The 279,439-nt window shown below is 31.8% G+C and overlaps 2 protein-coding genes and 2 long non-coding RNA genes across 7 annotated transcripts; 2 read left to right on the top strand and 2 right to left on the bottom strand.

Annotated features, from left to right (window-relative positions):
• Nucleotides 1–4,484: 4,484 nt before the first annotated feature.
• Nucleotides 4,485–7,008, bottom strand: LOC126740256 (uncharacterized). The gene is made up of 4 exons (XR_007661852.1): nucleotides 6,470–7,008; nucleotides 6,084–6,415; nucleotides 5,217–6,017; nucleotides 4,485–4,888 (listed from the first exon to the last, which is right to left on the bottom strand). It is a non-coding gene; the product is annotated as an uncharacterized LOC126740256 (long non-coding RNA).
• Nucleotides 7,009–7,266: 258 nt separating this feature from the next.
• LOC126740254 (uncharacterized) lies at nucleotides 7,267–30,119 on the top strand. Of its 4 annotated transcripts, none has more exons than XM_050446196.1 (4): nucleotides 7,268–7,629; nucleotides 7,687–7,806; nucleotides 29,539–29,785; nucleotides 29,847–30,119. In XM_050446196.1, exons 1-4 carry the CDS (start codon nucleotides 7,405–7,407, stop codon nucleotides 29,981–29,983), a joined length of 729 nt encoding a protein of 242 aa, XP_050302153.1. In that variant the 5' UTR covers nucleotides 7,268–7,404; the 3' UTR covers nucleotides 29,984–30,119. The 4 variants fall into 4 exon arrangements, with proteins under 4 accessions (XP_050302152.1, XP_050302153.1, XP_050302151.1 ...); XM_050446197.1 differs by having other exon boundaries at nucleotides 7,481–7,629; nucleotides 7,707–7,806; XM_050446195.1 differs by having other exon boundaries at nucleotides 7,267–7,806; nucleotides 29,859–30,119.
• A 44,723-nt stretch (nucleotides 30,120–74,842) lies between these two features.
• Nucleotides 74,843–254,944, top strand: LOC126740184 (uncharacterized). Its single transcript, XM_050446115.1, has 9 exons — nucleotides 74,843–75,007; nucleotides 127,256–127,405; nucleotides 136,325–136,501; nucleotides 201,649–201,741; nucleotides 239,663–239,829; nucleotides 239,887–240,076; nucleotides 245,799–245,948; nucleotides 246,006–246,236; nucleotides 254,710–254,944. Exons 1-9 carry the CDS (start codon nucleotides 74,993–74,995, stop codon nucleotides 254,818–254,820), a joined length of 1,284 nt encoding a protein of 427 aa, XP_050302072.1. The 5' UTR covers nucleotides 74,843–74,992; the 3' UTR covers nucleotides 254,821–254,944.
• On the bottom strand, nucleotides 147,004–147,502 carry LOC126740186 (uncharacterized). The gene is made up of 2 exons (XR_007661809.1): nucleotides 147,284–147,502; nucleotides 147,004–147,219 (listed from the first exon to the last, which is right to left on the bottom strand). It is a non-coding gene; the product is annotated as an uncharacterized LOC126740186 (long non-coding RNA).
• Nucleotides 254,945–279,439: the final 24,495 nt, after the last annotated feature.

Raw genomic sequence — 279,439 nt, 5'->3', positions numbered from 1 at the left:
GAGTTTTTTGTCGAGTATATTTTTTCCGAGCTTTGTCTCTTAATTTAATTAGATGTTTAATATTACTCGTTATCCACGGCGTAAATGGTCTATCCTTATATAGTCTTGTTTTAAACGGAGCGTATTTATTTATTAAATAGGAAATATTATTGCTAAGTAATGACACTTTTTGATTAATGTCAGAAATATAATAAATATTATGCCACTGTAGCTGCTGAGCCTCCTCCCCAAATGAAGTCATGTTAATACTATTGTAGTCCCTGGACCTAACAACTTTTTTACATAATTTAGATTTTGGTAAGTTTAAAATCGCTTGAACTAGATTATGATCAGATATGGACTCCGATATACAGGTAGATTGAGAGCTAAGACACTCGATGTTACTGCTAGCTACAATGACGTCAATAAGGGTATTAGACCGATTGTTGATTCTAGTAGGAATACTTCCAAAAGATACTTAAAGTTTTGAGTTGCTGCAGTTGGTCTAAGTAAATCTATATTTAAGTCCCCCATAAAAATTATACTGTCATAGCAAGGAACAGATATAGTAAAAATTTCTTCAACAAGTTCAAGAAATGTAGGCATGCTAGAAGAGGGTGGCCTATATATATTTACTAATAAAATATTTCTTTTATTTGCAATAAACCTTATACTTAAATACTCAAACTCATCAGTTATATGGGGAAATGTTACTAAAGAGAACTTAATGACTTTCTTTGCATAAATACCAACCCCGCCACCCCGCCCATTCCGATCTTTCCTTATAAAATTATAATTAGGTATGTTAAAAATCAAGCTATCATCATCTGGTGTAAGCCAAGTCTCTGTAACTCCCAAAATATCAAAGTCATATTCACTGGCATAATTTAGAAATTCATCGAAACCGGTTTTTATGGAGCGAAGATTTAAATGAGCAACACTGAAATTGGCCTCAGATTGCCGATCCTGCAGGATTTCAAAACTATCCCCCATTGTATACGTCAACCCTTCGCCACCCCAACTCGTGCCAAACCGCCCCACCGCCCCATCCCTCCAAATTCCATGTCATTCCACAAAAAAATGCACAAAAAAAACAGTCGACTATATGGAAATATGCAAACATAATAAGAAAAAAATGTGGCCTGATGGTCTCTAAGTTTTATCCACTTCCTACCGCGCAAAAAACCAGATGTAAACAAAATAATAATATTCCAAAAGTATTCCATATTATATTATATGCCCCCAAAAGATATTATTTATTTTTTTAATTTGTTATAAACATATTGCTCAAGAACTTTCGTTATAAAACTTGTTAAAATTTATCCTTATCCTAATTACCATAATTAAACCCTCTCAATTCAATAATAATAATAATAATAATAATAATAATAATAATAATAATAATGATAATAATAATAATAATAATAATAATAATAATAATAATAATAATAATAATAATAATAATAATAATAATAATAATAATAATAACAATAATAATAATAATAAAACTTGACTTAAAATTGAAATCGCTACTAATAAACAATCAAATTTTTTTTAAATTTATCATGAGGTATTGAAATAAACCTGACATATACAAGAACAGGATAATTTATAATGCAAATTAAATTTATATTAACATATAATTGTCATACAATGAAGAACCCCTAACAGCATAATAAGACCCCTGACCTGCATAAAGCATAATAAATATATTATTAGAAGGACATACCCCAAAAATCCTGAATCCAAGTAAAAAGAGGGAAAACACTTCACTTTTAGTCACTAACGGAAATCATGTTAGCACTAATGAGCCCCTGAAAGTCTTCCTCTGAACTCACTTGATGTTTCACGGGATGTCCAACAGGAATTCTGAAAATGGCTTCTTACAACCTTAAACAATTTTCGTACCGCAGGATTAAGGACTTCGGTAATTAAAAGTTTATGTCCCTTAAGATGTTTTTTATTGTAAAAAACATCGTCGCGGAGCCACCGTTGGCAAAACGATACTATAACTGGCCTGGGTTTGGTATCAACGCCGGTGTTTGGGTTTATCGTTTTTTTTTCGCCTAGACGATTTAAAAAATTTATGTCGCTTTTTGTAATTTTGATGCCAATATTAGTATTAACTATTTTAATAACTGTATACAAATCTTGTTGTTCATGTATGCCATGTATAAGTAAATTGTTTTGATTTGTTGATATGGCCGCCTTGTCTGCTTCCATCTTTAGTTGAGCTACCTCTGATCTTAGGTCCTGTAGACTACTAATGGTAGATTTTTCAAACTCCAAAAATTTTTTCTTTAGGGTTGCACTTATATCTGTATTGTCAGATGGGTCTGTAGATGTCGATTTAGCCTTATTTTTCGAACCAAGATCCTTTTTAAAAATTTTAAGTTGACTGTCAAACTTTACCGCCATTTCTTCTAACCTTTCGTTCAGCTTCTGAATATCCATTGAGTTTTTGTAGGAAGTTTCTTCGTTTTTTGGTTTAACCATAATTTGTTGTTCTAATTGACACTTGCACAATAGGTTACTATAACTTTTGGGAACTATTTACTAATTTAAACACCAAAATTTTGGAAAAAACTAAGAGACCAAACGATCTTGCTATTCACTCAGTAGCGCCATCTGTCCCATCTCATTATCAAGTTTATTTGTTCCTGAGCTAAACAATCTTTAGTCAATTTTGTGGCTTTTGTTCTGTTGCATTTAAGTTTTTTAGCCACATCTGAATCAGGAAAAATTGAAATTAATTAATAGTATTAAGTGATCCTTTATAAGGAATGGTAGATTATGCTCACTAATAAATGATACAAGTTTAAGCTCAGCCCGCCTAACAGACTTCTCCACTTGATCATTTTTTTTACAAAATTTATTATTTTTGGGGTATTTTTCGCTTTTTCCAAATTCATTTTGTGTAAAGAAGTTTCTTGGTGCCTTTTAAAATGAGGTACACCACCTTTTAGGGTGCTATTACACACTTTGCAATAAAAGTCCTCATTTTCATGTACATCAAGCCATTTAAATGTTACAGTCCATTGCTTTTTAAAATTTTGTTTGTATATTTTTTCTTTCTTCTGCTTTGCAGGGATTACCTCACTGGTACGTGCTCTGGCTTCTTCGGCACGACTGCAACCAGCAACAGGTTCTATCACTTCTGTGACACTTTTAGAACTTGAGCTTTCTTGTTCTGCTGTCTCTTGTGGATTAACAGACTGTTTGGGTTTTTTTTATTAGGAACCTAAAATATTTATATTTTTTAGTTTCATATACAATTGCATTAAAATATACCGGGAGTCTAAGGAAATTGGTTTGCCATTATATTTTTTTTAATTTTAAAGTTAAAATAATAAAATTCGGTGTAGGTAACATTTAAAGTTAAAAAAAAAACTCTTCTACCTACCTGTCCATTGCAAAATAACTATAATGGGGTGTCTTAGGAATTTATTGTATGTCCTTTCCTTGTTAAAATCTTATCACACACACAACTCCTCTAATAGAAACGACTAAAGCTTACTAAGAAAAACGACCAACAAAATTTAACGAAAATTTATATCTGCTAAATTATCGTAAACATTACCTCTATAGTATAAAATAATCTTATCTTTGTCTTTCTCGCATGGTCTAAGGCAACGACCGTAAAGAGAAGGAACAAGGATAGAAAACAAAGCGTAGCGCGTAGCCTTAGCGCGAAGATTTACGGTTCCGTTGCGTTTCGGCTTGCGGCGTCGCTGCCTAGCATACGTTAAAATACAAATATGCCTAGCCAATGAGAGCGCTTCGGCATCCGCGAGGGCGTGGTATGCGAACCGCCAAATTCAAAATAGGAAATTTTCAATGTATGTAGAGTTTTTCTATTCATATTTATATTTAATTAGGTTTTTATGATGCGTATATATTTTAGATGAAGAAAAGTGCAATATGCATTAAAAACATTTAATAAGAAGATATTTTAGCTATTATTAGTAAATGGATTATTGATTTTTTTTAATATTTACAGCGTGTGATCAATTATTATTTTAAAAATATTTTATAAATACTTGCCAAATTTGGTTTTTATAGCAAATTATCTCTTTTAATGACGAAATTTGTTAATCATTTGGTATAGCGGTACGTGTAAGCGCAATGTATGAATTATTTAATTATTATTGTTACTTAAATATTAAAAATGGGGTGATACGAAATTGAATTGGTGTGTAGAGCTGATAAATTAATTGGTTAATAGGTGGATGAGTGAATAAATAAAAAAGTAAGAAAATAAAAATAAATGGCATTTAAATTTTTTAACAATATATGGTGAACATTTTAAAGTTCGCATTTTTACATACCTCTGTGTCATAATTCTAATATGCACCTTAGTAATATAATAATTGTCAATAGTTATTTGAAAGTATAATATTATTTTAAATTGTCCACTACCACTATACATTATACTTTAGTGGTTGATAATTGATATAAAGTATATATATATATATGGTTGGAAAAGCTGGATAAAGTGTAAATATGACTAAAAAGTCAAAGTATAAGAACAGAAAACAAAAAAAAACGTAGAAATTATATTTTAACTTTGTTTATTTCAAATAATAAAAAATCTATAAATTTATTTGTTATTTAAATATAATAATTTATGGTATTTTTAATATCAACAACCTCAAAATTAAATGCAAAGAGGCTAAATGTATTAATCTGGTATATAGTATGTAGTATGTAGACTCGCACTTCTTTAGCTTATTTGTCATCTCGGCTCGTCATGTATATACAGCCCAAACCATTCAAACTTCCATACAATAGTAACATGGAAAAAAATTACTGCTCTGTATACATTTTAATTCATAAATATATACTCATAGAGGACCTTCCCCCTCGTTCGATGCCAATTTCAAGTTAATCCAATTAGCTTTTCTGCACCCTAAAAAATATTAAAAACATAGCAAACAAAATGTAATAGAAAATGATTAGTTGAATATTAACATACAAAATAAGCTAACATTTTAGTCTTAAAATAAAAGATATAAAAATAGTTATAAAGAAACCAACACCTATGACATCTTATAATTTGTTTTTACAATTTGAAACCTGCACCAAAACCTTACAAAAAATATACTTAGTTATATTATATTGATTATAACACAAAATACCATATAAAATACCACATCCTATTTTTGTTAACTTCACAGCTATAATAAAAAACATAAAAAATAACAAACATAAAAAAATAACTACAATTCAAATATTACCTAGCCATTAAATACACAAAGAAATCTAGCTTATTTTTTATTTGGATAGTACATTTGTTTTTCAATTTTTCTTTTCTTTTCAATGCCCTGAGAATTTTCTTCCTCCACTTCTTTATTTTTAAATTTGTTGATTACAGCCATAAATCTGGCAAATGCATTTTTATCTAAACTTCTACCATAGCTACAAATCTCTTGCAATGCAATCTTAAAATAAGTATAAACGATGTAATAAAAATGTAACTTATATTTTACTCAAACTACTTCTCGATTTTCTTCAAAGTCCATTGCAGAACTATTGACTTTCATTTTTGAACTCTCCTGAATAAAATGGTTTACATCCTCCTGATAATTGATTTGGCTAGTTGTGGGTTGATCAACAAACAAAACATTATCCTCTTCCTCTTCACTCACAGTTGGGGAACCTACAACAAACTCGCTCCTCTGCTCAAAAATGGCTACAGCATGTATATGTTTACAAAGTACTGTTTAGACAGAATTTTCTGGACACTCACATCTGTATTTATGAAAACATATTTTACAGATGTTACAGTATCCAGTGCGACATTGCTCATCACATAGTTTATTACAAGACACAACATAGAACTTACCACTTACCAAAACACTTTGTACTTTAAATTTTCCAAATTCCAAAAATTCTACCTTACCATTCATTTTTTCGGCTTTGTTATGGGCTTCTATTACAATTTTATGCTGATAGCTATTTGAGTTTGGTCTTGTTGACATGTTCCTTAAATGCGAATGCTTCCCCCAGACTTCTCACTTTGCACGCGCTATTAAATCCTAAAAGTAAACACAACAAAACATATTTATGTATGTTTGATAATGATAACTAAGACTTTGTACAACCTGATATCACTCCTGTTGCAATTGTAAAATATGTGTTCTTCCCCATTCTTAAACTTGTTTCGGGTCTGACAAGCATAATCTACTTCCCTATTATCTCGTGCCTAAAATTTAAAATTGATTCTTTGACAGTTATATGGTGAATATCAAGCAAATGTTTGTTTAAACAGTTAAAATATGAAAATGTCTGGATATCATTAGTACACATTGGACATATAATGTGTTTTATTTGTTCCTTCACAACAAATTCAGGGTAAAACTTTTTCCAATGCCTGTTTCTGGTAGATGTGCTTGAAAATTCCTTATTACAAACTTCACAGATTGCATTTTGTTGACTGCAAAATAAATAATTATTCAAATTAGAACTAAAAAAATTATATGTATCTTACCTTAGTGATGCCATATTTGTCTAACAGACAGCAACAAATAAGTGCAAATATTGGTTTAAGTGGAAGGAAATTATGCACTAAGAAACACTGGCAAGTTTATTGAAAGGTAATGAAACTCAAACACTAAATTGTTTGTTTTTGAGCCCAAAACCAGCACAGATATGGATTGTATAGATAATGGAGTAAACACTCAACACTATATACTATGAATTTTCACTCAAATAGTCGCAAAGTTGATATAATTGTTGATAATTAAATCAATTATTAGGAAGCAAGCAAAGCAAATAAAATCTGCAATATAGGTTAAGTTAAACCATAGAGTAATTAAAAGTATAATTAAAATTTAATATTTATTTCTCTATGAGTTAAACAAAACCAATGCCTTGATTTTCAATTTCCGTAGCTAATCGGCAACGAAATTCGACGTACGAACTTTCACGAAAGGATCATCAGTGCTGCTCCACTCTCAATTTCTCTGATTGGCTGGGCATATTTGTATTTTAACGTATGCTGTTGCCCTGTAGGCTGAGGGATTCCATATAAGTTTTTATACTTTACAGACTTTACACTTTCAAAAATGGGTATTCGATTTTTTTATCAAACTTTTTAAATGTTTAGGCGAAAAATTAAAGAATTTTATGTGCTTAGCTTTAAAAATAGTAAAATGTAATAGATTTAGAGGGTAATGTAACAATGTAACTAATTAAGCTGAAATGTAACAGATTTATTACAAATGTAACAAACTGGCAACACCGGTCGCTGGCAACCGACATATGCTGCGTTCTCGACTCCACATAAACAATGTCACTCTGTTCACTGTTGTAGGAGCATAAGCACAATGTTTACAAAATTGTTTGTTTATTTTCAATAGTTAACACAAACAAACCCGGTGTTATGTTCTTCTAACTATAAAGGTCAAAACAATCTTACCACAAATGGGTAGTGAGGAATATTTCAACACCATCCTACAAAACATAAACAGGAAATATGAATTTATAGATAATAAATGGAGGAACAATAAACAATATGAGATTAAATTCAGGACCCAGTTGCTCATAAAAAATGAAGATTATGAAAAACAGTGTGATCAGTGGGTGGAAGAATTTTCACATAAAACCAAAACTGTTTGGGTTCACAAATTATCAAATTTTGGCTCCAAGGTAAGGTACAGAAAACAGTACCAGTGCTGGACCTATGACACTAATGAAATCAATCAGGAAATGCTTTTTGACCATAGGAAATGTAAGGCGACTCTTGATATTAAGGTGTTTGCCCCAGCAGCTTTGCCTGTTAAGACCTCCAAATTTTTAAGACTTGGCTTAAATGCTTTAGTAAAGGTAAAACCCTATTGTGATTAATGGTAAATACTTTAGATTTTATTTATTAAAGTGAGTTGTTATTATATGCAGATATGTGGAGCCCTATATTATGATATATTGAATGGCATATTTGCCGCACACATTCCTCTTAAGCAGCAATGTAAAAGAAGATTTCCAAATTATTATTCTCGAGAATTGATTAAGAACATTTATTTATTTATTTTTATTTATTTATTTATTAACGGAATCCATTTACAAAAGTATTACATACCATACAAACATATATTTTCAGATACAAAACTATCTATAAATCAGTGAAAGGTGTAGATGAGTTAATTATTTAAAGCCCCTATGAAATAATATTCTTTAACTGCCCCTTAAAAGATGTTATCCTAGAGTCAAAAAAGTTTATCTGTCCTGACAGACCATTAGCACTTCGAGCCATTCGTGTAATTGGCTCATTAATGCCATAATTGGTATGGTGGAATGGGACTGAAAATATTTCTGATTGTCTATTCAATCTGGAAGGCACCCTAAGTTTAAAAAGAGACAATAACTCGGGACAATCTAAAGTAGCATTTAAAACCTTATGCATAAAACATAAGTCGAGTAATGTTCTTTGTGACTCTAATGTTGGTAAGTTCAGGTTATCCCTGACCCACTGATAGTAATACTCCTGTCTCCTGTAACCACATCTAAAAGCCGCCACCCTTAAAAGGAAAGAAAAGTTTCCTTAATAGGAAAGAAAAGGCTTTTAAGGACTTTAAAATGTACAATTCTCCATTCTTTCAAAATAAATTCCATTCTCTTAGATGCCTTATCAAACTACAAATACACAATGAATATAAGTTGTATATCAAACACCGAAAGGAATATTTCTTTGGGCCCATTTAGCTTTTGGAATTTTATTGGTTCTAAGAAGGCTGGCACCAGGATTCCTGGTATGATGAGGCTACTCGATTACGTGGTAATTAAAGACCCACAAGAAATAGTTAATGCTTTTGCACTGTTCTTTGGTGCAGCATTTATACAATAAAATTTCATTAACCATTGGTCGACATCTGATAATGTGCCCCACTTTGACATTTCCAACTTTGATGGTTCTCAGATTATTTTGGCTAGTAAAAAACTCAAAAATAAGTTAACATCTGGTGTAGATGCTGTGCGTAGCTTCTTGGTTAAAGATTGCATTGATGTCCTGGCTGATCCGCTGACCTACATTTTCAACTTAATACTGTCAACAGAAGAGATTCCTGAAATTTGGAAGACTGCTAAAATAATTCCTATTTTAAAAGCTGGGGACTCTGATCAAATCGTGAACTACAGGTCAATCTCATTACTCTGCAACTTCTCAAAAAGTTTCGAAATTATCCTGAATTGGTCACTATTTAGTCACGCAAAAGAACTCATCTCTGTAGACCAGCATGGATTTTTTAGCGGACGATCTTGTGTTACTAACTTATCCTGTCTGTCTAGCCACATCTGTGAATCACTTGATGTTAATACCCAAGTCGATGTTATTTATACTTATACCGACTTCCAAAAAGCCTTTGATCGGATAGATCACTATATTTTGCTGCATAAATTAACTCAGTATGGTTTTTCAGGGAGATTATTTATTTTATTTCATTTCTACTTGACTGGTAGATCTCAATATGTTGAATATGAGGGCTTTAAATTGAAGCTTTTTAACGTAAGGGCTTTTAACCACAGGGCTCGAACCTGGGTCCACTCCTGTTTAGTTTCTTTATAAATGACTTGATTGAGTCACTAACTTGTCATAGGCTGGCTTTTGCCGATGATTTGAACCTATATTTAAATGTATATGGTATGGAGGATTGTGTTTTTCTTTAGAACTGTCTAAATACATTGGAGGTATGGTGCGCTGTTAACAAGTTAGGCTTGAATGCGGCTAAATGTAGTGTGGTCAGTTACTCTAGATCAAAAACACCCTTAAATTTTGATTACTTTATTAATGATACTATTTTGAATAGATTAGAGCAAATTACTGATCTTTGTATCACCTTTGACTCTGAATTTACATTCGTTCCACACTTCAACAACATAGCCAAGTCAGCCTTGAGAAGGCTTGGGTTCATAATTAGAGGTTCTCAGAGTTTTACTTTAGAATCTACACTAAGACTGCTTTTCTGTTGCTTTGTAAGATCAAAACTGGAGTTTGGCTGCATTATATGGAACCCGCTCTATCAGAATCATGTTGGTCTCCATGAATCTGTTCACCATAGATTTGCTAAGTTTTTGGCCTTCAGGCAGGATGGCATATATCCAGTTAGAGGGTTTGATCATTGGCAACTATTGGAACGCTTCAATCTACATCCATTACATCTCAGAAGAATGATTCTCTGTAAAATTCTTGCATGGTTTACTGAATGGATTAATTGATAGTCCTGTACTTCTTTCTGGTGTACGTTTCATAGTGTCTAGGCTTAATGATAGACATCCCCTAACATTTTTTCTGCCAAGGCCTCATACTAACATCCTGTTGAAATCCACTATATACAATACTGCCACTATATACAATATGCGATATAAATTTCTCTCCGGTTCATGTGATTTTTGATATCTTGGTGGATCATTACTCTTGGGATTAAGACCCATGTGTTTAAGTTATAGTAGTAGGTATATTGCAGTTAATTTAATTTAATTTTGTTGAATATGTGATTATCTTGTTAAACTTTTATAACTGGGTTTTTATATCATATTAATAGTTATTTGTTCTAATTTTTTGGATTACTTTTGAGATTGTGACTTTACTTTTTTTCTTTTCATTCTTTTAGGTTTGTTTTGTGTTTTTTTTTAACTATATTTTTCATTGTTTTGCAACTGTTTCCTGTTATTGGGCAAGTTGCCTGTTGGAAATAAATGCTTATTATTATTATATACATATAGTGGTGGAAGAATGTATGGAAACTTTTTATTTTGACAAGTATATTTCTTTCTAATATTTATTGCAGCATATAAGTATACATAGTAGAATAATATTTCTAATAATATTTATTAAAGTTTTCATATAAAATAATGATTATTCATATTAATAATTTTAAATTATAGCTAATTTTCATATAACAGTTGGAAATAAGAATGGAAACGTCTACTATTTTATAAAAAAACAATAATATAAACATTATGATTAAGACTTTTTAGTATTTTCTAGAATACCCGTCAGTATCTAGGCAAAGAGTTGATCAATTTTTGAAAAGTTCCTGTAGGAATTTTTCACCCCTCAAGTCAAACAAATCAATAAAAAAATGCTTTATTGTATACAGAGCTAAAACTCTCATTTTTCCAAGTTTAGGAAAAAAGTATATACCGGTTGACGCAGAAAACAGGGAATACTTAGGTAATAACTTTTTTACTTTTTAAGATAAATAAATGAAATTTGGTATATCAATAGAATTATTATAAGAGCATCTTTTGACATATTCAGTTGTTTTTTGTCACTTCCAGTTTAACAGTCAACTAACAGAAGTCACACTAACTTTCTTATTTTAAATGGGACACTTATTAAGGGTATATTATTACGTATTTCAATAAAAAATCATATTCTGAAAACAATGTTACTGCATTTGCTACTTTTTGTTTTATACTCGTAGAAAAAATATTTCTTCTAAATTTTAAAATAGGATGCCATGAATGCGTTAAAAGTTTCAATTTTTAATCAAGTAATCACGGAAAAATAGTTTTTGTTACATTTTATGATTTAAAACTTTCACACGTCTATTTAAAATGTCCAAACCATTAATTTTGGCATTTACGTTATTTTTTAAATAGCACATTATTGGGATCAAATACTTTTGAAATAAGGTTTTTTTTCCCAATAATTTGGTATGACTATTTTTTAAATCGGTGGACAAATAAGCCCATAAGAAGACAAAAATTTAGTCATATAAATAAACGCGTTTAATAGTCTAAATTAAAAAATTTTTGGAGACATTGCTGATATTTTAATACGGGTGTAACTTTGATTCTGGTGTGGTTCTCTGAATCATTTTTGTTCAAATTTTTATTTTTAATAAAATTGTACTATGTCCTTTTATTATTTATTGTGGTGGTTATTAAAACACGCCTAGCGGTACTTTCTATGTAGGTATATAGAATAGATGTAATTTATTTGTTGCATACAATAAAGATTACTTTATTTTTATTTTTAATTAATAAAAATAAAGTAGAAGGCTTTGGTTTCTTGGCAAGGAGGCTGCATTTTGACGTGTTCTTGAGTAATTTTTCAATTCACGTAATACATAACATCTTGTCAAGTTGAATTATTACTTGTTATTGAAATAAATTTGCCGTAGTTTTTGAAAAAATTTCAATGTTTACTAATATTTGAAATGTTTGCTAACTGTATTTATTTAAGTAATAAAAGACAATGTAAATTATTGTTTTTCCGTGATTACTTGCGATTAAAAATTAAAATTTTTAATGCATTTATGAAACCTTATTCTAAAATTTAAAAAAATAATTTTTTCTATGAGCATAAAACAAAAAGTGGCAAATGCGGTATCATTATTCTCAGAATATTATTTTTTATCAAAATACATAATGATGACTACCAATTGTCCCATTTAAAATAAAAAAGTTAATGTCACTTCCTGTTAAACCGGAAATAACAAAAAATAACAGAATACCTATGTCAAAAGATACTCTTATGACTAATCTATGGATATACCAAATTTCATTTGTTTATCTTGAAAAGTAAAAAAGTTATTAAGTGTTTCCTTTTTCCTGTGTCACCCGGTATACAAGGTGTCCCGGTTCATGTGGGAAATCTCTCGGATTCAGGTAGAACATCGAAAAATAATACCGAACGTTCCTATAAAAAAAAAATGCTACAGGCCTTCTTTACGAAGATACAGCCTCCTAAAGGACGCGGCTGGAAATTGGTTTTTCATAAATTACTTTTAAACTACCCGGTAGAATTTAATAAAAATTTTAGGTGAACACTATTAGGGACCTCTTAAAATGACATCCTTAAAATACATTTACCTTGTTTACTTTACCAGGGGCGGACCAGGTTGTACACTTTAATGCGTATATTTTTAATTTCGATGTAAGTCATTTAATTTAAAATAATACATGTTCCTAAAAATACAGTGGTGACCTAAAAAAAAAACCTATGATGAAATGTAATTCTTTGGAGCAGTTCTTTCCGAGTATCGACTGGGGTGGAATACACCAAGGTTTTGAGGTGACCTTATAGATAAAAATCTAATGGCGTTAGATCGGGAGACCGAGGAGGCCAAGCAACAGGTCCTCCTCTACCTATCCAACGGTTTTCAAAAGTATTATTTAAGTAGTGTCTTACAGCAAGGCTAATATGGGGTGGGACTCCATCATGCATAAAATACATATCTCGGCGGGTTGCAAGGGGCAAATCTTCTAATAAATCTGGAAGATTGTTCTGGAGGAACTCCAAAAAGTTTAAACGTGGTGGCAGTTCAAATGGCCCAATCAAAAAATTGCCAATAATTCCTGCCCAGATATTTATTGATTGGAATTGATCTTGATGAGAAATAATAGTATCACGGGGATTTTCATCAGCCCATACATGTAAGTTATGTAAGTTTTCAATTCAATTTTTGGTAAACTCTGCTTCATCCCTAAAAAGAATCGTGCTGATAAAGTTAGGGTTATTTCGCTGCTGATCTAACAGCCAGTTTGCGAAGTGTATTCTAGGAGCAAAATCTCTGGGCAGTAGTTCATGCACTTTTTGTAAGTGATATGGGTACAACAGTTGTTCTTGAAGTACCATATGTACAATTTTTTTGGACGAATGAAGCTGAGCGGCTAATTCTCGAGTACTCGTTGTAGGAGTGTCTTTTTTTTTCTTCCAATTGCACTGTATGTGCTGTTCTCCTCCGACCACCATTATTCTTTTTTTTTTCAAAACATCCTAAAATTGCATTAAGGAAATTTAATAATATTAGCTCATTAAGTGGAAAACAGAAACCTACCAGTTTCCTTAGACGTTGATCAATACGTTGAAATGTTTTCTGATCCGGGATAATGCGATTGGGAAATCTTTCTTCATACAATCTTTTTGCTTCCAATGTATTGCAAGACGCCAGACCATACATAAGATGCATATCTGCATACTAAATAAAAGTAAACTCCATATTTTGACGTAATTTAAATTAAAAGTTACCAAAAAATATAAAAATTAAAAAAATATTATCAAATAAAGGATGAATATGTTGACAAAGATTAGGTTTAAATGATAGGTATTTGCTAAATTAGGAGTATAGCAACGTTTGTAACAATAATGCGTTCAAAAATGCAAAAATTCCGATAAATAAGTCAGGTACAATACAAAAAACAAATACATTGTTACAAACAGGTAGGTTACAAACTTCTAAAATGTAAATTATTTTTAATAACTTGCAACATTGTGGATATTAAAATACTCATCACAGATACATATACATTACACAACACTAAAAGTGCTCAAAAACTAAATAAAGCCAGATAAAAAGGCAATAACTCTAAACTTAACAGAAATTAAAAATATTAAGTACATTAGTGCAAGTCTTAACTATAAAACATAATTATCGGTATAAAATTCATCTAAATAATAGTATGCTTTGGATCAATAAAAAAATGTTGACACTACATATAAATTGCCTATTGTTCTCTATACTTTTGGAATTAAGAGGCAAGCAATTATCTACATATTTTTTTGCTCTCATATATTATAGAGTATTTTGTAAGAGATGATGTTGGAATGCACAGACCCAAATTCTGACTATTAAACCTGGTCCTATAAGCATTATGACTATGATCATAAGGTCCCTTGTATTTCCTGTGAACCAACTTGATTGTCATCAACATAAATATGCAAGTCAACATGAGAATCCTCTCCCCTATAGAGGGCGACAGTGATCCCTAAAATCCTTTTATCTCTCCGGTAGAAAAGGGCATTGTAGGAGCTGAAGGCTTGTATAACCCCAAAATTGAATTTCATAGTGTAGTTTAAAACTTCACCAGGGCAAAATAAATATTTTTTGTCGTCCTTTTGTCAAGTTCACACAGTTCACAGTGAATCAATGTAATAGCATAGCAGGCGGAGTCTAATCTTGTCAACATGCAAATATGTGTTTACAATTTCAGTTTTGAATCAATAAAAATGTCCAAAAACTTAGAGCACTCTGTTTTACTTATGGATTCTCCATATCTAGTATCTCTCTTGAATGTTATGAGATTGATTTTGCTTATATTAAAAGTAAGGTTCTTGGAAACACACAATTTTTTTGCTGTTTGAATATCTTTACTTATTGTCTGCTCCAGATCTGGGTTGCCTGTTCCCTGCCAAAGTATTGTGATGTCATCAGCAAATATTGTGAAAGATCCGTTAATGCTGATGGAAGCAAGATTATTAATGTATATAAGAAAGAGTAGTGGGCCAAGCACCGATCCTTCGGAAACTCCACACTGAATGATTTGAGCTGATGTCACTAATCCATACTAACCACCTGCCTCCTATTTGCCAGGTAGGACTCAAGCCAAGTCAAATAACAACTTCTGAATCTATAGCAAGACAGCTTTTGCAGCAGTGTTCAGTATATATTTCGGTAATTGATCAAATTACAAAATAAATATAGTATATAAAATATTCAATAAAATAAGATTTTATATTGCAATAAAGCACTTGAAGTATTAGTACTATCATTGAAGATTTAGCATAAATAACAGATAACAGGTAACATCAATAAAATTAAATAAAATATAAGGACAACAATGGTTTAAAACAGAGTAACTACAATAGAAAAGAATATGACACACTTTAAGCAAAGTCAATATATAAAATTATATTGCACTTAAGCAGATTTTAAAATTCGTTGATGTGAACTCGGAGAACAATGAAACAAATCTATACTGACACTATTTGAGTTAATCATCATTCTACCTATTGCACAGTTTTCACTGACACAACAACTTAGGAGACTGTATTACATTGTTAAGAATCTTGTATGTATGTGATAATATCGCAGTTTTTACGTCAAGTCTCCAACTTTTCAATGTTCAGCAATCTATATATTTCATTGTAATTAATATTAATACAAGGAATATTAAGCTTGTAAGCAATGTATCTTATGAATTTACGTTGAACTTTTTCTAGACACATTATATATTTATCATAATAAGGTGACCATATACAAGAATTCGACTCAAGTTGACTGCGAACCAATGAAAAATACAGAAGTTTAATGGAATCAATACTGCTGAAAATCATGAGTATGCCTCTTAATAAAACCCAACATTTTGTAAGCCTTATTACACAGGTTTTCAATATTTTTTGAAAAAGTTAGTCTGCAATCAAAAAGCACCTCAAGATCACATATCTCTGATACCTTCTCAATAAGTGAACTCATTAGATGGTACTGATGAAATGGTGGGCTAAAATTCCTGGTAAATTGAATATATTTGCATTTTTTAGCATTTAGGACCATTCTATTGCTCTTGCACCATAATTCAAATTTGTGAAGATCAGAACAAAGTTCATGATGTGCCAAGTTACTGTCTATAATTCTAAAAATCTTAACATCATCAGCAAAAAATAACACATTACAATAATCAGAACAATGAACAACTCCATTAATAAAAAGAATAAATAAAAAAATTTAAAATTAAAATATAAAAAAAGTATTCTGCAATCAACACAATCAAATGCCTTGGAAAAGTCACAGAACACTGCTACAGCCATCTCACCTCTATTCAGTTCTAAATAAAGCTCCTCTAGTAACTTGAATACAGCATCTGTAGCATTCTTCTGGCTCTGAAAACCAAACTGGTTTTTGTTCAATAGTTTATATTTTTTGAGGAAAGATGACATCCAACATTATTTTTGAGAGTGTTGGGAGTAAGGAAATTGGTTTGAAGCAAGACGGATCATTAGAATTCCCACCTAGAGGTCTCACTACAGCTGTACTCAAGCTGTTGGGAAAAATTCCCTTGTCAAAGGAGGTATTTATGAGGCCAGCAAGCTCTTTAAGTATAGAGTTGGAAAGATTAATACAATTTTTTGTTGAAATGCCATCAATACCTGCTGATTTCTTATTTTTAATGGTTTGCAATATACTTTTAATTTCATTTACATCAGTATGGTGCAGGCAAAATGAGTTAGGCACAGCTACATGAGCTAGATAGAGTCAATATTTGAACATATATTTTTTCCCAGTTTTTCTGCTATTGTACAATAGAAAGTAATAAAGCTGTAAGAATCCACAGAAGTCTGGCAATCATTAGCCTTGTGATGTTCCTCTCAAATCATTTACTGTACTATTCCAAACCTCTTTCGATTTATATGTTGCATTATTAATTTTGGTGGAGTAAAAATTTTGTTTTGTATTTTTTATAACCTCACAGTAGATTTATTTATACTTATTGAAGAAATCTATTACAAATTGGGACGGAAATAACTTTCTCAGAGTATGTAAAAATCTCAGATTTTTTAAAGAAATTTTGACCCCATTCGTTACCCATTTTTTTTCCTTCCCCTTATCGTCCGTAGTGGAAAATGTGTATTGAACAGATCAATCAATGTAAGATTAAATTCGTTTAGTGGATCTGGATAAGTCTTAATCTGGTCCCAATCTATCTTTAGACAATTATTTCTAAATCTAATAAAATTGTTTTTGCTATATATTATGCCTTTCCTTTTATTTCTCATAGTCCTTGTTTTTAAGTTAATTTCAGAAATTATGGCTTCATGATCCGATAAAGCAGACGGCACTACTCTTATCATGCAGAAATGATGGTCAGTAAAATTCGTGCAAAAGTAATCAATTAAGCCCGTGTAACTAATGCTTGAAACATTAACTAGCATGTTTAAATTAAAAAGACAAAAATATTGTAGAAAGAGTTTGATGTACAGAGTCCCTATCAAGGTAGTTTGTATTAAAATAACCAGCCATAATAATTTTTGATTTTAAAGGCAATAACTAAAGTAAAATATTCAACCTTTTAAAAAATTCTTCAACTCTGCCACAAGAGGGTCTGTAGATACATAAAAGGTAAATATTAATTTTTGCATTGTACAAAAGTGAGAACTTAAACTGACTTTCCTCCAACATATTGTCAAAGTCATGAACTATGAGATAATTCATCTATTCCAGATCCTCTCGAATAAGAATCATCGTACCTCCTCCACTGTAACAATTCTACAAAAAGAAGTCAGCATTATATAGCCTGAAATAAACAGAGGTTCATCGACTCTTAGCCAGTGTTCAGTTTTGAACAAAATCAATGGATTTTTATGGTACTCTAAAAAAACTGTTCACTCATCAACCGGGGTAATAATATGAAAAAGCTGTTGCCGGTTTTTTATATTGGAATGCATCCGAATATGGCAATCTAAGATGTCCCAAAGATATTTAATGGGCTTCAAGTCTGGGGATTGAGATGGCCATTCAAGAACAGTTATTTTTTTTCTCACGAAACCAATCCTTTACAAATTTGGGCGAATGTTTCGGATCATTGTCCTGTTGAAATATCCATCGCAATGGCATATCTTCTTCTGCAAATGGTAACATTGTATTTTCCAATATCTCTGTGTATTGTAATCGGCCCATTTTACCCTTCACTTGACTAACTGGTTCTGTTCCATATTAGAAAAAACATCCTCAGACCATTATGTTCCCGCCTCTATGCTTCACTGTTGGAATTTGGTACTTTGCTTTGAATCTTGCCCACCGGTTTCCTTACATATTTCTTGCCATCAGATCCAAATAGAGAAAATTTGCTTTCATAACTTTGTAAAACGGTATTCCATTTTTCTCAAGACGAAGAGAGATGAGCTCTGGCAAACTCCTTTCGGGCCTTTCTATTTTTCTTTAATAGAAGTGGCTTTTTAATAGCAACTCTCCCAAAAAGACCTCCATCAAGTAGACGGTTTCTTACTGTTCTACTTGTCATGTTAACACCATATTGCTCCGAGATTTCATTTCTAATTTGTGTGGAGATTTTTCTAGGATCAAGTTTTGAGATCCTTAAAATAGTTTTATCCATTCGAGGAGTAGTTGTACGACGTCTTCCCGACTTCGGCGCATAGTTTCCATATTTTTTTCCAACCAGAAATTCCTCATCGCAGAGAAAACATAAAAAAGATACCTTGTTGAATTATTAAGCACAACAATTTGTATGTCAGTGGCGTTTCTGTAATTTACCGAAATTAAAAAGGCTCCAGAAAAATTCAGTATTAAATAATACAAGTATTATTAAGAGTTGCCATACCATTTACCACTTACCACTAATGTATATATTTAAATCCCGTCATCAAAAATATTAAGCAGGTTCTTTAAAATTTCTAATTTATGTATCTAAGTAATAATAGCTTTGATAAAAACTGTTTTAATAAATCTAACATACAGGGAGGCATAAACTTAAAGGTCGCACCTCTATTTGTGACTCTTTTGGTATATTTTCAGAAAAATGTTCGGACAGTTCAAAGTGAAAGGGTGGGTAATTTTTTTATACTAGTTATACACTTTGAAGTATTACTACAATTTAGGCTATTAATCATACAAATCATCAAAAGTACAAAAATATTTAAGATCACATCCAATAATACATATATATTAAGTAGATTTTGCTACATCCTTTGCAGCTTAGTTTAAATTTTTCCTGGATTGGTAATGAGACTACTAACCTTTAACTATAATGTAGACTTGCTGCTAATCCACAACTTAGTCCAGGTGATTAACAAACCAACTTGACTATGTAAATTTTCTGAAAGTCTGATTGATGTTATCTGTGTGGATCGTTAAATCAGAAACAGTGGAAATGTATGATGTAACAGACCATAGGCTTGTTTATTCTTTCTTGAATTTAAGTCTTGATGTAGATAAACCTAAACTTATAACTTTTTGAAATTTAATTAAATCTGTTTAATGTTTTTATGAGTAATACTGATTTTGGCCAAATATTGACCCAAGGCTTTTTTGACAACTCCACTGAAATGCTAAACAAGCAATTAGTTGAAATATTTGATTACTGTGTGCCTTTAAAAACTATAAAGCTTAGAACACGACCTAAACCATATACAGGGTGTTTCAGAACTATGGAATCAAACTTCTGGGGGTTGTTCAGTGCCACAGAAGAATCCATTTGAGTATGGGAACCCATGTCCGGAAATGCGTCACTACGCCACTACGGCCCTAAGACGCGTTAAAATTTATAAAAAACATTAATTACCTAAATAGGATCTGCTGCATTTATTTTTACCTTTTGTACATGATACCATAACAACAATTGTTTAAAATCAACGCTTATCAATGTCAATTCTTAATGTCATCTTTAAAAATTTTATAGCTTACAATTTTTAAACATTTATTGCTAATGGAAAACTTCACCAATCAAGAATTGGCGGATATGCATTTGGCATACATAGCAACAAACTGCAATGCACGAACAGCATCGCGGTTGTATCATGAACGTTATCCCGAACGACAGCATCCTGGATACAAAAAGTTTATTGCGGTTCATCGGCGGCTCGCTGAGACAGGCATGTTTAAGACCAAGATGCATGATACTGGTGTTGCTCGAAACGTAAGAACGGTTGAATTTGAAGAAGAGGTGCTTCAACCAGTTGCCGATGAACCATCAAATAGCACACGTGACGTCGCTAAGAATATGAATACGAGTAACGCTTCTGTCTGGCGGGTACTACACGACAGTACTACACGACACGGGTACTACCGGTACAACAACTCCATCCTAACCACTTCCAGAAAGTTCAAGGTATGACTGCAGTCGATTATCATCCTAGAGTTCAATTTTGTCGATGGCTTCTGGATCACATCATTGCACAACCAAATTTTTTACGATATGTTTTGTGGACCGATGAAGCCTCTTTCACAAGAGACAGTATTTTTAATAATAGGAATAGCCATGTTTGGGACGAAGAAAATCCTTATGTAATTTTTCCAAGAAAACATCAGAATCGTTGGTCTGTCAACGTATGGGCAGGCATTGTTGATGATTATTGAATTGGGCCATACCTTCTACCGAACGGTTAACAGGACCTATTTATCTGCGTTTCTTGGAGGAAGTTCTCCCAGAACTCCTTGAAAATGTTCCACTAATCGTTAGACAGCAAATGTGGTTTCAGTATGATGGAGCGCCGGCTCACTTTGCTGTACAAGTACGCGAGTATTTGGCTCAGCGGTTTGGGCACCGTTGGATTGCCAGAGGTGGAGCAGTTTCTTTGTCTCCTACGTCACCCGATTTAACGTCGCTCGATTCTTTCTTGTGGAGACATGTAAAGTCTTTAGTCTACGAAACTCCAGTAGAATTAGAGCTAGACTTAATTGGACGAATAACAGCAGCATTTGAAATCATTTAAAACGAGGATCAAATTTTTAGTGTAGTCCGCCGAAATCATGTGCGGCGTTTAAATCGGTGTATTGAGGTTGGAGGAAGACATTTTGAACAATTGTTGTGATGGTATCATATACAAAAGGTAAAAATAAATGCATCAGATCCTATTTAGGTAATTAATATTTTTTCTAAATTTAAACGCGTCTTAGGGCCGTAGTGACGTAGTGACACATTTCTGGACATGGGTTCCTATACTCAAATGGATTCTACTGTTGCACTTAACAACCCCTAGAAGTTTGATCCCATAGTTCTGAAACACCCTGTATAACTGAAACAATCAAAGAAATCATAAAACTAAAGAAAAAAGCATATAATAGATACAAACGCTCACTTGATTCGTCTGATAAAAATTTCTACCTGGATCTTAAGCATTCCTTATCAACTGCAATAAAAAATTAAAAAAAGGCTTATCTGATTTCTCAATTGAATAAGGTTAAAAATAATTCTAAAAAGATTTGGTCAAAGCTTAATAGTTGGAATTTTCATTCTAGGGCTTCATTTGAAATCCCTGAAAACCTGAAGCATGTCACAAGAATAAGCAATTACTTTGCCAGCATAAATGATAGGGCTGTTCCAGTGCACCCAGAACTGGTAACATATTATTTGTCCAACACTATATTGCCTTCATTAAATAACACCTTGAAATTACCAATCGTTACAGCATATGATGTTTATAAATCATTTTTCAAATTAAATCAAAATATATGGATATTGATGAGATTAGTTACGATATGCTTCTGTTTAGCATTGATTTTTCGCTCCTGTGATAATGACTATTTTTAATAAATGCTTACAGAATGGTAAATATTTTCTCATATGGAAAACGGCTTTAGTAAAGCCACTGCCCAAGACTCCACATATCGGTAGTCTGGATGAATTAAGACCCATTAGCCTCTTGACAATCCATGAACAAGTTTGTTCACTGTCAAGACATGCCGCCAGATATTCCGTCTGGATTTAGAGCTTGTCATAGCACAGCAACAGCACCTAGTTGGGTGACTAGTTGTATACCTAGAAACATGGATGAATGAAAGGTCTCTGTTTGGTCCTCTTAGATTATAGTAAGGCATTTGATCTTATTAACCATGATATGCTGATCGCTAAGCTGCACTTTTTTGGGTTTTCTGATCAAGCTTGTGGCTGGTTCTCCTCATATCTAAACAATAGAAAGCAGATTGTGGACCTTGATGGGACTATGTCTGACATTCGTCTTTGTTTTAAGCGAATTTTTAAACTATTTGAGTTTTATCAATATAGGGTGTTCAAAATTTGCTGAATCAACTTTAGCACCAGAATTTTAAATGGCACACCCCGAGTTCCTTGGGAGAAATAAAGGTAATTGTCATAAGAACTACCTATCCGAATTTCATGTAGTTTAGACAGAAATTAAGGTTTTTGTATTTTTTTGTAGCAAATTTATGTCCTCGGCACACAGTCTTTTGTAATGATGGTAATTAAGACATTTTAATAAAATTCCCACTACGACTTCCTATGGATCAACGGTGACTAGGTATTTTAAATTTATACAGTATCTCAGTTAATGAGATATATCTTTAAATTTTCAATTCACAATATTTCAGTTTTTTTAATGGAATACCCTATATTTTATATAATATTTTTAAAATACGTACAATAATATAGAAATATCAAAAGTTAATAACCGCCGTTGTCGTATCCATAGGTACAGAATGATATTTAAACCACTTCTGTGACATAAATTTATTAGCATTGTAAAAAATAACAGCAACATAATGCTAACTAAAGTCTAAAGTAAGTTTTTAATATACCTTCTATTGTAAATAATACATATAGTATAAACAACTTCTAAAGGTTCTATAGCAGTGGATACAAAATCTGTTTGATTTAAGTAGGCTACAGCCTCTCTAATAGTTCTTTGCACTTCATTTACCGTAGTAAGCCTTTGCTTGTAAATAGTGTACTTTAATAATCCTCACAGGAAGAAATCTAACGGAGTAAGATCTGGACTTCGGGCTGACCAAGGGATTGTTTCAATTTGCTCTATTTACCGGTTGTACTGTTGGTTTAGGAAGTTTTTTATAAATAGGAAAAATACGTACTTTTCCTATTAGTGTAATTAAAGTTCATGTTGATGTGTGAAAGTTTGTATCCTTGTCCAAATTAATTTCAGATTGATCCTTGCAGCACAAAACTCGGCCTTTTTGTATGAAAATCACTTTTCTAGTCCAATCTCGAAGTTCACAGGAGCCGTGAAATATGTTTCTACACTACACACACACTACTATTGATTTATAAATTTCTTTATGTATACCTTTATTTTTACAACACGAGGACGTTGACAACACGACCGTTTTTTCCAGTGCTTCTTTTGTTTATGTACTAGGCGCCATTTTTTTTGTAATCCGTTATCATGTACCAGTTTTTCGCAAATAGAAAATATCAGAATTTGCCAAATTAACAAGTTTTAAGAAGCCAACATAAAAAATAAAAACCATACCAAACTTGGCTTCATTTTGTTAGAATTTGTATATGGCGCCATTCTTTAAAAACGGTCCAGAACGTACACTGTAAAATAATAAAAGTATGAAAAGGTATAAAATAAAAAAAAACTCACATATTTCCATCAAAGCAAAGCTTCAGAGCAAATACATTTCTCATCATATTTGCCTGAAATGTAGCACAAAATTCTCAAATAGATACCCCTCACACCTCGTATATATTTATTATTATATATTTATATTATATATTTATATTTATTTACATTGTATTTTATATATATCTAAGAACTGAGTTGACACTATTACAGCCATAGTCTGCTCAGGCTATTCTTAAAAACGGACAGTGAACTACTACATAAATCAATGTTATGAGCGTTTAAGACACTCAGAGATCTATCGATACGAGAATGACGGCCATATTCAGTTCTGTGCATAGGAACATGATAAAGGTCAAAATTGCGTAGAGTTCTATTTGGAACATTGAGACCCACTTTAGAAAGAAGGTCAGGAGCATGCCATTAACCAGCTTAAAGACAAAACAAAGATCAGCGTTCACACGCCTTTTGGCCAATGTATCCAGGTTAAGTCTTACTCTCATGTCCTCACGATGGTACTCGTCAAAACTATTGCCCATTCTAAATGCAGCAAACCGTAAAAATTTTAGCCATTTTAAGATGGAGTCATGAAAGCAGCACTTTCCAACTTGGCCAGCAAGAGACGTTCACCCTGTCGAAAGCCTTGGAGAAGTCGGTATAGACCGCATCAGTCTGAACCCCCCTCTCCAAAGCCCTCAACAGATCACACTCGTATTGAACCAAACTGCTGGTTGTGGATTTTCCAGAAGAGAATCCTGACTGTTTTTCACTAATGATTCCTTTGCATTGCCATGTTAGCTGACCGCAAACCAAACTATCAAACAATTTGGCCAATGAGTTCACAATAATTGGCAATATCCCCCCTATTGCCAGCCTTAAATATCGGCATGATGAAACTGTGGTAAATAACTGAGGTAATTTCTGGATCTTAGAAAATACCTCCGAGAGAGTAAAGCATCGAATAATAATATTCTGGGAAACCAAATTCAAGAGAATCAGGAATGGTATACGTAGAGTTGTCGTAAACTGTGACAAAAAACTTTGCAAATAAATCAGTAATTGCTTCTCTAGACTCTGCCATTTCCTGGCTTAAAAACATCGAATTTGGAAATGCATAAGAGCAATCTTTTGTCATTGACAAACCTCCAAAAGTAACGACTATCATCCAGCACTGACCTCTTCACTTTACCAATATATTCACTAAAGCAACGATCGTGTTCTGCTTTACGTCGAGATCTAAGGGTCCAAAAACGAGCATAAGAGTCAGGTGAGGGAGTAGACGTATATTTACTGAGTGCAGCCTTCTTTTTACAAATAAAGTCTTTAAGTAAAGGACTAAACCATTTAGGAAAAGATGAAGACCTTAGTCTCTTTTTAGGAACATACAAATCAAGGCAATCCTGTAAAAGATCGTTTAACTTACCCGCAGCACCATCAATATTCAACACATCAAAATTCATACTCCAATCAATAGCCCCCAAATGAAGGTTAATAGCCCCAAAGTCGGCATTCCGAAAATCGAAATAAAATTCATCAAGCATTAGTGAAGATGAGTCAGTTTAAATATTAATATAATAAGAAACGTGGTGCAAACTATTACTAAAAATACAGTCAACAGCAGCTGAAATATTAACATTATGCAAATCAGAAACTACTAAATCTAAAAATGTATTTCTGTTATTTAGTTCGTTATAGCATTGAAACATATTATTATAAGAAAACATTTCAGCTAATACTCGGGCTGGATAGTGTTCATTGCAAGCTACACAAACCCCATCAACATCATCTGACCAAACCGCCTCAGGTAGGTTGTAATCACCGAACACCAGCACCGATGATTGTTGGTAGCTTTCACAGATTTCATGAACTGACATACCATGTAACTCGTACTTATCGCGTGTAGCATTTGGTGGAATGTACACTCCACCAAAAACAAATGACTTCTTGCAAATATTTACTTCTACATATACTTGCTCCACTGAGATGTAAGGAGTAGCAATTTTTCTAGAACTAAATTTATTACTTACTGCTATAAGCACCCCACCACCTCTAAACTGTTATGTTTAAATGTAATATACCTACTGAAAAGTAGTTACCGGTTAACTATGTGAAGGTGCTGATAAAGATGGAAGGTAATACTAAGAAACTACATAAATTAGGTCGGATGGCCAAAGAAAATAGGAAATGTGAGCGGAATCCTGATAGGAGTTTTTTTTATAAAATTCGAAAAATAAACAATCATAAGAGTAGAAGAAACGTCATAAAAACTGGCAACTAGGCACGATTACGGCCCTTAAAATATTTTATATAATTTCGTGAAATTTTAATAAAAACTACTTATTGGCGGTTATTTTTCTTCCTATTATTTTTTATTATGTTAATCTTCATTTAATTTGTTTGCCATAGTAGAATTTACGTTTTCTGAATTTACTGGTTCTGATATACGTCTAATGTATGGACTGTACGACTGTATCATGTAATGCCTTAGCAGCCAAAAAGGCTCTGTGAGGAACGATTTCCGAATGGCAGAATTCCTTATAAGAAAACAGTCAAGTTTGATTGACCAAAATCTACGTTTGATCAAATACTTAACGAACTTGAAGAAAGTATCAGATTTAGCGTTAAAAAATAAGTAACATTCATCTAACGCTTTTTTACATGCGACCTCTCCTTTTCAAGATATTAATTCTTGATTCTTTTACGAATTTTTTCCTTGACAATGACATTAGAAACAGGAATAGCTTTGGTTTAGCAATTTTTCAATATTGTTGTGATAAGGCATTGTTAATCAATGATCAATGTAAGTTGTTATGATGCGAAAATTTTCTATAGTGAACAGATCTCACGTATTTATCCCAGGTATTTCAGGCGATTGTAAACAAATACTGATGAAGAAAGTAAATGAGAGATTATTTTGGTTCACAGTATTCGTTCAGTTATCAAGTATTTGACTATTTTGTTGAGTGACTATGGAATGCCTAACAATAAATGAAAAAGTTGAAATGGTCCTTCAATCTATGGTGAAATCTATGGTGAATCTGAACGGAATATTAATAGAGCCATTGAACTGTATACCATGCGACATCCTCAACGGCGACTTCCATCGCGAGCATCATGTTATCGTGTAGTGTATCACTTTATAGAAGAAGGAAGTGTGAGAACTATAAATTGATCACGAAAGAGAAGCATTACCAGTCAAAATAATGAAATTGTCGTCTTAGCTGCAGTTGCCCATAATCCTGGAGTCAGCTCACGATCAATTTCTTCTGCTTCTGGAACCTCCAAAACAAGTGTCCTAAGAATTTTGAAACGCTACAAGTTTCATCCGTATCACTTGTCGTTACATCAAGAGCTTCACGGGAATGATTTTCAAAATCGAGTGATGTTTTGTGAATGGGCCCAAAACCAGTTGCATAAAAATAACAATTTCTTTCTGCGCGTCTTATTCACCGATGAAGCTTCATTTACAAACTATGGTGTAGTTAATCGTCATAACATGCATTATTGGGCAGTTGAAAATCGCAGGTGGTTTCGAGCGATTGAACATCAGCGGCCATGGTCTGTGAATGTCTGGTGTGGCATCATCAATGATAAAGTGTAAGGACCTTATTTTATTGATGAAGTCCTTACAGGCCAAAAATACCCTAATTTTTTGCCGGAGATTCTACCAGTATTTTTGTTTTGAAGTGAGAATAAATATGTGGTACCAGCATGATGGTTGTCCTGCACATTATTCACGCGTTGCGCTCCAAGTGTTGGATCGTGACTTCAATGGACGTTGGATAGGTCGCGGTGGAGCAGTCCACTGGCCGCCACGGTCGCCCGATTTGACGCCCTTAGATTTTTTTCTATGGGGTTGTTTGAAGGAGATCGTATATCGCGATCCACCAACGACTCCCGAAAATATGAAGCTGCGAATCACGGAGGTTTGCGGGCAGATAACTCCAAAGATGCTGCACTCTGTTCATCGATCGTTTAGAAAGCTTTTTTTTAGAAAATGTATAGAAGTGGAAGGTCAACACTTTGAACATTTATTGAAATAATTTTCTGACTTTTTTTTGTTTTAATTTATTTTATTTGAACTTTATACGTTTTATTTTCAAGTTTTCGATTCTGTTGATAATAAAATTCTATCATAAGATACTTTCACTCTTTTTGATAGATCATCAGATACTACCTATAAGGGCAAATGTCATTGTCAAAGAAAAAATTCGTAAAAGAATCAAGAATTAATATCTTGAAAAGGAGAGGTCGCATGTAAAAAAAGTGTCAGATGAAAGTTACTTATTTTTTAACGCTTAATCAGAAACTATTAAAAAAAATAGGGGTTTCAATGCAAAGAAGTGAAGTTGACCTTCATTTGACGTTGAAGACGTCCACTCAAGGTCAAACCAATGATGTCAATTTATGGCCCCCTGGAAACCATTCAAACTTCACATGAAACATTTTCTGGATACGTTTAGTTTTCGAGATATTGCGATGTCTCAAGTTAAATGGGCCACCCTGAATAATGGATATTGTGAAAATCGTTTGGTAGGAAGGAAAAGACCCGTGCTTTGGCCCTCTCGATCACCTGACTTAAACTGCTTAAATTTTTATTATAGGAATACCTGAAATTCTTAGGGTATGCTAATCCAGTTCACACTAGAGAAAAAGGATTAGAAAGGATTACATTTCACTGTGAAGTTAACTTACCTGCCTGTCTGACATTTATGTATCATAGGAGTGGAAAAACATTTTTCGAGAAATTTAGTTCTATAATAATAATAAGGTTATTTATCTTCAAAAATGGTTACAAACCCATATTCAAACAGGAATAAAAAAAACAATACATTAACAAATAACTACAAAAGGTAAATCACCTTGTTAGTGGTAAAAAAAAACAAACAACTAAATATTTAAGAACATACAATATTTCGGTACAAAAGAAATCGGTTCAGAGTCGGAATCATCGGGAATGGAAGTCGAAAGCCGGGACAAAAGTTTGTGTGATCATTGGCATATAAAAAGTTTTTAGTTTCTGTTTTTAATGGTGGTTTATAACCAAGATTTAGGTTTTGTTTAACCTTAGGCTGTTTATTTCCGAAAGTTTGCAGTTCAGCGGATAATTTGGGACTTACATATGTACAAAAAAACATCGTTAAGCCAGTGTGGTTTTTACTTTATGAAAACGACCAGATTGCTGGTTTTTATATATAAGGTATTTCTATTTGAACTGTTGCAGGATATCACTTTGGGCATTATTAATTAATTAATATTAACAATTATCTTATATTATTATATATTAATGAAGCTGATTAAACAGTGCGTCTGATGAATCGGTTCTGTCTTTTATTAAAAGGACTTTTAGAATCTATTTTTGCATTATACAAAGTGGGTGTAAGTAAGCCTCTAAAATTCCCCCTAAACCAAAATACCATAGGTAAGATGTGGTTGTATAAGTCCTGACCAGAGAATTTTTAGATATCTGATGTCAAAGTACTTTTGGTTACCTATATAAAAAAACTCCAAACAAAGCATGAAAATATTAAAAAAATATAATATAAAGCTATATATGTAGAAGAAAATACTGAAAATATTTATTTATAAAAAATGCTATTAATAATGGGATCCTAAATTCAGGATAAAAGTATCCTATATGCTACATTTTTATGTGTTTATATAATATAAAAAAATAACATTTGTTGAAAATCTTCAAATGCAAATTCAAAACAAGCTCCGAACTACTTCAGAAATAAGTTTCTTTAATGTAAGTTTTCAATATATATTTATGTTTCCGATAGATACATTTTCTTCACCTACATCCAGTGGATACAACAAAGAACCAATCATTTTTTGTCCATCGGTGTCCTCCTTTGCTAGAAGTCCCAAAGCCCCACCCTCCATCAAATGAAAGAGTCACACAGCTTGTAGCCAAAGTGGTTGAAAGTGCCCCTATCATCTCTCAAATGGCAGCAGAGCGAGCTAGAGAAATTATGGAAAAACAGTTTAATGACTCTTCTCCGCAAGAGCGAATACTGAATGATCCAGGTAAAATATTTTAAATAGTTATTGATATAATATTTTTAAAAATTTGTATGTGCTCCTTTAGGAAGTGTTATAGGTCCTAACTTACCACACATCAACCCAGAGACCCAAACAGATGGAAGAGTTATGTATATACATCTTTTTGACTCAGTTACTCACACTTTAAAGGAGGAAGTTAAACAACTATATGTGCCAATATAAAGAAAAGTACTTCCAACCGGTACTAATGGACAAATACTAGTCCTTCAAGTTTATAGCCCACAGGCAAAAAATTTCACTTGTAAGAAATAATTTTTAACAAATTTGAATTTCAGATGTTGTGGAAAAGAGCTGGTCAGCATTGAGACAGATTTTTTTATAAGTTTTGTAAAAAAACATTAATTGAAAAGGGCTCAAATGAAACTAAGCCATAATGCTGATATTTATATTAAGTAATAAAACTAATTACTTTATAGTATTTTACATTGTGATTATTATTTTTTAGTATTTGACATTACAAGTGTTTGTTTTATTTGACGTTAACTATTGTTTATTTATTTATTGGTGTTCAAAGTAATCCCGATCATGAGGTTTTTCCATAAAGAAATTATTTTGTTTTAAGGTATTGAATTTTTTCAACATTGCGCGCTTATGCACGGTGAGCAAAATTACCCAAAATTTAAATATGATATTATTGAAAATTTTTAATTACTAAATGTTGTTCGAACTAACCCCTATGGGTGGGGTAATTTCGAACATGGTTTTAAAACGCATAAAATTTTGATGTTAGACCATGGTATGGGTAAATTCGATACGATTTTAATGTTTTTTAAGCTTTAGAACTGAAAGTAGACAGCTATTTTGCAGAAAAAATACAACCTTATAACAAAATAAATGTTTATTAACATAATTTTATATTTCCTCCGTCAAGCTAGGTATGTTTTTCTAAAAATATATTTTAAAAAACTGATTCTGAAAATGAACAAACGAATAGTGATTAGGTAATACCTGACATGCAAAACTTACCTACGTAAAAAAGAAATACAAACAAACCAATACTTATTCGATCGAATATCCTGCCGGTAAATCCTTGCACATAAATCGATTTCTTCTTAAGTCTGTTGGTGGGATAAGGCTCTTTATAATGTCAGTTCGATTCATTAAAGACTCGTCTTTGACATCTGAGTAATTAAAACAATTTTGTAGTGTCTCAGATCGTTTTCGCCTCAAAAAATTTATCAATATAAGCACAGACTATCAGGAAAAACTTCAGTAACTTTGCCAATAAAAAATCGCTCAGTGTTTTTGCGACATTTAAACCTGACTTAAACATAATCGGTCACAATGGAATTTTGATCCTTAAAACATGACTCTGATTCAATATTTGTGTGCGAAATCAAGTCATTGTTGATTTATGGCATCAGAGTCATCAGAGACAATAACATCGTCAGAGCTACTAGACTCTCTTGAAGTTGAAGGCAAACATCCGCTGGCTGGACTGGTTGAATTTGGATATTGGTAAATTAAAATAATTTGCAATTCTGAGCAAACTACTGAAATTTGATAGGTTAGATGGCTTGTGTGCCCGTCAACAAAGAGAATGATCGGAAATGTGGTGCCATTCTTTTGTAAATACGGATGCAGAATATTTTTATTATAGTCGATAAAAATTTCAGTCCATCCATCCATTGTCCGATAAACCTATCCCCAATCACATGGAACACTGGAGGCTATTGTTTTGGGCAACCTTTTTTTGGGAAATATAACCATTGGACGCGTGATTTCGCCTTCTGCTGAAAAAGTGAACATGACCGTAAGATTTTGGTTTGCATCGCCCATGCTTACTTCATAAGCATTTGTAGTTCCTGTTGGCGCTAATACTTTACTTACAAGCTGCGGGATAAGCAAAAAACAGGTCTCAGCGCCATTAAAAATTCGTTTTGGATCTTCAAGAATGTTGGCATAAGGGGTATGCCAACATTCCAATAAATATGCCTCTATTTGTGCAAACCACTTCTTAATATCTTCTTCGGAAACATTTGCAGAGGCAGATGTATCTCCTTCGGGTGTAGGTAGAGCAATCTCAAAGTGACGTTGCAGAAATAATTGGTGCCAATGTTGCCCGGGCATGCTATTTTTAAACGGATTTTTTCTTCCATCCGCATCCAAAAATGCGTTAACGGACAACTGAAGCTCGATCGGTCCAATGGGAAATCCTTTTCTATGGTTTTCTGTGATCCACGTGACAACCAAAAGTTCTTCTTACTTGGTAAGGACTGTATTTGGTCCAAGTTCTGTTTTTGAAAAAGACGAGTTTAGGCGGAATTGTACCAGCCTTAAGTGCTGTTAAAGCCTTGTGAAGGTCATCTTCTGCGTACTTTTTGGCATATTTTTTGTTTTTCTTTACTTTTGTCATCTGATGAATAAACGAAACTCGTACTTAACTAATTAATATAATACAAAATTATACTGTACATATAAATTAAAAACTACTATGCGGTAGCTTGCTTTAATTTAGAATATTTATTTGATGATCTTCCTCTATTTTAGATTTTTTTAAAAATAATTTATTTCATTTCAGTCAAACGTACGCAGAGAAAATAGAGTAGTTTTAGGGTATTATTTTTTTTTTGCGTCCCATAACCAGATTTATATTATAACAATAATAGGAACAAACTTCAAATGTAATACCAATTATTGGCATTATAAGAAAAATTACTAAATAATAAAAACTATTGGGTTGTTTGATATGAGTGTGTAATATAATGATCTATCAATTAAAAAAGAAATATTACTGATCATAAAAAGCTTTTAAAAATAAAAGAAAACCACACTTAAATATTGTTGATAAATAAATAAAACTGACCAATTACACGAAACTAAACTGCCTATTAACTTATCTTGATTGTATTAAATAATCATTAATAGTATTTTTAAAAATAAATATAAGTATATCGATAAGACATATAAAGCATAAAAATTAATAAAACGTAAAAAACGACAATTAAAAAGAAAAAAAAGGCCAAAAAGGGCCAATCATTGGGACTGCATTTTCGCGCCATTTCCTTTCATTGGCACCACGTGCCAATAAAATAGGAACAGGCGCTAAATTTGGTTCCTAATATTGGCATCGTTAAAATGATTACTAAATGTAATTTTAAAGGTTACTAAGAGTGTTTTTAATATAAATTGAACCCATTTTAGTGCTATTGTCATATTTCAAAACTATTATTAACACAAGTATTTCTATAATCCAGACTGCCAAATTAACGATGACTAATAGAATGCACTAGAAACCTACCGCTTTTTTGTCTGCCAACACGCACTGTTCAAAATCTAACTTGCAACTCAATATCTTTAAAAAAAAGAATTTGGATGATGATGGAACAATGTTGTTAGATTAAACAAAAAAAAAACTTAATTTCCCTAAAAATTAACAACATTCTTTTAAAAAGGCAAATAATATAATTTAGTGAATTCAATCATTGGGTTGGTGCCAACCATTGGAGGTTTTACCCTATAAGTTATTTTATAGATAAACAAAAACTAAATGATTGATTTTAAAATAAAAATTACTGTTTTTAGATCTATTAAATATTTAGCACATAGAGGGAACTCTTTAGTTAAGAGTTTGTGACCAGTCCTCAAATGCGAATGGATCGTACCATCTACTCTTGGTTCATACCGCATTTTTGGTTGGCCTACTTTCATCCATGTTGTCCATAAATTTTCATATTTATATGCTACATATGCATATATCTCTTGTCCCTTTGCCCTTCCACAATACCTTATTGATATCGCGCTCTTTAAAAAGCCACTGTTTCTGAATATTTTACTCCGCCTTTAAATAGATATTTTTAGCCTCCGGATTGTCTAATAAGTTTGTCTCGACGCCTTGCATTATTTTTCTTAAATTTATCTAGAAATTATCCACCATTATTGCGGAAACAACTGATGAGGGCTTTTGCCTTCTCTTGTGAGGCCCAGAGGATAGCCACTCTCTTTGTTGCCTCGTTACTCTAAAACGCCTGTTTCAGTAACTGGTTAAAACAAAATATCCCTCAAAATAACAGTTCCTTCGGTATCTGTCAGATTAGTTTCACCTAGAAAATGGATTTAAACTCATAGATTACCTTAGGACTTTTTAAGTCTACCACAAGTATATTAGGCTTTATACCAATAACCAAAAGTAGCTTTAATACCTAAGTCTTAACTAACATTTCCAGGCCTCAAAACAAAAAAAGGAAATTATAAAAGCACGCATATTAATGTCGCTTTGAATTACAAATAATCTAAAAAACACATTCCAGTAAATAAATTGCTAGTAACATAACTCAAAAGAATAATTTTTAAATATATAAAATCTCTTTAAATTAGTTTATTGTCAACACTATTTAATTTTTGAAAATATTTCCCTCCCAGAGAATAAAGACAACTTTTAATTTGAGTTATGACGCTTTTTAATGATTTTTTTAATTCGAAGCTAAATGGTTTTTCTGTTTCATGCCTCATTATTTCCACCTGGCTTAGCTGAAAAACATTCACAACGATGTTCTTGAGATTGTTCCCATATTGCTACTTAAATTCTTCAAATTAAACAAACTTGAATGTGAACTCTTTTATTTTTTTTTATGGTAAACACAAGCACAAGAGGTAAGTCCTATGTCACTCTTGGAGTGGTGCTTGCGCGAAGATATTTGTGGGCATTTATCTTGAACCGCTGTAGGTTGTATGCGTCGGGAAATATGTGAGGTGGAAGCCCGTTCCACAAAGAAGATGTTCTCCAGATGAATGAGTCCCGATACAGCGACGTCCTTGGGGTAGGCAGGTGGACTCGATGTTGATGAGCCGCAACTGCTAGACGCGTCCTTCTTGCCGGAACAGCCCTGGGTGGAATCAGGCCTGCCAGCAGAGAAAAACAAACCACCGAGAAGGGACAAAGCCGGGACCGATTTTTCTTGCGCATGTGCGAGCTTATTTGGTATACCTGTCTTATTGCCGGTCCCCTCCCAGCCGTCGGTTAGTCCGGTAATATTCGACGCCTACTTTAGTCTAGTCAAGTGTTGCCTGAATTTTTCTCTGTGTTTATTTTTTGTGTGTGTTGTCATTGTGCTCTTTATTTTATTAAAAACTTTTATAATATGCCTTATACCTGTGCTTTCCGTGAATGTCATTCAAAGACAGGGTGTGGTGTTTCTTTCTTTGCTTTTCCGCAGAAGATCGGTAAGTTCAACTTTTCTTTTAATTGTTTCCACTCAAAATAAGTTGTTTCTTTTTTTGTTTTTCGTAATTACAGGAATTCATTATTTATTTTTTATTAAATTCATAATTACAGTAATTAGAGGTATTTATCTATGCAGTAATTAAAAAAAAAACATAAATTTAGGTTTTGAATTAAACGTGTAATTTTATGACTTTCAGTGCCAAGTTATGGCTGGCAGCTTGCTATAGGTTTTCGATACCTAGAGAACAACTAACCAGGAACTATAAGCTCTGTGAGTACCATTTTGATGAGAAGTTTTATAGTGCAGGGCCCTCAAGAAAGCGTTTGTTACCTAACGCGTTACCAACATTATTTCCTAATCCCACAAAAAGGACTTGTGAAGGTAATCAGCTTGAGGATGGACCGCCAAAAAAAGTCTCAAAGGAAAAGGACATCAAAATTCTATCAGGTTAGCTTTTGATGGGTTAACTTAACTATAATTTTTACCTACTAACTAATATAAATTTTATGCTTGAAACCCTATTTTGCACATAAAAATATATTCTGTATACATATATTTCTTCTTTTTAGATATTTTAATACAGCCTGCAATTATGAAACCAGCAACGTTGGCCCAGCAAAGTATTGCCGAAAAAAATTCTCCTTATGACAGAACTAAGACACCTGAAAAACACCTATTATTGGATATTTTTTCTGGTAAGACTCTCTTCTTTCAGTTTAGTAGGTTGGAATAAGATTTCAGTAAGAATAGATTATTCTTCAGAAAACCCTAATTAGTTTTATACCATTTTATAACAAGGCCCAGACAAGGTCTTGTTATAAAATGGTTATACAAAACTTGTCTGGGACAGGTACCAGGATTAGGATTAGGTACCAAAATGTATGGATCCCATATAAAATGGGTAAAATAATACCCTTTGTCTTTGTTTCCATTTCTATGAAAACCAACCTCACAATCACTTATTTATAATTTATTTAAAGTTTGAAAACCAAATACATAGGTAGTTTTACCTGAGTAGAATTTCCAAATTTATTTTAGTTTACCATATAGTCTATCAGTTTTACTTTCTGATTTTATTCATATTAAAGATGTAAAGTTTTAAAATGTTAAAGCATTTTTTTATTATTTGCAGGCCCAAGCACTTCACAATATTCAGTGTGCGAGCCCCTCGGCAACCTCCTATCTATCGAAATAGATAAACCGTCCGAGAATTCTCCACCAGGCCTTCTTTCTCCGTCAGTAACACCCCTTATCCGTAGTAACACTCCCTTAAATACAGATTGTATCGAAAATTTTTTTGGTGCTGTAAGGCAGCAAAGTGGAAATAATGTTATTCCAACACCACTGCAATTCCAAAGAGCGTTTAAAAAGTTGTTCTGTCAGAATTACTTACATTCGGAAAGAATGAATTGTAAAAATGATTTGGATAGTATATTGATGAACGTCAAATCCATCAATATACCCGAAATTTTCAATGAAAAAAAATTTGAAGTTGCAAAAGGTATTGCACTTCAAAACTATGGTTATAGGACCAACCATATTCCCACAGAAAATGCCTTTAGGTATGTTTGTGGCTATATTATGAAAAGAGCACTTGAAGTTCATATTAACTGTGATACCTGCACCAATTTCGGCAAAATGTGTGATGAAATGGATATAAATAGATTATTTCTTCATTTTAAGGCTTATAATTCCAGTATATGTAACTTTGGTGGCTTACAATCTCCTCCAGAAGAGTTTATTTCATATATATTTAAATTAGAGGAAATATTCAATTGTAATTTTGAGAAAATGTGCATAAACCAGGGAATATCTAACAATTTATTTAACATAATGAAAACTATTAATTATGAACACCCTTGTGCACATTTTCCAAAAACCTTTATCTTAAAATTATTTATAAGGTTGAAAATATTTTACACCACTAAATATAATAATAGGGTCTTAAAAAAACAAATAAAGATAAAAATGTTCGAAAACTAAAAATTCTGCGGAATGTATAAATGTACCTTTAATTTAATTATTGCCAATGTATTTTTGTGTTTCATTATACAATGAGCCAATATTATTTCCTCAAAAAATAAAAGTTTGTTTAGAAGATTTTTTGTTTTACATTATTTATCCTAAATGGTAATTTTTATAGTTGGCACTATACCGGGTGACACAGGAAAAAGGGAACACGCAATAACTTTTTTTATTTTTCAAGATAAACAAATGAAATTTGGTATGTCAATAGAATGGTTATAAAGGCATATTTTGACGTATTCAATTGTTTTATCTTGAAAAATAAAAAAGTTGTTGCGTGTTCCCTTTTTCCTGTATCACCCGGTATAGTTTAGGTATACCTATAACTTAACTATACCAACAGTAAAATAATGTAATAGTTTTGATTTCAAATTCCCAATAAAATGTTTAATCTATTAATTGTCGTATTTCTCTCCGTGTACGGAACTATTAAATTGCCAAAACGATTTTTCTCCGTTACTTAATATGTAGCGCCAGTCATTTAAGCCCGCTCAAGGGCACCAAAATTGGACCCCAGAAAATCAACGGTAAATGCGGGTTTTGTCGCTTCTCGGTGGTTTGTTTTTCTCTGCTGCCAGCTCAGAGGAGCACTTACCGTGATAATAACGGTAGAATAAACAGAGATCAGCCACTTGACAGACTCTTTGTCAGTTCTGGTTTGTCGATAAGACGAATAGCTCTCTTCTGTATAGAATCCAGCAGGTTTAAACTATGCTTGGGTGCAGAGCTCTAGACATGCGAGCAATACTCGAGGGAAGGGCGTATTTGAGCCTTATAAAAAGTCAGCAGCTGTTCTGGTGTATGCAGTTTTTTCGTTTTGAAAAGCATTCCGACTTTTTTGGAAGCCGCCGTGGCGACCTTGGCAACGTGGTCATGCCAAGACACCAAGACACACTGTTGGTGACCTCGACTCCTAGAAGATGTAAAGTATATTTTATTGGCAATGTTTTCCCTGCCATAACCAGCTCCGGGCCACCAAGGTTAGTCTTCATCGTAAATACTGCAGCCTGCGTTTTTTTAGCGTTAAAATTGACCAAATTGTTATCGCCCCACTCCAAGATTGCTCTAATATCGTTGTTGGTTGAAGCTACTTGTTGCTGCCTAAGATTCTGAGACTTGCGGTTGTCGTTGGTTTGGCGGACTTAAATGTGGAAATAAGTGTGCTATCGTCCGCAAAGCTGTAGATTGGATTGACAGTGGTTCCTAGCAAATCGTTGATATATACCAAGAAAAGGGTGGGGGATAGAATGCATCCTTTGATATTATTCCATTGATATTATTCCAATTTTGAGTTTTACTAACTGACAATACCCTAAACGGAACTGAAACTCGTTTTGAACATTTTTAATTACTTCGTCGGAAATTAGCCTACACTCCTGTCTTATTCGATCTTTCAAATACCCAATATTTTTCAGTTTGGTCTTAATAAAATTTGCTTTTTAACTAACCCGATAAGAAAAAGTCCAAAAATGTTAAATCCGAAGACCTGGCTGGCCATTTAAAGTATTCTCTTCTGCCAATCCATCTACCTGGAAATACATCATCCAGGTACTCATAGACCGGTCTTGCAATATAAGGAGGTGTTGAAACCAGATGTTTCTATTCGGACTGGTGTTTAACATTTTGTAAGTTAGCGGTACGTAAACGAACGTAAAAATCCTAGTTTGTTTATTAGTTCTAGTGGTTTTATTTGTATGTCAGAAATTATATATCTTTAAATGGTTAACAGGTATATTTATTTCGGATGATTTATTTATCGTTGGAATTGTAGGCAGTACTGTTATTCCCTTATTTTCTCTCAACGATGGTAAGTAAAACTAAATAATTTAAACTAAAGAGGTGGGGAGAGAGGGTATTGTCATGTACTTTAGTCTGTAAGTAAATAAAACACTAGTAATTAACTAAGACACCTTAATAACTGAAAACTTCTAATTGTAACATAATTCGTAATAATCATAACACATGTCAGTTCAACCTCCTATAATATTTAACACTTGTTTACGTATAAACCGATTTTAGGCGAATAACCAAAGCGTTTTGGTTTTTACCAATTTCCGATTAATATTTACCAAAACGATTAGGTGCTGTTGGTTTTAAAAAAGTGACGTCATCAATCTACTGTGAAAGTTGTTACCAACATTAGCGGTAAATACCCAACTGCCTAGTAGTTTTTAATTTTTTGTTAAATGGTTATTTGAAATGCCAAAACATCCTCAGAAAAATAATCAAAATAAAGTCTGAATTTATATACGTTGTACTCCATTAGCCGAAGTTCTGTTGAAGGCATTTTATTAAAAGGGATATATTTCTCCTTCAAAGCAAGAATTATTTCTTGCTTTGAAGGAGTCTAAGTCCAACACGAAATTTTCATTAAAAAGAAAAATCGACAGCCAGTAAGTACATAAGTGTTATTCTTGGATCAGCCATATCAGCATTACAAATAGAGTTGGTCATCATGGATAATCAAATTAATGTAACAAAAAATACGCCCAAAAGAACAAAACATAGATCCTAAATAATGTTCAAATAAACGAAATTAGAAATTATAGCTAATAACTGATAGCTAATAACTACAAACACAAGAAATAAATACAAGAGATTAGGAAATATGATTATTTATAAAGGATTATTATGTAAGAAATGAGAATGCAGTACACAAAATAAAGTTGTTTTTGTTTATTATCTACTATTTATAATCAATAAACACTGGTTAAACCAAAACGTTTACACGAAAACAAGTTGTGACGTCAATGTAGTTGTTTGGCGTGTAAAAACCGAGGATAACCACGGTAATGACCAATAAATTGTGGTTATCCGCCTAAAATCGGTTATTATCGAGTACCGGGCGCCGATACTAAAGGTGAATTCAGAAGACTTGGTAACGGAATAAGTAACTCATGACATCTCACTTCTCAACAAAAAAGAAAAACTTATCACTAAGAGCAAACATAATCACTCAAAAAAACTAGTCTTTAAAGTACGACCAAATCTTGAAACAGGATTGGCTATAAGATTTTGATTTTTAGGTGACTTTTTATTAATACTTTGTCTATTAGATAAATTAGAGCAATTTAATAAATTTTCAATTTCCAAATTACTGTTATCCTCATAGGACCGATCGTTTATATTCAGAGGTTGATTATTATGAACTTGGAAATTTTGTATCTGTAGATGCTTTATATAAATTGAACCTATTTCTTTTAACAACACTACCTGTAGGAAGCTTAAGAATTTGAACAAAACCCACTTGTGGTTTTATAGTTCTTAAAAAATATTGGGCATAATACATTTTTGTATATTTTGGCAAATATATATAATGTTATAGTAGTTTTTGTTTATTTATACAATCCGTTTTTGAATTTTTTTATTTGTCAGCTGTCAACCGCTATAACTTTCCTCCTAAGCAGGTTACTGACGGTTAAACCGTTGACATCATTTGACATCTCTCGGTAAATACCAAATGTCGCTTGTATGAAGTGGTATTTACTTTTGGTTTTAACGACCCTCGCTTGGACAGGCCAATAATTCGATGCTTGACAGTTCGTGCACCCTCGGTAAAGCGGTAGTTTAAGTAGTGTTGCATTCTTAGCGCCCTCTGAATTTCGAGGAGTAGAAGCTTTTTAGTATTCCGTAAATCGCCCAAGCTTTCAAGGCCCTGGACTGAAACTTCGAAGCTTCTAGAGCGAGCGTGCGCGGTTCGTGGCTACGCGCTGTTGCTAGATTGTAAAAATATTATTCTTAGATTTCAACTGCTTTGTTGGTATATTCACAGCCGACTTTACTCAAGCTGCGAAGTAACAGTTGGCAACGTCGTACCATGTCAAAGATTCAGACAGATACGTTTTGGCAAAGTTTACTGAATAAAATACATATTTTATTCAGTAAACTTTGGTTTTGGTGGATCCGTTTACGCTTTGAAAGCGCGGCTCTGCCGATAAGGACGCTTAATTTTAATTTTGTTTCATTTCCAAATGAGAATATTTTATTTATATGATTGGTTTATGGTTTCAAATATGTATCAGCGCTGTTAATAATTATAGAAATGCATTATTAGACTTTTTCCCCTATAGTCTAGTCTTTTAGTTATATAAATTTCATCAGTTAATAAATTAACACCTTTCTCAGTCGGTGCTAAAGAAGTGCATACAATGCTCAAATAATTAATGGTGTTATCATTATCGTTAGTTTTATAGTCAGAATTTGGTGACACATCAAAGCTAGAAGAAAGATACTGTAGGTACCTCTTGATGGGTAGATTAAAATAATCTCCAAGCAATTCATATGCGCAAGGGGATATAATAATATATAACATAAAAGACATTACTATAGTTGATGGGCAATAACGTTTTTGCTTTAAAATAAGTAAAGTTATTTGGTCTATTAAAAGTATTACTCGATTACAAATGTCACTATCTTTTTCATCCTCTAAGTTGTGTGAATCAGAACTTTCCAATAAATTTAACGCCTGTTTTAAGAAATATAAACTTTGGTTAATAAAGTCATGAAACTTCTCTAGATATGAAGAGTATGGTTTATTAAGCTCACAACAATCAGAAGACTTATACCTAGTTAATAGATTTTCGAGTTGAGACCACCTACTTAATTTCAATTCAAAAGGTAAAATCCATTTTAGATCATTTTGGGACAACTCATTGTTTTTTAGAAAGACTTTAACATGTAGGTCGCTATCTATTGATATTTGATTATAACAATTTTTACATTCCACAGGTCAGCTATTAGAATTTTTTGGGAATAATTACTCATAAGATCTTGAAAATTTGTTATGAAATGAAGTTGATCAAAGGCTTCATTTGCAAGTTCATTACGTTTTTGTTGTTCACTATTTCTCTCGTCTGAACTTTTGCTATGAAGAGGTACTGTTTTTGTTAAATATGCAGGTAAATTTGGAAAAATTAAAGGCACTGCTGAGCAAACTAATCTTGCTTTAACTCTAATCTTAGTGAGTGTGCCATCAGGTAAAAGATAATCATCCTCACGGATAATATCAGTTGGGTCAAAATGCTTGGCACAAACCACAGAATATTGATTAGGAGCCCAATTATCTCTAGGTGGTATTGCTTTTAGCCATTTAATTTTAAGTTGTTCATCTTTGGAGAAGCCAAAAACAGAAATACTTGCCTCACCTGCTCTTAAACTACTTTTGTACTAATTAGATTTATATCCGGGAACACAGCAGGAACTTGGCATGTTTCAAAAGGCAAAAAAATCTTCAATGTATTCCTATGTACAAATAAAGCTAATAGATTTACCTATGCTTACTAATACTATGAGTATTTCTTACCAGATTTCCTCAATAAAACAAAACCTTAGGCATACGTTTCTAGTTTTAGTGGAACACAAGATATTCACAAAAAAAACCCAAATCACACAGATAAGAGCACAACATAAGAATCTTAATAGTGATATGTAAAATAATGACCCACTTAAGAAGCCGGCTCCACCTGTTCTGTTAAAGACAAACAAGGTGTTTGTCTTTATAACAGTTTATCACTGTTTTTATAGTATTTAACACACCGACACTGACTGGGAGATATTACTAAGACTTAGTAAGTTTTTAATAATTACTACATTCACTTTCCTTTCCGAAATTTAAATTAAAAACTCAAATTTAAAAGAGGAATTCAAACGATCCCCATTAAATCCCGTGAGAACTGAAATGAAAACGGCTCTGAAAGCCATGTTGCCGATGTTATCATTTCGCGGCTTGAGTAAAGTCGGCTGTGGTATATTTAAAGCGAAAAATTCGTATTATTTTCTGGAGACCACATTAATCGGATGTTAGGGGCTAATGAGTTAAAAGATCATATAATTTGCCCAAATTATTTATTACTTTAATTAATAACTACACTTCTATATCTATTCCGGTTTTTAAAAAATACATTAAAAAATCACTCTTTGATTTACAATAAGTGGTATTGTCATAACGTATTCAGCTCAACTCAATGACGGCAATTCTATAGGGGCCCATTATTCAATCAAGAAAATATGATGCTAAATTATGTAAATATTGTAATTAATTTGTTTGGTGAAACAATAAATAAATAAATAGTTGAAGCTGTTAATTACAAATTATCAGATGTTCACCATTCAATCCATAGTGGTTTAATTTCTATAAGCATTCCTAGCAGAGCCAGAAAAATTATATTACTATGAATGAACTAAAATAGGCTTATGTAATATGTATATTAGTTTGTTAACAGTTATCGAAAAAAAGACGACCAAACATTATTATTGAAGTTCACCTTACGAGTTACCTTATCTCTGAGAATTTTTATACAGAGCAAAATTCCATTCATTCGTGTTTTTTTATTGTTGGCTGGTGACCGTGTATTTTCATAGAAACTGTATGACAGTTGTACGCCAAACAGATATTGTCAAGTGTGAAGTGTACGAGCAAAGTTGCGGTTTTCACAATGGTAAAGTTAACGGAACGAGAAAAAATAGAAATTCTGTGTATGGTTGGGTTTGGTGATAGAACACGTACTTAAAGAGAAGCTGCTTAATTATTCGATGAAATCCATCCTGATCGTCCTCCGATATGTCAAAAGGTGGTGAGTAGAATAAAAGCTAAATTTAGAGAATTCGGTCATGTTAGAGATCTGCCGAAATCTGGTCGTCCTGCTCGAGATGAAAATGAACAACTTGACGTTTTGCTTTCTTTGGAAGAAAATCCACGCACTTCTCTGTCGCAGATTGGGGCAAATTTACACATGGCGAAATCTATAGTTCACCGAATAGTTAGAAAGCACCAATATCACCCCTACAAAGTTATTCCTGTGCAAGAGTTATTTGATGACGATTTTGATAGGCGAAATGAGTTTTGTGAACGCTTACAAAACATGTGTAATCTAAATAATAATTTAGTAACAAATATTATTTTTTCCGATGAAGCCACGTTCTGTTTGAATGGTAGTGTGAACAGACAAAATTGTTGATATTGGGCAACAGAAAATCCGCATTGGATGATGGAGGTAAACACCCAGTACCCTCAAAAGCTAAATGTATGGTGTGGAATAGTGCGTGGAAGAGTAATAGGTCCCTTTTTCTTTGAACAGACTTTAACGGGACAAGTGTATCTCGATTTTCTCCAACTTGAATTAGTTTGAGCATTACTAGCTTTATTTCCTAATGCATTGGACCCAGACTATTCTGACGAAGAACAAATTTTCCAGCAAGATGGCGCTCCTCCGCACTATGCTGCCACATGTTATGTGCGTACATGTTTGGATGAAACCTTTCCCAATCGGAGAGGACCCATCGAATGGCCTGCTAGGTCGCCTGATCTAACACCAATGGACTTTTTTTTGTGGGGATACCTCAAGTGGAAGGTATTGGTTAATAGGCCAAATAATCTAGACGACTTGAAACAGAGACTTCGCAGAGAAGTGCGCTTCATAACTCCGTAAATCATTGAAAATGTGCAACGAGACTTTATTGATCGCCTTGGATATTGTCAAGCCGTTAATGGCAACCATTTTGAACATTTAACTTAATTTTTGTTCTTTTTTTTATTTGTTACATGAATCGTCTTTTTTTCGATAACTGTTGACTTTACGTATAGGACATGATGCATGAAACATACGTAGAGTTCCACGCGAAATTCAAAGATGAAATAAAAAAAGGTGCTTTTATTTGAAAAAATGAAGTTGATGGTCGTAATTTATTTTTGAGTAACCCTGTATATACAAACTTTACGTACAAAAATGCGCAACTTGAAATAAAAATCGGCGGGTCCGAGCGTTTTTTTTCGAAAACGCCCCTGAATTTTAAATGAATTTAGACATGAATGAATAAGTTAGAGACTAATAATAGTTAAGACTTATGAATAAGTTTTGGGATGCACTGTATGTATGTCTCACTGCGGACCACTCTTTCTATTCGCTTAAGAGATTGTTAGGTATGTAATTTAAAAATAAAAAACTGCTAAGCAAAGTAAATTAAGTAATTTAGAGATAAGTTTTTATTTAGAAGAAATCATCATTATATGATGCTCCTAAGTCTGAAGTAAGATTCTTTAATTTTAAGCTTTATATCTATAAGACATGTCTTAATAAATTTTTAAAAAAAGAAAAACTGTTATTTTTCAATTTAGATCATGAGATTGTACCTTGTTACTACACCATTAGTATTGCATGTAAAGCTAATTACAATATGTATACCAACACACGGCCACCAACGTAATGGTTAGATAAATATACCGCAGAACCCTTCAAGTATATTAAATTTTGTGCTCAATGACCCGCGATCGAAGAAAATCTGAGAAATTGTTTGCAGACATAACTCAATTTCACACACAACTGATTCTTGCGTCACCATAAGAATGGGCATTCAACTATTCTTTAATACTTATGTATGTATATATGTATGTAGGTATTATACTGCATAGACAGAAATGTGTGTTAACCATAGTCTTATTGTTTATAAATATGGCAACTAATACTCCTACAATAGGTCGCTTGAATTTCTAATTTATTGTTAATAAGATTTATGTATATATTTTTTTATTTGAGATATGTGGTAATTAAAAGACATAAATAGCTTTTTACATAGAAGCGATCAGCAATTTCCTTAAGGGTTGAGACTGAAAAATGTTTGAAAAGCTGGACTGAAACGTTAAGATTTGATATATTTATTGTCAACATATTTTTTCAGACTCGAGCTCTCAATGTTAAAACTTTTAAACATTACATCTTTGGAAATCAGACAAAAAAGCTTAGACAGTACTTTGGAGAAGACACGTGGTATACATATAGGGTTTGTATATAAGCAAAAGTATTTTCTATAGAATAATTTTCTTCAATAAAAAATATTTTACAAACGGAACAATATACAGGGTATTTTCAAAGTTAAGTCATCTTAACACGTTGGAGAACTCATCAAAAAAAGGTAATATGCCAAAAATTACCTATATAAAAGTTGCATAATACGGCAGTTACATCACACTACTGAAAATTATTTTTAAAAAATCTTTATTAACTCATTAGTAGCAAAGTCATTTTTGGTTAAGCTTGACCATTTCTTGTTTGATTTTATAACAGATGTAAAGCCATATTACATTTTAGGCAGATAAAGTTACTTTTTTTTCACATAATGCATAACGGCAATCAGTTTCATATATACAATAAATGTCCACTATTATCGTATCTTACATCTATAAGAGGACGTTCTGAAATTCTTCTTTGGTGTGGCTTTATACCGAAGGATTTTAAAAACGTCATAGCAATATATATTCTAAAAACTAATAGGTTGTCCGCGTTTCTATAATCGGGTCGAAGCTTTTTTATAAGCAGCCAGCCATTCACCACTGAAACATCCAAAAATTGGGCAACTAATGGCCAATACGTATTCTAGTTCTATCAGCTGCTACTAGATTATCAAGCTTATCAACTCCTCTCATGCCCTGATTATATGTTGATACCATTTTAGGATGTAGTATAGTTTTTTTAGTTTGAGAGACAGAATCCCACCTAGAAGCAGTTACAATTTTATTTGTTTCAAAATTAGAAGGGATTGTCACAAGCTGGTTTTCCTTTCATTAGACCAAAAGGATTTGCTCGTTTCTATAATAGCTATATATGCCCCTCTTTCCAAATTGATCGATGGTTTTTTTTCTAAAATTGGACATTTCTCTAATCGGTTTTTACGGATGGTTTCTATAGCACAATCTTTGTTCGATAAATGGGACAAAAGGGATAAACCAGTAAAAAATTGTCAAAGTTAAATCCTCGATTTGATGGTATGCCCATCTGTTCTAGTAGAAACATAACAACGTCATCACACAAACCAAAGTTTGTTGTTTATTCGGGCCTATTTATTTATTTATTTTTTCCGGTATATATGAGTACATCAAACCCGTACACGTTGCCATTACTGGAATATAGTGCCTAATTTTTATAGTCAAATCTTATGGGTTTTGACTTTATGAATTGTTTTGAATAAGGCTTGCGGTAATAAGGCACCATGCTTTCATCAATTGAAAGGTGTTCATCTAGTCCTCCGTGTGACCTGAAACTTTTACGAAACATTTCGAGGAGCGGTCGAGGATGGTAATTTGGAATTATCATTGAAATGAATAAATTTTAATATTGTCTCAAAACGTTTCAACCGTATACTAATCAGAATTATTTTTGCAACAACTTCTTTTGACCAGTAGATTCGTCTGTTGGGGTATTTTCCATATCCAGATAGTAACATTATACCCAAAAATACATGAAGTTCTGTATATTGAATCAGATGTATTAAATCTAATAAATAGGTGGATATTGTTAAATTTAGTTCAGTAAAGGCGAAAAAAATCACACGGCGAAATAGAATTTTTGGCTTTATCGGAGGGTGGTAGTGGAATGCAATTCGTGTTCATATTATTTTTAGGAAATTCTTGAGGATTTTCTATCCATTTCGTACGTTTATATTTACCAGAAGTGTCAACCTCCTTGGATTTGTTCTTCTCCAGGATATGTTTTCTTTGAAGCTCAGATACCGGGAAAAGATTATCCGAATCATATTCATCGTCTCCTACTGGAATTACAAAAATTGTTTAAATTCGTCTCCATTTCTTCGATTAACACACAATCTTGCTCGACGAGTTTTACGACTCTTTCCAAGCTTCGAAAATAAAATCTCTGTCCAATAAAAGTCCACGACTTCAATCACAAGGATTTTAAAAATTGTTCTGGAGTCCATCATAATACACCACCTCTTTAAAATACCTCCACAAAAAACGTAAGGTGCTAAATCTGGGGAGCGAGTAGGCCAAGAAATAGGTCTATTGCGCCCTATCCATTTATTCAGAAAATTAATATTTAGATGTTTATGAACTTCTCGTTTAAAATGTGGTGGGGCTCTATGTAGGAATTACATATTCTGTATCCTATTTAGATTTATATCTACATTTAGATATTTTCTTATGGCAGATTTTGTCCAAGAAAATCAAAATAAATTTCACCGATCAGTCATGATGGAAAAAAGTAAGGTCCAATAAACATGCCAGCCCAAACATTTAATGAAAATCTAGGTCCATAATTAAATCTTTTTACAACATTTCGATTTTCTAATGCCCAAAAATGATTGTTGTGCAAATTTTGCACTCCATCTCGTGTAGTAGTAGTAGTAGTAAGGGTGGGGGAGCTGGAGCTCGGCAAGTAGGCCTAAGGAGTCCCTTTTCGCCAACCATAGAATCACCCACCCCTACGCCTTTACTCTCAATACGCGGTCTTCAGTGAGTCGGCCCGTCCTTTTAATAAAAGCTTGCACGTTATCCCAGTCCAGATCTTTAAGATCTTCCTATTGGAGTTGTGTGTTGTTGAGTGGTCGTTGCTCCGAACAGAACCTTGTCTTGCCAGTTCGTCGGCCCGCTCATTGTCCTCGATACCCCGATGTCCTTGGACCCACCTCAGTCTCACTTCCCTGTGTGCTGCAAGTCTTTCCAAATGCGTCTCTCTATTCTTGGACTAGCGCTGAGCTGGTCCTGGGTTTCTGGATCGCTTTAAGGGCAGCTTGACTATCAGAGTAGATCCAGATCCCCCCGTTACTTTTCAATGCTTCTCGTTTGTTTGTTACTTCAAGTATAGCAAACACTTCCGCTTGGAAAACTGTTGTGTGTTTCCCTAGCGGAAAGGATTCCCTTGTGTTCGTTTCCATCCTGTACACTCCGGCCGAATTAGTGCTTTTCACCTATGATCCATCTGTGTACCAGACCTGGAAACCATTTGGCTCTTTGATTTGATTTACCGACCATTCTTCCCTTGTCGGGATTTCGACTTAAAACCCCTTTTTTAACCTTAGTTTGTCACCCGCTGTAGTGCATCTGGATGTCAGAATTGGTATGCTCCTACACATTCTAGGAGCAATCGTCATATGGCCTTGTCCTAAGTGAACATTGCACCATTCTCCGTTATCATTCATCCTTTTATGCGCCACCAAGGAGAATATTTAGTGGTGCCGCAGGTGTTGTTCTCATGGCTCCAGTAACTCTCAAACAGACCAGTCTTTGCAGTCTGGTCAGCTTTTGGGCGTTGCTAACCTTCAATACGGCTGGCCACCATACCACGGATCCGTATGAGATCCTCGGTCGTATGACTGCAGTATAAAGCCACAGAAGAACATGGGAATTTAGACCCCATATTGTACCTCGTTCGTCGTAATTGCCATATTAGTGCTGTTGCTTTATTTACTGCCTGCTCTACGTGAGTCCATCTCGTGTAACTGTGTCCTCGTCTGTACGCAAAATTAATTTGCCGAACTGTTCTAAAAGACACTATTCTCTGACAACTCCTCTAAGATGATCATTAGATTGTAACGCTTGCACATTTTACTATGAGAAATTTCAACTTGAGCTGCTATGGCTGTAGTACTCATTCTTGAGTCGTCTTTGACCATCTCTAAAACATCTCCCTTAATTTGGAATATTTCAGGCTAAGCAGCTCTGCCAGCATGGCCTCCTCATTGTTCTTTTCAATACCCTGTGTCACAAAGTTTAGTAACTTGTGGTTTTCCCTAATAATGAGCTGACATCCTCTGTTTTAAAAAATCGTAAATCCCTTGATAATTGTCAAATTAAAATAAAAGCTGATTTAAGACCTATTCAACGTAAGCAAATAAAAAATGCTTTTGAAGAACTTACTTTGCGGTCATATACAGAACAGAACTTATATAGCTGATCTGCGAAATGCTCTCAACAGTTGCATATATAGTTGCATATGTGTACTTTGAGTAAATCTTTGTCCATTTCCTGATTATTGAAAGGCAGGCTTTTTAACACCAATTCATAAAAGTGGCGATAGAACTGATATTTGTAACTATAGAGGTGTGTGTATTCAGCTGTAGTTCCTTAGCTGTTTCACGGGTTATTTTCTGTACGATTTTCATGGCATTGTAGGCGATTGCTTAGTCATCATCAGCATGGTTTTTCTTAGGGTAGATCTACCATGACTAACCTATTGACTTATCAGTATGAATAAATTGGTGCTTTTGAGAGGTCTGTACAGGTCGATAGTGGGTATACAGACTTCTCAAAGGCCTTTGATAGGGTTGGTCATGATCATCTGGTCAGGAAGTTTGGGCTATTGGCCTGGGTAAAACTTTGGTCGAAATTTACACACTTAGTGAGGATAAATAATTATATTTCTAATGGTATTGAAGTATCTTCAGGCGTGCATCAAGGTTCTCATATTGAACCGGTCTTATTTAACTTGTTTATACTTGATTTGAGTGATGTAATTGTGCATTCAAAGCATCTTGCTTTTGCTAATGATTTTAAACTGTATAAAGCCATTGAGTCATATCTTGATGCTGAGCTACTTCAATTAGATTTAAATAGTGTTGTTGAGTAGTGTAATAGCAATAGTCTAAAACTGAATGTAAAGAACTGTGTATGTATTTCGTTTGGTCATTCTAATAAAATTATTAATTATCAATACCCAATCAACAATAACGAACTCAGGTCAGTTGATACAGTTAAAGATTTAGTGTTTAGATTAGTGTTCTTTTAGATACCAAGCTAACTTTTTTGCCGCATATTTTGGATATTATTAGCAGGAGTATGCGTAGTCTTGGTTTTATCACTAGAAATAGTGTACATCTTTCACCTTACTGTTTCAAATTACTTTATTACTCTTTGCTACGTTTCTTGCTTGAGTATGCGTCTGTAATTTGGTCCCCTTATTATGATTCTCATATTGAACGCCTTGAGACTGTACCGAGAAGATTCTTAAGATCCCTTGCTTTTAGAGCTAAAGTTAATATTTTTTTAAATTATTACATCGACTATAATACTATCAGGGTTCAATTTATGAAATTAATAAATTGTAAAAAATTATATTTTATTCCGAGGATACCTCATTTACACATGTGGTCTACAATTTCAGCAACAATAATTCTTGGGCAATAAAAAATTCGTCTACTAGAAAAGGGACCCAATTAGATTTATAGAATCAACATAGATCTTTGTTACATGTTTGGGCTGGGGTAGTACATGACATATTTATTGGATACTTCTTTTTCCTACCTCGACTGACTGGTGTTGATTTATTTTTATTGAATATAAGGTTTGTCAGGATACTGTCTGGATACTTCCACGTACCGACACGTGTTTCTACTTATTGGCTTCTTTAGCGCAGGGCAACCACCATATATCGAATACACACTAGATAAAGAGAAGAAAACATAAAGTATCAGGAACAGAAGAGAACAATTAATTTTTTTAATCATCTCTAGTTAACCTGAGTCAATATAATTTTAGAGAAAAAAGTTAGCACAGAAAGTTAAATGACAAAAGAAGGATTTGTCAGGATACTCATAGGATGAGAAACAGAAGAAATAAATGTGGTACGTGCTTTTTAGGACAGGGCTACCAGAAAACCAATGTTTTTTATTTTTTTTTGTAAAACTTAACATCCCAAAACAATTAAACTTTTTACTAGCCATTAAGGCACTAACAACGCATTCTCTAACCGTTTCTTTTTAAAACTGACAATTTTAGGAATGCCTGAATACCTAAAATGACAAATCTAATTTTTTAGCCTACAACACCTACTATGCACGTCGAAAATAACACAACTTGATGGATCCAATATGGCTGGCTGTCCATAATTTAAAACATTTTGAATAAATCAAGATTAGCCCCCAACCGTTCCGCTCTGATAAAAGTAGTAAACAAAACGCTTTATAAAGTGATCAATGTGTCGCAACTTGACATTTCCAAAAGCACAAATATATTAAATATGTAGGTATACACTGACGCCTTCGGGGAAAATAAATTATGTATAAACAAAGCAATTATAGCTTTATTAAAATAATAGAGTAGAACAGTGGCCTGCAACCTCTGCTTGACCTCATGGGGCTTGCCCTTTCATTGAACTGCTACAAACATTACACTTTGGTTACGAAACTAGTACGCTTACTAAGAATATAATTGTTGGTGCAATTATTATGCCTTGGTGGAATTTCAAGTAAGAAATATAAGACGAGAAATGTTTGTAAAGTGGACAAATAGCGAGATATTTTATTGCTACTTTTTAAGTTTTGATAAACGGTTTATAAAGTTTACTGTTTGTGTAGTGGTGTATCCGCACCTGTTTAAATTAAAATTGATTTTTATAAAAAATCGATTTTCTTTTCTATAAGTGTCTTGATGCTTTGGAGGTGATTATTCATTCCAAATCTACGACTAAAGTCTGCCTGTTCAACAGGTTGATAGAAATCTAATTTATTTTCCAGTCGGGTGGTTATAAATTGAGTAAACAGTTTATAAAGGTCACATATAAGGCTTATTGGTCGGTAGTTCTCTAGTTACGCTATATTTCCGTTTTGTGCAGGATTACAATGGAATTATCCCATTTTTTGAACTTCCTATTGAATAGACAAAGATTTAAAATCTATTTTATTTTTAGTAGTAGATGTTGGCCTTCTATTTTTTTTGCGTCTGTATTTATGTTGTCTATTTTTTTCTTTTGTGTTTTTTAATGGTAGAGAAAAGTGTTAGTTATACTACCTCTTTGTATACGTAATTTGGGTTTTTAAACATAAGTTTAACTTACTATTTTGTTGAAAAATACATTTTAGCTAGCCCTTAAAAGATGACCCAAGGTACAAACGAGTAGTGTACCTTGGACCAGTATATGTTGTATCTTAGGTCAGTTATAAAAAAAAGGAATGGAAACGAATTTTTAAAGATTTTTATTAAATATCTTAACGACATACAAAACGTTATTAATCGAATGAATATATTTGCAAACAAATACTTATTTAATATTAAATCCACTAAATTCAACATCAAACTGGAGGTGAACATCATGACGTGCAGTTCCGTTTATTTTGTGCGGCTGCGGAAGCTTACGTATAATTTCACTACGCAAAAAATCAAAGGTCTTGGTTGAGTCATTTATAAATTTATTGGTGCTTAAAATTCTGCGTAAATATTGGAGTTCGTTATGAGCCCCACTATTTAGTATTTCGGCAACATAATAAGTGAACGATTTATTTCCAGCAACTTTCACTGAAACGAAGTCTCCTTGTTGAATATTAAAATCCTCAGATAAGTCCTATGAATTTTGATCATTTATTAATTCTTTCTCTCTAGCTACTAAGTCCTCAAATGTTTCTTCATCACTAATTGAAGTTAAAGAAGATCTATCATCATATTTAGCAACGCTTTTTGATAAATTTTTTAAAACACGTTCCTCAACTATTCTCTTAGTAACTGCTTAAACTTTTCCAGATGTATTTGCTAAAGTCTTTCTCTTATTAAGACCCTCTATTTCATCTTTCTCTGGAGTGTCAGTAAGGATACGTCACTTTCCTCTAGCTCTACCTGACTTCATTTTGCGAGCCGGTGCTTTCGGATAGGGCCGTAACATTGCAGGTGTAATAACATTTCCTAACGTTCCTCCTTGAAGAAAATTTTATGTCGAGGGATTATAGCCATCAATTTTCTGAGCCGTGACTTCAGCTTGTTCCCCATTCGGTTTAACGTTGACCTGTGTACAACCGTCAGTAGTGACGTATAGAGACAAAAACTCGCTCTCTTCAAAAATATTTTCATTGACTGGATAAAGACCACTTACTTGAAACCCCTTCTGAATGTTGGATGTAGTAAATGGTTTTGGAAATGCCTTGCCTGCAAGCTCAGTTACATCATAAATCGTAATGGTTTGTCCAGGATGCATAATCATCCACTCGCTACATGTGGCATTATAATAAGTTTTCATGGGCTCAAAAACTGTTCTGTCGAGCTGTTGCATTTTATGACTAGTATGGGGGTGGAACGTAATCGGAATAATGCCATTTTCTTTGCAAAAATTAATAGCTGGGACATTCACATGGTTATCGTGATTGTCTACATCTGGATCTTTAATTATTGGTTTCACATGATTCTTGAAGTACTTTAAATACTGCAAAAACAATGTTTTGTTTGACCAACCAGACGGATTTGCACTTCCTATGGTTCCAACTGGACAACTATTCAGTATATGGTCCTTAAAATTTATTCTTGGAAATATCATCATTGGCGGGATGTGATGGCATCATTAAGGCTATAAGTGTAACGGTGTATCCTCGTTCTGCACTGGTCATTTGACCCAACTGTTTTATTCCCTTATGTCCGATTATTTTTAGTGGCACATGGACAGTTGTTAGTCCTGTCTCGTCGCAGTTCCAAATTTTTTCTGGTGTGAAATTGCCGCGAGATAGGCCTTCTTTGTAATTCCTAAAGAAGGTAGTTATGTTTGTTTTATTAAAGGACGTTAATCGGGCCAAACTCGTAGGCTCGTGTTTCTGAAAAGACAAATCTGCATGTCTTTTAAGGAACTGCCTTAGCCATTCCTTTCCAGCTAGCTTATTTTGGTCCCAAGAAGGCGGATGTAACTAATTATTTGCAATTGCATACTGGTATGCTAAGGTACGAACATCCATTTTAGTCAACCCATAATACAGGCGTGCAGCAGTAAGAAGATTTTTAACTTAACCTCTTCTTTTCTATTAAAAACCTGTTTCACATTATTGGCAGCAACATATGAAAATTCTGCAGCTTCCGATTTTCTGAAGGATTGTACGTCTCTAATAAGCGTAGTTTTGGACATGTTATAGCATCTTGCCGCTTTCCTAATTGATAACTCCCCACTGATACATTTATTAGCTGCTGCAATTATATCCTGGGAGTTTATATGCGCTCTTCTGCACCTACTTTACTTCGAGGCATTTTAATATCTAAAACAAGAGAAAGTCTTTTAACGTATAACTATATATATAACTATATATATAATATAATATATTTAAAATAAAAGTAAAAATAATATTATTTTTAATAAGATTGTGCTTCGTAAGTCATGTACGTTGTACCGGTACATGACTTATTTTCAGTGACCCAAGGTACACAACGGTATTATTTCAGCAATTCTTTGCTTTCTACTTTTAGGTTATGCCTTTAAGTAACAAATACATTCATTAATATCAAGCAAACACCTGTTTTCAATTGTAATAATAAAAATATTTATAATGGTAACAATTTAAACGGATGTTGATGGATAACAAATTGTTCAATAAATTACTAACCACGATGCAAAACACAAAACATTCTATAGAAACCCGCATGACTGATTTTTGATGTATGTGGGGACTTGTATCGCCCTGTCACTCACTCCGAGAGTGGAGGGGAGGCTGTCAATTGTCAGGATGTATTCGATCCATTATGGAGGATTAGGTTGCACCTGAGTCGTGACAGAGACTGGTTGTAAAAGTCGTAAAATTTTGGTGTTAAGGAGTATAGGATCTCTCGTCTGGTGACTACAAAACCTACATGTATATGTAGCTGCCCTCTATTGACTGTATCTTTAAACTTTAAACAACTTAATTTAGACAGATCGAAGATGTATTAACAATGAGTAGAAAATAAAATAGACTGACCCGAGGTACAGACCTGTCCAAGGTACAACATTCTCCCCACATGGATGAAACTTGTATGGTGAAAATCGGAATCGTATATCGGCCATCTTGCTTGGCAAAATTGACAGGGAGCTGACAGACAGTTGTTGACATTGACTGATAGAACATCATTTGTCATGGTCATACCATTTGAATTTGTTTTTTCATTTCAATGAATGCCAGCGTGGGTTCAGTTTGCTATTTGTTTTAAGGATGTTATTTTAAATTTATGACTTTTTTTCTAAAAAGTTCTCTTTCAATATTGGGAGTAGTGTTTTAATTAATTTGCGGCAAGCAATTCCAGGTTTCTGGTAAGTAAATCTGATTTTATTTATTACTATTATGTTTTTGTATTGTCAATCTTTAGTCTTTAATAAAATCAAATTCAGTTTATTTCAATGAAGAAGTATTGACTTTTCAACTATTTAATTTTTAACTTGATTATTATGAATACATATTGCAAAATGTCTGGCCTCTCATTTTCTATTCAACAATTTAAAATTGATTGAAATTTTCCTGACCTTGATGTAAGAGTATGTATATTTGAAATGTTTCTGAGAAACAGTAATAAAAGATTTTTTTAATTTCCTTCAGTTCATATTACAAGAAAAACATGGAGAGGGATATGCAATGTAAATATTATTCAGACTGAGCTATAGAATTTTTTCTGATTTCACAAATTTTAATAATGTTGATACCGCTGGCTTTACACTACAATACATATTTATTTAAACATTTATTTTTTCTTTTTTTTTACATGAATCATTTAGTAAATTGATTCATAAGGTTTGCACTGTCTATTTTTTATTTTATTTCCTGCTCGTGTCATACCACTTCCTGTGTTCACTGAGACAAGACATAAGGTATAGCGGCTAAGAGACCTGAGCACCCGGAATGGATCAGAATTAATGTTTTTCTTACAACTTCTTTTTTTAAGAGTTTCTTTTTATTTTATGTAAACATCTATCCTTGAATTAAGTTTTTAGTAATATTATAGTTCCAAGATATGTTGTTAGTATTATAAGAGACCAACAAATATATTCTATGTAAGTGATATATGTTTATACTAAAGAGTTGTTTTCATTTTGAAAGAGTTAATTTTGTTTTGTCGATGGATATATTGTTTCTTTCGATCACATTTCGAGAATTTTTGATTAATTTTAAAAATTAATATTTAGATTATAATTTAAATAATTTTAAAATCTGTTTAATTTTTCTTTAGGAAACAGATACAAGTACATATTAAATAAGAATAATTCATCCTCTATTGACTCTATGTGTTAATAAAATGAGGATATTATTAACCTAATGGGAATGCCTTTAGATGTATTATGAGAAAATAGCACAAAAATGTTGACAACCTTTTCTAATCTGTATAAAATTAGGGTAGTTCAGTGCTAACAAAATAATTTTCAACATTTTTAGATTAATTTTAATTTATATAATGTCTGTTATAATGAATTATTGAATATTATGTATATCATTTTAAGTAATTTTTTTTCCAGGAAAATTAAATAATAAATGTACTAAAGCAAAAAAAACATTGTTTTATTTCCATTTGTCCAATTGGTGATATGTCATACACTATTGTTAGTACAATTTCGTAGATTATTGCAGTAAATTAACCTATTTAGATATGTAAAATAAAGCTGAAACGTTTTATTTTTGTTCAGATCAATATCTGATGCTAACACCTAATCAAAAAGGCTTTTTTCTCTATGAGTAACCTTTTTGATTAGGCGTTTGCTTTAGATATTACGATTAAATGATAAGATTGTCAGATTAAATAAAATGTGATTTCCCGCCTTAATTTGGCCACGCCTTTCTACCATTTCGATTGGTCCAATTAGACACGTCAAACTGTCAAGTTAGTTACAACAGTTTCCGCTGCCAAGCGAGAGGCCGCTAGCTGATTTGTCAGAAGAATTTCTTTCAGTTTGTATGCAACCACCACTTCTCTATATATTTGTGTTCTGTGATTCTCCCCTACTTCAGTTTCTTATATGGTAATATTAGGAAGCTCTTCTAATCCTTGGTTGACAATGCCCTTCCTCGATGACAGGATTTGCGGTTCAGGATTTTCTCCGCCACTATCATCATATTGACTTTTGTAAACGAGTTTATGAAATTCAACCATTATATTTAGTTCTCCATTTTTATTTCTCATTTTGCATATTTCTTTCGATCCATTCTTAAGTTTTCTTTGGAATACCCTGATGCTTTTGTTATGCTCTATGGTTCTTTCAGTTTCTCTCACTTTGTACCTCGTTGCACCTCTTATTGCTTTGGAGATTTATCTATTTAGTTCCCATATAGCTCTTTTACTGTAGTTTTTTATTAATTTCTTGTGTATCTTCTTTCTTCCATTAGTTTGTTAATTTCTTAGCTTCTCCTTTCATTGAATACAATAGAGCTAAACACATTGTATATTGCCCTTTAGAAATGTACAGTCAACTACCGATATACCAAATTGATCCACAGTACCTATAAAACTGCAAAATTGATAGTAAAACTACATGAAAATACCAACCTCATTGAACGTGGTGTTCGGCAAGGCGACGAGACAAAACTGTTTATTACTGAGTCATGGAGAGTGCATTCAAACAATTGGACTGTAGTTAGAAAGATATAGACATAGATGGCAAGAAACTAAACAGCTTACGTCTTGTGGATGATATAGTGCTATTCTTGGACAATCTAGAAGAAATGTGATTGATGTTGCAGACCTGCAAGAAGTATGTAAAAAAGTCGTTATTAATATCAGTATTTCAAAAACAAAATTCACGACAAACCTTATTCCCAGATGCAGCTTGAAGGGCTGAAATTGAAATAGTAGGTAGATATGTGTACCCAATGATACCCATTCTCGTACAGGCGGACTGCACTCAATGGACTGTCAAATTTGACCTGCAGTCGTGGGCTGCGATAGACCATTACGTTCAGTTATATAATACAAACCATGCAGCCTGCAGGCCATCACCTGACAGTCCCAGAACTGCAGGCCGCCTCATTATTTGCCATACATCCACAGTCCGTCGCAAAAGTTTTACAGTTCTTGCTTGTAGTGGGTTTGGCAAAAGAACAATAAACCAGTGGTAAAATGTTAAGAAAAAAGAAACTTATTGTTCTCGACTTTGCTATTAACTAATGAACACGGAAAAAATCGCAAACGTTTTTGGGATTCAAAGAATGGTTAAAAGATCGTGAAAATTTATCACATATGAAACTTCTGAAGCGATTAAAAGATTCCAGCAGCGAAGATTTTAAAAATTATCTTAAGATGGACGAGGCTTCTTTCAGAAAATTATTAACTTTAGTTAAACCCCACATAAAACGCCAGAATACAGTAATGAGAAAAGCCATTAGTGCCGAAGAAAGGTAAATAGTGACCTTGCGTTATCTGGCAGCTGGACGTACATTTAAGGACTTGAAAGATTTATTTTCAATTGTCATTATTTCTCCCCAAGCACTACCAGGAAAAATTATACCAGAAACCTGCGAATGGACTTACAAGGCGTTGAAAAATGAATATATGAAGGTTAAGTTCATAAAATTTTGGAATACAGTGCATAATATAAGTGCGTAATTTTTTCATGTTTTAGTAACATTTCAAAATAATATTTCAATTACGTATTTTATTGAAAAATTAAGTCATTGAAGTTTCGCAAATTTATCGATTAAAAACCAACAATTCAGTTAAAGATCCTCTAAATTCAGACGTGTTGCCGCTTTCCTCCATTGTTTCAAAGGTAGTTTTATCTACATATCTTATATGTACAGTTTATATTTGTCTCAAGGTTTTTATCTTCTGCATTTGTGAACTGTGTTTCAGGAATAGTTGCTGAGGGTCGTCAGACAGTGAAATTTTGTTGCTGATTGTAAGTTGATATGTGTTGGAAAGGAGAAAAGGTTGTGGCTCTTGATTATATTCAAGTTGCATTGGCAACATAGTATTATAATGAGATGCAATATTATGTGTCGATTTTCTTTTGAACACCAATGAAGAGAAGACGTTAAAGTAATAATTCAGCAACACTTTCTATTCGCTATCCATCCCGCTTATGGGCCACATTTTTCAATACTGTCAACACTGTCACATTCATCATTTTCTCTGTCCAAATTAGCGCAAATCCTTTGGTTAGTTTCTTTCTGTCCATTATTCTTCTTTGTCGCACTATTCGAAGATCTGGAAGTTGATGTACGTGAATACGTTGATGACTGATGCGGTGTTTGTGGTGGTGATAGCTAGTATATTTCAGACAGTGCTTGCAACGAATCTTCATTAAGCGGTGAAAATTGAGTATCATGTTGGGTGACATCTTCCTGAAAGAACAAAATACAAAATTTATTTTATTATTTTTTTTTGCAGTTTCCAAAAACATCAGAGGAGTGGCAAGAAATAGCTTGTAATCTTGAAACCAGATGGAGGATCTATTAATGGTAAACATCTGGAAATTGTGAAACCAGCCAACAGCGGGTCATATTTTTTAATATTGTCTAATTACAAAGACTATCACAATGTAGTTCTCATGGCCCTTGTTAATGCTGATTATGAATTTATATATGTTAATGTATAGGCTGTAATGGGCGAGTTTCTGTTGGAGGTGTTTTAGAATATACAAAATTTTACGATAAACTTATAGAAAAAAAGCTAAATTTGCCTTCTAATGACGTAACAAAGCATAATTTAAATTTCGTTTTTGTGGCAGATGATGAAGCATGAAAATATTGTAAAACATTTTCCATGAAACAATTTAACAAAAGAAGATCTATTTGTTGTACCATAATTTATCAATAATGTTAAAATTGAAATACGTTTTAACATCTTTTTAATGAAACACCTTGTATATTTTTAATGAATTAGGTACAGAAATATTATTCTTTAAAAATTTCTTTTAACATTAGCCTTTCTTAGCAAAATATGTAAAAATATACAGAGTGGTCCACCGGGAACAGCATTGATCGATTATGGGAAAACTATCAATAGGAAAATTTTAAAAATTTGGCAACGTGGTAAGGTCGATGGGGGACATATGGCTAAAATATTTTCAATTTCAAGGACATTTTAAGGTTAGGCCGGTTATTAATAATTTTAAACAAACTTACCTCAACATCACTTTGCTCTTCCTGATCCGCCGTAAACATCAATAAGTCGAAATACCACAACGTAGGTACATAAACATTAACAGAGCTTTCACCTGATCGTTTGGATTTTCTTACTTTTTTCATTTCTTTCCGGAAAGCACTCCGCAAGTTATTAATTTTCTTTTTAACAGAATCAACTGTTGCGTTTGGATTAATCTTTCTGTAAAGCAACAATAGTTTTTCATATGCTTTATTTTTTTCTTGCCGATTTGAATATGCCTTACTTTTTATTTTCCAAAGACATGGCCATTGCCTATATAGATCAATAAATTCGCTCCAAAATGCCTATTGCTTGACTCAGACATCTTTGCTACAGACCAAAACTTCCAACTGTTACTAGTTTAAAGATCGAAACGTACAATTTGAACTGACGATTTTTCTCCACACACTTCAGTCCGTGGTGCGATTTAAGTTAACTGTGGGCTTAGACCTGTCGGCGGCCTGTATGTGTATGTACAAATTTGAACTGTCGATTTGCAAATCGGCAGTTCTGGACTGAAGAAAAACTTTATGTAAATGGGTACCTTTAGTCATATGGTCAGCATCTCAAGGAATAATCAGACATGCGAACTAAAGAGAAGGCTCACTTGCTTATGCACATATGTTGGAAGACTTAAAGACATTTTCAAAGGTGACATTCCCGTCAATATAAAAAAGGAGTTTTTGACCAGTGCGTGCTTCCAGTACGTTATCTAAACATCCTGTACTCTCTCAACATCTTATTAACGTCACACTGGCAATTGAATGGCAAGAAAGAGACTTAATAATAGAGACAAAGCAAAGCGTTCTTCTTTCTACCCATATGGCCGACAGTTCTGTAATGATTTATCTATGAGAGAAGAAGAAAACGGGAAAAAATCGATATTAGATTTATTTTTTGAAAACATTAAAGCTCTAAAAATATCCGAAGTTGCTGTTAAACACAGATTAAAGAAAAAAAACATTTCAAATGTTATGGAACACCGAAGCCCAAAAAAATATTGACCAAGAATAAAATCGATTTTCAAAAATATATACAATACATTTTTTCCAATGCCTTATACTAATCCGCAGCATCAGGCGCCCCTACCTATTCAGTTATATACATCATAATCATCATCGGCTTCATCCCGTTTATCTTACGTGGTTACATTCTAGATACCGAAATTGAAGTGACTGTAACGGCTTTGTCACCAAAATCATATTTCTCATAATCCAGTCCTGCCCAATTTTCAACGACTGCCTCATATGTTCTTTCACACATTTTTCACATTTCACACATTTCAAATACTTCAGACCAATGTAGCCAATTTAAGTAAACTTCCCTTAGTACAAAATTGCTTAGGCACTAAGCGGCATTGAATTGAGAACTTTAAAACTGATTTCCTTCATTAATTCCAAAGGTGCTAGTACCATTTTGTCAAAATTTGGTGCACTGGCATAGCTTTATAGAGCACAAACACCCATGTCACAATTATTATGATTAATATCAGTCCAGGGGCGTAAAACCTGGTTAAACTTGCTTTTATTTAATAATTGTTTGTTTCAGATTCTTATGCCAATGAAATCAGTGATATGTAGCTCAGGAACCCTAATAATAGTAACAGCAATAGCTAAGAAACTTAAAATTACATAGAGGGAGATGCAGAGTAGAGATCGGCTGTTATTTCAAAAGCTGCTAATTTGTTGCTGCTATTCGATAGAAGCTGTTTCACCCTGTTTTTCAATTCTGGAAAAAGATGCTACTAAAAAGCAGTATACTGTAAACAATGCTATATAAATGTGAAAAGCGGTCGACTAATATAGTGTGAACTCGTCGCGGATTGCGGTTGGGTTAGGTTGGGTTCACAGTTCATAATTTTCAAATCGAGTTGTTACTTCTATAAATGATATTATAACTTTTATGATATGTTTAAAAATTTGATTATGTATTTGTAAAAATTTCCATGGTTTATTGTATTATATTTTATTGTATCAAATTTTTTAAAAGTATTTTTAATTGATGTAAGTTTATAGAATAATAACAATTACAAATTTTTGAGGGAATACTTAAAGTGATTTAAAGTATACTGTAACATGTATCTGGGTAAGACTTTTATACATTTTCTGATCTTGTATGTAAAAGATCTCCGAAAGATCGCAGTTTTATGTACGAAATTTTAGTGATGCCGGATTAGTGATATTTATTTAATTATAATATCATTAAAATTACCGGCTCGAGTGATATGTCATGACCTAATGAATCCCATGTAGGAATATTTGCCTACATTGGATGTTATTTTAGGACTAAACTTCTGATCAAGGTCTGCATTTATGCTAATGCCTTTCTTATATATTCTACTTTCTTATTTTTAAGATACTGACCAAAGAAAAGATCTTATAGCGTTAAAATACAAAATCGCGTCCGTCGACTGATCTAAGAAAAAATCATATTCAGCAAACCGTAACAGCGGTGTCCGCACGATTCTCGAAAAAAAATGAACCAATTACGCCTGCGGACCCAAAAGCACACAAAACAATCACCTTTTGAGAATGTTGAATCAAGTAAGATTTTCCAATCCCTAAATACGGAAATTGTGCGTATTTACGAACCCTTCAACTTGATACCAATATACCTATACCCTTGTTCTCTTGTTTATTCGACAAACACACTGTCCCTAGGCTTTAATTCCTATATTTTAGGATATAACGGTAAATTTTTATGTAAAATCTCATATATAATCAAAGGCCTAATTTTTAAGATTTATAATACCATTCGGCAGAACGTTTGTTGCTTAGAAGGTCAATTATATGTGCAATAATATGTAAAGTACGAAATGCATTTTCCCTTGATTGACCTTCATCATAATAGAATTAAATAATCTTGAGATATTTGCTCGTTTATTGCTCCATAACTGTTTTTAATTATGTTCTAAGATTAAAAATTAAAAAATGTTATTGTAATGTGGAAGCCTATCTTATCATGCCTCTAAAGATTTTCAATAATATGCATTAGAGATTCAGATTAATAAAATTCATATTTTAACTTAAGGCTCAGATCAAAAAGATTTTATTGTGCGCTTTATAGTATTGGCAAATTTTCCATGTCTAATTTTAATATATTAACTTTTATTTTTATAAAAAACCTATAGACAAAATGGTAAACAAAAAAATGAATTCAATTTAAATTACCCTTACTTTATTATCATATAAATGAAATATATCTTAAGATCTGATGATGACTTAAACAGCAGAAAACCGGTAATAATTAGTGCTAATTTTCAGTTATCACAGCAGGCCAAAAATGTTATTACCATCGCGAAATATATGTTGACCTGTAAACAGAGGTAAACACAAGATTCTTGTCTGCTTTTTTTATTTCTAAATTATTTCTTTTACTAATCATATGTTCTTTTGGGGTTGTGATGTCTCGTATATAGTTCAGGTATTTTAATAATGATACTAAAACTATAATTGATATTTAGATAGTCAGAAGCAGAGAAGTTAGGAATGATATTGGTGACTCGTTACAAAATCTTAGTGTTCTTACACGTTACGTGAACAAAACTCTAAGATTTCGCCATTTTTCCACCTGCTATTAAAAAATATTTCGATTATGTATTACTTAAGTTTACGTTCAAAAATAATTTGACGCAATTTTAACGGATTTTGATTCTAATGTAGAGTAGAAAAAAATGTAAAGTCGTGAAAAACTTTGACCATGCCTTGATGTATAACTAAAATTATTGCGACAAAGAAATAGCGTGTAATTTATGGTACCTAACGAATATACTTTTTCTAAAATATTCGTGACCAGAGGTTAATACACGTTTGATACTTATAATTTTGTTTGTGTAAAAGAAAAACCTCTATATAATATCAAAAGGTAATATATACCTTAACCACAGTTATTGCGCTCGAATAAAATAACTGAATAAGTTCAAAAACTAATAAAAACTATTAAGTAAACCTCATAAAGACTTTAAATATTTTCTTTCATGATCTCCGATCTTTCCTTGATGTATGTAGAAGTTAATTAATAAATTCTTTTCTAAAGTTTTTTTATCGGCAAAAATAGATGAGATGGTTTTGTTTTTATATAAATTAAAAATAACAAAATGATAGTTTTTCCTGGTAAAGGTACTGGAGAACTTTATAATACCGTGTATAACCTCTCGGGTTTATAATGATAATAATGATAATAATAATAATAATAATAATAATAATAATAATAATAATAATAATAATAATAATAATAATAATAATAATAATAATGATAATAATAATAATAATATAAAGAACATAAATTAGTTCCCACTTACCAATGTTTGGTGAGGTGTCAAAGTGGTTCAGAATATTGGGGTTTTAAGTTTTTTAATAAAAAACCTTTAGAGATGCAGGAACTGCACCATTCTAAGTTAAAAAATAAAATTCTAGTTCAAGAATCCTTTTACTCATTACATATTTAATGAATTTTTGCATTAAAATTGTTTACTCATTTTTAAATAGTATAGACAGATATTGTACTTTATACTTTTTGCATTGTGACTTGTGTAAGTACTACTTTACATTAATAAAGAATTTAAATTGGAATTGAATCAGTGACCTCAGTAAGAGCTGACTCACAATTATGCTCCTGTCTAAAACCGGACTTGTTAATGCGTAAAATATTGTTAGAATTTACAAAAGTGCCTATTTGAGTCTCCGTTACTTTTTCTAAAATCTTGGATGAGCAAGGAACGATTGAGACTAATCGAAGGTCGTTAAATTCCTTAAGGTTGTTACATTTGCACAATGGATTGACTTCGGCTTACTTCCATGATTCTCGAAATGTATCTGATTTCAAGCAAAAGTTTACAAGATGTCTAATATGAGGAATTAAAAATGGATAACAGTATAAAATTAGATTTAAATTTGTCCTATTGCATTTGATTTTAGGTTATAAACTACTTTTAATATATCACTATCTGCCACAGAAGCAAAAGAAAATGAATTTGTAATATTGAGCTTGCTATTTAGATAGGATAATAATGTTTCGTAATGCATGTTTTGATTATTTGTGTTCATCGAAGAAAAATAATTATTTAATTCATGTACGTTGGACACATTTTTTGGAAAGTGGTTGGATCTATTTTTTACTATGTTTATTTTTTTAGGTTCTTGCCATTTCTGCTTAGTGGTACCTTGCTTAAAGACGAAATTCAGATAAGCTTGTTTTTTTAGCTCTTATGGCTGATGTTGTAATATTACAAAGTTCTTTATACTAAACCCAGTGATTGGTGTCTTTACTGGCTCGGAATCTATTAGGAGTTTTATTGCAAAGTTTTAACATCATACGAATATTATCTGTAATCCATGGTATGCAAGTATGGTTTGGCTTTGCGATTGACACTGACGACAGGGGCATCATTTTTGCCAAACAATTTTAATGAGCTTGAAAATTTACTTTTTCATTGGCGTTATTTAATTCATAAAAAATGTCCCAGGAAATGTTTTCAATGCCGCGTTGAAAAAGTTTTTTATTAATTACGTTAAGATGTCTAAATTTAAAACTATATAATGGTTTTACATTTTCGTTTTTTGATTGAAAATTACAAAAGATTAGGTTATGGTCAGATATCTGTATATCCTCGGTGCCAACACCTATGACTTTATCCTGATTACAGAATATTAAATCAATGGTAGATGAGTTATAATTATTTATTGTTGTAGGCTCTGAAATAAGTTGTTTTAAACCAAATACGTCAGTTATATTCTGTATAGATATACTCAATTTGTTGCCCATATTTCCCATGTCAGTATTAATATCCTCAAAACAAAATAGTGCATTATTGCTTGAAAATATTTCTGTCAATATTTCCTGATAATAATTTAAAAAAATTGGTAATATTGGATGAAGGTGGTCTATATATATTTTCTGATACAAAGATTTCATCGCCCAAGAAAAACTTAACCCAGATGTGCTCAACAAATTCGGTACATTCTTGTAGTATAATAGTATTTGAAATTTTGATTAATGTATAAGCCTACGCCACCACCCCTAGAATTTCTGTCCTGCCATGATCATCTGCCTGATGATCACTTATATCACTATGTAGCCATGTTTCAGAGACCCCAATGACATTATAGTTGTGTGCCAGTATGTAATCTCTGAATATTTCAAATTTATTAGGTAAGGAACGTGCATTTATATGTCCAAGGAAATCATAGTAAGAAGAGAATAAATAGAGATTAGTAAAAGAGAAGAGAATAAAAAGGAGCTTTGAAAATAGATACTAGAGAAGAGTTCTCTGAAAACAAAAAAAGTTCACACCAAAAATTCTTATAGACACAACCCGTGCGTGCATACTGTTATTTAATTTGCGGCTTTTTCTTGAAAACAAGTTACATTACTTATATTGTAGATTACATTATTTAAAACTTAAATTATTACTGTTAAATATATGGCTCAAAAATAAATAAATAAATAATAATTACAATTAGTCTAGGAGAAAAGTCTTATCAGTCAACACCAAGAAATTGAAATTTGTCAAACAGTGGGCTGCCAGAGGCAGTTGTGTATATAGGTCTCCTGATGGACCCATCATGCCCCACCGGGGGTTACCAGAGCCCAATAGCCTTAGAAAAACCGATAAGGCTCTCTGATCTGAAGGACTTAAGTCGCTCGGTGTACTGAAGGTGTTACCTAAGTATTTAAACCGACCACGTGGGCTACGGTTTCATCCTCCTCCCAGCACCACCGGTATTTCCGAATGTCCGCAATGCTGATTGTATGAAGATGGCTTCTTAAGTGCAATCCAGTATCACCGGAGCCTTGCAGTGTTACTGGTCATCAGAAGGAGAGGGCATTCCTGTACGGCCAGTGACCAGATTTTTGCATAACCAATTTTGCCAGCACGTAGTTCGCCGTGGACATATAGCCTATGCGCAGTCCTTATTGCCTCGAATTGCACGACGAGGTTCAGAGGCGGAAGGCTCAGCAGAGTCTCAAGCGCTCTAGTTGGCGCCATTCGTATGGAACCCATTATGCTGAGACATGCATGCATGTTCGACGTTTGGTCCGCCTACAGGCCCATAGCGCGCAGGTGGCCTTCTTGATGTTGCTATCTGCGTGATCATACCAGGAGAGTATGGAATCTTGATTTCCAGTAATCAAACTGTCCTGGAGTATTGCAGCTGCACAGAGATATAATGGGGGGCGTGCTAAAGTTACGTCTCCTCGTGAATAGTAGGAGCTCTGCTTTTTTGGGTCTAATCCTGAGACCCCTCGAGAGGCACCATCTGTAAACCATACGCAGGGCTCTCATCATAGCGCCCCGCATTGAGGCATTTTCCCTGGGAAAAGGATTACCAGATCATCAGGGTAGGTCTGTGTGTATAGGCCAGCATTGTTTAAAAGATTTATCAGGCTGTCAACTATAAGGTACCACAAGGTTGTGGACAATACTACTCCCTGCGGGCAGCCTCTAGCCGCCAACGTTTTGATAACCTCGCTGTTAAGCTTGGCAGATACATGACGTTGCGAAAGCACACCAAACAGGGTTCTGAGGCCGCGGATCTCGAGTGCTTGGCAGATTATTGCAAAAAGGGTGTTAGTAAACGCCCCTTTAAGGTCTAAAAATGCCCCCAGGCAAATCTACCCAGAGCACCCTCCACCTTCCTCACGAGGTGGTGTAATAGGCATATACATAGGTCTGATAGGCATATTGGTGCACATGCAGTGGTTTTTTAACCAGGATGCTTAAGGTACCGGTCAATCAGCCTCTCCATCGCCTTCAACATTAAGTTGGTAAGGCTGATTAGTCGGTACGATTTGGGTCTGTAAAATCAATCTTTTTTCTGGGTTTCGGAATGAAGACGACTTTCACTTTACGCCATAGCTTTAGGACGTAGCCCTGAGCTTGAGTCAACACCACACTAAACCGTTAAATAAATCTTTTCATGAAATCGTTGAGTATTGTAATTTTTTATTATTATTTTAGAAGCTTTAGCTTGAAAATAAGAACAATCAGATTAGGTAGAATTAACCGATGGCTCCAAGTATAGACTATTCCTAATGAAAAAAAATCATACTGAACAAAGATTAATTATACTGTCCCATACTCAATAAATAATAAACGGTGCAATATTCACGTATTGTTAAGAGCGAAACGAAAAAAAATACAGGCTTAAAATTAAAGAAAAAGTGTACCTGTTAAACTGCGATTTGATTGAGGTGATGATCAAGGTTGTCCACTCTATGAATTTCACCCCGATTGTTTTTTACATAAACACTGCCATTAAGAGACCACGCACTGATTGAACTAAACTTATTCACAGTGGAACGAAGCAGTCGCACTTTTGCGAGATCTTCCTTGATTGTAATATTCGGTGTCGATTTTAAAATTCTATTAATTCTTAAGCATCGTTCGTTTACGTCTAAAAACTAAACCAAAATAACAGGCGGTTTCGATGGATCGGGTACTTGACTGCACATAATCGCAGCGGCTCATATCGGAAATTTCAAAATTTTTGGTTTTGAGATTAGTTCTTAGCATGTTAAAGAATTCTAATTAAATATCGTTTTCGTGCTCATCCTTAAAACCAAAAATGCGAATATTACGCCTGCGGCAATGCAATATTATTCCTGAGAGTCTAGCATAGTAGATAGGCCCGACTTTTCATCTTTTAGATCCTTGAACTCTTTTGCGAGAGTTGTTGACTGTTCCTCTATTTCGCTAAATATTTTGGCGATTTTTGATTGCAGTTTCTTGGTTATGTTTTCGGCAATGATAGCCGATTGCGCTGTTATGGTTTCGCGCACCACGTCATGAACTATGCGCTAATATCTTCCAGATCTGTTCTCGTTAGCACCATTTTAAATCAAACTTACTAGTTTTATAGAACGCTTTTCTCATAGATAAATAATACTGATCACAGCAGAAATAATCGGTCATAAGCTAATGTACAATGTAGCTGTTAATTATAACTTTAGCACACAAAAGCTCTTAGAATAGTTCTACACGGTTGTTGTCGTATATTTACTTGAGAAGCGCCATCTTGTCTCTTTATGTATGCTTGGAGGCGCCCGCTCATATTGTCTATAAGACCGAAGATATGCTGTTGAGGAATATTGTGCTATTCTTCCCAAGTAGTATGAACAAGCTCTTGTATAGTTCTAGGTGAGTTTCTGCGTCATTGCCCTGGTAAGCATTTCCTAAGCATGATCTGTGGAATTCATATTTGGCAAATAGTGCGGGCTAGTCGAAACGACTGATGCCTTCCGATTTAAGATAATCAATTATAGCTCTGGTACGGTGAGGTCAGGTCCTGGCTACAGTCTGACGTAAGGCTCTATAACTTCTCTCATGTATCACTAGTCATTGTGCCTTGAATATAAATTAATTCTGTGCGACCATTAGACATGATACCAGCCCAAAACATTTTCCAGCCCAAAACAGCACTTTCTCCTGCAAAGAGTGGTACGGGGTGTAAATGAGCAAGGTAATCAGCTCTTGTTGACTCTCTTCATACCCGTATCCGATAACTATCCTACACCAAACAAATTTTAGTTTTGTCAGCAAAAAAACACCGAGTTTCAAAATTCTGCAGGTAAAACGATATGCTTTTGTGCCAACTGTAGCTGACGAACTTTGTGCTCAGGGTGTGGTTCAGGGTACTCTTAATGGTCAGCGATATCTTAAACCTTTTGTTAGCATCCGCTTCCGTAATAGAGAGACCGATAGTTGAACTTCCAAAACATTACGCATTGGAGTGCTGGTAATGTTACAGTTGGGTTTCTTCGGATGGTTAAGTAAATATAACGGTTCTATTCTTGATTAGTTAAACGCCTTCTATCACTTTTCGGTTTATCATGAAGGAAATTATTCTAAATTCATCGATTCTAAGTGCAACACATATTACTTTGCCAAACATCAACTCTATTAGCCATGAATCTTTGAGAGTGGCTTTCTTTAAGTAAAACCGCTCTTCTTGCATGTTTAATCTCACTAATAACAAAATTTAACTACGTATTCTTTGAGCAAATTTGAGTTGGAAATGTCTTATGAATATGGGTTCGCAAATACTTTCATTCTAAGATATGATTTTTTTGAAATTTAATAGTGTTGGTGTGCCGAAAACAACAATGATAATGTTTGATCATCATGTTTTTGAAATAAAAGTATTTTAGGTCGTTGTAACTAGTTTTTACCTTTGAAATTATTAAATTTAATAAGTAGGGAAATCAAGATAAGTTGACACATCATGCTTTATCACTGCCCATCATTAACAGCCGATCCAACGTTGCCACGAACAAATAAATCGAATACTAACTAAAACGTATAAACAAATCCAAATTCTAACTAGATAAAAAGTATGATAAATTAACTACCAGAATAGCTATATTAATCATTTTCTCTAGTATAACGTTCTATCAATAATAAGTAAGCTGAGTTCCATCGGCACTTCTTTCGTTTTTATTTTGTTACAGTAGTAGCGTCAGTTTGACAGAAATTTGTACAAATCAATGTTTGTTTTTACAACTGAAAAATACGCAGACATGCTGCTAGTGTACGGATATTGTAACGGAAGTACTAGAGCAGCAGTGATTAAATGGACGATTATTGGCATTTTTAATAAACTGAGGTATACAGGATTATTTCCAAATGCTTCTCTCATACGTCCATCAGCAGGTGCCCAAGATGGATATTGTTGAACGGTCACCATCAATTAGTGTTCGCAGAATATCATATCGCGCTGGTTTTGCCCAAATGACTGTATGGTTTCAATGCATACCATTGATTTGTACCTATTTTATGTGCAACCAGTCTTTTATGTATCTATCTGGTTTATTAAATTCTCTGTTGTAATTAAAATGTTATGTGCGTATTATTAAGATATATCTATAGAATGGATTACAGCAACACAAATTTGACTGCCGGGTGATAAATATGAACAAAAAAAAATGAACAGCATTTGCACAGATTTTCAGCATCATTTCTCTACGTGGCATAACTTTAATTTAAAAGAAACTACTTGAAAATTAATATTAGTTATATAATTTATATTTAATTGTACAGAATTGTATAGTAAAGCATAGAACTGACAGACAAGATTTAAATACTCAATATATCCATTTATGTTTTTTTGTTAAGCAAAAATAGATGCACTGGGTATATAGGCAAATCAATAATAAATAACTTTTTAGATATTTAAGCGCTGGTTTGTACTCTGAAACTAATAAAGGGTGTTTTTTTGAGAGGTATACAAATTTGAAGTGAAATAAAACTATAAGAAAAAAATTCATTGACATGGTATTGGTTTTATTTAAAAGATATTGTTATGCCATTAGTGCCTAAAAATGATTTCGGGTATATCAGCGCCACGGCTGGTTCGAATGTAGCGTAATCGGGAAGTCCAATTTTCGACCACTTTTTCAAGCATCTGGGGCCGTATCTCGGCAATAACGCGGCGAATGTTTGCTTCCAAGTGATTCAACGTCTGTGGTCTATCTTTGAAGACATGTGACTTCACATATCCCCAAAGAAAGTAATCCAGGGGTGTGAGATCACACGATCGTGGAGGCCAGTTCACAGGTCCATTGCGTGAAATTATGCGATCATGGAATGTTTCCCGCAATAAATTGATAGTGTCACGCGCTGTGTGGCATGTTGCACCATCTTGTTGAAACCAAAGCTCTGCCACATCAAGTCGGTTCAACTGAGGAACAAAAAAGTCGGCAATCATGGCTCTATAACGTTCTCCATTGACTGTAACATTCTGGTCGTTATCATCTTTAAAAAAATATGGGCCAATGATTCCTCCTGACCATAAAGTGCACCAAACTGTGACTTTTAATGGATGTAAGGGCGTCTCAACAAAAGCTTCTGTATTTTCTCCACTCCAAATTCGGCAATTTTGCTTGTTGACGAAGCCGTTCAATCAAAAATGAGCCTCATCGCTGAACAAAATTTTGGATTGAAAAAATTGGTCAAGCTGAATACTGTTTTCCGCCCATTCACCGAACGTACGGCGCGCATAATGGTCACGCGGTTTCAGTTCTTGCTTAAGTTGAATCTTGTAAGCTCGCAAGCCAAGATCTTCCACAAAGTGGATGGGCACAGCCCCAATTGTTGTGCACGATGGCGAATCGACTCATTCGGGTCCTCTTCAACACTATGCTCGTACTTGCGCTAACGTATTTGCAATACGTCGAAGTCAGCCGTTTCTATTATGTACGCTGCTTCAGCTGAGGGAAAATTGTTCCCACCATACGTGGTTTATAAAGCTAAAAATTTGTATACATCTTGGACAGTTGGAGGACCAAAGGACGTCAGATTTAATAGAAGTCCATCAGGTTGATTTGATGCGATTTCCTTCTCAGATTGGGTAGAGAGAACTGTCATACCTGCAGTAAAAGATCTACCGGGAAAGAAGTACTTAATTGGCAACAATCTGAGTTCACATTTTTCTGCAAGTACGGTATCTCTTTGCGAAGAAAATAATATTTCATTTATCTTCCTCCCGGCTAACTCTACTCATCTGACCCAGCCTCTGGACGTGGCATTTTTCCGGCCTCTTAAAACAGCTTGGCGACAAATCCTTGAAAAATGGAAAATGGGGGCTGGTTCAAAGCATTGCATGGTTCCAAAGGACAGATTCCCTTTTTTGCTAAATGACTTGTCAAATGCTATTGAGCCTAATGCTGGAAAAAACATACAATCTGGGCTTAGAAAGTGTGGAATTTTTCTTTTCTTTTCCACTAGATAGGGATCAAGTCTTGGGACGCCTTCCGCAGCAAAATCTTGATGAGACAAATGATGAGAATCAGAACATTGAAGAAGGACTTAAGGAGTCGACGTCGTAAAATTCAAGTTCCTGCTGGCAAAAGCGTTACAAGTGCAGATTTTGAAAGCTCGTTGGATAAAGACGAACAAGAGGATAATGATTTGGAAAGACGTATGGAAACCTTAGATGAAGATTCAGACCTGGAAATGAATTTGCCCCTTAGTAATTTTATGCCAATAATGGCAAAAGCTCAAAATCATTCTTCAGATGCAGACTCAGAAATGGACACTTCACTACCAAGTTTCACCGATAAGTCCGAGAATAAGTTGGATACAAATAATTCTTCAGTATCAGTCTGCTTTGAGGGTAAATTGTTCCGATGTGTTTCTCCCATTTCGCTTGATTTAATAGATAAAGGAACTTGGCCTCTGGTGTGTTTTCCAACAAAATATCGAAATAGACAAAGAAATAAATATTTTATCGGACAAGTAATTAATAATACAGAAAATTACTTTGAAGCCACTTTCTTAAGAAGTCGCCCCACCAAACACTCGTCAGGATATATTTATGAATTTCCAGAAGTTCCGGATGTTTCCACCTTTCATCTTAGCCAGGTTGTTGAGGGTTTTCCCAGTTCATGACGAGATAGAAGCATCTACGTCAAGAAGAGACATTTTAACATTTAATTTGCATCAAAGTTGTTTAATTTAAATAATATGTTTAAACTTGTTACATTTCTATAGAAATTTTTTTCAGGTATTCCTATTCGCCTTCGTGTGGGTAGAATAGCAAATTTGACCAATTTAAATGGGTGTTTCTATTCACCCCACATTGAGGGTGAATAGAAAAAGAACATTTTTATTTTTTTTTGTGGAAAAACCTCTATTTAAAAAAAATCTATTATGCGCTTTTTGATCTACAAGTCGAGACCCGTAGATTCCTTATTTTTTGTTGTCAAAAAGGTGACTACCATGTTAGCAACAGAGTAGGAAAGCTCCGAAACTGTTTCTATTCACCCCATTTTACGGTATATGCTTCATCTCGCTTGAAAGAATAAAGGTAAATGCCTTTTCCTTGTCGCTTAACTATTTAATCTACCCTAATGATACTAATCTGCAAATATATCTACCTGAAAACAGTAATTTACGAGCCTGCGATTTTTCTTAAAATTTTCACATACTTGGTTCTAAACCATTAATCTGCTGCAGCGTTTTTATAGATCATCCTATACACAAATCCTAGAGACATTTCTTCTAATTGCAACTTGTTCCTCTTGTATATATATTGTTACCTTCAGTCAATGAAAAAAACTTAAAAAAATACAATTAAAATTTCGTCAATTTAAAATTTCTCATATTCATCGAAATAACGAAACAATCTGTACCAAACACATAGTATTAAAAAATAATTTTGCTCAAAAAACGGCGTTATATATACTTTTATCGATGGATATATCGCAAGAAGTATAAACGCAACGGTAGTGGGAACTTTTACTAGAGCATGGATATAAGTCGACTGATGCGTAATGTTGTTAGTATTATGCGGGTGTATTATACCTATGTCGAATGAAAGTGAATGAAGGCATTTTTCTAAGACTTGTAATTTTTTTTCGAGTAGTTTTGAGGTGATTTTTGACGAGTTTTGGATTATAATTTGTTTGCTGATTTTCAAAATGAAATACTTAAAGGTACTTACTTGGTATTGCTATAGTAATTTGTTTTAAGTTTTATATATTTTTTCCGCCTTACTTATTAGCATTAAGACTTTAGTTAAGATTTATTAAATTTTTATGGTTACGTATGGTCATATAGATTACACTCGCCCTAGATGCTTTACGCTAATTGCAAAATAGTAATTCGCCTTAATAAAAAAAACTATAATACATATAGGGTGAAAAGTAGAGAAGTATTAAGTGAATACTTTAGGTCTGTAAGTAAACTGTTTTTCATTACATTTGCATCAAAAATTCTATTTGATTAAAAACCAGCATAGATTATTTTCTATATGAATACAGTTTTAGTAAGGAAATAAAAGAATTATTTAGACTATATACTTATGACTTATTAGTATTAAATCATTGAGTGTTTAAAAGTTTATTGGTACCCTGTATTATAAAAATTAATAGGGAAATAATGGAAAAGAAAACAATAAACTAACATAAACCAAATAACTTATTTAATGATTATGTTATGAAAAAGAAGTACTTGAAAAGTTGAAAAAGCTGAAATATTTTTTTATGAGAAAACGCTGTACCGAAAAAAGTCAAGACCTAAATTCTTAACTATCTTTCGTATAAGTGAAAGCTCAAAGAAATATGGGCTTATGTTTGCTGGAAAGGAAATTTTTTTTTATTAAGATATCCGCTGGTCCACTAGCATATTTTCTCACGGGTCTCGCGTTCTGATAATTTAAAGATTACTAAATTTTAACGATAAAATATTAAATTTTCAAGTATGAATACTCATAATTACTAAACTAAATGAAATTAACAAAGAATATTATAGAAAGGGGTCAAGAACTAGAGGATTACTGGAGGTCTTCCATAAAATATAATAGAAGTATATTTAACTTACTTAAAATATGACAAATTTAGAAAAAATATCAAAGATTTTATTTAAAGAAAGAATTTAATATCTTAAGACATATACATATATATACCGGGTGGCGCATCGAAAACGAAACAGAGCCCATTACAGGTAGTCCATTAAATTTTAAAAAAAACGCTCGGACCCGTCGATTTTATTTTCGAAGGGGGCACTTAATAATCACAAAATCACTTTTCCACCTACAACCCCCTAAGCGGGGGTGGCACTACCCCTAAAATCTTAAATGGGAAGGGGGGTCGAGTGATACCTCATTGGAAAGGTCTTTTAATTCTCTTTACAAAGTTACTTGGTTTGACGCAATTTAAGTAAGTACTTTTTAAAATTTTCGCATTTAAACCTTAAAAGGTAATTTTCAATATTTTTACTTTATCATAGACTACTAAAGGTACTTTTAAGAAAAACAATGCCAGGCAGTATGACAAAACCATCAAGTAATATGAAATTATGAGACAAAAAATGAGATAGCTCTATCATATTACAGAATATTTTGACTTTAAGTCTAGTCATTCAAAAAATTATCGCAAAAATAGATTTAAAAAGAATTTGCTTAAGTGTTAGCTTATAATAAATGTTCAAAATGGCCACCTCCATTCTCCACACAATAAAAAAGATTTTGCTCAAAGCGTTGTCGCACGTCCTGCAGTACTTTAGGCGTGATTTGAAGACACTCATTTACAATTCTGCCTTGTAGATCTTCTAACGAAGTGGGTTCGGTCTCATAAACTTTACTTTTTAAGTGACCCCAAAAAAAAAAAGTCTAGAGGTGATAAATCCGGCGATCGTGGAGGCCATTCAATAGCACCTCTTCTTCCAATCCATCGTCCTAGAAACGTCCGATCCAAATATTCTCGCACGAATAACGTATAATGTGGTGGGGCACCATCCTGCTGAAATATCAATCTATCTTTATCGTATCTGTCATTTTGAGTTTTAATTATAGCTGTCAATGCTGGATCAATGGCCTGTTGTAATAGCTCTAAGTACATTTCACCTGTCAGATTTCCAGGTAAAAAAAATGGACCAACTAAATTATCACCAAAGATACCAGTCCAGACATTTAACTTTTGTGGGTATTGGGTGTGTACCTCACGATACACTCTAGGATTATTGTCGGACCAATATCGGCAGTTATGACGATTGACCAAGCCATTCAGGAAAAAAGAGCTTTCATTAGAGAAACAGGTATTAAATAAAAAATTTGGGTCATTAATAATTCGTTCACTCATAACTTCACTAAATTGTGATCGCCGATCGAAATCATCTTCATTCAGCTCTTGCACAAGATGTATTTTGTACGGATGAAACTTATGAGATTTTAGAGTTCTTTGGATACTACGTCGACTAATACCTGTGACAGTTTCCAATTGACGGGTACTTAATGTAGGCTCTAGATTAATATGCCCTAGTACAGCCACTTTCATACCTTCATTCCTTACGGGATTTTCAATATTGCGTTTGCGATTCGCCACTGATCCAGTTTCTCGAAATTTGGAAACAAGTTCCAATACATACTTTCGCTGCACCTTGCTGTTTTCATGTCGCTCATTAAATAATTCCGCCGTTCTATTAGCACATTGATTATTTCCAAAAAATAATTCAATTATTTCAACTCTTTCTGCCGTTGTATGCACCATTTTTATTTTTAAAAATAGGTATTCCCAAAAAAAAACAAAGTCCCGCACTATAAATCACCTTTTTAACAGCGTACTACATTTAGAATAAATTGAGAATAATTCAATTTTTAGTTTTGGTCAACAAGAAAATTTTACAAATATTTGTAAAATTTTTTGGCTGACCCGTTTTCTAGTTCATTCGTTTGATTCTAATGATGTTTATTACCTGTCGTAAATAAATTAATATTAATACCAACGTGGCCTGTGATTGAGATAGTGAACTAAAGCAAATTCTTTTTAAATGTATTTTTGCGATAATTTTTTAAATGTCTAGACTTAAGGTCAAAATATTCTGTAAAACTTACCCTCCGTTTCGAATAGAATCTCCGATTTCTGCACATGAACTGATTTTACAACAAATAGCGAACGTCTAGACAAATGCACGAGGTTATGAAAACATTAGAAGTGCGTATGTGCTTGAAACCAGTGGTGTCCCTTTTAAGGGACTCTACGCACTAATGGGTTAATTAAAAATATAATTATTTGAGTAACGATTTTGATCTCATCGTATAAAAAAAATACATTTTGAAATTTCGATAGATAAAATAAAATTCGCCAAAAGTACAAAGATTTTTAAAATAGATATAAAACGTCGGCCGTAAGTATTAAAATTTAAGTGATACATTGATGCTGATCGTGAAAATTTCTTTAAATTATGAATAATTAAGTTATAGAATTAGAAGGGAAAGTCAAATAATACTCCAATTGCGGGAAAAAAATACAGATGTTTCCATTTAAAAAAAATTTAAATAATGTACCATGTTTTTTTGGGACACCTTGTATCAACTAAACTAGTTTTCAAAAGTAGCCCCTCTAACTCAACCCCTAATAAAGGTTTTTTCCGTTTTAAGATTAAGCCGTAATCAAGCACCGCGATATTAAATGGACACCTTGTATATATTTCATATTTGTACCAGTATATATATGTTTGCAATATGTACGCATGATAAGTATGTTAATTATCATGTCTGTAGCTTGTACAGTTTGGCTTATATTTCAAGTAGGTTTAACATAGTATCTTGTTTAAGTCAACAATAGATAAAAATAGATGCTTCTATATTATTATTCAAATAAATATCGTATCGCTCCGTTTATAGAAGAACGCCATAACTCAAAAAACTGCATTTTGTAGATAAATTATAAAAACAATTCATACTCTAACCTATTATTTATGTAAAAGACCGTCACAACTTGCACTTCATAATAGATGGCACCGGAGTAATACTCCGGTTCTGTAATGATTTTTTCCAAATGAGCAACATCTGTAAATTTAATAGCCTTTGAAAATATACCTTTTGCTTATAACCCGATAAAAAAAAATTGAGTGGCAAATCTAGAAAGCGAGGTGGACGAAAAATTACCGAAAACCGATATACAGGGTGTTCGGCACATAAACCGACAAAAATTTTTGGCATATTCTTGGGGTCATTTGAAAGCATTTTACCCTAATACCTTCGGTCCCAAAAGTTACTGTTAGAAAGATATGAATTTTTTAATGTTTTTTCTCAAATTACTGTATGTCCCTTTAGCACAATCAGTCGAAACAAAAGCTGTTGGTAGGGAATATTATTTTCCAAATATCGTAATCTTATTGTCTCTAATAAAAAAGTTATATGGTTTTAAGAGCGACATTTTAAGTAATTTGAGAAAAAACATAAAAAAATTCTTATCTTTATAACAGTAACTTTTAGGACAAAGGTCTTAGGGTAAAAAGCTTTAAAATGACCCCAAGAATATGCCAAAAAATTTTGTCGGTTTATGTGCCGAACACCCATAACTCTTCCATTAAAAAAAATCTGAAGGTATTACCTCGCATCTGATCTACTATGGCACGGAATACCATCCTGTTGGAACCATATTTGTTAATGTTGAAGCAGGGAAACGTTGTCGAGAAAATCTTTTAATTAATTCTCTAAAATACGTAAATAACGCTTCCATTCAAAGATTAATGAAAAAAAAGGGTTCAATCATTTTGTTTCGATAAACTCCACACCACAAATTTGCTTTAAATGCATACAGGTCGCGAGTTTTGATGTTAAAATTTGGATTAGTATTACTTACGGCACTTTTGGGAAGAGATTATTCCATTTAATGAAACTGTTGCTTCCCATAATTTTCTTTATTCTAACATTTCTTGGATATCACAGCAGAATTTCCTGGTCTAAGCGTATAAATAAATTGGGGCTTGTATAGGTGAAACCTATTCTTTTTAAAAAGTTTTGAAACCGTATCTCTGTTATTAGGATATGACATGGAAACTGCCCTTCTTTGAAATTATTTTTTAGGATGTTCGATTGCTGGGAGCAATATTTAAAATTCTGTATCATCATGGTCACCACTCCTTGTTGGCGTTTCTTGCTAAATTTATTACTTATATCTTCAAAACTCTTGAATTTGGTTAGTATTTTCCTTACTGTGCCATAGTGAAGAATTTTCTCTGGGTATCAGTTATTACAAATTTCTGCAACTTCTCGATACGCTTTATAATTGTCACCCGCAATTAACGCAATTCTAATTTTATCTTTAGGACTTAATATTGCTGGAATTTCTACTCGAGTTTATTAATACTTTCTGTCAAATACGCAATACAACTGATGTTAAAAACCTCACTGTCCAACATTTCTTGCTATAAACAAAGCATTTGGTTATCGGTGCATCCTAGATTGCAGGTAATTACACTTATATTTCCATTGGTATTGTAAATAGGGAAAAATTGTAAGTAGCTGCTAATCGCATATTTATATATAGTTTATAGTTCTAAAGAACTTGTTTTTATAACCATTTTTGTTATTGTCAAAAATAAAGGTACTTTTACTTTTGCACAAAATGCACTTTTTTTTGACAATCCTCATATACGAATAATAAAATTTGATTATTGCATTTTAGGTTTTGGACCATGCAAAACTTTTTATAAAGAATAACTTTTTCTCCTAAAACTGATAATAAAAAAGTTTCTCATATGTTGTCAACTTAAGTAGACGTACTGCATAAGCGAAAAAATATTGAACATTTTAAAGTAAAGCATAAACTCTAGTATTACCTAAGTAAAGAGATATAAATAATCTATTCAACTGTACTAATACAAATTAAATTGATTGACGTATAAACGAGTAGTAAGCAAACATGTGTGGTAATAATCGATATTTTATCGACCTCAAACTTTGGTATGTCTAATGGCTACCCTATAGTGTAGTATAATTAAATTATTTTACTTTATCTTAAAGGCCATACAATCTACTACCCAACTGCATAAAATAATTTAAGTTAATTGACTTACGGATATAAAGAAGTAAACATTTTGTTTAATTGAAAGAATTCATTTTATGAAATACTCCAAACTTGCACGCACACGCAACCATTTATTGGCTAGACAATAGTAAAGTTTATTTTGAGAATTTTTCAGGAACATTGGCAACAGTTTGTTTTCTAATACCTCTACATTTTTAAGCAAATCGATTTTTTGTATCACCAAAGATACCAAATCAAAAAGTCTAGAGAAGTTAAGTTTGGGGACCGTGCGGACCATTCAATTGCACCAGATCTAATGCTAATCGATGTGCATGGAAATACAAATTATCTTTATTTATTAATTTATCAATATTTTCATCTACTTAATTTTCTAAAGATTATACGATAGAATATAAGTTTAAATAAATTCGTCCACTTAACTTATCTTCCAAGAAATATCTCAATTATTCAATATCATAGATTTCTGCCCACATATTAGCTTTTTCGTAATATTGACTATACCCTAAAGCGTAGTTTACACGAGATAGTAAATTGCGATAATACTTGTGAGAGTAACTTGTGGAAGTGTTTACACTGAAGCAAATTTTTGCAGCTATTTCTATCGGCAAGTGCTCTAGCTAGACAATACTTGCGGCAAGTGATTTTGGGTGTATATATGAGATAGAGTGATTGGTTTTTGCTATTGCTAGACGGAAAAATGTCTAGCCGCGGAAAGAGAGCTGCAGCTGCCGTTGTTGTCCTTAGTACAATTTTCCAAAAGCAACGAAAAAAGACTAGGTTAAGAATTTGGGTGAAAGAATGGATAGCAAGGAGGCCTACTCTTGGCGCTTATGCGATGTTGTTAGATGAGTTATGAAGTGAATATCCAAACAAACTTTAAAATTTCGTACGTATGTCAGAAACCGATTTTAACTTTTTACTGCATTTAATTGCCGACAAAATATCAAAATTGGATACAAATATGTGTGAATCCATCAAACCAAAAGAACAGTTAGCGCTAACGTTGAGGTTTTTGGCCACAGGTAAGTTTTAAAAAGTTTCAAATACAAATAACTAAAATATTTTATTTTTTTATACAAAACCAGAACAAAACTTACACATTTTTTGATTTCAGGTGATTCATACCATTTCCTTATATATCTGTTTCGTATCCCTATATGTACGATCTCAGCTATAATTCCGGAATGCTGTCAGGCTCTGAACGAGGCACTAAAAAATTAATACTTTAAGGTAAAAATAATAAAACGATTTATTTATCTTGTTTTCCCTAATTCATGATACTAAACAGTGGAAGATGTTTGTTAATGTGACTGAGTCAATTGGGTTAAATGTGGTGGTGATGAAACAGAATAAAAATGATTTTCAAAATTATTGGAACTGACTGATGTATGTGAGTGTGTTGAGGTAGCTGATAAACTTCTTTCATTATCGTCTATTTCGGACATGTCTAAAATAGCTTTCTACATCACTCGTTTTAATTTCCTTTTATTCTGGTCAAATTTTAAATTTCTTATTTCAGAAGCAACGAATTGCGTTTCAGCTGCCTTTTCTGATACATCCTACAAAATGTAACAAACAACAGCTAAACTTTTAGGTACCTACTACAGAAAAAGAATGGAAAAAGATTGCAAAAGAGTTTAAAGAAAAATGGAACTTCCCTCACAAGCACCTCCTGGCAGTGGAAGTTATTACTATAATTATAAAGGGACAAATAGTATTGTTCTCATGGCACTTGCCGATGCTAATTATAGAATTACATATGCCGATATTGGAGCGAATGACAGAGTATCTGATGGAGGAGTTTTTTATAATAGCGGATTAGCAATAGCCTTGCAAGAAAATACAATAAATTTGCCTCCCCCAGAGCCATTATAAACCATATGTAATGAAACCATATCCATTTAGAAATCAACCTGGTATTAAGCGTATTTATAATTATCGTCTCTCGAGAGCCAGATGAATCGTGGAGAATGTATTTGGCATAATTTTAAGAAAACCCATTCCGCTAGCACCGGAAAAAGTAATAACAATTACAAAAACAATATGACGTATCCTCCATAATTTTCTTATGTCACGTAACACCTCTATAAATGAATATGCGCCGACTGGTACTTTTGATGGTGACAATTATGAAATGGGAAATTGGCGCACTTCAAAACGACAATGTTCACAATTACTCAGTAATAGCTAAAGAAATCCGTGAAGAATTTTGTGATTACTTTATTTCGGCCGAAGGTGAAGTTTCTTGGCAATATAAACATATTTAAAATAATGGTAAAACTTCAATAAATATACATAATTTAAAACTGTAGTACTTTTTTACTTACTAATAAATTATCCTCGGTCCCTGATGTTATGTTTTGATCAAATATAAACTTAATTAAAGTATTCCCAGGAACTCTTACAGTTCTCATCAATACCCTGACCACTTTTCCTTTTTTTCAATTTGTTCCACTCCTGGTTTGCTTGAGTGCGGAGATTATGGAGTTTTCGTTGAATTTCAGCATCAGTTGTATTAAATTTTTCTGCTATAAACTTTACTGCCTGTTGTTTTTTATTTCTATCTCTATATATTCTTTATTTTATTTGCCACAGCTCCGGAAACCCTTCAAAAATACTTATTAATTCGCACGTATCTTCTTTGGACCATACACGTTTGCCCTCCATTTTGCTTTTCTTGCACTATTTAACTTGCACCCAATTTTCAACAAAACGGAAAAGAAATTATAACTTGCTAAAGAACTGTCCTGATTTGTTTAGACCTGCAATAATTTATGACGCAACTACTTGAGCGTATGCTTTGCTACTTGCTGGGAGAGAACTCTCGGACACTGTTTACATTATGCAAATTATTTGGAAGTGTTCTCAGATATAAACTTGCGATAGTTTTACTTGCTCGTATAAATAAGGCTTAACAATTAGTTATTTTCTCGCAAATGTTAAAGCATATTTTTAATAAAAAATTATTTAAACTCAGTTAACTGCTTATTACTACATATTTTTACTTGTAAACCGCTTTTACTATTTATAGCAAGGCAAGATGGATGACACACAACTTAAAATGGTGTGTGTGATACTATAGCATAGCCATTTGACATAGCAGTCAAATACTGATAAAATATCAATTTTTTGCTTACTTTTAGCTTTAAAATGTTGTTTGTCTTTAAAATGTTTGTCAATTTCACCGAGTTATTTGGATTAGAACGTTTTTAAGTTTCAATTAAGTCGTCCATTGTTCTTATCCTTTCGCCTTCACAACTTTTTCATTGTTTGCCGTACTAATTTAACGATTATATTATCAAAATTATTTTACAAAGGTATGCGTTTCTTAATTAAATATGTATAATAATTTTTCGCTAGAAAAATAAAAAACTATTATAATAGGAAATAAAAATTAATAGCTTCATTTTATTAGCTAAATTGCTTTGTTAAAAATTTAGACAATATAATACATAGATATACACTACATAATATACGAAATTGTGAGAAATATACAATAAAATAATTTTAGTTAGAAGCTCATGACTTCTTTCGATTAATGCATTTTGTCTGGAAAATTTTTAAATGCCTTATATGAAAATATGATTTAAAAAAATAGATCATTTTAAAAATGATTCAAATTTAGCAATTCTTTTTTTAAACCCAAATTATATTATAATTAACCTGCAACGATTATTAAATAATGCCGGTGAAATACGAGTTAACAGCGTACTATTGACCATTTAATTTATACAGACGATACACTACTCACTGAAAGCTTGCAAGATTTTGCAATGCTATCGTCTATGTTGAATAATCTCCTCATATTTAGTCGAGAATGATCTGAAACTCAATGTTAAGAAAATCAAATACATCAAATTGTCACCAAACCAAAATCTAAATTTCTTATGAAATTTGTATGTAGAGCGCAGCAAAGGGCTGGGAAAAGTCGCTATGACCTAGGCACAAGTGTCAAGTCAGCAATAAAGATTTGTCAATTTCCAAGTCATCTTATATGAAGATCTAAAAGCTGCTCTGTAGTCGAGATTTAAAATATATTCTCCGTTTTTTTGTATAGCGTATGATATGTAGAAACTTGGAAAAACTAGAAGCCTTCAAGATTTAGATTTACCTTAAAATTTTGGAAATTTTATAGACAGAACATGTGACCAACCACGAGGTTCTAAGAATAAAGAAGTACGTAAAGGTCCTAAATGAAGTGATACCTGCTGTTTAAGCCATATCATGCCAGATTCAAGGTATAATATTCGAAGCAAGGAAACTTCAAGGTTCAAAAAAAGCTTCAAATGGGGAAGGCATTAAGAAAACTTAAACTGGAATAATATATTAAAATAGATAATGTACATATTCAAGGTGAAATAATCTTGAGAATGTGGTAGTAAAGAATATGTATAAGAAAATACAATATTTAAAATATAAAATACAATTATTGAAGATAGACCTGTTATGCATCGAAAAAGAAAATTAAAATGCAATAAAAGCTATTTTTAGGACCTTTTATTACACTATCGGTATTTAAAAATATAAAATTTTATGTTTCATTTCTTCAATTAAAATGAGACTGCAGCGCTTTTTACAAGTCAAATTTATTTACCTTATGAGAGTTATATTATCAAGCAGAGATGAATTGAGTTTTATATATTCTTAAAGTAGTATATTTAGTAAATCCAAGCTTTATGAGAAAATTAAATAAAAAATCCAGGGCTAAATTAAAAAGAATACACTTGATAAGTGTTTCTGCATGGAAAATATCGTATTTAAAAGTTAAAAATACTCACCTTTACAGAATAAAAAAAAAATTTACAAAATTAGTTTATTTTGTCATATTTGTACCAAATAAAAATTTATAAAATTCGATCGTTATCCTTAATTCCGACGATAATTGGAATAAATATTTTAAATTCCGTAACGTCATTTTATTAACAATTAGATTTTGCAATCAATTTTGCCAACGCTGTATAAATAGACTAACTGTTAAGAAAATTCGCTACTTTAAATATTATTTAAGTTTAATACATTTTTGACCGTACGAAAACTCCTTCTTCTTGCGAAAAGAGCCAGACGGTTTTCCGAGTATCTTCTTCCCGGCTTGAAAAATAATATTTTGTACGTATTTGGTAATTTAGTTAAGTTTTGGTTGTCGATTAGTATTCGTTGCGATGACATAAGTTTAAGTCCGTGGCCGTCGTGGATTGTAATGATATTTTATATCAGCAGAATTTACCATTTTATGTGTTTAATACCGTGATAAATGTTAATTGAACCAGTGATGTACAGTCTGTGTTTTTAACGAAATAAAAATCCGATTAAGATAAATTTGAGTCGCTTTTATTTCAAACACTAACCTAAGAATAGAATTGTCTAATAGTTAAACTGATAATTATAAACAATTTAATTTTTATATAATTAATAATTATTATATCTTAAAATGTTTGCCAATTAGTACGCTCGCGTTATTTAGGTTAGAACGTTTTTGTGAGTTGATTAAGTCGTCTATTGTTTTTATTCTTCCGCCTTTAAAACTTTTTCATTGTTTAAAGTACGTATTCAATTTAAGACATTATATCCAATATTTTATAATTATGAAAGAAGCAAGTAATGCAATATCGATTATGTATTACAAATTCAATATAATTAAAATTTGTGAAATAAACATGAAAGATCCAAGTGAGTTACACTTTTATTATTTAATTTAGTTCTTTTTAACAATAATAGAAATTCATTTTAATTTTTTACGTATGACTTCTAGATTTTTTTTCGTTCTTCTTGGCAGTTCTATGTTTGTAATGTGAGAGGTTTATGGTATTTTGAGCATTCTCTTATACAGCCACATCTCGAATGATACTAGGTCTTTATTGGTGGCTTCTGTGAGTATCCAGGATTCTAGGCCATACAATAAAACATTAAAAAAATGGCATCTTAAGTGCTTTACCATCGTTTTAAGAAATATGTTGTGACTTTTGAAGATGACACTCATTTTGTGAAATATCGTACTTGCTTTTCCTGCACGACATTTTATTTTTTGTTCACATTTTTTTATTCAGTTTATTTATTTACAGTATTCATCACTGTTCAGCTATTTTATACCAGTCCCATTGTTCATTTATAGTGGCTCCAAGGTAGCAATATTGTTGAACATGTTCAATTTGAGTTCCGTTCACATATCGGTAATCTTCATTTATATCTCTTTTGCTGATTATTATTAATTTGTTTCGGTTTCTTTATATTGATATTAAGACCATATTATTGGCTGTACGGCGCAGCATCTTTGCTATATATATATTTGTTATAAAAGGTATATAAAATATATATAATTAGTATATAAAAGGTGAAAGGACACATCCCTGTGCGACCCCACGTTGTATTTTCACCTATTTCTTTTAGTCACCATTAATAAGCATGCTGTTAGATTCCAGTAGAGGTTTGAAATTATTCTAGTATTTTTATCGTCCAAGCCGGCCTCTTCCAGGATATTGATCATTTTATACTTTTTTATAATCGATTGAACATGCGTTAACGTCACTGTACCTCTGGATTAGGTTCTGAATCAACCAATCAACAATCTGAATACAACATTTTTACATTGCTGTCCTTTTATTATTCCATTCTTGACCCATATTCAACTGCTGTTTGAGTAAATCATTATTTCCGAGTGCTTGGAAGCTTGCAAATGTGTTTCCTTTACCCAAGGTAGCTAATCCGACTGAATTTAGCTATTTTCGATCTATTTCAATTTTGCCTGTACTCTCAAAAGTATTAGAAAAAATATTGACATTTTAAATCAATTTATTTTTAAACAGAAATAGCATTCTTCCGGAGAAACAATCTGGTTTTAGATCGCGATTAAGCTGCAATACTATTCTTCGTGACATAATAAATGATATAGTCAGTGCTCATGATCAAAACCAAGCATGGGCGGGCCGAAAAATGGATATATATATTTTTTTTGATATTGCAAGTGAGTAATGTTTAAAATGTCTAACAGGCGAACATTAATGATTATACAAAAGATGAAGCAGATTAAAAAAAATTAACCAGGCCCCAAAAGCCCTTAATATTCAAAAAAAAAAGAAAAAAAAAAGAAAATTGATCTGGGTAGCGAAAAAATTTTCAGAAACAATGTTATTAAGATGTATATAAAAAATCAAGACAATAATTTTATTTTCCACCAGGCCCCAAGCTTTAATAAAACTAAAAAGTTTTGTGCAGCTCTTCGCCTGACTTGGTGTTTATGAAGAAAATGCTGTCGGGTGGGCGATTAGCGAATATTAAGTTGTATGATTTTTGTATTACAATATAAATTAACAACAATTAATTATAAACACTAAACCAGCCCAGAACTCGCCACGTGGAGGTGGCTGCACATCGAGTTCCAACCAACCAATCTCCCCATTCTGAACAAAGATTAATCTTTTGCTGCAGCAAAGTATTGAGCTTTGTTTTCAAAAGTAGGTAAATCTAACCTTGCATCAATTTTTGCGCGAATATATCCATCTCTTGCTACACTTCCGCATACTTTTAAAGACGCCTCTGTTATAAGCTTAACACACCTTTCGACTGCCTGAGTGTGACAAGGATAATCGCCAACATTCATCTTCTGTTGATTAATCTGCTCTGCTAATTCTTCAATTGAAAATAATTTGGTAATTGGAGGTTCGGTTAAATTTATGCTCTGCCAATCAATAATATCTATGTAGTCATCCACCATGAAATTTAGTTTTGGAGTTTTAAAAACTCTAGGTTCCGTTATTATTTGTGTTCTGGCTTTCCTTATTCGACTAACTGCTAGTTTTCTTATATACTCTCGAGGGTCTGTTAACATTGAAACCAGTAAATTTTCAGGATGCGCAAAATACAAATTCCCTTCTATCACTTTATCGATAATATTTCTGATAGCTTCTGGAAACTGCCTAGATATTTTAATCATCTCCCACAAGTGTCTAGCACCATCTTGTAAGAGCGGTTTGGTCTTTATTCTAAACCACATTGGTGCGTAAAGTTTCATTATAAAGTTTACTATAACTTTAAGTTCTCTGATGGATCCTTTGTGCCAACATATAAACGAAGAATTCTGTTTGCTGTTGTTACCCATCTGGAATGGGCTAACTTACCAGGATTCCGTTCAGATAATTGTTTGGAGCAATTTCCATTTTTAATGGCTTGGCACATTAAATACAAATATTGCTGATCAGTACTGAGCTCTTTGGCATTAATTTCTGGTAAGTCAGTATTAACTACAATAAACTCTCTAAAGTTTTTCGCAGTTGTCTAGAAGGCTCCCGATAGGTCCTGAATAATTATATGGTCCCTTCGTGTGGCCGTCCATTTTTTGTAATAAAAGCCTTAATGGCAACTCGTTTGCATGAAGTAAGCAATAAGCATCATGCGCATTAGTATGTTAGCAGCGGCGTGTATTAAAGAAGAATATATTGTATTACGAGAACTTTACAGATAAAAATGACTTCTTATTACAAGAAAATATATTATCTTGGCTGTTTTTAATTAAGGATATACATTTAGTTCAAACTCACGTTATCTTGTCAAAAGAGAATCCACGTTCTTCACATTATTTTCTAATTATCTTAGCGAATTAAATCCTTGCTATTAGACAACTGTCTTTAAGAATAAAATTGTGAATTTATCGATACTTGTTTAAAGAGTACGTTCTTGCTTTAACGTCACAGGTGCTTTGCGTTGGGTCGCGTAGGTATAACCCCGGTGTTTTCCCTTTGTCGGAACTTTGTTCTTTGGTCATTCCGGTCATTAGCAAGTTAGACGCGGCATTGTCAACGCGACACGACGTATAATCGCATTTTTGTGTGTGAATTTGGTTTTTTCAATATGGACAACATGAATTTTGAAGTTGAAGTAAGTGAAGTTTTCTCTTTTTTAAAGCGGAATGCTTTGGAACACTTGTGGCCTGTGTTTGAAAGTATATTTATATTATAAATATATGTGGTTTTTATTTCCTTTTTTAAATTATACCGGTACCTATATGTGCGTGTGTAGGTTTAAAATACTCAGTAGGGCTATAATGCATTTTTTACTTTCTTATAGGTATACCTAGATTAGTTTATAAATAACTAAATAAGCATGCATTGATTTTTAAAAGCTTTTGTGTAAATTATTATTGTATCTTAAACAAAATGGTGGACGTTTGCGTTAAAATATTCTTTAGAAGCTAATATAGCTATTTTCACAGGGCAGTCCTGAACTAGTCCGGGATTGTTTTCCTAAGTTTCGATTGGCCGATGATAAAATGCGGACATATTAAAACCAATAAAAACACAGGAAAAGACTCGAGAAAAGAATCCCGGACAAGTTCAGGACTGCTCCGCGAAAACCGCTCTAAATTTACCTAAAAGAAGAAAATATAATCTTAGCAGAAGATAATTTTCTTACTTTAAAATTAAATTCTTGAAGGAAAGGTTATGTACTTTAAATAAGATAATTATTTCGAGCTAAGAATCGTACCATTTTAGGACAAAATAAATATCCTTGGCGCAAACATTTATGTAACTGTGAAAAGTAATCCTTTTTTATAAAAATATACGTTTCATTTTTTTTCTCTTATATCGAAAAATATTTGAATATTGTACAGTGTGATCGTAATAGTAAGGAATAAATTCAATGTTTCATTGTCATTCATCATGTTAATTTTTTGAGGATATTCTATTAAGTTATGCATAGGTGGTTAGTCTGGTTAGCAGATATTAGCTACAAGTATTAGAGTTTTGGAAATGTAAATAACTTACAAACCATAAGCCTAGACAATAGTTATTATCTTCTGGTTTCATAAAATAAGACTAGTGCAATAAGTGTTACAGATTTTTTTAATTTTTTTTTGATGCTCATAGCATAATAGAGAGTTTAATTTTGCGTTGACGTTAAATATTAACGATATAATATTAGTATGTATTTTATAAAACTTATGACTTCCATAATATAAAATAAAAGTGTGTTATTAATATTTTATGTTCTTTTCTTTTTTATATCCTCGAAAAAACCTCGTAAAAAGCGCTATAAATTTTGCGTCGATATTTAATATTCAATGCGAAAACTTATTTAAGTAAATAAAATATAAAAAGTAAAATCAAAAACAGTTTATGAAAAATGAAAACATAAGATACATTTTAATAAAAAAATACATAATTATGAAGGGGCTTTAAATACAATAAAGATATTATATACTCGTATACGTATTTGGTTGTGAACAGTCGTAATCCACAAAAAAATGTAAAATTGTGTGAAACTGTCTAAGTACCTTTATAATTAATATTATAGTGTTTTCTGACAGGCTTAACTTAATTTTATATTTTTTTGTGAGTTATATTACGAAATTTCGAAAAGTTATCTTCCGAAACCGAAATAATAATTTTTGGGTCAAGTAAATAATTTCTTAATACAAGATATTTAATATTTGACGTAAGAACTTAATGATCTTGTATCCATTAAATTTTTAGATTTTAAGCCATTCATTTATTTTCGTCAAAGAAATGTCTTTCAGACAAGTACATTTATGTACATATGAGAAGATCACACGTTTTGAAGTTAATATTAATACTCTTGTACCAAAAACATAATGACCTTGGGGAGAGAAAATTATTTTTTTTTCTTCTCTTAGACCAAATAACTAAATAATTTGCTGTTCTTACAATTAGGACATATTTACTTAACAATTCAAAATAGTAGTAGACTAAAGCTAAGGATGTGTTAAGTTTTTCCTAAGGTAATATTCATTTGGCTATATCCAAAGACATGGCAGCCTTGGTTTAAACTCGTTAACATCTTTTGGGGAACTTTATTTTTGGCCAGTAGGCAACTTTTGGTAGCTACTTGGTTTTGATTTTCAAAAAAAAAATCAGCCCACCCTACAAGGAACTGCTTTGGTTCTATTAAATTATACTAAAGCGTTTGATATGATTAATCACAAATTGCTACTCGCGATATTAAAATATGCTGGCTTTGAGGAAACCGCTTATAATCTTATTTCTTCATACTTAACTGATAGATTTCAAAGGGTAGTTGTAGATTTTCTGATTTAGAGTGGGTAACGGTTCCTAAGGGTTTAATATTGGGATCCTCAGGGTTTCATATAACTATTGCTTTATAGTATGTCTAGCTCAATTATTGTAACATTACTGCAATACTGTCAGTATCATCTATACGCTGATGACATCCAAATATACACGTCTTTTCCTTAGTCATTTTCATTAGTAACTCTATAAATGTAAATGCTGATATCAATTAAGATTTAAACAAATTATTAACTATGTCAAATGATCATTTACTGAAAATAAATCCCAGCAAAAGCGTGGCTATATTATTTTGTCCTGCAAATTATCGCACGAGTTTCATGATGATTATATATCTTTTAAGGATTCTGCGTGGAATTTAAGGCTTTTTAAGGCTCTTAAATCTTAGATGACCGACTTAAATTTAAGGAACATGTGAGTTTCTGCTTAAAAAAAGCATTTTCAAAGCTAAAATTAATTTATGCACATCGTCATTCACTGACATCTAAGATTAAAACCTTATTGTGTGAATCTCTAATACTATCAAATTTTCATTTTGCGGATTTGGTCTATGGCCTTTACGTCTTATCATAAAAAATAACTTTTTAAGAAGTCCTGTTTATATTTGATCGAACCAACCATAAACAAATTCAAAATAAATGATTTTACTGGATTTGCATGGCGTTTTAAAAACTATATGAAATAAAACTTTCTCTCTGGCCCCTGAGAAGTACTTTAGATTTATAATTATTATTTTCTTTGTAATTCTTTTTGGTCCTTACTATATGTTAATTTACATTTTTTGTTTTTGAAAATACCTTTATTATTTCCAATAATGTTTACATGTTTATATTACAATTAAAACTCCCTAGTCAATGCATGCAAGCATTGGTCACGAGAGTAACTATTTTACTTCTATACAGTAAGCCTATTTCTAAAAAAAAAACAAACAAAAAACCAAAAAAAGAAAAAACTAACCTATAAACCCCATACTACCCCTATACGTTTCAAAGAATATTTTAATTTTTTGATATAACTACTAAATGGTTGAACGCATCTTATATTTTCTGGCAATTCATTAAATACCTTAAAAGCTTTTGCAATAGGATTTCCTAAGCCTATGTTAGTTCTTGTATAATTCTGATAAATGTTATTTACATTTCTTGTTGGATAATTATGTATCTATCATATTCCTAAAAGTAATGTTTATATTATATTTGTGCTTCTTGTAGATAATTGTATACACTAATTTACATTGTTCTATTATCTGTATGAGAAAGCCTATCGTAATTGAAAATTTATTTTGAAGAGTTTCAACAGTAGTAAAATTAGCTTGAGCACACACTCCCCAAACAGGGAGTAAATACATAAGGTGAGACATCAAAAAAGCATTATAGATATTATTAGTAGTTTTTGCAGTTAAATAATCATGACATCTGTAAAAAACTGCAATCATTGGCAATACTCTTTCAAATTAATGCTTCATCAATTATTAAGCCCAGATACCGATACCAGAATTTTTTCAACTTTTTGAATGTGATCCTAATATTGAAGTCAGCAACTTGTGCATTTTTTTGCTTAAATAACATGTATTTTGTTTAATTATAATTAATTTTTAATTTATTAAAATGCAACCAGTCCATATATATTTTGAGATCGGCATTGATGTTATTCTCTACAGCAACCTTGCTACTACCTGTATAAACTAAGACAGTATCGTCGGCAAAAGTGAAATAACGCGCAGTGAGATTAGCAAGCTTCAAGTTTAATACATACAAGGAATAGAACAATGGTCTGAGTGCGGAACCTTGTGGGACGCCATAAGAATTAACTAGTACTGAACTACGCGTTTCATTTAATTTTACATATTGTTTTCAATTTTCAAAATATGTTTTAAGTAAATTAAAAAGGTCTCCCCTGAATCTCATTTGCTTGAGCTTATTTAAAAGTATATCGGTACTCACAATGCTCGCGATATGTAATCTACAAAATCAACTGTTGCGCTAAGAGTATTACTGTTCTCAACAAACCCATATTAGTAATCATCAAGTGGTAAATATTGATTAATAAAAGGTGTCATCCTTTTTTTAATTATTTTCTCAATAATTTTAGAAAAAACTCCTATTACCGAAATTGGTCTGTAGTTATTCATCAAAGACTTATTACATGATTTAAAGATTGGAGAAATTCTAGTTCTTCTGGAAAGGTTCCAGTAGTTAAATTATTTTTTGTTAACCTAACATTAATAGTATCTATTGTTTGAAATTTTATAGTGCTTCTTTCTGTAAAATATTATTAAGTATTCTATAGCCTTTTTTTCTCACATCATTTGATCAGCAATGCCAATGTATACCGTTAGTAGAATCTTTTAAATTTAAGACTTCAACAACCCTTTCTTTGTATAGAGAATGGAAGCTGAAATTACCTTTTATTCCATGGATTTTTTTTTGTATACACTGTATTATAATTATTGTAGGGTTTTCTATGTTGTCTAGGGTTTGTTGATGGTAATGAAAAGTCCGGCGTGGGATTTTTAAAGTATTTAATACAAGAAATTAAGAAAACTATCGCACAAAAGAGTTTGGAGTAGACTTTAACTGTTAACTGATATGGTAAATCGCGTTCACATCCCTACGTCGAGCGGCTTTAAAACACTTATAACTCGTCTCACGTCTTATAATAGAAAAGGAAAAGGATGCAGCCACGTCTTACTGATCCTGGCCTTAACCCGTCTTTACGTCTTTTATACGTCTTTCCGTCTTAATGTTAGGGACAGGCCCTACGTCTTTTAAGATTTTCCCCGAAAACGCGTCTTTTTCCCGTATCTCATTTCGGAACCTTCATGAAGACTGTCCACTGATGTCCCTTTTCGTCATCGCCGATGTCACCGTTAAAAGTAAAAACTGCCACCTAATCATAACACATCGATAAGGAGCGTTCACGGAGCCTGAACGAGATCATTGTTTATTGAAATGGATTTCGAAAGAAAAATAATATTATACGTATAAATTAAATAACTACGAACCTAAAACTAATTTATCCTACACTCGGCCAGCCTGACTATGAGTCCGACTCGGACTCATCTTCATACGAAACTCATGGTTTTATAAACTCTGCACATGTTGAAGTTTGGATGGGTCCATCATGAATTCCTACTTTTACGACATCGTACCTCTCATTATCTTTCACCTTTATAACTTCATACGGCCCAAGAAACTTCTTATGCACTTTTAATCCAGATCCGAACTGCGTTCTTTTGATAGCTATCAGATCACCTTCTTTATAAAGCTTAGCTTTTTTCCTTCTTAGGTTATACCCTTTTCTATTTTCTTCTTGTACTCTAACTATTTGTTCCTTACACTGTTGGCGTAGTTCTTCCCTGCCTTCTGCAAATTGCTGCTTCGTTTCTTGTTCTATTAGATCTTCAATCATGATATCTTCTTGTTTCCTCATTTTTATTCCTATGAGAATTTCAAAAGGTGTTGAGTCAACACTTCGTTGATACGTTGAATTAAGAGCTCGTTGAACTCTGTCGACATATTCATACCACTTTGTTGGATCATTTAGACTAATCTTAGTTATAACTGGTAATTCTGTGAATTCTTTCCACTTGTCCATTACCCCTAGCGACGCCGGTTGTAATGGTCACGTGTTCTATACCTTCCTCTTTGCAGTATTCATTAAATTCATGTGCTGTAAAAGCGGTACCTGTAATGACTCTTTTTGGATTGCCAAACGTCTTTTGCAATCTCATTAAACAATTTACTGTCTCCTTAGCTGTAGTCGACTTCGTGGGGTACAGCCATGTAAATTTGGTAAAGTCGTCAATTATAGCAAGAATGTGTTGATAATTCTTGTTTGTAGAAGCAATTGGCCCTAGATGATCGCGATGATAGGTATGTAAAGGACCTTCTTGCTTAGGTATAGGATGAAATAGTCCTTCTTTCTTCCCTTCTTTTCTATTACCTAATATACAAGGAATGCAATTAGAAAATTTGTATCCCGGACAGGCCCCCAAAAATGTAGGGTTTTCTATGTTGTCTAGGGTTTGTTGATGGCAATGAAAAGTCCGGTGCGGCATTTTCAAAGTATTTAATAAAATAAATTAAGAAAACTATTGCACAAGAGAGTTTGGAGTACTTTACTTGGACTTTAACTGTTAACTGATATGATAAATCGCGTTCACATCCCTACGTCGAGCGGCTTTAAAACACTTATAACTCGTCTCACGTCTTATAATAGAAAAGGAAAAGGATGCAGCCACGTCTTACTGATCCTGGCCTTAACCCGTCTTTACGTCTTTTATACGTCTTTCCGTCTTAATGTTAGGGACAGGCCCTACGTCTTTTAAGATTTTCCCCGAAAACGCGTCTTTTTCCCGTATCTCATTTCGGAACCTTCATGAAGACTGTCCACTGATGTCCCTTTTCGTCATCGCCGATGTCACCGTTAAAAGTAAAAACTGCCATCTAATCATAACACATCGATAAGGAGCGTTCACGGAGCCTGAACGAGATCATTGTTTATTGAAATGGATTTCGAAAGAAAAATAATATTATACGTATAAATTAAATAACTACGAACCTAAAACTAATTTATCCTACACTCGGCCAGCCTGACTATGAGTCCGACTCGGAGTCATCTTCATACGAAACCCACGGTTTCATAAACTCTGCACATGTTGAAGTTCGGTTGTGTTCATCATGAATTCCTACTTTTACGACATCGTACCTCTCATTATCTTTCACCTTTATAACTTCATATGGCCCAACAAACTTCTTATGCACTTTTAATCCAGATCCGAACTGCGTTCTTTTGATAGCTATCAGATCACCTTCTTTATAAAGCTTAGCTTTTTTCCTTCTTAGGTTATACCCTTTTCAATTTTCTTCTTGTACTCTTACTATTTGTTCCTTACACTTTCTTTGTTGTCTAGGGTTTGTTGATGGTAATGAAAAGTCCGGTGCGGGATTTTCAAAGTATTTAATAAAAGAAATTAAGAAAACTATTGCACAAAAGAGTTTGGAGTAGACTTTAACTGTTAACTGATATGGTAAATCGCGTTCACATCCCTACGTCGAGCGGCTTTAAAACACTTATAACTCGTCTCACGTCTTATAATAGAAAAGGAAAAGGATGCAGCCACGTCTTACTGATCCTGGCCTTAACCTGTCTTTACGTCTTTTATACGTCTTTCCGTCTTAATGTTAGGGACAGGCCCTACGTCTTTTAAGATTTTCCCCGAAAACGCGTCTTTTTCCCGTATCTCATTTCGGAACCTTCATGAAGACTGTCCACTGATGTCCCTTTTCGTCATCGCCGATGTCACCGTTAAAAGTAAAAACTGCCACCTAATCATAACACATCGATAAGGAGCGTTCACGGAGCCTGAACGAGATCATTGTTTATTGAAATGGATTTCGAAAGAAAAATAATATTATACGTATAAATTAAATAACTACGAACCTAAAACTAATTTATCCTACACTCGGCCAGCCTGACTATGAGTCCGACTCGGACTCATCTTCATACGAAACCCACGGTTTCATAAACTCTGCACATGTTGAAGTTCGGATGTGTCCATCATGAATTTCTACTTTTACGACATCGTACCTCTCATTATCTTTCACCTTTATAACTTCATATGGCCCAACAAACTTCTTATGCACTTTTAATCCAGATCCGAACTGCGTTCTTTTGATAGCTATCAGATCACCTTCTTTATAAAGCTTAGCTTTTTTCCTTCTTAGATTATACCCTTTTCTATTTTCTTCTTGTACTCTAACTATTTGTTCCTTACACTGTTGGCGTAGTTCTTCCCTGCCTTCTGCAAATTGCTGCTTCGCTTCTTGTTCTATTAGATCTCTAATCATGATATCTTCTTTTTCCCTCATTTTTATTCCTATGAGAATTTCAAAAGGTGTTGAGTCAACACTTCGTTGATACGTTAAATTAAGAGCTCGTTGAACTCTGTCGACATATTTATACCACTTTGTTGGATCATTTAGACTAAGCTTAGTTATAACTGGTAACACGGTCCTATGAATTCTTTCCACTTGTCCATTACCCCTAGCGACGCCGGTTGTAATGGTCACGTGTTCTATACCTTCCTCTTTGTAGTATTCATTAAATTCATGTGCTGTAAAAGCGGTACCTGTAATGACTCTTTTTGGATTGCCAAACGTCTTTTGCAATCTCATTAAACAATTTACTGTCTCCTTAGCTGTAGTCGACTTCGTGGGGTACAGCCATGTAAATTTGGTAAAGTCGTCAATCAAGCAAGAATGTGACAAGTACAGGGTGTTACGTTTAAAATTTTTGAGAAATCGGCCTTTGAAAATCATCAATTTTTTTCCTCCTATTTCAGGTAAATTTTGAAACTTAGCAACACTGTCAAAAAAAACTTTAAAAATATTGATGAAGTTCTGTGAAAACCGCACATTTTTGTCATTTTTCGTTCTCGACTTATAAGCAGTTAAAATGTGTCAGTTTATAAATGGACACCCTTATACCACCGTCAATAGATTACAACAAGATTAGTTATAATCTATAGACGGTGCTTATACATATAAATTAAATAACTACGAACCTAAAACTAATTTATCCTACATTATTATAATTTTTTTTTGTATATTGCATTATTTTTATAGAATAATTAAAGTATTATTATTATTATGTGTTGACCGATGTTGTGTTCCTTTGAGGTAAATTTTTTTAAATTTATTCATTTACCTCATAATATTTTAATTTAATCTTTCCCTAATTTTCCGCCCGAAGCCGTTGACAACCGGAAGCTGGATCGCTTATGGATTTAGGATGTAATTAATACTTACTGTTTTGCATTTAAATTACCAAAAACTAAATATTATAAAACTTGTAAATATTTAATGAGAATTTACCTATATAAATAAATAAATAGTGAACTAAATTAAGAGTTTTCTATTTTCACGATGCAATGCTATAATAATAGCTTGTTTTCATTATTTAAACTACCCATTGCACCTGGGTATTACATTATAAAAATACTTTCAAATCGTGCTTTCTGCATAACAAGAAATAGTAATAAGATGTTCGTGAGATATGGTACAGAAAAATCTATTAACTTAAACAATACTATTTGTTATTAATAGTTTTGACGGTCATCTATTCTAATTATCTAATCAATCTCTATTTAAATTATCTGACCTACATGTTTGTACACACAAATGATCTATATATTTGTGTTAAAAATAAGATTGGTGTAATGAAGCATAAAATTTAAATAAAATAATTATTAAACGATTTTTTTAGAACCATTTGATATCATTTTTAAAAAGATGCAAAACAATTTTTAGTGGCTTAAAAAGTTAAATAGTTAACAAATAGCTTCATGAACTAAAAAATTTATTAAATATTAATATGAATTATTTGATCCAGTATAGTTAATTATTATGTTCCAATATAATTTAAATTAAATGCAAAATAAAATTTAGCCTTAACGGCCTCACAATAAAATGTTTAATATTCAAATAATAATAATAATAATAAAGGGTAAAAGTAGGTATTAATAAAGGGTAAATACTACGGAATAATTTTATGCCATTTAAAATAGGTTTACCTTTGTCTAATTGATCATAAAACAGAATGTGCGAGGACCTGAAAATATTTTTTGTTTAAAAATAAAAACAAAAGGCCTGACAGAGGTAGAAAAAATATTTTTATCAGATAGAGCCGAATTTACCTATAATTGCAGTTTTGTCTATATACAGGGTGTTTCCTAACCACGGTACGAAACTATACAGGGTGAATCATTAGGTCGTTTTATGAAAAAAAGTTTCTATGAACGTATGTCGGGAGTTGCTTTGTTTCTGAGATACAGGGCGATGAAGGTTCAAAAAAATAACGGTATTTTAAAAATACTATAACTATCCTTAAACGGATTTGGTTGAAATTTGGTGCAGTTATTTGAAGTTATAAACGCTTATATAGCTGTAACTAGATTAAAATTATTAGGTCCAGTGGCGTGTCAGTGGGCACCACATGCTTATTGTTGAGAAAAAAACAAGGCCAATAATTAATTGTTTTGCAGCTTTTTATTTATTTTTGTATTTAAGCAACTAAAAATACAACTTTTTCGTATCTTATCTTATTATTTTCATATCTGGCTTTGTTTTCAAGAAAAAAAATTTAAAGTATCTTTATCTCATTCTAAAAATTATCCATGGACGACAACATGAAATAAAAACCAATTAATTCGATAAACAATTTCGACCTTAAAGTACATGAGCAAAATGTCCACCCTCCAATGCACGACTTTTTGGTCTCTTGTGTCTTGTTTACTATGATAATAAACATTCAACTTCTACGATTTTTATTATCAGATTTTTGAAATACAACAAAATAACAAATATACTCTTCTTATGACAAATAATTGGCAAGTCCATTCAAGTACCTCCTTTGTACCTACCTGCTTTGGAGACCAGCTGACAGTGATAGAATATTTAAGCAACTAAAAATACAACTTTTTCGTATCTTATCTTATTATTTTCATATCTGGCTTTGTTTTCAAGAAAAAAAATTTAAAGTATCTTTATCTCATTCTAAAAATTATCCATGGACGACAACATGAAATAAAAACCAATTAATTCGATAAACAATTTCGACCTTAAAGTACATGAGCAAAATGTCCACCCTCCAATGCACGACTTTTTGGTCTCTTGTGTCTTGTTTACTATGATAATAAACATTCAACTTCTACGATTTTTATTATCAGATTTTTGAAATACAACAAAATAACAAATATACTCTTCTTATGACAAATAATTAGCAAGTCCATTCAAGTACCTCCTTTGTACCTACCTGCTTTGGAGACCAGCTGACAGTGATAGAATTGCTATAAGTAAAATTCAGCTGTCAATTAGCAGTGATTCATTACTCCATCATGAATAATTTTACTAACCATGAAATGACCGACATGTACTTTATTTATGGATTAGCAAATGGAAATGCGGAAGAAGCACGAAGAATTTACCAGGACAGATATCCTAACAGAGTAATTCCATGTGCAAAAACATTTTGAAAATTACATGCAAGATTATGTGAAACTGGGAGTTTTAATAAAAATATGGGTGGTGGAAAACCAGAAACTATAACAACGCCTGAACTGGAAGAAGCTATACTTGATGCGATAGAAGAAGATCCTTCCAATAGTATCAGGAAGATTGCACTGCAGCTTGAAGTCAGTTCAAAAACCGTTTGGAAAGTTCTAAAAAGAAACCTCCTGCATCCATATCCCATACAGTGTGTACAAGTTCTACTGCCTCGGGATTTTCATCCAAGATTAATGTTTTGCAGGTGGTTGATTCATACGATGGCACACAATAATAATTTCCTACCAAATATTTTATTTACGGACGAGGAAAATTTTTCAAGAGATGCTATTATGAACTTCCACAATGATCATTTTTGGGCCGACGAAAATCCCCACGTTATTAGAGAAACTCATTTTCAGCAACAATTTTCGCTGAATGTTTGGATAGGAATTATTGGTGACTACCTAATTGGCCGATTTTTTTTACCGGCAAGATTAACAGGTGAATCCTACACAGATTTCTTGCAACACCATTTACCCACTTTATTAGAAGAAGTACCCCTACAAGTAAGAGTCAACATGTGGTTTATGCACGACGGGGCTCCAGCTCATTTCAGTGTTCTTGCTCGTCAGCATCTCGACGTCATCTACCCTAATTGCTGGATTGGACGTGCAGGACCTCAAAATTGGCCGGCTCGCAGTCCTGATATGAATCCCCTGGATTACTATTTATGGGGCCATCTGAAGGCTCTTGTTTATAAAACTCCTGTTTTAGATGTGAATGACTTGAGGAATCGGATTATTGTCAATTGCAATATCATAAGGGATACTCCAGGTATTTTTGAGCGTGTCAGACACTCAATGTATTTTTAGTTGCTTAAATACAAAAATAAATAAAAAGCTGCAAAACAATTATTGGCCTTGTTTTTTTCTCAACAATAAGCATGTGGTGCCCACTGACACGCCACTGGATCTCATAATTTCAATCTAGTTACAGCTAAATAAGCGTCTTATAACTTCAAATAACTGCACCAAATTTCAACCAAATCGGTTTAAGGATAGTTATAGTATTTTTAAAATACCGTTATTTTTTTGAACCTTCATCGCCCTGTATCTCAGAAACAAAGCAACTCCCGACATACGTTCATAGGAACTTTTTTTCATAAAACGACCTAACGATTCACCCTGTATAGTTTCGTACCGTAGTTAGGAAACACCCTGTATATACTATTGTAAATTTATTTATTGTAAGTATGTGATATATAGGTGGAAATAGTCAAGAAAGATGAACGACCTTGAAAATTAACATTTACAAATATATCCTGGGTCCCATAGACTTTTTTTTTCAGGGAAACATCTTTACACATAAATTTTATAATTTTCAAGTGGGCGAAAGTTTTCAAATGGTAAGGAGCTTCATTAATTAAATTTTAGGGTTGCCAATATTTTAATTTTATTGATTAGTACTTACATTTTATTTTATTAATTGTTACAAATATCTGCCGTTTATCTCTGCATGGATACTGTTGAAAGTATTCTTGGATATTGTAAATATCGGGTGTAATTGAATGACATTGGTTTGATGCCATTTAATCTTCTAAAATATCGGGATGTGTGGTATTCATTTTCGGTCTCAGATATCCAAAAAAAATCAAGGATCAAGAAATTAAGTGATCTCGTGTGCCTTTCAATAGTACTCTGAAAGTGTACTATTAAAATAAAATAAAACATTGAAAGTGTAGTAAAACGCTCTTCAGACAGCAAACCGTGGTTCGGTAAGATTTGTACCAAGGCACTCAATAACAAAAATGCTGCTTATCACAAATGGCGCCTAAACTTAAGCTCGCGTGTCAACTGTGTTGCCTTGAGAAATGCGTGCATGCAGACGGTCGATACCTAAAACAATATACTAAAAGAGTAAAAAATAAATTTTTAAAGAAAAAAAAAAGAAAAGCTTCTTTGATGCCAGAGATAGTCTTTCGTCACAAAAATCTTGAAAAAGATCTTAAAGGCTTCAATAATAATAAGGCCACTGGCTCTGATGGAATACTGTCAATAGACTTAAAAAAGTGTGCAGTTGTGCTGACACCACCGCCGTTATGCAAACTATTTTCTCTTTATTACAGAAAAAGTCTCTTTCCTGGATCCTGAAAACTTGCGTGGATTCAATCGAAACTTGTCAAGCAGTAAATTTTGAAATACCTGAAGTGCACCAACATAATTAGTGACCGTCGGTATGTTTTCGAAAACAGAGGTCTCTGGCGATCTGTTGGTGAATACCGTGCAATAACTGTGGATATTTCAAAGGCATTTAATAGAGTCTGGCATACCAACCTCTCAAACAAACCTTATTTTTATGGTTTGCCACCAACTCTCGTTGCTGGGCTTAGAAGCTTCCTCGAAAATCGATCCGTCCAGGTTGTCGTTAACCTTCGTCTTCCCACGTTAGAAAACTTACGTAAAGTCCCAAGTGGGGTACATTTGTACCCCATCATGAAAATGAAACTACTGATACATTTACATATTTTTAATTATACATACAAATACATAAAATAAACTTGTAACTAATCAAATTATAAAAAAACATAGTTAATTTTCTTTGCACTTAACACACTTCACTTCTTTTACATGGTGTTCCGCGCATACGAAATTTTTACACTCCTTGCAAAGTTGTCTAGATTTGCGATCTCTATTTCGATCATAGAGATAACAACGTCCACTTTTAAGTCTTTCATTTTGGTTTTCAACTGGAGGAGACGCCAAGTCTGGAACAACATCGCGCATATACTGCCTTAGCGTCTTGCTCAAGCGTCCTGAGTTATTATATCTTCGTACAATATATTCTTTTACCAAAGATTCTCCTAACTGAAGCAAAAAATATCGTCGGTCGTCCTTAGATTTTTTGATTTTTGGATACTTAATGTCCCATAAAATAAAAGAGTTTAGTGCCGCAATATCTAATAATTGGCCAAAAATTACCATTGGCCATCCATTGCAAATTCTGCGAGCAAAGTATTGCTTTACCATTTTATCTGTGGTGTCTACAGCACCCTTTGTATCATTTTAATGAAGTATAATATGAGGTTTATTCTTATATTTTTCATCTACAACAGTATCATCATGATGTTCCGTAGACAATAAAATAACTCCTTTGCCTTTGCTAGGTGTATAAGACACAATAGTATGTTCTTTTCTGAATGCAAACATACTAGAAAGTTCAGGCCTAAATAATTTGGGTTGCAACTCGTTTGGAATGTATGACTTATTTTTTCTGAGGGTTCCACACAAGGTAAGTTTTTTTTCAGCAAGCTTATCTGCCAGTGGTAGACTTGTAAAAAAATTATCAATGTTTTTTTTTATGGTAAACACAAGCACAAGAGGAAAGTCCTATGTCACTCTTGGAGTGATGCTTGCGCGAAGATATTTGTGGGCGTTTATCTTGAATCGCTGTAGGTTGTATGCGTCGGGAAATATGTGAGGTGGAAGCCCGTTTCACAAAGAAGATGTTCTCTAGATGAATGAGTGCCGATACAGCGACGTCCTTGGGGTAGGCAGGTTGACTCGATGTTGATGAGCCGCAACTGCTGTGGTTACTCATATCCAGTGCCAATGGGTTCAACAAGATCCAGAACCACTCTCTCACCCTGATTTTTTTCTGGTTTGTAATTTATTTTACCAAGATAAACCTGTAAATTTATACTGTACGACTTTTTAATATCCGCCATTGCCAAAATTTTAAGGCCATATTTATCGGGCTTACTTTTCATGTAAACCCGAAAAGGACATCTCCCTCTGAAGAAAACAAGTTGCTCATCTATAGTAACATGTGACCCAGGTGAATAGGCCATGATACAAATCAAAAACTTCTCTAATTCGCGCCAATTTATCGTTTATCTTACGCTGAGGTCTAGTAGAATAGTCGTCAAATCGAATAAATGCTGTCAGCAACTGAAATCGATTACGTGACATACTTGCCGGAATAATAGGCCTGACATATTTCTTATCTGTACACTATAACATTTTTTGGGGCTCCTTGGTTGCTTAAAGCGCTCCTTGGATCAGCAGGATTCCTAGGTACGCCTTGATTTCCGTAGAATCGGTAAGCTGCCAAGTTCGTTGCAATTTATGTGGATATTTTTCATTCCATTATCTTATTACCTATAACAAAATAATTCTTAATAAGTAACAGTAAAATAAAGAAAACTAATAATTAACTAATTAAAATTTTAAATAAGGTCAATGAAGAAGGAAACTTACCTCTTCAGCTTTTCTATTCGTTTGAACTACTAATATATTCAATATATTGTCTGACATGAATAGTAAAAAAGCTTCAATTTCAGTGGTAAAATTTGAACTATACGGAGTAAGACCTTGTTTATTCTTTATTATATCTTCAGCTCCTCTACGTGTCTGAGGATAGGGAACTTTTGACCACTGGATACCATCTTTAGATTTATAAAATAGATTTCCATATTCCATATATATATATTCCATATATTCCGTCCATAGACTCTTGCTGTTCTTGCTCCACATATGTGCCTTGACTGTCACTATCGCATTCAATAAGATCCGACTCCTCGTCATTTATTTCCGGTTCTCCGTCACCTTCCTCATCGTCAGACAAAATTACGTCAAATTCCCCTATTTCATCATCGGAGTCTGCATATAATAGCCGTTCTAATTCGGCATCACTAAGGCCTTTCGACATTTTTGATTAAATTTTAAAAAAGCGAAGTACCACAAAACTCGCAAAACTAACTGCTAAAACAAAACACTTCAATGGCTTTGAAATAAATAAAACAGTAAATAAGTCTGCGCACACTGCAACGATCACTCTAATCAACTAATGGTCTATTTTTAGAAGCAGCGCGCGCCGGATCGAAGTACAAAGCACCGCCAAGCCAGTAGGCGTGCATTCCCACGTGGGTATAAATATACCCCAGGCTATTCGAACAACTATATTTTTAAAAAACTGAGAAAAAAATGTGGTTTAAAAGGCAGTAAATATTTACAAAGCTTTTTTTAACAGAAAATAAAATTGTTCACAAAAAATAAGCTTTTTTTGGGCACCCGGGAAGACGAAGGTTAATGGACCCACGTTTCAAATTAACGCTGGTGTCCCTCAGGGAAACACCTTGTCGATAAGATTTCTAATCTAATTTACAGCATTAAAAGTTAGAGTAAATTGGTGTCTTTCTTTAAGTTGCCCAACCAGATAACTTCAGCCCACACCCAGTATCATACGCGTTGCCAGGTAATAACTATTAATACCGACTATTAATTACCAAACTATTAAACCCCATTTTGGAGTGGGGAGAGTGTAATCTAATAGAGGCTGCTGTATTTATTTTATTTTTTTATGTGTGTACAACGTTAAATTTCAAATTAAAATATCGTCCAGCTTAATTTCTTTGCAAATGAGTTGCACTTTTGCAAATGAGCTCTTGACAATCAATTTGGATGTCAATTTCTAATAGGCTATACTAGATTTTTGACTTGCTATAGAATAGACTAACGTACATCAAAAATTTTTTTAGTTTTATTGACAAATGTGAAATAATTTACTTTTAATTATGCCAAAAATTACTCTTTCCTTTATAGGCTTATTTATTAACCGATTTAAAAAAATTATATTAAATTATTGGGAAAAAAGAAAACGCATTTTAAAAGTGGTTGTTCCCAATTATTTGCTCTTTAAAAAAATTAAGTAAATGCCAAATTTAATGGTTTGAACATTTTAAGTAGGCGTATAAAAGATTTAAGTCATAAAACGCAATGAAAACTATTTTTTTGTGATCACTTGATTAAAAATTAAAACTTTCAACACATTCATGGCATCCTATTTTAAAATTAAAAAAAAAAGATTTTTTCGATGATTATAAAACAATAGCTAGCAAATTGAGTATCATTATTTTCAGAATATTATTTTTTATCGAAATACGTAATAATATACCAAGTGTCCCATTTAAAATAAGAAAGTTAGTGTCACTTTCTGTTAAACTGGGAGTGGTGGAAAACAATAGAATATGTTAAAATATTAAAAGTTATTAAGTGTTCCCTTTTTTTCTGTGTCATCCGGTATATTTAATAATACTTTAAAAGAAAAAATCCTAATGTATGATAATTTTATTTATAATTCCTTTATATCAGTGTATTAGAAATTAAGTTTTTAGCTTTAAAATAATAATTGATAGTTCTGGTTAATCAACAGTTGTGAGTAAATTGATTGAATTTCCTGAACTAATATTTTATATACAGTTTTTTTGACGTGTTATTCGTAATTAACATTAATTTCTTGTCTTTTCTTCTGGCTTTCTCTTCACTTCGTTGCGTGCTATTTAATTTTTTTATCGATTTAATAAATTATCATATCTTATAATTACTCTGATTAAAGAGTCAACATGGTTGAAACTATTGCGATTTTATTTTTCATTATCTGTATTAAGATTAATATGTCTGTTAATTTGTTTGTAATACTATGTTCAATTCGGTTTTCATAAGCAAGTAAAAATAACAAAGTGTTTTTATATTCTCTCATATAAGTAAAATCAGTCTTAATTACATTCATATTCATATAATGTTTCAAAGCATTACATTCTAGTATGACAGGAGTTAAATCCTGATTTTGAATTTAGGCCCAATAATTGGTAAATATTTTTATTGTACCTAATTTGCAGAATTTGTACGGTAATATTCAAGGAAAATTCCAATTAAGTTGATTTACATGATTCCGATCCACCTGCAATAATATTCTAACTTCATTTATATGAAATCTTTCTTTTTTATTATTTTAAATTTTAATTTTATAATTTTTCTGTGTAAATCTGTATAAATAATTAATGGACCTTTCCATTTTGGTTTTAAAATTTTCTTTCTTTTTTATATACATAACCTCCTAATTGTGGATTTTTAGACTTTCAAATTTTATATTATATTTTTATATAACTTCTTTCTTTTAAATTGATTTTATCATTGTTAATTTGGAGGTATTAGTTCGATGAAAAGTATTCTGTAGAAATATTTTATTAATTTTATAGGATGTTATGTATGTGTATACCCTGAAATTAAATCAAATAGTGTAAACTTTGTCCAGGAAGGTATATAAGCAATACTTCTAATAACTTCCCTCTATTAAGTTTCAAAAAACTATATTGTAAGTTTTTTAATAAATACAAACTTTCTTACCACATTGTACCTACATCAGGAGGAAAGGGAACGTAATAATAAAAATTTTAGATGTTTAATTTACATTGGAGGTATTTCCCAGGGGATGGCGAAATTCTTTAAACCTTTTAACATCTCAATCGCTTTTAAGACTTCTAATTCCGTAAAACGAAATCTGGTTAAACCATTGGATAAGCCAGATTCGCTTTCGAAATCCGGAGTTTATAGTTTGCATTCTGCCGATTGCCCTACGATTTATGTGAGACAGTCTGCGAGGAAAATTTCAACAAGGGTACAAGAACATCTATGTCTGTTGAACAAGTTTAAAGCTTCCAATACTGTCAAGACTAAGTCAGCGTTTGCCAATCATTTATTGTCAAGGGGTCATAATTTTTCTTACCCGAATAATGTGGCAGTGGTTCATGACTGCCAGAAGGGCAAAAAGCTGGATCTTCTAGAGAAGCTATAGATTACAAGAGCGAAGGAGAGTCCAGTTTTAACTTGCATTAACGACGTGTTCAATTTTGAGCCGGGACTCATTTTTAATAACATCTTGTAGTCCCCTGTCCTTTCTTTTCAAGCTGTCGCATGAACGGTGTGGCCTAGCGGTCAACGCAGCAAACGGTAACAGTCTTGCTGCAAGGTTGTAGGTTCAAATATCGATAGTTACTTTTTACTTTTTTATTATTTTCTTGTATTCAAGTTCTATCTTATTGTTTTTTATATACTTATGACGTCAGTTTTTTAGACTTATATTTTTCCGTTCAGTGTGTGTGTATATTTGACCCAGTCGGGCGTGTTTTTAACCTTCTTGAGGTATACTTTTTTGTTTTACTTTAAGGTCTTTTTGTAATTTTATTTGGTTTTGTTTACATTATTTTTTAGGTGTGATGATGCTCTTAGGAGCGAAACACGTGTCACCACTCTAACAGATTAAAGAATTTTTTGAGACCGAGACTTTGTGTTGTTCTCCTGTGATTTATGTTCAAGAAGATTGAGGTCGTATTTAGTATTTTAAGAGGGCTGCTTAATTTATGATGTTTTAGGTTGTAAAATGTTTAGGTTGTAAAATGTATTTGAGTATTAGGTGGCTCTAATATCTATTTCACGGTTCGATTTTTTAATGGTTGTTTTAGAAATACCGCAAAATTAAAAATAATGTAGTGATTTTTTTTAGGAAAAACATTATTCATTAATTTGCTAAATTCAAATAATTTTAATTCATTAAAATACTTGAATCTTATTCGAAAAGTGGACGTAGATCTTGCGATAAGAAATGTATCATTATGGTATCATAAAACTTCTTTATCATCATCACATATAGTCTTTAGGGAAAATTAAAAATAGCTTGGTCACGAGCAGTTAGATTGTTACATAAACGATTTTTTTATCATTAAAAGTTTCAAATTCACATTTTACGTATGCATCTTATTGTGATTTTTTAATAATGAATTGATTAATTAATTTATTAACATTGGCATTGTTAATAGTATTAGAAGTATAATCATTATCAGGGAGTCGTAATTCAATATTTTAAAATATTTTTGTTTAAAATTTTGTTTTTAAAGATTCTTTTACATTTTGTAAAAAATCTTTTATATCTTTCAAATTTTCTCCAGGTTCATTATAAAGAGATAAGTTGATATATGAGTTTAATATGAGTTTATAAAGCATTCATTTGAATTAGAGATAATGTTTCAGCATTAGTAGTTTACTTAGCATTTTTATAGATATTTTCGTATTTATACTTCATTTTTAATATCATAAGTTTGGAAAATAACTATAATGAAGCTCTATAGTAATTTTTTTTTAAAGAAAAGTTCTAAAATATTTACAGGCTCATATATTGGCTAATAATAATAATAATTATAATATATAATGGGAGCTTGATACTAACATAATAAAATAATAATATTTAAGTTGCAAAGCAAACTAAATGCATATATAATTAATTTAAAATTTAAGACCATAGGCTCTTGAAATTTAAAAAATATTGTTTAAGTCATGGTTTATGATTTGAGAAGCATGACCAATATTATATAAGTGAAACGAATAGTACATCTGAATGTCATAAGTGTACTGATGCCACTCAAAATTTTTGATATAAGTAGGGAAATCAGAAGAATAACAAACGGCCTAAGATACTAACGACCTAGATCTACTACTTGCTGACCTATTGATCTTTAAAATTTAAAATTATGTAACGATGTACATTTATGCAAAAATACGTAAGTACTTACCTAGTATGTAATTTAATTTTGCTGTTTTTTTAGCAGTTTAGGTGAATAATTGTGTTGGTTAATTTTTTAAGTATGTAATAATAATAATAATAATAATAATAATAATAATAATAATAATAATAATAATAAAAATAATTGTAGAAAAAGTAATAATTTTTTCTAAGCAATCTTGATCAAAAATTAAAGAATACCCGTTTTATGCATAGTATTTTACAGAAAAGTTACAATATCTCAAAAACTACTTGGTTTAGCTATAGGTCATATTAAATAAAAAATGAAGATATTTGAGGGACAAACTTAATTAGATAAAAATATACAGGGTGTTCCATTTGAAAAATTTGAGATATTGCGTATTTAATTTCAGCAAGTTTGAAAGTTCTTTAAAAACACCCTGTATTAAAAAATTACAAATTATTATAGTCAGTCTAGAGGAGGTACCCTAGACTAACTGTGGCACAAGTTTCATAGGCGCAGAATAAATTTTAAGTTAATTATGATTTTTTAAACGAACCCTCTAAAAGGCAAAAGATAACATAAAAAGATTAATTACGTTGCAATGCCGCACGGAAATTTAAAAACGTTATACCAAAGTAAAGTACTCTTTTTGCCTCACATTTTAGTACCATATTATACAGGGCGTACCGTTTAAAAAAAATCATATTTTATAGTAACTTTTTTGTGACACACCCAGTATACATACAAATATTTTTAGTTCGTAGGTTTTTGTCAATCTTACAACTTTGCTGCGGAACTTTTTGCTCTACCTATTATAGTTAAGGCGCTATCTTAGCCGTACATCTTGTTGGCACACCCTGTATTAGTGAATATTTATGAAAATATACTAAGGTAAATAAATGCATACTTAACAGAATGGGGTTACATAACTACTTTCATAATTACAAGATACTTAAAAAAATTACCTCATTTACACATCAGGAGGAGTTTTTGTTTTTTTTTTTAAATACATTTTTCCATCGTATTTAATTAAGTTTTATTCATACTGCGTTTTAACATATTAAGTCACCTAAGAGTTCTTGTAAATTTAAAATATTTTGTTTTAATTAAACAATAAGTAACTATTTTAAAATCATATTCAGATGTTTAATTACCTGGAAGCTAAAGTCGAAGTAATATTATGCAGATGTACGAATAAATAGCATTATATAATTTGACCAGAATGTCTGAAACTTTCTTGCTTTTTTATCCTAATGAGCACATATTGCACATTTAAAATAATCCACCAAATGCTTCCTGATGTTTTTTCACGTCCTATTAAATATCTAAAATGTGGCATTCAATGTTAACCACTTGTTAGCGGGTAATTAAATTATTACATTACCGGAGCTGGTGGTTTCGAAAAAAGAAGCCATTAAATCTATTTTCTTATGATTTGCTTCGATAGTTTTTCGGTTCGGTGGCTATGAGTATAGTGTAGGAAGTTATATGGACACGCGAATGTTAAAGTAGATTGTCGATTGTCGATAATATTTTTTTTTATTTAGACAGTTTTCATGCTTAAAACCATTAGCCATGGACAATAAAAATCAATGTTTTTAGGCCACTTTGCATTTAATTAGAAATATATTTTATTTAAACTTAGTAGTACTGTAACGGATATAAAAATAATCACCATAAAATAATATCTTCGTAATAGTAACATATTGACCTTCCCAACATAGACCTTTTCTCGTTAATAGTTAAAATGCATTTGATATTAACCATGCATTAAAATGTGCTAATAGGTATAATAATTTTAGTAATTATTTAATAAATTTTGCAACGCTAAATAGTTTTATGCTCTTTAGGTCATTGTGGCATGTAAACAATTATGTAGATATATTATGCTTGGTTGGGTTAGCTTGATCCTTTTTTATAGATTATTCTTGTTCTTAGGAGAGACCAATTTGTAATACAAGGCTAAGAAGTAAGGATTATAATTAATTAAAATTATAATATGTTGAGATCTGCTAATACGTACTGTTAGGAAATAGATTTTTATCATGTATCAAACAATGTCGTAAAAAACACTTAAAGCTAAATCATTGGATTTAGAATTAGAATAGGCATCGGAGTTTTGGATACGAGATATTTTTGCAAATTATTTGGGTTTCAGTTTTTTAAATGTAATTTAATAACTTTAATTCCTACTAATGTAATATGTGGACACCTATTTTGGGCGATTGCCTGTTTATGTTGCAAAATAGAAATATATAAATATTGAAATCAGCGTTAACTTTTCTATACAGGGTGAGTTGGGAAGAATGCCCCCATCTCCAGGTGAGTATTGTACACGTAAGAATAATTTAAAAAAACCCATACGAACAAATAAAGTTTCTTACATTAACAGGATTGTCATTATAGCGTTGTTTTAACAAAAGTTCAAAAATACAGCCATTAACCTATAAACATTCTACTTCATCTGCGAAGGACCATTGTTGCTTTTCTGTTGTCTCTTCATTTTTAATGCGTCGAATTAGAGCCTCCCGAGTATCATCTTTACTTTCTACACCTCATTTTTAAAGGAGCCTGACAAGCAATAGCCCAGTGGTGTGAGGTCTGGAGATCTTGGTGGTTAACTAATAGGACCACCGCGATGAATTCATACTCCTGGAAACTCTTCACCCAAATATTGCTTGACCTGACGAGGGAAATGTGCGGGAGCTCCATTGTACTGATAATACATTTACATGCTGATGTTTAAAAAATAACTTTCTTTAATAATGTTTTTAACTTATTTTATAAAAAAAAAACAATTAGTTATCTTCTGATGCCGATTTTCTAAAATGTGTGGACCAATTAAATAACTATCGACCATACCACACGTTTACCGAAAACTTGTGCTAAAAACTAGTTTCGCCTATTGCGTGTGGATTTTCATCTGACCATAGCTGAGAGTTGTGAGTATTATTGATGCCATCATGGGTGAATGTTGCTCCAAAGTACGCGCGTTCTGGTTTTAGGTGCTGTACACGCTATACATGGTATAGTGCTATATTATAGGCCCTGCTCATGAAGTGTTATGTTATGTATTCTTGAACAGCAAAAATGGCAGAAGACGACGTTTTAAATGTGAAAGTTGTGGACGAAAATAGTAATTGCAGGGTGTAACGCAATTTACTATGTACGAGTAAAAGGAATACAAATTGTGGGTTTTAAACCGTATAGTTTTAGAAATTCAAGATAAAAACCACTTCTTGGTTGAAAATAAGCACCTTCTTGTGGAAAAAGTTGTTTTACTTGAAGAAAAACTACAGCGTTTGGAAAAACCTAATTCATGGCGGAAAGTGAGCTCTGAAAACATAAATAAACAAAGATCAGCTGCTCCTGATAAGTCATTATCAAATGTCATTCCCTTTTCTTCTTTTTCTTCCGGAACAATTATTAGCAACTCCGTAGCCATTAATCATACAAATGTGGAGCAAAGGTGGATCCTAACATTTCGAATTTGAATGTCAATGCGGCAGTTAAAACGCCACACGAAGCTCCTACAAAGACAACAAGGAAAAAAAACATTTCGTTAGAGACATTGAAACATTTTCTAATAACTTTGGAGCAGAGTTAAAAAAGAATCCCACTCAGCAAAAAGGATTTAGTTATGGACCCTACCATTTGGCTAACAGAAGTGATCATGAAGAAATTTTATGTCAAACATGATGCTTTGCCAGCAAGGTGAAGTCTAATAGTCACCAGAAAATGTTAAAAAGCTAGGAGTATCGAGCTGAAAGAAAAAGGCATAAAACAAGTATTTGTCCTGATAGACCATGGCATACAATCCTGGATTTTTGGGTGTCTGTACATTCCACCGGCATCAAGAGATGAAATCTATTAGAGGCATTGCGACAGTGTAGAAGATCTAAAAGATTTACATCCGAAAGCTAAGCTGATCATCATTGGTAATCACAATCTACCCAAGGCCAAGTGAAGTTTGGATGAGGTCGGTCTTATTGTGGACTGTCCGGAGACATCGGCAGCCAAAATTGTGCCAAATAGTTCTGCCTTTATGGCTCTTTCGCAATGTAATACAATTTTTAATAGTAGAGGAGTAATGTTTCATTTAGTTTTTAGTGATTTTGACAGAATAATCTTAGCAGAAGCTATTGATAATATCTTTGAAAATAGTCTTCATCATAATGCTATTGTACATGATATATGTTTGTCTCAACCATTTAAAAATATTATTTGTGACAAGTATGTTTACCATTTTAAGAATAGCAATTTTATGTTAGTTAATGACGGCTTAGCATGTATGGATTGACATGAATTATTTAGAGGTGCAAGTGTTAACAATGCTTGTGCTGCATTTTATGATATTTTAAATACCTTGGTTTGTTTGAATGTCCCTCAAAAGAGAATCAAACATTCTTCTTTTCCAAGGTGGTTTAATGTACACATGAAACACCTTATCTTCAAGAAAAAGATGGCTTATAATAGATACAAAAGTCACAAGTCAGATATGTTATATAAGTAGTAACAGTATAACTCTCATTCAGGACCAATTTTATTCATATTATTTTTACTGGACCTTTTACTGTGTATTGCCAGCAGCAAAGTATTATTGTTTGCTGATGACATAAAGTTCTTTTGCTTAATAGAATCAGATGGCGATTGTCTACTTTAGCAAGCAAATGTAGATAGATTCCAGCAGTAGTGCATCTTAACCAGGAATGAATGTCTCCAAATATAGTGTTTTTTCTTTTTTTATAGGGGAACATTTACTGCAAATAACTACAGGTTAAATAGCATTTTTTTTTTAGGACCAGACAAAGTTAAGGATCTCGGTATAACTCTTGATTCCAAACTTTCTTTTACACCACATTTCCACAATATGGTCGTCAAAGCTATAGCAGGGTTAGACTTTATTCAGCGCCTTACAGTGGGTCTTTCTGTAAATACTTTATAGATTTTGTATTGCTCTTTGGTTTCCACCTATAGTGGAATACTGTTCTGTAGTGTGGTCACCATCCTATCAAGTACACGTTCAATGTATTGAAAGGGTACAGTGGAAGTTCACTAGAATGGCGGCCTCTAGAATGGGTTTAGTTAGAGAAAATTTTACTTATGAGGAATTTTTGTTCATACTCAAGCTAAACACATTGGAACATAGGCGGGATATGCTGGATATGTGTTTTCTACATAAGATGCTTAATTCTCGTATAGATTATCCAGTGATTCTGGGCAACATATACTTTAATGTTGCGACCAGGCAAAATCGTCACACTTCCATTCAACTAATTATGGGCAAAATGAGTCCCTTTCAAGGATTTTGCATAAGGCAAATAACTTAACTTTAGAGAATAAGTGTTGCCTTTTTGACTCATCCCTTTGCCGTCTTAATTGAAGTGTATATTGAAAAATATCCTGTGATGTTTTGCATACTGTGTGATATTTAACCGCCTCTTTTAATCTAGGTATATTAATATTTTATTTAAAGTTTAAAAATGTATGTGATATTTACGGATTTTAAAAGAACTTGTATATATATGGAAATATGTATTTATGATTTTAATCTAGATATAAGCTGGCTACTTTTGATAACACTCATCAGTTCTGCGTATATGTATAGAGGCAGCATATGAACTTTAAAAAACTATGCGAATGCATCAGCCACATTTTGGAAATTAAACAGATTTATTCGATAGGTATCAGATATATTTTGTGTTAAACTATTAAGTTAGTATTTATCAGTAGTTTATTATTTTGTGATTCCTAATAAAAGTAGAGTACTAAGTTTTTTAGAAAATAGATTACAAATCGAGATTTTTTATCAGTCCATGAGTCTTAAATACAGCAGTTAATTATTTGCAATATATAATTTTCGATTAGCAAGCTGCAAAGTTCATGTATAGAAGAAAAATTTCATTCATGGCAGTTGTATTACTTTTAATTTCATTAAGATAATTACTAAATTAATTAAAACCATTAGCTAAATGAAACAAAGAGTGCATTGTATTATTCAAAATGTTACAATTAAAAAAAAATTAATCTTTCATTTAATTTTGTAAACATTTTCCAAGGTATGAAATGATATTTTTAAAGAAAGAAAGTAAACATGGATAGTTAAATGAAGAAAGGATAGGTTTTGTTGGGATACTCCAAAAAACAGGACTCAACTGTATCACACAAATAGGTAATGCTTTAATATTAATTATTCGCTCCTGCTTGTGACCTCTTATCTTTCTTTGCACTATTTTTCCTTTGATATTCTGGTTGCTCTGCCTTGAAGATGCTAAAAAGCAGTAACACGTTTGGCCGGGTACTACCTTTGTTTCTCTTGTTTTTGATTTTACAGAGTTTCTTAAATTGTTATTATTGGGATAAGTTTAAGTTTAGTGAATGATAAATACTTATTAGATATTAAACTGCTTGATACCAGATGAACTTTTAAACATATCCTTATTGCCCTACTTAAGAATTGAAAGTATTAAATTTCTTAATTGCTTGCTCACTATCATCACTATGATAATTAATCACTATCCCGTAAAAAACCTTGAATTCTCTGACAACCACTGAGTCTTAATTACTAAGCCATTCATAATTTAGGAACCTATAAATTTAAAAATTATACTGCCAAATTATTCGCAACACAACCTGTATGGAAAAACTTTAGTGCAGTTTTTTTATCTCAATACATATCCACTAATTGCGTTTAATGTTGAAAATCGAAACCCCTATTCAAAATCCATTAAGAAATATATGTTCTCTGATATCATCAAGAAATTTATTCATTGTTTGCAAGAAATTCGCATGCATATAGTAATTTAACGCATATTGCGCCATAAATGTCGTAACGCTTGTTAAAAATAAAAGCCGAAGTTAAATGGTGAGAAAATAACTTAATTAGGTCGTAATTTCCTAATTGGATCATCTCTGTCGGTAACTTACTTATTAATTATTTTAATAATCATTACATATTAATAAGTTATTTGAAATTATATAAATTCCGTATATGTTGCAATGAGAAAAGAGTAATGTTTATTCATACTGCTTAAAAGATCATTTTTAAGTAAATTGTCTTATTAAAACATGTAGCAAATATTTATAGTAAATAAAGTTATTATTAAGTATAATACAATCAAACAAAAAAAAAAACCCTTAATATTTTATTATAAAACTGGTTATGTATTTTAACTAAGCCCATATGTATGGTTTATTGGTACATTTTAGGTAAAATAGCGACTTTGTGCTTACACCATATACTTTTAGATATTCAATGCAAAGAAGCTATTAGACATAACTAAATCTTCGAATTTGCAATGCCTTTATTCTTAAATTTAACACGATGTCTCGGTTGCATCTTCAACCGTTATCAAGTGTAAACTAACAACAACTACTATTCTACCGGCTTATACACTAATGATATGCGTAGCCATGTGGAGCTTTTGGTCATGCATGAAATGCGTTATATCGTGCAGAGTCTTGACAATAGAGGTCTATATCAAATATCATTCACATGGTATTTGATATATACAATTCTTGGTGTCTACTAGGCTTTCTGGTTTGTTCTTCGACACTAAACCTCGCATGGTCGTATTCGACGTAAAACCAGTTTTTACATTGAACTTCCTAGCGATGCTCCTGATTTTCTCTAAAATTCGACTGATGTACGGGATCGTTAAAAACTTTCCTCTGGCTCTTGTGGCTCCCACCTTTGTTGGCACCGGATGATTTAAGTTTTAGTGCAAGTACTGGCTAATATGCGTGGATTTGCGGTAAACTGAAATCTTAAGGCGCCCGTTATCGTTTCTCACAAGAACGTCTAAAAAGGGTAGAGCTTACTCAGTTTTCAGCTCTATCATAAACTTCCGATAATAAAAGTCGGTTAGCTATGCGTCGCTTTTGTCCCAGATGATGAATGTGTCATCTACGTATCGAAACCACCTCTTGGGTTAAGATTGTGCTGTTCTTATAGCTTGTTCCTTAAACGACTCCATGTAAATGTTGGCTACGACTGGAGATAGTGGGGATCTCATTTAGAGTCCTTGGTCCTGGACGTAAAACCTATCTTTGACTTGAAAGTAGAAATTACGAAGATAAATTTCCAAAGACCCCATCACTTCCTCAAGTGGTAGTCTAGTGCGTTCAGCAAAAGTCGTGTCCTTCCTAAGCGTTTCCTGAGTGATGTCCAAGGATTTCTCGATGAGCACATCCGCATATATGCTCTCAACATCAAAGCTTCCTAGGCTGTCACCGGGTCCAATGTTGGTAGCCTGAAGTAGTTCGACGAAGTGGGTTAAGTTTTGACAAATGATTCTGTGTTCCTTTGCAGTGGTTTAATGCTGTTTAACAATAACCTTGAAAGTTCTGATATTGGCGAACCCCTGGAGCTGGTAATAGGTCGTAACGGCATCTGTTCCTTATGTATTTTGGGAAATCTTTAGAATTTTCCACACCACTGTCGCTTGCTGTGATGTGGAGTGAGTTTGGTGTGCAGTAATAATAATAATCTTTATTTAAATATATGTATATCCATATACAATGAAAAGGTAAGATTGCAGTTAATCATAATTTGTTCAGCTGATTTATACACTTATCCTTAAGGAGAAATAAGCATACAGTCCTTCAATAAAATAAAAAAGATTTTATTTTTTATAACCTATCATAAAACTAGATAATGTGTGGGTACAAGATTTAATTATTGGCGAAATTAGCTATTAAATCAAGAAGATTGGGGCAAAGATTAGACATAGTTTTTAGTATGGTTAGAGAAAGCTGAGCTTTAGAGAAAGATAGAGCAGACTTGTAGCGTAGAGGGAAACTGAAACTGACCAACTGGGAATTAATAAAAGAATGTGTTTTAAATACCTCATCTGATCAAAGATTAATTGATTGCGTTGTCCAATATATTATTTCTTTAATATCCCAAAAAGAGAAATCACCTGAAATCAAAAGTTTTATATAATCGAACTTCCAGTGGTTGATAAAGATATATTTCTATATCACAATCTAATTGCCCTGCCAGTTCAAAATAATCGATCCTTCATCCTTAATATGCCTTATAAGAAATGTCTTAACCTAAGCGACACAAAGTAGTTTTAGTAACACGACAATTTGTCTGGAAATTCAGTAAAACCAGTTCTGGTACCAAAAGACTTAAAGCAGAATAATAGAAAAACACCCACCATAGAACTTACCCTTAAGTCAACAACCATTACTTGTCGCCTTTTTCTCTTAATCTATAATCAATAAATGCCATCAGCTACAATTGCTAAAGTAAAATATGGCAACTCCGAATCTAACCAGCTGCTCAGTGGACCCTAACATATGGAAATTCCACCAAAATGCATGGTCTGAAGCAAATCAATGGTATTGGAATCCACAGACTTAGTCTATGAAGAAGTTCAGCTTCCAACTCTCAATTGGACCCCCGTCTTCAATCCACCCTCTATTGACCTAAAGCTTGTCAATCTAAAAACAACAGATGACATCCAACATGACCTAAAGAAGCAACCCAGGGATTTAGAAGAAATGACATTGTCTGTATATCGGACCAGAACCAGTGATTTGACAATCTTTATTTACTTAGTGTTACTAATAGGGAATCTATACTTTCTTTGCATGAAACTATATTCAAAGAGGTTAAAGTTAAACCAAGAGACAATCTAAAATGCCAAAGTTTTCTAAACTGTATACTTTACTTACGTATATTATTTTACTTGCACAATTTCAATATTTTATTTTATTCTAGTAACATATGAATTCGACATTATATTCCTAATTTCAATAACCAATAATAATGAAATCATAACCTTTCAGGATATGCTTTTAACTCGCACGGGAGGAGTTACAGTGTTGCATACAATGCTATTGTTCCCTAAAAGCTCACTGTGTTGTATAAGTTACAATGTTGCTATTATTCTATATTCATACAATGCTATTATTCTCTAAAAAGCTTATTGTGCTGTACACACGCTTATTTTATTTCTGCTTATCCCATATATAAGAAACCGATAAATATCAACTAAAAACCTGTTTTTAGTAGCTTATTATTTGTTGGCCGTAAATGCTGTTTGTAAGATTAAAAATTAAAAAATAATAAATTTTTAAAACTCCAGTAATGTTATCCATCCCCAATAATATTATCATCTCTATCTCCAATAATATTATTACTAATGTAAGACAAATGTACTACTCTTTTTATTAAAATAAAAGCTAAATTATTTAACTTAATAATATTTCCTTCAATTTATAAGGGTCTTCTAGCATAAACTCCTTATAGAACTTACTGTTAGCATTTCTGAATTTAATTTTTATTTTATATTTTAATTTTTGAATCGACAAAAGAAAGTATTTTTAATCTCTAAAAATTTATGTTTCCTTAGCGTTTCCGTTGCTGAATTCAATTTTCATGCAGAGGGTCACAAGTTTAAAACCGGCTTAATGTGTTACATATATTTTAATTTTTTTAAACTTAGTTCAGCCAAAAAGAGCAGTTAACGTCAATAGATCACGAGGATCAGTCACGTCAAACGCGAGTAAATACATATTACGATAATACAGAAATAGGGCCGTATATAACAAACTACAGACCGATAAGTATTATAAATAGCGAACATATTTGAGAAGTGTCTCAATGACAGAGTTCTTGACTTTTTACTTGCAAATAAAATCTTATCGCCGAATTAATTCGGATTTATAGAGAAATGAAGTATATCCGATGTAGCTATGTATCATCTGGTTAAACAGGTAATAAATAGTTAGGATAGAAACAAAAAATCTGAGCAGTTTTTGTTGACCTGGAAAGGCATTCGACATGGATTCACATGAGCTGCTGGTTGATGTGCTTAAACAGTATGGCTGTCTTTAGCAACTACCTTAATGGGAGAACCCAGTATCTTCGTTTTCTAAGTTAGTAATACTTTAAGTGACCCACCCAGGAAGTTGTAAGAGGAGTCCCACAGGGCACAGTATTGGGTCTTTTTTCAATATCTACATAAATACTCTTTGTAACCTTAGTATGAATGATAAAATATTAGCCTATGCAGATGATGTTGTGGTAATCTTTGTAGGTAATATTGGAATAAAGCTAAGTGTGAATTAAGAACTAGTATGAATAAGGTAACTTACATCAACTGAAAATAAATCTCCCTATATAGCATTTCTAATAAAATTAATAAATAGACCCAATTTCAAAGAAATAAAAATAAATTCTCTTAATGTACCTATGAGAGAAGTCAGTCAGATAAAGTATCTTAGTATAATTATTGATCAAAACCTTTAATGGGACAGTAATTATATATGTGAAAAAAATAAATTTTTGATTCACAAATTCTATTAATTTCTTGAATTTCTAAGCTATAGACCGCTTCTTGCTTTCTATAAAATCCTGGTAGAACAATTTCTCTACTATGGAGTAAAAGTCTGAGACAGAGCCTACAATACTCATGTTAACTCATTAAAAATAATTCAAAATTACATACCCAAACTGCATCATCGTATTTTTTATCTCATCAATGTCCATACGTCCATTGTTATACAAATAACGTATTTAGTATGTACCAAAAGTAACCAAAAGTACATACTAAATACGTATGAACCAACTTCCTAACTTTTTTTAAATTTAATATAGTAGGCCATGACAAAATGATATTAGCCGGTTAAACTTAATAAAATGAAATGATATATTTTCATTGAATTGGTTTTAAAAAAAAAAAACTATATCAAGTACAGATTATTTTAAAGCTTCAATTTATATAAAATCAATTTATTTAGAAATCCCATTGATATATATTTCTCTCTTGCACTCATGGAGTTCTTATAGGAAGTACCAGAAGAAGTATTCGGACATGCAAGTGCGATACCTCATTTTAAAGACAATTAAAAATACTTGTTAAACATTAGAAAATCCAATATAGTGTCTACAAGGAAAAATAATGTTGATGAGGATCGAAAAAAAAACGAAACGTCGGTTTAATTTTTTTTTGCCATGTTGTAGGACATAAAGAGTGGCAATGAAAAACTGTTTTTAGTTTTCCGATATCTCTTTCAATAAAGTCGGTAGAAGGGAAACACGATTTTGACAAATTTAGGTTTTTTTCGGATAACTCCGAAAGTATCTAAAATTTTAAAATTTTTTAAACGTCATTTTATTAAGCTCCAAATTGCGCAACTTTGCCTCCAAATAACCGACCCAGTAACTCTTACGGTTTCCGAGATTCCAATGGTCACCCTTGAATTTGGGATACCCTGTATATATAAATAATGTTTTAACTCCTATGGATTATACAAGAATAAAAAGAAATATATAAATTGTCGGTAATACACAGTTGGAAACGAACCTATGAAAATTGTTATAAGACCGTCTTTTGGGGGAGTTTTCGCATGACCTCCGGACTCGGCGGATAAAAGTGCCTATAACTTTGATTCTGTTAGGGATAGAAAAGTGATGTTTACTTTTTTATAATCTCGATATAGGGGGCTACAACTAGATTATTTACAAATTTTCATTGTTTTTTTTTTGTTTAGGACTAATATACCTTATAAATTTTGCAAATTGGCATGTTGATCTGGTCGCAAAGTGGTTAGGTATAGAATTTTTAAAACATCTAAAAGCTATATATATGTTTATTAGTTATGTATGTTTTTGTTGACCCCACTGACTGTCAAATTAGTAATTGGCAACATGGGGTAGTTGACATATTATACATTATGTCGTGGAGTACGTACAAAATGCGTCTTTAGTAGGTATCTGTGCTGTTTGGGTAGTGAAAGCAATTCTACAAAAACCCATATTATACTCGGCTCATAAACTGTATAATACTGAAAAAACTAATGTTAGAACTATGTGCATTTACAACATTTATAACTATCCTTAAAAAATCCTTAAACAAACAAGAATTTGTTAATAATAGATGCAGCTCAAGAAGTATCACAAATAACTTTTTAAGTATATCATTGAGCAACGAAAATATTAACTAAAGATTTGTGGATTATTTTGCTCCAAAAATTGATAACTTGTTTCCAAGAAAGATTAAAAAAACAAGCAATATAAAGAATTTATTATGGACAATGTAAAGAAATTTGCTTTTATGTATACGAATAAACTAAAACACATTTTCCTTTAATAATTAGCCCAGCTGACCATTAACTAGATTTATTAATTTTTAAGTTTGATGATAAAACAAAAAACCACTTGATTGAAAAAACTGATAAAAATTTAATTGATCTGAAAAAAAGTGTGCATGGTTTCTAAAATTATTATAATAGTAAAAATAGGAATACCTAAAGTATATACAATACGGCAGGAATAGCTAATCACGTTAAATCAGGGTGGGTAGTTTCGATTCGCGTAAAAGAAGGAGGCAGAAGGAATAATATCTTATTAATAAATTGCTATGATGAGTAATTAATCTACAAACAAGGCAGTGAGGAACTTTTTATTGTAACTTGTAATGACTATTTAAAAATCTGCAAAACAGATGTTCGTTTAGGGTTTTAAACAATAAATTGATATGTCAATATTTCAAGCTCCTGATTGTCAACAGCATCTATGTAGGAGTGCAGTATCGCTATATAATTAAGTCGTTCCCGCACCATTGTTAACCGCAAGTAGTTCTTCACTCGACGTAACACAGAAAAGCTTCTCTCATTGGAGCAATATCTGTGCAAGACTTGAGCAATACCTAAGCAAGATCCTGGTATTGTGATAAGTAAACGAACAAAGCGCTTATATTCAGATACAAGTCCCTTGAACCATTCGTTTTTACCAATGAATTGAACAACATCTCTCAGCCTCTCATGATGTTGATAGACGAATCTCTATCTCTTGTCAATCTGAATTGGTCAAAATCTCCTCTATCGAATTTAATAATTTTTTTCATATCTTGTGACTCACCAAGGTTAGTTACTACTTTTAGGTAAGCCCACAACTTGATCAAAAATTTCATAATAAATAATTTATCTGTAATAATCTTTCGATGTTTCGTAAAAAGGATTGCCAACATTACCATAGTCAATCTGTTTGGGAGTTTTTCGTTGTCGCGGCTAAATAGGTTTATCAATTTCGAGTTTTTGAGACAACTTGTTACTTTCGAACCAAATTGATTGAAACTTGGAATCGCGAGAAGCTTCTGAATCGAAAGCCACAGCCTCTATTTTTCTATAAGAATCAACTACGCAAAGATCATACTTTTGGATATCTTTCTTAAGAATCTCGATCTATTGTCGGTGCAATATAAAAAAAAATGAAAATGAAAATGATTCCATGCGTTCCAGGAAATCTGAAGCTTTGACTGTAATAATGGAGTCAATCATTCTTTTCTGAACAGATCTCCGTTACATGTATGGTAAAAAAAATTGTATGTGTCCATATTTTTGGGTGGGTAATTACCTCCCCTATTATTTCGAGCGTGGGTAGTCCTACCCACCATACCCAGGCCTTCTGCCGGCCCTGCACATAGGCGCCTGAGCATCTAGGTGCATCATAATTTTATACTTTTACTTTAGAATCGTCTAACTCAGTAGGAAGAGGCTGTTAGAAATATTTCTTTTAAATAAATAAAATAAATTATGTTGTCATTCTACCAAAATGTACATAGCCGAAGTCTAGCCTAGGGCTTATCAATTTAACCTATAATTACAAGAATAAAAAGTGTAGCAAGTTCATTAAAATCATTAGTCGATACAAAAACCATGGGATTCATAAAATTTGTTTTTAGTTGGAAAACAAGCAATGAAAAATGATAACAAACAATACACATAATTTCTTCTTTAAATTAAACGAAGACTTTCTGTAACGTGAGAAAGTGCGATTGTAATTTTATCTTAAAAGGCAACAATCGACAGGTACTCAAGCGAATTTGAAAGTTTATTATAAACTGACGTAGCTTAAAAAAGAAAACATATGTGAAATAAGGTTTAACGATAACGATGAGTCGATAATTTATTTATACGCCGCAGATCAACCTTGTGCACATCTCTTCGAAAACTGAATTTTGCACGGAGGTAAGTAGGAGAGGAGGTGCCAAGCAATCGATGTATAAAAACAGCCAACTGATAAAAAAAAGATTTTATGCTTGCAATCATCTAAGAGTACAATTTTTTCTGAGACTGTCATATTTTCTTAGGTTTAAATAAATCTACAGCACTGAATTTGAATCTTCTGCAAACAACACAGAGCTTTTTAATCTAAATATGGAATATAGACCATGTTGCAGTAGTTCATAATGGGAAGTACTAAATAACATAACGCACAAGCATGATAGTGCTCCAGCATTGCCATACTCGTGCCTGCTGGGAAGTTCACATTTTTATATTTGAAATTTGAGTATTTTGTGCAATGGTATTTGACGGTTTGACGGTATGCTCATCTCCACATCTGGCGCCTCTTAGGAGCCGGCAGGTGAGGAGGTTTGCGCACTGCGTATTCGTTTTCTAGAGTTTAGCTCATCTTCTTTCTGATTGTGACCTCTCAACACTGGCAGTTTAATTGCCAGCTTTGAGTTATTAGTCACCAAATTTCTATTAAAATTTAATGTTTTCTCCAGTTTGAGACTCAGAGAAGAAACTTGCTCTCTAAATGTCTTGTTGACTTGTTCTAAATCATCAATTTTTGATTGCATCGATTCTGCCTGTGACTTTAAAAAAGACTTGACCTTTTCAAAAAGTTTAATCTCCTCATTTTCCTTTGGTTTAAGGAGTGCTTGTTGTCTTCTGATTACAGTCTCCCTTTCCTGAATCTCAAACTGTAGCTGATCGTTGTCAATAGATGAAACGAAACTCTTGAAATCATCGGCAGGAGTGGGCGATATAGGATTTTGAGTGAATTTGATAGGATTTTTAGTTATTGTAGGGTCTTTTGCTAGAGGTTTCTGGACAGGCTTTTTAACTGCCCAGATTTAGGATCCTCAGACTTATCCTGCTCTGACGTTTTTGTGTCTCGTTCTGCTCTTTCTGCTAATTTCCTTTGTTTTTCTTTCTTTCTCTCCGTATTATCTTATTACACTGCTGCTTGTGGTGTTACCATCGACTTTATAATTGTATTTTCTTTCGAAGCTATCTTTTGTTTCCATTTTTCCTTGTTCTGATCTTCCTAAATAACCGACCTGAACCATGAGGGGCGATTGTATCTTATAATCCGTTTTGTTGTTGTCGCTTGCCTTTTTTAAATGTCTCGTATTTAAATACGTAACTAAATACATATTTACAATATTTTAAAGAATTTCAAATTTTCGACTTTGTTTATCTGCGGTCAATTGTCCGGTACGTCGGCTGAATCCAGACCATTAGTTATATAAAGATTATAACCAAAAAAATCTATAATAAATCTTGGCCTTCTCCTGGTTAATAATGATCTATAATAGTCTAATCATCTATTATAGACTAATCGATTGTTTAACCATCTTTTAAGTAAGAAATGAAAAAAAAGCTTAGTGACCTACCGTGAAAGGTAACAGGGTGTTGTAATAAACTGACTTGTACCAGAAGGCTTCGTTTAATTTTTTTCTTACCTTAATTCTCTTTCTGATATGCTAATGGAAATAAGTTTTCATTTTTATAATTTTAATAGATATTGATTTTTGAACCCTTATGAATCATTCATTTTAGCTCTTAGTTTGGCAACAAACTTACAAACTTGACGAAAAACAAATAAAAACACAAAGTCACGGTGTCACAACATGTAATTTAACGGGCTACACGTGTTTCGCTCTAGTTATAGCATCATCAGGCCTAAAATAAAAATACTACTTAAACAAAACTAAAAACTTACATAAAACAATAAAAACCTTTAGAAGCCATCCACACACTAGTTATAGATAAGCCATTATATATGAAAATGATGTATTATTATGATCACAATAGTTTCTATTAGTAGCCTCTTGGCTGTCGATGCTGTGTATGTAATAAAATTAATAGCAGACTAATTGAATATCTTATTAATGTTGTCTTGTCCTTTTGTTTATGTCTTTTTCTTTTTTTACAGCCAAAAATTTATAGCTTTTGGACTGCGCTACTCTTATGGATTGCGAAGCAGCCCTTTTGCTATTGCACGGAAGAATATCAAAGAGAAATATTTCTTACACCTCGTAACTTTAATCCACACCCATTTGAACATCAGTTAGCAAAAACTCAGGTAGGAATAATATAGTCAGAAATTAACTAGGTATACAGGGTAAGTCGGGAGGAATGCATCAAAGTATTCTATATCTGAAAATAATTTAAAAGAACCCATATGTTCTTATGCTTAGAGGAACTTCCTTTAATAATGTTAATCTTCTTCATAAATCTTAAAATGCAAATGTATTATCAGTAGGATTGAGATCTCGCACATTTTGCTCATCAGGTTAAGGAATATTTGGACGAAGAGTTTCCAGGATTATGGATTGGTCGCGTTGGTTGGCTTCACAGAAAATCCCCCTTTTGAACTGAAAATAAATGGAACGAATGTATCGAGTTGTCCGCTCGATCGAAAGATGGCGCAAGACGTCATCGATTTGCCGTACATTACAGAAGCTGTTTTGCTTCACCTATTCTTCGACAGATAGAGGCACTGTATTTTTTTTATTATGGGTTTTCCCGATTTGCTTTCGATTCTGGCTGCATTTTTATTAATCCAATTAAAAAAAATATGAGGATTTTATTTATTGGATTAATAAAACTTCCTAAGGTATCGTTGGTGTGGTAATTCAAAAGCCTTTTAATTTAATGATTTTTAGACATAAAATTAAATTTCGCGACAGTTTGCTGCTTTTTTGTGAAGCTTAATATGCCGTTGTCAAAACTTTGACAGCTGTCATAGTTTTTAATCTACAGGGACTTTTTAAAAATTTTAGATTTTCGAGCACTCCTCGTATCTTTGTTACTGTATAACATATTGAAAAAGTAAAAAGTGGTTTTGACAGTATCTTTTCCGTAGAATTTGATTCCGGCATCTATTTTATTATTAGGTTTTTTATTTTTGAGAAAAAAATTAATTATAGTTTTCTTAAATGGAACACCCTGTATATTTACAGACCCTTAAATTGGTCGTATTTTACCCTTTTCAAAAATATCTAACAATATGCACTTTTTTCAAAAATAAGCAAATAAATAACGATTTTAAAATTTAAATACAAATTTTGATATACGAGTAGTAGGCCATGAATTAATAATAAAATTTATAAAAAATAGGTGCTTATAATCGTATATTTGTATATTTGTATCGTATGTATCGTAATATTTCAACACTTTTAAATATTTTTTTAGTTAGCGAAGGGTAAAACAAAATACTAGTTTTTAATAATAGGTAACGATGGAGATGATTGACACTTCAATCAATAATTTAAACTTTCTGCCGCAAGACTCAAAATTATTAATAAATTATAAATTTGTGTTTATCAATTTTTAAGCAATAAAATAATGGCTATGCAAAATAGATTTAAAAATTGTCATAAGTATAATATGATTTCTTGCTATATGCAATGTAATGACGCGGATATCCAATGTAAAAACGCAGCTGAACTTTACTTCCAGAGGTAAGATTTTATTTTTTAATTTAGAATTTCGTAAAGTAATTCTAATTCTATTATTTTTTTATAATATAGATATTCATAAAGGCCTCAGCCTAATACAAGATTATTTAACCAAATTAAAAACAATTTAATACAATATGGTTCATCTAAAAAACCAAGACTAAAAAATTATAACCTACAAATTAAAAAAGACACTATTAACGTGCTAGCAAGTGTTGCTGTAGATCCAGAAAACTCTTATAGAAAAATACAGCGTGATGTAGCAATTTCGATCGTGCAAATCGAGAGTGCAAAGAATACTCAAAACAAATAAATTTAAGCCATATAAGTTCAAGCTCGTTCACAATTTACACCCTGGCGATGCCCAAAGACGCCTTCAATTTTGTCATTGGTTCGTAGACCGGTGCCGTACCAGAAATCTTGAGAGACAAGTTATATGGTCGGACGAGGCATTTTTCTCAAGTAGTGGAATTTTAAATAGACATAATTCACGAAACTAGTCGCAAGAAAATCCGCATAATACTTTTTCTAAGAGAACGTCAGGGCATTTGGGTTGAATGTTTCATGTTTTATTTTTGGAATAAAAATTGCATATGTTATGTATGAAGGTAGGTTAACAGCTAATCGCTACTTGGAAATTCTTCACGCCAACTTATTCGAAATCTTGGATGATGTTTGTCTAGCTTAACTTATATATATTTCTAGGAAGATGGAGCTCCAGTGCACAATGCGCGAGCTGTGACAAACTGGCTGGATGAACATTTCACCAATCATTGGATCGGGACAAATGGACCTGTTCGGTGGCCACCTAAACTACTCTGATCTGTCGATTTTGGGACTTATTTCTTTCAAAATAAGGACTACAAGAGGCGATATGATTCAATTCAAAATATGCGTGGCGCTACAGAAGATGCCTTTAAAGAATTGAGAAGTCGCCCTATGATTATTCTGAGAGCCTTGGAAAGAATCCAAAAGCTATGCCAGCTGTGTATTAGAGAAAATGGGTTACAATTTGAGCAATGTTTGTAATTTTATATACAGGGGTCATTTGAAAACTTCCCACCACAGATTTATCGAAAACCACTGTTTAAAGTCTAGCCATTGACGAACGGAAAGAACATAGTGAGGAGGAGCGCCGCCTTGCTGGAAATATATTTCAGATGACGAGTTTCCAGATAAATGGATAGGGCGAAGGAGGCCTATAGAATGGCCTGCTAGATCTCCTGATATAAAAATAACTCAAAACCTAACCAACAAACATATTACATAGCGGTTTTGAGTTGCGAAATGTCAGCGTCATGTGTTAAAAAGATGTTAGCACATATAAGTCCGAAACCGTTTGTCACGCGGTTTCAGTCTAGTCGTGCGCAACTACGATATACATCAAACTAGTTTCAAACCATCCCAAATTTCCTGCTAGAACAAACCTGATCGGCCCTAGCTGAAAAATACAGAGTGCCTTTATCTATTGGAGAATAAATGAAACAAAATAGGTTCTGCAACAAATCGTACAATTACATTTCGCGCCATCTTTCTATGGAGCGGACAACCTCAAAACATCTCGACTCGCTCCTTCTATTTAACTATCTTTTCTAAAGGGGGATTTTCTATGGTTGGCCTCCAAGATCGCCAGACCTCACACCACTATTGTTTAGACTATTGTTTGTGGAGTTGGTTGGAAAATAAAGTGTACAAAGTGAAAGTTGACTCTCGGGAGGCTCTAATTCGACGCATTAGAAATGCAGCAGTGTTTGTCAAAGAAACACATCACTTAGAAAAGGAACAAGGACCCTTCGTAGACGAAGTAGAAGTACTCACCTGGAGTTTGACGCGTTCCTCCCCACTCACCCTGTTGAGGTTCATCTATTTAGGGCAGTAGTATATTTAATTTTTGTTTTTAAAGAAGCATTATGAATTATGCGGCAAAAATTATTCCTTAGTAATATTGCTTGGACTGTTCTAAGTATATTTTGACCTTTTATGATTTTTGATAGGACGCTTTGGTTCGAAGATGCAGGGTGCAAAAGAATTTCAACCATCCAATTTTGGTAATTTTAAAATTATTAGCATAGCCGAAAAAAAATTATAGCGCACTACACTAGACCTACCAAGTAATAAAAACTCTAACAATTTCGTTGGTATATTTTAAAAACATTCCAAATAACGTAGCTGAAAAAACTTGAATTTATCAGTGTCAAAATTTTTAGACATGTATTTTTTGTGTTTAATACTTAAAGTCTTGTTGGTGATGTCATCTATCATAAATAGCTATACGAACGCCGAGATGGCTGACATGCATTACATTTATGGACTTGCCGATGAAAATTCATTAGAAGCTAGTCGGTTGTGAATGAACGTGAACGATTTCCTAATCGTGTGCCTAATAGAAAAACCTCCCAAAATATATATCAACGATTTCGTAAAACAGGAACATTAAAACGAAGTGGAGGACGATGAAGGCCAATGGCAGTAAGAACGGTAGAACTAGAAGAGAATGTGCTGGCCATGGTAGATAAAGATTGAGGTACCTTTACTTGAAAAATTGCGAATACTTTAAATTTAAGCAACGGGACAATTTGGAAGAATCGTAGGAAATATTTGTACCCATACCACATACAAGGCGTTCAGGCACTTCTTTCTGCACATTTTCTTCCACGTTTTGCATTCTGTCAAAGGATTTTGCATACATTTGTTCCTCAACCACTGACTCTTATTGTTTTTGGCTATCGTAAAAAATTTGGTTGTGCAATGATGTGATCCAGAAGCCATCGACAAATATGAACTCTAGGATGATAATCGGCTGCGGTCATACCTTGAACTTTTTGGAAGTGGTAAGGATGGAGTTGCTCGTGTAGTACCCGTCAGACAGAAGCGTTACTCGTATTCATATTCTTAGCGACGTCACGTGTGCTATTTAATGGTTCATCGGCAACTCGCTGAAGCACCTCTTCTTCAAATTCGACTGTTCTTACGGTTCGAGCAACACCAGTATCATACATCTTGGTCTTAAACATGCCTGTCTCAGCGAGCCGCCGATGAACCGTAATAAACTTTTTGTATCCAGGATGCTGTCGTTCGGGATAACGTTCATAATACAACCGCGAGGCTGCTCGGGCATTGCGGTTTGTTGCTCCGTATGCCAAATGCATATCCGCCAATTCTTGATTAGTAAAGTTTTCCATTAGCAATAAATGTTTAAAAATTGTAAGCTATAAAATTTTTAAACATGACATCTTTCAAGTCATTTCTCAACATTGATAAGCGTTGATTTTTAACAATTGTTGTTATGGTATCATGTAAAAAAGGTAAAAATAAATGCAGCAGATCCTATTTAGGTAATTAATATTTTTTATAAATTTTAACGCATCTTAAAGTCGTAGTGGCGTAGTGACGCATTTCCGGACATGGGTTCGTATACTCAAATGGATTCTTATGTTGCACTGAACAACCCCCAGAAGTTTGATCCCATAGTTCTGAAAAACCCTATATAAAATGGCAAAAATGCTGTCAAAACTTACATCTGCTTCACACAAAGTTACGGTATACCTCGCCGGTTTTTCTGCCAGAAATCCCGGTCCGATTAGAAAGTCACCTATAATTCCCACCCAAACGTTTTACGAAAACTGATGTTGAGAGCGATCTTTAGACGCCTCATTTGGATTTTCTTTTGCCCAAACATGGTTAATGTGAAAATTCCTTATTGCATTTTTTGAGAAACTGGATTTGACTAATCTCTACTGAACGACTATCTCTACTGATTCTGATCTTATGTCCTAGATATTTATAGGATCTCACTTGGAAGATCTCTTTTCACTGTACCAGAAGGTTTTGACTAGGCACAAGGTTTGTCATGAATTCCGTTTTTGTTGCGTTGATTTTGGAACCAACTTTGTGTGAAGCAGATCTCAGTTTTGACAGCATTTTTGCCATTTTATACAGGGTGTTTCAGAACTATGGGATCAAACTTCTGGGGGTTGTTCAGTGCAACAAAAGAATCCATTTGAGTATAGGAACCCATGTCCGGAAATGTGTCACTACGCCACTACGGGCCTAAGACGCGTTAAAATTAATAAAACACATTAATTGCCTAAATAGGATCTGCTGCATTTATTTTTACCTTTTTTACATGATACCATAACAACAATTGTTAAAAATCAACGCTTATCAATGTTGAGAAATGTCAGAAATGACTTGAGAGATGTCATGTTTAAAAATTTATAGCTTACAATTTTTAAACATTTATTACTAATGGAAAACTTTACCAATCAAGAATTGGCGGATATGCATTTGGCATACGGAGCAACAAACTGCAATGCACGATTAGCATCGCGGTTGTATTATGAACGTTATCCCGAACGACAGCATCCTGGATACAAAAAGTTTATTGCGGTTCATCGGCGGCTCGCTGAGACAGGCATGTTTAAGACCAAGATGCATGATACTGGTGTTGCTCGAACCATAAGAACGGTCGAATTTGAAGAAGACGTGCTTCAGCGAGTTGCCGATGAACCATTAAATAGCACACGTGACGTCACTAAGAATATGAATATGAGTAACGCTTCTGTCTGGCGGGTACTACACGAGCAACTCAATCCTTACCACTTCCAGAAAGTTCAAGGTATGACTGCAGCCGATTATCATCCTAGAGTTCAATTTTGTCGATGGCTTCTGGATCATATCATTGCACAGCCAAATTTTTTACGATATGTTTTGTGGACCAATAAAGCCTCTTTCACAAAAGACAGTATTTTTAATAGTAGGAATAGCCATGTTTGAGACGAAGAAAATCCTTATGCAATTTTTCCAAGAAAACATCAGAATCGTTAGTCTGTCAACGTATGGGCAGACATTGTTGATGATTATTTAATTGTGCCATACCTTCTACCGGAACAGTTAACAGGACCTATTTATCTGCGTTTCTTAGAGGAAGTTTTCCCAGAACTCCTTGAAAATGTTCCACTAAACGTTAGACAGCAAATGTGGTTTCAGCATGATGGAGCGCTGGCTCACTTTGCTGTACAAGTACGCGAGTATTTGGCTCAGCGGTTTGGCCACCGTTGGATTGCCAGAGGTGGAGCAGTTTCTTGGCCTCCTAGGTCACCCGATTTACCGTCGCTCGATTTTTTCTTGTGGGGACATGTAAAGTCTTTAGTCTACAAAACTCCAGTAGAATCAGAGCTAGACTTAATTGGACGAATAACAGCAGCATTTGAAATCATTCAAAACGAAAATCAAATTTTTAGTGTAGTCTGCCGAAATCCTGTGCGTCGTTTAAATCGGTGTATTGAGGTTGGAGAAAGACATTTTAAACAATTGTTGTGATGGTATCATATACAAAAGGTAAAAATAAATGCATCAGATCCTATTTAGGTAATTAATATTTTTTTTTTTATTTCAACGCGTCTTAGGGCCGTAGTGCCGTAGTGGCAAATGGATTCTACTATTGCACTGAACAACCCCTAGAAGTTTGATCCCATAGTTCTGAAACACCCTGTATAAGCAATTTGGTATCAATACAATGTCGTCGGCGAATTGGATGAAAAATCTTTTTCATCGCTTTTTATACCTAGACTCTCAGGCTTAATATTTTTGAACGTATATTACAGGAGCATGGTAAACAGCTTAGGCAAGATTGTGTCTCTGTGTCGAACTTCACGTTGTATCTTAAATTTATCGGTCTTCTCATATACTCTTTTACTTGCTATTGCGTGGTTGTAGATATGTTGTAGCATGACAGAGAATCTACTGTCAACTCGGCAGTCAGCTACTGCATTGAATATCTTGTTATGTTATCTTGTTATGATAGAGTAAAAGGCTTTTCCATAGTCTACAAACATTAGCATGAGCAGTTTTTATATTTGACGGACTTTTCTATTAAGATTTTAATAACCTGCAGATGGTCATTAGTTTCGTACTCAGCCCGAAAATCTGCCTGTTCTGAAGTCTGATAGGAGTCAATTTTAGATTTAATTTTGATAAATAATTTGTAGAGGGTTGACAGTAAGTTAATTGATCTATAGTTGTTTAGGTTGAAAATATTTTCCTATTTGTGCAAAAAAACTATAATGGCATTTTTTCAGTCTGTAGGGGCTATTGCTTCTCTAATACTTTTATTAAAAAGAACTGTTATTGCCTTCAGTAATATCTCTTCCCCTTCCTTAACTGCCTTGATCACAATACAGGAGCTTCTTTATCAGGAGCTTCACCATTCTTTTTCTCTGATAGTGATTTCTTAACTTCCCATGTAGTTTTTTTCGGCCGTTCTTCCGATCCCTGATTAAGGATATGAGGGATTATCTAGTGGTTCTTTTCTTCTGATCTTACGCTGCACAGATTTGAATTAAGAAGTATTTTGAAGTATTTTATTTTTTCCAGGATTTTTTTTAATCAGTGGTGTATTTCCCACCTTTACTCTACAGTACAATCTCTATTTTTCCTTTTAAAAGTTTTTTCTTAAGTACTTTCATTGTTTTATTCTCTTTAATGGTCTCTCGCATCTTTTCGAATTGTCTTTTTTGTATTTCTATTTAACTATCTCAATTGGTTTTCATTTTTTCAGGTTTTTCTGTAACATTCATCATCTCTGTTTCATAAGATGTTTTGTACCTATGGTACTGGTTTGGTCTTTCGTCTTTCTTATTTACCTTTGACAGTATTTTAACAGTCTTCTTGCCAGGCGACTTCTCTCGAATCTCTTATGAAGGAATGCAGTATTTTTTATATCCATTTCATTTGTATTTTCTTGCTGGTTGATAGATCCTTGGTATTCACTACTATTTTCGACTATAGTCCATTTATTGACTTTTGTCATAGTAAGTGTTGCAAGTAAGCCTCTTTCTCTCCTTACGTTCATTCTTGTTGTGGCTCTGACCATTCTATGTTCTCTATCTACCGCCAGCCGATTTAGCACTTTAACATCTTGTACAAGTCCCTTTTTTTCGGTGATGAAATAATCGATCTCGTTTTTTTATATGTCCGTCAGGGCTGTTTCATGTTCGTTTTCGATGTTTGGCCTTTATAGCGTACTTGAACATGGTGGTCAAGAAGTAACTGTAGTAGAAAATATCTTACAACAGAAAATATGTGTCTTCATTTTTCTCGCCTACTTTCATGTTGTCTAGAGGAGAACTCGCTTTCGCTCTGCTTATTACTAATTTTCGTAATAAATAAATAAAACCAACTGGGCGTATTTCGGTGTAAAAATCAAAATATATTAGCTAAGCGCTTTTCGTTTTACAAATAAACCATGGTCAAAGTAGCCTTATCAAAGGATATAGGGAACAAAGCGAAAACGGATGGGACATTTGTAATATTGACTTATAAATAGATAAAATAACAATGTTCTCAGTCTAACAACTATATCTTAAACGGAAACAAAATTTCATTCTTATTATTACCGATTTAGATATTAACTTTTTAAGAGATAATTATCTTTCAAAAAAAAACCATTTTTTTTAATTTCTTTTCTATTTTCAAATTGTATTTTTTAAATCTTAATTTACGATTTTATTATTAATAATGTATTGGTTTGTTTGTTTTAGGATCCAGGGCCAGTTTTGTTTCCCACTAATCCAGAGGATGAACAACCTTCTGCAGTTAACAATAATAAATATAATATTGTCACCCTCAATGACCCTAGCCCAAACCTTGTTGATAACACTTATCAAAGAGTCACTCAGAAGATCAAATATCTTTTAAATAAAAAGTATGGAAGTAGGGTAAGTACTTGCCAGTGGATATATCATAGAAAATAAGGTAGCAAATTGCTTAAAATCATCATCATATCATATGTTACGTAAAGTATTTTAGTGTTATATTAGCATATTTCCTTTCTAAAGATAATTCGCGGATGCATGTGAAAAAGGTGTTATGTCATTTTTTTGTCAAAACTGGTTTATGTCAGAAGCCGAATTTAAAAACCCTCCTTTACGTATGGGAATAACGAACTAAGTCATTATATACGCGTAAGCCAATTTTTTTTAATGTGTCTAACGAGATAAGTTACACTTTTATCGTGTAAAATGCTCTATGTCAGACATACTACAAATGCATTTTAGTTTTTTTGCAATCACGCGTGAAAAGGGATTTAAGTCAAACATATGGCTTATTTCACAGCAAAATATTTAACACCTGTTCCAGTTCCTATATCTAGTGAAAAGAAAAGTAATCTTATAGATCTGCTGCCATACATTAGCGACACTTTTGCGGATTTTTATAAAAATTTGACCACCATCAAAGACAAAAATGCTGATACATATCCTGATGCAAGTTCAGATGAATCAAGTGATGAGTAATATTTTGTTCCTCTTAAAATAATTTGAATATGTTCTTTGTTTTAAAATTAAATGCTTTTAAGTTGAAGAAACAGTTCATTGCTTGAATTGGAGTTTAAAGTTAAGGTAAGTAAAACTCTTTAAGTCGTCTTCCAATATTTAATAAATTTAGAAAAATGTATATATATTCTCTACATGTTTCGAGAGTGTAAACTCTCATCTTCACGAGAATAACTACAAAAGTAATGGTCTTAAACTAATATAAGTACAAACGCAAAATGATGGAAACTTACCCTTGCACTGACATTTTCGCAATAATGCCACACCTTCTTATGATAAACCATATAGATTACCTTTTTCACAAAAAGATAAAATACATAAAAAAGTAACTAAAATGTGCCAAGATGGTATAGTTGAAAGGGCACAAAGTAAATGGAATTCTCCAGTTTTATTGGTTCCAAAAATAGAAACTGAAGACGAGAGTTTACACTCTCGAAACATATGTAGAGAATATATATAAATTTTTCTAAATTTATTAAATATTGGAGGACGACTTAAATAGTTTTACTTACCTTAAATGCTTTTGTTGGTACATTAGTTAATTAAAATAATATTTCCAATCCTTTGTTTTTTTTTATTGTGTAAAAAGAGTTATGTCAAAATTTTAAGAGATCTAAATATTGTAAGTCAAAAAAAATGTAAATACTATTTTATACCAAACACTAGAAAAGTTTATTTACTTTACAATAAAAATGCTCCTTTTATACTACTTGATTCTAAGCAAAAAAAAATATATGTTTAAAGTTTTATTCACAGACCAAAATAACACTTCAAGTGCGAATTACTGAAATTCGCTATTTTTGACATACAACTTTTTTCCCATGCACCCGCGAATTATTTTGCCATCATATTCACAACAAATTTTCTGATTTTAGAGGTTGAAGTAAACCTCTAAAATCAAGAATTAAAGAGACAAAAAAACGTCAAAATGTCGGCGAGATGTCAATAAATAGTAAAGTGTGTTAATAAATATTTTATTAAAAATTTATAGATTTGTCACTGAACATCTGCTTTTTATTATAAAGGTTATATATCTGTAAATCAACAAATTAATGTTGCGTGCTGGCTCTTATGGCCGATATGTGAATCATATTATTAGGCAGGTGATTCTTTTGCTTAATTTTATGACTAATTAATTATATAAAATGTATTAAACATTTGTCCTAAATTGTCATATTTCAACATACAAGTTTTAAAGGTATTTATATTCTAGTTTTACAAAATTTCTTTATGAAGGTATTTGACATGATTAATTCGTCTTACCTAAAGTGTAATTTTTATGCCGAAAAGATATATTTGGTAGATTTAATAAGTCACTTCGAACAATCCTTTTTGAGATAATCAGATTGAAAAAAAAGGAGTAAGTATTGGACAAAGGTTTTTTTTTCTAGGCGTGGAATATTTCTACAAATTCAAAAACGGCTAATTTTTATCAAATAGAGGGTGTCCAGTTTAAAATGTTTCACACGGGGATATGGAAAATCGAGTAAAATTCAGGTTCATTTTCAAATTATGAAAAATACGATATATTGAGTGTTTTATTCTCTATCGTCAAAATAAAGTGAAAGCTGACGAAATATATGTCAATAAATATTTAGAAAGATGATTCCCTGATAGAGCTGTGTTAAGGTGTCTAAAAAACAAATGTGTAACTTACGGGAGTAATGAGAGGAAAATGAAAAACAAACTTCTACGCGAAAATAAAGAAAATTTAGTAATGTAAAGTGTGGTTGAGATACTTCGTACGTCTTTAAATCAAATTAAAGCTACAAGAGTACTTTAAACCGTTATAAATATCATCCCTATCATAAACGGCCCTGCTAAGAACTCCAGAATGACGACGCGGTTAGAAAAATCCCATCTTGTTAGTGGTTTATTCAAAAAAAAAAAACGAGATACTAAACTTTTAATTAAGAGTCCTGCGATAGTCAATCTACTGTGGACTATTTTATCGTAAAAATACCGTTTATTGTTAAGATGTTCTAAGAGAGAACTTAAAAATGCAGAAATTGAACTCAAATTGAACTTATTTCTTATCCCTGAAAATTTCGTTATTGTATATTTCATAATAAACAAGATATAAAGGATTTCATAAACCGCACTTTTTTCTTTTTTACCCTCTATAATTGTGGCTATACCGAATTCAAAGAACTAGATGACAGATTATTTATAGGCATTTAATTCCGCAACTTTTTCCCTAGTTAGTCTGCTCTGTTACTTATACACTTATACAGTTTTCAATATTTCCATGTACCTTATTCCAATTCCATTATCCTGTAGTCTATTGCATATAATATTTTGTTTATTAACGTTTTTTTGAAAAAATATATTTTTTCAAAGTGTCCCATTGGCTCTTCTTATAATTAACATTTTACGAAATTATATATTTCACTTGGTAGATCCCATATCTCGGCCCGGCCAACAAAGGTCTTGGATGCAAAAATTACTATACGTATTATCAATCAATACACTAGCATAAACAAGTTTTAAGTCACGAGTTAAAAAGAGAAAAATAGCATTTCACTTAGTCCTATAATAACTACAGTTCCACCAAAATTAACTGTAAAGGTTACTGCGACTTGAGTTTTATTGCATTTTCCCATTCAGCGACAAGCGTACGTAGAAATGATTCCTGATTACGTTATTTTTTAGTTTATAGTGAATACAAATTAAACCACGAATAAATTATAACTTATCCTTTATCGCGTATACATTTTAATAAGCAATAAAAATGGACTGTATTTTACAATTACATAAAACGCGGATCAGTCAACAAAAGCCTATGCATCAGGGAAACCACAGAACACAAATATATAGAGAAGTGGTGGTTGCATACAAACTGATAGAAATTCCTCTGACAAATCAGGTAGTGTCCTATTGCTTGGCAAAACTGTTGTAACTAACTTGACAGATTGTCGTGCCTAGTTGGACCATTGAAAATGGTAGAAAGACGTGGCCAAATTAAGGCGGGAAATCAAATTTCAATATTTTTAATCTGATAATCTTATTATTTAAGTAATATCTAAAGCAAACGCCTAATTAAAAAGGTTACTTATAGAGAAAGGGGCCTTTTTGGTGTTGATCAGAATAAAAATAAAATTCTTCAGCCTTATTTTACATATCTAAATGATTTAATTTACTGCAGTAATCAAATAACAATAGTCTACTACATAACACCAATTACAAAATGGAAATAAAACAATATTTTGCTTTAATACATTTTTATTATTTAATTTTCCTGAAAAAATACTTAAAATAATATAAGTAATTTACTATAATTTATTATAACAGACTTTATATCTTAGAATATTGAAAGGCCTTTCAATGAATTTCATTGAAGGCCTTTCAATGTTCTAAGCTTTATATAAATTAGAATTAATAATGTTTAAAAGTATTTTGTTAACACTGTTCACCATTCTGGGTGCTCAGTTTTCTTTTTCTCTATACATATGTCTTGTCTGAGTGAACACAAGAAGTTGTATGACGAGCATAAAAGAAAAAAAATAGGCAGTGCAAACCTTATAAATAAATTCACTTAATGATTTATTAAATTTATGATAATGATTTATTTAAAAAAAATTAATAAATATTTAAATAAATATCGTAGTGTAAAGCCAGCAGTATCAGTAGTATCAGCGTTATTAAAATTTGTTGGAGAGAACTGACAGGAACAAATTCTGTAGCTCAAAGTCTTAATAAAATTTACATTGCATATCTCTCTCCATATTTTTCTCGTAATGGGGAATGAAGGAATTTTAAAAAATCTCTTCTTACTATGTTTATGCGAATCACTTAAAATATAAATACTCTTACATGAAGGTAAAAGTTTACAGGAAAATTTTAATCAACTCTTTAATTGTGGAAAAGAAAATGACATTTTGTAATATGTATTTATAATAATCAAGTTAAAAATTAAATACTTGAAAAGTGAACCTTTTTCATTGAAAGCAACTGAATTTGATTTTATTAAAGACTAAAGATTGACAATAGCAAAATATAATAGTAATAAATAAAATCGGATTTTCTTACCAGAAACGTGGAATTGCTTGCTGCAAATCAATTAAAACATTACCCCCAATATTGAAAAAGAACTTTTTTAAAAAAAGTCATGAATTTTAAATAACATTTTTAAAACAAATAGCAAACTCAACCCACGCTTCCAGCAATCATTGAAATGAAACACAAACTCAAATGGTATGACAATGACAAATAATGTTGTATCAGTCAATGTCAACAACTGTCTGTCAGCTCCCTGTCAATTTTGCCAAGCAAGATGGCCGACATACGATTCCGATTGTCAACATACAAGCTTCATACATGTGAAGGAAACACGGAACGCGATGACACTCGACGTCGCCGCTGACAGTTCAATTACTGCTAATAGGGATCGGTTATAAGAATGGGGACGGATAGCGATAAAATATTTTTCCCAACAGAGTACATTGTCAATACACACTTGGGCTGTTGAGACTCGTCATGCAACAATCTAGTCCCAGGCCGTATAGGATGTCCTCTTCTTCTGATGGGCAGTAACTATATGACACCTGAGACAATGGATTAAAAGGAATTTGTGACCCATATCGCAGGCAGATACGAGTGGCAGGACTCCAATGGGCCTATATTGCTAAACAGGGATCCATCTGATATAAAAATTAATTCAGAATAAACAACAAAGCTGGTGTAGGGTTCTGTGAAGAAGCCTCAAAAACCAGAACATACTCGCTGGGGAAGCATGCTACAGTCTTCAAGGCTAAAGTTTTCACTGTGTTAAAATGCGGATAAAAAATCCTAATTTGTGGACACCGTAATTCCGGCGTATCAGGTTATTAAGGCAATTACGACCAAAAATGTGAGCTCCAAGCCCGTACTAGTGTGATAAAAAATATGGAAGTAAATTGGGCTGCAGTGTTCAGCTTGTGTGAGGGCCTGGCCACTCAGGCTATGCTGACATGCTGCTATATTGGGACCCTTGCTAGACAGGGATCTGTAAAACGACTGGGAGGCCCCAAACTTAAAATCGGTATAGCCAAATGTGTATATATTTCGGAGTTCCTGGCAGTCATGTGCGCAAGGTCAAATATCTGGGTAATATCTACAGTTTATCCAGTGACTTTAAGTCTTCCAAACCAAAGTATCTCACTGGTTTTTCAAAGGCTATTGACCCTGATAACCCCTTGGTGCGAATGACAGGTCCATTAGGAGATGCTATGTGTATCAGCCTCTTTGACTGCCCACTGACTTATAATTCCATTTCAGCATTGTAATCCTCTTTTTAAACTAACGCTTCATCTATGCATTTCTTTTATGGTTTGCTTTTTGCTGTATATTGTCTAATTTATTTATATATGCAAACTAGCCAACCATAACCTCGTTTAATTCTTATGTAAGAAAAGAAAGGAATTAGTCCTGAAATAAAGCAGTTCTTACTACCTCAATTCTAATTTCCAAAACGGATGTGAGGTTATATGCTTGAAGCTATTTAGCAAGATCCTATGGTCAACACAATGCTTTACCAATTACAAAAAGGAACTCTAAAATCCTGATCTTATGCTCTTAATAAGCTTATAAATAATGTTAAGTATACTCAAGGCTGGACCTTTATTTTAACAAAAAGTAAATTTTTCTTAGGAAAATAGACTACTACTTTTGTCATTTAGCTATATGGAATTAAGATTCTCTTTAGTATGTTTTCGCTCATCTGATTCTATTTGCCCCAATGCTCAGTTACCAAAAAAAAACTGCACAACAATAGTATTCCTTTCTTTGAGATTCTTTATAATATTCGAAAGGTAAACGCAAACGCTAAGACATTATAGACACAGAAAACCTACGCATTGCTATTCAGCGTAAAAAATATCAGTCAACTGAAGTTAAAATCGGTTATTGACGGATCGGTTGAAGCTTCTAACAGCCATAGCTCTTTAAAATATTTACGCCTACAAGAATAAAATTCTCTATAAAAAATCACATATATCCCAAAATCTCTTTCCGGCCCAACAATTGCCAAAGAGACACTACTACCTTACATAACCAATCTGACTGACGTCCCTCAAAATTACTTTTAATATTTTCTACAGCATATTAATTATTATTAAAAATAGGCGTGGCTGTATTATGCGCACGATGTATATATATACTCATGTTGTTTACATATACATTGTGCAGATAAACAAAAGATGAAAATATTCAGTATATTAAGTACATGAAAAAGTAACACTGCGTTGTTGCAAAGATCAAATAGTCTATCCCTAATAATACTATCGAAATTAGACACTTTGTACAAGAATGAAGTTACGAAAGTGGCCACAGGACTTGTGTGAATCAATATTTATAGCCCTATATAAAAAAGGACCACACACGAACTGCAATAACTAGAGGACGATTGCACTGATGCCACACATCTGCAAGGTATGAAATAATTAATGAGAAATTTCTTAGCTTTTTTTTAAACTCCAAAATATAAAACATTCAAATTCTTTTTGACATTTGTTTTATTCAAATATTTTATAATTTATCATATAAAAATTCGCATTATCACTTAGAAACAACTACTCTATATGGCATTCCCTCTTAGTTGCCGGTCAAGCAGTAATGATCCTCCAAAATATCAAAAAACCTAAGGAATGAAAATATCAATATCATCGTACGTGAAGAGTCTTTGTAATTACAAATCTTGTGAATCTTTGATTTCCAAATATAAAAAAATCAAGTATTCCTTGTTTTTCTTCTTCACTCAAATGACTTAAATATTTTTTGAAGCAACTAAGAGAAAAACAATAATAGTTTTAAATAGTAATCTAGTTTTAATAATATCGACTTCAAAATGTAGCTACAACATACCATTAATGACCAGCAACTACTTTTGAAGGAATAACTTTGTTATAATAATTTACATGCTGCAGTCCTTGCACTTCTGCCTTTTTTATAACATTTATTTTATATTCATCAATATGAACGACACCTTTTTTTCTGAATTTCTACTTCAGTTTCTGAACTGGAACTCATTTTTTATCTTGATACAAATGAGTTCCATGAGTTGGGGCCAGCAGACGTATAAATAATCTCAGATACGAGAATAATATCTCCATCATACCATCAAACGAGGAAGAACTAGAAACGATCATGAATAAACTAGTAGACGCCAGTAGATCCTACGGCCTAAAAATTAACGAATTTAAGACAAAAGTAATGGATATAGATGACATGTATACCTAATACATGAATGTATATCATGTATTAGGTATATCATGTATAGGTCATCTGAGAACCGCAAAACCGAAGGAGATTGCCAATGTCATGAACTGCAACCATATAGCTGACAAATTTTGGAAAGAAACAACTATAACTGAGAACAACAAATAAAGATTAATACAAGTGCTAACCTTTTCCATAGCAGCGTACCAAGCCAAGACTTGGACAATAAAAAAAACGGAAAAAAACAAAATCAATGTTTCTTATGTGGAAGCGTACCGACGCATGATATGCATACTATGGACTACATACCGCAAAAACCAATCAATTAATAGAAGAATTCGGCGTAAAGAAAAGGCTGATCACGACCATATCTCAGTCGTACCTAAGACTCTTTGGACATTTGGCGAGGCATGATAATGCCATGAAATCCTTGGGAATTCGAGGGAAAATGGATGAGTCTCAAGAAATAATACTTCCAACTGAAAAGAAAATATTAAGATATGAGCTAGGCAATCCTAAAGATGCTTTTTAACCCTAGATATGTAAACTAATTTTTAATCAAGAAAATAAAATATGACTTATAAAAATCAAGTTATTATTACATCTAATATTATTACTGTAGTGAAAGTTTGTTGTATTAAGTGAAGAAAAAAGTTTAAAAGAAAACAGTACGATTGTTAGCTTGACCAAATGACGATAATACCAGGACAAACATTACACCTACCATCAACACTTCAACTTGACTTATGATGCCACCATATTACTGCGAGGGGTAAACGGACTTAAGAAAGACCTAGATGAAAGAGGTCTCTGCCTTATATACCAAAAAATACCCATTTTTGATACAAAGAAATTATCTATAAGTCTATATGTATATTAAAATTTACTTTTGGCCAAAACTAAACTTTTATAACTTTTAAAAACACATTTTTTAACTTTACATTATTATTAAAACTTTTTACTATTCGGTTAATACGATTCAGGGCTGCAGTACTAAAAGTCCCATATAACAAAATTCATTTACACCTGTAAAATGCGAACACATCGGGGGGGCAGTGCCTCTAAATTGACCGGACGCATTTTAACAGCAAATTGGCCTGTCCTGGTAAAGGTTTTTAGTGTCGCCTGCGTCTGTTTAATACATTTTTATTTTTCGGAAAACCCGTGGAATTTTGGGGACCGTAATTAGCGTAACTTCCGCGAATAATTTAAAAATACAACACCGAGTGGGTCGACGTTGTCCTATGTTTTTTTTTCGAGTCGCAACAGAGAGAAATGAGCTTTGGGATATTTTTTAATTTCGATTTAAATGGGATTTTTGCAAATGCAAAATTTAAAAAGTTTGTTTGGCGTATTGGATTTTTTTTAAACAATGTACCACTTTTAGGCTCTAGCTACCATTCAATTAAATAAAACTTTTAATTTAACAGTAAAATGCATTTAAAGTTCCATATTTTTTCAATATTAACAGTTTTCAGAGATAAATGGCTTATTAGATAGATTATATTAGGTATAGTTGCAAAGAAATAGATTTTCAGAACGGTTACAGAAGCTTAATTTCAATTAATTATGAATCTCTTATACAAAAGGGAAATTACGGATGGCCATGATTTTTCTTATTAGAGGTAATGTAAAGTTCTAATCTAATTATATAAAACTTTAAAAGAAAAATTTGCCTGTTAGTATACTACCTCACAACCGAAAAAAAAATTCTGGTAATAATTATTATATTAGGAGTATCAATTTTCAACCTTATATGTAACGGATAAAATAGTTGTAGACGAGAGAGTTAAATTGCGAATAGCACTGGATATAATAACTTATTACTGATTTTTATTAAGTATGGTGTTTCTTCGCTGGATAATTGCTTTATACGACCCAAATGACAAAAATATATAAAGCTTCATACCCCGAAATAAAATTATATTACTTTAGTCCATAGCTCCAATAACCGAGAATTATAATAAATTATCGAAAATGTCACCTTAATTGCAGGTGTTTTAATATCTTGAATATCATTTTGTATAGTAGTTTTAGAGGGTAATTAAAATATCGTTAACCCTTAACTATCTATATAAAACGTATTAATTTTTTACCATAAAATGGAGACAAAAAATAAATTTGCTTAGAAGGTTTACAATTGCCTAAACTGCGAAACAAAAAAATGTACCTAATTATGTAAAGTCTAAAAAGCTCTTATTAATGACAATTCTGCTGTTAAATTCATACTCTCAATTATATAAAAATAAAACGCATCGCTCTCCTGGTTTTATTACCAGTGTTTTCAATGAGTGTTCTGCTGACATTGATAGCTCAGGCAATAGGTGGGGTCAATGTTATCTATTACATACGATATACCGTGAAACGGGGCTAAGTGAATCAAAATAAACTGTGATTTATTTTAGCCATCGCTCTGAGGTAAAATGTATCAACAAAAAATAATAAAAAAGAAAATAAAATACAATCTTCGAAAAAAAACTTCAAAAGTAAAACAAAGATGGTCTATATTCTATATAGACCATCGACACAAATCTAATAAGAATCTACGTATATAGGAGGTTCACTTTCCGCAGAATTCTACTTAGGACATATAGGACTAATAGACATTTTACGTCATGTATTTTCCCTAATAATATGACGTATCTAGGATGTTTACATGGCTTCTTTTCTTGTGTAGTAAAATGTTTTCGGGAGAAAAAATAACTTTTTATTTATAAATTGTAAAAAAACTGAAAACATATTGGTTATGAAAATAAAAAATATAAGACAAAACATGTATATGTCTAAAAAACAAAACAAAAAATTAATCTTTAAGATAATACAAAAAAAAACATTTGTTCTTCGTAACCATTGTGAATACAGTCTTCAATTTTTTTTTGCTCTTCTAATCCCTGCTTGTAGTGCTGCACCTTAAAATAAGCAGTGATTAATTAAGTAATTCATTACTCCTAAAATGAGTAAATTTGCTCTTACCATGAATTGAGCTAGATCGTAGTAGATCGTTCCTTTTACTGAGTGAACAGTAATACTAAATTCAAATGTAATAAAAAATGTTATTATTAGCTAATAAATCGAAAATTCACGAGAATGCAAACTTCTATTACAAAGTACAAAATGCAAAACTAAAGTCTAAATTTCAAAGGGACAACCAATATTGTCAATAGCCAAGCCGACTGAAAGAAGGGCGTTCGTTATCGCATCTCTTGCTTGTCTTTAACACTGTCAACAGTGTCAACTCCCTCATGTTGCCAATTACTTATTTGACAGTCAGTGGGGGCAACGAAAACACTGGGTGGCTTTTGTGATGGATTTTGAGAATGTTAATAAAATATTATGACAACTACTCCATTATATATAGTTTTTAGATGTTTTGAAAATCCCATATCAAATTACTTTTCTACCAGATTAAAATATAAATTAATTTAATTTATAAAGTATATTAGACCTTTGGAAAGAAGGCAGCTCAATTTGACAGTTGTTGTCTAATTTATACCGAATTTGTTATCTTTTTTCTATCAAAGCAAAGAAGCACGTAAAAACTGTATCCTACTAAAATCAGAAATATTGAAGGCAAAAAACACGTATATATGAAAAATAAATCCTTCTTGGCATATAGTTTTATATGGAACTTTATTATGGTTTTTATAACGGACGTAAGGATATAAATATGACATAAAAACTACATACCCAGGACGTACGATGCTGTTTGGGTTAAGCTTAAGGGTTTATATAAAACTAAAACTAAAAAACTTGGTTTAAAAAATGCCACTTTTGATAAAAAAACTTAAATTTCTCACTCAAGTCTATGTAAATCCTATTACAGATCTAACATCTGTATTTTTCAAATACAGATTTTCGCTTAATACAGGCTGTTGGCTATATTATAAAGAGGGTTTGCTTTGATACCTTCTTCGAATTGTACTGAAAGGTACACCAAGTCTTTCAGAAGCTTATTTAATGGACACATTACCTCGTCTATTCGCTACCACTGCTCGATGAACATTTTTCTGGTCATAAAAGACCGAATTTTTTCTTCTAAATTCTTGGCGTGATCAAAAGAATCTTCTCCTCATCGTGCCATCAGCATAGCATTACATGTTCGATTTAACCTAACTTGCCTTAGTTTTAAACTTTTAATAAATCCACATTTACCGAAATATCTATCATTGAGCTGGGTAACCTAATTAAATCGTTAAAAAACAAAAATAGTCGTAACTTTTATGGAATGAATACTATGTTTACTAAACATATGGTAAATATCATTATTATCATATACCCGTTAGTAAAGCTTCTAAATTTGTGTATAAGCGACTCCGTTTTTCCCACTGTCATTAAAATCTCTAGAGTTACACCGGTTAATGTAAAAGGCCCTCACAATGATCAGACCAACTCTAGACCTATATCAATAGTTCCTATTTTATCAAAATTCTTTGAAAAAGCCCTAAGATTTTTAGAATTACAGTTTTTTTTTTACTTCAATGGTTTTTTTAGTAATAAACATTTTGGCTTTAGAAGTGCTAAATCAACAACAATGGCAATTATTCACTTTATAAAAATAATAAAAGATGGTCTTAGAAAAGGGGAATTCACTGGAGCCACATTTTGCGATTTGAGCAAAGCTTTCGATTGTGTCGCCTTTAAAACACTTGCAATGAAATTGAGATATTAAAATTTTTCGATTAGTAGCATAAAATTAACAGAATTCTATCTCTCTGGCAGATCTCAGTGGTTAATTTGAATGGCTTACTACAATCTGATCTTGCAGAATTAAAATTTGGGGTTTCTCAAAAATCAGTGCTGGAACTTCTACTTTTTTAATATACATAAATGAAAAAAATAAATAAAAAAGGCATATGCACTTGGTGATTTAAACATGAATCTACAGGAGACATAATCGAAGGTTTTAGATGTGTTTTATTCTAACCAATTAAATATAAATGCAGGTAAACACCAACAACTGTACATATCTACTCGTAATTTAGATTTGGCGAATATTGGTAATGTACCTGTTATCTTTGTTCGCATAGAAATTGATTCCAAGCTCATGGAAGTAAGTAGATGTAATCTACATGTGCATGCCAAGCAACAAGAGGATGCCTGGCCTTACATATGCCCTGGCCGTATTTTCTTTCTTCAAAAAAAGACCGTTAGGATCTTGGAAAACCTAGATTTTAACTGTGTCTTTTTTATATATTTAGTATTGTCTATCGCATCTCAGAGCCAACATTAATAACCACGAAACTTTTGAGGATTTGAATAGTGAAATCCACATTTCACTAGAAACAATACTAATCTTCATAGAATTCATCGCATAAAAACTGGGGTTTCTTTTTAGGGCCCCATGTCTTATAAGAACTTGCCACTTCAAATTAGAATATTGCCTTTCAATAAGTTTACGGTAGTGTTAAAAAAATATCTTGTGACTAAGAGTTGTTTTAGTATTGATGAATATATCAATAATAACTTTACGGACCTTACAAGCTATGCATATTAGATTTAAGCTTGTGTAAGTGTGCCTTTGCTTTTCGCCAATATGTAATTTATTGACAAGCTTTTATGTTAGCACCAATAAAGTTCTTTGTCCTTGTATTTAATATTTTTTCATAGCTCTTATCTTAATTTTACATTATTTTTTATTCAGGGTCTTTTAGGGTACGAATTTAAATTGATTAACGGTTTAAGTGTATATTCCACCACAAGCGGCTGAAACTTTTTTGTGTTTTATTTGGTGTACGTCACTTTTGGGCGGAAATATCTTTTTTCACCTTTTTTGCTTAAAAAAGGTAAATTGTCAGTCAGTCAAAAGCTAGATACAGTACAGTTGAAAATAGGTTTATTTAACTAAACTTCCCTTAGTAAAACAAGTACTTACCAGTTAATAATAACTGAGATACAGGGTAATAAGTTAAGAAAATAAGTCACATTTTGCTCAAGATTTTCTTGCTGCTATCAAATTTCAGTTTTTTTTTTGGGATGAGAAATTCAAATTTAATAGCAGAGCAGTTGTATTTTCTAGACGGCGCAACAGGCATTTTGCCTTTAAATGCCTACAACTTCAGTTATAATAGTATAAAATTATTGACTAAAAGTAGCGTCCTTAGTAAGTAGCGTAGATGGAGTTCGCAAGTTTAGGAGCAAGAAATCAAAAACTTCCTTTTTTGGTGAAAGGTGTCTTTGGAGTCAAACGCTTTTGATCGGACTGATCATTTGGTTGTGCTTAAAAAATTGTGCGCAGTTTTAGTAGATCTCTAAAATTGTACAGAAGAATTAACAGTCTTGATGATAATGTTTTTCTTCAAGAACAATTAAACATCCTGCATGAATGGTGTGTACCAACCAACAAACTTGAATTAAGTATTTCTTAATATAAAGTGGTGACATTTACTCTAAAGAGTGAATCACTATTTTACAATTATAATAATAATCATGCAAATCTAGTGCATTGCAAAAGTATAGTGGACTTAGGTGTCATCTTTGATACTCAATTAACTTTTATTCCCCACATGCAATAATTGTATCATAGGCAAATAAAGTTTTAGGATTCATAATGAGAAATTGCAGATTATTTACAAATATCAAGTCCCTTAAAATATTGTTTTACGTATTGATGCGGTTAAGGCTTGAGTATTGCTGACTGGTATGGAATCTTATCTACCAGGTTCATATTGATGCCCTGGAGTACGCCCAAAGAAGATTTCTTGAGTTTTTGTATTTTAAAGAGAGTGGTGTTTATCCGGAAGGGCAATTGATAATACCATTTTGCTATGACAGTTTAACATTGATTCACTAGACTTCAGAAGATGACTTATATCTCCTAATTTTCTTTACAAACTCCTTCATAACGAAGTTAATTCTTATTTATTATTGATGGTAAACTTTTCGGATACCACGCATGAATTCGCGACTTCCCACAACTTTATATTATAGGGCTTTGAGAACCAATGTCGCTAAAAAATTACCCGTTTTTATAATATTTCTTATTCGTGTCACGTGCATTTCTGTACTCTTAAGCATCTAATATTATTGTTAGGTAATCTTTAGCTTAGGCATGATTTTATTCTTTTCTTTTATTGTTATTTTAGTTCTTATTAGTTTTATTCTCGTAATTTGAAGACGAAGTTTTCCAAATTTCTAACAACGTTATTGTATACATGTGCTGGTCTTTTATTGATATAGCGTCTAATTTCGACTTTCAATGCTTTGATGGTTGCACGCTTATTGAAATAAACCTGTGACTTCAGATAACCCCACACCCAGAAGTCTAAAGAAGTTAAATCGCAAAAGCGTAAAGGCCAATTCTAGTCATCAAATCGAAAAATGACACGACTAGGAGCAAATTCGTGATATTGTTAATGACACGATTTACAATGTGATATTTCTACCTATTAACAAAACCATGGAAGTGAAAATGTGCTTCACAATAAAAATGATTTTGTTTGCAAAATCAGCATGTTGGTTAAGGATCTAATTGGTGAATTCTCTTCGCTATTTATGGTCTGCTGGTAGAAGTGATTGAGTCAATTGGATTTTGTAGACATGCAGATGTAAACCTTTAGTGAGAATTCGCTGAAAAGTGCTTGTTGAAATGTTCAATGATGAACCGGCCTTGCTATTATACTCTTGCGAGCTGCAGTGATGTTTTGTTTTGAACAACCTTTATGAGCTCATATCGTGTGTTCCACATCACTAACCTAATCAGTACTTTCGAATTCTTTGAAAATTTTTGTCACATTTCAGTCGTTGTTACAATGTCAGTGAGTGCACACGTATGTGCTTGTTACGCCGATAATTTTATCGTAAATTCAAAGTTAGTTACTTGCACATTTTGTAGTCAGAATTATTATTTTCAATGCGTGCAGTTGAAAGATTATTTATATAAAACAATTCTTGAGTATAGGTAGAAAAGTTTATAAAGAACCGGCTGCTCAATATGCGCACAAACCCATTTTTCAACACAAAATCGATAGAAAATCCGGTGGCGGAGAGAAAAGACGACCGCAATATATTTTCTCTCGCTTCTTATTAAAGAAACCGCAAGAACAAAGCAGCCGCCGTACTTCGTTTCTTTGTACCTGCCGGGAATTTAAAGCCTATGACGTAGCCTGAAGGCCTACTCAGTGTCGTCTCGTACGGAAAGTGAGTTAATCATGTTATAAGGCATTTAAAATCTGTTGTGTGTTTTTTTTAAAGTATAATAGTGAAATAGACTATAGTTTTTTTAGTTAGACTATCCGATTTTTATTGTAAAAGGTAAGTAAAATTGGTTTAAATTATTCAATTGTCTAATAATTTAAAATTAATTACATGTATAAAAATAAATGAAAATTAATTACTGTTAAAAATTATATTATTTAAAATATACTTTGATTTTGAGTGACAAAATAATAGGTATTTAACTTGTAGGTAAATATGTACAGCCTAGAGTGTGCATGTGTATATTCATTTTTTTACTTTTTAATTTTTTTTTAGATGTCACCTAAGAAAGTAGGCAAACAGGGACAAATAATTCACAGCCAAGGGAGAGAGATTATTCCAGTTAATTTCAAATTTACTACCTAATTCCGTCCTAGTATTAGACAATGCAGCTTATCGCAATGTGCCTGTAGTCAAGAATGTTACATCTGGAAATAAAAAGTAGGAAATAGTTGACTGGCTCAAGGAACGTAATTTTACATTTGATGCAAAACTCACCAAGACAGAGTTATATGAAATAGTGTCTGAAAATAAAAAAAGTATGTAACTGTACTGTAAAAACCAAGTTGGACGACCTAATGGAAAAGCATGGACATATTGTATTACGTTTGCCTCCATATACCACCCAGAGCTGAATCTGATAGAAAAAATTTGGGCAACTGTTAAGAATTGGGTAGCAAACAGAAATTCCACTTTTAAATTGGCGGATGTCGAAACTTTGACAAGGCATAAATTTGCGGAAATTTCGAATGATGAGTGGATAAATATTTGCAACCATATAGACAACATAGAAAAACAATATTTCAAAAGTCATCACCTTTTTGATGAAGCATTGGATTCTTTAAAATTTACAGTAAATACAGGCTCATCTGATAAAGAGATCGAATGGTCTTCATAGAATGAATCTGATTTAGGTTGTAATACACTATCTGATAGTGAATAAAAATATATAATATGTAAAATAATGAAATAAAACTTTAATTATATTTTATTATAAAGAATAATTTTTAGCTACCTATTTGAAGTCCTGTTTTAAAAATAATTAGCGAACTGCATCCTCCTGTAAGTAAAACTATTTTTTATGGGCACATCACAATGCTAAAAAATATAATTTTAATTTATCTACATTTGTTTAAACGAATCTCGGAGCAATTAAATTCAAATATATGCATTCTTAGTTGGTATTTCAACTAAATCAAACGCACTTATAATATTGCTAGCTATACCTACTAAAAATCTAGGGCTATTTAAACTCTAGTACAAATAAATAATAATAATTTCAACAAGTGTGCCGCCTCCACTGTCTTCAGACCTCGACATAGTCATCGGACCCGATCGATAGAATAACGAGATGCGCGGATTTTGCCGCCTGTTGATGTCACCGGTTCTTTATAAACTTTTCTAACTATATACCAATTTATTTTGGTATTGTAATGAATGTGTTATATTGGTTGATGATAGACTGAACATTAAAAAAAATGACAAACTTAGAACGAGAAGCGGAGGAAAATAAAAAAAACAACAATCAAAATTCTCAGATTGGAAACTATACCAACAATAGAAAAAATGAAAACCTTTGTTAAAAAGAAAAAATGTCCACCATTGATAATTAAACCGAAAAATACCAACCAGGATAGTGCCACTACAAAAAACATTGTCACGCAAAAAATAAATCCGTTCGATTTATCCGTCAAAGTAAATAAATTTAAACCCGTGGATCAAGGTAGTATCGAGATCGAGTGTAATGATAAGGAATCTCGTAAAAAATTGCAAAACAAGGCGGTTGCTAAACTCTCTGAGAACTATACAATAGAAATTCCAAAAATAATAAACCCAAAGGTAGCATTGTTGGTATACAGGAAACATATTTAAATACAGAGGAGGACTTCATTCAGAGAGTAAAAAACCAAACATTCCTTTCGACATTTTATAAAAATATGAAATTTAAATTTAATAAAAAGTACCTACCAAAAAGTAAACACCTGTATAATGTTGTTTTGGAAGTAGAGCCAGAGGTATTTAAATGCCTGATCAGGCGTAAGAGAATGTTCATAAATTGGGAAAGCTTACCGATTTATGAATATGTTGGTGTCTTGCGTTGTTACAAATGTTGGAAATACGGGCATAAAGCTATATACTGCCGACAGCAACATGTTATTACAGTTGACTGTAAGTCAACTGTAAAGGAGTGCACTAACTTTGAAGATCGCAAACATAGAGTTTAGGCACACTGTTTTTGATAGGGACTGCGTGTATTATCAAAGGGCAGAGGAAAAAGCTAAATCTAAGACTCAGTACATATAGCCACTAAAGAATACACCCAAAGCTTCTTTGTCAATAGATAGTGTGTTGATTCTTCATATAAACATCCAAGGGCTCACATCTCACATTTTAAAGGTGAAATAATTGTTGCAGAGTTGAAACTCGTTAATTGTTTGTGTAAGTGAAACCCATATTACCCCAGAAATTGATTTTAAAGAAGTATCTGTACCTGGTTATCATGTAGTGATTTGCTACTCGAATAGCAGACACACTGGTGGTACCCTTATTTACATAAAAATAGCCTAAGCTTTACAATAGCTTGCAATGAGGCAGTTGATTACAGCTATTGGGCACTGTTTATAAAAGTGCATATAAAAAGGTAAACGCTGATGGTGGAAGCCATCTACAGATCCCCTAATGGAAACTGTAAAGATTTTTTAAATTACCTAGACATAAAACCTAATGACGAAATTTTTCATAAGATAAAGACCGTGATTTTGGGAAATCTGCATATAGACCTCATAAAAAACGACAGTGATGGACTTATAGATTATAGAAGCAGCAATAGAAAATCATAGAAGCAACTGGACATAAATTGTAAAAAAATAAACAAGAATTACTAATAAGTCGTCCACACTAATTGATCACATCATTACTGATGATTTTAATACCAGATATTTTCCATTGTTAATTGTCATATCTAGCGTAATAGAAGAATTAATAGGAGCAAACTGGAATTACACCTCCACTGATCTAAACACCATATACTTGGATTTTAAAAATATCATTCAAAAGGCAGTAATATACCCCAATTGTAAGCATGTTACAGGCATTAAACTGGTTGTCTGTCGGGCAGGTCATTAAAAAGACGAACTTGGTTTTAATATATAAAATAGAGCATGAACAAACACCAAAATATTTTAACGATTTTCTAAAAAAAAGATCAGGTTTTCATGACTACAATATTCGTTCGAGGCAAAATTATAACATACAGTCGGTTAAAATGAGAGCCTTACAAAAATATTTATTTTATGAGGGAGTTTTTTGGAGAATCATTAATGCCGAGTAATAAAGAGTGCACCTAATTTAAAATTTGTGCATTTTTAAAGGAAACATATTAATAAGATAATTTTTATATTTTGTAAGTAACAATATGCTTTGTAAAATTCTTTACTTTTGAATAACTAGCCAAGTGCCAAATAAATATTACTTATTTATTTTCCACATTAAATAAATTAGGAACATTAATTAGACTAACCATTGGACGCACTTTACGCATAGTGGCATTTAAACTTTCACACTTTTGATATTAACCTATGACAATTAAAACCCGCTGTCCTATTATGTAATGCTGCGTGCTTACTCCCTTTGATCTGTCAACTTCCGATCATGTCATACTGATACGATATTCTGACTGTCAATTTAAATCTTGCGCTCTTATTGAAACACCCTTTACGAGTATACGAATAACGCCTGCTTGTAAACTAATATTTAACCTTAACTTTACTTTACTTTAACTCATTTTGCGTTTTGTTCTGCTATACCGAGTAACATTTTATTCAATTAGTTTTGGTAAATTTTAGGCAAGTGGTTGCATATTAGGTAAAGTCGGAGGGATTGCAACTGGGAAAACTTATAATTTTAAAGCTAATTTCTGCCTAACATAAGCGGGTAAACTGGAAAATTGGTCAGAAATAAGTTCTCTTAGAACAAAGTTAATGCAACGAAATTGTACGGTATGAATATGCATAGGGCTCCACACGGCGAAACGTGCCGGCGACGTGTTGCTGGAAAACTTCTTCTTATTTTTGAATTTAAATTTTATATGGAAAGTTTATGATGTCATTTTAATAATTAATTACTGAAATGCAGTTAAACATTCATATTAAATTTACAAAGTATAGTATATAGTCAGGTAATTATTTTAGTCACCTGATCTTTCAAACAAAATTAGGATACATACTATAAGCTGCTGAATATATACATACATTAAATATTCTTGCAAAACTTCTGCTGGTGTTGCCTGTACATGAATATATTGAGCTTTTCTACCGCAAAATGCAAATATGCAAGGCAATAATCCGCTTAGTTCCACCTCCTTCGAATTTTCATTGCGACTTATCCTGCGAAATGTTGTGTGTATATAAAATTCCATCCCTGTTCCTTGCATCATTTTGTCAAAATCAGACAGCATATTGTAAAAGTTTGAGGTTTTTCAACATGAATAATAAAACGTGCATATGCCGAGCATTTATATAAATTGTCTGGAAGATTTTGCGTCTCAGGGGGCATGCGCACCGGTCCACGACTTTTATATTTTTATTATGATGAGCACGTCTGTATTGTCGTAATTCGACGTGACAAATGTTTTCTCCTTTTAAGATATGTTTGGCATAAAAATTATTTATTTTTTCAAATGTAGGGCAAAAGCCATAGACCTTGTATGAAAGTGAAAATGGTAGCGGTTATCATCAACTTAATAGTTTACTTTTTTCTTAAGGAAATTGGACTGGATTAAAATGCAGGGCTTTTCTTTAACAGAATCATAGTAAAAATGCATTAAAAGAACAGCTGTAGATAATAATCATTAGTCTGAAATAGTAGTGCCTCAATAAAAATCCTACATTTTACTATTGAAACAACATTTTGAAGTTGATTTTAGTTTTTTTGAATTGTAGGCTAAATGGTATTTGTATTTAATATACCATATCAGTGAAATAAATTTTTATAAACCATACAAGGCAAGCAATATTGAATTTTTCGCAACAAGTTCGAACCTAAAAACTTTTTTTTTTAATAAGATTAAAAGGGGTTAAGAGGTGAAACTTGGAAGTTTCATATCTGATGTATTACATAGACAGTGCCTTCATTTCAAAACAAATCACCCTTAATAACTTCTTAAAAAAAATAATTGAGATATACAAGAAGACGTTAAATTTTATATTTGACAAAATTCGGTCAATTTAATCTTCACCTGCAGCTAACCTGTCTTTGATATGAGAACGCCCATCATGTGGCACATCATTGTAAGCAGCATTAAATTGTCTATTCAGCAGTGCCAAAAAAAATTAAGTCGGTTGGCGTATTAGCTAAAAGTGATTAAAAATGTCTTGGAAAATCTTAAATGGTTTGGAACGGAAATTTTCGATGGAGACACTAATAAAAATATTTTAAAGACTAGTTTTTATTATGTCTAGGATTATTTAAATTTTTTGCAGAGTTTTTTTCCAACAATTCATATTAGATCCTTGCTTTTAGGCAGTTAATGTTTGGATCATTTCTTTATCAAATAAAACTAAATTACTAAAGTTCAGTACTGAAAAATTAATTTACAGAATATTACCCTATATTTTGCTATTGAGCTTAATTACATCAATAATCTTAATAAAAGATATACAAACAATTTCAGAAAACTAGATAACATTCTTTAAAAAAAAAACTAGAAACTAAAAATTGGTTTTGATATAGCTGCTGCTAAATCTATTGATAGGATTAAAGATATTATTGGGAACTCTACCAAGGAGGTAACAGTTTCTGGTAAAAAACGATGTATAAAACCCTGGATTACTCCTAATCTTGTACAATCTATAAGAACACGGGATCAGTTGAACAGAATTTCAAGTATAAGCAATGATAGGAATTATGTATTAATAAGAACATTTTGAACCAGAAACCGCTGTTTTTCTAGATCTACGTAATGCCTTCGTTACTGTGGCACAATATCTTTTATTTGATAGACTTGAAATTTTGTGTGTCTCAGAGATATCAAAAAATTACTGTCCACAGGGTTCTGTTTTAAGTCCAATTTTATTTTTGATTTTTGTTTACAGTATTTTAAAAATAAGCAACATAGCAAAAATAGCTCTTATCGGCAAGAAGCTTTTAGAAGAGCTGAATATGCGTTATTTCAAGTGAACGAAAGGTTAGATGCTTATTATCCCTAAATACTGAGAAAGCTTATTTAATAAATAATAGAGATCTTGTCAAAAAGGATGAATTAGTTTTGCATAACTCAGATTGTCATTTAGATTTGTATTGTAAAATTAAGAATAGAAAGTAAATTATCTTGGTATTTATTTTGATTAAAATCTATAAATATTGATTACAATACAACGACTCTTTGAGAAATTATTTCTAAATTTTATAAATTAGGATGAATTTATAATGAGATGAATAGTATCAAATCACATTGTTAAAAATACGATTTGGCTCTAAATACGTTAGTTACACACATGAGAACGGGACTTTCAGCAACAAAAGCAACATCTTTCGCAATTTCCATTTTGTCCAGAAGGACGAGCTTTCTCCAAGAGACCACACATAGAACAAAACAAAAGTAAAAACTCAGTCAGGGTCTTATTAAACATATATGTAATTAAAAAAAAACACAGATCACAATATGTCATATTGTTAACCTAACCTAGCTTTAGATTAGTTGTTAGTTCTAATGTGATCTGTGTAGACGAAGGTCTAGGCCTGCTGATGCTCCAATTGGAGCGAACCATGTGTAGCTTTTAAAAAATTACATATATGTTTAATGAGTCCCTGACGTTTTTTCTTTTGTTTTATTTATGAAGTACTTTAGTCTCTATCCCTAAAGTAAAATTGTGAGTAGAGACTAGTAAATGGTAAGCAAACGCTGATTTTATATCACTGACCTCGGAATTTTTATATGTTTCAAGAAACGCTATATGTACTTTAATGCGTGTAGAGATTTTTCCGCATTACAATCTTTACACTTTCAGAAGTAAGCCCCTGACTTAGAAAACATGCTTGCCTTGTTCACTATACTGACCAACTGCTTCTTTGTGTTATTGACCGTCTTAAAGGCAATTTTGACATTTAGAGAGTTAAAAAATGTAGCTAAATTTAGAGAGATTAAACCAAAAAAGGACAGCGATGTAAATGAACTTCTTGTGTTTTTATTATAAACTAGATTGTAGGCCAATTTATATTTATTTTTAACCTTTTTAATATAAACTATTTATTAAGTGAAGGGGCAAGTTCATCTGTTTAATCCGACAATTTTACGATTTTAATCTGTATTTTTTTAAATTATTCATCACAAAATATCTTTATAATTTTTTTTAAAACTATTTTTGATAAACTCTGTTGTAATATATTTTAGAGACAATAATGATGGTAAGAATACTTGCGGAAATATTTTTTATGTTGGATTGTAAAATATTCTACCTCTAAAAATAAGTCCTTAGAACATTGAAAGATTAGAATTAGCATTGCTGTGAAACTATGGGCAGTTTTTTTGCTTGCAACATCTCTGATGGAATGATGCTAAATGCTTATATAGAAATGGCAAAAAAACACTTCATAATAATATCATAAAAATTTGTCACTTATTTTGAATAGGCACAAAACAATACTATTGTTACTCTTTAATAAAACATGAAGCGTTTTTATTAATAAAATATGATAAGATACTCTATAAGGAAGTTAATATCCAAACTTAAATAAATACAGATAACGTATATTGAAGAAAAAGGCCACAACATCGCAACGCCGCTTGATCGCATTGTTAATTCCACTGATACGAGGAACCTTTACCAGTGACGTCGTTAAAAATATTTACATGATAAATATTAATTGAAAATAGATTATGCTTTAAATTATAAACAATATTTTCGTTTATGAACTCTTGATGCGTTTTTTTTAATTACTTCATTAGAGTAAAGGTTAGATATTTTATAATTGGAGTGGAGCACAAACGGCATAAGTGTTTACCATCGTAACAGTTCATAAAAACACTCAAATGAGACCTTTTTCCTTTTTTTCCTTTTTCAACTAAAAACTAAAGAAAAAACACAGAGCTTTACAAACGCTGAATGTAAACACAAAGCCGTTTGACAAGATGACATTTGGCAATATGATCACATTAGCTTTTGCTTGCGGTGTTGCCATTCCACATTTTTTAGAAGCGGTTTTGAGAATAAAAATGTTAATATTTTTTTTTGCTTTCAAAACGTTATTTTTGCGCTTAAAATAAGAACTTAACACTGACCACATATTATATATATACAAACAAAGTTGATGTTTACTAATTTTAGTCTTTTAAGGTTCTAAACATAAGTCCTTTTAAATGAGCTAAAAAAATTAAAAAAATACACAAATTTTGAGAAAGAAATGAATGTAAATAAATATTTAATTAACGATATATAAGGCATAAAGCTAATTATAGAATGTTAACTAGCATAGATATATTTATTTTGAATTAATAAACCTTTTACATTATAATATTTGCATAAAAAAATATGAATTTTACGTTTGTTTTCCAAAAAATATTGTTGTATATTATTAGCATAATGAGGAGGTGCACTATGTTGCTGAAAGTAGATTCTTTCTTTAATATTTTCAGTAGTAAATAGTCATATTACTTGTAGTATCAATGTATTTTGTAAAAATCTATGATATCTATCACCAGTTAAATTGCCATAAAAAAATATCGGGCAAATAAATTTAATTTCTTCAATGATTCCAACCCCCACATATATAGTTTTTGCTTGATGTTGGGTATCCTGCTCGAACACCCAAATTTATCAGGGTTTCGCAAAATTCTATCGGATCGTTCTCTAGCAGCTCCTACTGACTGGTTTCATTTTAAAAGCTTTTTTCTGCTGACTTTTTAAACCTATGTGTGACATATATCGTAATCCAGAGATACTTGTCTTACCGGAATGATAGGTCATTTTTCATAACTCAGTAGAATATCGAGTTTTTTGGTCCTAAAAATTTGGGGCAGTTGGGTCATTTTATAAGGATTAATCACCATCTTAAGATTAATACGAATTTAACGTCAGGATTTTTTCGTTTTTAATTTAACCTCTAAACAGTTTTTTTTTTCAATTTAGGGTCAAGGGTTAATGTGTTATAAAAAAAGTATACTTTCAGTTCCCTTATTTGAAAAGTTGAAACCAAACTTATACATCATAATATCTCTTAAAACACATCTTCTTAACTTCTTAATAAAAAAAATTGAAGAATGTAAAATGTATGTTGGTCTCACCTCTTCTTTTTTTCGTGAATCTTAAAAATTAATTTCAGCAAATGTGTAAGGGGGTAAAGCATTTTTAGAACCTTAAAAAAATTATTAGGAGCTTACCAGAAGAAAGACCTCATTCGATCACAATTTGGCTCATTGAATACCTTAATACTATTTCAGATGATTGTTTTATATTATTTGAAACTTTTTACCAACTTTAAATTTTTTTGATATTTTAATCCTACTTTCATTATTACAATACTTGTTCATACAATTCCATAATTCTTTTTTGGTATGCTTAAATATATAAGTATTAATCTTTTATTAGTCGTATTTATTAATGTCGAATGCTTATCAGTATTGCTATATCTAAATATGAAACTATATTTCTTGCTAAATGAGTTCGATCTAGGGTCAAATAAACCTCAGGTTTTTGATTTTAATACTTCTGACATTTCAGGCTTTATTAGACCAGCCTCAGGGCAATAAAAAGTAATTAAGTTATTAGTTGGTTCCCTTAAAACATTGAAAGACTAGACTCAGCAGACAACATTTTTGTTTGAGTTCAACATATGTTCAGAGGTAAGGGAGTGTTTTGTTTTTAAACATATTTACCGATTCTCTGTTGTCAAGTTTGTATATATTCCCAAAAGAGGAAATTTTCAGCTATATGTTAACACATAATATACATTATTTGTATTGGAATTTGGAATAAAAATAAAACGTTGAAATAGATATAACCTATTCTAAAAGTAAATATATCACCTTTGTTCCGTACAAATATGATTTGTATTATTATCCTTATACCCTTTAGTTTATTTATGTTTGTTTTATTGTCGCAATAGTTTGGGAAATAATTGTATGTATGCGATCGCGTCAATCTATTTATAATTTGTTATTTGCCTATTTTTATTGCGCCTGGGTCAACCAGGCTTTCATGGTACGCAGTACCATTTGGCGCTCCCCACCAACAAAAATACATATGGAACGGAGAGCGGACATAGTCGCCCGAATTTTCGGCGACAGAAAACACCAATTAAGGTAAATTTTGCACCTTTTCCTAACAATTTTGGTTTTACGGTCTTTCGAAGTTCGAAATGCATATTCCTACGCGATAATTAAATCTCACCGGATAAGTGTAAAAACAACCTTTAAATCAAAATAGTTATTTATGTAACAACTGTGTAAAATTATCCTTTTTTGATGAATGGGAAACTTGTCCCATGAATCGACAATTCTCGTGAATAAAAAAAGGGGATTGTTCACATGTGTAACGTACAAAATTTTTTCTACTACAGAAGAAAACACAAAAAAATCAAAAATATCAAATTACTCTACGCACTTAACGGTCTTACGGTAAAAAAACGTCAAAACATTTGTTGACCCATTATAAATTTTGTGTGTAAAGTGAGCACTTTACGCAATTATTTAAAAAAATTGACATATTTATTCCTAATGCCCTTAAAAAATATAGTATGGCAACACCGCAAGCATTGGCGAAATATAATCTTGTCAAAGTCAAACGGCTTTGTGTTAACACTTGGCATTTGTGAGATTCTGTGTTTTTTATTTAGTTTCTGGTTGAAAAAGAGAAAAGATCTCATTTGAGTGTTTTTGTGAACTATTACGATGGTAAAAACTGGTGCTGTTTGTACCGCAGCATGAAAAAAAGCAGATTTTTTCACAAGTAATATCGATACTTTTATGACATGACTTAAGGGATAACCGTCTTTATAAACGTAAAATAGGAGATGTCTATGAGATGTATTATGTCTTTTTAATAAAGACATAAGATAAATTACATTTCGATATAGAATACTATCCCTTTAAAGAAGTCGCACTCTTTATATATTATCTGATGTGATGTAAAACTGATAATTGTTTAGTACACTAAAATTATGCAAAATGTTAGAAATTTTTATCTTAAAACATGAATTATTACAAAATCTATTAAATATTTAATTCACATAAAAATGCTTTTTATTAGGTAGGTACATTTACTCTAATAAAGTGATTTAAGAAAAAATCATATATAGTTCATAAATGGTAATATTACTTTTATTTAAAGCATACTCTATTAATACTATAAATTAATCATGTACATATTTTTTGACGACGCCTTTGGTAGTAATTCCTTGTATCTGTGGCATCAACAATGAGATCGACCGGCGTTGCCATATCATTACCTTTTTCTTTAAAATACATTTTATACATCCATTAACCTTTAAATATCGACTTCATCAAAGAGTATGTCATCACAGCTTATTTAAAAAAAAAATGTTTAAATGTAGTATTGTTTTGTAATTGTCAAATTAAGTGACAAACTTTTATGAGATTATAAAATGTTTTTTTTTTGCAATTTCTACGGAAGCCTTTGACATTATTGCATCAGAGATGTTCCAAGCAAGCAAACTGCTCGTATGCTATTTTACACCTTTCAATGTTCTAAGTTCGTTCTAATTCTTTTTCGACTAAAGCAAAAAGACCATTGTATATTGTAAGTTTTTTTTGAGGGTCACTGCGTTTTTTCTTATTGTAAAGTCTTATTATAATGTTTATGGATAAAGGTTTTTAATTTATATCGCCCTGAGTACGGACTAATATAGGTCGAAACGTCGCTAATAAAATCGAAAACCTGAGTTTTATTTGATTTTAGTTCTAACTCATTTAGCAAGAAGCAAAAAAGATTTTTAAGTAATGAAACTATACGTTACTTTTTTATTAATATTATAAAAAAGAAATAATAATATAAAAATGTGTATTTTCTGTATCTACAGTCTCATATTATCTCTTGTTTTTAATACTTTTCTGCTAAATTTTAACAAAAATATATGATAACCACTTTTATACCCTGTAGCTTAAAGATAAATTATTTGAGAACCATTTTAATAAATCTTAAATTCAACCTCATATTACATCAAAATCTTATGAACCCATTTTTATGTGTAAATTAATTACAAGTTTATTTGTTTAACTTAATTAAGTTTTAAATATATTGGATATCTTTTTTGCATATGATTATTATATATTTAAGAACAAAGCTTTTTAATTTCCTTCAATTTATAAAAAAACTTTTATTTACATACATGTAAAAAAAACTTTAAAACTGTTTTTTTAATAATTTATATAATTTTCATTATGACCTGCATAACAAAAAAAAAGGGTTAACTCCTCTAATACCTAAGGTATGATTAGGCAATATGAATATCAATTAGCTTATATCGTCCCTACAATGTCCAAATGTCGAATGTGAAAATGCCTACTTTTCAGGAGAGTTAAAAAACATATTTAATTGTCATTTAAAAATTATCGCATATGCCAACTTGTTTTTTTTTTATATTACTGCTATGCAGTTTTTCATTCTTTTTGTGATAGTGCTAACACTTATAGTTTTTTTTCTTATTATAGGCTAAAAATCTATATTCGTCACTTTGCATCTTATTAAAAATGTGCACCAATTTACGGCTTTGTCAAAAATGTTACTTCAAAGAATCGAATGTGACATAATTAAATGATAAAAAAATCATCATTCTCACGGAAATTTAAACATGAAATTAAATTACAATTAGAACTATTTTTTAAATCTCTTCGGGTTCATCTTCATCTTCATTAGCATCTGGCTCTGGTAGACAGTCCCTTACTTCGCTTGATGTTGGTAGGGAGTAGTAGTATTGGTGGTAGGGTTTTGGGATCAAATTTTGCAGCACAAATTTTGAGCACATTGATAAAAGATCTCTTTTTTTTTATTGGTTATCGGTAGTCTATTATTATAAGGAGTAGAAGGAGTTTTTTGATAATATCCTCTTTTTTTTTAGCCACTAATTTCAAAAAGTCTTCGTTATAGTTTCGTTTCATTAAAATGTGTTTGTTTTCATTCTTTTTATATTGAAACCATACACCATCAATGAAAGTAAAATGATCGTCAATAACTGGTTTCATTTCATTTACTTAATTTTTTTTTCTTTTTTCTTATCTTTTTTTTGTTTTTTCATTTCAAATTTAATATGATTTTTATTAAACTCCAAGGAATCGTCATGGAGTAGCTGAGTAACTTCAAATGAAGTTGGGTTTTTGCGCGCTAGCCTTATGATTTGAGCCCATCCTTCCAGGGTGTAAACAGGACAATTTTTTGATTTAACTTCGATCTTTGAATGTACAGAGTCACACTCCATATGACTGTGTCCTGGCAAAAGCATACATGATCTATTGTTTTTAAATTTGGGTGAGTATTAACAAGATATTGACACATGGCTGAAAAAGTGAAGTTTTTCTGCTGTCCACCGCAGCTGCCCGACATCATTTTAACATGCTCAATATGTGGAAACGACATAATGTATTTATAAATACAAGTAGAAATTTCGGTGCTTCCCCGTTTTCCCTCCGTTTCATCCCACAAGAAACAATGTACACTTGAGTTTCCCAAGTTATATATTGTTAAATTGTAAATAGCAAGTTTTCTTACGTAAAAAAAGGTTCTGCGGCTCCTTTAGGAGTTGATAAAACTGACTACAAATCAAAGTTAAATGCCAATATATTTTTATTAACTTGAGCCAACTCTTTGTCTTCATTTCGTTTTGCTCTGCCTGCTTTTTTTCTTTCCTGGTGCTTGGCATACGATTCAGCCTTTTTATTTTTGTTTGCCTCTGAGCATTCTTTAAATGCAATGCAGAATTTGCACAAATCTCTTTTGGTCTTATGAAATTTCAATTTATAAGATTTAAATATTTTTCTATAGGTTTCATAATAATTTACTCTTGTGCCTTGAACTTGGCATTCTGTCTTATACATCTCATACATGGATTTTATGTTTAGATTTGAATCCAAATATTTATAGTCAGACTTTTTTCGGTATAATAGTGAGATTCTAACGCGGGAAATGAAAATATGTGATTTTTTATTCTATCTTCATCGTTTGCACTGAGTTGGTCGTTATCTCCCGCTTTAGATCTTTTTCCGCCTCTCCTTTCAGGCTCTAATACTCCCATTGGTGAAAACTTTTTAAAGGCCCCTTTAATTAAGCCTTCACTGATGCCAAGCGTATCGAGAAAAAATTGTCTGCAAACCACATGTTTTTCATTATTGCTCGTCAATGAATATTTTTTTGTCACACTCTTTCTTGAAATCCCATCGACAACGGGTCTTTTAGGTTGTTCTACTACAATATGTCTAATAAAGAACTCCCGCTGCAGATGAAGTGAAGACAATGAATAAAAATTATCAAATATAATTTGTCTTTTACTTTCGGGAATATTTGTGAGACATTTAGGTTTGTTTAAGCACGCAGAAGGTTTCAAATGTTTAGCAGGAATATTTTTACCACTTTTGGTAACGTATGCTTTACCTTTTAGACGAAGCTTTTTATTTTTATTTCGCTTCCAGGTGTTAGGATTGGATCTACAGCATTTTTTAGGTGGTTCCAATAAACAATCACGAGTACTAGTGGATGCGCTACTTACATCTTGCATGTTAGTACTGTTTGTCAAGTTTTTATTTATTTGTAGGTGATGATTTTCAATATCCGCTTCATCACTAGAGCTGATTACTCTGTCCCTTTTATTATCTTTCTTCCATTTAGGGTATTCATAATTTTTAACTAAAATTAAAATTATTAGACAAAAAAATATATTACAAAGAAAAAAATACCTTGTCTTTCAGATTCATCATAAGACTCCTCGCAATTTACCTGCTCAGGCAAAAGAGTAGGGTCAGAGTCTGAATCATCTAAGTCAGAATTCTTTCCAGGACTTAGGTATAAACCACCTAAAAAAGTAATAAAGATGTTTTCAAAATTATATTAATCAATTATTTGTTTTATATTTAATATTACCTTCCTTAAGAAGATTTTTACTAAAGCGCGTATTAGTTAATTGATCGCAATCATTATCTTGCACTTCATTTATGTTATCAGTAACTAAAAAAATTAAAAATGGTATATTATAGAAATAGGATGTCGCTCATAATGATCTGCTCGGAAAAAGGTATAGGATCCAAAAAATCATCGACTACAGAGGTTAGGTATAAATATTCTAAAAAAGTTTATTTATATTTTCTCAAAATTACTCGTATTAATAAAATGATTATTTGTTAATTACCTTCTTCGGGGTGACTTATGTTATCACAGGAAAGAAATCCCTAGTATGATCAACATCATTATTCTCACAAGACTGGCCGTGACAGACATCGGTCTCTATGTAATTTGGTTCATTAATAACTAAAAACAACAATATTACATTTAAAAAATATACAAAAATGTACATACCTTTATTTATGTCGCCGACCGGTACGTTTTCTTTCTCCTCACAAGTAAATCTCCCCCAAGTAAATGAAGGACCACTAACATTACTAGGCCTACACGATGTCTTTTTTTCACAGGAATCTTTCAATCCTTGTAAAATTAGCACACGTTTTGACATTATTTATGCAATAAAGGCGGCAAACAACACGTGCTAAAGAAAATCTAAGTATAGCCACTCGTGGTTCCCTGGACCAGTGCCAACTAAACTAGCTGCGGATTCAGCGCCAACTCATAAAATATAAACAATTTCAAAAAAAGAAATGTGCACATTCGATAAATTAATTAAGCCACGTTCGTATACTCTGCTAATACTTACGAAATCCAACTATCGAATATGAAATATTGTATAAAATGACATATTAATAACCGTTAGATTTTAGACCGTTAATTTCAAAGAATTTGCATTTTCTCCAAAGCGTAACTATCGAATGTGTCACATTCGATATTATGCTTTATATTAATTGCAAACCCTACATGATTTTTCCCAAATTCAACTATCGAATATGGCACATTCAATACTATGATATTCAAGATTTTTAAGATTTGTTGATATTTGCAGTGTAACTAACCTGTCTAACTAATGTGTTATATTCAATAGTATGTAGATTTACAAATATAACAAGTTTTATGTAATCTCGGTACAAAAAAACGAATGTGAATATTCGATACTTTGATTCTGTAAAATATAAAAATACATAAATATTTGCTACTTCTAAAACGCGTTTTAAAGGAGCTACGGATTCAATAATTTGCCACAAGAAGTATTACGTCTAGTATAACAGCAATGTATCAAATTTGAAAAATCCTTTTTTCCACATTCGATAGTTGGACATTGTAGGGACGATATTATTATATTAAGAATATAATATATAATGGTATTAAATTATATTTATTTAATATATTGATTTATCTTATAGACCTAAATTAAATTCAATAATTTACATATATAAATTAAGCATACACACACGAGAGCACATTTTATAAAGCATCTCTTTTTAAAATAATTGTATTTATGAAAACGGCTGCAGCGTAAACATGCATTTATTCCGCGGCGAGAAGCATGTTGTTAAAATGCAAACCACGTAAACCAAATTTATTCCTCAGAATTTAAAAAAAAAAACAAAATAAAGGATTTTATAAACCTATGTAATACAAATTTACCATTTTCTCGTATAATGAAAATATGCTTACGTTACTTAAGGATCTTGGCATTTTGGCGAAAACAAAGTCAGAATTATATTACTTCTTATAATTATATTGATTTACATCTTTTTTATTAAAACACTATCAATAAGAAACTTATAGACAAAAACTAAAAAAATAAAATGATATTCTTATAAAAAGTACATTTGAAGAGTTTTCTAATATAAAATTCATATTCATAAGGAACAGGATAAAAATGTGTAAAACCACCCTTTGTGGCTTATAACATTAACATATGCTTTTGAAATTTACAATTAAAATTAGAAAATCATTATGAAAGTACAACTCATTTCAGTACACTGTGTCCCATTTTGGATGACACTGCAGGGTATCTCTGTCATTTTTTAAGATAGAGCTTTGCGGTGTTCGCGACCCTGTATCACTTTTTTGTAAAACTTTTAAAGCCACAAACAGAAATATTCTAACTACTTTTGTTCCTGAAATACAGGGTGAAAACGAAAATGTTCACTTTTGGAGATGTTATTATTTCTCAGGCCCTATATAAGATAGAATAAAAATGAAAACTGCTTATAATAGATATTTTTACATAAAAGTCAGTGGCGTATTTAATTTTTTTTCTAATGCACTGTTTTTAAGATTGGGCACAAACTTGGTATTTTTTAAATGGAACACCCTGTATATTTTAACGTCAAATTTTTGCATTTTTTTTTCTGAATACATTGATGTATCACAACCTATTCTTTAGTAAATTTTAGCTTCAAAAATCAGAAAAATCCATATTTATTTTTGTTTTTAATAGTAGGCCATGAATTCTTACACACATGCATTTAATTATTACTTTTTTAAAACGCCATGTGATTTAAACCTGTTTATTTAACTATATTTTAAACATTAACTTAAAATATTAATATAAACATAAAAATGTTAAAAACAAAAAAAATATATCAGACCAGGTTTAACATTAAAAACTAATTAGTAATTACAAGAATCAAATTAGAAAATTAATTACAAAAACCAAAAAAAAAAAACAACAAATATAAATTTAATAAAACTGTTCAAACTGCTGTCCATTTTGTCTTATACAAAAACCACATACAGTCTGTATTCGTCTTAAGGCATTTAAAATTATAAAGGGTTGCCTTTGTAAGTTTATGAATGCTTCTTCAGTTGTCGCTCGGAGTTCATTTATATTATTATGCCGATTTGCATAAATTTTATTTTTTTAAGTACGACCATACAAAAAGTCCAAAACACTTAAGTCCGGTGACCTCGGGGGCCATCTGATTGGCCCGTGTGTGCCAATCCAACGTCTATCAAAATGGCTACCCTCAAAAATTGTATATACAATTTTAGTGCCCAATACAAAACAGGAAACACTAAAACCAAATCGGCCTTGTTGCTGTCGTTCAAAAGTAATATGTTGGTTTTCTTGATACCAATGTCTGGTATTTTGCCTATTAAATATGCCACTACTGCTTATATGGGATTCGTCAGACCATATTACCTTTTTTACAAAATCCGGATCTTCATTAATTTTGGTTAAAAACCAATTAGAAAATTCCAGTCGTTTAAACGGATCGTCAGGATGCAATTCTTGAATAATATTTATCTTATACGGTTTAAATTTATGCTTTTTTAAAATTTTTTGCACTTTTGTTTTGGAAACTCCTATCTCTTCCTCTATCTTTTTACAGGAAATTTGGGGTCTTGCTTCCACACACGCTAAAACATTAATTTCGCCAGCTTCATTTCTATCAACATGGGGTTGCCTAGGTTTTGAATAGCAGCCATAATTTAAAAGATTAGATTTTAACCGGAATACCGTAGCCCGAGATGGCTGACGTCTTTCTGGAAACCTAATAAGATCTTTTTTATTTTTTGAATTTTGTAACAAAATAAAATAAGCTAGAGCTTTACCTATTTAAATATAATTGCTGCGCCGCTTCGACATTTTCGTTAGAAAGGTTTAAACATTTTATAATATCATACTTTTCAAAATTTTGGAATTCCATATTTTCACCGTCAGCCATCATTATTGATATGTATTGAGTCTGTTTGTGACTTAGTTTCCATGAATGCAATAAACAAAACATTTTTTTATGCATGTGTCAAAGAATTCATGGCCTACTATTAAAAAAATAAACATAAATATGGATTTTTCTAATTCTTTGAGCTAAAATTTATCAAAGATTAGGTTGTGATACATTAATGTATTCAGAAAAAAAAAATCAAAAATTTGACGTTAAATAATACAGGGTGTCCCATTTAAAAAATACCAAGTTTGTGCCCAATCTTAAAAACAGTGCATTGGGAAAAAAAATTAAATACGCCACTGACTTTTATGTAAAAATATCTATTATAAGCAGTTTTCATTTTTATTCTATCTATCTATCTATTATACAGGGCCTGAGAAATAATAACATCTCCAAAAGTGAACATTTTCGTTTTCGCCCTGTATTTCAGGAACAAAAGTAGTAAGAATATTTCTGTTTGTGGCCTTAAAAGTTTTACAAAAAAGTGATACAGGGTCGCGAAAACCGCAAAGCTCTATCTTAAAAAATGACAGAGATACCCTGCAGTCTTATCCAAAATGGGACACAGTGTACTTTAATTAGTACAGACACAGATATAACAACAGATTTTATGCTTAATTACACTGATAAAGCAAGGCCAGCAAAAATTGCGTTTAAGTTCTAGCAGAAATATTTAAACTTGTAGTACTTTAGTCGTGACCAATGGTCATTAATTTCTCACTATAGTTAACACAAATTGTACCTAATTAGAGCAGAACTCGGTGAAAGTAATACTGTTTTAAGGTTTTTAATGTCAATGATACATTATTAAAATAGTACTGCATATACATAGATTTATATAATTTTATTTACAGTATTTGATGATATAATTACAGCTCACTTGTAAATATTATCTAAAAAGTGAAAACTAATTAAAGACGCAATAATAAGTGAATAACCTTTTTTAAATTATATAGTATATATGTATATACGTCATATAGTATGTATATGTACCTATATGGGCCCTATATATTATACAGTGTGGTGACTTTAACTGGAATAAATTCAGTTAAAACTAATCAAATTTTATCTCGCAAAATTCTTGAGACCCGTCGATTTATGTTTATTTTTGTGTGTGTGAATTTATTCCAGTTAGTCACCACACTGTATAAGCAGTGTCATATGCAAGAGTTGCAAAAACCAAAAAAGCCTAGGTACAGAGTATTAGTATTTTATTTGTTTTATCCAGACTTAAATACATTTGTATAGTCAAAGTACAGATATTTTAGTTTCAAATTCTTATAAAATTATTCTAGAAAATTAATGTAGATTTATAAATAGTTTTAAGCATTCACTTGCTTTTTAAATGTAACGAATAATAAGCACTATTTATTCGTTTTATAAGTACACTACAGAAAAAAAAATTAACTTCACTATCATTTAGGAAAAGTGTCTTTATAAATTGGAAATTATTCCATAATTAAAGGTTCGTTGAAAACATTCATAAAGAGGACTGGCCAGAGCAAGTGCGTATTTGTTCAACAAAATAGCTAAGATCTGGTGCGACTCTAAGTTTTATTGCAGTGTAACTAATCCAATTTTTGAATAATTTTCTGCTCTGTTAAAATATGAGATAATTAACGTATATGAAAAGGAATGTAACAACACTAAAAATGGTCAGCGAAAACATCGACAATTTTATTCGGATTATTAAGTGTTGGCCCATTTTATAGCATGGTTGTGGGTAAGCAGTTATTCTTACATAAGAAAGGAACATATTGTATCGTAGTCCTATAGTTGGAACCTTTGGTATGACACTTAACTTAACGGTTAACGAGACAGTTTAACCACTAACCAAAACTCTTTATTTTTACTCTCGACACGTGTTTCGCTAACGATGTTAGCATCTTCGGGAGAAGATTAAAACTCAGTCAGAAACAGTAAAAACTGTCATCGAAAAACTGTCTCATAATTTAATATTGTATCGTGTTACCTAAACATGAATGTTATACATGTGTTTGTTTATAATATAAACACGATAAGGAGATTTTTTCTTATTATTATTTTAACTCCTTTTTTATGGTATAACTCAGCTTTTTCTTACAAGTCTTTCAGGACTGATGATTCATCTCTATTTCCAAATTGGGTGTTTCTATAGATAAAAAGAAAATAAGTTATTGCCAACATTTTTGAAGTAAATATACTAAAAAGTGAATATCTCGTATTTAACAATCAACTAATTACGTTTCGATACATTTGGCGTAATTTGTATCAAAGTAGATACTTGCAAAATTTTCACAATTTACTAAATATATAAATCTAGGGCATATTATAAATCAGGTGCTAAACATAGTGCTGCCTATGCAAATGAAGCGTCCCCCTAAGTGCTTCATGATAATTGTAAGTTAGTATATTTTGTGTGAAAGTCTTGAAGATGCAGATAGATAAGTCGTAGTATACTTATATAATTTATATAAGCCGAATAATAAATTTATGTTTACTTACCTTAATACAATCGCTGTATCCTCTTTTCGAATAAACGTCGTTTTTCACTGTATTTCTGTTTACTCTGTTCATCAAAAAGTCTACTATAGCATTTTCTTCTTATCTTTTATTCGAGTGTCTTCTTGTTTTTGAGTTTTGACATTATTAATAGCGTTACGTTGATAGGTAAAGACTGTTCTTTATTCGTATCTTTTGGCCGATGGATATGTATAACGCACAATCCAGTTAGGGCTCCTCTTATAACTGAAATGAGCTAACCACCTGTCACACCAAGCACTGCTATCCTCTTTATCATTCTTTTTCACTATAATTTTTCTTTGAAACCATCACTTATAAGCTCTAGATATTCCATTATTAAAGAACTTTGATCACTGCACATGTCCACTAAAATCTCTTTATATTTGCCATATTACCATTTATCTATTTACAGTTATTTATAAATTATTATTACAGCCTTTAACAGTACCGTCTTTAACGGAAAAACGAAAAATACAAAGACATAATCAAGCTTTTTTTGGCGCGTAATCAAGAGCCAATGGTATTGTGATACTTATTGATGTTTCAATTTCGATATTTATTATAAACAAATTTTTGATTACTGAAAATAGTTTTATGTATATTGCTCAAATTCAAAACTTTAAAATTTAAAACAAGAAATTTTACTGATATGCTCTGAATCGTAGTATAGTTTTTTCTCATGAAATTGCGCCCTTTATGAAGTCATACTATACTCGGATTCAGAGACGGACTAATGGCCTGAATAATAGTATACAATGCCATTACCCTTCGGGGCTATGTAAAATCGCTATCAAATAATGTACCGAAAGTGGATTCTTATGTCAAAAGTTTGGCTGTAAAGAGTTAATACTGAAAAAAAAAATTCTATCTTGAAGAATCTTGGCTCAATAACCTCTGAAAGCTGAATGTAGCTAAAACATAGCCGGCTTTTTACTGGCTAAAAAACTTTTAAAATAAAACTGGCATTCTAAACGTCTTATAATATAGAAGGTCTTAATAGAAAATGCCAAAACTGTCAAAATATTTCCCAGCCTTCAACCCTGTATAATTTAAAGATATTTAAAGAAATACTATATTTTGATACTATATTTTATACTATTTTTATACTATGTTTTGGGATGGCTATAAGACTTCATTGTCAACGTAATTGAGGTAATCTCTTTTTCTTCTGTTTCCTCTCTACTGCACGTTTCTTCTAACAAAATTGTTTTCTAATATTTCATTCATTCTTAATATTACATAACATCCTAAATTTATACAGTAATTGCTTCTTTATAAAAAGGATATATTCAGCCTTAATCTTTTATAAACTTTCACCTAAACTTGATTTATGCTTTTGTAAGGGTACGTATAAAATGTTTCACTATTATATATCAGGCAACACCATTACTCAGTAAAAGAAAAATAATAGTTCTAGGTAAATCAGGGTATAAAACGTGAACGTATAACATATAATACAAATTGATTTTCCTATGAAAATCATTTTTCAGTTGTTAGTTTGTTTTTCTATAGCGATAGCGAGAGTGAATTTTTTAGAGGTATTTACCTAATATCAATATATTAATTACCCTTTTTAATTTTCTAAAAAATTATCTTTTATGACATTTATATTAGAATTTTCAGATAAATATACTCGAGATTTGAATTAGTATTTTAAGTTACAAAAAGTTAATTAAACTTCCTAAGTTTTTTTTGGTTCTGTTTCGCAAGAAAATCATGTAAATAACTGAAAAAGAGTGAATTCTTATATTTTTAAATTTAATCTAAAAATAATAACCTCAAATCCTCCAAAGTACTTAAAAAATGTGACCATTGAAATTGTTTTTTTTTCTAATACATTTTTTTCCATAAATCTTATTTAAAACTGTAATGTTCTATCAAATCTAATAAAACTTTGTAAAAGGGGCTAAAAATGATAAAATATTAACAATTAATTATTACGTCACTGCCTAATTTAGAACTTAAGGAGTAAAGTACTTTCTATTAATTCATTTACAAACTTATTTATCTACAAAGATACAAAAATTGAAAATGTAAAAATATGATTACTCTAAATACTTAAGAATTCATCTCGTAAAAAATAATCAGAATCTACTAGATATAACTTTGACCAGAGCAGACCTCAATATATTTAAAGAATAAATAGTTTTGATTGTTAAAATAATTTTCTCTGATTATATCAATAAGTTTATCGCAAAGTTTAAAAACACTTTTCAACAAGTAACTAATACTTTGGAATTCTTAAGCATTAAGTTTAAACTTAACTCCACCAACCATTAACTCCTTTATTATATGGTCTCCTCAAAATCCAGAAGTAGAACAGTTAGAGCATTAATTTAAAAATGTCACTTTATACCCTCGACATCAAGAAAAAACTTCGTTAACAGTTAATAAAATATTGATTAATTAGATTACGAAAACATGAAGCAAATAGGCGCCAAGCACACAATTTGATTGTCGTAGTGAAAATGGTCCCATTAGAACTAACATAAATTTCTTTTAATCCAATATAGGTAAATAGATTATCACCATCGAATTGATATATTATTACCTAGATTGTTATCCATAAAGAGAAATATCAATTGCCACAAGTGAATAATTTGCTTACCACAATAAAATACTTCGATTGGTATTATATAAAATGCTATAATAATATAATCATCAATATAACCATTACGAAAAACTTTGATTGTGGCAATCGAACAGTTACCACTGTTCACTATGTAAAAGATTTGCATTGCTATAATAAAACTCTTTGATGGTTATAATTGAACCCGTGTGCCACCATAATTTTATTTGTCATTTTTAGTGAACTAATTTGTTTAGTTTACATGTTTGGAGGAAGTTAGTTGGACAAGAATATAACAATACATAACAAGTATACATAGAGTGTGTATCAGCCAAATGGAATAAATTCCATAAAAAATAAATGGTTATTTTCTTAACAAAAAAATAGTATGCCATGTAACAGTGATCAATATCAACTTTTTTATTTTAAATACGACACCCTGTATATTACTTATTTTTTGAATTATTCAAAACATTTTCGACATAATTTATGTACAATATCCTATGCCAATTTTCAACTTTTTCGGAGATTAAGTGTTTTCTGATTTATTGCAAAAATTAACATTAAAAACACAGAAAACTATTTGGTTACATACATTCGTTACAACATACTCAAAAACTAATAAGTGATACTGTTAATCTCTTATTCAAGAAATATTACAATCTTCAATATGCTCACCACGAATGTCCTCGCAACATCCTAATCCTAAATAGTTTCTTGTAACGTTACCTACTTAATATCTCAGGCATGACCGAACTTATCGCCACCGTTATTCGTTTTATTAAGTCAGCTTTAGTCGAGGGGTTTAGTTTTGCACATAATATTTTTGACTTCACTATAAAAAGGAGTTTAATAATGTCAAAATAGGGGATCGAGCTGACCATTCTTGTCTACCTATCCACCAACTTGGAAATATGCGGTTGAGGTACTATCGGATATCGATTTGGTAATGAAGTTATTCTCCATCTTGCTAAAACCAATGTATAATAGCTGAAACTTGTGGGTTTGCTTGACACGATTTGTTTATCACCATTTAAATTGCCATCGATGAATAAAAGACCTATGTAATGATCTCCAACAATCCTTGCCTAAGCATTGACCTTATTGGGTATATTATTCCCTCCAATGAGGATTTTCTAGAGACCAATAGCGGCAATTTTGTCGATTAGCTTGATCATAAAGTGTAAAGGTGCACTCATCAAAAAACAAAGCATGTTCTGATTAGATTTCATTGTTATCTAATTTTGTTATCATTTGTTCAAAGTCACAAAAATCTGTTATCCTATTAAAATAGTCGTCCTTGAGTTCCGTTGAGTTGAGTTGGTATTAATTTATATGGATGCATTTTATTTCAATGTTCAAATAATCGATGAATGGCTAAAATTGAATGATGGCGCTGTTTTTCGACCAGAAGTATGTGGATTTTCTTCAAACTCAAGCATAATATCCAATTTGGTATCATCACTTATTGCATTCACAGCTACTGTTTTAATATGCCTTACATGTTCAAGCTCACAAAACTGCATCCCTTAGGATATAGAAGGAAAATTGGGAAATGTTTCATAAGCAAGCAACTTACGTTTATGTCCTTGTGTTATATCCATAACTAATCTGTTTATCTAACTCTCATAACTATCTAGTTTCTGTTATTTTATTCTTGTGATAAACTGTTAGCGAAATTCCAACGATTTCGAAACGATTTTTTTTCTCATATCAGTGAGAAAAGTTTATTTTTACTTTCATATTATCAAAACTGAAATGGAAAATAAATATATTGAAAATTGCTATAGAACATATTGGTAAAGAATCAAATAATAGAGTAATATACAGGGTGTTGCGATTGAAATAAGAAAGTTTATATTGGCCACTGCCATATGACATATCCTAAATAATTTTTTTTGCTGAAAAAATAGACAAGGAAAAATGTCTGTCGATCGTTTTTTCTGGAATACCTTTATTTATTGATTACAGAATTCTTTCGATTTGGCTGATATACTTATTAGCAATAAAAAAAATACAAAAATAAACATAAAACATTAATAGTACTTATGTAAGAAGACAAACAAAATTTAGACATAATTTATTTACGCGTAGAAAATTGACGCGAAGCAAAATTGAAAATTGAAGACAACTGTACCAAGCAGAAGGTCAGAACGAATTATCCAGCGTGCTAATAGGGAAATACTGCGATCATAACTGAGCTAACATCGCTGTAAGAAATCGCAGTTAGAAGTCGACTGTATGGAGCCTTTTCACGAAATAAAGGAAATAGCTTGAATGAAGATTACGAGCTAATTTTTGGTAAAATTGACCATATATGTCAGAAGCTCAGAAACAATTTGAGGATCGACCACCAGACAAAGTTGAAAAAGCTAAAAACAATATCTCCATCCCCACAAGAGATAGAAGACCACAAATCAGAAAAAACTATCATAAATATATCGAACAGAACTGTTACTGCCCCGGAAGAAAAAGTATTGAGCCGAGGACTAAACTTGCAATATTCACCAAACCCCAGCTTCTGGATGTAATTTCTTCAATCGAGTCCGTTCAGCTACCCCGCGCGGTCGCTGACGAACTAAGATATGAGGTCAGAAGCGCTCTGGACCAGCTGAACAGGCTAAAAATTAATAAAAATATTGGCAGAGAGGAAGAGAGAGCGCTGAAAGATCTGAGTAAGGATAAAACGATTAAAATTCTAACAGAGGATAAGGGTACTGCGACAGTTATAATGGACGTGAATACCTACGAGACCAAAATCGAAGAGGTTCTACAGAAAGGAAAATACAGGTTGTTATTAAAAGATCCAACGGCGACCATTGAAGGAAGAGTGTACAAAACACTAAAGAACTATTCCTTTTTCTTAACGGACGCCTTTATGTACAAGATTTACCCCACATCACAGTAAGCCTCCACATCTTTATGGACTACCAAAGGTTCACAAGGAGTTGATGGCACTGCGACCCATTACTAGCTCAAGGGATTCAGCAATGTCAGATCTTTCTAGGTTTCTTTTAGAAATAATCAAACTACTCCAAGGGGATACTGATTCATACGTTAAGAACTCTAGTCATTTTGTGGATCTACTTCGACCTATCAACATCGGACCAGAGGATAGTATGGTTAGGTTTGACATGGGAAGTCTTTACACTAAAGTCCTGATTGAAGATTCCCTGAAGATTATCCCGGATAAACTGAGTAATGACACGTCGCTTCCATCTCGAGAAGTGAGCTTCCACTCGGAGAAGTGATGGAACTTTTGGAGGTCTGCCTACGTAATTCCTATTTTCAAATGAAAGATAGGTTTTACGCGCAGGACGAGGGTCTGCCTATGGGATCATCGCTGTCTCCGGTTGTAGTCAACATATATATAAAATGGTTTGAGGAACATGCAATCAGCACCTCACGACAAAAGCCAAAGATGTGGCTGCGATACATTGATTATTGACATATTTATCATCTGGGATAAAGAAGAAGACAAACTTCAGGGCTTCTTACGCCACCTGAACAACATGGTGCCAAGTATCAAATTCACCATGGAGACGGAGAAAAATTCGACGCTGCCATTCTTGTTCTTGTCAAGAATACAAATGGCATTATAAGAACGTCTGTGTATCAAAAACCCACACATACTGGACCATACCTACACTGATTCCAATCACTCTGGTTCGACTAAAGTTGGAATCATCAGGTCTCTGTACAACCGAGCTGTCACCATCTGCAATAACGACGCAGACTTTAAGGCGGAAGTAGCACTTCTTACTAAAGAACTGCAGTAGAATGGTTATCCCAAAAAACTTATCCAGAGGTCAATGGTGAAGGAAACCAGAACCACGCAAGAGGATGAATCAACTGGACTTTTCGCAATCTCCTATATAAAAGGTACATCCGAGAAAATCCGACGAATTGAACGAAGTTTAATCTAAAAACCGCTTTTAGATCTAACAATACAATCCGAAGTTCTGTTTCCAAAACAAAGCCAGAATCTATAGCAGACACTAAAAACTGCATCTACCAGATCCCTTGTGAGTGTGGCGACTCATATGTTGGCGAAACCAAAAGACCTTTGGCAGTTAGGACCAAGGAACATCGCAAGTGGACGACCACTGGAGAAGTAGGAAGATCAGGCATTACTGAACATGCTTGGTCAAACGCCTGAAACAAAAATCCCAAGGAAAGAATCACACTGGCGAAAAAGAAAATTTCTGGAAACTGCCTACATAACGCAAAACCAGGGCAGGGCGTCTTCAGTCAACCCAGTGTGGATGTTCCCAACATATGGAGACCTCTTCTAGCAGACGCTCTCTTTACGCATCATCAGAATTTACGCTTCATTGATCCCATTAATCATATATGAGCCTGCAGAATAGGAAATTGCTTTAGTTTATACTTGATAACGGTCGGAGATACTTACCGACCGAAACGTCGTGTTATACCAAAAACAAAGACAATATCAGTCCGACTACCTGTTTCTACATTACCATTGTCTACCACTTTCAAAAACAAATAATTTATGTAGGTATTAAAAATTTAAAAAATTAAATAAGGGATAAACGTTTCAAATAAGGGATAATTTAGTCTCACGAACTATAGGATTAGAAGGTTTTTTTTAACTTACCAATTATAAAAAATTAATACGTAATACTTGAATAATTTTTAAAATTATATTATAGATAAATTATTAGATAGATATATAAATTATTAGATACTGCACTTATTCACCCTCATCTGAACCTTTACTAGGATTTCGTCTAAACCAGACTAAAAAGCACCAATGAGTTTAATGGTTGTTAACAAATTTCTTTTTATAAATCTTTTTAGCTAATTTGTATTAGTTTGCTTTATCTTTTTCCAAGGTTTCCTTCTAATAAGATCTATATTTTAATTGTATCTTATTTTACATAGCTCCCTTTAATTTTTCTTTTTAGAATAGTAACTTCTGCCTCTATTTGTCGATTAATCTAGGATTATATAATTTTATTGTTTGGCTGTCCAATAATAGCGACTCGGATTGTAAAATCGCTTTGGAAAAAATCTTTAAAATAAAAGAAAGCACACATAATATTGTTTTATATGCCTTCTTTATTTCTTTTTTATTAGTTATTACTAAGATTTCGTTACTTAAGTTTTTGTTATATTTATTTATTTTTTTAAAGTTATTTTCTCATAATTTACATTATTATCCAACTCTTTAAGAAATGACAAGTACTACTGCGATAGCTTAAACAAATTGAAATAAACAGTTTCTAATTATTAGAGAAGTCAACTGAGAATATAAACCGGAATGGTATGCTAATCCGGACGAAGAAGTTAGTATCATATAGGTACTGTTAGATTAAAGAAAAGTAGGTTCCTAAGAGCAGAAATACATATGAATATGAAGATTTACATGGTTTAAAGCATCAGTGCAAAACATATTTTTAGCTAAATTCAATACAAATAATACATATTATTACATCTTTGAGAGATATGCTAGTGACGAATCAAGAGGCAACGTAAATATAAACTTTAGTAATATGCGGCTATAAAAAATAATTTTTGAGCATTAAATCTATATTTGCTATCTTAAGATTCTCGTTGCATGACTAGAACTGAAAAAGATACTTAAAAAGCAGTAATTGTAACATTTAATACATTTGATGTTATTAATCTGGGAAACGTTTATTAAGTGCGAAATATAAAAAATTTGCAAAAAGCAAATCAAAAGATTATAGAAAAACTAGGTGCCGTCTAACAAAACTTTTAGAAAACCGGAGTATATACCATGAAGAACCACTATGTAGACTATGAGGAACACAGCGAAAAATGAATACCCTAAAAGATCATATTAACTGCCGTAAATATAATTAATCAATCAATATAGTAAAGCTCTGAAATCGTGATCAAATGATTGTCTTATAATTATAATCCAATCATTTTAAAATAGAATTTAGACAGGAGGACATTTTTTAATCTATATCTGTAATATTACTTTTTGTAAGATTTTTAACCGTCACTTTTTTATTAAGAAAAGTTATTTTTAATATATATTTTTGTGGACCATTCTCTAGCCAAGAGTAGAAAAACCATATATCATAAATATATTGTTTTTTTTTTAATAATTTAACAAACTACCTCAAAAAATTTTTAATTTTGTACGCAGACTGGTGTAATTCATTACATTCACGTCCGCACCGTCACAATATAAAGATTAATAGTCTAAATGCATAGCGCTAGTTTAAAGATGGCAGCATTACAGCAAACCAAGAATCAAGTTGGCCAGGGCACGTTCCTCGGAATGCCCTTCCTGTTGTACGTTATTTTGCTCTTTCAGCCAATTGCAGCAAAAGCTTGCAACGTCGAGCGTTTCCGTTTTGGGTTTTATCTAGCTGGTTTATTCCAAATTTATTATTTTACCGGGTTCGAGATGGCGAATCCTTTAATATGAATATATCTCTTTTGCTATTGTAATAAGATATTTTACGAGACTTATAATAATAGAATAAGCCGTTTTCTTATATAAGATGTCACCGTAGGCTAAAATAAAATTTCATGTTGTAAATTACTGGAAATATCAAAACAAAAATTATATTACCTTTATAGAGAATTACTCATTAATAAGAACTATTAAATGGAAGTAAAAATTCTTAAAAAAGATTTACATGCTATTATATAAATGATTTATTTGATGATATCTAAATGATTTGTAATAACTTCACGCATAAATTAATTGAATATGATAACTTTTTTCCTATTTAACTCAAGATGGTATACGTAACTATATTTAGTTGTGGTTTTTCGAATATTATATTTTTTAATCTTTCTTTAAAATACCTTATGGTAAAAAATATGGTTAATGAAAAATTAACCATTTTTTACAAAGATACTGATATGCAAAATGCAAAATCTAATGTGATACCAACTGTGCAGAAAAAAATATGGATGTTTTGAGTAAATTATATTTAAAGAACGGATTTTTTTAAAGGTTTTTTAAATAAAATTTTAAATATTTTGTATGTATTTTGCAGTTTATATGTAAAATACTTTTTACAATTCTGTTCATGTATGTCAATTTCGAATCGAATGGAAAATTCAAAAGCAGATAAGTTTCTTTACTATAATTTTTTTTTGTGCTTCTATGATTTCTGCTTCTTTGGTTATCATTTACAGATATTGAAAAAGTTTGAAATTGTTGGGTGCAAATTAAAGACATAGAATTGTATTAGGTATGTTATTTGGGGCTGGTTAGAGGTTTTTGTAAAGTTAACTTTGAATTTTAAAATTTTAATCATCTGTTTATACTTTTAGTTTTATAATGGTTACGCAAGGTTATGGAACTCCCCACAATAAAATGCAATACATCTTTTAACTAATGTATTACATTTCGGCTATTGTAATACCAATCATCAGATAGAATCACAAAACTAGAAAACACAGAAATCATAAACTTCTAGTCTTAATAAATATTAAAAACAAAACATCTATAGATGCAGCAGGAAAATTTTATTAATTATTATTTATTTATTTATGAGGGCTATTTGAATAAAAAAATATTAAGCTCTCAAAGTTAGTCTGTTCATTGACGCAAATAAAAAAAGGAGATTTAATGGCTCTATTTGTTTCAAAAGTTTCCAATAAGTTCAATTTCAACCCTTTTTGCGAACCATATTCTGACTCCAAAAGTTGTTATAAAAGTATTTTTATTTCTGTTAGTGAGTCTAAGTTGTTCATTTGCTCTGACCTCAATTCTCCTTCCGCTTTTACCTACTTAACAAACTTTACATTCTGGATGGGAATAATCAATTCAAACAGGTTAACACTAAATCTATGTTATGCTAGAACTCTATCTTTAGTGTTGTTGTGACTAAGGGTTTTGCTTAGTCACAACAACACTTAAGTTGTTCTCTGTGGTAAGACATATATTAGGCGCTAATTTTAATTCGTTAGAGCAAAAACTTATTAATACTCTACGAAACATTCCCTAAATAAACTAAAAAGCGGTATGTTTTAGAAGTGCCCGCAGTTTGCGTCGAAAGCAGTGATTTGTTTAATTTTTTATGTAGATATTTGGTGTAGAGCCTTTTGATTATGTGAAGAGTGCAATTATTATTATAAGTGATTTGCAGAATAATGTGGTTTTTTTATTTTTGTAATTTTTTACCGAATAGTGAAACATTAAATAATCTATGAAAAAGTGAATTAAAGGCTACAAACTTTTGGTTAAAGGGATGGTTGCTTATGAAAGGTATAACTATATCGATGTCTGAAGGCTTACCTTATATTTCAAACTCAAAATAGCTATTAATATTTAATATAAGAAGGTCTAAAAATAGCAAAGTAGAATTCTGCTCCATTTCCATAGGTGACCTTTATGCTAGGATAAATTCACTAAATCAATTTAAGGAAGTCCTCCAGACCTTTTTTGGTTCCATTAAATATTGTTAGATGGAACCAAAAATTTTAATTTAATCACATTTGATGTTACATTTAATTAAATTAAAATCTTTTGTACATGGACATTCTCGGTAAGTAGATTTAAATATTACCAGAGCTAATTTTGACACAAATTTAAATAACTCTCAAATTGATATTTTTATGATGTTCCTGCAATTTACTATCAGTTTAAATGAAAATCATAAAGTGATCAATTTTAATATACAGGGTCCTTCAACAGTGCGTTGGCCTACAAAAAAAGGTTAACATTTTCTAACCTCTTAAAATGTTATTGGGACGTAATAGCGCATGCCTGGAAAATATTTTACAAATATACAGGGTGCTTTAAAAAAGTGTGGGGATATAAGCGGTATTTTTTTAAAACTGAGTGTCATTCTTTTTATATCATTTTTAAAACTACCTTAGGCTACTTTTTCATGCGCAGTTTGACTGTTTTAATTTTTTTTACAAAAAAAAATCACTAAATCATTTAGTTTCATTTTGACATTAGATGTTAAATTAATGTCAATATTAGATTAAATTTGGATTCTAGAAGAATGGAGGATTACTTAGACTTAAATGGTTTATTTCTGCCATATACAGGGTGTTCATTAATATTCAATTTTTATGAAGTTTAAAGCTTTATTTTTCGCTTTTTTCAAGTAGAACACCCTGTATATTTCTTATGCATTTAATGAAGAATTAATAAATCAACATTTATTATTATATAAACATATTAGCTATCTTTAGTCGTTTTTAAAATATTCACGATAATAATTAAACAAGCATATTAAAAATATTAATCATTTTATTATTATTACATCAAGTGTAATAATGTGTCCTCCGTTTTGTTCAAAAAATAAATAATTATATTCCTGAAAACTTTTTTCTACTTCATGTTTGTGGAGTTACTTGAGCAAACGTAACTCTTATCTTTTTATTTATCTCATAATCTCTGCTCCACGTCTACTGCCGTTGTAGATTGATTTCTATAAACTTATTTTATAAAACCCCAAGAGAAAAATCCAATTTTGTTAAATCAGGAGATTTGGCTGGCCAATTAATAGGTCTATTTCTTCCAATTTATTTTCCTTCAAACGTCATATTCAAATGTTCAGTGACATTTCGAGAAAAGTTTGCAGGAGCTCCGTCCTGTCGAAACCACATTCGGATTTTAGTAATTAATACGACATTAGCAAGTGATCTGGGCAGTTTATTTTATAAGAATTGAATGTAAATTTATCCATTAGGATGCCCGATAAAAAAATAGGGACCGATAATAGTCCTTTAAATAATTCCACCCCACACATTTAATGACCAGGTATGGTGGTAGTCAATCTACCGCATGAAATAGGGGTTTTCGGATGAATGATAGTGAAAGTTATGTTATGTACTATTTACTAATCCATTTATATGAAGTGTTGCGCTATCTGTAAATAGGACGTTAAAACACTGGGGGTCGTTTTGTAATTTATATCTGCTCCAAGTATAAAATTCAAGTTGGTTTTGTATATCCGTATCAAAAAGTACTTGATGTTCATGGATATCGTATGAATAAAAATGGTTCCTTTTTAAAAATCTTTGCACTGATCCTTCATTTATTCCCACTGCTCTTCCGATATTTGCTTGACTTAGGTGAGGAGTTTCGGTTACCGTTAATAACACATCTTACTCTTGCTCCTGATTAATAATGGGTCATTCTGTCTACTTTTGGGTAACAAAGATTCTCTGCCTCTACGAATCTCGCTAATAGCTTTCCAAAGATTTTTTATCTGGACATTTCCTATCAGGATAACCCGCCTCATATATTCGAGAGGCTAAAGGGCAATTCTTCCAACATAAATATCATGTCAACAAGTTCTTCCTTGCTAAAATGCATTTTATATGCAATTTCCTTTAGAAACCTTTTGAACAAAAGCTTTTAGAAACAAAGTTACAAAACTTGAAATAACGGAATACTTAGTTGATATTAAACACACAAAAATGGCATTGTCATTAAAAATGTCAAAAGTTTATTTAGAAAAATAGTTGAAATATTTTGCTAGGCAACAAAAAATACTAAAATAACCTAAAATACCTATTTTATTTAGAAAGCAGATTTCCTGGTTCTAATTTAAAAATGTTATATCTACAGATAATTATTGTGAGTATGTTTATATAATAAAAAATATTCATTTATTAATTCTTCATTAAATGCATGAAAAATATTCATTTGAAAACAGCGAGAAATGAAGCTTTTAAATTCTTAAAATTTGAATGATGAAAAAAATTATTTGAGTCAAAGTAATCATCCATTCTTCTAGAATCCGAATTTAATCTAATGTTGACATTAAATTAACATTTCTGATGTTGAGATGAAATTAAATAATGCGGTAATTTATTAATTTAAAAAAAAAATATTGCAGTCAAACTACGCATGACAATGAAGTCATATTTAGCGCATATACTAAGTAGCTTAAGGTAGTGCCAAAAATAAAAAGAAAAATAGGACACCCGATTTATAAAAAATGCTATATATTTTAAAATTTTTTCCAGGCATACGCTATCAAGTCACAAACAAATTTTAGGAGAAAACATTTTAGGAAAATGCCAACCTTTTTTTTTAGGCTTTATGTAAGACCAACGTACTATTGCAGGACCCTGTATCCCAATTACATTTTACATACAATTCTTAAAGCGGCTTATTATTGTTCTAGTTAAAAAAAATCTTCAATGACAAAAAATTAAAATTGATCAGAAACATGTATGGCTTAGTAATTAAAATTTCCCATCATTGTGGTCTTAAATAAGCCAACGATATCACATAATATAATTGCATATATATTTAATTTTTTAGTCTGCTTTTAAGGGAAAGATTTGAAAAAAAGAATTTCTAAACTTACAATCTCATAAAGCTTTTCCCGTTGAACTAAGCCTATTTTCAAAAGACCACATAATTTTTCATTCTTTTAAATAATTATTTAAAAGTAAAAATGATGTTTTCAGAAAAAAATCAACATTAATTTACTTTAAAAAGTGCAAACAAAAAGAAAAATGTCTAAGTTTTTAGGGAATATATTAGTATTTTTTTATTGCAATATTATTTCTTATTTATTAGAATAATAAATTTATAATTTTATTATATTTTTTAGGTATTTGGTTTATTAATTTTCTGTTAATAAAAAAATATTTTATTTTTCCTAGTCAAAATTTGTTTTTAATGCTTATTATTATAATTATTGAAAAGTAGATAATGCTTTTTGTTTGTTTTTATTTTTTAATACAGAATTTATTTTTTTAATCTTTTTTTTATCTTTATTTAGAATGAATATTAATTTTCACTTTCGTGTTTGTGACCCAATATCTTCAATATTGCGGAGGGTTGTTGGGTGGGGTCAGAAATAAAACAGAAACCTGTTTACCTAAATGTCGACGTTTCGACTTATATTAAGTCATCCTCAGGACACTAAGTCTAGGTTTCTTTAGTTATAATTAAAACACATTTATAATAGGAGCGTAGAATTATTTTTAACATGGGTTAAATTGTAGGTGTTATTGTTGATTCTAGTTTGCCCACAATAACACCTACAATTTAACCCATGTTAAAAATATTTCTACGCTCCTATTATAAACGTGTTTTAATTATAACTTAAGAAACCTAGACTTAGTGTCCTGAGGATGACTTAATATAAGTCGAAACGTCGACATTTAGGTAAACAAGTTTCTGTTTTATTTCTGACCCCACCCAAGAACCCTCCGCAATAATGAATATTAATGTTTTCTTTTAAATAATTAATTGATTGATAAAAAATTACTATCACTTGTTATTTGTTGTATTGTTTTCAGCAAAATACTTAGGGATGAACTTTGTCAATTCATACATTAAACAACCTGTAAAAATTAAGGAAACCATAAGCGCGCCATATAATTGGACCATGCCATAAATCTGTCAGTTATTGTGACGTCACACATTTTATCTGCTGACCTGTCCTTCTGTGTGGCCTAGTACCTAAACCATATTTTAATTTTTTTTTTAAGATTATGTTTAGAAATTTTTTGTTCTATAAGGTAAATAGATATCTGAGTAAGAAATGAAGAAAGATTAGAAGCCAAACCAGACTTTTGTTTAAAAAGTCCATCAACCTGGGCAAAGTTTTGAAGAAGCATACAAACATCAAAAAGCATAAGTCCAATATCAAGTGAAAAGGTAGTTTAACAAAGCATTCTTATGATTACAACAATATAATCATCGCGAGGTATGAGAGGAAAAAGATTCATCATTTGCGCCAATAAACAGACTAATTTTGACAGATTTGTTAAATTTAATTACCCTCGTAAATAAATAAATATTAATTAATAAATTCTTCCTCCCTGTTCATTTAAAATTAATTTTTGTTTTAATAATATGCGTACGCAAGGGCTCCTTATCATTCTTTCTTCAATTTTACATCAATTGTAAATACCCAAGTTTGACCTGTATCTCGAAGTTTTAACTTTTTGCATGTACTTAACATAGAGACTTCTAGATGTATTGTTTATAATATTTTATTATTTTTGTCAGTACCAGAAAATCAAAGTTTATTTGAATTTTAAGATTTTTGTAATGTGTTTTATATAGCTCTGGTAAGTTTTTAGCACTTAATAAGATTTCTGTGTTCCATTATATTAGAATACTAATCTAATATAATGGTTCAAGCTGTAAACGTGGTAATTTTAATTAAGCCATATTAGTAAAAATAAGGTTTTAATTTCGCAATAAACACAGTCAAAACTTTTGATTAGCCTTTTTTTATGTGTAGTTTATTTAGTCATAATAATAACGTTTTGATTTTTTTATCGAAGTTTAATATTACATTTTAACTTTTTTAAATATAAAATTCTTAAAAAGCATATTTTATTACATATTTAATAATAGCTAAAAGGCCAGTACTTTAGAATGCTTTATTTGATGTATGCGTACTGTTGAATATTTTCATCAGTTTCTGTAAATTTTATCCTACAGATAAAATCTTTTAGTATTTTAAACATAAAAGCCATAACAAGAATAGTTAAAGCTAAAAAGAGGATATTTTTTTAAATAAATTAAGCTCCGTTTATAAGTAGATCCAAGAATTTCATAATATTTTAATAACTTCAACCACTTAAAAACTATTTTATAGCTATTACTAAAGCTATTCTAGTATTCACAGTATTTGAGTTTATATTCTATTTTTACATAGTTTCTTTTTATAATTTTAGCTACTTGGGACAGAGGTACTAGCTTTTTGTATTTACATTGGACTGTGCAAGTTTTCTTAAGATATTAAACTATTTAAAAATAAATGTTTTAATAAAAAAGGCGATAATCACGATCTAATGGTCCGATAACAATAATGATTAACGAACAAAGAGATTTTTTCTTTAAATTACACAGTTTCATGAAAAAAGCCAGTCGATTTATTAATTGGTAATTTTGATATCATTTTTACCTCTAGCATATTTATTTTTAAATATTGAAATATTAGAACCTATAGAGTAACTAAAAAAATCAAAAATTGGTTATAGCAACTAATTAGTATTGACATCAGATATATGTTTATTTCTAAATAATATTAAAAGATTATACTGTCTACAATAAAAAAGTTTTTTAAAATAATAAAAACCAGCAGCTATTTATAAGAATTCGGAAGATTAATTAAAAAATTAGGATTTACTGATTTAATTTTACATTTAGATTTTATCGGCAAAACACCCTCATAACAAAAATAATTTAAACAAATAACCGTAACATATTAAATATTTTATGAAATTAGCATGGAAAACTCTAAATTTCACCTAAATGTACAAATGCTTTTTTCGTTTTAATGCACAATCCGTGTCCTGACGCCAGTTTAATGAGATAAAGTCTCTGGTATAAAACTAGGATATGACATTTGTTGGATGATTTATCGAGCGGAAAAAAGTTGCTGAACTTGTTCTTTAAAAATGATGTATAATCTTTTTATGTCACTGGTTTATTGCAAAACAGGCAAACATAGTTTAAACTTTAAAGTATTTGCTTAAACTTTTATAAACCTTGTGTTTACCACCAGCAAACGTGTGTCATCGATCGATTATAAGAAAACTATAAATAAATATAAGAACACTATAAAAGAAATTATATCAGTGAAAAATAGAATACATTATAGGCTTATTAAAGGATACGCAACTAAAATGTTTTGATAGTTTTAGAATTTCCGGTTATACGAGGTTATCCGAAAGAAAATGTTAATTTCGTTTATTAAATGAAACATTCTATATAATTTATTTATTTAGAAATAATTTCTTAGAGGCAAATAGATAAATTTGAGCATTCGCTTGTAGCTTGGTTTTTTAAATAATAGAGAAGTGATATGAAGAATATGTCTCTAAACATTTATCTCAAAAAAGACTGAGATGGGATTATTTAATAGAATTAGAAAACTAACATCTTTAAGGGCATCTAAACTTTCAGGTACGTTACTGAGTTTTGTTTCAGATATTAAGTACGTTAGTGTGACACTTGATACCAAACACAGAGGGAACACACAAAGTGTGATGTTATAAGTGATAGTAAGTTCTATGGGTACAACTAAACTAAATACAATTTGTTCTAAGGAGAAATACACTGGCGGAATAGTCTGTTTAAAGAAAAGATAAAGAGCATAATAAATGTATTCTGACATTTGTGATCTAAAACATGTAGTTACGGCAGAAATAAGTATTTTTTTTTAAAGCTCCTTACTATACTTTATTTGTACATTAAGATTTATCTGATAAGACTCCTAATTAATGTCCTAATTAATGGTTAAGCCTATTTAAAGTCCAAATTTTCCATCTAAATATATAAGAAATTGTTATTTAAAAGATTTTAAATTTATTAAAACTGTTTCTATATTTACGAAATGTGGTATTTTTTTAAACAAACAAAAATTTTTAACTTGAAATGCTCGCCTAATTTTAACCATATATACAACTTTTAAAACTAAACAATAATTACTACGCCTTTTTTGGTGACACATATTTTAGTCTTGGTCTCTCTTTTATTTCTCTGTTTTGCATAATTTATTTTAAAGCTTAAAACTCAGTGAAAACCAGTAAACGATGTCCTTCATTTACTCTAAAGGAGCGCGCAATTAAACCTGCAATTAGAGCAAAATAAACAAATATCAAATTCACCCAAAATTGCAGATATATACATGCGCTAAATTTACGTGTAAAACAAATATATAAAGTAATTAAAGTAAAATATTATTAGTAATATAAAAATAGTTATTATTGTAGCCATTGTGTAAAATGATCCTTTTTTATGGACGGATGTTTTCATGAAAAAATAAAAGGCGATTTTACACAAAAGGAATTTAGAACATTTTTTCTACTACTAAACAAAAAACAATAATGTTCAATTACTTGACATAAGTGCTTAAAGAGTGCGATGCTAAAGAAAATATTACTAAAAAAAGAAATCCCTTTCTGACTTATTAAGAATAGCTATAATTATAAAAAACAATTAAAATATATATTAAGCGGATTTGACCCACGACCTTTTGCACATCTCATGCCATAACAAATACGTTAGGGATACTGACAAGCAAATTTTTAGACTAGATATAATGTATTATTTGTATTTATATTTGTATGATCTTATTCTATTTTATACAATGATACGAGCACGTATAGCCACTACCACTTATAATTTATTTATATTATTTTTAAACCAGGTTATGAAAAGCATTATTTATTATTATTTGATCTATACGAATGACTTATAATGTACTACTTAACATGCAGTCTCACATATTTTTACAAAATTATAAACCCTGTTCAGTTCACCAAGTCAATTTTGATGTCAAAAAATAGCTATCAGTATCAAGTTAAATATGAAACTATTGGTTTCAATTCTAAAATCAGATGCTGGTAGTTGAAGCAAAATAATGAAAAAAAGTAGTTTTTTAAAAATAAATGCGGTAGAAAATTTTAAAATGAGTTTTTGGAAAAAAATGCTTAAAGATTCTTTTACAATAAAAAACTAATTAACCAACTAAAATACTAAATCAATTTAATTTAAACTTATAGCTCCAAAAAACTATCAATATCTTTTCTAAATTTTCTATCTGGTACACCTTTAAAATGGTCTTAGGAACAGCAGCGTGGAAAATTTAGTTTAGATTAGAAAATTTAAGTTAGCCAAAAAATCCTTACTTGGTTAAAGTCATTAATTTCTCGATCCATAGTTTGTGTCTTTTTAAGAAAGTTCTTCTTTGGATAGACCCAAAATTGAACAGATTCGTCCTTACTATTTTCTGGATCTCTAAGCGTTCTTAAAATGATTCTCCTTATAACTCTTATAGGGCCGAAAAGCCCACTTATATCGAACGTCATCTTATCGATGAACAATAACTGCAACTCTTAATCATCAAATTTATAAAACGGAGGTAATTAATTAAGTGAAAACTGAGAATTAAATAGTTTGACGTCTGTGATTCTAACTTAAAATCTAGCAAGTTTAGTACACGTTTTTCTCAGACATTAGTACAGAGTATACATACCATTATTGGTTTCTTTAAGTTCAATAATCGATAAAACCTGGTTACTAATGTAGGTTTTATTCAAATTATAATTTAAAATTCTGTTTCTAAATCATCCTAAATAATAGCTAAAATGTTTTTATAGTAAACAAGAAATAAAGTTGGTTATATTAATAAATAAAAAAAATAAGTGGTTTTATAATAACATAGAAATGTTTGAGTGTTTTTTGTCACGGTAATAAAAAAAAGTAGCTTGGTCTTATTAAAATGATTGGAAATTTATTTAAATTGTTTAGATATATGTATGTTACGTATGTATAAAGCACACACATAAATACATCAATTGATTTTGAAACCGATTTAATTTAGCATATTGTCCAAAATTCTAATTTACTAAATAAAATAACATCAGAAACGCATGAAATTAGTACGTAAGCTGCTTTGGCTCTAATCAGTAAAGCATACAGTGTAACATGGATATAGTATTTACATGACGGTCAAATATTTGCCTATGCTTTGTAAACGTAATAAATCTGTAAATATGAGAAAATTAAAATATAATGTTGATGTTATTTTCCATATCGTGATATTTAAAATAACAAAAATGATTCTGCCGACTTGTATAAAATTTCTAAAGAATTTTAATTTTTTACATGTAAAGTAAGTTTTTTGTAATACTTGTCTGTTGTATGCAGAATATCTACCGAAAAGTCGAAGAAAATCAGTAAAGAAAATGATAACGGTAGCACGGAAAGTTAAATGACTTAAAAAGGTTTCTCGATAAACCGACTAGTACTACGTGCCGTAAAGTATCTTTCTTATATTTATGCTTCCTGCCTTTTGGAACATATCCATCAATCTTGTTTTGCACTAAAACTATTTATTTCCGGAGCTATGCGTTATTATCAGTCTACTTCTTAATTAGTTTTAAGCTGCTAAGACTTTGACTATCAAATCTAAAATTAAATCTAAAATTGTTTAATTGTTTAATATAAAATAGTAATTTTGCAAATAAGCCTAAATAATATTGAGACTGAAAAAAACAAATATTTAAAAAACTGATATTTATATGTTTTTGTTTTCTATCTGAACAAATTAAGATAAACAAAGATTTTTCTAATTTTCTCGAAAATGAATCGACCGATTTAAAAAAATCAAAGGTCAAAATAAATGACTTCGAAAAACCTCTTAAACAAGCTATTACTCGATACCCCTTGCCATTTAAAATTTTTACGGTGATGACCCTGGGGGGCAAAGGGTGAAAGGGGGTGAAGTAATTTTAGGTTAGAAAGTTGTCCCCCTTGACAAACCTTTTGACGTATTTCGGCGTTTTTTTTTTAAACAGTGGTTTTTGATAAATCCGTGGCGGGAAGTTTTCAAATGAACACCCTGTATATATTCGAAATTACCCAAATGCATATATCCAAATACCAACAATAGGTGGTTATAGAACAGACAGAAAAGTTCTTGGAAGTACATAGCGATTTTTAACTATCAAATATCAACTATATAATAAATATTGAGCACAAGCATTTTTAGATAAAACTTCTAAATGGTATTAAAGCCTTCGATAAAGAACTTTTTCTTACCTTGATCAAAATGATTTTTAATATTTGGAAATCTTCAAAAATTACATTTATATAACATTTTATTAAAATATAAATTTTAAGTACGAGATTAATCAGCTTTGCCTATAAGGTAACATAGTGAGTTAGTAAAAGTCTCTTCTTAAATCAGGTGACTAAACAATGAAAATAAATAAATAAATCTGGCTTTATTAAGTATACCTAAAGAAAATATCAATATGGCGAAGTCTAGTAAATTTTGGTATTCTACTAAACCATAACATTATATGAGAAAATTTAACAAAACACTATTATAGTACAATAGGTCCTTGAGATCCTTAACAATTATAATAATAATTCATGAGACAAACAAACCTACTTTTAAAACTCCAACACCAAAGTTAGCCTTAAGATTCAGAAAGACAGTAAGTTGTTAAGAGTTACAGTGCGCTGATAACGCACTGATGAATTATGGCACACATTAAATTACAAATATTTAAGAATATTAAAAAAAAAGTTGTAGTCTAAAACTGCAGGAGAGATAAATTCACGTAATAGATAAGCAATTATAGCAGCCGATGTTCATTACTTTGTCTGATTCAAAAGAAGCACTGTAAACTTATACTTAAACTTTAAAATATTAAAACTTCTAAACTCAATTGGCAACTGGTTCAAAAGAGAAATTGTGATAAAAACAAAAGATTTTTGAAAAAATGAACTTCTAAATTTAGGAAGATTGTACAAAAATTTATGCCTGGTATTAACACTATGAAGTATCTACCTTGTAACAAAAATACTATCTATTTGGGTATTATTGACGGAAAAGTTAATAATTTGATGCAGAAAGATACCCGGATTTCCATTTTTAGTCACCGAAGTAAACCCAATTTCTGAGATATGTGGTCGCTCCTGTTTAGATCTAAAATAAGTTTACACCATGCATTTTGCATTACTTATAACTTTAAACTATAAAATGCTTTCTTCCTCCGTCAGCAACTTAACGATCAAATTTTAGTTTTAAATCCAATAATAGATTCAATATGCGAGCCACATCCACGTACTCAAGCGGAATATGATCAAAACAAATCTTAACTTTATCCTTTAAAAAGTCAACCTTACTCTTACTTGCAAACAACATCACGTTAGATTTTTTAAGTTTAAATTTAAATTATGTTCTGATAATAAAAGGCAAATTTGTGCAAGTTCATTATAAGCCACATTACTGGCTTTAATGAAGCTATTTGGGATAAATAAAAAATTGCGTATCATCAGCATAAGTGTTTTGAGATGTGACGAATAGATAATAAAAAGTAAAGAACCCAAAATCGGTCCCTATGGAACTCCAGATAAAATATTTAGCTTTTCGGAAAAATTACCTTAATATGATATACTTTGAGTTCTTTGAGATAGATAAGATGTAAGTAATTCCACAGCGGGTAAATCCAAGCCATAATATTTAAGTTTAGAAATCAGTAACTGATAGTTAATCGTATCAAATGCTTTCGAGTATTCGAGCAAAATAAGCAACGTTGCAAACCCTTTATCGTCACAATATTTAGCCATTTAATTGCAAAGTATTTTTTCAAATATCCTTGATAACACTGGTAGAATGCTTATTATTCTGAAATCCGAAAAATTTTTAGGTCCCTTTCATTTAGGTAAAGGAATACCTTTGGCACTTTTCCAAATTAGGGGAAAATAATTTTTTTCTTAACAGCAATTGATTCTATGCACAAAATATATATATAAATTTCGGGACTACAGTGCTGAACCATTTTCAAAGAAATATATTCAGATCCGACACAGTTCCTTTTAAAAGCAAACAGAATTTCATGAACCTCTTCCTCCGTGCACAAGTTGAGTGAAAAATTAGCGGTATTATTAAAAAGATTACCACTGTAAAAGTCAATTTTGCTTTGGCAGATGACATTGTTTGAACTTTGAAAAAAAAAAGAGAAAAATAATTATTTATGAAGTTGGGATCCGAAGAATATCGGGGTAGATTAGTGCACTTTTTGTTCTTGCAATAAACTTTTAGATTATCTAAGGCAACTTTTGCAAGGATTGAAATAAAACTTAAATATTGCTATTTTTTTCCTTTTAATAGCCGCACAGTCAAATTGCGTAGCGGTTTGTAAGTTACCCAGTCATCATTATTTTTGGATCGTTTGTACTTTTGTAAAGCTCTATCTCTACCATGCGTTAACATTATCTTACCATGCATAACAACCAATCTGCTTTTGGCTTGGTAACGTTTTTCATTTTTACTGGTGCATTTACCGAATAATTGGATAATAAAAGAAATAAAGGTATTTATTTTTTCATATATATCTTTTGTACGAATAGTTGCAAATTAATCTAGATAAAATAGGTCATTCTTAAAATGTAAGGGGTTAAAATTACAAAAGCAGCGGTGGAACAGGAAATTATTATAGGCGGGGCTTTTAATTTAGGCATTGAGAAATCACAAAATAAATTCTATGGTCGGAAAATCAAAATTTATCCTTGATATCGTCAGGGAACTTCCTACGTATGCGAAGAGACCACGGCCTCTTCCGTGCCAATGATCCTTCCCAGAATTTATCCTCCACAGTTCTGATGTGCTGGCAAAATTTCTGCCATCGAGTCTGCCATTCTGTCATCATTTTCGGAAATCGAGGATATAGCATCCTCAGTAACCTCCTTTAAGGTTGTAATGTTAAAATTGCCAGTAGTATTCCGACTTCTTATTAAAAATTTAAATAATTCGAATAATACTAAAACCAGGTATATCAAAAATATTTCATGAGATCTCTGAATGTAATCAAGTTTCTGTTACCAAAGTACAAAATTCATTAAAACCTGTGAAAATAGATTTAATATTTAAATGTGCTATTTTTATCGTGAAACCATAGAATAACAATCAACATAAACTAATGACATAAAGTAATAGAGTTAAAAAATAAAGCATTCAGTAATAATGTAACTAAACACTCGCTCACCAATTACATCGAGTTAAAAAATATAAAATCAAAATGATAATATTTTCAATGGTCAAGATGCAAGAAAACTAAATGCACATACTTTAAAATATGCATATCCATTATATGCAAAAACTTAAATTATAATTGGTTTACCTTCTTCTGCATACCTGCTTGCTGAGTTTTTAAGTTAAAATTAATGAAATTCTAATAAATTTTTGGTTTTAAATTAATAATAGTAATAATAATGAAACGGTTTATTATTTACCTTACAAAAAAGTATAAATTTATTAGTATTACAAAACAGGGCAAAATAATAAGGTAAATAAATGCAAATGTATCAGACTTTTGCAATTTGCCAGAAGCAAGTTCTGTTCTTCCTACTTTGCAAAAAAAAGTAACTTAAAATATATATAAAAGAGAGAAAAAAGAAGCTTAAACATAAAAATTTCCTATATTTAGTATGAGAAAAAAATATTTAAGGCTAAGAAAATTGTGCATAAATTTATCCATTTTACATTTACCTACCTAAAGCTTAAAAAAAACCCACCTCTAACTAACTATAATAATTGCTAAATAAAATGTTATTAGCGTGTTAACAAATGCTGTTTTAATTGTTTTTTAAATATTTGAATTGAAATGGACAGGTTGAGGAGTCACTGTGGCAAATTAATAATATAACGACAAATACTCTAAGAAAATTATTTTTTGTACTGTTAATATATTTATTCGAAAATTTATATTATGTACATGAGTTCTGAAAGTGATTTTATTAAATAAATATGGAGGTGAGCGAAATTTCTTAATTTTAAAAAGGAGCAATGAAAAATGCAGTTTTCTTCTATTAAACCTCTTTAGCCATTTTATTTTCGTAAGCTTATGAGATATTAGAATAATTCCAAAAACAATCGAGTGCAGGAGTTTTGCATTCTTTAAACTTTTTAAATATCATCACTATCCAGGCAATGTCCGTATATACTATCACAGTTATTGAAATGTGATAAAACAAACGATCAGTTAGATAGATAAACACAGTACCTGCTTAACGTGATTTCTTAAGTACATTTTATATATGACTGAAAAATTTTAATTGTGAGTCTAGAGTTAAAACTAAGGTTTTAATATTTTCAGCAACTTTAAGTACTTAATTATCAATGCATATAAGAAATGTGCGGAGATACTATTTATATTATTTTTATTAACAAAAAGAATAACTTTGCATTTTTGAGGGCTTAACAGTTATATTAGTTGATCGGACACGTCGTTAAAAGCGTTTAGATCAGCATTTATTTTATTAATAGCTTCTTAATGTTCACAAGGTAAAAACGAATAATAATAACACAACTACGATGATTGAAAAAAGTTCCAATCATCGTAGTTGTAGTGTTATCAAAGCCCACATAGTACAAAAGAACTAATAAGATCTTATGATTCAGAAAATCAAAAGCCTTTGTAAAGTCCAACAGTACCAATGCGGTCATTTTATTATTATCTCTTTCACAAATAATATCGTCGTTCGCAATCGCTGTTGCGCAACTATATCAGCTTCTAAATTCTGACTGTTTTTGAGGTAAAATTAACGAATCTTTCATACTCTAATGAATTTGACAATCTAAGGCTCTTTCTAATTTTTTTGACAAGATTAAAAGTACACTAATTGACCTAAAATGAGCGTAATCTGTGGGATTATTTATTTTAGGAAGTGGAGTTAAATAAAAGAGACAAATTAGCTTAAGATTCGCTTCCCCTATCTGTTTGGTTATTGTGGCCATAGCTTTCAATATTTAATTTTTCGAAAAAATTAAAAAAAAAAATAATGTGACAATTGTAAAATCTTCTTAAATATGAACAATATATTTTTTGCTTGCATCCAGCGCTCAGGAAAATAGCTTTGTTTTATAGATTCATTTATTATGTGTGCAATATATTCACAGGTATAAAAACAACAAAGTTCAGTTAGAGTTTTATTAAGACCATCTGAACCAAACTCGTTACTTCTCAGTTTACCTATTGTTTGATGTACTGTATGAATTTCGATAGGTTGGAATTCTTATATATTACTTTTTGTATTTTGAGAGTAAAAGCTGAAAATTTATTAATCTAATTGGTAGAATCGACAAAGAAATTGTTTAATTTTTCTACATCCTTAAACTGGTTAGAAATAATTTTTATTTTGGTTGGGTAAGTTTATTAAGTTCTTGTCACTTTTCTTTGCTACTACAATTTTTAAATTTATGTCGATAGTATGCTTTGCGCTCCATTCGTATAGACGATGTTATCAAGTTACGTTGTGATTTCTAATAATCCAGTTTTGCCGGAGAATTGGTAAGTTTGAATTCGCAAAAAGCATTGTCTCTTAGATTTTGCATTTTTTTAATAGTTTCGGTGATCCATAATTGAAATGGTTTTTTACGTAGCTTTAAAGTGGTAAAAGGGGCGTCGATGTTATAAAAAATAATTAGAGCATCATTAAAGAATAAAATATTTTCATCAATTTCAGTCAAGTTATAAATGTTATTAAACGGAATTGATTTAAGATCATGTTGAAAGAGTTTATTGAGTTTATAACTAGGTCAAGAAATTTATGCTTCACAGTATATTTAAAAATGCTCAGAAAAATCGCAGGTTACAATTTCATTATTGACAATTCGTTCAAAATGAGTAAATATTAGGTCGAAGTAAAAAAGTTACTCTAGTTGGTTCACTCATCAGTTGTTTCAAATTAAAAGGTTCTAATGTCAAAATCACTATTTTGCTTAAAATACTGTCACAGTGTAGGAGGTCTTTAGTAAAATCATCGATATAAAAAATATTATCATACATAAAATAGAGGTTGGAAATAATGTCTTCTACTTTATTAAAATACAGGTGACCATTAGATTTTGGTGGTCTATAAATGACTACTACGATAACAATTTTTTCCCTATAAATAATCCAATCCTTATACATTCCAAGCAGTATCGACACTCAGAAAAAACTCAGAGTCAAAAAAAAGAACCTTGAAGTTAAGATCGCTTCTTATATAAATTGCCACACCGCCACCGCGTCCATACGTTCGATCACACCGTTCTAAATTGTAGTTATCCAAAATAAGTTTAATATTCGCTTCCCGTATCTGTTTGGTTAATGTGGCCATAGCTTTCAATATTAAATTTTTAGAAAAAATTTAAAAGAAAAATAATGTAAAAATTGCAAAATCTCCTCAAATATGAACAATATATTTTATTTGATCGCAAACTATTGTCGAATAATTTATAAATTGTGTATTTAATAAAAAGTTGAAATAAACGTTTCTGTTAAGACATTTGTCCAATACGTATTAGTTCATATAAAAAATTATAAGATACGCATTCAAAAGTTGGATGAAAATGGTCCTTCTAAAAATGTATTAAGTTAACAAAATTATTTTTGCTAAAATAAACTTTATATTTTTTGTTTATATTATAATACATAACTTATCCCCTATATATGACAAGAGATTTAACAAACCCCTAAATAATTGATAGAGAACCCAGAAAACCGCAGTGCAGCTAATGCAATGGTGGAGCGGCTGCGGTTTTTAGATTAGTTTACAAATATGAAATTGTGTAAATCATAACGGTGTATAGTTTCAAAAACATGCACTATAACGTTGCCCCCGAATGCTCACGAATATATTCTCATTTTATACGTTGATTTATTTGGTTTTGTTTAACCAACACACCCTGAGAGAACAGAATGGATTATTTACACGCTTTTTCTTTAGTTGTTAAATATCGAAAATGAGACTTTTTTGCGATATTGCGCACTCAATACTAAAGTAATATTTCAGTGATTTTTCGTCAAGAAATAGAAAAAATAAAACAACACAATTTATTTAAAATAATAATACTTTCTTTGTTCCAGGAAAACCAGATAGACACACAATTATTAAATGCGTTATCTCAACAAGGAGCAAAAGTATTAACTTACCCTAATCAGGAAATTACCCGAAACTCTGTAAGTACTAAATAAAGTAATTAAAAAAAAAATTATGTAAGGAAACTATTTTATAAGATAAATAAATTAAAAAATATTGGTTTAACCAATGGGTTTAATAATTAGTAAGTAATATTTTTATTTAAAATTTAAAAATGCATACAAATATCATTAAGCACCTCCTAACTTGTCTGATTTCCGGAATATTTTTAATAACAAATACTTTTTTAACCCAGTTGTTTCTATTCATGCCCGAGAAGTTTCTTAATATGTTACAGGTTTCTTAGCAACTGATGGTCCATTAATTGCCTAATAAGCGTATTTTAAATGTTTGCGATAAGATTAAAAAATTAATGAGATGAAAAGTTTCATTAGTGTTCTTGTTGTTTTTTGATATTTCCTTGTTATATAAGAAATTGTAAAGCTCTATTTTTAGCAAATAGGGTAATTTGATTAAATTTGAATTTTCCAGGCTCCTCCCAAAATATGCTCATCAGTCTTAATAACATAACGATAATTTATTATTCGCTAATCCAATTAAAATGTTTTCCAGTTAACAGTAGTCTCTAGAATGTGTAGAGCATAAAAGGAAAAGGGAATAAATTTTTATATGAATCGTAATCACAATCATAAGAAAATTTTGTTTACTAATTGATAAAAAAAAATGTATAATAAAATTTGTAAAAGAAAATTAATCCATATTTTAACCAAAAAATAAACTAGCAATTCTAGCAGAAACTCATATAAGCTTATGCATACGAAAAATAAGCTGCTTGCGGTGAGACGGGTATATTTTGTTTCTGCTTTTACGTCTGCCCTCGCTTTCCTTAGAACTATCAATTTTTCTTCAAGGAGTAATGACGTCGTTGGGAATATAATAGTGAAATATTTCATAACCACCTCGCAGGAACAGCGACTATTTTAGGTTAGTTTTTGTAGAAAAAGAAAACTTATTCCATTGTTTATTAAGTTGAGAGCTATTGCTAAAGTCGTAATGAATGCAGTGTCTTTTAATAATAATTAAAAAATATATACGAGCCCTGTCTCAGTGAAGTTGGCTCAACGCCCCAAAACATGATTTTTTAGAATTTATTTAAGGGATAACTAAAATTTTATTTCAAATATAACATTTTTGGTTTCTTGAAATGTTTATGGAAAGATAATAAAACCGACGCAGCTATTTTTAAAGCGTCTTAATTTCGATATTTTTTTCTTTGCAACATAATTTTTCTATCGCAAAATACGTGATGGAAATAACTTAGTTGAATGGTCTGTTTATGCGCTTCGATAAAATAAAAGTAGGCTATATAAAACAAATTGCGTTGCTAAGAACATGCATTAGTGTTGTTGTTAACAATTAAAAATGGCTCGTGGTAAGGCTGTCTCTGACGAAATAAGAAAAGTGATCATTCACTCACATTTAAAAGGCCAAAATGCTTCCCAAATCGCTGACACTATTAACAAATCGAGGTATACAGTTCGAAATATTATTAAATTGTACAAAACAACGAGATCTGTTGGTCAAAAACCCAGGATTGAAAGTCGACCGCGTTATTCCAACACCAACTTAAGAGCCTTAAAACGGATTATCAAGAGAAATCGGCGTGCTAATTACAACGAATTGAAATTATTGTGGAATCATGCAACAACAAAAAAGTTTTCAAGAGCAACGTAGCGCTTTCAGTGGTGCCGCTTGCCATACGGCTAAAAAAGTAAAATATTGGATGTTAGAAAACATAATTCCAGTTTTAAAGTGGACGTCGAGTAGTCCAGATCTATCGCCGATTGAAACCTTGTGGCATATCATGAAGAAGAAGCTCAGATCGAATTCCGCAAGAACCGTTCCAGAATTGCGAACCCGTCTCCAAGAAATTTGGAACAATTTTACACCAGATGACTGTCAAACATTAGTTGACGCTATGTTAAGACGTATCAAAGCAGTAATCAGTCGAAAAGGCGATGTAACGCAGTGGTAATTTGCTGCTATTTGGTTTTGTTGATTTTTATTAATTGTCTAAACGACATTTTTTAAATATTTTATATTTTTTGGTAGCCTTAAATATTCATACATATTTATATAAAATTATTTATATTAGCCGGTCAAGGTGTTTGCGATTGATTTTAAGCTCACGTTTGCTATAAGTTCGCAAGGTCGAAATTAGTAAATAGTTAAAATTATGATTACGATGCTCACCTTGATTTGTATAATTACCTCGAATTGTTATCTTAAGACTGATACAAATAGTTGTTAATTTTTGTGAATAAACCAGTATTGAGTTCTACACCCAGTAGTTCTTATTGCTCAACCTACTACGGCCAAGCCACCCTTGCCTGTAAACCTATAGTGAGGCTGCTATAGGGTAGTAGGGAATAAAAAAGGTTTAGGGAAAAGCCCTAGATCTTTTCATGGTCCTTCGAGCCGGATTTTCATGGTCCTTCGAGCTTTTAATTGAACCAGGAGTTACCGCCCACGACGCCGTTTCCATCTTCAAATTAAACCAAAGGAGTTGCCGCCCACGACGCCGCCTCCATCTTCAAGTTAAACAAAAGGAGTTGCCGCCCACGATGCCGCCTCCATTTTCAAATTAAACCAAAGGAGTTGCCGCCCACGACGCCGCCTCCATCTTTAAGTAAACCAAAGGAGTTGCCGCCCACGACGCCGCCTCCATCTTCAAGTTAAACAAAAGGAGTTGCCGCCCACGATGCCGCCTCCATCTTCAAATTAAACCAAAGGAGTTGCCGCCCACGACGCCGCCTCCATCTTCAAGTTAAACTAAAGGAGTTGCCGCCCACGACGCCGCCTCCATCTTCGAGTTAAACAAAAGGAGTTGCCGCTTACGACGCCGCCTCCATCTTAAAGTCAAGCCAGGAGTAACCGCCAAAAAGGGCCGTCTCCATCGTCAAGTCAAGTCAGGAGCAACCGCCAAAAAGGGCCGACTCCATCTTCAAATCAAAGCAGCCAAAGCAGACAAGTCAGTCAAAGCAAAGCAGCCAAAGCAATCAAGCCAATCGAAGCAGTCGAGCCAATCAAAGCAGTTAAAGCAGTCAAGCCAGTCAAAGCAGACAAGTCAAGTTAAGGCAGTCAAGCCAATCAAAGCAGTCAAGTCAGTCAAAACAGACAAGTCAGTCAGACCAAGAGAGACCGAGATAGTAGAACTCCAACCCTTAAACATTCCTCCAGAAGAAAGCAGAGAGAGCGGGGAATATGTCTAAACGACATTTTTTAAATATTTTATATTTTTTGGTAGCCCTAAATATTCATACATATTTATATAAAATTATTTATATTAGCCGGTCAAGGTGTTTGCGATTGATTTTAAGCTCACGTTTGCTATAAGTTCGCAAGGTCGAAATTAGTAAATAGTTAAAATTATGATTACGATGCTCACCTGGATTTGTATAATTACCTCGAATTGTTATCTTAAGACTGATATAAATAGTTGTTAATTTTTGTGAATAAACCAGTATTGAGTTCTACACCCAGTAGTTCTTATTGCTCAACCTACTACGGCCAAGCCACCCTTGCCTGTAAACCTATAGTAAGGCTGCTATAGGGTAGTAGGGAATAAAAAAGGTTTAGGGAAAAGCCCTAGATCTTTTCATGGTCGTCGGAGTTCTAATTCTCCCGCTAGCTCCTGCTGGCGGAGGACAATTTTATTTGTTTCTTCCATTGCTTTCTCGATGATGGGCGCGGCGCGGCTGTTTTGGCTTGAAACCATGAAAAGATCTAGGGCTTTTCCCTAAACCTTTTTTATTCCCTATTACCCTATAGCAGCCTCACTATAGGTTTACAGGCAAGGGTGGCTTGGCCGTAAAAGGTTGAGTAGAAAACCACTTGATAGTAGAATTCAATACTGCTTTATTCACAAAAATTAACTACTATTTATATCAGTCTTAAGATAACAATTCGAGGTAATTATAGAAATCAAGGTGAGCATCGTAATCATAATTTTAACTATTTACTAATTTCGACCTTGCGAACTTATAGCAAACGTGAGCTTAAAATCCATCGCAAACACCTTGACCGGCTAATATAAACAATTTTATATAAATATGTATGAATATTTAAAACTTCCAAAAAATGTAAAATATTTTAAAAATGTCGTTTAGACATTAATCGACAGATTTTTTTAATTTTTGTAAGATATTTTTCCTCAGTTATAAAACATGTAGTATTTTAAGCTAATATTAAATAAAAAGATCATATGTTATCAGAAATACCTTTTAGTTTTTAATACGTTTTCGCTAATATGTCAAATTTTATAAAAAATCCTAGTTTTGATAGTTGGGCCAACTTCACTGAGACAGGGCTCGTACATATATTTATTTATTTATCAATTCCTCTTTAAAGAAAGAATTTTAAAATTTCATCAAACATATACTATAAAAAAATTTGTGCGCTGGCTCTCGAGGGATTGGAAATAAAAAGGATTTTAAATTATGTCAATAATTTAAAATCAAATTAAATATGTTCCAAAATAATACATACAACAAAATTATAAGATAATTCCTGTACACATAGATATGCATCTGTATGTGTACATAAGAAGTAATTATTGAAAATTAAATAAGTACAAAGCATATAGGTACGTAGGTACAAATTTTAAGTACAATGATAAGCTATTACAATTAATATTTAACTAATATCTAACCTAATCACAAATAATATCTATCCCAGTTACAAATAAAAAAGAAAAAAAATATAAACATAATATATTCAACATAAAAATAAATAAGATGGCGTTGTGTTCTCGTTTTAGTCTGGAAAGGAACTCCCACAATTTCCACTGCCTTGTTTCGGGTTTGAAAATGAGATATAGGAGGTTGTCTTAAAATAGGCAGTTTGTATACAATTATATTATAGACTCGGCTAATGTCATATATAAAATTCTCAGAAAATTAATTGGCATACAATTTCTGATGTGATAAAACTTATAAATCAGTTTACGAAGGTTTGCATTTGTCACTTCTACATGTTTATCCCATTTGATATTCTGGTCAGTCGTAACACCTTAATATCTGACATGTTCCACTTTATTAAGGAATTCAGTAAATGTACATTTAGCTTAATTGGAGAAGCACTGTTGTGAGTAAATTAATTTTATCGGCCTGATATTGATGAGCATGCAGAATAATAAAACACATAAACTTAGTTTTTTTAATAATAATTGTTAATCGATTTTTATCCAATCATGGCCGTACTTTTGCAAATTCCAGCGTGGCGAGCTTCACTGTTGATTTCTTCCTGTAAAAGGAGTGCTGTATCATCTGCATAAGAAATTAGTTTACTGGATGCAGTGAGGCCTAAAAGGTCATTGATATAGATTGAGAATAAGAGTATGCCAATTACAGTACCTTGCGGAACATCACATAGACCTTTTTTTGGCAGCCAAAATTTAATGTATAAACCTACTGCCTGAGGTAAAATACAATGTCTTTTTATCCTTTAAGGATTGGCGGTATTTTAGCCCCAACCACTTCGCACCCGTTTGGCGGGTATCTTATGCATAAATGCATTTTAATTAATAATGCCTCTACTAACGTATCAGGAATAAATCGAGTTCTACAATAATATTAGGCACACATATTCCCTATATAATAACAAATTTTTGTATACCATCCAATCCCTTTACCGCTCGTCAGATGGGTGATTCACCCTAATGATTTTATAAATTATATTTTTTTTTATATCAGAAAGAAATCAAGTTGCAAAATAAGATTTCACACACATGCTCCCTATTTAATAATAAATTTTCATATACCATCCATTATCCCTTACCGCCCGTTAGAGGGGTGGTTCACCCCTATGAATTTATAAATATTTTTTTTATATCAGAAAGAAATCGAGTTGCAAAATAAGATTCCGCACACATACTCCCTATTTAATAACGAATTGTCACATACCATCCATTGCCCTTTACCGCCCGTCAGAGGGGTGGTTCACCCTTGTGAATTTATAGATAATTTTTTTTTCTAACAGAAAAAAATCGAGTTGCAAAATAAGATTCAGTACACATACTCCCTATTTAATAACGAATTTTCATATACCATCCATTACCCCTTACCGCCCGTCAGAGAAAATTCGTTAATAAATAGGGAGTATGTGTGCTTAAATTTATTTTGCAACTCGATTTCTTTCTAATAGAAAAAAAAATATTTATAAATTCACAAGGGTGAACCACCTCTCCGACGGGCGGTAAGGGATAATGGATATTATACGAAAATTTGTTATTAAATAGAGAGTATGTGTGATAAATCTTATTTTGCAACTCGATTTCTTTCTTTCCTTTGAGGTGAATCACCCCTCTGACGGGCGGTAAGGGGTATTGGATGGTATACAAAAATTTGTTATTATTTAGGAACTATGTGTGCTTAATATTATTGTACAATTCGATTTATTCCTGATGCGTTATTAATTAAAATGCATTTATGCATAAGATACCCGCCAAACAGCTGCGAAGTGGTTGGGGTTAAAATACCGCCAATCCTTAAAAGATAAAAAGACATTGTATTTTACCTCAGGCAGTAGGTTTGTACATAAAATTTTGGCTGCCAAAAAATAGCTGCTAACTTCACGCAAAATCAAATTGGCTGCTGAAACTTTTGGCTGCTATCTTCACACCGGTATAGAACTTTCTCAAATTCACTATAAATCTCGTCTTACACACTGTTCTCGATCTCTTATAATATTTTAATAAATTAAGACATAATCCCCTTATTCCATAGCTACTTAGTTTTTTTTAATATAATGTCATGCAAAACGGTGTCAAACGTTTTAGCTAAATTAATAAACATTACAAGAGGTCTCTTATTTTTATCAATAGAACTATAAATAGGGTTTAATACCTCAAAGAGCGCGTCTTCTGTTGACATTCCCTGTCGGAAATCAAATTGGTTAGATGATAAAATATTATTTTCATCTACGGGTTCTCTGATGCCGTATTCTAATATCTTGGTGATATTGCTAATAAGAGATATTATTGAGCGATAGTTTTCAGGTAAATGCGTCTCTTTTCCTTTATGAACGGGGATAACAACAGTTTTTTTTAATTCAAGTGGTATCTTCCAAGTTGATATTGAAGAATTAAAGATATGTGCAAAAGGCTTGGCTATGTAATCTTTTATATCTTTTAAAGTCCTACTACCAATACCATTCAGTCCAGGTGGAGAGTTATTTTTTAATGAAATTATATTTTTTTGTACTTTCTCCTCTGATACATGCGTCTTAAATAAACTAGGATAATTACTATTATTTGTTAAATTGCTATCATTACTAAGTTTTTTTTAAAAGATAATTTATCAGCAATTTTTTGGCCAATATAAGTATTTATTAAATATACTTCTGATGCAGGCATAATATTATTTCATATGCCACAAAAAGGTATAAATCATTTCACTAGATAAATCCCTTTAGTTATATGTTTAAGTAAGATGTTGTTAATTTTATATGGCAACAATATGTAGTGCTACTCTTAATTGTCTTCACACCCTCTTATCTTTTGAATGCGTTTATATAAAAATTTGAAAATTAGTACAAATCATTAGCAACCTAAATGTTACTTTTTGATCTCTAGCTCATTTTTTAAAACGTCAAAATGGCGGCGAGACGCGATTTTTAATGTCTCTTACTAAATGCTTTAGAGTCCTAGAATATTAAGTCAATACTTCTACCCATAGCCAAATTGCAGCCTTTCAAAAGCTTATTTTTTACCCTTTCTTTCCTATTTAAACTAATTAAACTTTAGGTAACAGAAATGTAATTATTTTACTATAAAAAAAGATGTTAAAAATGTGCACCAATAACTTGAAAACAGTAAAAAAATCTATTGGAGAACTCTTCACGAACATTTTGGAAAGTGACAACATGCATATTGCGACATGCATTAATTATTCTTTGACGTAGATTGAAGATAGAGTCTGTCTGAGTGTTGTTGACTTTTTGTTTCAAGTAGCTTCATAAAAAAAGTCTTGAGGTGTAAGATCGGGCGACCTGGCTGGCCACTCGGTAGGCCTTCGATGACCAATCCATCGATTAGGGTAAGTACTAGTCAAATATTGTCTTGAATTTCTGCTAAAGTGAGGCGATGGCCTATCTTGTTGAAAAACTATTTTCAACTTTAATTCATGAGGATGGTCTTTAATAATCTTAAGGATCAATTGTTCTACTGCATTTTCCAACATGTTTAAGTGAAGGTCCCCTGTCAAATATTGGTCTAAAAAGAGAGGATCAACGATGTGGTTCCCTAATATGCCAGCCCACATAGTTATTTTTTTTTGATACTGTGTGTGTGTTTCACGAAATATGTGGCGATTTACGTCGCTTCAATAACGGAAATATTGTCTATGAACATTACCATTCAAAAAAAAGGACATTCATCACTGAAATAAATGTTCTTCACATAAGCAATCTGCGGTCCTATTCTCTCGGTCATTACTTCGCATAAATCCATACGTCGATCAGGATCATCTTCTGTCAATTAATAAATGATTTGAATTTTATACGGATTTATGTTTTTGAAGTACCCTTTTTACAGTAGCAGAAGATACATCACACGTGTCACCAACTGTGGAAGTAGACTATTGTGGATCTCTTACCATAGCTGCTATATTATCCACCTGTTTTTCTTCTGGATAGCTGAGATGCCCTGGATTCTTCTTACTGGCAATACTACCTATCTCGGTAAACTTCTGAAATAGCTCGCGAATATATTTTCGACATACGAGTCATGCCAGGAAAGCAAACATTAAAAATTCATTCCGTCTCATGTACATTACGATTGCCACCATAAATGAAAATGATTTCAATTTTTTAGCAAGGGGATGTGCGTCAGGCATTCTCGATTAAATCAAGGTACAAATAAAATTGCACTGAATAAAATAGCAAAAATATTTTCTCTTTTCGGTATTATTCGCTTTTAAAGGTATTGGCAAGCCAAATAGGTTTTTGTGTAGAACAGTTACTTTTATGATACTAATGTGACATTGACATTGACCAAAAATACAAACTTTACAAACAACAACACACCTACAAACAAATTACACCTGAACAGAAAAGTAAAAAAAATAAAAAAAAAGATTTTGAAAGACTGCCATTTTGGTATGGGTAGAAGTAATAACTTAATATTCTAAGACCATAAAGCATTTAATGGAAGCATTTAAATGATGTATTGCATGACTCCCGTTTCTATTTAATTTTATTTTTCAAAATGGTGTCACGCCGCCATTGTCTTGCAAAATAAGCTATGGACCAAAAAGTAGTATTTAGATTGCTAATGATGTGTGCAAAATTTCAAATTTCTATATAAACGCAGTCACAATATAAAAAGAGGGAGAGGAAGACAATTAAGAGCCGCACTGAATAATTTTTTTAGTATACTCGTATAAGTTTTTAGTCCACATTTCCTAACAATAAAAAACAGTTTATTATCATTTGTCAGTATGTGAACCAAACTTTCCAATAATACTAAAAATTTATTGATTACTAGATTTTGTAAGCCTAGTGTAGAATATTTCATTAATACTAAGGGCGTATCTTTCTCGATATAAGGAATGATTTGTGGCTAATTTTGCTGATTTCAAAAATTATGTATTAATCACTGATTTTGATAAGAATATCGGAGACCTAACTTATAGACAAACTTTAATGCAAATATCATTTATATCACTTTCATTTCTCAAAACGGATCCAGTAGCTGCGGTCGCGGTGTCGCGCTATAGTTTAAATAGGGCATATATAATTCTTGGTTACGGTGATCGTATATTTATTGAGTTAATGGGAGTGAAGTTGAAACAGATGGATAGGCCATATAATATATAATAAATTAATAAGATGGCCTTCATGGTCGACAAACCTTAATCCATGTGATTTTTATTGAACGTATACAAGATGTTGCGGAAATAATTCGAGGATAACGTTCCCTTCTCACGGGATGCACAAATTCGTAGATACGTCGAGCTACAGTTTGTGTAAACGAATTCAGTGGTGGTCACTTTAAGCAATTTTTGTTAGAATTTAACTTATTAAATAAGGGGTTTTTGCCTATAGGCTTATTTTATTTTCGACATTATTTAAATTGACCATGTTTTTGCGTTTTCGAGAAAATGGTAAACCCCAACTTAAAAAACACCCTGTATTTTATAACTTACCAATCATAAATAATTAAAGTCAATTCTTAAATGATTATTTAAATTCAATCACCTCCAGCTAACCTCACTTTAATATGTCAAATGGGAACCCCCATCGTGTGATACATCATAGTAAGCAGCGTAAAATTCTCTATTCAACGGTACCAAAAAAAAATGAAATCGGTAAATGTGTAATTTTGGATCTGTATTCAAGCTAAGTAGAGCAAAAAAATTAAAAATGCTTTTAAGCACCAAATAAAGAACATTATTTAACATTTCACATTAATTATGCATAACTTAAATGGATATAGTATCTTTATAATAGGTCTTACTATACAAGTATTAATGCACATATTGTAGTGTTTTTACCGTTCGTTTAGGTGTGAATATTGGTTGTGTATAGTGGACGTGATGTACATACTGGCCCCCAAACAGAAATCTCTTCTGGATTTTTTTTAAAGTAGTATTTCCAATTTATACTGCCAGTATTTGCTCTAGAGGTTTTCATATTATCTTATTGTAAAGCTGGAATAATGCAAAAATACAAGAAAATATATTGTCGAAGTATTTAACTTAACACAGCTGCACTACATATAACGCCCTGCATTAATTCATAATGCTCACGTAGCTGAGTATTTAAATGTTTCTAGTGAGCAATTTGATCTATGTTTATGTCTTAATTTAGATTTTTAATATCCATGTTTAAAAAGGTTTTACCGATTACCTCACTTTTGCACTAGTAACTTATTAAGAAATTAAATTACTTTTGATTTCGCCTCCTTATAATATTCCTTACATAATCCCACAAATAAATTACACATTTCCCCCAAAGCATAATTAGTTATAGCAAGTTGTTATATAAGACTATATGTATATTAATCTATTGTCCCTTAGAAAATTGTCGGCTTAAAAATAGTAAGAGTTATAGGCTAAATAGTTTAAGTTAATTAGTTTATTTAGGATTCAACATTAATTTACTATATTATTTTCACCTATAGTGTCAAGCTTTTAGTAGTCCGCATGTTGTTTAAGAGCCTCATTTACCTCCAATTTAGGCTGATCAGTAAATAAAATAATAAGAGGAGCAAGATTGTAAATAGAGAGAAGAACAAGAAGAATGAGATCTAAAACTTAAGTAAGAATAAGAAGAACTAGACTATAATATAAGAAAAGACTTAATTAAGACTGAATTTAAAAGATGACCATAAAAAGGAACTAGACAATTAAAATAGAAAACAAAAGAAATTAGATTTATAATTTAGGAAAGATCTAGAAATGCAATATAACTAATAACTAATGAACTATAACTTTAAAGCAACCGTTGATGAAGAATTGTGGCATGTAAAGGGTGTTTCAATAAAAATGCAAGATTTGAAATATGCGCCATGTTCAACAGTCATAATGTCACATGATTATGGCGTGATAGTTGACAGATGGGAGTTAGTAAGCATAGAATATTAAACGGTAGATCAAAGCGTCTTAATTGTCAAAAATTATTATCAAAACAGTGAAAGTTTAACTGTCATATTCGTAAAATTCGTCCACCGTTCGGTCGAAATATTATTTTTATTATCTACTGTGAAAAGAATTACCAAAAAACTCGAAGTCCAAAATCTATCTATCCTATATAATCCAACTGACTCAAAAACTTCTATTATCACACCATAAATATAGCGAAAGGGAATTCACCAATTGAATTCTTGGGCAACCTGCTGATTTCGCAAACAAGATAATTTTCAGTAATAAAGCTCAGAAAATCCACGAATGATTTATCAGAAAGCAATGCATCCAGAACGTGTCACTGTATTTTGTACATTATGATTTGAAGGAATAATTGGATAATTTTTTTTTAAATAAAGGAGGAAACGCAGTAACGGTAAATGGCAAAAGAGTTATCGTGCTGCACAGTTTCTTGTGCCTTATTTCGAACCTTTTGATCTTGATGTCATTTGATTATAGCAAGACTGTGCCGTATGTCATATCCCCCGTGAAACATTGACGATCTTGCACGCGTTTGTTCCTGGTCGTGTAATTTCCTGATTTAGTGACCAGAATTGACCTCTACATTCTTGGGATTTAACGCCTTTAGACTTCTGGCTCTGTGGGTATCTGAAGTCTCACATTTATGCCAATAAACCTGCAACCATCAAAGCACTGAAAGCCGAAATTAGACCCTATATTATTAAAATACCAACACGTGTATGCAATAATGTTATTGAAAATTTTTTCAAAAGGATACGCATATGCGAGCAAAGACGTGATACCCATTTACAAGAAATTTTGTTTATAAATAATTCATAAATGCATATTTTCTAAATCAATAGATATTGCAATATTTTAACACACAAAATCAGATTTTTTATTGAACACTAAAATGTTGCGCTCTTATTAAAACACCCCTTACATAGAGATTTCAAAAATACTCTACTATCCTCACCTAATTACCAAAAGATGATATTTTTTAATAAAAATGTAATACTTTGTGACATCAGAACACACTAAAAACGAAAATTGCCATATAAAATTTGGTTAGTTCCACGTTTTCTGGCAAACAGCTCGACGGAAAATAACGACTCTATACTGAAATATCAGATTACCATTTTATTAGAGAATTTTCCGCTGCATTTATATAGTTGCTGCAAAAGCAAAGTTATAAAATTAAAGAATATTCAGTCACGTCGAAAATGTTAATGTACTTTGCTTATCTTTATGCTATAAAATTTGAGAAGATTTAGAATTATGCCATATCGGTTTCTTTTAAAAATGAAAGAAATATTTTAGGAATAAAATATGTTTTTATTTGAAATTGTTTTGATTTTAAATTTAATAATAGGTCTTAACAATACAAAAGTAGTTGGAAGAAACAAATTAATCCAAAATAAGAAAAAAAATATTTTCAGTCGAAGTATAATTATATCTCGAAAATAAATTTAAAAAAACTTAACTAAAATTAAAACTTATAGTATTTATTTTAGTAGATTTTATTTTAAATTGCGGAACACAAAAATTTAATTTTTCTAGCGATTATTATTATTTATTCAAACTCATTTTAAACTTGTTTTAAATTCATGACCCATCTCAAAATAAAACTAACAAATGGTTAGCTAATTATAAGGTTTGGTAAAGTAAAATGTCTGTGTCCTTTTTTCTATTTGTAATTACATCCTCTAATGCCGATCTGCTTAAAAATTCTTTCCGTTGCATCAAAATTGTGCTAAAACGAGAATTCTTTATTTTTGCGTACTTTATAAGTTCAAACCAATTTTCTGGAATGAGAATATTTTAATATTTCTTGGTCCATGATTCTATAATTTCAAACTCTAAATCATTGGGCAAAAATCAAGCATTTATTTTTTAATGCTCTGAAAGTAACAATTTTTGGTCATTCATCTCCACAGCCTTTGCAGGATCTTGGATAAGCTAAAGAAGCAGAAGAGACAAATTTGTTACAAACAACTAATGTTACAATTTTGACCAGTGTAAGAAATTGAGAATAAAATGGTGTTTCCATGATTAGAAGAATACTTCTTGCTAGCAGTTCAGCAGTTGGAGCAGATTCAGCAGTTGAGCAGTAGACGTAAAAAAAACCATCCAAAACGGCGGACAACTTGCCGGGCAGCTGGGGGCGTTGAGGGACCAGTTAAACGACAATAAAAATCAAGAAAACTCATGAAAAAGGCCAAGAAAAGATGCAAACATCTCCTCCCCGCGAGAGGAGGAGATGCAGCAATCTGAGGACTGAAATAAACACCGATACGGAGGAGCCTGGTCCTTTAACGCTCCCAGATGCTACGATAAATAGTAATCCGAGGAAGCGAGACACAACATCTGAAAAAAATCAACTAGGTATTTATGCCACTTAACAATTTATCAATCGCGGGCAAAAAGAGGAGTGCTGAACCTGGCAGCTCAAAAATACCTAAAGTGGTCATTAGAGACACCACGAACTAGGCCAAAAAATACCAAACAATCATGGAAAATAAAATAAATATAGTAAAGGTCCAAAAGGAGAGGCACTTTTCCCAAAATCCGCACAGGATCACAGAAATCTGACTGCTCTCCTCAAGGAGAGGGAGATGAAATTTCACTCCTTCTTCCTTGAGGGCAGGAAACTTAATGTTATCCTGAGAGGTTTCGATAGAAACTTCGACCTAAAAGAAATCGAAGATAAACTGAACCGGATGGGATTCGAGCCCGAAGAAATGGGCTGGTTTAACACCGCCCCAGGTCGCAAAAGGCAAATGGATCTCATCCGGTTCCTAATCAAAAAAGAACAAGAAGATATCTACAAGGTTGATAACCTCCTGATCATAAAGGTCCGAGTGGAGCACCTTAAAACATTTAAAATTAATAACATAAGGCACGTGGGACAGTGCCACCGCCGTCAGGAATTTGGACACGCCGCGAGCAATTGCAACACGGGGCCGCATTGCCATAATTGCAAAGGTAAACACATATATTTAGAATGCAATTGCGGCGGCGACCATCCGGCCAGTTATTGACGCTGTCCCAAAAATCCAAATTACATAAACAGCAAGAAAAACTTCGCCGAAGCACAAAAAAGAGAGCCCACCTCGGGCCCGACGTTCAGAGGCTATAAAAGTACCCGCATTAGAAACCAAACAGGCTAAACTACCAATACAGAACAACACATTATTAACTCTTCTTTCCCTGCTGGAGGATGAAAATAATCAAAAATTAGACAACCTAATCCTAAAACTAAATAAGTTGACATCTAATCCGGCATTCAAATTATGATTGCTCTAAAATCTTCGACACTTCATGAAAAAAAAAATAATAATAATAATAATAATTATTAATACACAACACGGCAAAAAACTGTCGAGCTGGGTGGGCGTGACCTAAACCCGTGAGCCCGACCAATTCCAGCCGCCCACCCAGCACATAAATATGACCAACACTTCCATATCCTACTCAAGTCAATTCCCTTATTCCGTGCCGTCAACAGCTAGAGCACCTCGATGCGACCAGGAAAAAAGAGATAGGCGCCTAAAAAACGTAAACAAACAGCATCAAAAAACCGGCAAGAGCCACACGATGCTAGGCCCAAACATGCACAAAACCCAATTTGGTATTAAAATAGTGTATTCCAAAATTAAAAAAAAACAAATCCCTTTTATAGTAGGCAACAGATGGAAATGTTTGGGACCATTCCTAGGACGCTTTCTTGTAGTTATCAACATTTTTACCATATCACCTTGTTACATTCAAATTTAGGCTTGTGTCAAATTTAGGTAATGTAACAAGAATTTAAAATAAATTTAAGCTGTATATTGGACCTAACTTAGATTTTAATTTTTTATTAATAAGTAATACTTGATAATTTTTCATCGAGGTTTATCTTGAAATTTTGCAGTTTTTCACCGGTCTAAAGTGAGATATATTTGTGATTTGTGATATCCAAATATAGCAACTGTTTTGAAGGTCAATGTGTGCCTAATATTTAGAACAAAATGTCAACTATCAACTAGGTAGAAATATTCTCTTTTCATTAAAATCTTCCGAGTTAAAGCTGCTGCCACATTTTCTTTTAGATGTATATGTAATCAAAATTAAGACAACTTTTCGTAAAAGAATTACTTTTCGAATCTTGTATATTATTGTTGCAAATAGTAACTCAATATCATTATTATTAGCCCAACTTACCTTCAGAATTCAAATTTTTAACACCCAAAAATCAAAACGAGTAGTAACAACGTTAAAATAAGTAATGTTGGTGACTATTCACCTGGGAATTGCCAAAATAGATCTGATGTATTATGATGTGTACTGTAGCATCGAATATTGGTTATAAATACTATTATGGCAATCTATCGGTAAACATAGTAACATTGGTCTTTATTCATTGCTGTATTTTCTGTGCAGTATTTAAAAAAAACCCAATTTAGGTAATAGTTTAGCCTTTATTAGGGATTATAGGTAGGTGAGGACTATAACCTATGCTGTGGATATTGTTGATGTCATTAGTTGTGAGTTGAACAACATACCTATTATAGAAAGGCCTATGTTCATCATCTAAAATGTTTAGCGAATTAAATCAAATTGAATTTGTCCGCTTTAAGTCTAAAGATAATAATATTGTAACGACTAAGTCTACGTTCAAACGATACCCATTTTCTTTCTAATTCTATTACTTTTACATTTGTTTCAGTAAATTCCTACTGTATATCTTTTGCAGAATTAAGGATTTCCTGCTTAATAATTTTTGTTGTACTCTTTAGCAGCTTAATATATTAACCATCAATAATCGCGCTATTTTACTACCTTAGAATGGATACTCTGGTCTGACAGACCGATATATTCATAAAATTTAAATATTAAGATGTTTGGAAGCAAACATAAAATTATTTCTTTAGGCAAATACAAATTTAGTAATTATTTTAACATATTTTTGTCTAAACTAAATAAAACAAATTATTATTAACAAACAAATTATAAAGAAAAATAAAAAGGTAGATATTTATTTAAATTGCATTGGGAAAAAGATTAGTTTAATCATTAGGAGCAAAATGAGTTTCTTTGCAACCTTAACGTATTGTAGCAAGTGCGTAGTGCTCTAAACAATCACTTCATATGTGCTGGATATAAAGCAGTAAAATATTGTTTTATGATTTTTTTTCCAGTTAAACTATTTATATCTTCGTTGCTTTTGTGCCTGCTCCTTTTTTGTCTTGCCTTATTTCGCAAATTTCTTGCAATCGCAATTTTATTGTCATGAGAAGAGAGGAGAGTAGCTCTATTTTTCAGTTGTGGACGTATCAAAGAATTCACTTAATTCCAAAGTAGTTTCGACGAAGTAAAGAAGTGTACTATGGTTATCTCCAGTCATGTTTGTCATATGGCATAATGTGTTGGGGTAACTGTTCTAGAAGTGGTGAAGTTCTTACGGCCCAGAAAAAAATAATTAGAACTATTTTATTTAAGCCTTATACATTTTCTTGTAGAACACTCTTTCCAGACTTGAAAATTATGCTATTTCCTTGCCTATTTATTTTCAACTCGGTCATGCATATAAAGCGTAACCTGTCTGACTATTCTTTGTCTAGAGGTACCCACTATGAACTCAAGGTTAACTTAAATTTGGATTTACCCAAACATAAATTAACCAAAGTTTCAAACAGCCCAGTAGTTTTACCCATTAAATTATACAATAATCTTCCCATTAAAATAAAAAAAAATTGAGAAGATTAATAATTTTAATGCTTCATTGAAAAGAATTTTAATTAAAAATTCCTTTTATATGGTAACAGAATATCTAAATTGCAGCGTCTCATCCTTACTCCCATAATTCGTATTTATTTGTTAAAAGCTGTAGTTTTCTTATATTCTTAATCTTTAGTTAATTGTAGATTTTTTATTGTTTTTTCTTAAGGCCTTTTAAAATGTTAAAATGTTTAGATCTTATAGTTTTATTTTTTGACATTATCCGATACTTATTTGTACAAGTCTATGGAAATAAATATTTGAGTATTGAGTATTGAGTTCATATATCAATACAAATGACTTCATATATCCGGAATATCTTAGTGTTTTAGTCACAAGAGTTGCTCCAGGTGTATTGATGGGTTAAATGCTTTAAAATTTGACGTTGAGATTAGTTGTTTAATTTGTGCAAAATCTACCGGATTGGTGGAAAAATTCTTTCCAAGAGATAATTCGTGGTATGAAATATGTTAAATGCGATTATCATATTTATTGATGATTTTTATATTTCAGTTAAAATTTTTCGACATAATTTAATTATTTAATATTTAATTAGTGTGACTGATCACATTTAAGGGCTATGATACATAGAAATTTGGAGATTTATTTTGCACCCAACTAGCAAAATTGCTTACATTAGTATAGGTTTTCAACAACTTTAGATTTTACCACCATCTCCACAGCACGAATTTAATTCTGTTAACTATTTTTATGGATATATTTTTAAGATAATTGACAATTAACAAAACTTTTTTGGCTTCACTGGCATATTTTCGTAACTTCAAATCGTCTTTCGTATCATCAAAAAAAGTTTAGTATAGATATTCAATAGCCTTATTAAAAAACACTTTTGAACTGAAAAATTGATTATAAAATCCAGAAGTGTAATAATAAATAGGGTGTATCATTTAAATCTGCAACATTTATGGCGTCTTTTGTTCTTGATGTAAAGGTTTTTTAATTACGATTTTAAAATTTCAAAGTTAAAAACATCGATTTGCTATCTTGAATTTCTTGTGAACTATGGAAAATGCTGTTTTTCTTCTTGAATGTATAAATCTGTACATATCTGCCTCTCCTTGCTAAATCCTTTTTTTTCCATTATACGCATAAAAATAAATCAAAAAATTCCTGTTAACATGGGTCCGCAAACGCTTCCTAAAGGAGTTATTCCTTTTTTAATAAGACACCTTAAAGATGATTTTTTTCTATAACTTAAATTATAAGATGGTAGTTAAAATACTAAATAAAAAAAATTAAAAATTTTAGTCAGTGCCGTCACATACGGAAGTTGGTAGGGGTTAAAACTTCCCAATTTCTTTTACGCTCTAGATTATTGCGATTTTACGTAAAAAAGGTACTCTTAGATCCATACGATAAAACGTTATATTTACGAAAAAATTTATATTGAAAATAACTTTAATTTCCGTATGTTTTCTGATGAAAATTAGGTACTCATTCCATACAGAAAAAAAAATTAAATTAAAAAAAAATATTCTAAATTATTACTATTAGCATCACGACAAGCTGCTAATCTTTTTATTAGATTACGATGCACTCGTGGAAGAATTCTTGGATTGTTTTTAACTGTTTGAAATTTTCCTGAAGAACTTTCTCTATTTTTTATCTAAGAACATTAATATTGGGTATTGGGCGAGAATAAACGAGCTGTTTTATGTATCCCTAGAAGTAAAAATCAAGGGGGCTTAGGTCAGAAGACGCCATCACGTCCAAGCCCTATCGTGCATAAACCACATTTGTGCTCGTAATAAAAGAGGAAGATTTTCTTATAGCGGCGGTAATTCATTTTGTAAAAATAATTTGTAGTTTTTGCCATTTAGCCGCTGCGGTAAAAGTACGGGTTTTAATAAATGTATATCGATAAATGTAATTCTCGCTCACACATTTAAAGAAAACTGCTGCTGATGAGCTCTATGTACCATAGAATGGGGATTCTCATCTGCCCATACATGGTTGTCATGGAGTTTAAAAACTTGTCAGTATGTAAATTTTTTTTCGAAATTTTCAACGGCAAGGCGTTATTCATCGAGCCATTTATAAAATTGAACACAAAGTGGAAAATGTCGCTCTTCTAATGCATGAACTCGTTGAATATGATAAGGGTGTATTAACAGCTCGTGCAAAATTCTCCATACAGTTACCGAGAGGTTCCTCCTTTATTTGCGATTATGCGGGTACTTAATAATGGATCTGCTTTAACACAATCTAACACTCGTTATTCCAATGCTAGAACTCTGGCATTTCTTAGTCATCCAACAACTTCCTGTCTTTGAGAAGATCCTAGAATAAAATATAAGTAGTTATTATGCACACCTTTTTCCTACATTTTAGGATTAACCTCTTTCCCTTAAGTTACGATCTACTCTTAAAAATTGTTACAGGTTAAAATTGGCATTTTATACTCTTTATTAAAAGCACTGATTACAGTTATATTTTCAAAATAGATATTTTACAAATATTAATGATTGGTACTAGTAATGCCGTCTCTGTAATAGCCTCCCAAGTAACCCATAGTTCTGTTCTCTAGCCATTTCAAATAACAGTGTTCTTTCTTTTTAATGACACATTTAGTCTTGTACATTTCAGCTTCATATTGTACTGGTTGTTAATGAAATTTTATTTATACTCTTATAAAACCCGGTTCTGGACTAAAGAAATATTTTAGAATTTAAATTATATCCCATATTGATTATTCCATACTTTATTTAATTATTTTATAACGAATAATGATTAATTGGGCATGTACAATTATTGTGTATGTTGTACTGTCCATAGTACAATAACTTTACTGATTTTGGCTTGACCATACCAGATATGCTGATTGATTTTACTCGGACTGACCTAGCTAATTTTTGTCTCTTTTTATCTTATGTAAATATTAGTTTTCTTGGAAGATAGCAAGAAGTTACTGGTCTAGGGAAAATCGAAATTGATTGTCATAGTGACACATATTTATTTTTTTATAAAAGGTTTTATGGTACTTATAAAAAAAGTTAAGTTATTTTCGATTGGCAATACATTTTGTGCGTGATTGCTTAAATACGGGTTTGACCTCTGCGGTCGTTCCTTTTTCCAGACCGCCATCATGAAGTGAAGAGTGCTTTAGTTCTTTTTGAAATTCGTGTGAATTTTACCCATATGGGGATATAATTGACTTTACTCTATTTCAGAAGTGTGTAGAGCAATAAAACCTCATTAGGTATGCAAAAGTGGTACCTGGTGATCCACCAATATTTTATGCCACTACCTTAGTTGGGTATTAGTTTCAATGTAAAATTCTTTCTTTTCGTTGATTGCAGGTAGTGCCACCCGGTTTTGGGTCAATTTATGAGTTTTGCCCATTGTTACCCACTGATAAATATTGAAAACGGTTCGCCAAAGGCGTGCAACTGGGACTTGTTTTTTACCTTATAATTAATGTACTTAAATGCTATTTTATTTTAGAAAGTTACTTTTGTTTAAATGGAATAATATATTTTTTTCACAAATTTATTGAACATAATATGTAGAGTAAAACAGTTGAAAATGTCACTGATCTGGCACTTTTTGAACAGTGTATAACAATTTTAAATTATAATAGATTGTAGTCTTCTTCGTCATCTGACGAACTGTCATCACCTCTTGACATTATAATTAAAGGATCGACTGTCTGATCGATGAGGTTGTCAAGATCCCACATTTTGTCCTCTTGCTTAATTACATGCTGGACTGCTTTTCGCCAATTCTCTGGTGTCGCTTCCGTAATGGCTTGATCAAACAGTAGCTTAACATCTTTCATTTTAAAAGTCGTGTTTTGTCTTGCTACAAATCCTTTTACCTGCGCCCATATCAGTTCTATAGGATTTAGTTCGCAATGATATGGCGGTAAGCGCAGTACAGGTATATTATATTTTTCGGCTATATCTTCCACGGCGTATTTCATGTAACGAGTTTTGTGTAAGTTTGCTATTGCCAGCAGTTCTTTTTTTATCAAATTTGCTTCAAACGCAATACCTTTTGCAGTCAGCCAATCGATAATTTCTTGCTTTCTCCAACTTGAAGTTGGCGTCTTCTCTATTCGCCGTGAATGATAGCTTGCGTTATCCATAACCACCACCGAATTAGCCGGAAGAAATTTTATCATTTCACCAAAATAGTCCTCGAAAACGTCTGAGTTCATGTCTTCATGGTAATCTCCTGTGCGAGTCGACTCAAAGGTTAGCAGACCTTCTTTTAAAAATCCCTCTTCGCTTCCAATATGTGTGATTATAAGTCTTTTTCCTTTTCCCGAAGGTACTTTAATACCCGTAGACAGGCCTTCTATGAAAGCTTGGCGAGCACTGGTTATATTTTTGTCTTGCCACATTTTTTGGACTATATAACCTTCGTTAATCCACGTCTCATCAAGATAAAAAACTTTCTTTTGCTCCCTGCGGTACTGCTTGATACTTCTCAAGTATTGTCGTCTACAACAAACAATTTCGTCGCTCTCCAGTAAAAGTGCTTTGCGGTTATGCTTTTCCCAGGCAAAATCCATATTTTTTAAAGTTTTCCATAAAAGTTTTCTACTTATCAACGGAATACTGTCATCTCGGCCAAGCTCCATTAAAATTTTGTCTAGGGTGGGTATTTCCTTTTTAAAATAAAAAGAGTGAACTTTTCTTCAAATTATACATTTAGCATTTTCATCAAGGACTTTTGTAGGTCGTCCTAGCTTTTGCTTGGGAGATTCCACTTGACCTGCTACTTTTCTTTCCCGCAACAATTTGAAAATGGTGGACTTTCCAATTCCACTCATTCGAGAACATTTTTCAACAATTTCTTGCACAGTAAAACTAGGGTAATCGTGTTTTATGCAATCATGTACATTAAAAATAATAACTTTTTCACTTAGCGATAGTGGAGAATTTTTAGTACATCTTTTCGTTGGACTGAATACCTCCATTTTTTAAATATTGGGATAATAATATTGTGATTACACTACAGCGTAGCAGTGACTACTAACGTTTAAAATATGATTTAAAAGTATTTATAGTCTGTATATATTACCTGACCCCATTTTTGCATGTTACAAAGCGTTAAAAGATAGGTACCTATACAAAAGGATTAAAAGTATTTATTTAGTATTTAATCTCTTTCAAAATAAAGGCATTTAATCCGTGAAAATTAAATTCATAAATAATAAGTACCTGCGCCTATGAACTACCACGAAATATAGCCAAACAGAATGGAATTCCCCAGTTTATTGCTCTATACACTTCTGAAATAGAGTATAAATGTGGTGATAGTAAATCAACTTTTTGAGCGTAATGCTATAATTTGTTGTTTTGTTGAATTTACTGGCCTTTATGGCGATTTAAAACCTAATAATTTTTCACGTGCCCTCAAACATCGGCAAAATGGCGGTCCTGATTGGCATTGGCAGGGGACAATTTAATTAGCAAGCTACATAACATGGATTTGGACGGATTTTTTTTGTACGGACCTGATTTCTTCACATGGTACTTTTATTTTGGGGTTATGTACTCTACTGGCTCTAATCTAGAGGATATTTTAAACAACTGTGAGCTAACGTCTAACCTAGACCACTACCAGAGCTTGGCGTTTTGTGAAGTGGAAGAGGTGAAACTTGGAAGCCTGCAGTTTTTCTTTGCCTGGGAATTGGATGTCTGGGAGAGTCTCGAATCTGAAGTAGTCTGCTGTGTGTGGAGCTAAGTGACACAACATAACATTTTTTTTTATTCACTTATTTTATTTTTATTATCACAACTGTTATCTTTTGAGTTGAGATACATACATTTATGACTTTACAATCTGAGCGGGGTGAAGCCGAATTGTGGTGGTTAGGGGATGTAATTATTTTTCTCATTCAAAGGCTGGATATACTTATATTATTTTAATAATCCAAGGCCCACCAGGTTCGACTGTACTTTGTCTCAAAAGTTTATTTAAAATTTTATTGACGTTATTTAATCGATGCTATTTTATTATTGAATATTACTGATAAGAGTACATATATATGTGACAAGTGACTCCTGTGAGGTAAGACGCAGCCGGCTTCGTAGTACTACGAGTATATACTTGGTTTATATTATTTATTTTCAGACTACTCCTAAGATGTCAAATTTTCTCAGATTAGCTAGTAAATATTAGAGTAAACTAATAAAAAGGTAATTTTGATTGGCGAAGCTTTAACAGTTAGGGTTGTCATTTTTTTTTTTTGCTTAGGCCAATGTCCGTGGCGGGATATACCGGGCCATATAAATTGTTAATTGTAATGTTTAATTCGAATTGAAGCTTCCTTCCCCAAAAGGTTTGGGTGTAACATAATTTATTTTATTTGACAACCACACTTTTGATTGTGTGATTTTTTTTAGATATATTTCTTATAGATATATTTCTTATAAGCATGGTCACGAATGACAGTGCACCATTCTGGAAAATTTAATTTTATGGCACATTATCTGTTGACAACTTTGTTTTTCTTGTAATAAGAAACTTAAATGTTGTGGTTCCTTATTACCAACTTAAAAACTTATTCCTCTTAAAGATAAATAAATTAACATAACATAATTCGCTGTGATAATCAAGACTTAAATAAAATTGTTATTTTCTGTTGTTATTTTGTTGTTCACTTGAGTTGAGTAGGTTAGAATATCATAGGTAATTTGGAAACAATAGTGTATACTGACTTGACTTTGATTTTGTTTTCCAAGTTTCGTTTTGAACTTGCCTAAATAAATTTTGATAAATATTGGGCATCCTTTGGGATTATATAAAATCCAAAACTTGGTGGCGCCATACTGATTTTGACATTTATTTGGGTAACTCTTGGGTAGTTACTACCTAAGAAATTTTGGTTCATTTGGTTGAGAAAGAAGCTAGAACCCACATCGGCTTGAGCTAGCAGCATTGTAAAGGATTCCTTCTCTGGGCGTTTCAGGTAAGAGGGGTTAAGTTCCTCCGGGTATCAACAACTTTTGGAGACCCTCTTAAGGCCATAAATCTTTAACTATTTTTAGTACTTCTTTTCTTTTGATTAACTTGGCATTCATCGGTTTACCATTTGTATTTTATTTAAAAAAAAAAGTTATAACAAAATACCGAACGATGTGGCACTTGTCGATAAGGAAATGCTTTTTAATACAACCGTCTTGGTTCCATACAATCACCAAAAGCCCTTCCATACATAATATGAATATCAGCTTGTTCTTCATACGTAAAATTCGTTTTTGCTTTTTAAACTCATTACACAGCAAGTCAACTTTTGAAAAACACTCTTCTATTTGATCACTATGGCTAAGTCAAGCGTATTTTACAATCATCAGACAACCTATACAACCTACAAAACATGGAAACACCATAATAAATGTCGTAAGGTATTAAACGCATTATTCTGTCCATGATATTAGAAAATGTTTTTATGGAAGGTATTTACGATACACGATTTGAAATTAGGTACTGAACTTCGTTTTAAATGTGTACTAATTTTAATAAGAATAAACCGGATGAACCAGAAAAATCAACTTTTTCGTAAATGGAATGCTTTATCGAAATGAACTAGGAGTGCCTTTTTTACGTAAAAAACTCCAAAGTTATATAATTTTCCAATAAAATTGCAATAACCTAAAGCGCAAAATAAAATTGAAATATTTTAACTTCCACCCACCCCCGGATGTGACACTACTGACTAAAATTTTAAATTTTTTTATATAGTATTTTAACTACAATCTATTATTTTACAGTACACTAATTCTCAAAATTTTATTGCAAACGGTTTTAAAGTTATAGAGAAACAATCGTCTTTAAGGTGTCTTAATAAAAAGGGAATAACTCCCTTAGGAAGCGTTTTCGGACCCATGTTAATAAGAATATTTTGTCTTATTTTTATGCCAATATTTCGCCCTCGAAAGGATGCCACTTACTTTTAAATCACGCTGTATGGTGATAGCTTTTCAGTTACATAAAAGTATTTACAAATTATGCATATTAACATGTTCTCCAACAAAAACAGATGTTGAGCGTAAAACGAACACTCTACTTTGACATATTACTCTCAACTAAAAAACTTGACCCTACTGCGACCCTCATCAAACGTTAAAACCGTCTGGCTCGTTTCATTTAATATGTAAATTGCTTGTATTCTTAGCATGACTACTGCTTTGTAATACCTTTGTATATTTTCTTTTTTTATATTTTATTAACTGCACAGCTTTTTTATAGATATAAATTAATTAGGATTTTGCTGTAGTTTTTATTTCTATAAGCATACATGTATCCTTATTATTTAAAATATCCATATTTGAATGAAAACGTTAAACAAACTAGGTTGAAAACATAAAAACTCGAATATTAATTTTTTCCCGCTTTTCAGAGAAAATATGAATGGCCAAATTATACCGCTTTAATTTTTCGTTTCTTTCAAAGATGTCTGAAAGGCTTGTTTTTTATTAATCATTTTAAATAAAAATTTGCAACTTTTTATTTAAAAAAAGAACAATGCATGCAAAACCTCAATAATTATATTGCATAGTTTGTTCTTACATTATTCGGTAAAGTAAAAATGTTTAAATTATAAAAATCCTAAAATATAATAAAACTAAAATAATCATAATATTTGTTTAATTAAAATCGTATTGTCAAAATTAGATATAATGCACTTAATATAATACAACAAAAATTACAAAACTTAATAAAAAAACAAACTAGAATCACAATAACAAATTACTTCAAAATTTCCCAAATATAAGTAAAGATGTTAGGAAAATTATAAAATAAAATATTCAGGACTTCCACGATCCAGCATGAATTATATCCCCTAAATATAGAAAACACTTTAATTTAAAATATTCAAAAGCTGCAACACATTTAAGTTCCTACAGTATTAATGCAAGTGGAGATTAAGCCCAATCTAAAATACCGTACCCAATTTTCTCAAATTGTAGTTCAATTTCAAAAAAGTAGTCTAATTTCTCAAATAGACTTCCTAATAATAAATACTCGGAGATCGGTCTCAGAGAGTATTTTTTTTTTTAATATAACATATCTTGAGACCGTTGACCTTGTGTCCCTTCAATCGCTGAATATTGTAATTGAATACTCAGTTTTGACAAAAATGTCAGATATTCACTTTTATGCTTATTTTTTTCGATAGGATCATTATACAGGTATGCAGGAAAATTTCAAGTGGACTGGATGAAATCCTCTGTTTTATCTAAAGATATATGGCATAGATATTATCATTTGCTTTAGAACATATAATACATAGTTCATTTGAACAAAGCAAATTTTCCAATTTACTAAAAACCATCAAAGTCATCTCAATTTGTAAAAACGGCGACAAATTCAATTCAACTAATTATCATCCCTTATCAAACATGTATGTTTTCTCAAAAATATTTGAAAAATGTTTGTTGGGTACGGCTGACATAATACATTTCAAAATATAATTTACCTTCTTTGACAGTGAAAATGGATTCTTAAAAAGAAAAACATACTGAAACTGCACTCTTTGAAAGCTTAAATCATATTCATTATTAACTCTGATTTATTATGATCTATACAATGCTTTCGATCTTGTCAGCAAGGTCCTTCTAGGTCATAAACTTGAATTGGCTTATATCATATATACTCGCCAGGCACCAATTTGTCTAAGTTATATTTAAATGAGGAACGATTCTTAATAAGAAATTCAGGTCAAATATCCTATTTTGCAATGATTTAAGCGATTATCTAAAATAGTTGTACTATCATAGAATTTATCAGTTTGCAGATAACACTTTACAATATATCTGAGAATGAACTTACTCAAATTATAAATATTGAATTATCCGGATTTTCAGAATGGTATGCCATAAACTGCTTAATACTGAATTTTGAAAAATCAGCCCCTACCAGTTTAAGGAACTCGCACGTCATTGATCGCAATCCTATTTAATAAAAACAATAATAATAATAAAGGTCTTTCATTGATTATAAATATAAAGAAAATATATAATAATAATAATAATAATAATAATAATAATACACTGTATACAAAAAAAAACAAAAACAAAATTCCATGAAATAAAAGGCAATTTCAGCTTCCATTCTTTATACAAAGAAAGGGCTGTTTAAGCCTTGAATTGACAAGATCCTATAAATAACGATATAAACATTGGCAATGCTGTTCAAATATTGGGACAAGAAAAGGCTTTAGAATATTTAATAATACTTTACGGAAATAAGCACTATAAAATTTTAAACACAAAATACTATTAATATAAATTAATACATAATAAGGACTAAAAAAAATTATAAAGAAAATAATAATCATGAATCTAAACTACTTCTGAGGGACCAGAAATAAGGTTTTGTTTTATATAGTTTTTAAAACACCCTGCAAATTCAGTAAACTCATGTATTTTAAAGTTGTTTATGATTAATGCGTTCAAATATCATTTGGCACTATTAAAATATATTGTCGTCGAATATTTAGATTATGAACATTCGTTCGAATCTTATTGTACAAGAAGGGCGGACTTTTAAATTTTATTATCTTATAAAATAAACACAAAGAGTGCAAAAGGCGTCTTTTAGCCATGCTCAGCCACCCCAATTCTTTTAGCTTATAAGAGACAGGTTGTGTACGTCGTATTTCATATACAAGACGTACGCAAGATTTTTGCATTTTTTTTCAATACGGTTTATATCAACGACATACAAAAAAAGACCATAGACCAAATCCGCAAAATTAAAATTTGATAAATTGATAAAATTGATAGTCGGACAAGTCACTGAATGACGGTGTGCGTAAATTAATTATAGTTTTGAAGGAGAGAGCAAAGCTTTTTTTGCAGAGACTCACATGTTCCTTAAATTTAAGTCCGTTATCTAAGATGGGCCCTAGGTTCCTCGCAGAATCCTTAAAAGATATATAATCATCCCCTAATTTAATGCTCAGTCTATCCATGAGAATCGTGCGATAATTTGCAGGACAAAATAATATAGCCACGCTTTTGCTGGGGTTTATTTTAAGTAAATAGTCATTTGGCAAAATTGAAATGGATCGAAATTGGCTAAATATAGTCGGATTAGCTACCTTGGGTAAAGGAAGCACATTTGCAAGCTTCCAAGTCTTGGGAAAATATGATTTGCTTAAACAGCAGTTTATGATATGGGTCAAGAATGGAATAATAAAAGGACAGCAAAGTAAAATTAATGTTATATATAAATCATCCATTCCAAAAGCTTTTGATTTAATTTTTAGTATTATATTAGAAACCTGCTCTTCTGTAACATTGTTAAACGAAAATTGATCATAAGCTAATTTATTATTAAGATAAAACTGAATTGTTTCTTGTTTTGGTATAGAAGCATTCTTAGAGAGTTAAGTAAAGTAATCATTAAGTTCGTTTGGTTTTTAAAATTATTAGGTATTTGATTAGTTTTAAAACCTAGCATATTTAATTTTTTTAACTCAGTCCATTGTTCGTTAGCATCACTATTTTGAAACTTCCTATTTAAACAAATCTTTTTGAAATAGTAGTTAAAAATTCTTACTTAAAAATATTACTCTAAGAGAAAAAAAGGATAAAGATTTGAATGTAAAATGAAAGTGATGAAAATAATGAAATTAGAAGAAGGGGTACATATAAAAAGTTAATAGAAATGTGATAAAGGTAAAGGACTTTTAAAACTAATAAATAGCTATAGAATATATTTTGTTCTGCATAAAGATAATTAAATTTTTGTCTTTTAAAATATTGAAGCGAAATAATTTTCAAAATATTTTGTGGTAGGTTGTTTAAGATACTAGCCACTTAATAAGAAAATTACTGTTTAAAGTAATAGCTATAGTATCTTGGTATTGTTAGTCTACCTTTAAACTCAAGGTTCAAATGGTTTACGTTCATTCTAATGCTTTTCTTTGTCTCATTCATTTTCTTGTACAGGTATATTGATAACTTCTTATTAATAACTTTTGAAAAATAAGACCATAGAGTGTCAACACCATCTGTTGTGCATATTAAGCTAAGTGGTAAATATTATAGTATGAATTATTTGGTTGTATTTACGTACTCCGTGTATAAGTCGTAAAAAAGAATTTTGTTCCATTTGGATTCTACGCATGCCTAACTTTTTCAAACAAGGACCGTAGATTGTATCGCAATAGTTTATTTGCGACAAAACGTAACTTTCACAAAGTAGTACTTTAAGTCTTTTCGTCAGAAATTTTCTCTGTTGCTAAATTAACTCTAAATGAAAATAAATGTTGATATGCTCAGTAAATCGGAACTCCATCATTAGTCTCAAGTATCTAATTTTGTTAAAAAAGGGTATCACTTCAAAGTTTAATAATATTTTGTTAAATTTTCGCTCAAATCCCTCCCAACGATTTTTTGGCCCAACTACTATTATTCCTGATTTTGATGCATTCAGTTTTAAGCAATGTTTCTTTGATTGTCATATCCGGACATTTTCTTGACATTCTCCAGATCATAATTAAAAGCGACTACAGCTTATTATGATTTATCTGGGTCAAAAATAATAAAGGACTGCGTATTAATACGCAACAATAGAAACATAGAGGGAATAGAGCAAAATTCCCAGAATTAAGCTCTGAGCAACGCTTAACTGAATAAGTAAGAAGCCTAATGTTATTTAAATAATAATTTGATTTTAAATATGGAGCTCAGGAGCAAGAGTCATATGTTTAATTTTATTTATAGAATTCTCAAAACAGGTCAGTCAGTGTATTTAAAGGATTTATTTAACAGTTTTTATCATAATTATAATACACGGCACATTGACTATTTTAGAGTGCCAGGGCATAGGTCAGTTAATTATCAAAAATCATTTGAGTACATTGCAACCAGGTTTTGGAATAACTTGACATGAGAGGTCAAAAAATTTAAGCAGAAAAAGTTCTCGTTATATATTAAAACCATGTTGCTTAATAAGCAATTGGTTGGAGGTATGTAAGTATGTCTAAGTGTACCTGGTGGTAACAAGTAATAATTGCGTTAAATTTAAAACACTTAACTTTTGGTATCTGCACCTTCCTCTGAGTATTATTTTTTCCATCGACTTGTTCTGGCCTTCGACACACATATCCGTGACTCCTCTTTTTTATTAAATATACTTGGTTAACACACAATAATATAATATATATAAAGAAGACTTCTTTTATATTTCTTAAATTTTTTTTTGTATGTTTCTCTGTTATTCGCATCTGTGCAACATATGCATTAGTTTGTTTATGTTATCGGTTTTTTTATAATCGCTGCGCAGGTCGTTTTCACCATATTGTTAATTTTCATTTTTAATTGGCGAATAAAGTATTTTGAATTTGAATTTTTGAATATACTATATGTATCTGACGGCTTCAAGAAATTTTAAAAAAATATATCAAGTTAGAATATATTTTCATACGCTCCATTATAATTTTTTTTAAAAATAGTTGAGCCTATTTAAATTGATATTTATTTAAAAAGTGACATAATACCTAACAAAATAGCTAACACATATTTGTTATTTTACACAGAACAATTTTACTGCCTCTAGCAGCGTTTACTTCAGATCTATATTTGAAATATTTAATATGAAGCTATGCAAACTAAAGTTCAATATAGCCATGAATAAACAAACAAAATAAAATGACCCGGCAAAAAATACAGCACCGTCGCCATGATTTGCAGCCAATTTGTGTATCAAATGTAACGAGCGAGGCGGAGCACCCTTTTTGTCCTGAAAGTTTTATGAAACAGTCTTTTTTCTACGTCCTCCCTTCGTTCGCAAACGATGCTCCTCGTTAGGGCAATGATAGAACACGAACTTTGCTTTTCTGCTTGAAATGTCGATAAATTTTAAATCGAAACAATTAAGGGTTTTTTTGATGTGGGTAATTGTTTGAAAATGTCTCGTAGCGGAGAGGAAATAGCGGCAACTAAATATCCATCTGTTAATAAGACGTAAAACAGATAAGTTTATTAATTCACTTTAACTTTATAATGTTATGTTCGACGGAAATTGATTTTTTGAAGCGTTCGGCAGGCAGGTCGAAGCTCGAAAAGAATGGGAAATTATAGGAGTTCGGCAAAGTATTGTAGATAACATAAAGATGACACAACCGAAATGGTATGGCCATGTCTAGAGAATGACGTACGAGCGAGTGCCACAATAGATAATGATGTGGAATCCAGCCTTCAGCAGGAAGAAAATGGAAAGGAAGGATAAGATAAAGATGCCTAGAAGAAAACCTTTGGAATCATCGAAAACAATGAAGACTAGGAGTTGGAAGATGTAAGAGAACGTTTTAGACTTGACTCAATAATTTTGTGTATCAAAGTGCCCTATTCATTTTTATTTGTTGTCAACTGGTCCGGGATTGATGCAGTATTATTAGTTGAACGAGTAGCATCTTATTGACTTATTGTGTTTTAAAATCGCAATCCATTTATTTAAATTTTTGTTTATAACTATTTATAATTTAAGAATTCTTTGAAAGATCCATGTTGAAGTCTCCAATAAGCATTTAAAAAATGAGTTTCAAAATAATATTTCCGTTATTTTGGTTTTAATTTGTGTAAAAACCTTATATCCTGAGCTATGCTGATACCTCGCCAAGCGATGATAGGCAGGAACTAACCTATCTTTTAGTCTAGAACTATAAGCATAAACATCTGCATGAGTATCGTAGCCACGTCTTTTTTTGTCACATAAAGTAAATTTTCAAGAATGTACAGAAAAGGAATAGTCAGTATACCAAGAGTTTTATAGGCTCCCTACAGCAATCTTTATATTTAAGTGCTCCTAAAACCCTTATAGCTCTTTTCTGTTTTTTAAATATTTGATATGCTTGAGTTGCATGCTACCAGGTTAATATAACCTATACGCTGCTTTTAAAATAGACCTTAGAAAACTGTTAATGAGGATCGCAAGGCAAACAGGACAGAGTTTCTTCTGAATATATATATATTTGAACGTAGTATTTCATTTAAATAAAGACCTAAGAATTTTACGTTAGTATTCTGACCAGTATCTTTCATATTTTAAAGTGAAAACACCATCCTGTTTGTTAAGTAGTCATTGAAAAGCCTGTTCGCACAGAACCAGTCCTACACTGTATTCTCTTTAATTCAGACTGGGTGTTTTTTAGCGACTCGGTTGATATAGAGACTGCAGTGTTATCAGCAAGTAAGGTAAACTTTACATTCAGCTTACCTCGTTTAGAGGATACCCCAGCAAATTCAATAACCTATGCCCTATTTTCTAGATATTTTTCGTACTTTTCTTAATACTTTTGCAGGAGTATAAAGTAAGTAACATAGTCAAATGCTATGCATCTCTATCTTTTATTAAGATGTTTTTTTATGTAATAACTATTGACAAACTGTTTTCAAGGTGGTAGACAATGGTGCAGTGAAAACATCTTGTCGGACTTGCATTGTCTTATTTATTTAATGTAACACGACGTTTCGGTTGGTAAGTATCTCCAACCGTTATCAAGTGTAAACTGACAGCAAACTACTATTCTATAGGCTTATATACTAGATGTGTGCAGCGATGTGGAAGGGGGGGAGGGGGAGAAGTCATCCGTGAAAAGAGTTGGGGGGGAGGAGAGGGGGCACGCATCTCTCTAGATCCTACACTGTCCTGAGAGTAGAGGCTTCCAGATGTTGGGTATATCGACGCTTGGCTGGCTGAAGATCCTCTGATTTTGTGAAATGAAAGCTGCCTCTACGAACTTCCTCTTCCGCCAGTGCTGTTCCTTGTGCAGAATCTTGGCTTCTGACCAATGGATATTGTGTCCATTATGCCACGCGTGCTCTGCTATTCCGGATTTGGAAACCTCTCCTCTTTGGGTCCAGCTGCGATGTTCCTTCGCTCTGATTTCTAGGGGGCGCTTCGTTTCACCTATGTATGAGTCACCGCACTCACATGGGATCCGGTAGACGCAATTTTTGGTATCCACCATGCCATCTGGTTTGGTCTTTGATACCACGCTTCTGATAGTGGTGCTAGATCTAAAGGCAGTTCTAATATTGTACTTGCTGGCAATGCGTCGGATTTGTTCCGATGTACCCCTAATGTAAGGTATGGGTAGAAGTCTGGTTGTCGTGGTGGCCTCGTCTCTGATTTGATTTGGACGCGTCCTTTGGATGGTCCTACTTATTAGCTTCTTTGGATATCCATTCTGTTGTAGGTCTTTGTAGATGGTATCCACTTCAGTCTTGAGATCCTCGTCGTTTCTACAGATGGTTCGAGCTCTATTGTAGAGGGATCTTATGATGCCTACTTTGGTGGTTGCAGGATGGTTGGACTCATAGTGCAGATACTGGCCCGTGTGTGTTGGTTTTCTATAAACTGAAGTTCGTAGATTTCCGCCGACCTTTTTAACGAGGACATCTAGGAAAGGTAGAGCTGAGTCCTTTTCTGTCTCCATCGTGAACTTGATTGTTGGTCTGAAACTGTTGAGGTGAAGCAGAAAATCCTGAAGTACTTTTTCCTCTTTGTCCCAGATGATGAAGGTGTCGTCCACATATCGAAGCCAGAGCTTGGGTTTGCAACGAGAGGCATCTATTGCATGTTCCTCGAACCATTCCATGAAGATGTTTGCTATTACTGGGGAAAGAAACGTCGTGTTACATTAAATAAATAAGACAATGCAAGTCCGACAAGATGTTTTCAACTATTGACAAAGTTATAACTTTTATAACTTTTATCAAACTTTTGTTTTATCTTCTTAATTCTTTTTTAATTATATGATAAAAAACCGTACTGACAGTACAATAGCTTGTAATATATTTATATAAATATATTTCATATACATTTTTTTTACTATACCAGTCGTTCAAAATGCAAAAAATTTGGGGGTTATTTTTGACACAGACCTATCTTTTTAGCAACACATAAATAGTAAACTTTCCACTGCATATTTAAGACTTAAAAATATTAATTATATTAAAAAGTATCTACCTCAAAAACAAAAATATTTTTTATGTAATTCTCTGGTTCTGTCCCTGTTTGACTATTGTGATGTTGTCTATGGTAACTCGCTATTATTGGTAACTAAAAGGTCCATTCAAAAGATGCAAAACTGGTGTATGAGGTTATCATATAATATATCTTATACAGAGCATATAACGCCCTATCTAAATGAATTTAAAATTTTAAATATGGTCAACAGACGAAAACAACATTTTTACTGTTTCATACACAGAGTAATAAGTACTGGCAAACCCCTCTACCTTTGAGAAAAATTTAAACCGCTTCCAAGAACTACTTTAGGGCTACAGCCTACCGCCAATGACCAAAGCTATATTGTACCCCACCATAGAACTTCATGCTATGAAAAAAGTTTTGCATACACTGCTGTTAAAATGTGGAATAACTTGACACAAGTCCTTAAGAATTCAAAATTTTTGTTTTTTAAAAATTCAATAACTAAGATCCTATTGGAAGAACAGATTAGGTTATAAGTTTTAAAAGTCACATAAATAAATTTAAGTACTTAAATAAGATCAATATTATAATAATTTCGATGTTGAGATTTTTTTATTTGATTTTTTATTTTTTTTTTCGTATTGTTTTTAATATTCTGCCACGCCCTGACTTATCCCTAAAATCTAACTGTCATCAAGACTCGTTTTCCTTCTGCGCGCTCCCATTCTCTTCAGAACTCTTATTTTTAATTTGTCTTTTTGTTTTTTTTTTGGGAATTATTTTATTAAGTAGTTTTTTATTTATTTCTCTTTGCATACTTTATATGTACTATTTTTTTTAAATTTATTTTTTGTATTTATTATAGTAGCTATTTATTAGGTTAAGGGTCTTTTCGCAGGCGCCCGCTCAGCGGTCACTGTTACCGGTTTTGTAATCGTGAATTGGTCCTTTTTTGTCAACTGTATATATTATGTGTTACTAAATGATACATGTATTTTTTTACTTTTGGCAAAATAAATAATTTTGAATTTGAATTTGAATACATATTTTTAGTTTATTTATCTGCATATGAGACCTCAAGCAGCACCAAAAATATGAGATAATTTTTAGAAAAGATTTTATAAAAATAAAAAAGAAAACAATATTTTTTAAAGTTTACGTTTTAATAAAGTTTTTAAATTTTGTCAGGGGTATAAAAACTATACAGGAATAAATGAGTTATTACCAGTCATAGATGAAATATTCCATTGTCTACCTATCTGCATAGTATTTTTTCATAAATTCTAAAAAGTACATTATCCATTCGATTTTAAATTACCATTTAAATTCCAAACCTGCCAACTGCAGAATTTGTTCAGCTGTATATTCCGCCAAGTCAACTTTAACCAATAAAAGCATTGTTTTGATAATCGACACATATGCGGCCAAATAGCAAATATTTAATATTAGTTCAGGACAGCAGTTTTTTTAATTTTTCTATGATTTTGGTTAACTTAAAAATGATATTTTTTGAAAACTAATTAAAGAAGAATTCCCAAAATTTTTAAAGTATAACAGAGGTTTATTTTCAATATTTTTTGTAAGCCAATGTAGTAACAAATATTATTCTTAAAATTTTTCTAGAAGTCTAGATTTCATACAAATGGTTGTATGAGTCAAACTAATAGCAATCAAACTTGAGACTGTAAATGTTTTATAAACTTCCCTCAGTGTTCTATGAGGTTTAAATCACCTTTTACTAATTTACCTATTTATAAACATTTTAACAATAGCATTTTAACATAGGAGAAGGGGATTCAGGTTAGCTCGGTTTACACAGACTTTTTCAAGGCTTTTGATCCAACTCTTTTTAATTTAATAATTTGATATGGGTGGAGGTAGGTTTGTTTTAGTAGCCTTTTGGCAGGAAGAGTCTGGGACAACTATATCTTATAAAATCCAACTCATTGAGCGCCACAGAGGTGTGGGACTTTTATTTAATTTATTTGTTGGTCTTATTGGTGATTATCTGGTTATGAGTTTTTATCATTTGCTAATATCTTAAAGATTTTTCTTTCTAAAGATTCCTTCTCCCTCATTATTATACAGCTGTAATAATATAACAATATGCTCTTTTAGAGTGCACTCTTTCAGGTAGCGTTGAATAAATAAAATTACATTAATTATGAATAAATGTCATCATACTACTTTGGCATGTATTTAAAATTTCACCATTCGTGATTACCTGTATTTATTGGAAAAACATCCCAAAAATTGTAAGGAAGTTACAAGATTTTGTTTTTACTTTACAGAAATATGGATTAACCCAGATATTAATTTACTAGTAAGCTTAGATAGTTTTGCACCATTAAAATTTAATTCCAGTATGTATAATTTACCTAAAAGTGATGTATATTTCAAGCTTGATCTATGGGTTATAGGTAGCTTGTAATTATAAACATACATAGATTAAGTAATATAAGAGGTTTTTAGACCAAATAGTAACAGGTTACATTTAAAATAGGTTATGTCCTCCGTAAACTGTGGTATGATTCCTGATCTTTGTTGGTTTTAGTTCTGGTTGTTCTTATGATAGTGAGGAGGAACAAATGCCTAGAAAAATAAAAAATTGAAATAAATAATTTTTTTTTCAAATTGCTAGAAAACTGTCTTGAGTATTTTCTTTTATTTTACATTTATTTATTTCATATATCCAGGTACATGAATATAATCATAACATAGACATACTACATTTTCAAATTATGCACCTTGATAACCGAATATCTGTTGTGCTCCTAACTGGTTTTACAAAAAAACATTGAAATCAAATATATTTTAACCACTAAAAAAAAAAGAACCTTAATAACAAAATATACTTTCTATTTACTACTAATTAAATTAAATTTTTTAAATGTTGTGAAACTATAAATACTCTTCATGTTGTTGGGAATTAAGAAACTAATTAATAATTTTATATGAGGTTAATCATATAAAATGTTCTTTGTAATAAGATAAAAAGTTCTTATAATAAAAGATTTCTCGGTCTTTTCTTCTAGTTATAGCCTTTACTACTTCTAAATTGACTCAATATTTTTGGCCGTCATTATATCCTAGAACAATATTATCCAGAATTGCTGTCACAATTACATACTGTTAAGTTTGTACAATAACAGGGACGTGTCAAAGTTGTAATAATTCATTTAAATGTAAAAAAAATTACCATTATTTATATATATTTTTGGTGTTTTGAATTCTTTAGTGTTATTTGATGCAAAGTAATCAGGTATGGGTAAAAATGCTTTTTTTTTACACAAATTCCTACTCACTTTATGTCCAAAATAAAAAAATATTAAAAACATGCAATGAAATTTGAAAGCTATATTTATTATAGAGTTTTTAACATTATACCAACTATTTTCAATTTTAACTTAAAATAAGGTTTTTTGAATTGAACTGAAAATGTACATATAAAGAATATTATGTAAATAAGATTAATATTATGTAAATAGATTGATTACGCTGAATTGGTATGTTAGTATTTTTAGAAATAATTTATATTTGTTTATTTTAAACTATTACAGTTACAATTTTACGTATACATTTTATATATAGTTCGAAACTAAAATACCAAAACGCTTGTGTAATTAATAATAAAACAAATTTAAAGTTGTTCATATATGTTTTACAGTTACAAAAGAAAAATTATGCGTTTGCCTACAAAGTGCTAGACAAGGCCACTGGAGATGACTTTTCACATCAGCAGTTCAGGAGTTCGAAAGCAACAAACGGAGAGTATCGGGTAAAACTTCCTGATGGCAGATTGCAAATTGTTTCCTATAAGGCAGATAAAAATGGGTAAGCTCTTAAATTTTTAAATTCTAAACACTTACTACAGTTTACTTTCCCAAACAGATATAAAGCTGACGTTAGATATGAAGTCGATCCAGAAGGTTTATCTCAGGAACATTACCATAATCCTACCGCACAGCAATACGTACCACAATCAGTGCTACCCACTCAAATCCCAGTTAGACAAATTGTAACCAAGGGACGCTTAAGTTCTGTTAATAGTTACGAATACGCAGCTGAGAAACATGAAGAGGTAGGTATTTTTGTATTAAAATGGATCGTTGGGTTACAAAGAAAATTATTACATATTGCAAAAACGTTTCAAAAGAAAGAAATGAACAAAAATCTCAACACAAAAATATTATCAATGTATTAAAAAAAAAAATTGAGCGGAACTTAAAAGCGGAAAGTAAACTCTTAAAGACTAAACCATATCATATGTAAAAGAATTCTGAAATATTGCGTATTGAGGTATAATGATGCTAATAAATCGCCAATTAAGAGTGCTGACATCCGCTCTGCAAGCGATCTTTATAAACTAATAATATGAGTGTGAATAAAACTAATATCTACTCTATCATACTCTATTTCATATTTATTTTTTCATATATCTTAGACAATATTTTGGAAGTTCTTATTTTTTCACAGTCAGATAAATAGCATCCTAATCGTTAAAATGGAAGAATAACTTTATATTAGTTTTTGGATTAAGAAAATGTCTAGAATTATATAAAGCACGTCTGCCTCCTATACACTTTTAAATACGCATAAAAATATATTTTTACTCATAATTTATGATCTAGAGTAAGCCGTTTTGTATCTTATTTTCAAAAGAAAAATCTGACCATGAAGTATTTTATTATAGTATTTAGTAATTTTGCATATAGTGTTTAGTTCTTCACTAACAGAATGATAGCTATAAGGCAGAAAACATAGCAAAAGGTAAAAGTAATAAATTTAAGTGTGGAATCAAAATTGATCTTTGGGGGACCCCTGAACGTTAATGCCAAATTAATTTTCATAAATGTCATTAAAATTTTTATTTTAAGGCATCAAGTAACTTTTAGATAAAGTATACAATTTAATTTTTAATTAAGTTGAATAACCTTAGACAATATTGAAAAAATAAAAATGGCCCTGAAGTCACTAAAACAGTTTACAATATCGGTTTTTAGTAAGGGAACAATCTTAGTTGGAATAAATTCAGAAGAAAGTGAGTGCAAGAAAGTTATCATTGCAGGAGAACTTTGATCTAAAACTGTAATGTCGTAAGCTTTTACTATGCCAAGATCCTAAACAGACAGACGCAGATTTTAACCGTGATAGTCTGGACAGCACTTTAGAAGCGGTAGAAGTAAAAATATCCAATAATGACCAGAAATTTAAACAGTTCGTCAGTAACATCCAAGCTGACATCATAAAGCCATAAAAAATTTCATGCCTATTGATGGGCTGCAATACCAAAACTCCGGTAAACGCGGTATCAAGAGTTGGTCTACCTCAGGGCAAGGTGAAGAAAAGCTTCTTATAGAGTAAAGAATACCGAAGGTCTGGTATCTCTATCAAAGCCACCTTAATCGTTTGTAGGGCAAATAAAAATACAAATATAAAGAATGTATTGTAGCAAAATAGAGAATTCCAGCAATGCCTTGAACAAGTTTTGGACCCATGCTGTGAAATTTCAGATCGCTAATAGGACGAAACTTCTATTTATCACACACTTTCCTGATACTACCCCTAATATTACGAAGGACTGGATGCAGGTACTGTACTTATGCTCAGATGCAGATTGGCTACTACGCCGATTAGATAATAAATAAGGATAAATTATAGTCAGGCACCTGATGGCATTTCTGAAATAGTTATTGCCGCATCAGGTAAAGATTTGTAAAGCGTCTCTGGCGCTAAGATATATTTCAGTTCAGAAAAGTTGAACTATACCACTTCCCAAAACCTAGCGTCCTATAAGCCTATTGCTTTTACGTAATATCTATAATTATTGTAATATTTATTGAAAGGCTATTCATGTATGTAAGATATAGATAAAGTCTTGACAATTAAACCGCTTCATCCAACTTTATATATCTCTGGGAAATTAACAGATTGCAGGCGTGTGAAAAGGTCGTTAGATGATAAAGAGTCTACGCTGGGTATATTCATTCACATTGTGGGTACTGCTGATAAAACAATCTTCCAAAAAATTTCACTCATTTAATACCTGAAGCACCGTAGAGAAGTTGATCGGGTGGATTCTCAATATGCTTGCTAAAAGAATCATTGTATATGTATAAGGATGCAGAACGTGAAAATTACATAAGAACATGATAACCAAAGGCTAAGGCATAACCAAGCACTAAGGGGTGTTAAAAGTTCTTCTACGAAACATAGTTCTGGATAGTCTCATTGGCCACATAAATAATGATTAGTACTACATAATCTGCAGCCTGTGTAGCTGACTTTAAGAATCTGTAAACTGATAAATTCGAATAACAGAGGAATGGTGTTGAGAAATACTTCTTATCAATTAACCCCAAAAAAACTGGGATGGTGCCAGATTAAGAAAGAAAAAACTAACATTTATAATGATACCTACTATTGAGTACCTTGCTAAACTAATTCATCAAAGTCAAGTACCTTGACAGTAAACTACGCTGGAACTTCCATATTTCTAAGGCAATTCAGAAAGTATATATATATTATAGTGCATGTGCAAAACTATTATAAAACCTATGCTAAACTACGGCACTACATTTATCTGTAGTCGTAAAGTAGATCACGTCATAATTTGTTGGAACCTAAATAATATTCAAATATATTCATAATATATCATATATAAATTTATTAACTCCTCAACATAATGGAAGCCATAAAAACCACGCCAACTAAATTTAAAGTTAATGCTTTATCTGATGCTGTACCTGGCATTTATGTTAATGAGATTGTCTTACTTACAACGGTATTCCATCTTTTCTGGTAAAAGACTATAGGCATACCATTATTACACCATTAAAAATAATATTCAATCTTTGCTTGTCAATAAAAAAATTTCCTGAACTATGAAAAGAGGCGCGCATATGTCCTGTTTTTAAGGGTGGGTACCGTGAGTCTATTGAAAACTATAGACCAATTTCCATTCTGTGTAACTTTGGTAAGGTACTAGAAAAAATGCGCATTCAACCATTTGTCTTAAAAGATTTATCGGAATATCAACATGGTTTATTAAGAGGAAGATCTACGGTTACAAATTTGACCCTTGTAACTCAGTATATAGCGGAAGCATTGGACAAACAAAGCCAATTAGACATAATTTACCTGGATTTTTCTAAGGCTTTTGATCGATTGGATTATAGTCTTCTTTAAAAAAACTTCAAAGCTATGGGCTTTCATCTGATTTTAACTCTTTTTTTGAAAGTTATTTGTAAGGCAGAAAACAAAATGTTTTTCACAGGGGCTTTCATTCACATAAATAAATTGCATCTTCGGGGGTGCCACATGGCTCTAACTTGGGACCGTTATTCTTTCTGGTATTTATAAACGATTTAATTATTATCCTTATCAATAAGAAACTCCTATTTGCCGATGAACTCAAGATATTTTCCACTATCGTAAACATAAATGATTGTTATTCTCTGCAGAATGACTTGAATGGTATTAGTATGTGGTGCAGTAAAAACAAATTAAATCTTAATGTCTCGAAATGTAAAGTGCTTACTTGTTCACGGAAAAAAAATCCAATTACATTTAAATATAGTTTATCAACAAATCTAAATACCCAAATCCATTCCAGATTTGGGTATATTCTTTGACCCTAAATTAACCTTTGTGGATCAGGTAGAGTCTGTCTGTTCGCGCTGGTAGGGTGCTGGGCTTTATAGTATGCAACTGTCGGAGTTTTAATAACATAGAAGCAATAAAAACATTCATTGGAAAAAATTCAACAAAAGTTTCTTAAGTATCTATCCTTTTAAGTTGATGGTTTTTACTCTCCACGGGGCATTTCATATAATCTACTTTTAACTCGATTTTCCGTTAAATCACTTGAATTCAGGAGAAACAAAACCTCTGTTGTGTTGTTGCATAGAATTTTGCATGCGGATATTATGTGTTCTGAATTGCTAGATAAATTAAATTTTTGTGTACCACGATTAAATTCTAGGAATACTAAAACCTTTTACTGTAGCAAGGCAAATACGAATGTACTCTTATATTCACCCCTATATGTAATGTGCAATAACGCTAATAAAATCTCACAATATTGTGATTTATTTGTAGGCTCTGGTGCTGAAGTTGTAAGAGCGTTTTTGGGATTATCCAATTAACTTTGCTGTTTGTATTGTTTATGTTTTTTTCCTTTCTTTGAGATTTAGGTATAAGGGTATTCATTTTGTTGGTTTATAATTTGTGGTTGCTTATGTTTATATAGGAAGCTTAATATTTTTGCTATAAATTATTAAAATATAGTTTATGTGTATGTCTTTATTATATCTTAAAAATTGTTAAAACATTATTGTAACATTTGGCTCTGTAAGTGGTTTATACTGTTGGGCTGTATTGCTAAAAATAAAATAAATAAATAAATAAATAAGTCGCTCGCTCTCTAGGATAGATATGAATACGGAGATTGGCGTATAGAGTGCTCGCTTCTCCTTTGCTAGAGGCTTCAGTTGACTTTGCTCCGTCAATCTTTGCATTAAAAAATACTATACCATCAGCAATGGTACTAATCGAATACTAAACATCACTAATCTATACTTAAAAAGCTCTAAAGCTACAGCAGGCTCGGTCTGTCGTGTACACTAGAGAGACACACACTACTACTATTAACCGTTATGCAAGTAGGCAAAGACTATAGCAACTGTTTCTCAAACAGAAATATATAGCATAATCCTGGCGGAAGATTAACTAATCAGAAACAAGGTAACTTATGGACCAAGAGACATAACTGCAGTAAGGGTAATTTTAAAAGAAACAAACAAAAAACAATGTCACGGTCTCATAATTACATTTTGTTGGCTACACGTGTTTCGCCGTGTATAAGCAGAACATCATCGGGCCTAAAAACAATTAAAAGGGGAGTTTAATATACAACCATTCGCAAAATAAAATAAAATTACCTTAGGACCTATACATACACTCTAAAACTTACAACAATAATAAACAAAATAGTGAGATTAGAAACACAATATATAAGCAAATAAAAAAAAATAAAAAAACAAAAAAAAAATTTGCCCAATAGATGTTGTGAAATCACTTGTACCAGAGTCTGCTGTAGGTCTGACTATTGCAAACACCACAGAGTTAATCAGGATTCTACATAATCGTGTTTTGATACCCATACATGCAACGTCAATCGGAGGCAAGTCGCAAATTCTTGCTCCCAGAGGGAAAGTATGCCTGGTAACCGAAGTAATGCATCTTCACTGATCATGTCATTTCAATAGACGTTTGTTGAAATTTAAACTAAGTAGGAGCCCGCTAATCAGGGCATGCTACCACGAAGATGAGGCAATGAGGCAATATTTTGAAATTGTCCTGATTACTGGTTGATACACCGCAGAATTCTCGGAACACCCCGTTCATTCTTTGGAATGATTGGGAGACCATTCCTCAGCCATGTCGTCGCCCTCGTTGATCTGAGGGTTGCTTCTCTCTTCTTTCAACAAAGACGTACAGTAGGCCTACAATAAAACCACCAAAGCCAGTTTTAATTTGCGTTTAATTCTTTAGTTTCTAAGAATCTAAGCCAATAAGGATCCAAGACTGTTAAGACAAACTGGTTCTTGATATAATATTGTGCCATTAGGATTACCTAGCGCGCTAACATTTGAGATGGGCAAATTTTTTAAATTAAAGAAAGTGTCTTTGTGGATGTCCTTTTTTACTTTTATATTTTTTTATAGGCGTAGATATGCTCAAAATGAAATTATTATCATTCAAAAAATTTAAATAAATATAATATTAAAATACATTTTTAGCAACTTATCAATCCACTAAATAACCAGGATGTGGTGGTATTAGAACAAGGTGGCCCAACAGAAATACCAGTAAAATACATAGATATTTCACTGTCGCAAACACCAAGACCCCAATACGTTTATAGTGGCAGTTTGGATCATCGTTTTCAGGTAAATTTTATAAGTAGGTCTTTAAAAAGCAAATTAATATTTGCGATTGCACTTTAGGGACGTCAATTTCCGAATGTCCAACACTATACGAAAGATTATGTCCATCCTGGATATGAATCGACAACGGCATCGACACCTGTTTACAGAAAGCCAATAATTCGGTATACATCAACCGCTGTGCCACCAACAGTGAAGGCTCATATTTTACATAATGGTGATAATGGATTGTACCATATACCAATTTCTAGTACATACGCACCACCTGCTGCATTTCCAGGTCATAAAAATGTAAGTATGATTCTATTATAGTATTTAAAGAAAGTAGCAGACTCAAATTGATTTTCTAGGAATAAGAATGTTTTACTCTTCAAAGTTTTGCTCTTTGCTAAATTTCACATATGTTGAGATAAATCTAATTAATTAAAAATAATTTAGTTACATTTATTTACGTTACACATAACAAATAATGAAATATTTATTGATATTTTATTATTCTGTTTAATTTCAGTTCAGTTTTCGTTCAACAAATGTACATTTGTTTTAAAAACTTTATCTTTTAGGTCAATTAAAAAAATTAATAATTTTAAGGTATCTAAGTTTACGATAAACTAGTAATTTTTGTTCATGATTAAAAATAACATTTTAGTATTAAATTTACAAATTATATGGATTTTCTTAGGTAACCTTTTTTTCTTGATTTAAATATTTAAATGTTGAAAACAAAACTTGTGGGTTACTATTTAGTTCTGTAAAATGTTCTTTTTTTCCGTGCATATTGTTTGTTCTTTTTTAATTTTTATATGTTTGAGATTTCACACAAGATACATAAAATAATATTTTACTTCTGATAAAAATTGCTGCTGCTTTGTAGATCTTGCAGGATCAATTAGTTGCAAACAATTACTATAAACTGCAACAGTGACTGACTAAAAATATTAAATTATTCAAAATGGAATTTCAATTCAGAGGCAATGTTGGTATGGTATTTAAAGCTTAGTTTAGTGTTTAAAGCTTGAATGCTAATGGTGATCCTAGTTTCCTATTTCCTGTAAAGGCAATAATTTTAATATATAGGCAATACTGGGTGCAATATTTGGTTCTGAGTTGTCAAAATAATAACATTTATAGTTTTTCTAATAATATTTACATGAGCCATCTATAGAATGACCTATTCACAATAAATTTAATATTTAGAATTATCAATTTTGACATCCGTGAATACTTTAAATTTACCTTATTGAAATATCTGCAGGGTGGCTGACAAAACAGCAACCAAATATTGAAACAATAAATAGTTAGCCCTAGATGCTAACACATATAGATGAAATGAAACTGATTAGAATTTGTAACATAATCTTCCCAAAATGGATACCAAACATACTAGACTTAAAGAGGATAATAAATCAGATGGCGCGGCGTAGCAAAGTATGGATTTTAAAAAAGCCTCACAGGTTTAGAGCAGTTTTCGGTGTATTGTATATAACATAAAATCTAACAAAATCTACAACGCTTACAAGTTGAGAAGGAGTACCGGGTAATAACCTGTAGTAGCGTTCTTCTCAAATATCACAAAAGGTGTAAAAAATACCATTTGGAAATTAAATAGGAATTTTTTAGCAATTCTAAGTTGAGTTTAAACCCGTCACTCCGAACTAAGAACATGTGAACTTAAAGCATGAAATCAAAGTGAAAAAAGTCCCTTAAGTAAAAGTCTTCACAATATTTTTTTTAGGTAAAAAATTTTAAAAACAGTTTCAAAAAAATTATGTTTATTAGACTTAATACCATCAGATACAGGGTGTTCCGTTGATCATGTTACAAACTTCTAGGGCAGATAGAAAACGTCAAAAGAAAAACAAAAGTTCATATAAACATGGGTCCGGAAAAGCTTCCTCAGGGAGCTAGGGCTCTTTGAAAATAACCTTTAAAAACTAGTTTTTTTTAATAGCTCCGGAACTACTTTAGCTACCGCAACCAATTTTGGGAGGTAAATTACTGTTAGTACGTTTATTCTTTTGAACCTACTAAATAAAAAAAATATTTACCAGGGGCTTCAGAATCAGGAGGGTATTTGGTAAATTTAGGCCCATTTCTTTAAGACTTTAATTTCTGCCCGTTTGGGCATTAGATTATGATGTTCCTATGCTTTTTACATAAAAAAGGTGCTCTTAGTAAAAGTCGGTAAATATCACCGTTTTTGTGGAAATTGACTAAAACCAAACTAAGATACAGCACCTGAATTAATTATTTTAATAATAATAATAATGCTAATTCATTGCCACTGTCAGTATTTTTTAAATTTGTCACTGTCAGTATTTTTTACATGATATTAATTCCCTTTTTATTACGGTTAAGTAATAGAAGATTACACTTTTGCTGAATACGCCGATATGCATTTAATTTATGGGGAAGTTCGATGTTATGGTAGAGCTGCTTCTCGACTATATGAAGAGCGGTTTCCCGAAAGGCGAATCCCAGCTCACACAGTTTTTGAAAGGGTCAATCAACGGCTCAGGGAGACTGGCTCCATTAAAATAAAAACGCCAAGATAATGGCGCGCAAAGGAACATCCGAATCCCGGATTTTGAGGAAGAAGTGCGTCAGCGATTTGAAGATAACCCATCAGTAAGTACTCGACCAGTAGCTGATGCGATGCATGTAAATCATGTTAGGATATGGAACGTTGTTAATGAACAGCTTCTTCGGCCCTACTACCTGCAAAAGGTGCAATCATTAGGACCCAATGATTTTATGCCCCGCGTGAATTTTTGCCAGTCGTTTCTTGACCGGTGTACAGAAGAACCTCAGTTTCCAAAATATGTCCTTTTTACTAACGAGGCTTTATTTACAAAAGAAGGCATTTTTAATTCTAAGAATAATCATGTGGGGAGTGAGGAAAACACTTATGGTATTCATTTTAGGAGCTATCAACATAAGTTTTCGGTCAATATGTGGGCCGGCATTGTTGGAGAACGCTTAATTGGTCCAATTATGTCGCCTCCTCGTTTAACGAGAAATATTTATTTAAATTTTTTAAGAAATGTACTGCCAGAACTATTAGATGATCTGCCCCTAAATATATGACAGAACTTATGGCTACAACACGATGGAGCACCAGCTCATTTTTCACTTATTGTCCGCGAGCTTATAAATGATAATTTTGGAAGGCGCTGGATTGGCCGCGGAGGCCCTGTCACCTGGCCAGCGCGCTCACCAGATTTGTCACCCATTTGTAAATTTTTTTCTTTGGAGGCATATGAAAAGTCTCGTATATGAAACTCCAGTCGAGTCAGAAGAAGACCTGGTGGCCAGAATTTCCGCAGCTGCTAAAGTAATCCAAACCACGCCTGATATTTTTAACCACGTCAACCTTAATATGGTGCGTAGATACAATAAATGTATCGATCGTGGCGGCCGGCATTTTGAGCAATTAATATTTTAAGGTTATTTTTGTAATACCAATCTTTAATAAAATTTGTTTACGTTTTTAAAATTGTTAATTTGTTGGTTTTTTATTACACTTAATTTAATTTATTAATAATAATAGGTAATTCATTTTTGTATCTCATAACTTGCTTTTCGTCAATTTTCACAAAAACGGTGATATTTACCATTTACCAACTTTTATTAAGAGCACCTTTTTTATGTAAAAAGCATAGGAACATCATAATCTAATGCCCAAACGGGCAGAAATTAAAGTCTTAAAGAAATGGGTCTAAATTTACCAAATACCCCCCTGATTCTGAAGCCCCTGGTAAATATTTTTTTTATTTAGTAGATTCAAAAGAATAAACGTACTAACAATAATTTACCTCCCAAAATTGGTTGCGGTAGGTAAAGTAGTTCCGGAGCTATTAAAAAAAAACTAGTTTTTAAAGGTTATTTTCAAAGAGCTTTAGCTTCCTGAGGAAGAAGCTTTCCGAAGCTTTTCCGGACCCATGTTTATATGAACTTTTGTTTTTCTTTTGACGTTTTCTATCTGCCCTGTGTGTAACATGATCAATGGAACACCCTGTATATCATGTAAGAACCTTTAGACATTTTTAGTAGTTACAACATAAGAATTTGTGATGTCACCTTAAAAAGAGTATTGGTAATTTTAACCGTTATCCTAAAAGAGATAGAGTAAATAAAAATATTTATCTTAGTGATAGGGCTTTTCGATTTAACAGGCTGTCATGTTAGATGTTAAACTGAGGAATCTTAGTTGAGTTGGTACTTGATCGTAGAACATAATTCAATTCAAATTCAAACAATACATTTATTCTTCTAAACAGAGTTATGGACAAAGCCTTATTAAATCAAAGTCAGTAGAACTTTAGTAAATATCAAAAAGCAAAATAGAGATACAATTTTTTTTTTCAAATCACACATACATATTTGCTAATCAGGATAAAATATTATTAAAAAATTCATCTAATGTATAATATGCCTTAGTAACTAACAGTTTTTCAAATGCTTCTCAAATTTAATATAAAAGCTAAATTTTTTTGTTTGAAGAGGAAGGTAATTGACAATTTTTTTATCCATATAAATAAAACAACGTCTCATTTGCTTTGAATGTGGAATAGGCAATCGAAGGATATATATATAAGAGGAGTTCCAAACGAACTGCCTCCTACAATTTCTTGCTTTATTATTTAAAGAACACAGTTATTGTTCCAAGCATACATAAGCAACAAAGGGTCAAAATTCTATTTTGCATAAAAAGATGCCATCAAGATTCACGACACAACACTCTACAAAGAGCTCTAATTGCTTTTTTATGCAGAACCAATACTAAAATAAAAAGATAATGGGCAGATGATCCCCAGGAACACATCCTATAACGGAGATGTAACTTTACAAGGGTATAATAAGCATTTTTCTCAGGTAAACGTAAATTTAAGTAATAAATTATTCTAACAACTGCATACTTTTTTTATGTGTTTTGTCAATAATTGTCAATTCCAAAAACTTGTAGCACTGTGAAGTTGAAATCGGCTTCTTATTAATAGTGGCAAAATTCCTTGAACATTTAAAACTTAACAGATTTGTTCTCTCCAACTTTCACAACAGTACTCTGTGATCCACACACTCAAAAGCCTTGGATGAGTCGCAGAACACTGCTGCAGCAACTTCACCTAGTGTGCTATAAAGAAATTGAAGAAGATTAAAAATAGCATCACCCGTGCTCTTGGCTCTTGAAACCCAAACTGTGCCGCGCTTAGAATCTTAGATCTCTTCAAAAATATATAATTCTCATCTTCACTAATCTTAGATATGGTAGGAAGAAAAGCTATTGGTCTAAAATTAGAAGTACTGCTGGAATTTCCCCCCTATGAACCAAGACAATATTGCTTGCTTGTTTAAGATAATTGGGAAATGTATTTAAAGTGAACATTTCATTTAATGTATTCACAAATGCTTGAAGATCATTGGGTGGTAATGCCAAGAGTATTCTTAAAGAGATATGATCCCAACCTGCTGATGTTATAGTTTGATTTTTTTTTATAACATCTCTGACCTCCAAAACATAAGTAGGATTAAAGAAAACTGGATGCTCCTCATTTACATGTCGCATATAATCCTAAGTTGTATATCTACTAAAAACATCCTTGGTGAGTTCAGAATCAATGTTACAGTAGTAAGAATTCAGTGAGTTTGCATGTAAGTTGGAATCCAGTTTAAGAGTTGTGCGGCTTTTCCCCACTAACTCGTTAGCAATATGCCATTCTTTTAATTTAAGAGGTGACTCATTAATTCTCCTACAATAATACAAAGCTTTAGGAAGAGTAATAGTGTTTCTGTAAATCTTCCTACAATTATTGAAATAGACCAGAAATTAATCATTGTCCATAGCAAATTTACGTATGTGATGCAAGACTCTCATATTTGTCCCTGAAACTTTTAAGCCCCTTGTATATGCATTTAATGGCTTGTTTCTTTTAATTTTTTCATTACAATTGGGAACGCTTCATTAGATTTATTCAAAATTGAAAAGTTAAATTTTTCTATTTATTGCCTGTATCCAAAAATCCAATTAGTTCTTTGATGAAGAGACACAAATTTTGCAAAATTTCTCCTAGTATAAAGTCTGCCAAGTTTGTTTTTTTAGTTTACTCAATTATGTTTGTCATTCATTCTCTAGAGAGTAAAATAATCTAAAAAATCTAAAAAAAAAATCAAAAATCTATAATACGTGTTTTTTTGATCAACATGCATGCTCGTTTTGTATATTTACAGGGTCATCAATTATATGAGCATCAAAATTTAAATTGGTTGGAACTGATTTTATCACAATCCCCTTGGAGATAATAATATTACACTTCACATAAAAGAAAAATAATTTACAGAGGGAATACATATACTGGCAAAATTTATCATTATGTTTAGCTATTGTAATAAATATTATACTGCAAAAATTCTTTATTGTGAACTAGCTATTGAAATTATTATTAATTTTATAATATAATATAGAACATAGTGAAATATCGCACCACAGGGTAAAAATTAAATTAGTAAATTTACTTATAGACATAAAATTTTTTGACTGAGAGGATGTTGGCCTTGTGTGAAATGAATTTAATAAAATTATAAAACAATTATTTTCTCTATGATCAATAGCCCAATTAAAAACATTACTTGATAAACAATGAGACGTACAGTTTCAATAAACACATCCTGTTATTGAATACATTTTGTGGATTGAATAACAGTTATCCATAATTTTAGTTAGAGCACTGTTACAGTTTCGGGCACTTGAGTCACTGAATATTAACATTTTTGTTGTTGTCAATCAAAAGATTATCTTGCTTATTAATCTCACTCTTTCCTGGCTTCTCAGTTGTGGCTATTGCCAGGTCGTTGATCAAAGAGTTTGGTCCATACCCTGATTGATTCTTGTGTGGACGTATTTTAGGAATTATTTTATTAGGAGTTATTTTACTTGGCTATTGGTTTGCAAAGCAAATTGGTTACTGTGACTAAATTTTGAAATCTTTTGTTTAAGTTGACAAATTTCATCACAAAAAGAAATTTTATTTGTACTTGTTTCCTCACATTGTCAGTTTCCAGAAGATAAATGGTTGGGATTATACTGTTTGTGTCCATTAAATCAGTTATGTCTTGCAGATCCTCAATAGTTTTAGTCTGGTTAACAATCTCCTTCTCCAAGGAAGCTCTTTCAATTTCCAAATCAGACATCTTCTGCTCAGAGAAGTCTCTATTAACTTTTTTCCGCAACTATAATTTCTTCCTCGAAATCTTCTGTTATAATTAGCCGATTTTAACGGTTATTCAAGTGAATCTTATAGTGAGCATTGATAGTCTTTTGCTTGCATTTTCATGTATTAAAATTTAGTATCCAAAAATTATTACATTTACGACTTTTCGCTTATCTTAATATGAAAAATTGCTTAGTAATAAGCTACTGATATGACATTTTATGTTATCAAATTTTCTTTCAGTAGAGTGAATTTGTTTTACTCAGAACTAAGAGAATATCTTTTTAGCCGTTCTCTTTAACCGGTACTAACAAGAGTCACCAAGTATCGTTTATCTTAAGTATTATAGCAGTCGCACTTCAAATTAAAACTAATTAATTAATTGATACGATTTAGGTTTATGAAAAATACATTTTACTCTAATCCAGCCATCTTCTCTGCATACGTATAATTTTGTGTTCAACTCTTAAGATGAACATAAGGTTACCCTATCAAATTTCTATAACAATGTTGTTTTAAAGATTCCTTTTAAATCAACCGGTAGTTTGACGCAAACGATATCCCTATAAATGCCTGTTATATTTGAATGTATTGAGACCGAGGCAGATAATAGCTCCTGAATATTTTTTAGTTGAGGCATATTCTTGCATCGGTACAGATTTTACATCACTGGCTTAATTATTTTATAATTACTTTGATCTTTGTATAATGAAATTAAATATCGTTGTCATTTTTATATTTCGCAAAGAAGTACTGCTTGGCATCGCAAGCTTTGTAACTTAATTTTAGTTCATTATATCACCACCAGAAGATGCTATAATTAATTGATTTGTTATAGGTTTATTCTGTAGTTAACCACTCAGTAAGTCTCTCCGAAGTATTGGAGGCTTTAAGCCTTTAATATGACTAACACAATTTATATTAGGAGAGAGGTTATAGAAAATGATATTTCTTACTGATTTTTTAGTTTTAACTACCATACTTTTTCCTAAATTCAAAAAAGGGGAGACGTCTATAAAAAATAATATGAAGGAAGTGCTGCTAGTAACATTTTATTAATTTATAATTAAAAAATCTAAGGATTAATGGGAGTTTTAAATCCTTTAGTTTAGCTTAAAAATACCATAGGCTTTTGAAGAACCAGTTTATATCCACACGCATAAGGGAATACTAAAAATATAAAATTTACGGCGTCAATTTACTTGTCCCTGTTATTTGCTGCAGATTGGGCCGGCCAGTTTTTATAAACGCATGCTATTCTATTTTTCACAAAAACATCTTGGAGTTGCTTTTGGTTGATGCTTATCGGTAGATAGCTCCTAAAACAGGCCTCCTCTCAAAGCTATTATTGACGCATAGACGAGTTAAAAGTCATTATTGGTCAAAGTCATAATAAGTTGACAGACTATTTAACAATTGACTTGGTGGTAAATTCAAAACAACCTTTTTAATTTAAGAATACCAAATAAAATCTATAAAAACTCAATAACAAATCAAACATTTATTCTTTAGTCTTTAGCATTTGTTATTGTTAACTTTAATTAATTTTGTTCCAGGTCGTAAATACTCTTAAACAAAGTCCGAATGATGAATTAAGACAAACACTGGAGCAGGAAAATGATCTTCCAGAAGGTATATACATTGTCGGGAAAAAAGGGAAACGATGAATTTAATAATTACTATAGGTTACTTTTTTTAATTTAGATTTTTAATGAAGCCCTTTGTAAATATTGTTTTAAAACAATTTATTTTGTTAGTTTGGATTTGTTTAAAATATATATTTATATATTGCTTAAAGTGTTTTTTCTAATCCATAATTAATATCTATATGCAACTAATATAGGTAAACTTTACTGCTATTATTTAGCTCAAAACAACAATGATTCAGAGCAAGAATAAAACTTTTTCCTATAGTTTTCCGTAGATGGTAACAATAGCTCGGGCATTTTACTTAGAGGTCTCAACAATACCGAAACTCTCGATATATTTTTCCTTGAAAACAATATTTCTTTGTGCCGGAGAAAAATGAAGGTTTCGTTTTATAAGTTTCCTTTATTGGGAAAAGGTTTCATTCAAACATTTTCAATAACGAGAACCGCAATACAGAAAGATAAGTATTCCGGGAGTCGAAATCTAACAGATTGGTGTCAATGAAGAGCGAGGGAAGCAGAAGTGTCAGCATAATATTCGAGAAACTAATAAAATATTATTTCGTAGAGTTTTTCGAAGATGCCGAGTTTTATAATATTTTATTTTTTTATATAAAGTAATAATAAAAAACGTATGAAAGTATAGCGCACTACCGATTGTGTCACTTTAAACCAAATATTAAAAACCCCTAATTTGCCACCACACATACAAGTACTACTTGTGTATCTGTTACTGCTTCAGTGATATTTTAATACATTTATTATCGGATTGTATTGTACTTATTTATATTGTATTTAACAAATATTATTATTATTATTGTGTTGTTTTAAGCTCAGGAATTCAGATATATCCGATGAACTTTTGGGTGATATGTGATATGAACAGCAGTGCTGATTTTGGCATCAATTTGTAGATGTTTTCATTGAATAGTTGCTTAATGTTCTTGATCCGATTACTCGAAGCTACTCCTATTGTTGAAATTATGATTATAATAGTGTCATTTCCCATTGTCTTTGAATCACTTCGAATTAAAGTAGAATTGATTTAAACATTATCTACTAGAGTTAGGTCAGATCTGGTATTATTTACCCGCTGTATCTGATCCCAGTAGAGATTGTGTTCATCATTTTTAAGAATCGGCTTTGGGGCAGGCATTACAATATGCTTCCGTACTGCTTTCCTTAGAAAGAATGATCGCAAGTTAGAAATTTGCTGATCTAGTTGTTTGCCCATATTTGCAATTCCTCTTCCTCCAAATTTCGCGTCAATGTGCTTCGCTCAGTGGCACTTTGACAGTGATTTTTATTAACCATTTTTCTAGTAGTGTTCTGGCTTTCATTTGCAATTTATTGGTGTCTTCACCTAATTTTTAATACTAAACGAGTAGGTAAATGTAGCAATACAATACGTGTATAACGACTTAAAAAAGTCCCTTACTAAGATTTGCTTTTAGAGTGCGCCTCGTTTTTTAAACGAACTTACTTTAACTCATTTGGTATAATTTGATAATCGTATTTCTAGGTTTCTTTCGTTCCTAAATATTTAAAGTTTTTTTTGGCATCTGAAAATTACCTAGATGCAACTTACCATTAAATATGTTTGTCAAATGGTGCGACGTTTGTATAATTCGAAAAATCATTTCTGTGTTGCCACAAACCTTTTTTACAATTTTTTTAAGCAATTGGTCTAATTGCTTTTATCTAGCATTCTTAAAATCAAGCATATAAGGTAGATTAGTAAGCCTAGCTAGTTACCTATTCTTGTTCTTAATGGCAAATCTCTAGCTAGTTAAACTTAGTCGGCTTAAGAGTGGATTTATAGTAGGGCAAAATCACAGTGAGCTTTGGGAATTGCTCTAAAATATACCTGGACAAATTTCTGCTTGTTCTGATACTGCTACATGTCAAAAGCTGGAGGTTAATCGATGTACACCAAATTTACATATTGATTAATTGAGGGACCCTAAAAAAGGAGTTTTGGGGAGTTTATGCGGTCATCTAGCATGTATGCATTCCATTGTATGCATCAAATGCCTTTGCTTTTTTTTTGCTAGTTTGCAGACAAGAGAGTTAATGATCAAAAGCTGTCTACAGCCCATAGCACCTCTGATGCATCCTGTTTGCAGTACCTGCATGATGTTGTTTCTATTGCATACTTACGATAAACTTTGTATATCGTAAGTATGCCAGTAATTAACCGATATTTTGATATATCTAATAAGTCTTTATTAAATAATAATCTTCAATATTTTCCCGTAGTTTTCCAAGATAGTACAATTCGATAAATTATCTTTCTCTGTACAATTATATTTAATTCTAGATACTTCCCCTGCAAAAGTCAGCGTAAATAATGGGCCTAAGTTTTTTACTTTTAGGGATGCGCACTTGTTGACTTATTCTGAGACAGCTTCTGAGAAAATGGCAACTTTTATTATCCAGGTTTTTTTATTTGTGTCAGAAATTTATAAATTTTTTTGTCTATAATAAATATCTAAGATCTTTGTTAACCAGCTATGTGATAAAGAGACAAAATCCTAAAATCTATGTAGCAAATGTGTAGATTTCCTTTTTTCCATTTGTTTTAGGATAAAGGTTTGTAATATTAATTGTTTTACATATCCCTGAGTTGGTTTCCTTGCTTATTTTTTAAATTTATATTATTATTCCTATTTTTTCTTTTCTTTTGAAGAATTTCTTTTTTTTAAGTTAAAGATTTGATAATTAAAAAAAAAAACATTGTTCTGGATACAATGCGTTTAACTAATTTAATTTTTACATTTTTTTCTCTATTTTTTTCCATCCACATTGTTTGGAATTGGCAAATTTAAAGGGTATTTGAATGCACCGCCAATTTTGTTAGAAGTATTGATTATTTTAATTGACCAATAACAATCCATATCCGCATGCATGCGTCAATGATGGCTTGGACAGGTGCACGCTTCCTCCCGCGAGAGACGGGCTTTTTGATCGGTACCATCGTAGGATACGCATCGAAACATAGAATAGCGTGTGTGTTGAGAAAACTGGCCGGCCAACCATCTAATCTACAGTTCTACAGTATACCAATTCATCGAGTGTCAGGTAAGTCGTTATTGACACCGTAAATTTGTAATTGTTTTCTTTTTCTTATTTTCTTTTGCGTGTGAAGTTCACGCTGGTCCTTCAATACCTATTATTTGTCCTTTCCAAAAGGAGCCCCCCAAACATTTGATCCTTGCGAGCCAAATAAATCGAATCGTCCTTAAAATTTACAGTCTATTTAACTATCCAAAAGTGTTTAATCGCAACCTTGGTTTGAAGTCCATAGCAAGACGCAGATATTTCCGTTAAAAAAAACATTTGTTTACCATTTTTTATAGCAACGCTTGACCAAGTAGCATTCCTATGACATTGGTGTCGATTTCCATTTGTCCGAGTAATGTGCGGTTGCAATAACCGATAACCGGTCAGTTTTTAACCCATTGTTGTGACAGGTGACAAGACATAACGTCAATGTTTTGTTATTGTTTACCTAACCCAATTTTTGATTGTTTACCTTTGTGATTTTGCCCAATAGAAATTTGAACTTTAACTCTTGGATTGATAAAAGTTCATTTTTACCGACCAATATACCCTTTTGTGATTCAACGTTATTCCGGCGTTGTTTATACCAGTGATTTATCCACAAATCTTCCGATTTGTTTGGATACCCCATTCCATTAACGTTTATTGTGGAACGTTAAATTATTAGTGCTTCATTCCTTTGTGATATTCAACGTTATTCCGGCGTTGTCTATACCAGTGTTATATACACAAACCTAACGATTTGTCTGGATACCAATTTCCATTAATTCCATATTGTGGAGATTTTATTTAGTATTTACCATTCTTAGTTACCATCATGTCTACAAATCAGCCAGTAGCAGCTAAATTAATAAAGAAGCGTCAGTCCTATATTAAACGCTTAGAAGCCATATATAATTTGGCTATTGAGTGTCAAAACCATCCTTCCAAGTTGAATTTACTGAGAGCCCGCGCTGAGGATTTCCCTAGTATTTGTTCTTCTTTTGAGACTTTGCATTTAGACATTTTAGCTTGCTCTGATGATGACAAACAGGATGAGCAACATTCTCTTGGAAATACCTTTGATAAAATGAAATATGTTGTTCATTCCTTGCTTCGAGAGTTACTCCCTCCAGTAGATGTTGTACCAAAAAGTGGCTGCAAAAGCAACAATCACTCCTTTAGTGAATTGCCAAGTGATGATCATGATCATGATCTTGACCTACCTAGAATTAAAATCCCTGTCTTTTCTGGGAACAGAAGAGACTGGCCTGCCTTTTCTGATCTATTTCGAACCCTTGTCCATGAGAAAAGATCCCTTTCTGATATACAAAGATTCCAACATCTCCAAATGGCTGTTCAAGGCGAAGCAGCTGAGCTTATTAAAAACATTGCCTTAATGGAAGCTAATTATCCTGTGGCTTTTAATGCTTTAATTAAGCGTTTTGAGAATAAGAGAGTCCTAGCAACTGACTATTGGCTAGCTATATATAATGCACCTCCAGCCAAAACTCACTCTGCCGGTGATCTGAGAAGACTTATCACTACCTTTTCCCAAAATATGGAGGCTTTAAGTTCCTGGCAAGGAATTGATTTGTGGGATTTTACCAAATTAAATTTGCTATTGCAAAAAATTGACCCTTCCTTAAAAACCCGATTTGAAATTGAATGCAGTGATAAACCCATTCCCAGATATGAAGATTTAACTAGATTTTTAAACAAAACATGTAAAGCCTTGGAAAATAGTGTCCTTCTTAATGAACCCAAAGTAGTATCTCAATCCAATTCGAAACAAAAGGAACTTATGACCCTAATAGATCTAAAAGAGTAGTTCCAACCAAAGCTTATATGACCAATACCAAGCAGAAATGTTTGTTCTGCAACCTGAGTTCACACCCCCTTGTAAAGTGTACCAAGTTTATTGAAGCAGAGGTTTCAGCAAGATATTCCTTTGTTAAACAGCAGCATAAGTGTTTCAATTGTTTCTCCAGGACTCATAGTGTTCCTAGATGTCTTGGAACCAAGGTTTGTAAAATTTGTTCCAAGAAACACCATACTTTGCTGCACTTCCAACCTATCAATTATGTTCCCAATGTTAGTGAACTCAAGGAACCCCCTACTGTTAATGCCACTTCTGTAGTGCCTTGCTTGACAAGTGTGCTTTCCCATGAAGAACCTACTTTGTTTGCTACAGCTGAAATATCAGTGTACAATATTTCTCAAGATTTGTTTCCTTGTCGTGCTATGCTTGACTGTGCTAGTGTGGCTAATTTTGTGACCTTATCTTGTGTACAGCAACTTGCTCTACCCATTACACCTAGCCAAATTCCTATTCAAGGCATAAACAATATGTCTACAGCTTCGTCATTAGGTACGGTTAAGCTAATGGTTTTGTCCACAACTGGCCCATGTTTGGAATTTGAAGCAATTGTTGTGCATTCCATTTGTGAAAATATCCCAACCTTTCCAATTAATCCCTCCAAGTAGAAACATTTGAGAGGTCTTGAATTAGCCGACAAGAATTTTGCTGTACCCCATGGTATAGATTTGCTCCTAGGTGTTCCTTTGTTTTCCGAGATTATTCTCCCAGGTTTTAGGAAAAGTATCAATGGTAGTCCATGTGCTATTAAAACCATATTTGGATGGATTTTAATAGGTGACAATAATACTCCCACTAATGAATTTGTGTCATTGTGTACCTATGTGCCAAGTACCATCCCAGTTGAAAGTCCTCTTGATATCAATTTGCATAAATTTTGGGAGCTTGAGGATATTCCAGATAAGGTTCTCTTGAGTCCTGAGGAACAGAAATGTAAAGATTTCTTTGTTTTCACTTGTTCTCAAAAACCTGATGGACGCTATGTAGTGCGTCTTCCCTTTAAGCAAAGCACGACAAAAAACTTCTGTAAATCTGTCCAAGACAAAGTCTTTGTTGAGGAAATTATATGCCTAAAAACCAATTTAGCTACCCCTAAACCCTTTAGAAAACTTGCCCCGTTTTTGGACTCCCATGGAGTCGTCAGGGTGGGCGGACGTCTGCGCCATTCTGATTTACCATTTGATGCCAAGCATCCCATGCTTCTTCCCAGAGATCATCGATTGACCTCGTTAATTATTGAAATGTTTCATAAAGATCATGGCCATCCTGGTCCACGTCTTTTACAATATCTTTTAAGACAGCAATTTTGGATCTTATCTATTGGTAGAGCCGTAAATTCTGTCCTATCCCAATGTTTTAGATGTCATAGAGTGAAACCAATTCCGTTTTCCCCCTTCATGAGTGATATACCCAAAGTTCGTATTTCCCAAGTTAAACCATTTTCACAGTGTGGAGTGGATTATATGGGCCCCATACCACTTACCATGTCTAGGCGTAGAGGTGTTCAAAGCCAAAAGGGCTATATATGTCTGTTTGTGTGCATGGTTACCAAAGCCCTACACCTAGAAGTAGCGTCCGATTTGTCCTCTGAATGCCTTTTAGCGGCATTTAGACGCTTTGTTTCACGTCGTGGCAGATGCTCTGATATGTACAGTGACCAAGGCACCAATTTTGTAGGTGCTTCCCGAATGCTTTTGTCCTATCTGCAGGGTTCGGCGGAAACGTTGCGTATTCAATGGCACTTTAATCCGCCTTCCGCACCACACTTCGGAGGCCTGTGGGAGGCAGGTGTTAAATCGGTTAAAGCGCATCTTGCGAGAGTGATAGGTCAACAAGTATTATCCTTTGAGGAAATGTCCACTGTTTTGGCGCAATGTGAAGCCATTTTGAATTCCAGACCACTCTGTGAGATGAGTTCCAACCCCAATGATTTAGAGTGTCTGACTCCTGGTCATTTTCTGACCATGGAAGCTCTTACCGCCCCTCCTGATGAGGCACTAATCGATATCCCTTTTCATCGACTGAAACGTTGGCAATTGATTCAGCAATTGCACCAAAGCTTCTGGAAACGTTGGTCTTTGGAATACCTAAATCGATTGCAACAACGCAATAAATGGACTCTTCCTGACCGTTGTCCAAAAGTTGGCTCTCTTGTCGTAATCAAAGACAATAACCAACCCCCTCTTAATTGGCTTATTGGTAGGCTGGAAAGGATTTACTCCAGTCCCGATAACGTTCCCAGAGTTGTGCAAATTCGTACAACGAAAGGACTATTGGACCGACCCCTAATAAAGGTTTGTCCTTTGCCATCTCAATAAGTTTGAGACCATTCTTTGTTTATTTTATTATTTCCTTTTTTTTTCCTTTTTTCATTATTTTCTCGGTTGTGTGTTGTTCTACCAATGGATGAAATTATAATTTGAATTAGCTAACCATTTTTATTTTTTTGTTTATTGAGGAGTTTTGCTATGGAAATCCTTATCAGGTGTGATTACACACTTGACCTTTTAAGTTGCCTAAGAGAAAAAATTGTATTTAAACTTAGTAACAAGGTCCAAAACATACCTATGCGAAGTTATCTTCTCCGGATGTTTGGCGTTAAACGTGACGACAATTTCCACTCTTTTGGCTAGTGTGTAAACTAGTGTTTTGGAAGTAAAATTTTCAATTCAACAAATACATTTTTACTATTCCAAGACCGTCACAAATGTAACTGACGGCAAAATAAATTTTTTATTTTCCTTAGCAACTATAAATAACTAAGCAGGTATAACAATAAATACAGTTCGCTCAGGATATCTGTGTTGATAAAAAGAATGCGGAAAAAAATTCAGGTTGTTATTTAGTTTTTTCCACGTCTAATCTTCGGAATTGCTGTTTATGTTGGTAGTTTCCGTTTTAAATTATAAACGAATTGTAGATTTGGCAAACCCTAACGAGCAACACTTATTGAAATAAAAACTGATATATTCATGTTTTTGTTTTCTATCTGAACAAATTAGGATAAACAAAGATTTTTCTAATTTTCTCGAAAACGAATCGACTGATTTAAAAAAATCAAACGTCAAAATAAAAAAATTCGAAAGACCTTTTAAACAAGCTATTAATCGATACCCCCCTTTCCATTTAAAATTTTTAAGGGGATGACCGTGGGGGGCAGAGGGTGAAGTAATTTTAGGTTAGAAAGTCGTCCCCCTTGACAAACCTTCTGACGTATTTTGGCGTTTTTTTTTAACAGTGGTTTTCGATAAATCCCTGGTGGGAAGTTTTCAAATGAACACCCTGTATCTAGTGGGAGCAGCATGAAAGTAGTAATAGTGAATCTGATCAGATTGTAGCAGAGATTAAACAAAGCAATATTTGAAAGTTATTTATTAATACTATAAAAAGAACCTTGATAACTGTTAGGTATGACACCTTGTGTATACCCTACCCGTCTAAATTTAAATATTTCTCGTAACTACTAAAAGAAACCATTTTTTGTTGCGTGTTTTTTCCGCGTGGTTCTGTTAGAACTTCTTAACTAAAAATTATTATTCCAAACATTACAATAAAACTAATTTATGTGATCCTAATATACTCTGTATCTAGCAAAAAATGTTATTTTACGTATGTATTATAATATATCTAAATTTGATAATAGGTATTATACCTAGAAAAAAAAATCAGATGTGTATATAATTATTCTATAGTTTTTCCATATTAAGCCGGCATTATTAGATTAGTTTAAATATTATATTAACTTCTATTAATATAGTAACTAAGACAAAATAGTATCAAATTTACGAAAAAAAAACGGATCCATAATAAAAATGAAAATACCGACTTACCGGAATACTTTAACGCCGCTGCCCTAGGATTGATTTAAATTAGCAATATTAGATAAAAACTTGAATACCATTTTCACATCCATATGGGTGAATTTCGCGAATCAGCTTTTTGATATCTTTGCAGCATCGTATTAGCACCAAAAAATAAAATACACAACGATCTTTTCGTCAATTCGTAGATACCTCTCCGTACCAGCCGAACCTAATTTCCTATACTCTGCCAAAACGCTGGAAAATCTGTTCGAGTACTGACATCCGCGCTCGAGTCTTGCGGCCAGGTACGTTTTCTAGCCTCGCGGGCCTCGATTTTAAAATTTTTTTAGTGATCGTGATAATTAATATTTTTCGCTCAATTTTTTTTTGGTTGTTTTTTAATAACAAAATATTTTAATTTCAAATAAAATAAAGATTTATAAAGAATGCCGAACCTTTCTATAAGACGTAGTAGATATATTACGAGATCAGACCAAACCATAAACCAAGTGTCGCATTTATTCAAGAACCAAATTGCTAACTATTAATGATATATAATTCGAAAATCAAAGTTATGAATTTTCATAATTACTTCCATCATAATACATTCAGTGTGCTAATATTCCATGCATACATAGCTCCAAAGTCTCTTAGTAAATTAATATTTTAGGAAATTTTGTCACGTTCCCATTTCAAAGACTATAATGCACATAGTGTATTTAAATATGCACAAAGCATTGTAGATCTCACAACTTAATTCAATTTGAGCTGGACCGTGGTCCTGCCTTGGAATATTGTATTGTTGGTTTGTCTATTTAAGCAAAGTAACTGTTTGGTTACAACTATTTTATTTATATTTACAGATTGTTTATAAATGCCATCTCAATTGACGGAGGTTTTTCGTTTATTTATCTTAGGCAAAATTTATCCTAATATTCATTTGAACTTAAAAAGGGAAGATATGGCCTCGGCAGTATTTTGCAATTTCTCCAAAGCATTTAATCATATGTAGGTATGCGAAATTAAAACGAAGTATTTACTTTGCTTTGGTAGAGTCTCACTTAACTCATACCATTTAATTCTTGGGCTTTACCTGCCAATATCTTATACAGTCTATTTTTGAAATTTTTGTATAACAAAAGTGGGTTGATTTTAGAGACTAGATTCTGTAGATCGCTGTTTTTTAAAGGAGGAATTTTAAAAGTAACCTATATTTTTATTCTTTAATCTATATACAATTGAAAAAAATATATAAGTGTTATGTCAGTTTAACATTAACAATTTATAGAAATGTGCATTCTGAGTAGTAGAAGTAATCTTAAAAAACGTTTAATTATTGGTAACGATATAAAATTAAATAAAAAAATTGCTAAATAAAATGTTTAAGAATGGTGTTTTACATAGTGGATATTTTTGTAGTACACATATTTGAATCTGTTAAATTTTAGTTTTATTAAATTTACTTTTTTATTTTTGTTAGCTATTAGTATTTTCTTTTATTTAGCTTTGTCAATGAGAGATTTATATTCTCTATATACATTTAAGAATTTTTAGTTTGTTCTTATCTCACTTAATCTATTATGTAAAAATACAGTATATGAGCTACGGAATCAAAAAATATTATCACAACATTGGTAGAAATCCTGGTAATATTAACGGGTAAAATACATACATTTTTCATAACAACTGAATATTTTTAAGAAGTATTTAAGGTAAGCATTTACTGATATTTGTAATTCAGTCTTTCTTTTTAATTATTTTATGAATAGAACAAAGCTATGGCTATATAAAATCTTAAAATAAGTATTAGGTTTCAAAATAAAATTTGTTTGTTTAATATTGCATTTATTAGCAATTTACAATTTCGTTTTTCTTTAGTTATAACTAAAATACATTATAATAGGAGCGTAAAATTATTTTTAACATGAGATAAATTGTAGGTGTGATTGTGGGCAAACTAGAATCAACAATGTGTTGTAAATGTATTTTAACAACTATTATAAATGTATTTTGATTATAACTAAAGAAACCTAGACTTAGTGTCCTGAGGATGACCTAATATAAGTCGAAACGTCTACATTTAAGTAAACAGGTTTCTGTTTTATGTCTGACCCCACCCAACAACCCTACGCAATATTTATTAGCAATGTTTAATACTACTTATTTTTATATTTCTTTTAGAAAAATGGTAATACTTTGATAGCATCATGAGAGACCATCATTAGGTTTTGTAAGATCAGAAATTAAAAGACCCAAAATATTTAAGAGGAAAATTTTTCTAAAGAGATATCAAGTCTTATCTCTAGTAAATTTTTTTGAAATAAAGGAGTTCTTTCATCTGAATTTTGTACCCAAACATTTTTACAGCCACAACAAATTTAGACAAAATTGTATACCATTTTTTTAAAATTAATTAAGAAAAACGATTTATTTAAATACTATCAAGAACAGTATCGTCTAGTGCCCAAACTAAGCAAATTTGTATAAATGTAAGTTTACTTAAATTATCTAATTTTGTTATAAAGAATACTTGGTGAATTTTTTGTAAAAACTTTATCTACATATTAAGCCCGATTTTCTCTTAATCAATTTTTCTACAGTAAGTTTAACCCAATCACGTAAACAATTATAATGTAACTAAATCAGTTAAATTATAATTATTAAGAAATTCCAATAAAAAAAGGTTACATAAAGATACTAGAAAAAAAAAGTAATTAATTTAATATGGACGTAAAAAAGAAAAACAATATACGCATACCAAACCTTGCTCTAGTCTGATAATTGTGGTTCTTTATTTTAAATACTTTTGGACGTATTAACACAAACATGTGTAAAAATGCTACACTTTTATAAAATCTTTTTTAGGCATAAAATACCAAGTTGAAAATAAATAGTTTGATGATTACAAAGCTTTGTTACCTGTAATAAGTTTACATTAACGCTTAAGTTTTAAGGTTATCCATTTATATAATTGCTGAAACAAATAACATTTGTTTGACATAGATATAATTATAATCAATTATTATCTGGCCACGCAACAATCTATATAATAGCCACTAAGCCGACTTAATTACAGCCGAAATAATTTACATATATGTATATGCTAAGGCTCATAATTTGAAACTAAACCCTTCAAAATCGTGTCTCTTATTTTTGATAATACTTAATATTATCATTGTTTGATTATGGTGATGTAATCTACAATAATGCAATTTCTTCGGCAGTTTCATCTTCTATTCAAAAAGTGCAAAATTCCTGTATGCGTTTTTCCTTTAATATTTGCTACAGAAGTCATATTACCCCATATCTAAATAATTATTTTATTCTTTCGATGTCAAATAGACGCAAATATCACATGTACTCTTTCATATACAGAATTTTAAAGTCAGAAAACCCACCATATCCAAGAAAACTCTTCAATGTGCATGAACACAACCGTAATACCAGACGGTGTAATATTTTTAGGGTTCTTCAGCATACTACACCAGCTTTTCAAAAATCATTTAGTTACGTTGCAGTTCATTTGTGGAGCAATTTGCTTCATTGTGTTAAAGATTATTCTTTTTATTAGTACAAGAAATACATAAGAATTATGCTTATGCAGTCACAGCATGATGCCCAATAATTAAATATGTATTGAGATGAATGTCAATTGGATTTTTTTCCAGTCTCTTTTCATTTAGGTTGTGTCATATTCTTATAGTTGTACTGGATCAAGTCTATACTTACATTTTCGTTTCGCATTTAACAAGATATATCTGTATCATATTATTTATTTTCATATATATTGGATTTGTTTCCTCTCCTGCGCTTCCCTGATTCAGTCGCTGCCTACCCTTGCCCTGTATACATAAATATAAATAAATTGTATTTTTTTTTAAATTCTTTTCAAGCTCTTACTATCAAAATGTATCGAGAAGATATCCTTACGTAAGGCTTTTTTGTTTTCTTGTTATTTTGGTCCCTTTTTTGTTGCTTTTTCTTAAGGATGTATCACTTAAAAGTGCGTCTTGCAGAGGTACTTTTGAGAAACGGTTTTTATAATGGAGATGCATTCCTTTTTGCTAACTTCATTTACATTATAAGTACAACTGTTTTGTAATTTTTGATATTGGCAAATAAATGTTTTGAATTTGAATTTGAATTAAGTATATAATTCCCTAGCATTATTCCAAGATATACCCTCTATATAAAAAAACAGTTTCATCAGAATAATATATGATATATTGAGTTCAACTGCAAGAAATCATAAATGTAAATACTAAACAGTATAGAACCTAACCGTAATCCTTAAGGTCATCCGAAAAGTACAGTTTTCTCTGAAGTAACAATATATTTAGTACCTATTATACCCTAAAACCTAATAACGTAAGTATTATGATACAGCTGTTATTCAGTAAGTTATTAAAGAAGTTGCCTTTCTTACAATATTATTTTATCAGCTTTCTGTTTTTAATTTAGTTTCTTCCTATTGTAAGTTTTTCTGGTTTATTTCATAAAAACTTTTTCTAAGACAGAATCTATTAACCTGATCAGAACATAATATTGGGTAAAAATCTAAGGCTTTAAAACTCTTACCGTTGATTGAATATTTGGGAAGATACGCAACCTTATGGGCTAAAGCGTGACCGCAAATATGCGTGAAAAATAGATGGCGATTCTCTCCAGTATGCGCGAAAATAATTTCGTCCGTCGCTTCTCATTAGTAATCGGCCGATCATCCTGAGTCGTGTGGGAGAGTTTTTGCACAGGTTCGTGTTTGCCGTATTGCAATTTGGTAGTTGTTAAAAAATTTTCTTGGATATCATAATCAGAAATAGATAGATATATGTAAATGTGTTTAGTTTGTGAGACAATGGCTCCTTTAGGCAAAATTAATCAGTGTGCGTATCGTGGGTGCAATAATGTAAGAAAATGTAAAAACAATGTTCTCAGTTTTTTCAAATTTCCGATTTTAAAACCAGTGTTGCTTAACCAGTGGATAGAAAATATAGGCAATGCGGAAACATATGTTATGGATGAAAATTTATTAAAAAACAAAGTGGTTTGCGAAAAACATTTTGACAAAATTAATATTGCAGTAAGTAATAAGCGAAAGAGACTTTTAAAATCAGCTGTACCTGATGTATGATGATATGTACGATGATGATACCTATGTCCACAGCATATTGATAAATTTTTGCATTTGATAATTAAGACTTTGATTTATAACAATCTAAAATGGGAATCTCAAAATCTTATTAGAAAATCTTTAAAAAAATCTAATTATAAACCTCACAGAAAATTATCTATTTTATCTACAAAAATCAATCAGAACTCTTAAAGATATTGTCTCTTCATGTCTATGAGAGCCATTTTCTCTTTTTCTTTTTTTTACTTTAAGAAAATTTTAAATCAATATATTATGTTTATGGTCTTTAGTGTTTTAAGTATTTTCAATAATTGTTTTCATGATGAAAATCATTCATGAAAAAGATAAAAATAAAACCTAAAAAAGCCTTTAAAGTTATTGAGAAACTGGTCCTAGTACGAATGATCGCTTTCCTAATAAAAAAAAATAACATATTAAATGAATGTCGAGTAATGTTTTCATTCCTGGAGAGATTATATTTGATCTTGAAGGTCACTTTGCTGCAGCGGTATTCTGCGACTTCTCTAAAGACTTTGACTGTGTCAACCATGGAATACTGCTCGGTAAGCTTTCTAGATATGGGTTTAGGGGAGTTGCTCTAGAATGGTTAAAATTTTGTTTTGTTAGACAGAAAAAAGTTTGTTTGGCCAAATGGCAGTTTGTCTGAACTTTGTGTAGTAAGCAGGGTTCGTTTCTCGGTCCTATTTTATTTCTATTGTATATAAATGACCTGGCGTCTCTCCAGATAAGAGGATTCTTCATTATTTTTGCAGATGACACCACTATCTTATGGGCAGACAATAATAAAAGCACATTAACAAGAACAATTTCTAAAGATTTATTAATGATTAAACAGTGGTTTGATGCTAATTTGTTGTCTTTAAACATAGATAAGACTAAATTGTTAAGTTTTTATGTTCAGAGTAGTTCATGATTCACAACAAAGAATTGGAAGTAAATAATTTTAACAAATTTCTTGGAATTGTTATCGATCATGAACCTAAGTTTTATGGAGATATGTCAGGAGGCGAAAACTGGCTAGACGATGTTATGCTGTTAGAGTGGTTTTAAATGAACTGAGATTGATATCTGCAAAAACGGTCTATTTTTTTTGTTGAAAGTTGGAACTTACTTTCATACAAAAATACCTACAGTATGGAATAACATTTTGGAGTTGCATTAGTAAACGGCTTTTTGACTCGATGTTTGTTTTTAAAAAACGAGCCATTAAATATATGTGTCATAAATCTCCACAAGACATGCAGACCCCTATTTAAAGATACTTTCCTTGTGTTGCTTGTTTATTGTTGAGTCTGCTTGCCTAATATACAAAAAATATAAATTGTATCTTCAAAATAATGGCTCCTTAAAACATTATAATATCAGAAAAAAATACAATATTTCAATGGCCATCCCGAAAAGTGAACTAAGAATTCTCTTATTTACTTGAGCATAAAAATTTTTAATCATTTTCCAAATGTGATAAAAGTCTCTAGATGTTCTCCTCGCTTTAAAAAGTCCTTAACGAAACTTCTTAAAAGCAAGTATTTTTATAGCATTAGAATTTTTTGAAGATAGTTAGGAATAGGCCAATAGTATATAATTAGTTTTTAGTAAAGATGTAAAGGTTACAATTTGTGATGTTACTCTAAAAAATTTTTAAGTCGTCTTGCTTTGAAATTGAAAATACATTTTGTGTTTATACTAGTATGTTGAACCCACTATTGTGTATTGTTTTTAAATTATGTGTTAGTAATATGTCGATTAATGTGCCTATTTTATATCATAGAAATACCATGTCAACAAGTAGGTACCATGTATTTATGAATAAAGTATGTTTTGAATTTTTTGAAATTCGAAATTGTATTTAAAAGAGAGAGAGGTATATAATATTTAATAGGGATGATTCCAACTACTCACTAGAAATTATTTCGTTGAAAAAGTAATGAAAAGGGTTATTCAAAACTGCAAGTGGCCAACATGGCGTCGACAAGAAGAAACAAAGTTGATTATGACTCTCTAAAGAAGGAACGTCGTATTTAAATAAAAGTTAAAGATGTTAACTTGTAAATGAGAGAAAGTGTTTACAACAATGTATAAATGATTTTATTTTATATTTTCAAATAACGCCAGAAAAAAATAAAAAACCATTTTGCCAAATTTCACCTTTTTCCTGAATATTAGGAAGTATTTGGCATTTTTCCAATTTTTAGATTGCATTTATTCAATCATTGCATTTATATTGCCCAACTTTCGCCTAATTAAACCATTTACTGCTCATCCCTATTTTAGACATCCTGTATAATCGCAATGAGACCCTTCATACTGTTAAACAAAATATTTGTTTTTTTTTCTTATTGACTTTTTCTAGTTTTAAGAATTAGTAATTAAGTGTTTGCCTGTATTGCAAATTAAAATGTGGCCTATTTTCTATATTTTATAGTGTTTTTACACCCTTATTCAAAACCTTTTAAATTTTGCGATTTTATTTTTATATTAATTTCAGTTAAAGGTATTTATTTTTCAATATTTTTGTCCAAAAAAATTGTACTTCACAGATCTCACTACCCTACACAGTTTTTGAGATATTGGCTGGTTTCACAAACCCGTATTGTCAAAAATTACATTACGGGCTACTTTTTGCAAAAAATTATTGACTCTAAAAAACTATAGTACCGTATGTAGATATTAAATCTTTAATTATTTAATTTACTCTTTATATTTACGTGAAACCTACCTCACCTTTATTTATACCCATATCATCACCTTTATTTAATATTTTTGTTAATTTTCTAATTAATAAAAGCTTATTGAATTTTTGTTTTGTTTTTATTTATTTATTTTTGTCTCAAAAAAGGATTTTGGTAAGTAATTTATTATTTGTTAATAAAATTTAAGTTGTAAGAGATAGCACCTTCCAATACATTACTTGACCACCACATTTATCTAGTTATTTATGCGAGATCACAGCGCATTTAAATATCGGCAATAACAAAATAAATAAAAGCGCTGTTATCATCATCGCCCTTGTCTTAAAAAAATAACAAAACGGCCGGGCGCCCAAAGATTCCCGCGTCGTTAAACTACAAATGGTCAATATAGCGCCGACAAAGAAAAACAAATTTGATGATGGCTCTTTAAAGACAGAACGTCGTATTTTAAATTTAAAGGTGTTATCGTATAGGCGAGAAAAAGTGGTCACAATACTTTATTAATTTAATAAATACTTTTGTCATATATTTTGAAATAACGCCAGAAAAAAAATAAAATGATTTTGCCAAATTTAAGTTTTTTGCAAAATTTAGGAAGTATTTAGTTTTTGTTATAAAAGGACACTATATTGCTCAACTTTCCTCTAATTATACCACCTCTATTGACGTCCTGTATAACCGTGATGCGGGGTCTTTAAACAAAATGTTTTTTTTTGTTACTAGGTATCTTTTTATAGTTTTAAGTATAGTTGTAACAACTGGTAATTGAGAATTTTCCTGTGTCCCTTAAAACTTAAAATGTGGCCTATTTTCTATTTCTATTAACATCCTCACTCACAACCCCCTTACTTTACAGATCTCACTACGCTGCACAATTTTTCAGATATTGAATCACATGACAAAATGGGTTACTTTTTACAAAAAATTATTGATCAATTACCATCGGTATTAAGTCTTATGAATTATTTCAATTATTCTTTATAATATTTACCTAAAACCTACTTATATCTTAAAATTTGTTCCACATATTTTTTGTATATTAGTTTTTAGTTAATTAAGTGCAACGGGCTTTTTATTTAAAAACTGAACCCTCTTGAACACAAAATGGAGGAAACATAATGTTTGTTGGAATTATAACTTGTATTAAACTTTGTTGGTAATTTTGTAAAAATAGCTTTTTATATATATGTTTGTAGTAATTTTTGTCTCAAAAACATATTTTGGTAACTATTTGTTTATAAAATTTAACTTTTAAGAAATTTAAATATGCCTCCACCCTTAAGTATATCACTTATCACTTGACCACCACATAAATGACACCGTGTTGTATGTTCAAAAAAAAAAATAAAAACATAGTTGGCAGCATCATCCCATATCTTAATAAAATATCCAACACGGCCGCGTAACCGGAGATTCCAGCGTCGTTGAAAACCTGACTCAAAGAAGCCAAAAGCCAAGTCCACGCAGCTAAAATAAATTGTTCCTAGATTTGACGCTTCGGGGCAGCACCACACGGTGCACGAAACTGAACGGCAATCCGATAGTCGACCGGGTACACTTTTTAACACAGGATTGCGTATCTTCCCAAATATTCAATCAACGCTCTTACATAAAAAAAACTAGAAACTGTGTCGCATTTTCATTTACAGATAAGCAGTTAAAACATGAAAGAACCTTATAAAGAAATAAATCAAATGCAAAAATTAAAATATATCCTTAATACGTATTTAATTATAATTATATAATGATACTTTAATAATAAATTTAATTCACGATTTATTGGCGCCCAACGTAACACCTAAAAGTTATTAGCCAATACCCCAAGATAACTGAAATTCAAAGGGTTCTCATAAAAATAATTCTTTTCACGTTCTACGTCCGTATTAATTTACCTTGTTTAAAGCAGGTTCTAGTACAACCTTTCATGCTTCAACACTATGAGGAACCTTGGGAGGAAGCACAATGAACTAAAATGGAACCTTGCGGGACACCTGTAGATACAATGATGTTTCACACGATGGGGGTTCCTATTTGACATATCAAATTGAGGTTAATCGGAGGTGAGGAGGTAATTAAGAGAATTTTGTCAAATATAAAATTAAACGTCTCCCTAAATATTTTAATTGATGTTTTCTTTTGAAGTTATTAAGAGTGGTTCCTTTTAAAATGAAAGCACTGTATATTATAGTTATAGCTCGTCCGTCGTCCGTAAGCCCCTTGGAGGGGCGTGGTGGTATATTAAGTCTATTAGTTTTTACCTTTAGGATTCTCTATCTTTAACATGGTGTAGTGCATCTATGTGCAGAGTCTCTCCTATCAGAATTTTCATTTGGTCTACCAGCAAACTTTGGTCTCTTGATTGTCGTTCATTTACTTTTTCCTTCATGATCTGCTTCTCCATTGCCTCTGATTTCCTGACAATGAATTTAAAGTATGTAAAATGCTAGATAGTAGGTCAAGATAAGTGGATAGTCTGGTTTTGATTCTCAGTTGTCTCAGAACTGATTTGTTGGTGCGGTGTGCTCGCCGTGGTATTCGGAGTTTTTTTCTAAAGCGCCACGTTTCGTCAATTTTCCGACGGTCTGCCATTTTTATTGTTTACGTCTCTACTGCATAATACTAAGCCTGAGTGTTAATTGTGATAAAAGTGTCTCTACAGATATGATTGAGTTTTGCGGAGTTTCGTGCCATGCCTACGGCTTTCAGTTTCGCAATCTCCGGTATTGCTGACGACAGATCCCGGATATTTAAATTGGTTGACCACTTAATAAACGGCGACATTTATAATATCAGGGCTGTTGTTATTAACCTGGTTAACAATTATTACTTTAAAGTAATGATCTTATATAATCTCTAAACTAATCATTCGCCCACCGTAGATTGTTGATTTTTTTGCCACCAACAGCGATGCCATTATTAGCCTCTTCAAGAACCTTCCTAATAAAATATTCACTAACTATATATATATTGAAGAGAATGGCGGATAAAATATCTGGTTAGGCCTTGTCTCAACCCAGCAGCAATCGAGAAGGTATCAGTCTCTATGAAGTCTCTCTTCACCCGTCCCGTCGCCATGTTCGACCTATATAGTACTTCTATTAGGTATATCAGGTGCTTCGGTATCCCATCTATCCAACATTGTTCCGAAGATTCGACTATTTAACTTTTTCAAAAGGCTTCCTGTAGTCCACGAAACATATGAATATCTTAACATTAAACCTTATGGTTTCAACAAATGCAGCATGTTTGTCTGGTATTTGTCTAAGGAGAAAATGAGAAAATTCTTTAGCCTGTCGTTCAGTATCCCAAGCATTGTACTCGTACTCGGTAATCGTACGATAGTTATAAATTACAGAAATAAATATGCCAGGGCAACCATATTGGGCTATTTTGTATAAAGTCACTTGTGCTAGAAGGGGTTATTTTCAACAGGAATTGTAAAATAGTTTAATACTACTTCCTTCATTGTTTCCCCTTTAGCTTTTTTCATTGAATGTGTTTTTGCTGTAAAGCACGCTAATTTTCATAAAATTTTTTTATCTTGAAATAGACTAAGAAAATTAAAAATTAAATTATTTTAAGGTAGAAAAGTAAAGGTTAACCAGAAATGTAATTTTTGATTTCTTTTTGTAAATAATATAGCTACATACGTATTTTACTCATAGTTACCGATTAGATTGTACTAAAAACAAGTATTTTACTACTATTATACTTGATCTTGATTTTTTTTATTTGCATTAATGTGATAATTTAATTATTGGGAATTAAATTAATAAGAGATGGTAAAAATATAAATAAAACTTAAATACGAAACGAGAACAAATACCCTATTTTTTTAAAGTATTTATATATTATTACAAGACACCTTCTATATTAACAAATGCTATTATATTAACTTAAATAAAAATCGTATTATTATCTCAGAAAAAAATATCAAAGGATTCTTTTAGAAACCAACACAAATGTCTATTTATCATTTTGAAAGGTGCGGATAAAATATTACTTCAATGTAAAAATAATAACGCTATTTGCTCAGAACGCAATATTATATACGTGCGAGATATCTTAAACGTATGAACCTTAACCCAATACTGATGAGAATTTTTTACAGCTAGTTAATTCCCAATCTATTTTTTATTACGCCTTTATAGTTAACTATTTTTTTATATTAATGCAATTTATTTTTCTAGTATTATATAGTTTTATCTGGATTATAAATTTTACAAAAAAACTAGATCAAACTTAACAATGTCTACTGAAGTAATAAATCTAAAGTAAGAATTCGGCTTCTAGTAATTGTAAGCAGTTTTAACGCCCCATTTAACAATTTCTAGTAAACTCGAGGGCAAACGTCTATCGGCGGACTGCACCAAAACTTTCTCTTTATTACCTTAACAATGCTGCAGTAAAGTTTGCTAATATATCAGGGTAAACATGTCCAGCCGAATATATTTATGAGTTGTCCGAGTCGACAGGGCCAGTAGCGGATTCGGGATAGAAATACTTGTTCTCAAATAATAGGAGGACAACTTAATAGCTCTGGGTTCAGCATAAATATGTCATACCAGTTAAAGAGGACCTTTGGAACAAAGTTACCTGTTCTGTTGTCGTATTTTAAGATAAAGATCTTCCTGTTGGTAAATTGCTTTTGGTCTATATACCTTAAGCTTAATAATTGTACTTAAATATTTAGATGATTTAGCCCTTTAATGCTATAAAAAAACTACTTTCAACAACTTTTTAGCATACTCTATGAATATCGCATAATCTAAATGGATATTGTGACCAGTTACGTATTTTGATTCATTTTAAGTATATCAGAGAAATCATATTCAATGAAATATATATTTTATGAGTTGTCCAAGTTAATTAGAATGGTTTTCAAATGAACACAATAACGTTGGTCTTGGCATTAATATATCATGTTAGAGAAGATCTTTGTAGGCATTTACCTATTTTAATATAAAATTCTTAAATATAAAAGTCTTTCTTATTTCTGCTCCTACTTTTTCTTACTATGAACAAAATAATTTTTTGGGATATTTTTATAATGATGGTCAACTTTAATGGATGCCTTGATTCCTGATTTATTTCTATTTCGTATAAAAAAAAACTTTATCTTTGTAATTACACTAGTGAAAACAGGTTATAAACAGGATTCAGAACTAGGAAATTTAGGACTGAACTTTAATTCAATTTCTTTTGATTTTCTCTCAAAATGATTACGTGCAGAGAAAAACGAACCAAAAGTACGAATAGACAATTAGGTAAAACCATTATTGTGTGAACAGCAAAATCCAAAATAACGTAAATATGATAATCCTACTTCTTTTTTGTAAATAAATTCATAATTAATTTCGACATTTTTACGAAAAAAATACACCAACACCAAATTCAATTTCGAAAATAAACTAGGTGGTTATTGCCAGAGAACTGTTTGATATTTAATTTAGTTTGAACGGATGCCAAAAGTTTCACGCATGCTGTTCAAATGTTGGAAATTAATTAAAATAATAAAATGTGTACGTCTGTGTTTGTAGTTATATAAATTGGTTTTATTGTTGTAAGCCTGGGGTTGGGCGGATTGTTTAATTATTGTAATTAGAGCTTATTTTCGATTTATTAACCTAAAAAAAGTTTTTATTTGTTTTAGCTTGATATATAATTATTGATGTTTTAGTCAGCATTAGCAAAACATAATTAAAAAAAGGTTCTAAGATGATCAAATTTTTTCGAAAAACAAAACACTTTTAAAGAAAAATGAGAGGTATTAAAGTTTTTAATTTGGATCGTAGATAAATTGTTAATTAATCTACTCAAAAAATATGGTATTGCTAAAGCTTATAATATATTATTTAAGAAAAAATAATACCTTTACTAAACTATAATAGTATGTAAATCTAATTAACCATCATTTTAAATAAGAAAAGTTTTACAATTATGAATCTTTGGTAATTTTTTTTACTAAAATATTACTAGTTTTTTTAGTAAAACATTTAATTTTATAAAACAAATTTAACTCATAATCATTAGGTACTGAAATAATAGTAAGACACTATTTAAAAGATTAAATCGGAAAATGTTGAATTATTAAACATGGTACTCTAAATAGTGCGTGAATAATAAATATTTTTTTATGTCTATAGAATACAAAATATTTGAATTAAACATTTGGTTAAATCTTTAAAAACCAAATGTTTGAAAAAACTTCATAATATGTATTCTATTTATATAGAGAAGGAACTCACAAAGGAGAGCTATATTCTTTTCAAGAAGGCTAAGCAACAATTACAGGACATGTACAAATATATCTGGCACAGGAATGGAAGGATTTTGGCACGGAAGGCTGATGGGGAACGGTATATAGTTATTAGGAGCAACATGGACTTAGATGAAATTGTTTCATAGTTACTTATGTTTTTTTTCCTACTATTTGAAGTACTGATACTGTTTGTGTGTGATATTATACTAATTATAGATATCTTTTATGGCTGATAAGTTAATAATAGGACAAATTAATATTCCCTCATTAGTGCCAAAATTTAATCATTTTGAATCATACGTTGTAAATAATAATCTGGATAATGTGTTTATATCAGAAACGTGGCTCACTGGTTATATAGCAGATGAGATTCTTCAAATCCCGAATTATAATTTAATACGACGAGATCGTACTACTGGGCGGGGAGGTGGAATATTGTTCTATGTAAAGGGATTTATTAATTTTCAAATTATTAATTATGGTAATAGCGTACACTCGGAACAAATTTGGATAAAATATAAAATTAGTAATACTATACATTATTTGGGAGGTTATTATAGACCTCCTACTGGTAATCTCAATAGCTTTCTAGATGAATTTGAGGTAAATGTGTCAACTTTATTAACAGGATGTGACAACTTTGTGTGTGTGGGAGATTTTATTATAAATATGGGTAACTTACAATCCAAAGATGTTAAACGCTTCTCATCCATTTTAGAGTCTCTTAGCATACAGCAAATGGTGAACGAACCAACTCACCTGGGTCTGGCAGGGGAGACTCTTTTGGACTTGTTTATTTGTTTACATGTTAATCTAATATGTACTCCAAATGTTGACGAAAACTCTGATTTTTCAGATTATTTTTTTATTAAATGCGAGCTAAACCTTAAAGTATCGAAACCAGAACCTTTCATTTACACATTAATAGGCCCGCTTTTCTTGAACATCTTAATACTATTCCTTTTAATCTAATATATTATTTACCAGATATAAATGCCAAGGTGGAAGCTTTTAGTAACCTTTTAATTGATAACTTTGATATTTACGCTCCTAAAAGATCGGCACGGATTACCAAGAAAAAACTTCCTTGGATAACACCTAATTTAAAATATCTTATGTCACTTAGAAATCGAGCATTGACTAAATACAAAAAAAGCAATTCTCCTGAAGACTGGGAATCTTATAGACAGCTAAGAAATCAAGTTACTGCAACAACCAGGAGGGAACAGAAAGCTTATCTGGAGCATCAAATAAGAATAAATGGATCTAAAGAAAACTGGAAACCTATGAGGGATCTGGACGTTTATGGGAAATGTAGTAGGGTAATTCCTAGCGGTCGCTGGTCAGCAGATGAAATCAATAACTACTTTATTAATATTCCACAGATTGATCCAGATGAAGATATTCTAAATTTTTACTCAAATAATACATTGTCAAATCGGGATATTTTTCGTTTTAGATTGGCTAATATTGAGGAAGTTAAAGATGCTTTATTTTTAGTTAAATCCAAGGCCATTGGAAATGATGACATTGGCATTGAGATGCTACTCTTTTGCTGCCCGCTAATATTACCTGTAATTACACACTTAGTGAACTTCTCCATAGAAACATCATGTTTTCCCGATCATTGGAAGTGTTCCATTGTAATACCTGTACCTAAGGTAAATAATTTAACTGAACTAAAGGACTGAAGGAAGGCCAGTAAGTATTCTCCCTACTCTGTCTAAAACTTTAGAGCGTATTCTTAATAATCAAATGCAAGAATATGTTCAACAGTATAATTTATTACCAGCCACCCAGTCTGGATTT

The sequence above is a fragment of the Anthonomus grandis genome, chromosome 9 (assembly GCF_022605725.1).
Source record: "Anthonomus grandis grandis chromosome 9, icAntGran1.3, whole genome shotgun sequence".
In the NCBI taxonomy this organism is placed as follows: Eukaryota; Metazoa; Arthropoda; class Insecta; order Coleoptera; family Curculionidae; genus Anthonomus; species Anthonomus grandis.
The sequence above is the reverse complement of the archived record's forward strand: the minus strand, read 5'-3'. Positions and strand labels throughout refer to the sequence as shown.

What these genes read in the sequence shown, in the direction of transcription:
- LOC126740254 (XM_050446194.1), top strand. Translation starts at nt 7,405, where the DNA reads ATGGGTAGTGAGGAATATTTCAACACCATCCTACAAAACATAAACAGG. An exon ending in GCTTAAATGCTTTAGTAAAG is followed by an intron (nt 7,807 to 29,538) that starts GTAAAACCCTAT and finishes TGTTTCCGATAG; the next exon opens with ATACATTTTCTTCACCTACA. An exon ending in GCGAATACTGAATGATCCAG is followed by an intron (nt 29,786 to 29,846) that starts GTAAAATATTTT and finishes GTGCTCCTTTAG; the next exon opens with GAAGTGTTATAGGTCCTAAC.
- LOC126740184 (XM_050446115.1), top strand. An exon ending in AGGAAATTACCCGAAACTCT is followed by an intron (nt 201,742 to 239,662) that starts GTAAGTACTAAA and finishes TATGTTTTACAG; the next exon opens with TTACAAAAGAAAAATTATGC. An exon ending in GTTTGGATCATCGTTTTCAG is followed by an intron (nt 245,949 to 246,005) that starts GTAAATTTTATA and finishes ATTGCACTTTAG; the next exon opens with GGACGTCAATTTCCGAATGT.